Raw genomic sequence first — 211,912 nt, forward strand, 5'->3', positions numbered from 1 at the left:
GCTCACGGCCTCGGGCAAAGCTGCCGCAGACCGCCTGCAAAGCCTCGTGGGGAAGAAGGAGCTGTCTTACAGCCTCCTCGCGGAGCTCTCTGGGACTTGACAGCACGTCAAGCTATTATTATTTATGACTCTGTGTTACTCAAGAGAAACAAACGTGCCAGGAGTGACAGGCGATTCTGGCTTGCCCTCGATGTCCCACCTGAACCATTGGGCCTGGGCAGAATTTATGATCAAATAAACAAGCAGACAAAACAACAACAAACAGAAAAAAGGGATGTGAGCTTCCCAGAGAGACTCTGAGGAAGCAGAAGAGCATCTTCACTCAGGAAACAGCACATGGGCTCTCAGGAGCCAGCAAAAATACCCATCTTTCCCCCAGAGCTGGCCGGCAGCTAAACATCAGGTGGGAGGACTCCAGCATCTTTTCTTTTCCCCCTAGAACTCAGGGGGTTGCATCACATCAGACAAGAACTACCCAGGAACCCTTTCGCAGGAGCGTGAGAAACACAAGGCTTGATGATTTAGGAATGATTTTAATTCCAAATTAACAATAAGAAGTTTCCAGCCATAACAGAAAGCAAACAGCAGATCTCACTCATTTCAGACCAGGATGAATACACAAGATTCACACTTTCAGGATTTCTCCCAGAGAGATCCTCTCACTCAAACTGGTTGGGATTTCCAGCAGGGCAACCCTAACCATCAAAGTACCAGAACCATGACTGTCCCTGCTCCTCAACATGGCAACAGCAGACTCTTCTCCAAGGAAATGTGTCCAAACCAAACCACTTGGCTGCAGGAGAACTAGAGATGAACTTCTCCAAGCTCACTAGAGAGCAGCAGCAGGACAGATAATTTGGCCAAGTCCTTAGCAGAGGCCACAGCCGACTGAAGAGCTGAGCTGGGACTCCATGACATCCATGCACCCAGCTCAGCAGGGCTGCGAGGTCTATGAGAGGCTTCGAGTAGGAGCAGATAGGGTTTGGGGCAGCAGAGATGGTGGCTTGGAGACAGGCCTCTTGCTTATACACAGCTGAGGTACAGAGAGATGGGACAGAAAGGACAGGAAGCAACAGGTGACACAGCAGTGTTGGTGTGCAGGAGACCACAGAAGCAAAACCAAGGTGGCAGTGACATCCTGGTGCTAGCAGGCCAGTAGAATTCTCCCCTGCACACCCTGCTGTACAACTGGACAGTTGTACTCTCTTAGCAGAGATGAAATCTGGGATATTGGCAGAGACTAAGCAAAGCTTGTCCAGCTGAGCAGGCATCCAGTAAGCTCCAGAGACAGCAGGGTGAGGCATAGCCAGATGCTCCTCCACCAACATCTCTGGAACCAGCCTGTCCCAGAGCGGGACCTATCCATTTCCTGCTAACAAAAAGCCCTGGTGTGGTGTTTCCAAGCCCCAGCTGAGTATGAAAAGGCACCTTTTTCTCTTTGAGGTCATTTATTTATAGATTTAAAGAAACCAAAATAGAAAAAGAGGCAAAGAGTGCACGCTAAGAAAAAAAAATGTTCATTGCAACAATGCAAAAGCAGAAGCAGGGGGAGGAAAGGGGTCCCTTTACCATGCCAGCAGCTTTTGAGAGAGCAAGAGATCATTCCTTTGGTGTGCACAGAGACTGAGGGCAGTGGGATTCTCCTTTCAAAACCCGCCAAATTCATGATCACAGTATCCTGTGAAGAGAGGCTCTGCCTGGACACCCCGCCTGGAAGTGGAGCAGAGGGACAGCGTTACACAGGGGACACTGAACAGTGCCTGGTGCTGTTCAGTGGGGGGGGGTGGCAGGAGCTGATGGATGCCACTTCCTCAGCACAAAATTCTTGCCTCTGCAGAGCTACCAGCCCATGCCAACAGCACGGGCCCTCTTCCAGCACAGCACACAGCAAGCTTTGCCCACACACAGGCACAAGAAATGCTGTGGACCTCCAAGGGTCTTTTCACATAAACAAAAGCTTACCTCATTTTCAATCCCCCTCACTTTTCTACCCATGCAGAGCTGATCCCCTGAGGCTGTCCCTTGCACTGACATCACAAGTTGGCAAGGCCCAGCAAGGAGGGACGCTTACCTGAGAAGCTCGCAGCGGAAGTCAGCCAACCGCACATAAGCATCTTGCAGGTTCCTCACTGTTGCATTACTCCAAAGTCTCTCAGCCACAGCCCCGGCTCTCGGCCTTGAAGAAACAGGGGACAAAAGCAGGTAGGTCATAGAAAGCTTCTCCTGCAGCGCTGAGCTCCCAAACATCTCCCTGACCAAAGTCCTTTGACACATAAAAGCACATGGCTTCTGTACATCAAAAGATACATGCCTAGTCAGGTGCAGACCAGATGACAGGACAGAGACCAGCATTAAACGCAAGCTGGTAGCAGTGACAGGTGGCACAGGAGTGTGTTTCATTCTTACAGACAGCCACAGAATCTCATTTAAGCCTCAGAGAAGCTGTTACTACACAAATATGCTACCAGAGGACAGAGTACCTTGAGACCAAACCAGCAGCAGTGGGTGCACATCATGCTGTGCTGAAGGAGTCGAGCTAATCCTCCCTAAACATCTCTTACCAGAGCCTGGGGGTCAAGTTGGTGACGTCCACGTATTCACCCCACATGCACGCCTCCCCGCCAATCACCAGATCCTTCTGCTTAGTGCTGCCTGCCAGGGGACACAGCATTCAGGTGATCAGGGGTTGTAAGACAACAGCATCTTCCTGCCCTGCTCAGGGAGGGGACAGTGACAACCGAGAGCTGGCTGAGCTGCAGAAGCTGTCATTTGTCCTTCTGGAAGCCCCCGCCTCAAACCCTAGGCAGGGAGAGAACTGAGGTGTTTCCTGCCTGCAGTGAGGGAACAGCACAAAGCCCAGGAGCCAAGGGCACACTGAGTCGAGCACCTTCACACCATCAGCGAGAATGAATGATCAAAAAGGCCAGCCCTGGCACCACCTCTGAGTGAGCAGTCAGCAGTCAAGAGGGGATGTGACATAAGGAACGCACCAGTGAACTTTAAGGGCTCCACTTGGTAGGCTGCCATCCAGTCTTGCCCGTAGGAGATGCGGTTGAGGTACCAGGGGGCAGAGAGCAGAGCCCTGTAGCCAGCCTTAGTGACATTTGCCATCTCCTCCGCATACGGCAGATTGTTCTTCCACACATGGATGATTGTGTCTGGCCTCACCTGCCCCCACAAACATACATAAAGCCTGCGTACAGCATCAGTGTAGCAACAGAACACCACCTCCCCTCACAAGAAGGGTTCCCCCGAGCCATCCCAGCTCCAAACACCATTCTGGTGAGCAGGATTCTGCACCAGAAACAAGCCACGACCAGTTATAACAGTGAAAGCTAGAACTACACCTGCACCCCTGTCCTGACTCATCTATTCCCTCCAAGGAAACTGGATTTTGAGCCAGGTCAAGACTCACTTGAATGAGTTTGGCATAAGTGCTGACACCATTCACCCAAGTTTTAGGGAACTGTGGTAGGGCACGTGAGCAGCTCTCACCTTCACTCCATTGTCAAACACCTCCTGCCACACCATATAGCCCTTGCCAAGAGAAGAGACGATGTCCAGGAGTCTGGAATGGAAACAATACTGACTTTAGGGTCCTCCCAGCCCTCTTTTCTGGTTCAGACAAAGCAGCAGCACTGATACAGCTAACATCCCCCTCACAGAACTCTTTTCTCCCTCAACCCCAGGCTTTTTTGCAGTCAGTCTTCTGAAAAAAACACAACTAGGCTACTCTCTTTAGGGACAGAAAGGTAGGACCAAAGGGACAGTAGAAGACATTTGTGCCTGTCACATACTGCAGATGCAGCCACCCTTACCTCTGGATGTAGTATGATTCCAATTTTGTGTAATCTTCACCAAAGCCCATCTTCTTCATGAAGACAAGAATGTCTGGATTGGACTTCCTGTGTACCAGAGAGAAGAGAATAGAAACCCCAAGCACCAACTCACAGAGCCTCTTTCAGAGCCCAGGGGAGCAGAACAGCCAAGATTTGTAGGTGATCATGGCCAAGAAGCAACTAGCTTCTCGGGATGTGGGGATCCTGTGCTAGATGTGGGGAGCCTGTGCTAGATTTCCTTCATGCTCTTGCTCTCTCCTGCACATGAATAACCTACTACTTTCTCCCTGCCTCTTCCTGCCATTTAGGTGGCTGCTCCTTAAGGCACCCATCCACAAGCATGTGCCAAGTGCCCAGGCAGCAGAGCACTGATCCCAGTCTCCAGCCTGATCCATCTCTGCAGGAATCACTCACCAGCACGTGAAGTCCACCTCATCACCACCGAGGTGAATAAAGTAGTCTGGGAACACTGAGCTGATCTCCTGAAACAAACTGGTCACAAACTGGTAGGTGCTGTTGAAGATGGGGTTGATGGGCCCATAGGTCCCAGAAGGATCCTTCCCCAAATAGCAAGGAGTCAGGAGGCCTGGAGCACCTGGGTCATAACAAAACCAGCAGAGTGAGAAGGGAGCTAAATGTGGCCATCTCTTATGCCCTATATCCCAGCTGATGGCTTGCTCTTCCCCAGAGGCAGCTTATGGGATGCCATCCTCATGCCACACTTTTGTGATACAGATCACAGAGATCCTTCCTCCATCAGGTACAATTACAGCCCTCCTCACACCCACACCCTCTGGTGAGGGTCTGTTCCTCACCTGGACCCCAGGAAAGTGTGTGCCCAGGTGTGTCAAACTCTGCAATGACTCTGATGCCACGGAGACGAGCATACTCGATTACTGTCTGCACATCACTGGCTGTGTACACATGGGTCATGGCACTGAAAGCTCCCTGGAGGAACATGAGGAATTACAGCATCTCGCTCACAAGCTCAAGGAGCAGCCAGCATTCCCTGGGCTGTCTGGGGAGCTGCACAACCATCAGCATGGGTTACCTGCTTGCTAAGCTCTGGGAAAGTAAAGCTCTCATATGGGAATGACGGGTCGTCCACAATGTGCCAGTGAAACACATTTAACTTGTTGTAAGCCATGACATCCTGGGAAGGAACAGAAACATGGGTAAGCACACTCTACTCCTTTTGAAAGGTCAGTCAGCTTGAGGAATCAAGTGACTTCAGGCCTTGTGTTCTGGACAACATAATATCCCCAAATGCTCCCAAGAACCTAAGAGTGATGCAGACATCAGTCAAACACATTGGCATCACAGAGAGCTGCAAAGGGCCATTAGTGGTTCCAATCACAATAAAGTCCCTATTCTCCTTATATTAGAGCCAAGGGTTGAGATTTGGAAGTTTAATTCTGTCTGGGACAGATGCAGGACCACTGCCCACTTTCATCTAATGCGACTAGGCAAAAGGCAGTGCTCTCCCCTGCCCCAGGAAGTAAGCTGGGCCACAGGAATCTGAGATACCTCAGGGTTTCCTTCTCCCATATAGGAAGGGAACTGTGAGTGACATCAGGAGCTAACAGTGATGGGCACAGATACTGCACTAGGGAGGACCAACAGTACAGAAGCATTTTTCTTTGATTCGCATCTGTGTACAAAGAATTGAGGTCATGCAACTATCTCACCCCAGCCTGTTGCTTCATCTAGACACAAGCAAGCATGCATTCTCCAAACACCTAGGTTTGGCAAGCTCTTCCTTGACGAGATGTGATTACAATGACCTATGCTCTTTAGAAATGAGCAACACACACAAAAAAGTAAGAAAACAGGAAGGCAATTCAGGGATGCTCATTTATCACAGGGGGACTCCTGATTAAAGTGCTCCATCTCACTGTGGGGCAGCACACATGCCTCCCAGTACAGGTTTCCTACCAGAGTTTCCAAGATGGCTTTCAGAGGCAGGTAGTGGCGAGAGGTGTCCAGCAACAGGCCTCGGTGAGGGAAGCGGGGAAAGTCCACAATTTCTGTCTCATTGATATAGTACTGCATGAAGAGAGAAGACAGGGAAGAAGTGAGCAGGTCTGCAGGTAACACAGATATCAGCAGGAGGCAATCAGAATCATCTCCATCCCCAGGGCTAGCAGGACGCATTGGCCCCAAGCACAGCTTGTCTTCAGGAGCCAAGGCAGACTTGCATTGCCACGGGAACCACGTTGGCCAACCCACATGTGAGCCACCCACTCACCATGCCGTTCTCGTCTCTCCCAACAAGCTGGCTGAATGTCTCCAGGCCTGGGGGAGAACCACACACAGTCACTTTTGCAGCATAGATTCTGAACAGAGCTCAATTAAATAAGTCTATGGGGAAGGAGAGGCACAAAGAGAGGTCCTGATATGCAAGCAGGGTGGGAACGACCAGCAGAAAGCTCTAAGCACACCTCACCTCTAAGAGCTCCCCAAACAGCATCGGCATAGAGCAGCATGGAATCTCTTGAGATATTCAATTTATCTGAAACACAGCATCAGATCAGATGGCACAAACATTATGTTGTTCACATTCTGCTAAGGGGCTCAAAACAGCTGCAGGGTTGCAGCTGGATCAGGCAGTGATTTTGGTGGGGAACTGTATCCTTGGGTCCAAGGGAACTGATCTGGGGGTAGGGCTGTGGGTTTTTTTTTAAACCTTTCCCACTGCTTTATCAGCACCCTCAGCTAAGTTGCTCCCTCCCTGTCCCAGTTTCTCAACCATACAATGAGGATTCTGCCTCTCCAGAATTAGGATTAAGTGCTGTAGGGTGCTATTTCCAACCAAGGAGTATAGAAATACCCATACTCCTGTTCCAGTCACTTCTTCCCACACCCATCCTGATTCTTACAGTTCTCCTTGGACTCCAGGTTGGGAAAGCCATTGCAGCCTGGTGTGGCAACCGAGATGAGGAGTTCAGTGCAGGATGTCCTCCAGGACTGCTTGTTCTCTGCAAGGCACACAGACCACAGGCATTAATTTCCCTGCTGCAAGCCTCCCAGCCCCACCAGCAATGGGGACATCAGGCTGGTACTGCAACAGCTCCCAAGGCTTCCCGGACACCAGCTGCAACTACTAAAGTCTTCTCCAGGGAGGATGAAACAGGAGCTCTGGCTGACCTTCCCTATCTCAAAAAGCATTTCCGAGCCCTGAATATTCATTGGCACACATGGGAAATGTTGCCCTGACTCCAAAGGGAGGTGTTAAACCCACCTGAGATAAGTGGGTCTGCCCATAGCTGTCTCTGGCCAGGAGCAACGTGGGTCACAGCAGCAGCAGTTCACATATATAGCTCCGTGGCATTGCCAGGGACAAGATGAAAAACAGAATGCTTGGTTTTGAGTGAGCCTCATCATAAGATGGCTACCGAGCAGGCTTCAGAGAGACTGTGGCACCACCAGTATTAGGAGGAAACACAGAGAGCACAGAACCCCAAATGGGGTTCAAGGAAAGAATGATGAAACCTCGGTGTGCAGAGGAGAAATGGCTCCAAGTTATTCCTCCATTCTGAGGTTTCCTCAGTTACAGACGAGCTGGTAGCCAAGGCAACCCTGCAGCTGTGCGAGCTGGCACAGGGAGCACAGCAAGACCTGCTCTCCATGCCTGGCAAAGCAGAGGCTCACCGGGAACGGCCACTCACAGGCCTGGAGACATAAAGAACACCTATCTTTCCCCCTTCCTGGGATGAGCACTTCCCAGCACGCCCCTCTCACCTCTACCCAGATGAAGATTTTGGTTTTACTGCTGCTTTAGGGCAGAGAGTTGACCACATAACCCCACTTCTGCTTTCATGCCTGAAGCCCAGCAGAACTAGGGCATCATCTACAAATCTCCAAAATATTTTCAAACCCAGCAACTGTCTCTTCAAGTGCGATATGGTAACAGATGTTCCTAGCATCATCCCACCTGGGGCAGAAATTGCCTTCCCTGCCCAAGGAGAGGTAGAAAAATGCATTGAGAAGTATACTCTGAGGTCACAACCCACAAATGCGGTGCCTCCTGCTCTCCATGGCTCTCAGGAGGGGGTGCTACAAAGCCGATCAGCTTGCACAGGTCCACAGAGGTAAGAGAGGACGGCACCGAAGCATTTGGAGGGTTTCAAGAGGACCTTAAACTTGTTCTCCTGAAAGTCCAGCTGATAGACCAGTGCTGCCCCGGCACGCTCTGCAAATGGCTCAGGAGATGCTGATGTCTCTTTAGTTCTCTGCAGCTCAATCGGCGTGCTTGTCTGTTCAATTGAACAGAATAGTGGCTCTCTAAAACAGGAAGAAAACTGTTTCTGTCATATACTATTTCTATTAATAGAAACTATTTCTTTCCAGTCAGGGTTTCCACTGCCTGTTATTACTAATCACTTGTGGAAAAAGGAAGGCAAAGAGGAAAAAGGCCCTAAAATTAAGCATGCAGTGTGAACTTCTCATATAGGAGAGCACATAGAAAACTGAGCATACATAGAGCGCCTGATGTGGCGATCACAAGAGATTGCTCCAAGTCATGGGATGGTCAAATTTCCCTGACAGAAACAGGAAAATGTAATTACAACAGCAAATTTAAGAAACTATGTGGTCTTTGTAACTTGCTACTTAAAAGGATCAATTTTAAGAAATCAAATAAACCAAGTGTTTCTTCTGAGTGTTTCAAACTCACTTTTGCCACAAGGCCCTGGAAACAAAGCAGAGCAACTTCCAGTGCTGTCACACCCTTCTCTGCTCCCATCCATGTGAAGCACTGGGGAGCAGATCTACAGCTCTTTCTGAAGAATGGAGCACTGGGCACACAAAGAACTGCTAGAAACAGGATGAGCTCAGACTTTGGAGAGACGATGGGGCAGTTGCAACACAGGCAGCAGCTTTGTCACGAGAAAAGGAACCAAACCGCAATGCTGCTGAACTGAAGTGAGATCTGGAGGAGATAAAGCTGAGATAAAAAGACCAACTTGACTGAAACCCCCCCTGAAAGAAATGTATGCAGGCTGGTGCTCGCTGTGCCTTGCAGGGCTGGTTTAGTTCCACTTTTACTATTTGAAAAACATGAGCACAGCAAGCACGCCTCTGCACGTAGCAAAGCAGCACCAGACTTTGCTGGGAGACTCAGTTCAAGCAGCTGTGCCACAAGACCACAGCCAACACTTCCCTCAGCCTCAGCCCCAGCTGAACTAAGGAAAGGAAGGGGAAAAAAGCAACACAGGGGATTCCAGCCGGCAACGTGCCCTGACAGTCCTGGACAGGCCGTGGTGACAGCATGAGCAGATCAAGGCACCAACCAACGACTGGAACGAGCTGCAACGGCAGGGGTTTCTGCCGCAGCGCTGGGTCAGCTCGTGCCCTTCGGGAGCAGAACCCACGCGGAGTTCAGAGCGGGCCCGGCCAGCCGGGGAAGCCGAACTCCCGCCGCACCCCACGCTCTCGGATAGAGACCTTTGCTTTATTGTGGTGCGGAGTTTAAAGGTCCCACTGTAAGAAGGCAGAAGTCCTTCTGCACGAAGGCACGGCTTCTACGGAAGCAGCGAGAGAGGGGTTCGGCTTCGGGGACCGAGCCCTCCCCAGGCGCACACCCCCACCGCCCCTCACCTGCGGGCCGCGCCGCGGCGAAGATCACTGCCCGGTACCGCTGGAAGGCCTCGTCCAGCACGGCGCAGCCCGGCCCCACGGCGGAGCCGGCGGCGTGCGCGAAGCGGAAGCGGGCGAGGGGCAGCGGGCAGCGGGCGGGGGCCGGCGGGGAACGCTGCAGCTGCGGCTGCGGCCATAGCGCGGCCGCCGGACCCACCGCGGCCAGGAGCAGCAGCGCCCGCGCCGCTATGGCAACGGGTGCCATGTCCGTGCCGAGGGGAGGGCCCAGCCGCTGCGCCCGCCCCGCGGTGCGGCCTCGGGAGCGCGCCCGGCGCGGGGGGACGGGGCTGCGGACTGTAACGGGGAGCTGGTCGGCCTCCGGTCCCGCCTGCCCCGGCGTCATTCGAGGGACCGGCCCTCGGGTGGGAGGGATGGGGGTCGGCGGTGAGGGTAGTAAGGAGGTTTGGGGGGAGCTCAGCCCATATCCAGCAGTGCAGCCCTCCGCAACCGCGTGGGGCACCGCGGGCCGCCTGTACTGCCGGGGGAAGCTGAACCAAAACCCGAGGATGGGCACAAAGCAGGCAGCAGCGCCAGAGCCGGGAGGGCGAAGCGTGATGGTCTGCAGCCTGGTGGTCACTGCGTAAAAGTGAGGGTCCAGCCGAAGTCCGGTGTCAGCCTTGGGCAGCCTGGGAGCACATCGCCCTGCAGCACAGCTCCAAAAGGAGGCAGCTCCCCAGGATGGAACTCCAGCGGAGCTCCTGGAGCGTGGGCTCGTGAGCAAGGCCCAAACGGGGCTTACTGGGGGCACATCAGAGCAGTGGGTGCCCTGACGAGGAGTGCTGGGGCTTGCAGTGAATCCTTATTTCAGTTTGTGTTGGTTGGCTGTTCACCAGACTTATGTAAAACGTTGTGATCACGGCCTGCAGTGAAAATATTCCGGTCTTTCTGTGTATTCTGTTGTTGTTGTTGCTATTTTAGGGGCCCCGATGTCTCTGGGGGATGACTCAGAGAAGTTCGTTCCTAGCTGGCCAGCTTTAATCCAGACTAACAGTCTGAATCAGGAATGCATCTTTACATCAGAAAGCTGATGCCTGTTGCAGAGATACCTGCAGACACCCCGTGTTGGTCTGCAAGGGCTGTCCTGTTCCCAGCAGAGAGCCCAGTGGCTGAGGGATGTGCAGAGAGCTGTGCTCTCCACCAGGGCTCTGCTGGATTACCTGCTTTCTGCATGAGGTAAAGATAGAAATTGGTTACTCTGCTATAAATTGTGATAAAGCTGTCATGCTTTGGGTTTCTGGTTTGTCCACTTTTGTGGCCTTTGGGCTGTCAGCAGAGCTCTGTGTTCCACTGCATTTTTTTATGGATAAAGCCATCCATTACGCCTCCCGATTCCCTGTAAGACTGGCTGCATCTGCATTTAATCAAGTGGATGTTTTGCATACAGATTCCTCTGCTGGTGAGAAGCATGTGAGCCTGTGAAAGGAGAGCGGGGGAGGCTGTCTGTCCCATGGCCGCAGTCCATCCCAACACCTGCTGGAGTCCTGCTGGGTGTGAGCACGTGCCCTGATGTTCTGCAGGGCTGAGTCCAACCCGTGCTACTTGCTATTAAATCTAGCTGCCTCACTTTCTGGGATCAGTTTGCTATGTGTGATCATGGAAACCTTCACAGAGTGCTCCTAGGGCTTTCCTGTTTGTTTTGCTTTTGGAGCCAAGCGTTATCTAAATGCTCTTGTTCCCAAATGAAGCCAGCTCCCAGGTCAATGGGCCTGCTGCTGCTGTGGCTGGAAGAGGGCTCTGGTGATCACAGACCATCTTTTGGAAAAGGCTTGCAACAGCCTGCAGATCTCTGACTTGAACTGTTGAGGACTCAGAAGCCTTCGAGGCCAACTTACTTTCTCCACTTGGTTGTTCATCTTCCCTTGGTGAAATAATTATGGAATTGAATTGGAACCACAAGGGTTACAGCCACACAGTGATGAAGTGTCCCTGCTTGTGGTGGTGGCTGGGAGCAGTAGCAGCAGCTATGTGCCGGGGCTTTGCAGGCGTGCTCCCTCCTGTTGCCTATCTCCGTGTTTCAGGGGGCTGAAACAGGCTGGTGTATGGCGGTCTGCATTCAGAGCCACAAACGTGTATCCTGACACTATTCAAAATGCAGGATGCCTTGTTCTATGTCCATCAATTTGCACCTTGACCACTGCAAGTCACGCTACGTGCTGCCACTGAATGGCTTGGCAGGTACACGTGGCAAATGAATTTCTCAGCACAGTTCAGCTGAAGGGGCCTTGCCAGGTGACAGAGCACATGCAACAGGACCAAGTATGAGAGATTCAGTGCAGGAGTGAATCTCAGCTCCAGGTGCTTTGTGAGGAGGAATATTTCAACAAATATGAACTTAAAAGCAGAGTCTAAGGCAAAGTGCTTGAGGGCAAGATGTGTTAATCAGTCTGAAGGATTTGGGTTCCTGACTAAGTGCCGCAGAGCTCAGCCAGGTGGTATTTGCACTACCAGTATTATTTGCAAAGCCTTTTTGCTCTGGATTATCTCCAGCTTGCACAGCTTTTCAGTGGCTGAACAAGCCTCTGTGATCTGAGGGGCATCTCAGCCCATGCTGATGGTGCAGGTCTTTAATGGGTGTGCAGGCAGCCAAAATCAGCCCCCAAGGAGGAGAGCAGAAGCAGGGCATGGAGGAATCTCCTGGGTTTCCCTTCTTCCACTGCAGCATCTCCACAGGTCTCAGGTGATAGAGCTTTTTTTTTTTTTTTTTTTTTTTTCCCCATGGATGGCTTTTTTTTTTTCCCACATGGGTCAGGGAGCAATGGAGCAGGAGGGAGGCAGGGGTACCAGCACTTTAGTAGCATTTTGGTACAGCAAACAGGGGCTAAGGAGTTGCTTGCGTCAGGGCTGTGGGGCTGCATGTGGGATCATTTAAACATCAGGCTCTGCATGGTGCTATCAGATAGAAGGGAGACTGCTGTGAGTTATTGTGGAGGCTGAGTATTCGTGGCTGCTGTCCCTGGCTACTCTCAGTCACATCTGTGGGTCTAAGCAATCAGCTGAACTGGAGTCAGTCAAGCACCCGTGGATGTGCGGGGAAGAATTCCTCTGTCTGGAAATGACTGAGTGTGCAGACAGGCCCTGTTCCTGTAAATCCCTTAAGCATGTGCTTAACTTCATGGAGCAAGGTGATTGCAATGCAGTATTTTATTCTTGTCAGCTTCAGTGTTAACAGTTACTAGAATCACTTGTGTAATTAAGCTCTTGCAAGAATAAAATGAAAAGGCACCAGGTGCCTATGGAGATCTAAATCATTTTTCAGACCAAGTAGAACAGCAGTTTTCAACTTTCCTCGGTAGTTGGAGTCTTAAAATTCCCTGAGGCAGCACAGATCCCCTCATAATGAACTGAAGCAGCAGCCATGCTTCTCGTGGGTGCCTTTCACAGACAGTACAAGGAGAAGGTGGGAACCCAGGACTCCACAGTGAAGATTGAGTCAGAAACTCTGTAACTTTTGCAAAGAGCAGGGCTAAAATTTCATACCAGTGAACTTTTAACAGGTATGTGTTAGTGTTTTAAAAGTGTGGGTTTTTTTGTTTGTTTTTTTTTTAACAGACCAGTTTTGTCACTAACACAAACTGACACATGCAGCTCTGGGCATAACCAGCAAAATTATCAGTAATCAGCAAAGTGCTAAGGTATAGTGCTAAGGAAAAAAGCAGGGACCAAAGGAGAACCACATTTCTCCTTTGGTTGGTATTATTCACTGCACAGAGAAGATCCCATCACTGTTTATAAATGTTTATCACTGGAATTTGTTGTAAAAAAGGAATCAATAGAGTTTGAAAGGCAACAATTGTCTGACATCAACCCTGTGCTGGATAGGAGGAGGAAGGCAACAAGAGCATGTCTGCTGTGAGTGTAAGGGGAGCTGCTGTGACTGACAGTCCTTGCCAAAAGGTGAAGTTTCATTAATGCCTGGAGATTAACTGGCGCACTGTGAGTAGGAAGTCAACCTGCCTTCCTTGATATATATATGCGCAAGAAAATGTAAAGGCACTTCTAAATGACTGTTGTGCGATGCAGTGAGATTCACCCTGTTCTCGATGTTCAGGTGGAAGGCGTCATCGCCATTCAGGGTACGACAGTGACCATACCCTGAAGAACTGCACGAAGCAGAAGGGGCATTGGGCAGCGAGGAGGCTCCGACCTCTGCAGCGTCGGCAGGGGCCAGGAGAGGGCAGCGAGGAGGCGCTCACGGCTCGGGGCACGCCGACACCCGCGGCGGGGATGCTCGGGTGCTGCAGGGCTGCGCACCCGGGGTGTGCACCCCTCCCTAGCACCCCTCCCTAACAGGAGGAAAAAACAGATTATGACACCTCAGTAACCCCGTCCCGGAGAGAAAGGTCATCTCTGGCAAAGGGTTGGACCCACATCCAAGTGTGGCCCCGAGGAAGTTCCAAAGCTCTGACAAAGCAAAATCCTACCACTTGAGCACCTTTCTCAGCTCCTTGGGGTTCATATACTTGCTTACATGTTGGCGAGGACTCATGTCACCAGCTGGATAGGACACTGAGCCTCTGGGGTGACAGTCACTCCTGGGGACACACCACTGCTCTGTGTCCCTTCTCTGCCAGGACACAGGCAGCTAGCCACTGCCTGGCAAAGAGGGTCCTGGAGACACATACTGGGAGAGGATGTGAGATAACCAACCAAGCCACTGTCATTTGACACGTGAGATGGCACCAGCCTGGCAAATGTCCAGCTGGTAAGTCCAGAGCTAAACAAAGCCGGTCCTATTTATACTTATGTAGGACAGGATGATTAATGCCCAGGCCTTTGCCATTCCAAATAAGCAGGATAATTAGGGAGCTGACTTTGTTTACTAGTAGCTTGGCATAAGGGAATGTATATGCCCAGCCCAAATATCTCCCCAGCCCAGCATGCATCCACATGTGTCACTGTGATGCACTCCTGACCTGGCCATCTCAGGGCAGGGCAGTGCTCGGGGACAGCAGGCTGTCAGCATGATGCTCTTGGATGCAACACAGGGCTTTGGCAGGGTCCCCAAATGCAGGTGTTGCCTCTCCTGCCTTCCTGGTGCAGAGCAGCCGCCATTTTGCACTGCCAAGCACCCTCTCCTTCCCCTGGGTGCCCATGGCTTTAAGAAGAGAACAGAGCCCTGGCATAAGAGGGGTGTTTGCAGGGCTTTGCACAACTGTCTGGGGAGGACACTGGGCAGCGAACTCATTGGGAGCAGCTGTGATGCTACAAAACACACAGGGCTGATTTTTGGCACTGCTTGTATATCCGAAGCTGCAGACTGGTACCCAGAAAGGTTTCCAGAGAGATCCTCCCAGGAAATCAAATACCTAATCTGCTTGGATCCCCAGGGACATCTACTTACGTTACCCTGAACTGAAGTCCCTGACATTGTGGCTATCATTATGCTTTATGTGCTCCAACAGAAAATAAACATCTCATTTTCTGCACGTGCCACTGTCTGTTTCACAAGGTATTTATTGTGTGTGCTGCATAAAGATGGCGGAAGCACGAGCAGGAAGTAGGATCCTGTTGTCCCAGGTGGTGCACAAAGTGCTGCAATGACTCTTGCCCGTAAGAGCTAATGAAACTCATCACACCTACACTGTATATTGTGTGGCTGAGCATCCTCTGCCCTCAGGGCACAGGTCATTTTCCTCCAGGCAAAGAGGGTGAATAATGTTACCACATCAGAATGAACTGCGTCACCCAGGTAGAAATGATTCCCCAGGGTAAGAGGAAGAAGATTACTGCTGTGGAGGGCAGAAGGTGGCCCTGGAGTCCTCCTAGGGCTGCAGTCTCCTCACATCTGCAGTGAATAGCAGTGGAGGATATGGGATCAGCTGGCTCTCCTCTGGGCCAGGCTGCAGCTTGTTACCAAGCCAACCAGAGTCCCTTGCGCTCCCCAAACGGCTGCAAACAATAAGCCCAGCTCGCCTCCCCCATCCCTCAGCTGTACCAGGCTGAGCATGTCTGATATTGGAAACAGAGAGGTCTGGAGAAAGCCCTCAGGTTGTGGGCAAGCTGAGCAGTCAGGGTGCTGCAAGATCTGAAGGATGCTCAACTCCTGCAGCATCTTAGCATCCTGGGACAGCATCTCGGTGTCTGTCCCCACCCTGTGAGCGTCCAAGAGAGAGACCCTGCAAGGGACAGGGCCACCTGGGAGCTGCAGCCCAATGTCCCTGACCTGCCCAGAGCACTCTTGAACACCATTTGCTGTTTGCAAAAGGTCTGTTTGTGACCACGTGACAACGGCACTAGTGCATACTCTGTCCCCTGCAAAATGCCAGATTCAGTAACAAACAGTGACAAGGCACTATGTGATGCTGCCTCTTTTTATAGTACCTACCCTGTGAGATTTTTTGGGGGGTTATTCAGCCCACTGGAGAAAGGTAATCTAGCCCAGCACAACTGTGAAAAACTGGGTATTTTTATCTCTGCTGACCAGACGGAGCACAGAGATACCACCTGGCACGGCTGGGGTTACACAAGGCTTCATGGCTGGGAACCAGGGAAAAACATGTCAGAAACACTGCCTCTCCCTGTGCCCACAGGGAGATATTGCTGTTCAGCATCTGAACGGTGTCTGCTGCTGTGTGATCTTCCGCAAAGACAGAATTACCTGCATGGCCCATGCCAATTCAGTTTTCCTTGGGAGGTATGTGTGCATCTGCTCTCCTTGGAAAACATCGGCTGTGTGCAGAAACCCACTGCTCGCAATCCTGATGTCCAATCCCTTCCTGGGACACTGGAGATGGCCTTCTGAAACACAGAGATAGATGGGACTGATAGAGCCTGCTTGTGAGGTGCTGCCCCCAGCCTGCACGGCCAGGGCAAAGCCTTGCACATCTGTTCTGGTACCAGCACTTCACTGAACCTATTTTCCCTCACATCTTCCTTATAATTCCCTCTCATTTTCTCACATTCCCTTATCATTTCCCTCACATTCCTCTCATGTTTCCATCATTTTCCTCGTATCTTCCCATCGCATTCTGTTCACACTTCTTTCTTTCACATTTGCCTCATACCTTCATTTCCCTCACATTTATCTTGTTTCTTTCCTTTTCATTTTTTTATTTCCACATATTGTCTCCCACATTTCCCTGCCATTTCCCTCACTGCTTTTCTTCACATTCCTTGGTTTATTTCCTTCACATTTCCATTTCTACTTTTTTTTCCCCCTCATATTTCCTTTCCACTTCCTTCACATTTTCCTCCAGTTTGTCTAATTCCTTCAAATTTCCTTCACATTTTCCTCATTCACCTCATATTTCCATCGTTCCTTTCACATTTTTCCTTCTCATTTTCCTATTTCCTCATATTTTCGTTCATGTTTCCCTCACATTTCTTTCCATTTCTCTCACGCTCCCTCATTATTTCTGCCATTTCTGTTGTACTTTCCTTCACATTCCCCTCACATATTGCCTTCCCGTTTCTCTCTCATTTCTTTCCTTCCCACTTTCCTACTTTCCCATCTTTTCTTACATTTCCCTGCCATTTCCCACATTCTTTCATGCTTTTCTCACATTTTCCAGCAATTTCCTCACATTCCCCTCACATTTCCGTATTTCCTCATTTTTTTCTCTCATATTTCTTTCCTCGTTTCTTTCCCTCACATTTCTCTGCTCTGCCGTCTCTATTTCCCTCGCATTCCCCCCATTATTTTTGCCACTTCCCTCCAATTTTACTTTCGTGCTCCCCTCTCATTTCTTTATCTATGTCCCCCACATTCTCCTCACACACACCCCGCTCATCCCGCACAACGGCGGCACGCACACCGGCATCCCGCCCGCCCCGCGGGCAGGCAGCGGGCCGAGGCGGCCTAACGCCACACTCAACATGGCGGCGCGCCACACCCAGGATGGCGGCGGCGGGCGGGAAGAGGTGCGCGCTCAAGATGGCTCCCGGCGGGGCGAGGGGAGATGGCGGTCGCCGCGTACGCGCGGCGCGTCACGCCGCAGCACGTCACGCTCCGTGCCGTGACGTACCGTGCGTGCGCGGCGCGCGGTGACGGAGCGGGTCGGCCGCGTCTCTTTGTTGGCGCTGAGGCGGCCGAGGCGCGGCGGGGCCGGGAGCGAGGGTGGGGGGCGGGCGGGAGCCTCCAGTTCACCGCCTCGCCATGGACTCGGACGAGGGCTACAACTACGAGTTCGACGAGGACGAGGAGTGCAGCGAGGACAGCGGCGCGGAGGAGGACGACGAGGACGACGAAGAGGACGAGCCCGACGATAACCTGGACCTGGGCGAGGTGGAGCTGGTGGAGCCCGGCCTGCGCGTCGGCGGCGAGCGGGACGGGCTGCTGGGCGGCGAGACGGGCGGGCTGGGCCCGGGCGGCGGCGGAGGGCTGGGCGGCGGGCCGGGCCCCGGCGGTGGCGGCGGCCCCGAGCAGGAGGAGGACTACCGCTACGAGGTGCTGACGGCCGAGCAGATCCTGCAGCACATGGTGGAGTGCATCCGTGAGGTCAACGAAGTCATCCAGGTGCGGCTCCGCTCCGTCGGGGCGCTGCGGGGGGGCTCCGGAGCCGAGCGGCGGTTGCGGGCGGTGGAACGCGGCCCCGGCCCTCCGCCCCCGCGCCCGGTGGGGCCGGGGTGCCGGCAGTCCCTCCGAGCTCCGACTTCTAGCGCGATTTCTGGGCGCTTGGCTTTAGGCGTTGAGTTACAAACGGCGTCGCTGCCTTACGATGAACCCAGCCCGGCTGGGGAGAAACGCGAGGCTCCGGGCCCGGCACGCCTCCCCGGCGCACGCAGCTCTCTGCGGCCGTCCGCTTTTCCTGCGCTTTCCTTTTGTTCGGGTTGACGCGGTGTTACTCGGAGCCCGGCGAGCGGATTGCCGGCGCTGCTCCTTGCCCAGGAATGTGGCACGGAGCGGTGCGGGGGATCGAATTCACCGTGTGAACTCGTGGCCGCGGCCCCGAAACCGGGCGCTTCCAGTGCTAAATGCGAGCTGCTCCGGCGAGTGGGGCTGCTTTAACGGCTTTAAAGTGTTATGTGCTGTAAAGCGAGTTTATGGGAGCTTGGTGCAAACAACAGCCCCGGTGCTCGTGTAGGAAACTGGTAAATGGCACTTCCGAAGTCAAAGTTCATATCTTTAATAATAGCTGTGTATGCGTACGGCTGTGTAAGGACTCTTGCCGATTGCCAACGTGCAGCTAAGGAAGACCTCCTGGTCATGGATGGATATTTCCGTGCTCCCAGGATCCTGACGTGTTATTCATCCTAATGTAGGGAAATGAAGACTTGCAAACAGGAAGCAGACATGTAAACATTTGGTAACCTAAAGTTTTTCGCACTGAAGTAGTGATTAAGGTGGTGACTAATGAGTAAGGCTGTGATAATCACAAGCTGTGTTGGACAGACAACCGTTTGACCTACGTTTAGTGCTTAAGTGAAGTGATGGAAATGTTCTGCCGGTGAGGAGTGCTAAGCAGGATCCTGTTCATGTATTTCCTAGGTCTGGTGGATTCACCTGCGGGTTCTTTAGGAGCTGACTTATGAAACAAGCTCCTGTTTTCTGGCCTGTGGTTTCTCTTCTTTATGCTGCCCCTGAGCTGTACAACTTGAGTGCTTGGCCTCAGGATAGCAGAACTAGTGACCAGAAGTCAATAAAGGTGAAAGGACCCTTTTCTTTTTGTACCCGAGGAGGCGTGACCCTGCTGCAGCCGGCTCTGTGGGATTCTGCAGAACGTAGCTGATCTGCAGAACTACCTTGGCTGCTGCTGTAGATCTTGCTGTTAGATTTGCTGTAGTTATTTCTGGTTTAGAAGAGTGAACAAAGCCAATTTGTTTAGAATGTCACGAGTAAACCTGGGACCTAATGTCAGCTTAGGCACTACGATTCATTGGAAGAGGGTAGAAAAACATTCAGTTGTTCCAAACTCCTTTGAAATGGCACCTTACTTCTACTTCTAGTCTGTCTGGAGGTAAGTGGACCTAATTCAGTTGGTGCTTCGGTATTTGCTCATCCTCATTTCTGTTGCTTGCTGTGAAATCTTCCAGGGCTCTGTTCTGTATATTTCTTTCTTTTGGCTCCCACCCAAGATTGCTGCTGCTGCTTTTCTGGTTCACTAAACCTTTTCTGGAGTCACGTTGGCTCAGGATCCTACTGCGGATCCTTGGTTGCAGCCCTGTGATTCAGTTGTTCCAGTCTAGTACTGAGTGCTCGGTCCATGTGTATCTCACTTTGGTTCTTATTATCAAATGGTAAAGACTGTTGTGATGCTTGGGAGCTTAACTTGCTGCCGAGGTGCCAGATACCTGGAGACTTTGGCTATGGGGGGGTGTGCCCTCTCATCAGTGGCACTACTGGTTTCTGGTCAGAAGTAATTAATAAAGCAGGCTTTTGTTTTTCAGTTGATCACTTTGCAGTTGCAATGAAAAGGAAAGGTATCAGCGAGCCACGAAGCATCTGCAAGGAAACCACAGCAGATGTAACTTGCATGTGCAGGGTGCCTTTGTCCTGCACAAAACACAGTCCTGCAAGAGGTTCTGTTCAAACACAGTCTTCATTGACTGGGAGAAGTACTAGTAGGAGGACTTGAGTTTATTTGCCCATCCATTTTGCCACTTCCCTAATCCAAGCTGTGCAAGAAAAGCATGAGGTTCTCAGGACAGGGATTTGATGTGATGAAGACTTTACTGAGGCTGTAGCTGACTTGTGATCAACTTCCTGGTTGCGAAGCATGTAATTTGTGCTGGTAGCGTGTAATGAAAACGGCTGCTCAGCACCAAACTGGTGCCTTTTTGTCCTGTGGCCTCCGAAGACCGCTGAACTCGCAGTGAGCTCGGGCAGTTTCAGTGTGAGTGACTCAGATGTTCAGCATGTTTTGCATTCACTCTCTTTTGTTGGGGTGTGAGTTTTCAGGTGTTTAATGATGGTTTTTGCAAAGTATTTAGCATTTATGCTGATGATTTGATTCTGCATCTCACACTCTTCTCCAAGTGCAAAAATAAGAATATTAATACACCTCCTAACCTTGTGCTGTGAGTTAAGAGAGACGTCAAAACTCCACCTCAGATCTGAGCATTGCTTTCTTTAAATTACACGGTGTGGAGAAACATTCCATGGGTTACTTAGGGTTTTGTTGTCTGAGTAAGTGGCCAGATTTCTGGCATCTTTATCCAAATAAATGGGCATCTTTTGTCCAGCTGCTGGCAGAATAACTTAACTGTGAAAACCTTAATGTAACTTAATGTAAAGATGGTATGAAAAGGCTTCCTCTTCTGAGAGGTATCGTCCCTCAGTTGGATGGTATCCCTGTATTTTTCCTCTCCAAACTTGGGGATGAGGGATTGTCCAAAAAGTGTCTACCATCATTGCATCTTTATATATATATATATATATATATCACTGCTATTTCAATCTTTGCTGTAGACTTTCTGAAAATAAACTTGGTAGTGTTCAGAATAGCATGTTTATTTCTACTCTGAATAGAGCATGTGATGCTCAGTGCCTCTCTAGTCCTGCTTGGCTCTGTGTTTTTGCCCTGTTACAAGTTTGTGCAGTTTTGGTATTTGTGAGCTGGGTTCATTTTCCCTTTTGGCCGCCCTTTTCTGGAGACTTTGACATTGTGTCCCTTGACGGCGTGTTCCTTCTGGACTTTAAGTGTTGAAAGTGATCAGGGTGCAGCTCTGAGGTGGCTGAGATTTAAAACAAAATCCTGCGCTATCGGAATATCTGTGCTGCATATTTGTTCCTATTTAAAGGATATTGCTTTGTAAATAAGTGTCCTTGCTGGATAAAAGTGTTGATGTGAAATGAGTCCAAACCGTGGACCTCTCTGAAGTTACTACATTGTGCTTGTTTGGCTTGGTAAGGTGCAGATACCCCCAACTGCTGCTCTGTGGCTAAATCCAGCTCTGTTACAGCAAGCTGAATCCAGTGTGGCTTGGGAAAAGCAATCTAATTAAACAGTGGCCTCACTTGCTTGGACAGAAAGTGCTGAATTCCAGTTATAGCTTAGGAAATCTCCCCAGCAGTGGTGTAATTGGCAACATGTCAAAATATGTTGTCCAAAATAGGAATGACTTTCCAGTGAGCAACAAGAATCGCTTCTGTCATGCAGGGCTGTGCTGAAAACTGCATTTAATGTTAGAAATGTCATCTCGAAACCCCTGAGTGCTTGAAGCTGCTTGACAAGCATGAGGTAGGAGGCCGTGGGAGGAAGCAGTGGAAGCTGATGCTGCTCGTGTTCAGGTCTTGCTCTGCCTGCACCAGGTGAGCTTGCCAGCCTCTGCCTTCTCATTCTGTGTGGTTAGTTATTGATGATTAAATCCAGTTGGGACCCTAAATGTTATGATGCTGGAAGGAAATGCTTTGTTAAACTCCACGGTGCTGTCACACGGCGTTTATAAGGTGTTTCATTATTGGAGGAATGTGTTTAAATGTTTCCAAGGAACGGAATAAACTTCATTGTGACAAGGAGCTCCTGAAATCTGCTACGAGTCATCACTGTGAGGCTTTTGGAAATGACATTATCTGTTCCCTGGCTGCCAGTTCATGTAATTCTGGATATGATAACTTTTTTTAGGTCTATTATAAATTTCAGAATGTCAAGGTAGAAAAGTCTGTTCTATCTGTGAAGTCGCCAGAGTAAGCTAAACCTCGTGCTTCAATGACCCGTTGGCTTTGTGCTTTAGCTTTCTGTTTCTCTTAGGCCAGATGTAAATCTCATGGCTGGCCATGAGTGAAAGCTGATGCCGGGCTGCTCTGTTCCCCCAGCACTGTGCAGAAATCACAACAAAGCAGGCAGCTCTGATGGGCCTGTGGCTGCAGGGTGGACTGGCGTGTTTTGGGGGCAGTTGCAAAATGAAACTGAAAACACTGTTCTTTTTTTATCTCCTTTAAAACATTTGTTTATAAACGAGAAGAGAAACAAATAGTAGCTGCAGCCATTGGTATTCCCTGTGAGTTTAATTCTGTTTGGCGGAACCGCAGGTGCCACACAAAGCAGAAGCTGCATTTCTGCTATATATTGGGGGTGGGCGGCAGTGTTGTGGTCCTTGATGTGAAACAAGAACTGTTTCTGGCTGTTAGAAGCATAATTAAATACAAAACAATAGCTCGCATTTTTATACTTATCCCAGTCTCCAACTCCTTAGTGTTGTACTTGCAGGAATTAAAACCTGATTTTTTCCTTGCAGGAAACAAACCCAAATTCAGGATGCTTTTTGCGTTGCTGTGGCATGGCATGGGAGGGCAGTGCTGTGTCTGTTCAGACCTACTTGCCCAGTGCTCTCTGGTGAGCTGTGCTAGATTTGGGAGCATAGTGCACAGCATTCCAGTCTGACAGTGCTGCTTGAGATGAGAGCTGAGACCTGGAGGACTGGGGCTTCGATTTCATGTGATGCCGTAGGCTCATAAACAAGAAGCAGCTCCCCATACTGCACCTCTGCAGGTCCCCCTGCCACCTGTTGAATCATTTCCAGTTCTCTGTTTGGAAAACAAGCTCTTTTCTCTTGCTCCATGGTGAGATGAAGCAAACGAGGTGGGTTGGTGCCAGCTGTAATAGCCTGCTTGGAGGGAGTGACCTCTACACTCTGACCTGTGCTCCTGGTGTAATTGTGAGTCACAAGCCTTCGTGCAAAAACAATGTTGAAGAGTCTTCTTTCAGGGTTGTCCTAACATGGGATCTGAGAATATTGCAGGCAGTGTTTTCTCTTGTTTGTGGCTGTCTGTGCTGTGTTATTTGGAGTCCACGAAGAATGTTTGGAGGCTCATGTCTGTATGGGTGTGTAGTGCTGCTGAATTTCATGGAATCACTCTAGCTTCTGCAGTTGCAGGAGATTGCAGCCTCACTTCTTGTAAAATGCACACGGCAGGTTCACAGCTATTTGGGAATGCCAAATGGTGCATCTGAGTGCAGCCTGGAATACAGATGCTGCGTGTTTGAGGAAGGAGCTGCTGTAGGAGCATGAAGGGACTGATGTTGTCTGAGCCAGAGCAAAATTGTATTTCTTAATTTGGTGATGGAAATTCTGATACTGAAATCATCACCGTGCTGGGGTTTTTTTTTTGGTTGGGAATGTTGAAAGCCTTGAGTTTGTCTGGCTCCTGCTCTCCTGCTTTGTTCTTCAGCTTCCTTTTAACTTTTGATCTGGAGCTGTGATGGCTACTGGCTAAATGAACGTTTTGAGAATTGCTATTGAAGGCATCCTAAGAAGCTGATCTTCATGTGTAACTTGGCTCAGCGTTGTTTGTGCTTCCCAAATTGGGCCCTTTTAGAATCTGAGATGTCCATAAAACTCTGACAGTTTCAAATGAGGTCCCTTGTTTACATGACACAGTACTGCTGAGTAACCAGGTCTGGTATTCAGGGGAGTTTGCTGCAGTGTGGGTGTTGTTATTCAGTGAGAGCTCAGTGGGTCACACAGGTCTCTGCACCCTTACAGAGGCAGAGAACTCTTGGACACATCAGGAATAATTTCAAATTCCGAGTCTAGGTATTTTCAACAGTATTTGGAACGAGAGGGAGACTAATAAGCCATTCAGAGACATTTTCAGGAAAAATACTGCTTTCCCTTGTGGCTTAGCCCCCTGCTCTGGTCGTGTTGGTGTGCCCTGTGTAAGTGGGTTGCATTGCAGCGCCTCGTTGGCCACCTTGCTGCAAAACCTGACAGTCTGGGAAGGTGGTTTGACTGAAATGCAAAGGAGAAAAGGACTTTCTTCCGACTCACTTGGTTATCTGGGGGGCTGAAGTACCCTCTACCTTCTGGAGCACTGTGAACGTGCTTTTTGATACGGGGAGGGATCCAGCTTTGATTGCTTTGTATTTTGAGGAGTTTGGGGATTGGAGAGTGGTAATCTCCAACCCTAGAGATTAAAAGCTTGTTTATTTGTTTATTGCCTTTATTGCACATGAAGAAAATTCCCTATGCTTGCCATCAATAATGTTCTCTAATGATGTTTTGTTTGTTGCTTCACCAGGGAAGGGATGCCAAGGTTTAACTCTTTTCCAGCAGCTGAGCAGGATGGAGCAGGAGTTCTAGCTAAGAGGATTCTGCCTCAGAACAGCTGAAGTTGTTCTGGAGTGGAGAATACTCTCTTAAGTGCAGAATGAGAAGGGTTTGTATAGTTGTGCCTGAAAGTAGTCAGCTGGCAAAATAACTTCCTTGGGTCATAGTTCAAAGATTTCAGACTTAAGGCTGCTTGTTCTTAAGGAGTGAGCAGCAAGAGACTTTCTTCCCCAGATAAACAAAAAAAGGAAACTTGAAGTGGTTCTGAAGGTTTTCACTTCTACCTGGTGCTTATGAGCTGGGTTGGCCTCTGAAGGGCTGTGCTAAGGAAGCTGCCCTGATCGAGTGCAGCTGACCTGTTTGCTTGAGCAAAACCTCTTCAGAGAGGACGTAGTTGGAATCTGAGCATGCCTGTGATGTAAAAATCACAGGAGAGCACACTTGATTCTGCTGTTCCTGTGCTGCTTTGATGCACGTGTGGATGAGGATGAAACAGAGCGAAGTACTTCTTTGGGTCATTTCCTTCCAGGTAAGGGATGGGATCAGTGGTTAAATACACTGCTTCTTCCCAGCCATCAGCCAGTTTGCTGTTTGACCCCAAGCAGTCACTTTGTCCCCTTTTCCTGACCCAAAGTCATAGTGGTTGAATGCTTGGCAGCAAAAGAAATTTTGTGAGCTTGAGGCTCAACTTTGATAGCAAACTTGGAGTTTGTATAGAGTTCTGGATACACATGTAACTTCTGAGTGTGCTCTGGATGACTGTTGTAAACTCAGATCCCCTCTACAGCTGATAACTTGGGATTGTGTGTGTTGTTGTGTAACAAAATAGGAAAGCAATCAGTGTTCCTTTGTCTGGCAAACAAATGTGGAGAGGGATTTGGGGGGAATAGGAGAATTCTCATGAGTGAATGGCCTCCCTTGCGACACAGGATGAGAAGAATAACTGAAGTCTTAATGATTTACATCCTGTTGAGGCTCTGGGATCTGAGAACCAGGGAGGTGGAAGGAGTAGTTTGGAAATAGGAAGAATTAAGGATTTTGTTTTTAGAGTAAGTGAGCATATGTGTCAGATCTATGCCTCGAGGGACCCAAAGAGGAGGCTCCCAGGTGCCATGAGGTGCCAGAATAGGAACTTAGGAGTGACAGAGCTTTGCCAATCAGTGTATTTCAAAGCTAGATTGAGTGCTGACTTTTTAATGAAGAGCTGGGAAGAACACTCCAGCATGTAGTCAGCTGTTTGGTTTCTCTTCTGGGAGCTCTTGCAAACTCTGGTAAGCTCAGGCAGTGAGTTCTTGCTGTAAAATGAAGAATGCAGGTTCTCACTCTGCATTCCTCAAGAAGTGAACCCAATAGGTGCCATTAACGTGGAACTGGTTTTTGTGTGAAGTGGAGGTCTTGAGAGTGTAATTGCACCTGGTGTGCACATCCAGAAGTATTAAGTAACAATTTCTAATTACTGTGAACATCCAATGAACAAACATGTCTAATGTCCTCGTTTGTATAATTAATAATACTTCTGTGATTACTTGAAAGGCTCTCTGAGCAACTTGAGGCTTTCTTTTTCGATTTTATAGATATTTTATTTAAATAACATTTATTATTTAATGCATATTTTATATGCATTAGTGTATTCTGTAAAGACTCTTTTGATGCTCATTTTTTTAATCTTACTTGGAAAAATGATGTATTTCCTTATTTGTATTGCTAAGAGCTGCAATTAATAATTGAAGTTATTTTTATGTTTAACTGAGATAGCTCATAGTAAATGTAAATGTAGTTAGGCAAGGCAATGAGGATTAAGTATAGCTTGATACAGGTCTTGAACTGTTGCATTTAAGAAATGAAAGATAAATTATCTTCAGCTGGGGAGGTAAGCTGCAGATGGTTTCATGGTGCTACCAGGAAGCTGCTAGGAGGCAAATGTAGTGCAAAGTGGTGCTGATTTTGGGATGCCTGATACTGAACTGTGTAAGGAGCAACGTGGGGATGTTTGGGATCTGTCATCTGCAGGCACCAGAGTGTAATTCCCCTAAATGAGAAGGTGATGAGGAAAAAAATGAGAGGGATTTCTTATTCTCTCCCACTGCTTTGTGTTTTGTCACCGTTGTGCTGAGTCCCAGTAGAATGCTGCTCCGACTCAAGTGTGCTCAGGTAGTGAGTGCAGCTGATGGAGGCTGTGGTTGCAGTTTGGTGTTCTTAGAGGATGTGAATGAGAATGAACAAATGAATTGCCAAACCCTTCATGCCTCCAGAGTGTCCTTTCCTTCGCACTGGCTTCTGTTTGAGGTGCAAACAGGCAAAATTGCTTCTCAAGTAGAAATTCTGGCTTGTAAATTGGGCTGTTGCTGGAGCTCTGTTTTGCTGGTTGTGGAACTAACTAAGGCTAAATGAGTGTAATATGGTGAATAAACTGCAAAGTCATCATTATAAATGGTCTGAGCTAGAAGAGGCTTGTTGGGGAAAGGGTATTGGCAGGCTTTCCTGGTGCAGATGCAGCTTCTGCCAGGAAAAAAAAAGTGCTTTTGTAGGTATGGCTTATTTTCTGTGGGGAAGTGATATATTCTATAACGAGATCTGCTCTGGGGCTTTTGCCAAAGTGCAAGTGTTGCCAAATATTACATCCCCAAGATGTATCTGTGATCATTTCATGGGTCTATTTAGTTTTAAAGTGTTATGATCACTAATTCTGTACGTTTCTGTAGGCTACACATGGGCACTGCCAGAGTGGACTTGCTTCTTGTTTCTCAAGGTGACACCACATGTGTGCCAAAGCACTTACAACCAGTAGCCAGTGTGTAAAGGAGCCCAGGGCCTTTATGCAGCGATGGGGAAGTCAAGGCAGCCCAAGCAAGATGGTTGTTTTTTTTTTCCCCTAAAGAATTGTATGTGCATTGCTGCTTTGGTGAGTGGGGGAAATTTCCTCTCTCTACGAGTGTTGTAGAGAGTGAACAGCTTGTTAAATGTGTGCTGCTTCAGGAAAGGGACAGAATCCGAAGCAGTTAGGGCTGGAGAAGAGAGATTTGTCACATTTGGATCCTCACCAAACCTAAGCCTGGGGAGGAAAGATGAGATGAAGGATATGAAGGATTTCTGCTTCCTAAGAACTCTTATAAAATTCTACTGGCTAAACGTTCTTCCACTAAGTGTTTCTCATCCCTTGTGCCTCTCTGGAGGGGTTAACAGTTGCAATGCCTGGTGACTGTGTATCAACGTATATTAGACAACCTGATCTCTGCAGTGAGAGGTTTTCTGTTAATTGGGACACTTTTCCTTTAGCTTTCCTGATCAATGTATAACTCAATTGATTTGTGTGGGTGCTACTTGTATGCTGCTCATCCAAGAAGTTACTTTGGCTTACCATTTTCTACTTCCTGTCTATGTTCTTTGTTGGAAGATGTTAATTATAATGTTCTGGAGTGGAAGTCCAGATTGAGGGCACAGCCTCCGTAAGCATGTTATTTATTGGGAGGTTTTTGCACAGTGTTTCACCTCACAAGTACTGGTGAGTCCAAGAGCTCTGACTTTGGTTACAGAAGTTAGCCTTTGCTTTTGTTCTGATTTCTTAGAAGACCAAAGCACTGGATAAGCAAACGCTGCAACAGCTGCCAGGTGAGAAGCACACATCTGTGTCCACCAGGTCTTCTGGGCGAAGGTCTGTGCACAGATCCCACGTTTTGTCAGGGAAACCATTGATTTTTGAGGAGCTGTGGTGGCGGTGAACTCGAGGCAGCCCGCAGTTGGGTTGTCTTTCATCTGTGATACACATCTCATCTGTCTGTGCCCTGGTGGTATAGATGCTCTCCTTGTGCCCAGTAACAGAAGTAGATGGGAGATCATCTGACCATTGAGTTTTAACTGCTGTTAGGAGACATTTAGGCTGAATACCCATGGGATGTGATCATCTGCTTGTGTGCCATCTGAGGACAAGTCACTCTTTCTTTAAGCATCGCCTAGGAGAACTGGTGAGACCAGCAAAGGAGTGGTCTGAGGGGCCAGAGGCTTTTCCAGAGAACTTTCACACTAATCCAGAAAATCAATTAGTTATTATTGTTCTGGCATACATCTGACCCTACAAGCAGATCTGCTATGGAAATTGTCACTTAGGGAGTGGAGGGGGGAAGAATAAAAGCTGTCAGAAACTGAAATTTACCCTTTCCAGTTTGTGTGCTGGTGCAGTGGGTGTCAGAAATGCTCTCATCCCAGTTGTTCGCCTGACTTCTACCCACTTGAAGTATGCAGTGGTATTACTTCTTGAATGCAAAATGTTTTTTGTCTTCAAAAACATCCTAGTGTTTGGATATCATGACATACTGTGGGATACTCTTCCAGGAATTACTTCAGTGCAGATTTTTTTTTTTTAAGTATAACAGATTTTTCAGTCAGATACAACTCCAGTACAGCATACAGATTTTTAATGTACAGTAACTGATCTTTGAGAATGAAGTGGTGGTTTGGTCTGTTTGAGAAAAGCACAGAGGATATTCTTGTTTTGTGTAACTGCCCTCAGAAAAACAGATTTTCATGCTTGTTCTGTGTGGTTGTATGGCTGGTGCATCACTGATGTCTTCCCCAGGTGAAGTCCAGTTTCTGATACCTTCCCAGATACGCTCGCAGCATCCTCCTAAGGCTTTTGCTGTCTGTTCAGTGTTGGAGTGGTTTGGCCGGGTGCTTAAGCAGCAGAAAGGAAGCCGTATTATCCATGGGTTGTTCTGGCCAGTCTTGTATTCATCTGGATGAGATGTGAGCCTTCTGAATGATGTGTTCTGGGATGAGTGCTGAAGTTGCTCGTGGGATGATGCAGGAGAACAGTGGCTGTAACGTGCATCAGATTGTGCTTTGATATGTCTTGAAGCCCTGTGGGACGTGGAAATCTGAAAAGGCTGTTAACATGGGGAGAACCCAGCTTGGACGTGCTGTGTGGTGCTTAGGAGGCTGGTCTCACAAGCAGAGGCTTGTTGGCAGCAAGTCCCTCTTGTCCCAGTTGTGCCAACCCAGCTGTCTGGCCTTGCTTTGATCTTGGTCCTGGCACTGGTCTGGGTCAAAGTAAACTAGCAAAGCCCCTTTACCAAGCTTGTTAATTCCAGCTGTCATTCAGGGTCGTTGTTTCTTTCTGTGTTAAAAAATGCTTTCCCGTTCCTCTTGAACCAATGCTGTGCATTTCCCTTCAAGCCCCACATAAGTGAGCTGTCTTACAGGTTTGAGATAAGAAATGAAACAATAACCACGTGTGTCTTCTAGGCTGCTGTGGGACTAAACATAACAGTGCTTCTTTCTGCTGTTGGAGATGCTTATGATTTACAGAAAACCAGCAGCTTTCTTCTGTCTGGTACGGTTGGATCCACTTGCAGTACGTGGAGGTAAACAGTTCAGTAAGAGTTCAGTTGTGTGAATGGTCAGGTGGGAATGGGAAGTGATGAAGCCACGGGTCCTTTGACTTCAGGGTTGCCCTTACATAGCATAGTCACCGGGCTGTATGCAGCTTTCTTCCTCTGCTATGGAAGATCTTAAGGAGCCACTGAAATAGTAAACTGACTGAATTATAAAGAAATGATACCAACACCTTCTCCTACTCTTAAGGCAAGTCTTTGCGAATTGGTGAGTGGGAGGCAATGGGCTGAATTACCCTATTTTGAAGCATACCCAGCACCCATGTGCTCCCACTCCGGTTCTCTCGGCGTGTCAGCTGTAGTCACTCAGTGGCAACTTAAGAAACTATAGATGTGACACATGGGGATTTCTCATGATGGGAACCACCAGAAGGAGCAAAGTACTTGGTGTGATGCTGCCTCTGGGGGCAGTGAAACTACAGCATGCTGTGATCTGAATGACTTGGAAGTGGGATGATGTTGTGTGTTTGTTCAGAGAGCTCGGATAGTGTACAGGGGTACTTGCCCAGGTTCATAGTGCCTCAGCCTGGGGTCTTTGTTCTGTAAAAGATTGCCTTTGATCAGTAAAAAAGAAGTAAAAGCCAAAATGTTCTTCAACTGAAATGTGTCAATTAGTGATTAATATCTCTATCAAACCGTAGATCTCCTGGTATAAGGTCGATTATACTTGAAAACATTCAGTACAGCCTTCCCTAGCACTCAGTTGTGCAAATGTTGAGCTGCTGGTGGAGCTTGTGCAAGTTGGAGAACACACTTAAGCATAGCAAGTGTGTCCAACGCTCTTTTATTTAGAGGTATTACAGTGTGAATTCAGCTTTGGCATTCCCAAATTTGCTAATTCATCCTGGAGTTGTTGCTTTAGAATTTTTTTTTTTTTCCAGATTTAAAAGCTTTGTTAGACAATGGTTTTTTGTTGTGGCTTTTAATCATTAACCTGAAAACTTTCCAAAAGGCTCTGAGAAAATGTGAAGCAGCTGACTGCTTCGTTTTTCTCTCTTGAACCAATTAACTCAAGTAATAGAATTTTCTCCGAAGTTGCTTTTTATTATCTTCCTCTGCTAGAAGAGTGTATGTTCATCAGCTAGAAACAATCAGCCAAGTGCAGATAGTTTACTACAAACTGAGATCTTGATATCAAGCTACTGTTTGATGCCATCACGTAATGGTACTAATTCAATAATTCTGCAGAACTTAATTTTCAGAATTAGAGATGATGTGAGAAGGGCAATTAATGAGATGAAGTCAGATGTTGGAAGCCAAGGAGATGAGGCTGAAGTTGATGGATGTATTGGATATGCAGTGGATAGCAGCTGGGGGACAGCAGCAATAGGCAGGGAGTTGCCTGGCTTCGTGCTGAGTTGGTTGGAAGTGCAGGAAGATGGTAAATTTGGGTGATTCTGTGCTAGAAACTATACTTTAGCATGGCTTTGGTACGATTGTAGGATGCAAAGATCATATCCGAAGTGGGATGTAACGTGAATAGTACTGGTTTCTTTTCGTAGTATAGTTTCTGGCAGACTTTGGAGGGGGTCTGCGTGTGCTTGTTGTACCCATAAGCTGTGACACGGCTGATGGCAGAAATGCACTGTGATGCAGATTTCTCCCAGGCCTCAGGGATGGCAGGAGAGAGGAGCAGTGGTGGACTGATGTGTTCTGCTGCTGTCTTCGTCTTCTCACAGAGCACTCTCACGGTCTGTAAACTGAGCCAAGCTATATTAGGTTACACAGAAGTTTTCTCGGAGCTTTTCAGAGCACTCAGTGTTGTTAAACTAGTGAGCCTGAAGATAAAACCCTTCAGGAGATCAACTCCTGGAAGTGCTCCATGCTTAGATCTCATCTTCTGTGTTTGGCTCCTGAGAATTTTATTAAGCTGCTAGAAATGGATTTCTGTTTGTGAGATTTCCTGCAATTGTCTGGTGTAAGAATAAAGGTGAATGGATCTTCCCAAACAAAGATCTCTCAGCATGCTTGTAAAGCAATGTAAACCTTATGGTGACAGTGCTTCTGTAATGCAGTTTTGGCTAAAAGCTTGTCTTAAACCCTTAGGGATAAACATACAGAGTCCAAAGGTTACCTGTCTGAAGCTGGGAGATGTGAAGCGAGGAGCAGTGTTTTAGAACAGAGTAGGTGGTCTACTTCTTGCAAAACTCAATGCTTTCAATGCTAACTTTGCTACTGGCTGACCAAGAGGCAGCCATGCAGTGCCTGGTGTGTTTTGTTGGTTGCACTGTTCTGCAGGTGGAAAGTGAGCTGTTGCTGGTCTTCAGAGAGCAGTGACAGTATAAGCCTGGCAGGGTTTGCAGTAACTGGGTGATTGTTGGGGTGTTTGGCTCCTGATGGGTGATGGCATTTAATGCAGATGAGTGTTGCCTGTGCTGAGCTGTCCCTTGCAGCCTGGAGCCATCCTGTGAGCCGTGGGGACGACACACCTGGTGCATCCAATGCTGAGCTGCAGTGAAGGCAAGCCAGAAGTCTGGAATGGACCAAGAAATCTTCCGAACCTTCTCATGGTGAAATTGCCCCTAGTCCACCTGCTGTCAAATGTGACATGTTGGTTATTTTGGTTATTCTCCCTTCTGTGGCACATTGCACACAGTGTTGGGAAGCCTGGGAGATGCCGTTCGATCCTGCACGTGCTCAGAGGGCAGCTGCAATTTCCACTCTGTTCTCCTCTGCTGGCAAGTGCTGTGTTTTTCACTGATGAAATATTTACAGTGGTGGCATGACACCAAGCAGATGTCTGCCTGGTTGTTTCACACAGGTGGAATTTTGACCTCTTTTTCTTTGGCAACCCATTGCTTTCCATCAGTTTGTGTGATGTTTCACTAGCAAGCAGAAGTCTTCATCTTTGCACTCAAGTACTTTGAAACCAGGTGCTTCCCTTTATGACTTCTGGAGCAGCTTTGTTGAAAACCAAACTGGAAGCAGCATCACGTTTGTATCGATGGAGCAAGTCTTAGCAAGCTGCTGCTAGTAGGAAATAAATCCTGCAGCTAGGATGAAAACTCTTGCCATGATTAAAAAGCAAAATGCAAAGCCATGGAATGGAAAGAAACAAAATGAATTCATCAATACCAAGTGTGAAGGAGATGGGAAAGTCTTCTGTTGGAGAACGAGGCTTAAGATGAGCTGTTAATAAATGGCTTTTATCTGGAGTGAATGCTCCAGTTGGAACAGCAGCTTAGTCCCAGTACGTGCTGAGAAGCTGGAATCTGAAAGATGCTGTTGTCTGGAACAACCATGCAGCTTGTCGTGACAGATGAAGACGTGAATGGATCAAGCTCTGCAAACTGTCATTCAGCAAATTACTCTGCTTGGAAATTCACTTTTAAACTGATGTCCTCATAATCTTTGATTTATAATTCACTTAATGTCTTTGTGCATCCAGGTTCCTCCTTTCCCTTTGTGCCTTTATTTAGGTGACCAAAAAATGGAACTCAGACACTTGTGACCCAACTCCTGAAATTCTGCTAAATCAAATCATTTCAATTTGTGCTGCTGCTTGGGAGAATTCCAGATGTGACTTCTGGACTTTGTAGCTTCCCTCTGTATCCCCTGTGCATCAAGGAGTCTAAGTATCGTAGTATAGATACAAATGGTAAGTGTTAATACCTCCCCAAGGAGGGGGGTGGAATCTGTTTGAAGCAGATTGGGACCTGGCTGCTTTGTGAACCTAAACAAAACCCCAGCTGCAGCCTGCCTGTGTCTGACTGGGCAGAGCTGGGCGTTGTGGCTGCTGGATGTTGTGACAGCACGTCTCTGAGCGCCCGGAGGATTTCAACAAAATGGCTGCGCTCCTCAGCTCTCATTTCTATCAGGATATCAACAGGCTCGCTGCCCCGAGCTCCAGCCTGTTGTCAACGTGGAGAATTTAATAGATGCCTGTTGTAAATGAGATCTATTTCAACTTTTGTCAAACCGCCTCTGAATGAAAACGGAGTGTCTGAATACATTTGCTTTCCCTTAGCTTCCCATCTGCTTCTGGCTGTTTCATTCAGTCGTTACTTCATTTTTTGTTAAACAGAAGATGCTCTTTGTAAGAGCAGGCTTCTCCCAGCACGGCAGTAATCCTGTCTGAGCAGTGCTGGGGCCTGCTCATGGATAATTCCTGTGGGGCTGCAGCCAGAGCGTGATCCTGTGTGCAGGTGGGGAGCTGTCTGGTCAGGATGGGAGGGGAGACACTGTGTGTGTGACAGCAGCATCCACGGAATGGTTTGGTAATGCTTGCAGGTGTCCCAGGTGACTGCTGATGTCTCACGTGGTGCTGCTGCAGAGCTGTAGCAGAACCAGCGTCAAAGCAGGGGTTGGAACTCAATTCTTTTGGTGTTGTTTTAACCGTGGATACAACTGAGTGTCTTAGGGCCCAGGTAAGGGATGTGGCTGCTCTGTGACTCTCAGTGGGGTGGGTGCTGGGATTTACCTGATCCAGAGCTGCTCCCAAATAAGAAGATGGAGAAGGTTGTGTGTGCAGGCAGTTAATGCTGAGCAGCTGTTACTGGCACCTCCCAGGTGTGCCTGGCCATGAATTAGGCCAATCCCTCATGCCAGAGCTTTTTGCATTTGCATTTATCTGGGACTTGTATTTTGCAAAGCAAGCCTGTCATCACTGCCTCCCTCCTCTCCTTGGGTCCTCCCGGCGTGATGGAGGCACGGATTAAATTCCTGCATGCAATATAACAAGGGCAGAGGAGTGTTAGTCCTCTGTATCAGTGAAACACCTAGTGAGGTTTTACATTTCAGATTGTGGATGGGCCAAGCAGCTATTTCTGGTAGGAACTTGTCGTGCTGCTGCTGTTTCCTTTTTTTTTTTTTTTTTTTAATTCAGTTAACGTTGAACAAATTGTGCTGTAGCTACATGAAGCTGAAGCCCAGCAAGACACTGAGAGCTACTGATTTGTGTTGGATTTGTGATGCTTGATACTCACTGCAGACCAATTTATTTCCTTGCTAATGGCATGACTTCTCATTCGGAACAAGGAAAACTTGTCTGTCTTCCTTCTTCGAAAGAAAACTCAGGCACTGTGTCAGTCACCCCCTTAGCCTGCTAAGCAATTAATAGGTAGTCCCCACTTGTAGCTGTGGAGTGGTGTGGGTGAGGGACTTGAATTATCAAGTGCCTTACAGCTGTGTACATCTGTACTGGGTGGTTCATCGAGCTCTGCTTTGAGGCAGGATGTCTCCTAGAGAAATGGAGATTTCCTCAGAGCAGGAGTTGTGCTGGTTCTGGGAGCTGGTGCTCAAACCAAGGTCACTTACAGATCAACTTGCTTGCTGAAAAGTGAATTTTCACCTTTGATTACTTAGCTCTAAGAAGTGTGCACGTTTAAATGTTCTGAGTTTCTAAAGCTGCTTTGCTTCATGTGAGTTTTTAGCCTGGAAGATTTTCTTAATTTGACCTTAAACTGTACTGGTATTGATGAGCATATGAACACAACGAAGAGGGAAAGGAGTGTGACTTCTTATAGCAAAAAACTGCAAGGCTAGTTCTTTGTGCTCACGTTTTATTTCTGAGACTCTGTTTCAGTGAATATTGGTGTTGCTGCTGAAAGATGCTGTCCTGCTGGTCCCAAGCTCCTTATTCCTGCCCTGGGCAGGCAATAAATGAGATCGGGAACTATCAGGGATTAGAGGGAAAAAAATCAATTTTCAAGGTGGTAATTTGCAGTGTTGCAGCATAAAAAAAAAAAGTTGTACTCGTGTGGGATGGCGAGTGCAGGATGTGCAGATGTGTAGCCGAGGGTGGGACTGATGCTCGGGCTGGCAGGGCTGGCTTCTGGCAGCTTGAAGTTGTAGCTGTAGCCTGCAGGTTCTGAAATCGCATTGCTGTTTTGTGTCCTACTTTTCAGCAGCCTCAGAGTCTGCTGAAAATCTGCCCTGAGGCTGACTTCCATTTTGGTGTCAGATGGCAGAGGACGAGCAGCCAGTCCTGGAGTGCTCACTGCTGCCTGCCTTGTGTGTGAACAGCCCTCAGACTGAGCTGGATTTAGGGAATTGAGGCACAATTCTGGGATGTAAGAGATGGTTCTGTTGGGTTCTTGTCACAAACCCTTGGCTGGAATGGAGAGATGAAGTTGGAGGAAAAACTTGTAGACTTTATTTTCAGACCAGTTGTCCTTAATGCATTGTAGCAGCATCCTGGTTTTATGTTGTGTAAGCACGTGGGGCATTGAGATGCTGGGCCTTTTCTGTCTGCCCAGACAAACTCTTTTTCCAGTTTATGCTAACATAATTTGTGCAGACAATATGTTATCAAACACATTGACATCCTTATTATTTAAAACTTCGCTTGGGGTTTTTGCAATACCATTTTAACATGTTAAAACAGTTATTAATTTTTTTTTTTCTTCTAGAATCCAGCGACTATCACTCGAATACTGCTTAGCCATTTCAACTGGGATAAAGAGAAGCTGATGGAGAGGTAAGCAGCCACATTGCACGTTAATCCAGTAATAAATGTTTCGGCAGGCATGATGTGTAAACAGATGAATTGCACAGTGTGTGGCAGAAGAATCTCTTATATAAGCTCTAACAGTTTTCTCCTTTTGTAACTCTTACTGGCTAGGTAACTCCTGGCTTTAATGCTAATAATGCCTGTTAGGCTTCAGAGAAGTTTTGGGAGTTAGTTGCCCCTTGGAAGAAGGCAAACCTTGGTTTGATTACCTGCAGCCACTGGATTTTTGCACTTTGGACTAAAGCAAGCAGGAACAAGTTCCTGTTATCTTGCAACTGTTTTGGGTTTGGATTTAGTTACTTTCTGTATGTCATCCTAGCATGTATGTTCCTGACTTGTTTATTCCTCAGTCTTGCCAAGACCAAATTCATCTTGATGATGAAGAGTGCTGGTGAAGTGCATCTGCCTTATCTTCACCTTTGCAGCACTAGTTTTTTTGCATGGTGTGTATAAATAATGGCTGGAATGCTGTCTCCCTCTGAGCAGAGCAGTTTATGGCTGCTTCTCGTCTTTGATGCCTAGCTCTTGGAGAGTGTTGCTGGTAAAAGTACTTTCTAGTTTGCTGGGTTGAACCCAGTTCAGTGGTAAAATGAACTTTTAGTTTTCATTTATTTTGTTGCACTGTTGCTGCTGTTGAAAAGATCCTAAGGGAGCTAGAGATGTCTGCTTGCTTGTAGAAGCTGGGGAAAGAGTTAAGCTGGCTCAGAAGGAGCAGTGAAGGCTGCACAGTGACTTATGGGTGGTCTTTGTACCAAGTATTGGAGTGAGGACAGAAGGACTCTAGGATTTCGTCATTGCATTTGCTTTACCCAGTGATTAGGGTAGGAGAAGGCAGAATGCTTTGCAGTCTGTAAAGCTGTGCAGAAGGAGTTGTAGTATTGCTGGTTGGTACCAACTAGAAGAGCAGGTCTGCAGTAGTCTGTTAGCTGGTGGTTCTGGAGCTGAAATGTTTTCTGACAGGATGAATGGTGTCTTAACATTTTCAGGTAGTGCTGGTGCTGGGACATCTCTTATGTTTTGTTTGGCTTAGATTTTTTTTCCGAACTATGGGTTGTTTTTTTTTTTTTAAGCTTTTCAGTCTTTGCTTTATTTTTGTTAGATTGATGACCTTTATTAGGCAGTGCCTGGAAGTGTATGAAAGCTTTGTGCTATGGCTGAATATAGTCTCTTGGAGGCTATTTAAATTGACTACAACTGGTAAACATTCAGATTTAGTTCCTTCTATGTAACTTCTGTCTCTTCGTTCTTTCTCTTTAAAGTTCTTGCACTGGTTCCTTTGGTTGGACTAAGGTTTACTCTCTGGCTACCTCCATCTCATTTAGAGATACCTCACATAAGTGTACCAAACCATCATTTGTGTATTCAGGATTTTTTTTTTTTTTTTTTTTGCCCTTCTCACTGAAAGTTTGCTTTAAGCATTGATTTGAAAGCAAAACAAACTTGGGCTGTGGATTTTTTTTTTTTTGAAGGGGGTGTCAGCCACTTCAGTGGGGGGTATTATTGTTAAAAGAAAGCTTTTACAGGTTGCAGTCAAAATATAATTAAGCACGTGTAAATATTTACGAAGTCCACAGGTAAACATTTACTCTCTGTACACATTCATTAAAATACTTACCTTAATGCTATAGGATTACCCCTGTGAGAAACGTAATGTGTGGCACTTGCTTATGCAGAACTGTTGCCGTGCTAGCCATAGTTCCAGTGCAGATACCCCACTGGATTAGAAAAACACAACAAGGTTTTCTCTCAAGTAGCTGTTGCTCTTTCTGTCACTTCATCAGACAGCTGTCACCAAGGCCATGGCAGCCCTCTGCTGACACCACGTTCAGCCAGGAGCAGGATGCTGACAGCTGGTTCTTGTAGAGTGGGGAAGATGATGTTGTAATCGCTGCGGTATTAGGGTAGGAGGCAAGTGATCACTTGGACAGCCAGGAAGCAAAACAGTCAGTATGAAATGGTGATGGAGCTGGAAGCGAAGCCATGAGCTAGCTACAGATGGTGACTCTTATTTTAAGCACTTGAGCTCTTATAAATTTGGCCTCTTTCACTCCTAATAACCGTTAGGAAAGCTTCCCAGGAAGTTCCTGTTGTTGCCTGCTGTTTGGATGGGTTTACTGCTTGCTCAGATATAATGTTTGGGTGCAGGTTCAGGTATTTGATAGCACACCAAGCCTGAGCTTGAGCTAAGTTGCTTAATGGTGTGCAGAGAGCTAGCCAGCATCTCTTTTGCCCTCGTTCATCGTGAATCAGCAGGGCCTGGCAGGCAGCTGTATCAGTCTTTGCCTGTAGCAGAGCAGATAAACTGAGCGGCTTCTTTTTGGGTAAGTGCTGAGTGTTATTTACTAGGGCTCATGAGATGAACGTTTCCATATTTTAAAACATGAAAACCTCTTCATTGCTTTGTTGTATTGTTGCATACAGTTTTTAATAAGCGGGTTACTGCTGTCTGTGACAGCTTTATCATGAAATAATTGCATGGAGTTACTGAAAGATCAGGTGTGTGACAGGTATTTATTCCACTTGCAATGAAGTAATAGCCACAGCTGAAACTCTGCCTTATCTCCTGGTGAAGTACTAATTATTTGGGTCTGAAAGTCAGATTGGTGTTTTGGAGTGGGATAGTCTGAAGGATATAGAAGTGGGCAGTGCAGGAAATCCTCCAGTTGCTGACGTGTCTTGGGGAATAGAGATGTTAAATTGTTTTAAGGAGAATTAGTTCAGCATATAGCCAATGTCTGATTTAGTTGCTGGAGGTACAGAGATGCTGAAGACCAGCACAGGTGCTTCTCTGTGTGGCTGTGTCTCTGCACTGATTTTAACTTGGTGGCTTGGCTCTGGCTGCCTCTCCTTACTTCTGTGGTCCTGTCTGTAGGTCTGTCTGTCCCCTTTCCTTGGGGCATGCAGGTGCTTAAGGCTATTCAGCAGGACTGAGCAGGTTAAAAGCAACAAAGTAAAATACTGTTCATGGCCAGGTATTTGATATGAAGGTATACTGTGAATGTACTGATTCTGTGCTATTTACAAATGCCCTTTCACTAATAAATAGCCTAAAGTGTGTACCAGAAGCCTTTTTTTTCTTTAATGGAGAGGGTTTTCACTTTTATGCAGTTACCAACAACAGTGTCTTGGTTTTGGTAATCTATGAAGAAATTATAGAAGAACTTCAAAAGGGTTTTCACTTGTGTGGCTGTTCAGTGCAAAACAGCAGAGAAAGCAACTCCATCTGTTATGAAATAAATGAACTTCAGTAGCTGGTTGTATCAGTTTATCAGTCAGCTCTATTGAGCAAAATCTGATGTTGAACAGGCCATAATAGTTCTTGAATGCCATTAGTGCTAGAATTACTGGATTTCTGTTGTGTGGAGAGAAGACAAGCATAAGGGATTTAATTGCTAGGCCTGTGTGAGTGAATACTAATGTCAGAAGGATGGAAGAGCTGCTGTTGCCCTCCTCCAGGCTGAAAAGGAGGACGGAGTTATGAAGAAGCAGCCTTTAATAGCCAGGGCTTTAGGGATGGTGCCAGAACAGTCAAGAGAATCAGACTTTGGGGTGGAGGAAAGCTCTGCAATGAGGACAAGGCACAAAGCAAATCTTCCAGTTTCCATTTGGAAATGATTGTCACATGGCCCACGTGAATCTGGTGGGGTAGAAAGGGAGATGAGCACATGTGCAGGACAAGCAGGTGTCAGGGCATCCAGGTGAGTGGGAGAGGAGTGATGGGTGGAGGGCTGGTATAACCTGGAGCTTTCAAGGAAGAAAGATGGGAATTTTAAAGGCTCTTTCTCCTAGGTTTCACAGCAGAGGTGATGGCATGGATGAAATTAAATAGGAGGGCATATGTTATAGATACAGGACTTAAGGTCTGTGCAGAATACTTTGCTCAAGAGAGGAGTAGCAGACTAGATGGAACCTTTTAATAAGTCCCTTACTGGTTAATTGGGGGATGAATGTTTGTTAACAAGCTTCTTGTCACAGATCTGTTCAGAGGCATTCAGTTCCAAGGAGAATCCAGATGTCACATAGGAAAAAAAACAGACAGCTGGGAGGGTCCTAGCAATGAAAGTTGTACAAAGAGTCACAACAGGTCTCATCAAAAGAGATGGAGAAGATTATGGAGTTTCTAGTAGGTGGAAAATGTAGCTGCTAGCAAGGAGCTCTTGAGAAAGGCAGGCATCCCATAGGATGCATTTGGTGGATATCTGCAGGAGAAACACAGGTGAAATTGAATGAGATCGCTGTGAAATCTTGTCCGAGCTGCATTTGTTTTCTCATCTTTGAGTGAGAAGGATGAATGGAGATGGAAAGCAGCTGAGAAGCTCTGCTGGGACAGTCAAGCAGAGGAAGAGTAGCAGACTGCAGTTCTGGCAAGGCTGCCACAGCTACCAAATACAAAATTGTCTTGAGGAAGAACACAGGGCAGGGGGGACCTGCTCAGATACACGGTCTGTGCTGACACTTGAACAAGTGGAGAAAAAGGTGCGGTAATAGAAGTTGAGTCATTAGCCATGGAAGGAACTGGAATAATCTATGGGTAGGGTTGAGAGTGTTGACACAAGGAGAGGTGGAGTGGTTGGGGAACTGCTGGACTTTACTCTGGAGTTCCCATTTCAGTTGTGTGTGTTCAGGGAAGCCCAGGTTTTTCCTAGACACTGTATAGAATTCACATTTTCTTGCTGCATGATGACAGTCAGAGACAAATAGCTGCGGAAATGACTTGCTCAAAGCATCCTGGCACAATGAAGAAAGCAAATGCATTATAGAAGAAAACAGCTTGAGAGGAGGAGGAGGAGGACCTAATACCCCATTTCCCTTCAACATTGGTATGGTTTACTCAGTTTCAAAGAGCAGAGCAAACACTATACAAAGTAGCAATGCAGCAGTTCTAAGGGCAAAGCTAAGCCTTTTTTTTATTATCTCTATGTGGTTTCTTACTCCTTTGTGTGGCTGTGCCGAGTTTCTCAGCTGCCTCATTTGTTTCCTGGGGAAGTGTAGGAGAGACCAAGTGCTTCTGAGGTGGAAACACTTTAATATGGGCTATGGATCAAGTACCAAAATGTAAGCACTTGAATGTTTAGCAGTGCATCAGTGCTTGAAAATGTTTAAATTGGATATGGGGTTTATGCATCTAACTTGAGTTAGCTTTACTGCTAGCCTTGAGCCCAGTGAAATGGTGAGCTCCTCTCTGTTCTTGGGAAACTACTGAAAGGCCAGGAAGGAGATGGGTGTTCAGAGTTGGCTGCTGATGGTATTTGGAAGGGGGAGAGAGTTCCAGGTGAAAAAACAGCTGTTGGTGTTATGGCTCCAAAGCTTTTGCAGATTTTGTAAGAGATCTACCTAATGACAGCCAAGTTCCTGTTGTGGAGATGTCCTTAAAAACAGCCCACCATTACAGATATCCCTGGTGTTTCCATGAGCATTGAGTCAACCATAAATGCCAGCAGTAAGGTTGCATCGTGGGATTTGTCTTGAAACTGATTTCTTTGCAAACACAGCATCTAACTGCCTGCTCTTTTCAATTGTAGGATGTCCTATGCTGCTTGTGCTGCATATAAGGACAATTTGAATGCTGGAAGCATTTTGTGGAGTTAACATTTATCTGTGACTTCAGTAAACAGGTGTATAACAGAACTGCACTGAATTGCTAAAATTTTCTAGATATAAGTAATCCTGAAGGCAATCCAAATACCTTGGTTAAGCTAAATCCCTCACCAAACACAAAGAGCAATGGCAAGCCTCGTGTGCTGTGATTCCAGAATACACCAATACTTCAAAATTCAGTGTCATGAAAATTAAGATGTAAAGTATATGAACTTCATCAAGAAATGTATGAAGCAGCTGTGAACCCTTTTCTGAGTGGTGCACTGACTCATGACATAATAATCTTGAGGGCTCTGCAATTGGGCGGTTTGGCATAAATGCCAAAATACCAGGTTTGTTTGTAGTGAGGATGGAGTCCTAAGATTTGGGTGGTATTAGCTGAGTGTTCTTTGGTGAGAGATAGAACATAAGAGCAAGAAGAGTTAAGAAAATGCTTTAAGTAGATGCTGCTTCATATTGCTATAACTTGCTGGTGATGGAAGAAGGGAATGGAATGGTTTGTTTACTGGTAGTGGAAAGGAGATGTACATGCAGGCAAGGTTAGCCGGTTAATTGTCAGATCTCATTGCTGCAGGCTGCAGAAAGATGCAGTGCCTTGGTGTTGGGAAGAGGTTGGCATGCCTGCTCGTGGTTCTTTCCAGTCTGACCCTCCTCAGGACCGCTTTAAGATGCTTAACATATACTAAACGCACTGAGGAAAATACAAAGTACAGGAGCTAGGAATTAGCTAATAGATGGATTGGCTGATCTCTGCCTCCTCTTTATTGTTGTCTTGATCAGAATGCTAGCCAAAAAACTGAAGTTGAAAAGAGAATTGAAGCTGAGAATCAAACCTGTGGTTTGGGAAGGTGTCCTGATGCCTGGGAGGTGAAGTGAGATGTTCTTGTTGTAGTTTGCTGCCCTAGGGCTTTCATACACGGTGGTCTCTTGGAGAATTGTGCGTTATCTGAAATGCAGTTGAAGAGCTGAATGTTCCTGAGTCTTCAGGAGCATGCAGTTCAAGCCCCAGTCTCTGAAACCACGTTTGTAATATTCACTTCTGTAGTCAGGAAAGCAGTTTGTCTTGTTAACAAAGAGTCTGCTGAAAGTAGTTGGTGTGTTGTATTTGTTTTTTTTTTCTGGAAGTATTGAAGCAACTTTGTGTGTTTAACTGCAGCATTTAAAAAACAAGTTAAAAGAAAGTAGTTAAAATTTCATTTTCTCCTGTGTTCTGCAGGTACTTTGATGGCAACTTGGAGAAGCTCTTTGCGGAGTGTCATGTAATTAATCCAAGTAAAAAGTCTCGAACGCGCCAGATGAACACAAGGTCATCAGCTCAGGATATGCCTTGTCAGATCTGCTATCTGAACTACCCAAACTCGGTGAGTGTCAGCATCCAGAGTGCTGGTTGGCTGCTAACTCTCCTGACTTTGCTATCTGAAGCTTCACGTTTTGGCAGTTCTGTAAGGACTTATCCAACAGCATTTGAAAAAAGCCTTAAAAAAGAAAAAAAATACACACACAAAACAAGCTTTCATTTTTTGATTGTGCTTTCTTGTCTCTAGTTTAAGCCTAGAAAGCACCATTCAAGGTTGTCTCTTAGTACAATGAACAGTGTCTTGTGATCTGTGTAGTACAGTAGGGACCATGGAATGATGTATGCTTTATACATTCTCTTAATTCTTACTGTGTGCCTCAACAGACTTTTTTTTTTTTTTTTTTTAAGTAAACTTCAAGAAGTAATGGTTAAGATGGAGTGGCATTGTATTCAGTGTTTTCTGCAACAACCTTAAAGGGTGCTGGGCTCTGGGCAGTGGGGTGGTAAAGTTATTCAGGAAAAGGCAAGTAGTGGATCAAGTGATTTTTGAAAAGGTCGGATAGCAATTGAGACATGTAAATAAATGACAGATGAAAGGGGAAAAAGTAAAAAGCCTGACAGGCAGAGGGATTTACTTAAATAGAATGCCAAGAAAGGAAATGGCTTCTAAAAGAAGTAAATAATAATGTGAAGTGGGCAAGCTACAGCATTCAGCATAAAACTGGGTGAGTCTAGGAATAAAATGAAACTATGCACTTCAGAGGATGCAATCAATGATATTTCTGTCCAGTTCTTTATTGTGCTACTGCAGTACCTCTGTAACAGGAGAAGATTAGGGTAGAAGTACTTGTGGGAGCCCTAATTCAGTCTTTCAGTTGATGGTAAGATTGATGAGAGCACTTATTCTTTAGCTATTCACAAGTGCTAAATATTCCAATAGTACTACTCAGAAATCCAGGGTTTTACTGTCTTTTGCACAGGCAAGCAACTTGCTGTTGGCTGCTCTGGGGTGAAGGGAAGAATATAAGTGGAAAAGCTTGAATGTGAGAGTCCGTCAGTGGTTTTGTCTGAAGGCAGAGTGCTGCCATGCATCAGGAGTTCTTCCTTCCAGGGATCTTGCCATTCCTGGTGGAGCTGTTTTGGCTCCCTGAAGTACCATAGCGTTTGCCTGACCTTTAAAGAAAAAAAACAGCCCTTTCGTAAGACTTCTACTCCTGCACAGGGAGTGTTTTAACTTGCTTTTCAGCAGTAATGGAAACCATGATGAGCTTCGGGTAGCCTGGAGTCGAGCGCTCTTGCTGTCATGGGCTTAGTTGTGAGCCTTTTCCTCACTCAGGAGTGAGCAGAGCAAAACTCAGTTTGAGGCAGAAGTAATGCTCAATGCTAAGATTACTGTTGGGCCAGTGACCACAAGGCTTTGTGTGTCTCTGTAAGCCATGTGTGCTTATGATTTCCTTTTTAGAGAATATTTGCAAAGAAGAACTGTGGCTTACTTTGTATGAAGAAGTGCTTTTAAAAAAGAAAGATGTGTTTGAGAAGTTGTTCTATCCCTCTACCTCTCTAAATCCTATGTAATCACTTTTCCATGTTAGATAGTGAGGAAATCACTTAGGTTATGGAACATCTTTGAAAACAAGAGATGGAGCAAGGGACAAAACAGTAAGAGACCACTGTCTCTTCAGTCAAATGTCCATCACAGGGAACGGTCCTTTCGAATTTAGGTTTTATTCCTTAATGAATTGCTTACCTTCTTTTTAGTGTAATTGCTGAGCCCAGCACTTGCAACTGACTCATTTTGAACTTCATGCTGCCTGAGAAGCTACTTTCTTGCTGCTGGAGAGAACTGCGCAAAGCACACCAACACTTCTTCTTTTTGTAGTTCCAGTAGCATGTAAAAATAGCACTGGCCCAGTTATGAGAAGAGAAGCTCTTAACTGGAGCAGTAAAGCGTTGCAAGGGAGCAGGGTTTCTCTGAATTGTTAGGTTTGATTAACTTGAGACATTGTTGAGGGAAATCTCCTGGTCTCTGCCATATCCAGAAGCTGGAGTGTACAGGGAAATCAATGCTTACAATTTCTGTAAAAGGCTGTAGTGTCTCTGTGTCTAAGGAGACCAAATTCCATTTGGTTCAAGTCTGTTTTGAAGCTGTTTTAGTCCAGAGGATAAGTGAAATATCTAATCTAAAATCTCAGCTGTTAAATTCTCTGCTTTGGTCAGCTTTTACTCATTGTTTGCCCCCAGAAAAAGCTATGCTTTTCCTGAGAGCTCCTTTCAGCCCATGGAAAGCTGAGAGTTGCACCTGTTAAGAAATTTTACCCTGTAAGGGTCTTAGAATGCAAGATTCTTCAATATTGACCCTGTTGTGTGCCTTTGCAGGTGATGCTAGTCTGCTTTTTTGAAATGTGTAAAAGGGCAAATGCACCTCTGGCATCTCATCCTTCAGATCCCATTAGAGGAGGGCTGGGTGCTTCTGTCTTTTTGCTTGTTCCCTTGACGTCTGCAGTCAGCTTAGCCAAAAATAATTGGGAACTCCCTCAAAATAAAGAAATGAGTTAGAAGATGCTCTGAATTCTTTGCAGCTTGGGAGGAGGTGTGGTGGCTGCCTTTTATGCAAGCACTTAGCAAATCTTTTTGCTGCCTGAAATAACAGAGTCTCAACTGAAGGCAAGCAGTTCTGTAGCACTCCCCTGTGTGTGCTTGCTGCAGGAGTATTGAAGTTTGCTAAGGATGACCTCAGTCCTTCAGATGGACTCCTCTCCTTAACAATCAACATCCTGCTGCTGTGGGAGGCTGTTCTGTGGAGAATACCAGGCTTCCTTTAATTTATGGAGATTTATGCAAGACGATGGCATCTTGGGATGGAGCTCTTGTTTTAAGTGAGAATAAAGCGGTGTGTAAAGCTGAGCTGTGCTGGAAGTACTGTAAGTGAACTGCTTCAGGTAGTTTGTCCCTGCTCCTGGCTCTCAGTGTGAAATAAATTTCAAGAAGATCGTAGAGGAGTCACTTATTTCACTCTTTCGACAGCAGCATTTTCTTCTCCTTGTGTAACTGTTGAGCCCCAGGTGCTATCTTGGTGTACTCTGTGTAGATGATCCATTCACAGGTGAAGTTGTCCTCGTTGCTGTTTCCAGCAGCTTATCATTATTGAATTTTGTTTAGTAATTTACACCTGCCACTTAGCGTCCTCATCTGATGAGCATCTGAGTTTCAGGGGGAAGCTTAGCAAGCAAGTTGGCAAACTTTGTGTGTGCATTAAAATGGAAGTGTACACACTTGTGTTTCTGTTGTTGAATACTGGCTGATCACCTCTCACAACCTGTACAGAGGGAGCTAAATTAGTGCCTGTGCATAGCAGGTATGCATAGTATGGGATCTATGGCCCATGTGTGGTAGCAAGCCATGTGGACCAAGAGGAGGAAAAAAGACTTGGTGTTATCATGTAACTGTCACCTGTTTTGGTGGTGCTGCCTTTATTTTATTAATTTTCAAGAGTAAAATGAGGGGAGAACCATTTTAAGATGAGGATCCATTCAAGTGGGCAGACAGGATGGAAACATCAGCCACACCTTTCCTTGCTGCTAGGGCTGGGGATTCAAGTCTGACTTTGAAAGCGTGTTAGGAGCTGTGTTAGCAATGTTATGAGGTGGTGATGGTACAAATAAGGAGTAGAGGCTCAGATTTGGTATGGAGATGAGAGATGCAGTCAACTGTGCAACACTGAGAAAGGTGGAATGATGCAGTGAATTTGTGTGATAAAATAACCTGATATGTTGTGTTCTCTGTCATTGCAGTACTTTACTGGCCTAGAGTGTGGACACAAGTTCTGTATGCAGTGCTGGAGTGAATATTTAACTACCAAAATAATGGAGGAAGGCATGGGACAGGTAAAATGTCAACTTGTGTACCGCATGTCTTCAGAAAATTCTGGGTATTGGGAAGTAAGGGGAAAGTTCTTCACTAAAGATTAAAAACAAACAAAAAAATGCAACAGAAAACCCACAAAACAGCAATGACAAAGCCCTCATACCTTAAGGCTTTGAGAGTTACAGTCTTTATCATGGGAGAGGCTGAGGGAACTGCATGCAGTTGGTGCATGCATCTTTGCTGTGAGTGGGAGGAATCATGCTGTGCACAATGGAACATCTGGGGTGTGATGATTAAGCCACTCGACTGTTTTTGTTATGGATTGTAGTGAAGTCTGTTGCCTTGAAATTCTTTGTGATACAAAAATAAAATAAGCAGTGTTCCTTTTATGACCTTTCTGTTTCTTTTTTCCAGACCATTTCATGCCCTGCTCATGGCTGTGATATCTTAGTTGATGACAATACAGTTATGTAAGTATGAGACCTGCTACTTCTTAACTTTCCTCTCTTTTTTCGTTTTGTTACTAATGTGCTATTCAAGTGTTATGAAGAGCTTATAAAAAGCTGTGCAGAACTTTAATGTACCAGTGATTGGTGCTGAAGTGTCTATTTTGATACTGAAGATTTTTTGACTTGTTTAGGTCTTAAAAGTCCATGCCACAGTACAAGAAGGAAGGACTTCTTGACCAATTTGGTCATCAAGACAGTAGAATAAACACTAGGAAGTCTTTCCAAACCCTGTTTAACTGCTCTGTGTATTTAGTTTCCTTCAGTTTATGTAGCAGTTTGACTTCTCACCTGGTCAACTTGCTGGTTCACTGGGTCCTATACCTACAGTTGGTATGTGAGTCAGAGGAAGTTAGTCCTGTGCAATGCAGGGGATGCTTTATGCCTTCTGATAGAGAGAAGTTGACCCTCAGACAAAAAATTTGATTAAACTGGTATGTCAGACTGTGTCACTTTGCTCATTAACTTGTCTGGCTGAAGGATGTCTGCTCACACACAGCGAAGCAATGACTTCCTTGAGCTTCTTTCTCTTTTATATTGAGTGATGTTATTGCATGAGTAATATCCTTCATAATACTGAGCCTTGATTAAGTTCACTTTAATTCTTCATGCTAAAAGGCATCTAAACAGAAGCTCGTTTTTTCTTACCTTACTCCTTCCTTCCTGAAATCTGACTCACTCATTGATATTAATTTGCTGTTTTTTCTATCAGTTGCTCCCAGGCTGGTGACTTCCCATCTCCCTCTGCGCTAGCAGCTCTGTTACTCATAGTGTGTAGGCTGCAGAAAAGTGAACGAGCTGAAATGCTCTCGTGCTGTTGAGGGGTGGTTTGTGGAGTTCAGTGAGTGGAAGCTAAACTTAAGTTGTCAACTCATGATTGAGATTTTTGTTTACTGGAGTCTGAACCCAACTTGCGGTGTAGTGCATTCACAGTGGGAAATTTCTCAAGGGTGTTCTTGATTAGAACAGTTTGTGAGTAAGATGTGTTGTGTATCTCTTCAAATAGGCAGCTGAAGGTGCTGGAATTGGTGGAGACAGTGGGTGGTGGCAGTAGCAGGATGGAAGAGGAGGAGAGCAGCTCTGGCTTTGTTGCTGCTGTGTGATATTTAACAGTAGGTCTGATGACCCCTGCGATTTGCTTCGTGGTTACTATAGTAGAAAGAACCACAACCACGTGCTGTGGGATTCTCTCACCTAGAAACAGTAGGGGCTTCTGACAAGGGAACGGCACTTGCTCACTAAAGTGAACAGATTTTCCTGATCTAAATGGAGCTTGGGATGGAGGTGAAAACCTACTTTTTCCTGGTCTTATGGGGCACTCCTGGAATTTCTGGGGGAAGGAGGGTGCATCTTCTGTAAAATCCTCATGTGTCGCTTGAGAACAGAAGATGATAATCTGCAGCAATTCTACTAAATGGCAAGAACAAAGACATAAGTAATACCATCTGGAATCTTCACCCTCCCCTCCAATGTGCTTTTCTCTTTTTAGTTCTTTCTCTTTTGTAAATCCTCCAGCTCTGAGCTTTAGAAGCCAAAGAGCAGTGTGTACTGTGGAGAGACATTAATCTATCACATAGGTTAGATAGGCCAAATTATTCATTTATTCCTTTCTCAGTACTTTGTCTCAACACAGCAGTACATGTGCAAACTACATTCAAGTATACAAGTCCAAGCTGAGCAATCCAGATGACTTGCCTTGATTTGTGAGTTTTCAGCTAGCAGATTGATTGTTGGTCTTCCTCCTGCTCCTGTTCTTGTTGAGCTGAAGCAGGGAGACTTAGAAAGGGCCCCTTTCAGCTCTTTGGAGATCTTTAGACTAGCTGAAGGTAAGAGCTTCTAGCTCTTCTTCACCCTTGCTAAAGGTGCTGGTAATTGCTTTAAATTCACATGTAAAGTAAAGGACAGCTGCAGTCTTCAGATGAATTTGAAATCAGACTGACAATGTCAGTGTGTAGTATTTTTTTTTTTCAGAACTTAGTTACCAATAGAGATGAAGGGGTGATACTTTTCTTGCAAGCAGTTTACTTTTCCAGCTTACTTTTGTATCTTGGCTTGTAGAAGAACGGACCCAAAGGGTGATTTGTGGGCACTGGGAATGGGTTTCATCTCTTAATTTGTCTGCTTTATTTCATTATTTGTGGGGGGGAAAAAAAACCCCAGTAGTACTCATGAAAGCCAAATGTAGAGCAGGTGAGGGTGTTGGCACAGACAGGTGTAGGGAGCTTGGTAAGCAAAGGCAGTGGGCTGTGTGCTTCATGTGCTCTGGCTAGGTATGGCGTTACTCCCCACATTCCAGTTCCTCATGTGTACATTAAATGTCATTGATAAAACTTACTGTATTTTTTAATGCTTTAGAAGCTTATGTATAGAGTAAGAAAGCGAGTCATGAAATTCACGTGGCACGTTAAAATTCAGGGTTTTTTTTTTCCTTTTTTGGTTAGTTTTGCTCTGACATTGCAGGCTTATCACAGACAAGAGCCTGATGAGATGCTTTGTCAGTTAGTTTGTTTTTATTTTAGCACTGGGAATTTGGCTGTCACGTGCTATGTTTATGTAATAACTTGCATGTCATTTGTCGAGGAGCTCCCCAGACTGCTCAGGGCCAGGGTTTATGCAACGTCCCAAAGTCACGTGCTGTTCTTCAGTGCACGTTGGCATGATAACATGCAAGAGCACGCTTGATTGTGGCTGCACCCTGAAATGGGGTATTAATAGCAATATTTATGTGGTATGGTTCTATCAAGCTGAACTCCAGTTTAACTTAAAACAAATACCACAAAGTGCATCCAGCTTTATGTTGTGAGGGTTTATGGATGCAGATGTCTCTTTCATAACTGAAAAATGTATATAGTGGTCTTCAGCAGCGTGTAATGAAAGAACTTACAAGATATATAGCAGGGATGGTCTTCAAATAGCTGCTGGGTCCGTGTGGCCAGGACAGAAGCGGTCACCATGCTCTTAAAGGATTCCTATCTGTCTAGTTTTCTTTGCTCTCTTCCTTCTGAGCTGACTTAAAGTTGGTGTGTATACACCCTCTGTGATGTTGAATTTAAATCAGTTTTGAATTTGAATTGACTTTGGTTTTTATCATGAATACAACAGATTAAAACCACGTTGACTTTAAAACTGAAATGGTAGCATTCCTTTGAATCCCAGGTAATGTTAGATCTACCAGAGTCAATGCAGCACTTCTTCTGAAGACTTGCAAAGGAGTTTGACACAAAGTACGACTGTTTCGTGTGGATGAGCTGGTGAAGCTGTTTGCTCTGGTTCTTAGTCTCTCAAACTTTTTTAAATGAAAATCATCCTCACTCTTTGGACAGTATTTCTCTTGGACTATGTGAGCTTTCTATGTGATTTTCTAATTAATATTAGAAGTTAAATATGGTACCTTTCAATTTCATAACAAGAATAAATAGCAAATACAAAAAGAAACCTGCAAGCATAGAAGGAAGAATCAAAATAATTTGTCTTGACTTTCTGGTTACGTAGGGGAGAAAGGAGCTTTCTACTACAAGAATGTATTTGTTTTTTCCTTTTCTGCAGGCGTCTGATCACAGATTCCAAGGTGAAATTAAAGTACCAGCATTTAATAACCAATAGTTTTGTAGAGGTGAGTTTTGATTTGAAATCTGTGATGGCTTCGGGAGAGTTTTTTCTCTTGCTTGTGTACTGAGTGAGGCTTCTTTATAAATGTAGAGCAGGTTTTCTTTTGTGTGGTCTCTAATCAGATATAACTACAAATCAGGCTTTTCAGGGCTTGTTTCATAGCCCATTTAGTTACAGCTGTAGTTGTAGGAAAACAGTCAAGAAAATCTGTAGGATTGCAGAAGTGTTATGTAAAAATATGGTAAATATCTGTAGATGAAGAGATTACAAGAGCTATTCAATGTTTATTTTCTTAGAAGCACTTAATGTTTATGGTTATTAAATGCTACCTAAGATGCTTCAGACTGAAAATCATGAAACACCATTCTATAAAGAATAATGTGTCTTAAACATTTGTCATGTGAAGTAAAGCAGTAAAATGCCTTTAGCAAAATACTGCTAGTTTCACTGCTCCCAAAGCACCGTTCTGAGTTTATTTTGATTTTGAAGACTTACCTCTATCCCTCTTTCCTGGTTGTATGTGTTCAAATCCACTGTATTATGGCTTTTTTTTCTTTATTTCATAGTGTAATCGACTGTTAAAATGGTGTCCTGCCCCAGACTGCCACCATGTTGTTAAAGTCCAGTATCCAGATGCTAAACCTGTTCGCTGCAAATGTGGACGTCAGTTTTGGTGAGAACAATAAAGCAAAAGAAGTCAAGATTGCCTTTTACTTAGCACGTTGAAAGTGTTAATAAAATGAAATAATGAAAGCTAATAGAAGTTAATAATTAGTGAACTCAAGTGTCTTTCCCAAGTGAGATCCTTATGTTCACCTTCTTTGTTTATAAGATAGTTAATTTACTTTGCACAGTTACCTGAGTTGCTAGAAGGAAAATAAATCCCTGTTGAATCTAATATTAATACCCAGACTGATGAATGCAATGGATATCCAAATGGAGTTATGGGACTTGAGGGTTTTTTTAGTATGGGTAAGGTTTCCTTGGGGTTTTCCATATTCTTTCAGCAGAACCTCTCAGAAGAACTCCCATGATGTTAACCAAGTTAAATAAAAGTATAGCTGTCTATTTCATTTGCTGTTTTCCCCTTACAGCTTTAACTGTGGTGAAAACTGGCACGATCCTGTTAAATGCAAGGTGAGTATCTCAAAGTTCTTTGCTAAGTGTGCGACTTTGAAACATGTACAGTCAACTTATGTGCAGGACGTGCAGAAATGAAGCACGAGCCTTGCAGCTGTGCACATCGAGAAGCATTTTAGTTCACCTGTTCAGATGGTAACGTGAAAAGAATTAGAGAAGTCTTCCTGGATGCCTTTAGGATGCTTCACTTTATTTGTGAACCTCAGCTATTTGGGAAAGTGCCTGGAGGAGAAGGATGTTCCAGATGAGACCCTCAAGCAGAATTAGGAAGCTTCAGAAGTGAATGCTTTACTTTACAGAGAGTGTTCCTGTACTCAGCATTTCTGCACAGGGCTTCCACAGGGCTGAGGTTTGTGGCATGGAGAGAGTTGGGTCCTGGTTCTGGCACCTGTTTTCATACAGTGTACACTGCTGTTTCTTGTGGAGCTGTCCAAAGCTGTAATCAAACCTGGGATCCCGTGGCCCAGTGTGGAGTTCACAAACAGACGTGCTTTGTGCCTTGAGGAGAGCAGTCTGTCCATCTCCAGCGATGAATGCAACAAAACTTCCTTGGGGATTGGGGAAGGAAGCATTGCCAAAGGTGTAGTGTGTTCTCTGGAGAGACCAGTCAAACCATGTGGTCAGTTAGTTATCTCAAAGATGCAAGCAGGCTTTTGAAATTGTGTTCACTTGATATAGCCGTGCTTCCTCTAAGTTTAAGAGGTAAAAGCCTAAGTACGTGGCCAGGACACCAGAGGACAGTGTAAGTCTAAGGAAAATCCTATGACTTGATATGAAGTTAGCACAGAGGATCTGACTGCATTTTTTGCAAATCACTGTTAAAATAATTCTAACAGTCCTGCATGAAGTTTTTTCTTAGTTGAACTTAAGAACTGCCAGCTCACTGCTGAAGTGTTTGTGCATCAGCTGCATTGTGATGGTGCAGCAGGAAGCATCTGCAGCTAAATGGATTGCTCTTTGCTCTGCTTCCCAACATCACCTCACTATTCTCCCTACCCAATTTACAGCAAGACAATCCCCAAAAGACAGGATCTGGGAATAGTAATAATGGCTTAGAGTTCTGATCCTTTTTCCTATCCTGGTGTGTGTCTAAAGAGTAAGACAGAAGATTTTTATCCACTAAAGGAAGCTTTGTGAAGTCTCATCTCATTGTGGTAGCATTCAGCTCGTACGTGGCTGTGCATTCCTTGCCATCAAAGTAATGTAAGCAGCTCTCTTGGGGACCTTTACGGTTCCTCTCTTTTAACTTCTCCTTTGTTTTTCTAACAGTGGTTAAAGAAATGGATTAAGAAGTGTGATGATGACAGTGAAACTTCTAATTGGATTGCAGCAAACACAAAGGTGAGTTTTTTCCTTGTATTTTATATGCAGTATCAGACTGAAAGAAGAATGGCAATCTAATTCCTCAATTCTAGGAGTGCTTTTTTTCTGTCATGTGTCATGAAGAACAAACATTAAAATACACAATCAGTGCTTGTTTGAAGTGCAGCTGGAGGTGTTACTGCCTCGAATCAGGTTAAATAGGTGTGTTCATGTGGAGGAGTTGATTTGAGACCCAAAGGAAACTCAGATTTCAAGTCTTGGGGCTCCTGTCTGGCACTGATGGCTTCCCCAAGCAAATCAGTGCCTCACTCCAAGTGTGTGAAACATGTTAACACCACCTGTGGCTTGATTCGCCTGCAATAATTTACATCTGCTTTTAAATCCCCTGGGCTGGTCTCTTGAGGAGTTGTTCATTTCCGTTGGGCATCATTCCAGATAGAGCCTGGCAGAACAGCTGTTAGGATTTTATTATGTAAATGTCTTCGTTCCAGCTAGCTCAACTTTGCATGAAACTTCAGCTTGTCTGCATTTGCTCGATTTGGGAGGAATAAAAGCAAGGGTTGGCACGGCAGGGAGGAAACAAAAGAAGCAGATGCCATCAGAGCCAGGAGCAGACCTGGGTCTCATGGCTGCCAGAGGGGTGGAAGAAGGTGGGGAGGGTGTTAGGAAATGGCTGCTTTGTTTTCTTAGCTCTGTTGTATAACTGGTCAATGGTATTGTTTGCAGCGGCGCTGCTGCTTTCTGGGGCTGGCTGCATGTTTTTCATTGAGCTGGAATGTTGTATTATGGTGAAAGCAGAAACACCCATTGGTGAAATGCACAGTTAAAATCATGCTGAAACTGTGCAGTCTGTTGCTTTTTTCTGTTTCATGGGTTGATATTTGTGTGGTCCCTGCTTGGAGGCTGAGTGTTGCTCAATAAAACGAACATGGCTTTTTCTGGGAATAACGTGCTCAGAGATGAACTGTAGCTCCAGAACTAAATCGCATTTATTCCAAGTTTGCTTGGTCTTCAGATATTGCCTATGCTAAACCTGAGGAAGAAGAGCCAAATAACTTGGAAAGGGTTGAGTATGCATGCAGCTTTTTTAGCCTTGGGACCCAAATATTTGGAATATTGCCTTGTAGCAGCCTTATTTTTCATGTAACTAAGGGGGTCAGGTGAGCATCTGCTGCCCTCAGGGTGTTACTGATCGTAGCTTTAAAAGCTCCACATCCCATCGTTTTAAAACCAGCATCTAGACTTCGCCATCAAGGAGCCATGCTAGTGGTATTTAAAGCATAGCTCAGAAGTAGGATTGAATGTCAGCAGTAATAACTTGTTGTGGGAAACACCCATCCAGAGGATGGTGAAGAGAGGAAATGAATGTGGCCAAGCCATGTTGGCATCAGCCCAGCTTATCTGTTAGTTCCTGCAGTCTGGTGTCAGTGGCAGAAGAGATGCTGCCCTTGAACACCGCTGTCTAAGTTACTTCCTCGAGATGCAAGATGATGCTTTGGAGCTCAGGTGCGTTGAGTTTCTTCACTTTGAAAAACCTAGAAGGGAATTGGATCAGATGCTGTTTTCAGTATATTTCTGTTGCTCCTGCTGTCTCAATTTCTGGCATTTTTCGAGTTCTCTGAGCATGGCCCTGAGCTGCAGTCCTGTCCCTCATGGTCTCTGTTCAGGGAAGAACACTTCCCAGCTTATCGTGGTAGAGGTGCAACCAAAAATACTACTATTCCTGGAATGCGTGTGCTTGAAGTCTGGGTAATGCTTTGTAACAGGAGGACATGAGATAGGCTTATTCCACCTTGCCCTGGGAGGCAGAATAGGGGAGGAACATCAGGCAATTGTTGTGTGAGAGAGTAGAAAAATGAACGGAATTGATTTCTGCTCACAAACTGGAGTGACACGATGCATTTTTTGGTGAGTTTTGTGCAGTGATCTGAATGAGAATGAGTTTGAGGAGTGAGTTTTGTGGTCTCCAGTATAAGTTGGATATTGCATTATTTGTTCTTAGGAGGACTGTATGCTTTTTTTTTTAACTTGCCTATACAAAAGATAGCAGCTCTTGCTGTAGTCAATGGTCTTGCACAAAGATGAGCTGTGTTCACGTGTGAGATCTGTAAACTAAATTCAAATTGAAGCCAGTGCAAGTGTTATCAAGCCTTTAGTTCTCAATCTTTTTCAGACAAAAGGGTTGAAATCTTCAAGGTTTTGTGTGTTTCTTTTTCTCACTTTGTTACACAAACTTGGTTCTTGAATAGTTGCTTTCTTGGATAAACTAGGCAGCTTTCTGGTGCTGTGTGGTTTCTGTGGCTTTGGGAACCATGCAGATCAACTACGGTTGAACCTTCAAAGGATGAATGAAGAAAAACACAATTTGAATTTGTGTATTTTAGGCTCATAAAGTATATCAGGACTGCCTGAAAGGAGCCTAGGAGGAAGAAGGGGAACAAAACCACTGGAACAAGGGTTTTGAAGTGGATTTTTCTGTATTAGTCTTTCAGCATCTTTGAGTATTAAGGGAAGAAGAAGAAAGATGTTAACAATCTGGTATTCACCCAAGGCACTGTTTTTTGTTGCAGAATTAAATTGATAGTAATGAGCGCTGTTGATCTGATACTACAAGTGCCCTTGCCTTACTGCTTTTGGCTCCATCTCATTATCTTCTGGGCTAGACAAGACCTGTACATCTAATGTGTAAAACAAGCAGTTTTTTCTTCCTTCTTCACAAAAACTATTGGACTTTTTTATCCTTCAAGAGAGACTGCAATGGCACGAACCCATTTCTCTTTTCAGGTCACTTTTAATGCCTCAGTATTTACTCTCACTGTACTTTCTGGGAGTCCTGCATTTGTTCTAACCTGGCAGAATCCTGCAGCCAGCTGATCCTTCCTGGGTACCAGCAACTAACTTTGTTCTTTCATTTCTCGCCAGCGTGATGTTGTGTCAGAACCACAAACAGCATTTGCCCCAAGATGTCAAAGTGCCATCTTTCCTCTCAGCTGAGCAGGCATTGAAAGTATCCTGCTTTGCTCCCTGATTCTAGGTGCTGTCACAGTGTACAGTTTTGTACTAACTATAGTTAAGATCAGTAGTGGATTTTGTGGAAGTGCTTCGTGAAATCTGTGTGGCATTGAGGATTCGTCTTTTAGGGGAGGTTACAGGTGGAGGCGTTGCTGGCAGAGCAGCTGATGTACATCTCTTGCCTCTGGGAGCCCTGGAGAGGGCTAATCTGTTTTGCCTGCACTGACCTAAGAAATGTGTTTCTATTTAGCCTCCTGTTTGCAAAGTGGCTTGCGGTGTTTTATGGACATGCAGCTTTTTATGACAAAATAGAGATTGTTCTCCTTTGGGAGGTTTGTCTGGGCTGTTGTTTCAAAGTGCAGTGTGTGAGTGCAACACCAAATTGTTTGGGGTGGAGCGATGCTAATGAGGTCACTTCTGCATCATGATATGATAGATAACGTGCAGCATAATGTGCTGGTTGAGTAATTTGATTTGCTGGCTTTTATTTTGTTGCTTGGCTGTAATTCTCAATAAGGTCTGCCTTCCGTATCCTCCTTATGTATAAATCTCCCTCACTCATTCCATTATTGGCTTGAGTGGTTGCTGCTTTTTTCTTTCCGCTGCTGTTCAGTGTTTTTCTCATGGCTTTTCCTTAATTTTTAATGATGTTCAACTATGATGAGCTAATCAGGCTGGGATTTTCACAGTTGTGACAGATTAAGCTAAACTTGAGTCCTGGTGTTTGTGCAGGACTGGGAGAATGAGAGGGGCTTCCTGGAGAAGACAAGCAGATAGTGTACTGGTACTGTCTCTTTTGTGGAAACCATTTTGTGGCCGAAGCTCACAACTGGGTTAATTAATTGGGAACAATCTTACCTGACTGGACCTTCATCTTATGGGCAGCCCAGTGGAACTGGTGTGAGAGAGCTTGCAAAGGAGCTACTCTGCTTCATTTACTGTTTGTAGCTGGATAAGCATTCGTGGTAGGAAAGAAAGCAGGGCTGCATCGTTTTCCTTTTGTGCTTGCTTGCTGCTCAAACCTATCAGAGCGCCTAGCCAAAAAAGCCCTGGACCAAACAAAATAACCAGCCAGCTTGCATGCAGTGTATTTCAAAGCACAAGAACAGAAGTAACTGCAGAAAAAAGCCTTCATCAAGCTCCCCGATCTGGGGAATCTCATCTATGTGAAAAGCCTAGGTTAGGAACTGGGCTTGGTCCTCTTGCTCGGGGGCGACCTGCTGATGGGATGGAGTGCTGCTGTTCTCTCCTGGCAGGATGGCTGGGAGAGCAGCACTCTCCAATCAAGAGCCCTAATGGCTCCCTTCAAAGGAATGGCTGCACCCTTGTTCAGGAAAACCTTGTTGGTTGTGTGATGTCACGTGCTTCTGCTGCTCAGTCCTTCATTCTTCCTCTTCAGAAGCAGACAGAAGGAGCAGAGCAAGGCTTGGAAAAGACAGAAATGAAATCATCATTGAAAAGAGGGGGAATCATTAAATGTTTTGTGTTGAAAAGCCCCTCTAGATGTCATCTTGCTCAGAATCCTTTGCAAGAAGGAAAAGTAGCTCAAAACACTTGAACTGTTTTGGCCAAAAAAGCAGCTGTGATCTTTTATGCGAACCTCTTCTCCCTTGCCTGTCTTCCCCTTGTAACACATTTGTCACTTCTGATCCGTGTTGGACTCTTGCTCCTTTTGATTTATTTTCTGAGCACTTCTCAGTGTGCAAATTCTACTGTCCCTTGCAGTACAAATAGGCAAAGCTGTATGCAGATCTTGCTCGTGGTGATACTTGAGGCACGTGGAGTGAGAGTACAGGAATCTATTGGATCGTGTCCTATATAAAAGTAGCAGTTGCAGACTGCTGTGTGTTAGTTACCTCCTTTACTGAGAATAATCAATACTGAGTGTTGGAATAGGAAATCATGCTCACAGTGTCTCCTCTGGTTAGCAAAAGGTAATGATGTGTTCCTGACTGGTGCATCTGCATTATGTGACCATGAGTAAAGTGCTGCAGGGACAGGAACGAGTGGCAGAAGAGCTGGACTGCCTTCCTTTGCTTGTAGGGGCAGCATGGGGATTTTTTTTTTTGCTGTTCAGGCTTTGGGTATTCAGTAGGGGATAATACAGAAGTCTTTAGGATATTGCAGAAATCTTTTCTTTTGAGAGTTCTACTTGAGTTGAATATTGTTTTAGGAAGTGGCCACATTCTGCAGATGTATGCGAGGGATATTTTAAAAATAAAAATAAAACCAACCTATTCCCCAAAGATTTCACTGTGCAGTGCTGCTCTTTGATGTATCCTCCTACTTGGCAGAGGCCTCATACCTGAAAAGGAAGCCCCACGTGGGCTTCTGTAGAAAAGTCTTCAGTGAGGTGTCACGTGAAGAGGAAAAAAGGAGCCTGACAGGAGATGTAGAAATGCCCCAGGAGGAGAATTGTCTTTTTAGCTGACAGAAGCTTCTTTAAAGCACAATAGATTATTGCTGCTAGTTTTTGGATACTTCTGGGATGACATTTTACAACTGCAGGTGTCTCAGATTGATAGCAGCATGGTACCAGCTCACTGTTAAGCTTGTTTCAGGCTTGAGTGCTGCAGTGAACCACACACTTGACAGTGAGGAAAGCCAGATGCCTTCCCCTGGGTAATTATGGATCATCAATCAATACTACCGTAATTTTGGAGAAGGTTGTGAAAATAACCCATCCAGTTTACTGCTAGTGATGTGCAATAGCAGTGTAGATGAAATGTGTTGTTCCTTAGAGGTTTCCAGTTTATTTTGTTTGTTTGCTATCTGGTAGCTCTGAGTTTTGGTATTAAAGGCGTGACTTGGAAGAAGAACTTAAAGATCAAAGGGGAAAAGGAAATTGGGTATTTCACTTGATATGCCATTTCTTGGTGCTGTGGGAACCCTTCTAACTTCAGGACGTGGTTAAGGGGTACCATGCCTAAAAGTCCCAGGACTAAACCTGTTTTGCTTCCCCTGCTAACTGTGCTCTGTGTACTGTCAACAGGAATGCCCAAAATGCCACGTCACCATTGAGAAGGACGGGGGCTGCAACCACATGGTCTGTCGGAACCAGAACTGCAAAGCTGAGTTCTGCTGGGTGTGTCTGGGCCCCTGGGAGCCTCATGGATCTGCCTGGTGAGTTTGGAAGTGGGCTTTGTGGGGAGGTGAGGAAGCCATGAGAGAAAGAGCATTTGTTTGAACTAGAGTCTGGCATCTTTGTCCCTGTTACAGGTACAACTGCAATCGTTACAACGAGGATGATGCAAAGGCAGCAAGGGATGCACAGGAGGTGAGTCCATAACCTTTGGTGGTAAGGGAAATCAACTCTGTCCCATTCTTTTGGGCTTTCTGTAAACAGACATCAGCCCCAAGGAATTTCCTGAATTTGGGCATGAATCCAGAAGGCACCAGCAGCTTTGGATTCCTGTCTTGTGTAAGGTTCAAAATCACTTTAGCCCATTTTAAAGAACACGGTACCTCAGTTGTTATCTGTCGTGCTGCCTTGTCTATTTTATAGCAGCTCTTTGCATGAAGTCATCATACTGCAGGTCAGACAGCACTCCCAGCACCCTTTGGAAAATGTCTTCACTGCAGAGTTCTTAATGCTAATCCTGAAGTATTTAAGCACAGTAGACTTTTTAAGTTATATAGCATAGACTTCAGTTATTCCACTAATTATACTAGGAGGCCTGACGTAAGGAGAAATTGAGAGTGAAGCTGCAGCTACATTGAACTGCTTTGTGAATATGGCTAGCACAGCCAAAACCCCTGCTAACTTTTAATGGGGAGGAATTGCGTGCTGTGTGCTGCAGCTTGCAGAAATCATTTCCTGCACCTCTGTCAAAGTACTGTTGCAGCCAAGAACCCAAGTATTTCCTGCAGCCCCACCTCCTGCAGATAGGATGACTTGGCCTGATGCGTGCTACCCTTGTACAGACTCTGTGCAAGTTGAACCATGCCCATGTTGTCCTTGTTCTCAGCTGATCTGTCAGTGAGAAGAAAATGAGATTAATGACTGTGTATTGAGTCATCTTGGATCTCTTGTACTGCATAGCACGTGGCATCTTCCCCTGCCTTGTAATTGACGTGCCTAGGCAACCTAAGGTTGCCCTCTTAACACAACCACCATAAATTTTTAATTAGAATTCCTTAATAGCCAAAAAAGGAAAATCTGCTTCTGGCTGTTTGTCATGACACTGGAAGCATTTATGTCCTCGTAACTTGAGATGGGAGGCTGAAGTTAAAAACTTCAGGCTCCAGCAGTGTGATTCTAATTATTTTTGAGGCTGGGAGTGAAGATGCTGCAGCTGTGGTGGGAAGTTCACCACATGACAGCAAGCTGCAATGGGTCTGGCCCCTCCTCTGGGCACAGAGTGAGGGTTAACAGTGCTGCACACTGTTGGCCAACGAGAGGAGTGGAAACTCCTTTGGAGAGGAAGCTTGTTCTTAGTGTCGGGAAGAGCCTTGTGAAGGGCTTACTTCTCTCGTAGCCATTACTTTGTTTTAACTATTTCTTTTCTTTTTTCCTAATGGGAATTAACGCAGAGATCCAGAGCAGCCCTGCAGAGGTACCTGTTCTACTGCAACCGCTATATGAACCACATGCAGAGCCTGCGCTTTGAGCACAAGCTCTATGCTCAGGTGAAGCAGAAGATGGAGGAAATGCAGCAGCACAACATGTCGTGGATTGAGGTGCAGTTCCTGAAGAAAGCAGTTGACGTCCTCTGCCAGTGTCGTGCCACACTCATGTACACTTACGTCTTTGCCTTCTACCTCAAAAAGAATAATCAGTCCATTATCTTTGAGGTAGGAGAAAACGTGGTTATCAGGAGCTCAGATAACAAAGATGAGTGAAATAGGGGTTTTCAGTTTGGAGAAATTGTTGTCTCCATTTGCCATGGAAGTTTTCTGAATTTTCTGTTTGCAGTATAGCAGCCCTGCTAGGCATTATGTAGGTGCTCTGCTGGCAGAGGAGGCAGAGTTACAAGTTGCCACACTCTGAAACAAGAAAAAGGATCAAAGTTCTGGTTTTGAACTGGCAAAGAATGCACAAAAGCTTAAAGCTGGTGTTTTGCATTTCCCTGGCCTTTTCTAAGGGCGCTACCATTAAAACTGCACTTGAAGATTTAAATGATCTGCTTTGCAGGTGAAACTATTAGCTATTTGATTTGAAACGATCCTTTGCTGGTGCACAACCTAAGCAGAAGGCTTCTGTACTGTGTGCAGAACTACTGAGCAGCAGTCCAAGCTGTGCTCTGATGCTGCAGTGCCTGTACTAGGAGTCAGCAGAGGCTTTGCCAATGCTGAGGATAAACAAATAGACAAGGGACACAATGGGAGATAATTTGGCCTGTACCACACTGTACTGCTAGTAAGGAAAAGACTTTTCAGGCCTGCCAAGATATTCCGGATTGAGAAAGACATAAGACTTGCTGGTAAATACACAGATTCTGTTCTGATGAAATTTCTTCTCTTTTATTCATGGTTCTCAAACCAGGCTACTTTAGTATTATATTATGCAGTTTCACTCTCATGTTTTTTTTTCATTTGGACTGATGAAAGAAGTTTCTTCCTCCTAAAAAATACTTTTTTTTTTTTTCCCCTCCGTCTTTGCAGAATAACCAAGCAGACTTAGAGAATGCTACAGAGGTGCTTTCTGGGTACCTTGAGCGAGATATCTCCCAAGATTCGCTGCAAGACATAAAGCAGAAAGTACAGGATAAGTACAGGTTTGTTCCTGAACAGCTATCTCAGAGCTGCCCTACCTACTGTATTGTCATCCATTGTGGTATGCTGTGGTGTGGTAACTCGCCAAGTTGGCGTTTTCTCCAGTCATGTCCCTGGGACTGCTTGATGTCAGCCTCCTGCTGTGCTTTGGGATCCTCAGCCTGCCCCTGAGCCTCCGGCAACAGCAGAGCAATGCCTTGTGCCAGCCCCTGACATCTGGTGACCAAAAGCAATGGCTCTCCATGCACTGCGCAGAAGGAGCACTGAGGAGTGGCCAGGGCTGAGACAGACCTGTGCAGGCAGGTCTAGGGAGAACAAGGAGTGACTTTGTTGTTCCCAACCCATAGTTTTGGCCTAGGTCAAGTTGCTGTAATAAAGCAGTCAGCTCTTTCCATTGTCTGTTGAGTCTGCTTGCACAGCACGTCCCTTGAGCAAAAAGCGAGTGCAGAAAAGCTGTACTGAGTGAGGAAAAGGGAGAGAAGCAGCCTGATCAACTCAGGAAGAGAGCAGGAGAGCTGGGGCCCAGGTGATACAAGTGCCAGTGCTCTTTGTAGTCCTGGGGGAATTGCTTTTGCGCAGTGGAAAAACACAAAGCTGTAAAATGCGAATGAGTCACAGGATTATGTCTTCTTTTTTTGAGGCGTTTTGACAAAGTCACCAAATTTCTTACATCTAACTTGGGGAAGAAATACGCCCAAGTAGCATAAACTGTAGTGATGAAGGGGACGTGAGGGCTGGAAGCAGCCATTAGCCTGCGGTGGGCCAGTGGCCCGTTCTGCTGTGCAGGCTGGCAGCGCAGCTGGCACTAGGCAAGGCTCACAGACTTTTGGAGGCATTTGATAAATGGCCATTAAGTTGGGTTGGCTGTTTGCTTTAGGTCCTGTGAAACTGAATGTTCTTCTAGGAATGATTACGTCTATCCAGAAGAAATTAGAGCATAATATGGCTTGAATTGCCTGAAAACAGCATCCCAGGCCTGCCTTCATGTTTCTGGAAAGCCCGTGCGTATCTGTCAAGCCTGTGCAGGTCCCAGTTAACTAGTTTGGTCACGTCTTAATCATGTCCTACACAGTGCTCTTTGTGTACTGCTTATGGAATAACGATGGGAGATTGGGACCAAGGATGTTACTGAGGTGGGCAGGTGGGGTTTGAAGAACTGGGAAGCTCATCTCCTACTTTGCAAAAGCGCTTCTGGAAAGCAGGATTAAACCCCCATCACTACGAAAGAACTGAAGTTGGGAAAGCAGGAACTGTGCACGTTGGCTATCACATGCTTCATTAAATCAATGGGACTTTGTGTGTGATGGCTTGTGTTGCAGCAGCTGATAGCAAGGGGAAGAGACAGAGCAGTTCTATGCAGATAAATCTGTCCCATCTGATCAGGTACTAAGCACTAACAGTGTGAGAGCTGCTCATTTATAGTTTGCTCCTGGAACCTGAATACTTTAAATGTTTTTTCTGTTTTTATCTTTTTAGTTGGCTAACGCACTCAAAATGAACGTGGCATCTTTTGATATGTTCCTATGAAATCCCTTTTCCTCACTATCACCCTTTCTGGTAGGACTGTACCTAAATCTGGAATCAGTTTATTTGCAGCTGTATCAGTTGAAACGAGTGTAGGTGTAAAGAGCTTACAAGGCATTGGAGTTAGGGGGTGAAGCTTCTCTTCCAGCCAGGCCAGTCCCCTGCCTGTAGTCTGCTCTCAGTGCTTGGCCACTTCCATTGGGAACCAAGCAGGGGTCAGCATCCCCAAGATTTTGCCCAGCCTGCTCTGGGTTTGCTGTGCACCAGCTTGCCTCTGAGAGCGCTCTCTCTCATTTCAGGTGTCACTGCTAAACTGTGCTTTGGCTTTTCTAACTAGCAGCTGCCACTTCTTCATTTTTCAGTTATTAAAACTCTATTATTCAGTTATTTCTCAGCTCTAGGGACTTCGGGGATGCTTTTGCATGGAAAACTCTAAATTTGCATGATGTTTTTTCAACCAGGGACCTGGAGCGAGTGACTGGAGTAACTGAAGTCTTAATTAGCGCTGTTAACTGGCTACAAATATAAAGCCCTTCTCAGGGGATACCCCCTTTTGGAAGCAAGGCTTAATTTAGGTTTGCATTACTCAATGCTGGGAAAGAACTGTGCCTCCTAACCTACTTTCTCTGTGCTGTCCCCTTCTGCTGCAGATACTGCGAGAGTCGACGAAGGGTTTTGTTGCAGCACGTGCATGAAGGCTACGAGAAGGACCTGTGGGAGTACATTGAGGACTGAGACTGGCCCCGCATAAAACGAACTCTGAAACTTTTACCATCTAGAGTGCTGATGCGATAAAAATAAAAACACACACAAGGCACTATGCCTGTTACACCGCTGGTCTGTAGAACCGGGATTCTGTTTTGTTAACAGAAAATTTAAGTAAATTATATTGTAATAAAAAAAAAAGGTAGATAAACCATTGTACAACAGTATTCTAGGCGGCCAATAAGAGTGACAGACTCACTAAAAAAAAAAAAAACACAAAAAAAAAACAGCCCTCCAACTTTAACTTGTAACGTAGCTTCATTTTCCAAGCCAACTCCTTTTTCTTTTCTATCTTTCTTTTCCTGTGTGTAGTACAGATGAATTTAAACCAGTTTCTTGACACTGCTTTTCATGTCCAAACCAGCCATTTTGATGTACTTTGGTAAGGGGGGATGTCTCCCGCCCCCCTCCTCCTCTCTGCCCCCCCCCCCCCAATACATGGATGAATGTTGATTGGCTCCTTGTAAAGATGACTTTTTGGGGAGGGGAGGAGGGGGGTACACAGCAAGGAAAAAAACTTTGTATATGACTTTTAAAACAGAAAAAAAAAGAGGACAACACAGTATTTTTCAAAGTTGTATATAGCGCATATGCATGGACAAAGAGCAAGCGTGGCACGTGTTTGCATAATGTTTAATTACAAAAAAATATTTATTCTTTAAAAATCTTCAAGATTATGTCTATTTGCTGTGCATTTTCTTTCAGTTTGATTTTTTTTTTCTCTTGTTCTGTTTTCCCTGGGATGGGGTGGGGGAAGCGTGTGCTGGTGTAGTGACTTTTTTTTGAAGACTTTCACCAGAGAAGCTGGAGTTCTCCTCTTCACGCAGTTCCTTTACGTCCGTCGGTCTGTGCGTACCCTTTGCTGGTGACGGACTCATCCCCCTGAGCTCCTGACACTCGGTATCCCGGTGTGCATTGCATTCATGAAGAGTGTATGTTGTGATTCAGGATGCTTTGCTTTTTTTTTTTTTTTCTTCCCCACACTGGTACTGCTTGACCTGTCCCAGCCCAACTCCGCTGTTCCCATCCACGCACACGGCCGCGCTCTCAGCCTGGAGGAGCTGTGTGTATGTGTGTGTGCTTAGAGTTGTTTTCTTATTTCTCTGAACTCCGAGGCAGGAAAAGGAGGGGTATTTCGCACCACTTCTCCAAAGATTATGGCAAGATTTCGGCTGTGGATCTCCTCTCCCATCCCCTCTCATCTGTCCAACGGAGCGCTCCTTGCTGTTCAGTTTCACTTACATTATAATGAGTCGTAACATTGAAAAGGAGAGATGATGGAATTGTCTTTGTGTTTGTTTTGGGCTCAGTTTCCGGGCACGGTGTCCCGGCCACTATTTAACACTCCATCTAGCGCAGTAGAAATTGAAATCAAGGGGGTATTTTTCAATTAAAAGGGGAAAGAACTAATGAGCTAGCTGCTGAGTCCATTTTTATGATTTCTGTAACAAGAGCTATGTTAAAGTAAACAATTGGTGGTGGTTTTATTAAATCTACTCCTGTATAGGAACTCCTCCTGTGGTATTTTTCGCCAGGCCTCGAGCTCTGTGCAGCCTCCGGGGGGAGGAGGGGCCGAGGGCGGCTCCGCAGGGCAGGGCCGGCTCCGGGAAACGCCCGCAGCGCCGCCATGTTGCGCCGCGGCCCGCGCCGCCCTTCTGCCCTCGGAACGGCGCCGGGCGAGGGGGAGGCGGGCGGGGCTCCCCGCGTCGGTTGGAACGCTGCCCGGCAGCGCGGCGGAGCGCGAGACGGCGGGCCTTAATTCGGAGCTCTGAACCAACGAACAGCGGCGTCCCCAGGCTGCTAGGCGGCTGCTCGGCCCGCCCCGCCCGGCGCCGCCCACCGCTCCCCTCACGGCCGCGCCTTCCCGCCCCGTTACCGCGGCAACCGCGCTCCTCCCGCCGCCATGGCGGAGCCGCAGGCCGGGCCGGTGAGCTGAGGGAGGGGAGGAGGGTGTGCTGCGTTGGGTGCGCCTTCGTTTTGCCTCTGTTCGTTTTATTTCTGTTCGCTTTGCCTCTATGTTCGCTTTATTATCCCCTTCAAAAAAAGATTGTCTTCGCCGAGTAGCCGAACCTCTCGGTGAGAGCGGCGGGAATTGCCGGGAGCCGTGCCGCTCTGCTAACGCCGCGCTTCTCTCTCCTCAGGTTTCTTCGTCGGCAGCGGTGGCGGGACCGCCAAAGCCCCATCCTAAAAGAGGTTGGTTTTAACATTTGGTTGTGCTTCTCGGGCAGGTTGGTCTTAAGATTTCTTCGTAGAAGAAGTCTAACAAGGATCAAGTGCTCTGTGGGAAAAAATGAGGCAAGCGCCATGTAGAATCGTAGGATTGCTCGGCTCGGGAGGGACCGTAAGGATCGTGGAGCTCCAGCCCTGCCGCGGGCTGCCCAGGGCCCGCCCGTGTCCTGGTCACCTCCAGGGATGGGACACCCGCAGCTCTGCTGCCTCTGCCAGCGCCTCACCGCCTCTGTGCTCACAGCGTTCTCCTCACACCTCACCTCAGTGTCCTCTCAGTTTAAAGCCGTTCCCCCTCGTCCCGCCTACTGCTATCTGCCCGCGTACAGAGCCGCTCTCCCTCCTGTTTGTGAGCTCCCCTCCTGTCCTGGAAGGCCGCAGTGAGGTCTCCCCGCAGCCTTCTCTTCCCCAGGCTGAACACCCCCAGCTCCTCAGCCCGTCTCCATAGCAGAGGTGCTGCAGCCCTCGCAGCATCTCCGTGCCCTCCTCTGCCCCGCTCCAGCAGCTCCGCACCCTTCCTGTGCTGGGGGCCCCAGGCCTGGACGCAGCGCTGCAGCTGGGGCCTCACGAGGGCAGAGCAGAGGGGACAGTCCCTTCCCTGTCCACTGCCACCCTGTTGGTGCAGCCCAGGATGCTGTTGGCTTTCCGGGCCCCAGATGGACACTGCTGCCTCGTGTGTGGCTTTTCAGCCGCTAGAGGTACTTTTTTATAGGGTCTGTGCAATCACTAGCTTAGTGCTGTTGCTGGCTAACTTACTGTACATCAGAATGCTTCTTACAACCTGAGAGACTTTGTTTTATTCCATACATATTTCTTGGGTTGTTAATGGATTTGATCTTTGTTTATCTTCTTAAATAAAGAGTGGCTTTGTACTTTCAGGTTCTGTTGATACTTGCATTTATCCACACAATGTCTTACTGTAAAAATGATCTTGAGAAACTAACATCGCGTGCTGTTGATGTTCCACATTTGCATTTCCGAAGTTATGAAGTAAAAGGGATGCATGAGTGAGATCAAACCAGTCAGGTTGGGACATAGCTATCATTTGCTATGTTATTTTCTTATTTAATTAACTGTCTGAGGTGTTGTTTTGAAATTCGGGTTGAATCTGAACTGGAACAGTAACAATCTCAGTTACTGTTTCAAAAAGTCTGACTAAATCCTGGTATTTTGCAAGGGGTGTCCTAGAGCCCGCTCAGTTGTGCTCACTCTCCTCGTGCAGATCTGCTCAATATAGAGACCTGTGTACCTGCCTGGGGTGAGATTTGGCTTTTGTAGATTTCCCTTCCTCCTGCGTCCTTCCTTTTGGAAGGCTAACTGTGTGCAGCCCTCATTTCATTTCACATAACTTTGTCAGCTTGCCTCTGGTGCATTGCCTGGAGTTGGGAAGGGACTGCTTTTGCTTCAGGCCTGAACGCAAGTGAAAATAGACTTTGGTTTTATTTCCACTACCAACTCCTTTGGGGTAAGGGTGGCTGTTATGTTTTTCTTGGAGGCACTGATTGACTCCGTAGCGAGATGGTTGTCTCCATCCTTCTCCATACAGATGATGATTCTGGTCCCCTCGTACCCAGTAACCCCACATCATTGCTTCTTCTCATACAAGTCACACCTGTGATGTTTGCAGGCTGGGAAGCTGTGCCTTCTGCCTGTTTTTTCAGCACACTGTGTGTCTTCAATTCTTTAAGGCAGCTGCAAGACTAATGGTGTTTGCCAGGTGATGGGCTATCACTGCCACACTATTTCCTGGCTCTATTAAGTCAACTCTGCATAATTCACGAGTGAATGGAATAGCTGAGCAAGAAAGATGGTGCCATCAACCCTACAGACAAGCGGTAGGGGTGTGCTGCGTGGAAGCTGCCTTCCCTCTGTCTGTGTGCTTGTTAAACCATCCAAGCCTTCCTGCCTTTAAGTGTGCACGGTTTAGTACTGATCATTTGGGAGGGCGAGATGAGACAGTTGTGACTTTCTTAATAGGACCATTTTGCAGAACTTGCTGTTTGATGAAAAATTACTTGCTCGTGGCTGTTGTTGAGAAGCTTTCTGTCATAACTTGGCATTTTGCGTTGCAGGCCTGAAACTGAGCTGGATGCTTTTTTAATGACACCAGCACTTCTTGGGGTTTTAAGGCTGCGTGGAAGAATTGCTCTGTCCCCTTCACCACCCGATGTTCCTCCTCCATCCTTGATTTGGCACCAGTGTTCATACAGCTGTGTGCCAGAGGGAAACAGCTAGTAAATGGAATTCAGCTCTTAAGTGTCCCTGGGTCTCCCTGGAGGGCCAGTGTGATTCTTTAGTCAAAATTAACTATCACAAAGACCAAAAAAGAAATCTAGCTTGGAACTTGTGTAATTATGTCAGCATCCCAAGGTGAACTCAGGCATCTCCAATTCCTTGGAGCACCTGTGGCAGTTCTTAAATGAAAGGGTTTGGGTACCTTTGCCATTAAGTATTTGACTGCACTGCCTTCTGTGCAGTGGGCAAAAGCTGGTCTGAGCTGCTGGTTAATCCCTGGGAAATGAGGGCAGCAGCAAGATCTGCCATAGGGAGTGATGTAACAGTGTCCTCTGCCTGTAAATGTGCTGCTGGGGGTATGTCGGAGAGGAGGAGAAGCAATGAATAAAAGCAGTGCTGTATGTTCTGTGGGGAGTTTGGCTTCTCTAACCTGTGGCTGTTTTTTTTTTTTTTTTTTTTTTTTTTTTAAGAAGATTATTTCTAGGATTTCTTGTTGAAGTCTCTCTTCCTACATCACGCCTTGAAGGAGCCAGGCAGATCTGTGTCTGTTGTTTTTGTGCAGAAGAGTGCTGCTAAATTTACTCTAAACTGACATTTTGGAGCACTGAATGGTAATTTTCTGTTGCAGCAATTTGCCTTTTTAACTTGCATTGTATTTTCAGGTGAGATGCAAGAAAGATTCTGAAACAGCATGAGCACAAGCGAGTTGATGAGATATGAAGTTGCTATGATGCTGTGACAGCTTATGGCCCTCTGCAAAAAGTTTGGTGCAGATTGAATTTGTAACACCTGAACAGAGCAGGTGTTACAATAACCAGTGACATCCTTGTACACAAACAGGGTAGAGCGTGGCCGCTGGAGGCCCAACCTGAATTGTCACCACGGGTAATCCAGGTTGGTGCAGCCTGCCTGTGTTTGCACTAGGTAGGAATGAGGGTTGAAATAGCTGGTTCTGAAAATGGTTCAGATTTGCAAGAAGCAATTTGAGTGACAAACTGCAGACGTGTGTTTTGTCTCTCAGTGGAAGGATTGAAGGCAAACCCCTCCGAGTGCCTTGTGGTGGCACTTGGGGACAGTCATTACTCAGCAAGTGACACATTGATAGCTGAAACCATTCATTATTTTGTCCTTTACCCCCCGTGGGGAGAGCCGCTCTGAAAGGCAATTCCCTTTGTTGCTGCATCAAGATCCATAACTCTCCCTCTGTTGATATTTTGTCCCCAGGCAGTGGGTTGGTGGAATACAGGAAGCTGTTCCCTGAAGCAGCGTAGAGTTAGCATCAGCCTGCTGAGGTGGGGTTTGAATCTCCTGGCTGCATTTTACATTCATCGGATATTTTCCAAAACGCTTTGCTGGTTTGGATTGAACTGGTGTGTCTCCCATCCTTCCTCTTTCCTTTTGCCACACAGGCAGCCTAGTCAGCTTGCACTGATAGCCTGTGGTGGAGAAAGCTCTTTTGTATGGCTGATTTTTGGGGGGATATAGCTTGAATTTATCTCGTTGTGTCATGAAAAATTCTATTTAGAAAGGCAGTTCTGGGCTCTTGTGTTAGTAATGGGTCAGGGTGAGTGGGACAATTTTTAATGCGTTTGGCTTTCTACACAAATATTAGATCTTAGGTTTTGTGAGATACGGTGGTGGCTTTTTAGTAGTGAGATAAAAGAATAAATAAGAGGGTATAATATAATAAACACACAGCAGCAAAATAGAGTGTGCTTGGAGTCACTGGAATAACGTGGACCCTTCAGGCCGTGAAGAAGGAGAATCCCAAATGGTTGCCACCCACCTGTGTGCTCACCCAGGGCACGGTCAGGTCGGTGATTTTCACAGAGAGGATGTTCCCTTTGTGAGTTGTAAAGGGATCAGCAGGGACTGGGTGTTCTTCCCTGTCCTGGGCAGTGGGATGGTTTTTGGATGTGTGGCAGGTATGATTTCTGTGGTGTTCACAGGAAGGAATTGTGCTTTGGATTAGCTGTGACCCTTGGCCAAGTGCTTCGACTTTGTTTTTTCTCATTTATCAGGCGGTGGATCGCTTTAATCCTAAGTGGATGCTGCAGGTTTCCAGTTTGCGATGCATTTGGAAAAATGCTGTTTGAATGCATCCGCGGCAGCGGTGCTGCTTGAGCTGTTGCAGCGCTGCTGAGGACGCCTGGGCAGAGCAGAGGGGAGGAGCGCCGTGAGCCCCGCTCGGCGCTGCCTGCGGGGCGTTTTAGCAGCTCATCGCTTCACATCAGAGCACTGCTGCACAACCCGCGGCTGTACGGCTGCTGCAGGGCTCGGGGGGCTTCGTCTCCTTTGCTGTCCTAGGTGGGTTCCGCTTCTGTCTTATGTAATTACAGTGTCACCAGCCAGGATGTCTAGCGGGCCTTCCAAAGGGAGGAGGTGAATCATAGAATGGCTTGGGTTGGGAGGGAGCTCAGAGCTCACCTGGTTCTGACCACGTGAAGTCCTGATGTTATTGCAGGGGAAGGTGCTAAGCCGAGGTTACAGTGGGTGGTGAGATGGGTTTCTCGGTGGTAACGGACGGGTGCTCGGTGTCCTCTGTAAGTGACAGCCAAGTTTGATGTAGACCTGGCTATGTGCGTAGATGAGCAGAGGTGGGGAAGCATGTGTCTTAAAGCTGTGGTTTCAGCCCTTTCCTTTGTGCTCTTTTACCACGCAGAAACCCAAGGTGTGGATAGATGACAAAGGTGCTGGGTTTCTGCATCTCGCCAGTGTAGTTTCTTTTGTTTCACTGGATTTTGGAATATTCTCAAGGGATATTGATTGTTCTTGTCCAGCTGAATCCCACAGCAGCATTCTGCTCAAGCACTGATAGTGCTGTCCTTTTTGTGTAGGTACTCATCCTCGAGGATGAAGATAAAGTCGGTGGGTTCCAATAACAAATACTTGCGAGTGCCGCTTCCGTGGGCAGTAGGACTCCCTTTGCCTGGTACTGACTCTTGATAGGAAGTGCTCAGGATGATCTCAAAATGTGACTGTTGGTTGAGATCTAACTATAGCGTGTGCAGAAATAGACAGTCAGCTTTAATGAGCTGTGCTGTGGATGCATCTTGCTTTGTCCCCAGGCAGCTGACACAAATAGCTGCTGGGCATCCGTCCTGCTCCTGCCTGTGTGCTGAGGAGCAGGTCTTGATGGTCCCTGACCAGCAGGCACCGAGCACTGCTGCCTGGGCACTTCCAAGTTCCTGATGGGTTTTCTTGAATCAATATCAATGCATTCCTTGAGCCAGCTTCAGAGCTGCCTTTGAACTGCACAGAATGAGACTACCTGAGGAATCCAGGTAAAAAATTAACGATGCTTCTGACTGTGTCAGAAAGGAAGGACCTTAGTGGAAGTTTGTGTGCATGGGGAACGAATGCGTTTCCAGGTGTCTGGATGTGCTACGTTGCTCCTGTTTGCCCATGTGCACACCAGCTTTTGGCGTCTGTTTCAACCTTCAAACTTGGTGTAAGAAAATGATTTCTAAATAATATAGATTAGATGGTAATTTCATCGTTGTACTGTATGAAGATGTGGTATTTTTCTCTTTACTAGTGGGTAGCACTGCTGCAGGTATTTTGTTCGTTATCTGACACAGGTGGTTTTTGTTTTGAAGAAAAGTAACTGATCATTTTCTGGGTAATTAAATTGTATACCACATTTCACTTCATCCCTTTGGCCTCAGACCAGCAGCTCAGTAACCCTGCGTTGTAAAGAACTGGAAGTGCTGCAGTTGGAATGTGCTGGTGCAGCTCTGCCCTCTTGTGTGTGCACGTTAATGTCTGAGAGAGCACACGGGGGCCCTGGGATGCAGCACAGTGGGTGTGTTGTTCTCTCAAGGCCGTGACATGCAAGCCTGCTGCAAACTTAGGCAACGAAAGGAAGCACCAGCTCTTGTAGCAAGCAGGTACCGTTGGAGTGTCTTTTGCTGATTTGGTAATTAAGAAATATACAACACTGGGTGAGGGGCAGCAGGTGGGGGAGGTACAGCTGCAGCATACTTCTTATAGAATCACAGCATCATGCAATGGCTTGGGTTGAAAAGCACCTCATCCCGTTCCAACTCCCCTGCTGCAGGCAGGGCTGCTGGCTGCTAGAGCAAGCTGAGATCAGGCTGCCCAGCACCCATCCAGCCTGGCCTTAAACACTTCCAGGGGTGGGCATCCGCAGCACCTCACCACTGAGCTTCCTTTAAAAGCCCTTGGTGCTAGGCAGTGCCTTCTGTATTTTAGAGCATTCGGCCTTGTGTTTGCCTGAGGTACTGCTTATGGATGAAATGGCAGCTCCTAGTGGGAGTCTCTAAGAATTATAGCAGCACCAAACAGTTTCAATGCCTCGGACGTGGAGCTCCAAGTCGGAGCAGATCCCCTATTTGCTGAAGTTGCATCTGATGCCACTCCTCTGCCCTCTCCCATCTCAGGATGAGGGGAGTTACTCCCCAGGGACACGTCTTCCTCTCCAGTACATCAGGGCAGCCCAGGCCATAACTCGGATGCCTTAATTTTCGGATGCCTAAGTTGTGGGAGGTGCATCGTGCTCGAGAATGGCAAATTGATGTGTGTGCAACCTGAGTCTTTTGTCGTGGTACTGCATGCTGGCTTTTGCCCAGCTCTCTGACATCATCTGTTGCACAGGAGTGATGGCACCCACTGATAAAGGAGCAGCTCAGTGAGAGTTTAAAGTAATAAAAACCTCCATCATGTAGGACAGAGCCAGAAGTTGTGTTTATCTTGGCACAGATGAATTCCCTGATGCTGTAAGGTGCTTCGGTGTCGTATTCTGTGTGTTAGATATTAAAGACTCACAGGACAGTGTTTGTAATGCTCATCCTCAACAAGAGGTGAGAGAAGAAAGTCGAAAGTGAATCAAATTTTGGGCATACAGACAGTGGAGGGCTTGCTTTTGTGGGGTGATGAGCTGTGTGCTCCATGACACCTCGGTGTCTGGGGCATCACCGCGTGTGTTGTGAGTGTGGGGAGACAGCAGTGCTGTGGTGGGGCTGCCTTTGGGCAGCTCAGCTCGGTGCTTTGTCCAGCAGCAGCGAGCTTTCGTGTCTCATAAGCATCCTCCAGGCCTTAACAAAGAGACCCAGCCTTTATTCCAGGTTCTGTCCCGTTCCCCACATAGGCTGTGTACCGGGTGCTGCAGAAACCCTGCTGTATAAACACTGCACGTTCACCCTGTGTAGTGATTTCTGATTTCATTCAGCACCTAGCTGATTTATTCATCCTACTGAGGCAGGGCATCTGGTGAAAACACCCTGTGTCCCTGTCGTTGTAGGTGCACACGTGTAATTGAAAACGAGACAAACAATAGGGAAAACCGACTGTCGAGGCATTGTTCATTGCGGGACACGCATCAGAACGTCATCCTGAGGCAGGGTGTGTGGAAAGCTGCCTTCAGAAGCGGGCTCTTGTGGCAGGAAGCAGCGTGCTGTCACACACCCAGCTGTAAAGCACGCTTCGTTTGCAGAGATGAAATGAGGACAGGATTTTCTGCTGGCTGCTGAGTGGGATGTTTCAGAGGTTGTCAGGACTGCACTGCGCTGCTCTTCCTGCCTTAATTTTGTTTTACTTTCAATCAGGAAAGCTGCTTCTTATGAAAGCCTTACACCAGTTTAAGTTTCAATTTCCATGCAAAACACCTCGCGCTGTAGGTAGAAAAAGCCAGAGCACACATATGTAAGCCAGAGGGAGGATTAGGCTGGAAATCCTGAAAGCGCTGATCGCTGCCCTGCTCCTGATACAGGAGTTAATGAGAAGCTGGTCATTCAGGTTACTTTGGGAGCAACTGCAGCCAGCATTAATTCTTTTGTAGGGGAAATCTCTCCCGTCCTTGCTAACGTCTCCAACCTCCCCTGCTGCAGATAGGGCATTTTGTTCTGTGCTCTGTGCCTCTCTTGGTGAGGAGCAGCACTGACAAGCTCCACCCAAAGGCAGCCTGCTCCTTGCCTCCCGGGATGCTGGCACAAGGCTCCCAGCAGGATAAAAGCCTTTCAGAGGATAAAACAGGAGAGAGCTATGCCAAAGGTTCGAGTCCTTCAGCGTCTCCAAGTGTAGAACCGAGTCCTCAGGGACACGAGACCTGTTGTCAGATCAACCTCTCTGTCTAGATGAGCTTGAGTTTAAAAGCAAACATGGCAAAAGCTGTTTGAGACCCTTGGTTTTTCTGCTTGCAGCGTGTGTTGCTGCTCAGCAGTCAGCACTGCTGGTCAGAACTGATCTGTGCAGAGGAAGCAGGCTTTTTGTGAGTTTTGGTTTGGAGGTACGTGCGCGTTACTCGATTTCACCCCAAGGTTGCTCGCTGTTTCAGGTTGGAATTGTCTGTTTTGTGATCAGGCTGATGTATTTATGGCTCCTCTCCACCACTCCAAAGGCATCAGCAGAGCAGCACCTCGCCAGCTTCATGCTGCTAACAGACATCTCCCCATGTCCACACTGCTTCTGCCACTGGCAGCATCGTTGTGATGCTGGGAAGCCCACAGACGCGTATTTACTTCTATAACTTCCCCACTGTTAGATGCCTGTAATGAATAACCAATGCAGCTGTTGTTTTGCAAAGAAGAACATTTTATTTGGAGCGTCTCAGAGCTTGAAATGTCACCAAACAGAAAGTGCATGGAAGTAGGAGCTGGAACTCCTTGCGATTGCTGCGGTGTGAACGAGCAGCACGAAATGCCTTTTATTTATTTTTCTTCCTAGTGTATAAATCACCTGTAAGACCGAATTTTCAGTTCTTCGTATGACTGTGGCTGATGTTCCTGCAGGGGGAGGTGGAGAGTCAGAAATGTCGCCTTTTTGTTCAGCCCCGCTGCTGCTTTGCAGCGCCTCGTGAAGCTATTCATACCCGGCCGTCAGATCGCAGCCGTGAGTTACGGCTTTCCTGACAGCACCGGGATTGTGTCTGATGAGTTTTATTAACCCCAGCTGACTGTAAATAACGAGGAACCGCACGGGTCTGTCATTTGATTTAAAGGTGTTCCGGCAGCAATTTGCAAAAGGAAAACAGAGGATCCAACAGGAATGGCCACGGCGATGCCAGGAGAGGGTTGCAGGAGGCTCTCCGTGTTTCTGTCTGCGTGTGCATTTTGCAGGTATTTGTGTGCACAGACACCTGCAGTCTCCCATACGAGCACCACGCGGTGCAGACAGCCGCCCTTGGGCCGTGATCTTCTGAGCCATTTTCATCGTTCCTGAGCTCTGGGTACATCTGATCTCCATTTATGCTGGTTTCAAACTGCTGGGCTGGGCTGGGCGTGGGAAGGGCAGTGTTCCTGTACTAGTTCAAATTCAAAACTGTAATGTATTTTCCATCGCCAGGAGCTCAACTGAAGCCTTTGGGTGCCTGAGAGAGGAGGAGGATTTCTCGTTGCATGTGTCCGTGCACCAGCCCAGTGAGGAATCTGTAGGGTGCTTCACTGCAGTCAAAGCAGTCTGTTCTTAAGTGAAAAATCCTTCAGTGAGGGCTTCCTTTCTCTCTTATTTCTATCTTACTTTGGAAAATGCAGTTCCATGGCAGCAGTGCGTTGTTTTATAGTAGCTGTTCCTTTTTATTTTAGTATTATTTTTCCTTGCGGATGCTCATCACCTCTCTCCCACCAGTTTTCACCCTCTCCCACCCTTTGCCTCACACTGGCAGCCTGTGCTGCTCAAGGCAAAAGGGAGAAGTGCGCAGCTGGTTTCCTCTCTGCCTTTCTCTTCCTATCAGCATTTAATTAAACACAGTTGTGAAAACACTGAGCTTCATTTTGGATTGCAACCACAGCCATCCCCAGCAGCAAGCCTTCCCAAACTCAGAGTGACTGTAACCCTGGTAATGGTGTCAGCCAAGGCCTCGAGGAGGCTGGGAGTTGAGGAGTTGAGCTGGGAGTTGAGGGATGCTGTAGAATGGGAAATGAACCTCAAATCAACGAGCTCAATCCTGCTTTTGGATGTTAGTGCCAGCCTTGCCCTCTCTGATGAGGGGAGATAACACTGCTCTCGCTACAGCCAAGCTTCCCTCTTAGCTTCTTTCTGTGAGCAAGGTGCACTTGACTACATTTTTTTCCTGCTAATAGCAAAATGCTACATTAGTAAGAGACGTGGGGCGTTGCATCTGTGCTTATTTGGTTTGAAAGTAGCTGTGTGCTTTCTCAAGGCTGGAGGGTTTGGCTTCACAGCCTGTAGGTTTTGGGAGTGGCAGTCAGGACCCAGAGTAGGGCGGTCTTACCCAGGTCTCTAGTGCTGACTGCGCTCTATCCAGACAGTGATACATGTGGCTAGTGTGTAACCAAATACTTCTTAAAATCACTTTTCTGAAGTTCTCCTGCCCTCTCCTTGCTCCGTGTGTTGTGTGGGCAGTAGGTTATTATGCATTTTGGCAGGGCAGCAGTCCCTTCCCCCTGGAATGCAGTAAGAATCTCCTACGGATTTCTTTGCTTGAGCTTTTACCCCCTCTCTACACTACAACGATTTCAAAGCCTTTCATTAAATCCGAAGACCTCTCTTTGATTGTTCATATCTAAGCTATAATTACCCAATATCAAGGTACCATTTCATAGGGGGGTTCTCGCAAGAGAGAATAACTCCGATTTGATTTCTTTCCAGTCCCTTGAGAAAATCCATAACAGGATGAATCGAGTGAAGGGTGATGATAGCGCAGCACTGATACAAACCTGATGATCTTCCCCCGGTTCTGTCGGGGTTTCCGCTCCAGCAACTTCCTTAAGGCTGTCCTGTCAGAAAGAAAAATCACGTTGTTGGAAGTGGGTTGTGCAATCAATCACTGGCCACTGAGAGAGGGGGGATCAGATGGATTCTCAGTCAAAACACTGCAGAGGAGCTGGCACATCCCTTCACTGAGGTATTTAGTTGTGTTTGGTGCCTGGCTCCCTGTCATCATTGCTTAATGAGACTAGGCTGTTGTAATACCAGAAAACGGAGGCCAGAAGGTAATTACATAAGTTATAAATCCTTCTCAGTATTGTTACTAACTTCTTGGATTATTGTGTTGTTTTTGTCTGGCCTGAGAGCAGATTAATATTCAGAAAATGGTCTGAACCACTGCTTTCCTATCCTGTAGTTCCTGCTGGACCAGAGCTATGTAAGAGGTGGCAAAGAATAGTATGCTTCCATGTGCTCTGCAGCAGTTACTCATGAGGAAGGTCTGAAGGTCCATATATTGGAAGAGATGGAAAATTGCTTTGCAGACAGCCTGAGGGATGTGATGAGCACACTCAGCTCCTCCTGCTTGAGTCCAAGCTCCGTCCTCTCTCTGCTCAGAAAGCTTCTAAGTGGCTGTTTGTGTTCCAGTGTCCAATTAGAGTAAGATTGCAAATGGTTGCATGCCCTGCAGAGCAGCCACTGTTCCCCGTCATCCCTGCTGGGAGACTGAGGGGTGCTGCCTCTATGTCTTTCTCTTCTGCTGCTGCTGCCTGGCCTTGTGCTGCTCTGGGGATGCTGCAGCTGTGTGATGTGTGTCACCTGGTGTTGTTTGGAGGTGTTTTATGGGTAACTGTTCAACTTGAAAAAACGCATAGACAGTAGGACCAGCAAAGGTTGGATTGGGTCCTTTCAGAAAGGCACAGGATGTCGTCTTCTCTTCCTCCCAAGTAGTGGGGGACTGTCCTCAGAGAACGCAGTGACCCTTTGTGGTGGGACAGTCCTTGTCTCCTGGCTGGGGGGGCAAAGGTGATGGAGATAAATGAAACAGAAGCATTTCATTGCTTTTGTGGAGCAACAGGAATTCAGATTAAGCTGGCTGTGGCTCTGCAGAGATCTGTGAACAAATGGCATTAATTCTTTGCACCTCTGAAAAGAATACAAAGCCCAGCTACCAGACCTTTGCTGCTCACAGCCCCTTCTGGGGGGATGAGACGAGTTCTAATGTTGAGTCATTTCTCAATTTCCTCACAGTTTTTGTCCTTCCACTCTTGTGTGTCCGCTGTGGCATTCACACCAGGTTTCTGTTTCTCTTAGGTTTCTTCAGTGAAAGGGTCAAAGCATTGCTGTTTTCTTCTCTAAATAGGCTCAGGGACTCAACCTTCAGATTACTTGTATCTACAGACTAATGTAGGCACCTTTTTAGAAGATATTGGAATTTTTTGTCTCTCTTTTTTTTTTTTTTTTTTCCAATGTGTCCTAGGGAAAAAGAAAGAAGGAGGCTGATGTATTCTCAGTCAGGTGTGTTGCTATTTCCAAATGAGTTTTACGAGAGGAAAAACTCTGTATGTTTTCCCAGCTCCACGTGGTTGTCCTTGGAGACAGCGAATTGCCGGGGGAAGCAGAACTGTTTGATCTCTGCAGATGCCGTTCGCTTCTGCATCTCATGGTGCTTTTTGCTTTCTCTTGGTGTACCTCCAGCACAGCTCCTCAGCTGGGCTCTGCAGGTGGTATCTGTGAAATGTCCGTGCCCGTTTTATCCTTTTCTTTCCATTTCTGCATTGTTTCTCAGCAGCAGGACAGTAGCAAAAAGGGATGACAAGGACAGAAAGCAGCTCTGTGGCTCTGCCTGTCTGTGCTGTGGGTGCTGGGGAGTAGGCCTGGGCCCTCTGGGTTTTCTGTCTATTGCAAGAGTTAATGGGGCTCTCTGTTTCTTTTTAACTTCTCGGCAAGACCTGAGCTATGCCAGGTATCAGGCTGGAGACTAACAGGGTATGTATGTCTGGAGGGCCTTTGAATGTTCTCCATTTAAAACAGATTTTGTTGTAGTGATAGAGGATGTTGTAATTTTAAGCTGTGATTATAGGTGCAAATGGATAAAGCGTACTTTAATTTTGACTTGAATCAAAATCTTGACAATTAAATAGAGCTCCTTTGAAATCCGTGCTTACAGAGGGGGGTCGGAGCAGGTTCTGTGTGCTTCCATGGTTGGAACCACGTGGTGCCAGGAGGATCCGGAGCTGTGCTGCAGGCAGGCAGTGGGCACTGGGAGCCTTTGGAAATGCCACCTCCTGCTCTGAGCTGCTGGGAGCTCAGCCTGCAGCTCCTGGCACAGCGCTATGGGTCTGTGTGCTGCTGGGGTCGGGTGGCCCTGCATGGCATCGCCAGCCCTGTGGCCACAGCTCCTGCAGCCATCTTTGCCTCATGTTGCCTTCTGCACTGGTGTCATAATATTGACTTGCAAACACCGAGCTTTTTTTGCCAGTTGCTATGGTTACCTTGCAGCTACCAGCATCTGAGCTGTAAAAGCGAGTAAGAAGCAATACATTCCGAGCCTTGATGAAATGCACAGCAGTGTGTTAAGCTTCTAAACCCAATGTAACTACTACTAAGCAACATCCGCCCGTGGTTGGCCATAATGACTGCTGCAAGCTCCTTTTGGCTGAAATACTGGAGTGAGGGTTATGCTATTCCACTGCATCAGGTGCATCTTTCTGCCAGTAGCCTCAGCTGCCTCAGAACTGTGATGCTTCGTAGTCACTTCACAGTTTCAGAGAACTGAGTTTGACCTCTCAGTTACTCACGCCTTGTGAATGGCAGCATCTCCAACATCTCTTCTTGTGTGTGTTGCCAGTTTCCTTCTCTCCTAGAAATTGATTTTGAAGAAGCTTGGTTCTTCAGCCTCAGCTCCAAAGTACCAATCTAACTCATACCCCTCAAGGTGCTGCTTGTGTACAGGTTTGGAACCAATCTCATCAAATCAGCGTGAGTGATAAATTGAAATGTAGTCGATGTGCTGCTGCTTGGTGCAATTGGCTCCCATAGCTGCCCCAGGAGGAGTGAATGCCTTGAGCCTTTAGAGGTGGTAGGTCTTTGTTTTCAGCTGAGGGGCCTGATGTAGTGTCCCTGTCTCATGCAGTGCATTTTACCCATCACTTTGAGAAATGGAATGCAGCTGGGCACTGGTTGTATGTCCAGACTGCAGGCTTTGGGTCAGGATATTGATTGTGCTGACGGGTGCAATTGCTGTTTTCAAATTAGTTGCGTTGTGCTTGCAGACCAGGCAGTTCAGAATTGCTCTCATTCTCTGCTGATTAATCTGATTTTGTGTGTTCTGCTAATATTGTCCCTGCAGTGCCGGAGATACCCATGCTAGAGAGGAGGAACTGGTTCATTTATCTGCTGTACGTTCACAGAGAGTACGACGAGTGCAAGGTAGGAGTTGCTTCTGAGACTTTGCACTGGAAAGGATTTTTACTGCTGTTAGGAAACTGCAGTTTTCATGCCAGGACAGAGCCAGCTGTGCTGTGATGGCTGTCCCAGGTCACTTGGTGAGCCAACAAAGGGCCCTAGGGTCCTCTCCTTTCCCATTAATCTGTATGTTGTCAAAATAACATCCGTAGTTTGAACTAAGGCTGTCCTAACCACCCCCTCTCCTTACTTCTCTTGGACTAAGAGAGAAACAGCTAAGACAAGGCTTTAATTTTCTTAATTCTTCAGCTGTGTTCAGAATTCGTACGTGTATTTCTCTTGAACTGTCCATGAGCTGTTGATGATAGGTTTGGAAGTGGTAAGAATGAAAGATCTGCAAACTTTCCTTGTTCCAGGAGGTGAGTGGTGTCTTCCAAACTGATTATAAGGCAGTTCTGTAGTGCAGGTCTCTCAAAGGTGCTACAGAGCTGCTATGAAAAGCACTTCAATTGGGTAAAACATTTCTACCAACTCTAAAGTACATCTTGGCTATCCTAGAATGAAATTCTTCCATTCTGCATGGTACAGCACCACACCCTTTGATTTCTCCTGGGTTTAGTGTGTAGCTTGAAAGGAGTTTGATTTGGGATTGTAACAATAAATGGGCTACGGAAATGGTGAGTTGATTAAATGTTGTGTTTTCCTGACAAGAACACAAGGCATTGAAGGTGATGTGCCAGTGGGTGGGAGGAGGGCTGTAGGAGTTGTCTGCTTGTTTTCATAATATGCAAAGTAGATCTGAAAGTACTTTTTTCCTTCTGAAACACTAGGATTGGCCAGGACTTGTCTCTCTCTCTGTTGGAAAGCTCTTAGGGGTGCTTAAGAAAGTGGTAGGCCAGAAGAAATGCATTTAGCTTAATTAATGAAGCTGGAGGGCTGTATCATCAGCAGAGCCATTTCCTCTCAGATCTTTGTTTAAATAGGTGTAAACAAAAGCTGGATTGGTAATCTAAATAGAAAGTTACTGTCCTTTTCTGTTTCTTTTTGGTAGCCTGTTTTGTATGTGTACTGTTGCCACGATGGGATGTAGGCGTGTGGTGCGCAAAAAAAGTGTACAGCTCAGGGGAGCAGGGAAAATAGCTATGTGGATGCTCCAAAGGGAACACTGCCTTCTCCAAGTCTCCATCAGTCACCAAAGGAAGCAAAATATGGGGAAAAATGGAAGTTTTGGCACCAGACCATAGCTAGCTAAATCACCTTCCATCCTTCTGCCCAGACACGATGAATGCGTGCTCAGAGGCCTGGATTTGTCCCAGAGAAGTTAAGAAGATGCTGGATCCTTCTGCACTCTTCAGAGGTGGCTGTGTCCCAAAGGCAGTCTGCTCTTGGATGGGCTGAGCTGCCCTCTGGGGCCTCCAGCTCTCGCTGCTGTTCTGTGGGTCGCAGATCTGAGCAGGAGGCCCCAGGTGCTTTTATACATGCTCGGGGCTAATATCTTCAATAACTGAAAAAGTATTGTCATCTCCAGTGCCTGACGTTGCTGTAAACTTACAACTTCAAAACAGTTTGGGCATTCACTCAAGTCTATTTGTTTTCTTTTAAGACTCGGGTAGGAAATGAGTGATCTTGGCCCCTTTTTTCCATTCACTGCTTTCAGAGGCATCATCTCTAACTCCCCTATTTGCCAGTGATGTAAAACACCTAGGAAATAGTGTTTGTTTGCTAACATCATCTCCCCAAAATCTAAAGGGTTGAGTTGCTTTTAACCCCTACAGTGCCACTCCATCTGCTCTGGTGTTGCCAAACTTCTTGACAAACTTCTTTTGCTGCTTATTACAGCGGCAGATTGATAACAGACTGTTTGATTCTGCTGCCCAGCAAGATGCAAAGCAGATATCCTCCAGGGTGAGGACTGCAGCACCGCTTGCTATTGCAGTGCAGTCAGGAACAGGGATTTGTAGGGTGACGTTGGAGTGTGGGGACCGGCCCTGCTAAGCAGTCATCATCACTCAGCTTCGCGTGCAAAGCTGATAAACAGCATGTTCTGCTCACAGCCTCAGTTCTGCCTCTTCCCCCTAGCTGTATTTTTTATAACAGAAATCTTCTGTTATGTGTGAGGGAAGGATTATTAAAATTACCAGATGCTTTTAATTAATTAAAATCACTCATGCTGGTTGGTCTCCTGCCAATGCATCTGAATTCTGACAGCCAGTTAAATAAACTTGGGAGGAAACACTGGGATTACAGATCATCCTTCTCAGCTTCAGGCCTTTTGCTGTGGGATTTTTAGGGTTTGAAGAATTAATCAGCTCCCTCTAAAAGGTAGCTCTCTATTGCCCTCTCTTGCTCTGAGAGACTGGATTTGTGCTCTGAGAGACTGGATTCAGGAGATGCTTGCTTGTGTCCAACCGAGTGTCTGATAGCAAAGTGCTTGGTGAAGACCCAAGTGCAGGCATGTGGAGGGCTCTGGCTAGGAGATGGGTAGGTGCCTACCCCAGGGGAAAAGCAGTCCTGGCAGCTTCTTTCTTTTCCTTCCTCTGTTTAATTTTTTTTTTTTTTATGAGGGAGGCTGCTCAATAATAACTCTCCTTGCTTTCACCCTGCTTTCCTTCTATGTGCTGCGTTTGAGGTTCAATTTCCCTTCTTGTTTTCAGAGGCAGGGGATGGAGGTACAGAGAACGCTCTTGGCAGAAGTGCCAGATGAGCAGCGGGTTATTCTTAGCCCAGGAATCCTTTCCCCCTTTGTCTCTTCTACACTGGAGCTCAGAGAGGAGGCTCAGAGAGCAGCAGCAGTGTGTTTGCTTCATGGTCCCAGTTTGCATCCTTCCAGAAATCCCTTTTTTGGGGCTTCTTTACAATTTCAGGTCATGTGTGACTGTGGAATAGAGCCAGACTACACCTAAACTGTCAGCTTCAGATGCAGACAACAAGGATTTACATTTTCATCAGTTTTCTTTCTTTCTTTTCCCATGCTCTCTTCGTTAGTTCATTCAGCTTCCATTAATTCAGCTACAGTTGCTCCAGTTCAATTTACTTCTTCCCAAAGGGCCTAGAGTAGATGCTGTTATCAGCAGAGGATGCTTCATAGATTTCTTGCAGCGTTTTCCCCAGGTGATATGTAATTATCTTTAGCAGTAGGAATGAGCAGACAAATACTGCCAGGCCTGCAGTGTTCTTGGCACTGTGCTCTTCTCAAGCATTGACCAGTTTGTGCTCTTACGTGCACTCCTGTTGTCCCAAACACAGTCCTGTGTCTTTGTTATTTGTGTGGTTGCAGTTTCTGCAACTGAAACAAAATCCCTTTCACTAGCTTTGTTAAAATGTTGAAAGTTTACCAATTTTGTACTGTTTTCTTACAATATATTGCAAAAACTAGCTGCCTTTTCCGAGCATAAAATTAGATTTATCAGTGTTTCAGAGACTGAGGTTACATTTGCCATATACGTTTGTACTTCTTTGTTTCAGGCTGTCATCAAAGAGCAGCTCCAGGAGTCCCATGGGAGGTGTGAATATGCTGTCTATGTTCAAGGTACGGCACATGAGGCCTCTGAAAGGCTTCCTTTGGCTAAAGCCAGTTACTTTTGGTACAAGATAGAGAGAGCACTTGTGGACAAATGAAAGAAACAATTATAAAATTCCTGTGTAAATACGTCTGGCCCTTTTTGTAATGGACAGACTAGATTTTCTGTTTTCTCTGCATTGGTGAGTTTGTCATCAGTTCCTCCTTGGGCTGTGGGCTCTTGGCCATCGATGCACTGCTCTTCCATTGGGTTGTGTTCTGTTGTGTGCTGTGAAATGTGCTACAGACGTTTGTTTCCTTTAAAGCGATGTGCCTTGGGTGACTCATCTTACTCTGTGAGTATCTTCCACTTCCTGTCCACCCTCTGTCCTCTAAGAGGTGTCCCCAGAACTTGGCCTTGCAGTTCAGAGGGCTGTGTGTCATCTCAGCAGTTGCCTGGGATGGGAGAAAACGGAGAATTTTTGGCCAAGGACATATTGCAGCCTGTAGAATTAGGAGGAGAGTGATCCAGACTGCATCTTAATGAACAGTTGGCCAGGGTTGTGAGATGCCTAAGCCATAAAGAACAGAAATGTTTCCAAGCAAGCATGAGTCCTATGTGTGCATTTTCCTTCTGCCTCCAGTTGCTGCGAGAAGGGGAAGGACCAAATGGGCATTGTTATAATGTATCTGTACTCTCTGTTCTTTCCCTGCTGTCAGAGACACTTTTCCTGCAGATATGGACTAATTTGCCTGGTATATATTTTCTTACAGCTTTGATATTTCGCTTGGAGGGGAAAATTCAAGAATCTCTTGAACTGTTTCAGACATGTTCCATTCTGAACCCTCGAAGTGCTGACAACCTCAAGCAGGTGGCACGATCGCTGTGAGTGGTGTTTGATTGTTTCACTTTGATGTGCCACCCCGGACCTTCCACGCTTTGTTTTTCTCCCAGGCATCAAGCAGAATCCCTGGCTGCTTAATTCCAAGCATGCTTCCTCCTCATCAACACTTGAGTTGCTTTCCAGAAGCGTGGGCCACCCTTTAAAGCACAATCTCTGTTATCTGCCTGGCTGCTATTGTTGTATTTTATTTTATTTTTTTTTCATTTGTGCTTTAAGCAAGATAAATAGCACACCAATTTCCAGATCCAGAGCTAAAGGTGCTGCCTGGAGCTGTGTAAACTTGCCCTGCAGACCCCTGTCTGTCTCTGAGTGTCCTGTTTGCTTTTGATCACCTGTGTTTTCCCTTTGAGACAAAGGCAGATGACGGAGTTTGTGGATTCATTCCTTGCATCTCCAGTCACGTAACGGAGCGCGGAATGGGTGACCTTGGCTCTGAAAGGGAGCAGTGCTGACTTATTGCTCAGATTACAAACTTCTCAGGGTTTCTCACTCCAGTCTCTGGAGAACTAGCAAATAGCATCATTTCTCAGTGGCAGAGGTGACAGTGGCCACACAGCAGGGTTTCAAAGCAAGAAAAAAGTAAAAATGGAATTGCTTTCACAGGTTTCTTCTGGGGAAACACAAGGCTGCCATTGAAGTGTACAACGAAGCAGCTAAACTTGATGAAAAGGACTGGGTGAGTGTTTTGTTGCTTTGCAGATTACTGCACAATGCAGATGGTTCTCCATTTTTCTGAAAACAGCTGTGGATGCATTCCAGGCAGAAATAAGCTGATGTTGCCTGCAGTGTGAGCAGAGGAGGAGCTGCAGGGCCAAGAGGCATCACCTTTTAGCATGGGCTCTTGAGCACTGAGGCTCTGCACCCTCTGGTTTGAGGGTTTCAGCCTGCAGATTTCAACCTACACATCCCACACCTTGTCCTGGAGCACAAACAGATGATCAAGCAACATGTTTGAACCTTGCTATCAGTATTAACATAGCCATTTATAGTATAAAGAGCTAAATTACCTTAAGGAAGGTATGGAAAATGCTTCCCTCTGTTAACATTAAACACTCAGTTATCATTAAAACTTACTTTAGTAATTGGGAATCCTTTCATAATGCAAAAAATGAAAAAGATTACCCTTAAATTAGCTAAGAGTTGCTTCTTATCTACCAAGCATTACCTGCTTTGAAAAAAATGTAGGTTGATAACTACAGGAGCAATAATTAAATTGGCTCTTTCAGGAGGAAAAAAACATGAAGGAAGAACATTGCAGAGGGAAGTGTGTGACAGGTGGTAAGAGAGAGGACATGGCTTTCAGTTAGTTGTGGACAGCCTTTTGCAGGTGACTCTTTTGCCTGCAGAAGTGTTGTTTCTAAGACAGACTTGCGACGTGTGATGTTCTTAAGACATCAGACTCTCACTGACTCTAGCTCTGCTTTTGGTGCTCAGTAGGTCTGCAACTGAGACTTGCTACAAAGATACACTTGGTATTATTCTTCTTGTCAACTCGTCCTGTGCCAGTCAACTTGAAAACCTTGCCATGGATTTTCTGTGAAGTCTGTGTTCTCTTAGCTGGCCTGGCTGCCTGTAGTATGTGCTTGGCATGGCTATTGCTTTATTCACAGCTGCAGCAGGCAGCCTTCAGTGGGAGTTTTGATCAGTTATTGCCTGCAGCTGGCTCAGTACTGGCAGTAGGGCCAGCCTGTGCTCTTCCCTTGTGCTGTTCTGTTCTACAAGCTGCGGTAACGAGGAGCAGATCTTTGATTCATTACTTTTCTCTGCAGATGGAGAGACTGCACTGAGGAAAGTATTCTGAGGGGGTTAATGGGTAAATAAGAGAGTTTCCTATCAAAGGTCAAGTCTGTCTAAACTGATGAGGCTTACCAGAATAGAAACAGGAATTGTGGACCTGCTTTTCAGCTCCCCAGGATGTGCCAGGCTGAGGAAGATGACAAGTAGCTTGGCAGTTACACTGCTGGCAATGAATTAGAGGCGTGATGGTTCCCTGAAGTGTCACCAGCGTGTTTAAGATGCCAAAGTGATCTTTCAACTGTGTTGCTGCAAACATGTTTAAACTGCCTGAGATCCTGCCCTTCTGCTCCTTGACTTCTGTTTCTTGGGTTGGAAGGGACCTTAAAGCTCATTTGTTCAGCTGAATGCAGTGTTTGCAGATTCTGTGAGTGTACAGGTAGGTGAGGAGCCACCTATAAGGGCAGCAGGTGTCAGCTTCACAGATCTCACTGGGAACTGAGTCAGAAAGCAGCCTTTCCTCCTTGTTCTCCAAAGTGTTCTCCAAAGAGACCTCCATCACTCTGTGCTCCAGTCTCAGTGGGCTGTAGACTTGCGTGTGCCATCACATGTAAGCTCTGTAGGTTCCTGAAGCAGCTTGATTTCATAGGTTTATTTGAACAACAAAGCAAGTTTGTGGGTAGGTACAGAGGTCTCCCTGTCCGAGTGGCTGATGACTGTTGTCAGAGGTAGGTTATGTAGTGTGCATCTCAAACCTCATCCTGATTTGGTTTTGTGTTGTTTTGTACAGGAGATCAGCCACAACGTGGGTGTGTGCTACATGTACCTGAAACATTTCAACAAGGTAATGCAAGTTCTTGTCTTACCTACCTGACAAATGGCAGACAGGGCTTCCAGAAGTGTCACTCTGGTAGTTTCAGGTGGATCCTTTGCAACTATTGGTGTCAAGGAAGTGTTTTGCTTCAGTGTTCATCTCTGGAATCAAAAGATCGTGAGCTGTGTCTGTTCTTGTCTGTGTGTTGAATTACTGAGTCAGCTGAAAAACTGTGAGCTTGGATGAGAGCGAACCTGAGCTTAGCCTTGTAGCTGGTCAGGAGGCATTTTCTGAAGTAGGGCTTTTCAGAGAGTGTTTGTGTTTTTAAAGAGAATGTTCAAGGAACCTCAAAGAGCTGCTTCAAACCACATGGAAAACCAGCAGTGCTCCACACAGAGCTGCCTCTGTTTCAGAGCCTTTTAAAACCAGAGTGGTAAACGCTGCTTGTTTTGTGACCAGTTTCATCTTCTGGAAGCAAGACAAGTGTGATGGTTGAGACCCCAGCTTCTTCACCAGCATATTGCTCAAACTGCTGCATCTTATGCAGAGTTTCTTTGATCTGAAGGAGCACTTGCTGCCCCGTATCTCTGGCAGGATTCAGTGACTTATGGAGTTGGTGTGTTGGAGGTGAAGCAGACACCTCTTTCCCTGCCCTCCACGTGTAGGATTTATTTCAGCGTTTGAAGCTGGTTTTGCACCAAGCCTGGAGTAAAAGACACAGAGAGGCCTAGCTGGAGTGTGGGCAGTGCTGCTCATGCTTTGTAGCCAGTAAAGAATTTGAAGTGGAGTTTTGGTCCCTCGGCTGAGGTAATTAATTCCTCTGGCTGATTTGGCAATCTGTGCTTGCTGTTGGAGTAAGCGTTGTAGTGAGGAATAAAATGTAACATACCTAGGTATTAACCTAGCAAATCTGAAGCTTCCCTCTTACCAACTTCAAACACGGGGACTCTGGTCCTCTCTTCCTGGGGAGGTCACTGCCTCTCCTTTTGGCTCCAAGTATGCCACTTGTTTTTTTCTGTCCCAGGAAGCACGTGGTTCCTGATGCAGAATTTGTTTCAACACTTAGCTGGGTTGAGTTTGCTAGCAGGGCTCTCTGAGCTCAGGGGTGTTAGCTGTTCCCTTTCCCTAGCTGCTGTGGATTGTTCTTGGGCTGTTGCTTTGCTCTGTAATCACTGATTATGTTTTTATTCTCTGTGGTTGTGTGTTTAGGCACGAGACCAGCTAAACAATGCCCTGAAGATGAACAGACATGATCTGACTTACATGATGCTGGGAAAAATTCACCTCTTGGAGGGGGAGACTGAGAAAGCCATCGAAGTCTATAAGAAAGCAATAGAGTAAGAATGTATACATATATATATATATATATATATATATATATATTATTATATATATACACACACACACATACACTTTTTTTTTTTTTCTTTTTGTTGCTATCTGTCTGTGTGTCAGGAGGAATTTGATGGTGTCCTAGATTTGAATTGAGGGCACAATTAAAAAGTTAATGGGGGTTCTAGTGTCTCTGTGCAAAGCAAGCACTTTCTGAGCTCTTCAGCTGTCTTTGCTCTCAGCTGTAGTCCTCCTCCTGCTGACAACGTGTCAGGGAAGAAGGTAGCTGTTTGAAGGTCTGCCAAGAAAAAGTGGAAAACAAATGGGCAGAAATGCCTGGGAGCAAACATGTTTCAAGCTGACTTCATAAATCCCAAAGGCTTATCTACTGAAAAAATTTCACCCTAGCTGTCTCTCTAACCCTGTCTGTCTCTCAAAAATCAGTTGTTGGGTTTCACATGCTGTTTTTGCTTGGAGTGATTTGTGTTTGAAGGAGAGTGAGTAGGCAGAAAGGAGATGGGCTGGTACATGGTGAGTTTCTCCCACCCTGTCACCATTTCTCAGTACTGATCTGTCTTGTTTTAGGGCATTCCTGAGTGCCTGATTTAGCAGTGCTTTTAAAATGTGGGCAGAACACTAAAGGAAAGCAGGAGCACGCCAGAAGCCAGAGGAAGATCTACAGTTTGTACTGGCTGTTTGCGTATGCTGTTTCCTTACACACCTGCTTTTGGTTGCTGTCTGATAGTATGTTGGGTTGAGTAGACGTTTGAACTAATCTAGAATGTTTATTACGTAAATAATCCTTGCTAAGCATCTTACCAGCTTTATATTAGTTACCTTGGTGCCCCCTTCCCTCCCTTTTCTTATCTGCCCATGACATTTTGCCTGCTGTTAGCAGCTGCTCTCTGGGTATGCACCACCAGGCACAGCTTTTGCTCAGGCTGAAATACCTGTGTGATTGTATGTATTAGATTTATTAAGATTTGGTAGCAAGGTAAGTAAGGCCACAAACAAAACACAAACAAAGTACAGTGTCCTTTTATACTTTTTTGTTATTGTTGTTCTTTGCATCCTATTTATTTAATCCAAACCATCTGGGAGGGGGGCTGCATTTAGAAGCATTCACAACACTGCTGCCTGAACCTCAAACTAGCATTGAGGGTTTGGGAGTTGCTTACAGTAATTGAAAATGCTAAGGATCTGTTTCTCTCAAGCCTTGCTGTGCTGAACAGCAGCGTGTATCATCAGGAATGTGTTAAGTACCAGAGTAGTGCCTGTCTGAGCACCATGAATTGCAGTGTAGCACAAGGCTGTGCTGAGCAGTGCATAGCTTGGTATCTTATGGCAGGGTGAATTGCAAGTCTGGTGATGAACATGTAGAATCCATCAGAAGCACTGAGGATTGCCTGTCACACATGGCCCAGAAGCTGGCAGTGGATTTACAGGATGGTTTATGAGGGACAATGGGAAATCCCATTTTCTATTTCCAGGTCACTGATGCAGGCTATCTGTGAAGATTAATGAAACCACATTATCTTATTGTGCCACCAGATCTGTTTCACAGAGCTACCTTCACTTCCCATTAACATCCATAAGGCATTTTGGAAGCTTAGATGTACTGTTGGTCAAAGGAAGTCTCTGTGGTGGTAACTGTTGTAGTATTTGGGTTTAATAGTAACAGTTAATTTCCTGGTGTACTACTAGTGTAATGTAGCATAGAGTAATGTAGAACAGTGATTCTGTTTTTACCTTGTTCTAGAGAGGCCAATAAACAGTGCAGCTCTCTGGCTTTTGTATTACAGATTTTCTCCAGAAAATACAGACCTCCTTACAAAACTGGGGTTAATTTACTTGCAGGTACTGAAAACTGTTAACTAGTTATTATATGAACTTATTTATTTGAAAAATGATGAGTTATTTTCTGTCTGTCCTCAACTGACTTGCACACACTTCTGTATTTCACATGACAGTTTGCTTTTCTGTGTTCTCCTTTTTCCTTTTGCTGCTAACAGGAATTGATTTCCTGGATCTGAGCCAGAGCAGGAATTCTGTTTGGCAGCTGCCCTCATTCTGTTATAAATCCTCCAAGTACAGTCATTACCTTGCTGCTGGAGCTGTGGTCCAGCAAGTTAATCTGCTACAAAAGCAGCCATGCAATGGTTAGCACCAGTGCACCACAGAGGAAAAGAAGGGAGACTTCTTTCCATGTGAAGAGTGCCAGGGGCCCCTGGGGGCACTGTGTTGAGGATTTGCAGAGCTACAATTTGTTTTATGGAGGAGGTAAAGGAGCAGAGGAACATCAACTTGAGTTCACTGTATAGAAATGTCAGAGCACAAACAGTGCAGAAACCTTTGTTTTGCTCAGAACAGTGAATCTTGCTCAGCAAATTCCATTTTTAGCATTTATTTTGTACATTACTTAACTACACACACACGTTCTTGTTTGATAATTGGAAGCACTGTAAAATTCACTTTTCTGAGTCCTTGTTTTAATTGATCCAGGAATTCTGGTGTCCAGAAAGTGTGTTCTCTTTCTAAACCCCTTATTGCTGCACTTCTCATCATTGCTTCTTTTCCCAGCTTGGCGATTACCAGAAGGCTTTTGAACACCTTGGAAAGGCACTCACTTACGACCAGGGCAACTACAAGGTATCAGGAGTGGAAATGAACCGTTGTAGTGTTTTCCCATCTGCTGTTAATCTGTCTGTGCTTCCAGCAGTTGAATACAGGTGTGACTTTTCCTTGGCTCTGGTCTGGAAAGCTGAGCTTGGCATCTAGGTATCATTCCTGACTGTGAAAGTGCTTCCCTTTTTTGACATGCTACTTTATTTCTCTGTGCCTCGTTCTCCTCCTGTAGGACGTTAGCAATGTATAGTATGGAAGTGTGTGGTTGACAGCTGATGCATGAATACAAGCCAAATGCTATTGTGAAAACACCTTTACACTTACAAATTTTACTTGTCACCGTGATGTATTATAAATCGCTTAGCCAGCTTAGTGTGGTTTAAATATAGTGTGTTGCAATCACTTGCCTTCCCCTCCATGCATATTTCCATTAATTTGCAGTATCATCCAGTCAGTGTGAACTAGGCTAGCTTTGCTTGCTTGCTTTTTCTTTTTTTTTTTTTTTAACTCTCCTGTTAAGTTACACCAGAACTATTTCTGTCTGTACTTGTTGGTGAAATGAAATGGAGTGCATAGATCTTCTCACAGACTCAGGCTCTAGAGGTACCCTGCAACCCAGAACACACCCTAAGCACTTCTCACACTGTGGTGTTTCTGAGACAGTTATGATTGGGATAAAACAAGAAGTGGGTCTGAGTCCCTCCTTGCCCTGACTTCACTTTGTGCTCAGAGATTCTAGAGCTCCACACCGTTGGTCTCAGCAGCCCCCAGAAGGAAACATGTGGAAGAGCTCCTCTTGAGATGGCTTTAGTTCAGGAGCTCTGTCCCCTTGCCTTCTTGTTGTGCTTGGGGAAGCGCACGCCCACAGCTGGTCTCTCTCCTTCTGAAGGCTACGTTGGCAGCTGGCAGCATGATGCAGGCCCACGGAGATTATGAGGTTGCCCTCTCCAAATACAGGGCAGTGGCCAGCAGCATGCCTGAAAGCCCTCCCTTGTGGAACAACATTGGGATGTGCTTCTTTGGCAAGAAGAAATACGTCGCTGTGAGTGTGCTTTCCTTTCTCCTTTCACCTGTATGACCCAAGAGCTCTGTTGGGGCAGACAGGAGGTCTCTCTGGGTGCACTGCTGTGCAGCACACTTCTTCCTTTGCTGCAGGCTATCAGTTGCTTGAAGCGGGCAAACTACCTGGCTCCTTTTGACTGGAAGATTCTGTACAATTTGGGCTTAGTCCACCTCACAATGCAGCAGTATGCATCTGCTTTCCACTTCCTCAGTGCTGCCATCAACTTCCAGTCCAAGATGGGAGAGCTGTATATGCTCCTTGCAGGTAATGAAGTACTGTTACCCAGCTCTGGTTTGTAGCCAGCCTGGGAGATCAACGTTTTTCAGAGGGAAAGTTTGGGCTGAAGTAAACAAGTATTGGACACAAGTTGTATTTGTGAACAAATGACACTGAGTATTATCCTAAAAGTGAAGTCCTTGTGAAGCATCACCTTCTGTGTGTATGTTTTCCTTTGGTACAGTTGCTCTGACAAACCTTGAAGACATTGAGAATGCAAAACGTTCCTATGAGCAAGCTGTGGCCTTGGACAAGTAAGTCTTAATCATATCGGTCAGTTGCTCATGTTGCTTTTCCTTCCTGCACCTGGTTTCCTTCACGTGCTTTATCCCTCTCTCCTCTGACCTTAAGTTTGCACTGGGGAAACATTTTTGTTCCAGAAGCAGTGCAAATCAGCTTTAAAACCTTCTTTTTTCATTCAGTTCTGAGAAATGAAAGAAAATATATTTAAGACCAAACCAAAGCTGGTTTTTATTTTGCTGTTTATTTAGTGAGTCAAGAGATGATGACTTTGGATTCCAGTCTTCCTTCCTGGGAATACAGAGCAGATTGAGTAAACCATTCATCCCAAAATATTTTGTAACTGAGCTTGAGCACTGCACAGAGCATTGAGAGACTTTTGGGATAAAACCTTTCTGAACTGGGCAGGGGGAAGATTTTAGCTGGAAAAATGTGATCAAGAAGCCAATACAAAGCATATAAAAGGGACAGTGGTGCAGCCCTTCCTCCTCCATTTTACAAGCGATGTCAGTATTGGGAATCTAGCTATTAAGGTCAGAGCACCTACTTTCAGAAATATTAAAATGAGCCTTTCATTATTAAAGATGGTCTTTGCCATCGTTTCAGGCAGAAGAAAAACACAGTTTTGTCTCAAATCTATGAATAGTTTTGGCTGCCTGGGTCTGCTTTTTCTTTTTTTTTTTCTTTTTTCTTTTTTTCTTTTTACCTTTCCTGTTTTACCTTTCAGATATTAACTAGTAGATGATGCTCCTCCCCAGCTTACTGCCAATATTGGCATGCTTTTGGAGCAGCCAGTGCAGTGCTCCTGAGCCCAGCAGTTTGTATGCTCGCAGCAGAGCTGCAGGGCAGGCTCTTTCCATCTGCAGTGGCCACCACGACGTAGCATGTATTGGCGTGCTTAAGGGAATACTGCTCCCTGTCCCCTCCAGCCTAGTCCAGACCAGGCTTAATTCTGGAACTGAAGAGTTCTGGAAGTTTTCAAGCCCATTAAAACAAGCATCAAGTTTCAGAAATTAGTGTTGGACACCACAGCGCAGTTCTCTTTGCAAAGAAGTGCTGTAAATATTCTGAGACTTTGGTTGAGAATTGCATGGCTTGCATGCAGGACAGTGCTTCCATCTGGTACTGGGGTTCTGCATGAGTTATGCATCAACAAAATTGCAAAGTAGATCTAAATGTTCCTTCTGCATCCATTCTAAATGTCAGTACGTCTGAGCAGCCTCCTCAGAGGAACTGAACCTGTACAAGCCATCGTCAGACATTTGCAAATGCATTGCAGTGTGAGAGCATTTTGCAGTTATGCATTGAGTCTTCCTACCAAAATTACTGACCAACATCCAGTCGACTTCTCTGCCTGGCTTTCCTGGTCAGACTTCACGCCTAGCAGGGGGGAGGATCTGAAGATTGCTCAGACAAAGTTGCAGGTTTCTGCGCTTTGATCGGAGAGAAGGAATAGAAATGTAGCTCCTCAACTTTGCCTAAAGATTTAGCAGAAGCAAGATGCTACAGCTTCAGTTTTACCAGGAAAATAAAACCCCATCAAAGCAAAAATGAATCCCGACTGCTAGTGGCTGCTGGGAGGAATATCCGGAGACTGTAAGGCCTCGTTCAGCTGACGTGCTGTGTTTCCCGCAGTTACTTATGGCTGAATCCCTGTCCCCACAGGCTTCCTTCCCTGGCAGCTTAAGGACTGCCTGGCCGGGATGCGTTTTGTTTTTATTGCAGGATCAGTGTTCCAATTTCTCCGCTAAAGGAAATCCAATGGTTATGAATGCTATCAGGTTTCTTCTAATGGTCTCTTCCTTGCAGCCCCGTCACATAACTTAGTGAGGATGGATGGCCCTGGCCTGCCGATGACACTTGCTATTTATTGAGCGGTAGCAGGAGCCTTCTCTCCTGCGCCTTTCCCCGAGGAGGCGCGGTGCCAGAGACCCGCATGGCTCCAGCTATCCCTGCCGAGCTCCAGGAGAGGGCACCAGTCCCTCGCTCATATTTCTCGAGCAAAACGCACAAAGCATCTCCTGCTCCCCTGTGTGCAGATACACGTCCGCGCCTCGGTTCGGCCGCAGGCGGCCTCTGCTTTTCCAGGGCTGAGCCTGAGCGAGAGAGCAGGAGCTCCTGGGGCAGGGTCTGTGCCTGCCTTGCATTTTTCTTTGTCAGGCAGTACCTGTGCATTCTGCTTCTCTGGATGTGCCCCTACGGCAGCACGCACACATCTGGTTTTACTGGGGAGGAAGTGAGAGGAGGCAGGGAAAATGAATTGTAAGCAGTGCGTTCTGTAGTGTGTCAGCCTGTAGAATGCCATCAGTGAGGCACTCCTGCTCACCTGACCCACCCCACCAACCAGCAGAGCTGTGGGGGCCCGAGGTGATCAGCACAGAGATCACCTCTCCTCCCACAGTGAACGCATACGTCCTGCGTGTGCTGCAGGTGCAATCCCCTCGTCAACCTGAACTATGCCGTGCTGCTGTTTAACCACGGGGACAAGAAGGGGGCCCTCTGCCAGTACCAGGAGATGGAGAAGAAGGTCATTGCACTGAAGGAGAGCAGCACTCTCGATTTTGACCCCGAGGTATGTGCTTAAGAGTTGTCAGCAGGAACTAAATAGCCACATTAAGACTGGCAACAAACAAGGGGGAAGTTTGACTGTTGAGCCCAATTATTAGGAAAAATTCTGCTTATGAGATTTTCTAAGACTGCTCTAAGTAGAGCAGTCACCTGCTGCGAGCTGCGTGCTTCATTTCTGCTCTTTGAAACCCAATTCTTCAATCAATATGCAGCAAGACAAGATTCCCTCATAATTAAGGGAATGAATTAGTGGAGATGTTTCCCTCGAGCACCAAGGCAGTTGCCAGCCCCACACAGCTCTTTTTCTCTGTTGACTTCATTGTTGTCTGAAGTGCCTCTGTCTATGAGGGTCTTCTCTTTTTGTTTTGTTTGAGAAGATGGTGGAGGTTGCCCAAAAGATGGGAACTGCCCTGCAGGTGGGGGAGAGCCAAGCCTGGACAAAGCCTGCTAAGGAATCTAAATCCAAGCAGCGAGCTGCTCCATCAGGGAAGTCTGCCAGCATGCAGCAGCCATTGGGCTCCAACCAGGCCTTGGGTCAAGCCATGTCCTCAGCTGCTGGCTATGGGAAAAGCATGCAGCTTCCTCCAGGTACCTCTCTTTTGCATCGCTATGAAGTGAAACCATGGGAAAGGAGAAGAGAAACCTCCCTCCCTTTGGTTGTGGCATGTGTTTAGGGAGGTATTTACTTACTTACACAGAGCTCCCTTCAGCCTTGTAAGGCTTAGGCTGATAGCTGTACATGCTACAGCTTGCTGTGTGGGAGCATCTCCTGAGCAATCGCTTGCATCCTGACCTCCTCTCACCCCTCAACTTCCCAGGAGCAATGCACTGGAGACACTGCTCACTGCAGCGATGTTCTGTCACTCTGTGTTTTGTTTCCTGTGGGTTGGCACAGGAGGAAGGTTGTGTAATCCAGGCCATTTCTGTGGCACCCCTAAGGACCTGCTCCATTTCTCATGGAAGCTGAAAAACAAAAACATGTGGAAGTTCAGGGGTTACCTGAAAGGCCTTACCATTCACATCGGCAAAGCTGGCTCGTAAGATTAGCTGTCAGCTTAAATATAAGCGTAGAAACAACTTCAGCGTGTCAGTGTCCTGTTTTGATTTTGTTCTGTAAGGAGCTGTTAACCGCTGGGAAGCTCTCCCTGAGATTGCTAAAACTGTGAGCTGAGAACTGCACTGTGGCCTTGGTTACAGTCTGAGCACAAATCAGATGCAGTGGAACTATTTTCCCTTCCAAAGCTTGAGTTAACTCCTGAGTTTCTGCTGACTTCAGCAGAGCTCCAAGTACTGTCATGTCTCTGGCTGGGTAAGTTGCAGAAGAGTTGAGTGCTGCTGATAAATTTCATGCTAGGCAGAAGAAATCAGAATAAAAAAGAGCTGCAGTTGTTTTGTGTTCTATGCTGCTCGGAGGCGCCAAAGAACGCACAGAATGTATGCAATCATCCTTTAACTTCTCTCCCCAGGTGCTGGAGCATCCACTCCCCTTGCAAAGCCTCCCTCACTGCCCCTGGAACCAGAGCCGGGCTCAGAGCCAGGCCCAGAGGAGACCTCAGCGCCAGCAGAGGCTGAGGAGCAGCGGCAGGAGAAGCACAAGAGCCGTCAGGCAGCAGAGTAGGATGGGCTCGAGGCAGCGGGGGCAGGCGTGGGAAATTCCAGTGCTGCCTGACCTGTGGGGCAGGGAACCTGTCCTCCTCTGACCTGGAGTGGCTTCATCCCGCTGTCAGTTAGTATAGATGTGGCATTCTGTCAGTGATTTTAGCACGAGGTCTCTGCCTTGTCCCGAGAGTCACTGAGGCAATCAGAAGAGGACACTACGCAGCTACTGTGAGTGCAGTCACACCTTACTTCCTCAGGAGTCGGGAGGACGGTGGCTCAGCAGGGAGTGTGCAGCAGCACAGAAGTCAGCCAGTCCTAAATTCCAAATTCTTTGCTGAGAAACAGGGTGAATGAGGCTCAGCGAAGCCCTGTGCTCCTGTGGTTGAAGTTCTTCCTTTAGAATTAGTATTGCTCAACATGGGGGAAAGGTTGGTTTGCAGGGAAAATAAAGATCTTTTCTGAGAAGGCTTGCCATGGTCAGCTTCAGTGCTGAATTTGTTTTAGTAAAGCAGCAGCCGTGCTCTGAAGAACGGAGTTATGCCCTTGTGAGAGTTTCAGGAGATTCAGTTCTGCGAGCTGCAAGAAGGCAAAGTAGCCCCATGGTGAGCAGAGCAAGAAATCTTAGTGCCCCTGTGCTACTGAGATGTTGGAGAAATGTTTTTATTCTCAAAGAGAAAAATCTTAGCCTTCCTTTCTCCGCTCCTGTCAGTTTTTTCATCTGGGATTTATCCAGAGCTTGACACAGGCCCTCAAAACAACTGTGCTGGGGAACTAAGCTGGGCCTGTCATGCTTTACATAAGGAACCAGTAACTGGGTTAAGTAAGTGTAGTTTTCATTCTTCCTCCCCTCTGCATACAGAGTTGTGCTGCTGTGGGACTTGGGATTTCACTTTTCCGAGCAGAAAGTGCAGCACTTTCAGCCCAAAGAAGCTGTAGCTTCAGGAAGGCTCAGCTCATATGCTAGTAAGCCTGGTGAGCTTTTAAAAATACAGCTCCTGTTTGTGAATGGTTTCATAATCGACACATCCAGTGGAGTGAGGTTTGTAATGGAAACCTCTCTGCAGCAGCCTGTAAAAGCAGCATGACCACGGCCCTGGATATCTTTAACGTCCTCCAGCAGTGATTTCTGGCTAGCTGCTTTTACCCAGAGTGATATTAATGTGTTTTAGAGTGCAGCAGGGACCCAAAACATTGCCCTGCTTCTCAAGGGCCACTAAAAGTAGGATCCCTTTGCTTTGTCTGTTTTGATTGCCAAAACTTACCTCAAATGTGGCTTCTTTTTGTTTCATCTGTCCTCTGCTGGTTGGCTTTCTATCAATCCATCCCTGCAGCAGCACTCATTTAACGCTTTCCCTGTGCTAGAGCAAAAGGAATCAGAGGTTTTGTGCAGCAGCCGCCAATTGAAGCAAACCAGATGAGCAGCAGTGTAATTCAGGTACAGTGCAGCTACTTTATTTGCATTAAACTTTTTACACTACAGATTACTGCGGTGTAAGGGAGTGCCTGTGCAGGGGAGGCTAGGAGTACAGAGCAGATGTGGGCTGGGAACGATCTCTAGCCCCTAAAACTTTTGTTCAAAATGTATTTTTCTGTAGCCATTGCTTGTCATTATTTGGGCTTACCATAACGAGTGGCAGGTTTGGAAAGTTCCAGTACAAGGAGCAGCGGGTGGAGCAGAGTGGTCACAGCATTGCTGATACAGGGAGCTTTTCCTCCAGCTGCTTGTTGTAAGGAGGGTAAGTTTAACTTCAGGACTGTGGCATTAAGGAACTGCTCTGGGGGAGCAGCCTCATCCCACAGGTGGCCATAGGAACCAGGACCACTGCTTTCAGAGTACAGCCTGCCCAAGGCATCTGAGGCTCTTCGCTCACCCAGTCCCACCTGTGCCAACTGTTCTCTTCTTGGCTGCTAGGGGCTCTTATAGGGCAAGTGCTGTGTGTTACTCATGGGGTGTGCTGTTCAGGGAGGCACTGTAAAGGTGTTTGAAATATTCTTTCAAAGGTACAGAGCTTTATGCAGATGATTAATTCTTCTGTGAAAGAGAACAGTAGCACCTTGTTACTTTCTGGATTGGAAGGGAGCAGAAGGGAGCTTCATGTTTGAGGAAGTGTTTTTAAATGTGTAATTATGTTGGATAATAAATGTTACTGCAGTTCTTTGTCCCGTCCCCTCTCCTCTTCCTCCCGGGGGATGCAATGGCAGTATTTGCATGCAGAAAATTCACAGTGTATTTATAGAGGCTTTCTGTGCTCTCTAGTGCTGGGAATGAGGTTGGAGTGTTCCTTCAACTGAAATATGCAAGGGGTTTTTCAGCAGGCCTGTACCAAATCACAGAAGGAGTTCGGAAAGCACCACTTATGTTCCAAAAGCTGCTTCTGGCATCAGCCATAATTCTTACTTTGGTGTTGGTTTTATTTTTCCCTCCTAACTGAAAACATAAGATGGAAAAGAATAATGAGCTTAATTTCTAGGGAAGCAGAAGCCACCTGCTTTAGGACATTTTGTTTCTCTTTTCAGAAAAAAAAAAAGTTCATTAGTTAATAAGGTTAATTCAAACTGCTTACATAAGGTGGACTGAACTGACATCCTCTCAGGGAAAAAACCAGAAGACACTGCAGCTCTCAAAGCCTGGGCAGCAAGACCTTGCTTCAGCCAGGAGCAGTTCCTGTCCCCCCACCATCCCAGTGTGCAGGTCCCTGAGGCAGTGGGATGAGGGCTGATGCACCCCCAGCCACTGTGGTCACGGGCAGCCAAGGAGGAGCAAGGTAGACCCTGTCTTGCATAAGACATGAGCATTGGAGATTTCCCTCTTGGGAGGGGCAAGGACTTTTCTGCAGAGGCAAACAAACCTCAGCGCTGAATGGAGAACGGTGAGCTTCACTAAGTAATAAGCTCCACACATAGATACACTACAAAAGGACACATAATACAAGTAATTCATCTGCCAGGACTGGTTTCTATGTAAACAGTTCCACCACAAGGAAAGCCTGCATCACTCTCTGAAACCAAACTGCACAAAAATCAGTTTTCTGCAGTGGTTCTTGAAATGAGCTTTGACTCCAGTTTTAACCAGGCAGCGCTGAGCAGCTCTCCTGAGAAGATCATGGGTGAGGTTTTCAGAATATCTGTTTCCCCCACTTGTATTTTAATGCAATTGTTCACCCTTAGCTGCCAGGATTTGTTTCCTTCAGCTGCTATGAGCTCAGGGAGGGCTGGTAGCAGGTTCACCTTCCAAAGGGACAGTGACTGTTGGGGATCAATGCCTCTCTCAGGTTTCTGGTGCAGAAGGCAATGCCCAGGTGTGCTGTTTCCAACCTGCACCCATCGAGAAGAGATTAAGAAGAGAACTTAAACTGACATCTCTGAACAGAGAAAAGAGATTGTTTTTGCGCCTACAATAAAGTTTGGCTAAAGAGTTTCATCAGACTCTGCTGCTAGAGGGGAGGGCAGACAGGAGTGAGGTCTGGGAGTATGTGAGGCAGAACATGCTGCAAAGAGGTTTGCTTGCCCCAGCCACTCCAATCTCTAAAACAAAGCACAAAGACAAGCTTCAATATTCCCATTTCCCTCTCTTAAATCTCCTCCCTGCCTGACTGTGGGATGTGAGACAGACTTAGTTAAGGGCTCTGCTCTAGCTGTTTCAACCAACAAGTCTACAGGTGTATTTATTTTTCCCCAAAATGAAGCTACTACAGTGGTATGATCATTGAGTTTAAAATTAATTCTGTACTTTTATCAAAATTTTCCCTGCTTCATGCCACTAGTTCTCCAGTCCATTAAAAACCACTGAGTACTCGTAAGACAAACAGGCCACGAAAGTCCTGCCAGATGTGCTCCAGCTGTGTTTCACAGCAAAAACAAAGCACCCAAGAAGCAACAGTAATGCAGTGGGGATGGATGAGAACAGCAGCCCAGGGACAAGTTCCAGCCCTCCCACTTAAAGGTACTTCAGGGGAGTCAGTTTCATCCTGTGCTAAAAACCTGCTACCCGTTTCTGCTGGTCAGCAAGGTGTGTGAAAGCAGACTGAATCTAAACTTGTAATATTTGTGTTGAGTACAAGCAAAAGTTACCCTTGGGACTGTTACCTGATTTTAAATAGCCAAAATAGGCTACCACAGCACAACAAGCCTCCTATCAGCAAATGTTTTTGGAAGAGAGCTGGGAAGCAGAGCAGCAGGACCGTCGCTCGAGACAGCTGTGTGCATTTGGTTTGCTTTTGTTTCAGCTCGAGAATCCACTCTGCCTGCTCCGATGCCAGGGAAGCTGCTGGTGGTCCCAGCCAGCCGTGATCAAAGGTTACAAAATGCCCCTGCTAATGGCCTCAGACCTCTCAGACAGTTGTCAGGAGACATTTTTATTTATTTTTTTCCTGTAGGAAGACTAAACCAGAACTCCAAGTCCCGCGCTACAGTTTATAAATAATAATTTTAAAAAAGACACTGAAAAGAAAGGCTTCCAGTCTTAGGAAGATCCTGCACTGAAATAGATACTGAGAGTCAACAGAAGGCCAGGATGGGACACACAATGGGAAAACACAGCACTGAGCATTTCTCCTCTGATACAACACAGACGACTTTGCTCAGAGGGAGAGGAGCAGTTAAATACATAATGACAGATAATATTCTGCGTGACGTCCATAAAAGTTCAAACAGCTGACAATCTTTGTCCTTATAGAGCGTTCATAGTGGTGTTTTCCACCAGGAGAACATCACTAAATGCCATATAGCAACCTTGCTGAAACAGATCGCTCCAGCCTAGGTGATCCTGACTCTCCTCCTGCTGCTCAGATTCAAACAGTGACCTACAATCCTGATACAGCACAGACTTGCACGCACACACTGGCTGCATTTAATCATCACACTGAAAATATCCGTAGATAGCTATGGAAATAAGAACTGGAAGTGGACAGAGACAAAGCTGTGCTGGAAAAGAGACAAGAAGAATACTGATGCTGTGCAGTAAGTGCTGGGCTATTACCAAAAGGTAAAAAATATAAATAATGTATTAAACAATACACAGATTAAACAAGATTTCTAAACTAGCAAGGCCATGATACTATTCAATTAGACGGATAAGACACAGCTCTATTTTTTTTTTATTTTTTTAATTTCAAAGGCTGTCCAGAGCAAAGACAGCCCAGTGACCTCATCAAAGGAAAAAAAGCTCTTCCCGTCAGCCTTCCCTGCTAAACACTTAGAGCTTCTAAGGACCCTTTCCTAATAAATCCATCTGAACAGAAGGCAGCAAAACTGTAGAAAACTGCACAGGAGTTCCCAAACAAAAAATTAGTCTCCAGCACTCAACAGGTTGCTGTAAGCTGTACAACACCCCGTGTAAGCAGCTGTTAGCAAAGGGAGCAAGCAGCGAGCTGCTGTGGCTCTTGGCATTTAGCATGTAGCAGACACAGGTAACGTTTTGTTGCTTACCCGACAAAAAAATAAAGCTGTGTCCCCAAATATAAACCCTGAATATCTTCACTTCAATTGCCCCAAGACTAACTGCAGGCAACGAGTTGAATCCCGTCAGTCACAGAAAGAACAGATACCCAAAATAATTTAAACTGCCTTGAGCCCACCTGTGCATTTAAGGAGCAGGTACAGCGTGCATCACATTTTCGGGCTCTGGCTCCTTCCGCTGCAGGGGCACTGAGGTTGAGAGGTAATTTTGTCAGGAACAGATTTCATCAGCACACTGAACGAGCGGAAGGTTTGCTCCTGCCACCTAGCCATGTGCTGTGAGGAGATAATGCAGGAGTTTTCTATTTTTACTTTATCATAAGCAGGACAGGGCTGAGCAGTGCTGTGTTCTCCCTGGGATCCATGGGGAGGAAGCTCTCAGGGCTGCCGCACTTTCCAGCACTAGCAGACAAGGCTCACGTGCACTTACAAAGAGCAGACCTCCAAATGTGGGTTTTGATTATTTGTGTCCCTCCCCAAATACTTAAGACAAAGAAAAGCCAATTTTCACATTAAATATGAAAACCTCTGCACTTAACAGTAGAACACTGAAGTGTTCTAGTCTTCTAGTCACTGCAAAGTGACTGGAATGTATCTGACAGTTTACACCTGGAATTATTCTTTGGCTCTTCTGTTATATCCAGAAAACATACCGCACCCTGATTCTGTTCCTATATCAGCACTGGCTGAAATCCTAATGATAACAGCATGGTTCCTCAGACACCGTACAGTTCTGCAGACAAAGGGGGCTTCAGTCTTCTACTGAAGATTTATTTCTGAATATAGCAGTCCTTCAGCTGAAATAGCATCCCCAAGTCCCACGGTCCGCACGGGATCTTTGCACACCAAAACAGGTGTGAAATGGAAGGAGATGCCTTCTCTGTGCCAATGCACCACTGGCTCGTCTGGATTTAAGGATATTTTGGAAGGTGCCTCTATCTGGGAGGTCACAAACTCCAGAGGAGCTTTAAGAAAGACTCTGCTAGTATCGATGGTTTCGGTCGCACAGGCCTGCGCCCCTGCCGCTCTGGCTCCGGCAGCCACGGCAGCCACCTGGTTGCCCCAGTGCCCATCCACTGTGGCCAGGATGTGGTAGGCCAGCGTGTGGAAGTGGATCCGTGTGAGATCCGAGGCCCGGTCCGCAGTCTTCCCGTGCTCCTTCAGGATCCAGAAGAGGATGTCGCTGACGGCACCCACGTCAGGGACGCCGTTCCAGGAAGCCAGGGAGGCGTGGGGACCAGAGGCCGACTGCGTGAGGAAGAGCAGCTCCTGCTCGTTCAGACCAATGGAGTTCACCAGGGGAAAGACCTGCTAACAGGAACATGGGAACAGGAATTTTTCTCTCAGAGAGAGATCAGACTGCGTTCTCATCCATTCTACAGACGTGTGTTACAGTCTGCTGACTACTGTACATTTTGTGCAATTAATTTTCTAGACACACTTTAAGGAGTAATCAAGCATCAAATCCACATGAAACGTTCCTAAGACTGGGATTGGAGCCATGTCAGCTTTGATAGTGGACCATCAGGACTTGCAAGAAGGAAGGACTGCGGGAAATTTAGTTTTTTGAAATTAAAAAGCTCAAATGTAAATCCTCATTTTTCCCTAGAAATCTGCAATCCTGCTAAATCCAAACCAACTGAAGGTACCTGTACCTTTGGAGTTGTGAGCATTCTCCTTGGTCATCTTTCCCTGATTGCCAAACACCTTCACCAGAGAGAATAGAGCCCATGCTATGTCTACATGGCAAGTTTGTTGAACAGTTGCTGAATAAGCTCAGATCCGCAAAAAATGCTACTCCATGGTGAAGATGAACTGAGAATCAACCAGTGAAACTTCCAAGGAGACCATACTCTGTGAGCTGAAAAAAACAGATCTGTCCTCTACAAAGCCCCAAGTCACTGCATTGAGCTGTTAACATCAGCAGAGGAAAATCAAAGTGTTCAGAATGCATCAGCTGGCATTAAACCCGCGCTCTTAATTTTTCATCAAAGGGACTAAGAAAACTAATTTCAAGTTTTCTTTTCTCTGTTCATCTACCAGTCTATACACTGTGACACTAAAGAAAAGGAAACTGATAAAAAGAGCATGTCCTCTCATTTTTGTTACCTGATGCACAATGTTGCTCATAAAGTCCTGATCAGTCATACTGGCCAGCTCCAGGTGTATAGGAATGTCAGTAGGAATGTCAGAGATGGAGGCTACCGCCTGCAGGGGCAAAGGCAAAAACATCTAAAACACATTCCTGCTAAAGGGAATAAGAACAACTTTAAACAACTTGTGTTTTTCAGAGCTCCAGAGCTGAGCTGGGGGTAGATTAGATTATAATCAGTTTTCCTGCAGTCTGTTTCAGAAACATGAGAAGTCTGAAACAGCCATAAAACAGCTGATGTTAGAAGAGAAAAAAGACAAGCTCATTGAGATGGGCACTCAGGTGTAAGACAGGCAACCTGGCATAGCTCCTTTGGGCTCAAAAGCGGATGTTGCCATTTGGGTTATCTAAGAGATAACACTTAAAGAAGTCTTGATTAAAACTTTGATCATCTTAGCGCGTGGAACAGAAAAAGTGTAATCAGCCACTATACAGGCTCCAAGAACGATGCCAGTCTGCCCAGCCAGCCAGTCAGCACTAACAGAGAACTTTTTTTGCTGTAGACAACCCACAGAATCCAACAAGATTAGACTGTGCCATTCTTACAGTTTGCATTCTTCTTGTAGCATGCAGAGACCTGAAGATGTGGCTTACTTACAACTTCAAGCCTGGGAAGCCAAAAGTCTGCTGGGGCGCATTTGATGGAATGGAAGTTAAGGAAATGCTGGTGTTTAAGCGTCCTACCTCCATTAGACGTCTGTGTCGCATCTCCTTGCTCTGGCCTTCCATCATGTGCAGTCCTGAAAGTACCACGAGATCAGGCTGAAATTCCTCCAAACTGGACACGAACACTTCCAGCATATTTAGGGCACCATTTGATAGGTCATGGGAGAAGATAAAGCGGTTGGCGTTGGGTGCCTTCACTTGTCCCCACTCTTCACCTAGGGGGGAGCAAAGATGAACATTCAGAGGAGAAGCAAATGAGACTACGTATCTAGAGGTTATTTTGGGGGATATCCTGCTGGAATCTGGAGGCATGATTTCCCAACTAACAGCTACTGCCAGCACAATTATACCTCCATGTCTGCTTAGGATATCAACAAAGTGCAAAGTATGCTTCATTTCTGTAGGCTGTAGCACAGGAGAATACAGAACCAAAGGGATGGCAGCACAGCAGCATGAGACAGTATTTACAGTAACTGTATTACAAAGAAATAAAGTTTCAAAGGAATGTAAGATGTCTGTTTACCTACCACAGCTCCCTGCAGCGCAAGGAATTACCAGATTAGCCCACTGACAGCTGTCAGCACTGATAACTTACACGGTCCTTTTGGAATTAATTGATTCAAAAAACCCCACAACAACAAATCAACAAACTTTAAAACCAGGAATATCTTTGCGACGTCCAGGGCTCCCATCTAACATTCAGCCTTTGGCAAGGTACCTGCTTGATATTCCAGGATAAGATGGAACTCATCTCTTTCCTGCATGGATTCAGGTGGCACAACCACATTGTCATCTAGTAGTTCATGGAGTTTGGGACCAACTGGGCCACAAAGGAGGATCTAGGAAACAAGAAAACCAATCAAGGATTCATAAAAGTAGCCATCTTACTCTATGAAAGCCACTCCATGTATGCATCAGTCCCAAATTTGTTGATCTCTTCCCAACAGTAGTTGACGAGTGAGACAGCTCTCATACAGGAAAATGTATTCCCTTCAGTGTTTGGTTGTTCACTTTACAGAAATCTTGACTTAAACCATAACAGCATTAGAACCAAGCTTTATTCAACCAAGACTTTTCCAACCTCACTGTGAGGATCTCACACCAATCTTTTTCAGACAATGTGGTCTCCACATGACCACCTGAAAAAAGAAACTCGCTTCTACTAAAACAAGAGAGCAAAAATTGAGAGGATTAGGATGACACAGGGATTTGTATTTGTTTTATTAGAGGGAAGATGAAGATAAAAGCCAATAACTCAAAGGGAGCAATAAACTAGCAACCATTTCCTAGGCAACAGATGTAAAATATTAAGAATTAAACAAATCATCTGTGCTTTTCAGTATATAAGGCCAATGATGTGTTCTGCTGTACCCCAAGAAACAGCTCCAGTTGCAAGATCTCCCATATCTACAGGGATGTACTTTAAGCCTCATTACAGATGAGCAAATAACATGAAATTCTTGGAACACCTACCTTCAGGTCTGGATTTGCTGCAAGCTTCTGACCAATGAGAGCAGCATTGCCTCCAACGTAAAGCTGTAAAATATAAGGGCAGTATGGGTATTGCCTTGCTTTGATAGCTTTACACATGCTTAGTCACCTGTAGAAGACTCAAGATTTTAGCATTTCAGAAGATGTCCCAGCATTAGAGAATTTAGCAAAGCTCGCTGGGGCTGATGGCAAAACAATTAAAATTCTCTGTCAGACGTCAACAAATTTAATGTTCCCTGTTTTTTTTAAACCTAAGTATTTGTCCTCAGGTAAAACACAACCCTCTAACAAATCAATTAATATGTAACAAATATTCCCTTTTATATCTCTGCAAGTTTTCAGTTGTTTTTTTTTTTTTTGTTTGTTTGTTTTTGTTTTTAAATCAGCAAAGCAAACTAGCAGTCATTTAAAAATTGCAACAATATTTCATTCAATTTGCAGTTAGGGTGGAACTGCTACCTGTGCCCTCACAATGTGAGCAGAATTGTAGAAGCTTCTTCTGCATTAAACAGTTTGGGACAATGAGCTGTCAAATAGGTACCAAGTAGATTCAGAAGACCCAGTGTAACCAGAGCAAAAGAACTCTGCTTCTGGAAAGGGAGGCTTCAGGAAAATTAATTCTTTCTTTTCATCACCCCACCTTCTAGAGAGAATTTGAAACCTGCATTGAAGTGCTGAAGCTAACTGGAGTGCTCCTAACACTCGGATCCATTTCCTTGCTTTCTGCCTCATTACAAGACATTAGAGCCTCTGATATCATCAACCCCATCTGGCTCCCATGAAACATAAAAATATCTCCAGTAGTATTCATACAGAGCCATCTTGGATGGACATTTTGGTTTGAAGAATGCAAGCAAAGCACGAGCTATTCAAAGCCCTACTACTCAGTGCAGAGTTCTGTTCTTAGCTATAGCATAGTTTTTTCCCTAAATGACTGTGCTCTCCCTAGGGAGAACAGAAGTCATCAAAGTCATGCAGAACATAAGAAACAAGCTTCTCAAACCTTATCTACATGGGCAAGACATACCTGTGCACCAGGGTGCTCCGAGGCAGTCTGTGCTATGTGATGGAAGGACTCAGCGTCGCTGAAGAAGCGTTCGGCAGCTGCTCCTTTCTCCATGAAGTGAGTGAATGCTTCTCTCAGGTCCTGTCTGGAGTTCAGGACATCATGATTTTTTCCCAACCCGGGTTTAAGACCAAGTGCCTCCAACAACTTCACGCCGGACAGAACCACGTCGACGCAGGCATTGACACTGAAACAGAGAAGGAAAACGCATACTGGGAAACCACTGTGTGCTGGGGCACTTGTGAGACAATACAGTGACATCACTTCCCAGCCAGCGAGGTCTGCTGTGAGTTCTGACAGCCCTCAGGAAAAAACAACCAACCAAATGAGAAAAGCAAAAACACAGAGATACGAGTTTCCTGCAGTTCTGAACTTTGGTGCTCTCCTCTTGACGTGTTTTAACTGTGCTCCAGCACAGGGCCGACGAGATGGATCTCTAAAATTCCAATGAATTAAAACAAGAAAGCATAAGCTGCTTATTTTCAGTGCTGGCTGTGTACGTTCTAATTGGTTTTACACTTCATTTGCTGTCCTAGGCTTGCTCAAAAAAGAGCAGGCACAATAATAATAGCATTTTTAACTTTTAATTCCTAGAACAAAGACATTTTTATTGTCCTAGTTCTAGTTTAAGACCTGCAGGCAATTCAGAACTGTTAAAAAGAAAGCTGGAAGTATTTAAATCTACCCATCAACCTCTCCAATTTCAACTACCACTAACAAAAAGCAAAACCACATACATGACAGCCCATACCTGGACCAGCTCTGTTTATGAGAAGTGAGACACTTCTCAGTTGAAACACTTAAAGACCACAGCTTCCAAAGCACCATCCTAAAGTGCCACAGATAGCCCACCTCCTCCTCTCAAACAGAAGAACAGAAGAATCCAGCACTAGTTGGGAAGTTGTAAGGGCCAACTTAGCAGATTTGGATGAAATCACACCTGTGGTACAAGCCTTCCAGTCCCCCCCCTTACAAACTACAGCAATTAAAGCACAGTGAATCAAATTCAAAGAGAGCAGGAAAGTTTCTGGGCTGCAACCAGGTCCCCAGGAAACATCTAGCATGCATTACTAGCGTATTTCAGGACAAAATTATAAGCACTTATTCCTGTTCCTGGGTTTCAGAGAGATACTGATATAAGCAACATATTTACTAAGCTCACATGAGCAATTACTATAGCATTTTCTGGGGCCATGCAGCCCAGAGACAAGAAGGCTCTGGGGAGACATGAAGTGGCCTTTCAGCATTTTAAAGGGGCTGTAAGAAAGAAGGGCACAGACTGTTAAGCGGGGTCTGCTGTGACAGGACAAGGGGAAATGGTTTCAAACTACAGAAGGGAAGATATATACTGGATGTAAGGAAGAAGTTTTGCACACTAAGGGCAGTGAGGCAGTGGCACAGGTTGCCCAGAGAGGCAGTGATGCCCCATCCCTGCAGACACCAAGGTCAGGCTGGGGGGCTCTGAGCACCTGATGTGCTGTGGGTGAGGGAGTTGGACTGATGGCCATTAAGGGTCTCTTCCATCTCAAACGATTCTATGGTTCTGGAACTGTTCTTAAGTGTGCTTTCCCCTACAATTCTGTGGTTCTGTTCCTCCATCCCATGCTTCCACAACAGGGATCCAAACAATCTCCAAAGCTTTCCCAGTATCTCCAACCTACTCAGCATCTGCCCATAACACTCTGAGTACCACCGCCTGCTTGCATGCCAGCTCAGAACACACAGCCATTCCTCCTTGTCAGTGACCTCTGATGCATGACTTGGTCCCAAGCACAGCAAGGCTGCATCGTACAGAATAAAGGACATGAAAAACCTCCAGGGTTTTTAGTGCAGGTTGTAACACACTTCATATTAGAACAGAAATCCTCTATACTGTGCATCACCTGGTATGCTAAAGAGAGAAAAATCCCCTTGCCTCGCAGAGAAAAGCAAAGAAGCAATAAGCATCAGTGGTGTTTTAGCCACAGTCTCACTGCAGCAAAAGGTCAGCAATCTCATGTTTTAATGATCATTAAAGACACAAGGGGACATAAACCAAGTAACAGTTCTTTCAAGTGAGACGCTTCTAATCATCTTCCAGCTGTCTTCCCTCTCCCTACTCTGCTAACACACTTCTTACTTTCAATAAACTCCCCTAACAGCGGGAATGTGCTACTAATGAACTGCTTCTGCTGGTGAACTTTGAGGCCCTGGGTGTCTGGTGTGGGCATCTGTTTTATATATAGAGATATATACATACACAATCAGTCCCTTTAAGGCAAAGAAGAAAGCAAGGAACAAACTGAAGTTAACTGTCTATTCCAGTGAAGGTGTGGAAAAGAGAAGGCATGAGACATTGAAAAAACTATCTGCAACATAGTCAGGTCAGAAAGTCTGCATCAACCATAACACAAGAGAATGACAGACTGTAACACTGTATCAGCTCTGCATCCATTATGCTGAATAACTTTTTCCAACACTTGAAGGTTGAACCTCATGGTCAAAGACAAGTTATTCTGTCACGTCCTTCTATTTAAAAGAAAGTGAGTAAAGTGCTATATATAATACCAAGTTTAATGGTCAGATTTAAACCCTGCTTTTCAAATTGATGTGACATTCCTAAACTTTCCCCAACCCTCTTTCTCTGCAGGTTAAAAGGAGTGCTGGACTTCACCATGCACACACAGGTGTTTTAATGCCCAGTGCTCTTTCCCATCCCCTTTCCTCTCTCATTTCTTCCCTTTGATTCCATTCACAGAATCAAAGAACTGTAAGGGCTGGAAGGAACCTCTGAAGATCATTGAGTCCAACCCCTGCTAAAGCAGGTTGCACAGGTAGGAAGGTGTCCAGGCATGTCTTAAGTATCTCCAAAGAAGGAGACTCCACCACTTGTCTGAGCAGGCTGTTCCAGTGCTCTGTCACTCTGACAGTAAGTTCCTTCTTGTGTTAGTACGGAATTTCCTGTGTTTAAGTTTGTGACCCCTTGTCCCGATATTGCACACCACCAAAAAGAGCCCAGCCCTACTTGCCTTCTGCCCTTTAGATATTGATAAGCACTGACCAGATTCCCCTTCAGCCTTCTCCAGACAGAACAGCCCCAGGTCTCTCAGCCTTTCCTCACGCAGGAGATGCTCCAGGCCCCAAGTATCTCCATGGCCCACAACTACACTTTCTAGAAAATCTCTGCGTTTTTGGAACAGAGGAGCCCAGAACTGGACCCAGCACTGCAGATGCGGCCTCAACAGGGCAGAGCAGAGGGCAGATCGCCTCCCTTGACCTGCTGCCACGTTCCTATCGCACCACAGGTACCACCGTTCTTCTCTTCCCCACCTCTACCTTTGCGAGAAGGCCTCACTCCGTCTAACTAACCCTCTCACACCCATCAGCGCCGCCAGCCGTCCCCAAGTCACCCTGTCAGTACACGAAACCATTTCACACACAGCGAAGCGAGGCGCAGCGCGCAGCCCGCCCCGCCGAGCGGCCCTCAGCGGGCAGCAGTCTCATCCCGTCCCGTCCCGTCCCATCCCGTCCCGTCCCATCTCGCTCCGCTCAGCGCTGTGCCACGCCTGCCGCTGGAAGCCTGCGCATGCACGGTGTCCTACCCGACAGTGACCTACCCGACGGCGACGCGTCCCCAGCCCCGCGCCGGGCGGACGATGGCCGCCTGCCAGGCCGCTACCATGCGGCTCTCCAGGGAGCCGGCGCGGCTCAGCCCGCCCAGCAGAGAGGCGGAGAGGTGCTGGAGAATGGAGGGGGACGGCTGGGGGCCCAGCAGCCAAAGGTAGCCCAGCGCCAGGGCCAGCAGGCCCACGCACGCAGATCGCTGCCACATCGCGCGGCCCTTCCCCCGCCACGTCTGAGGGGGGAGGAAGGCGGGAGGGATGGACGCGGGGGCCCTCCTTACGCCGCCTCCGTGGCGTCCCGCCCCCTCCGGGCCCCGTCTGTCGTAAAGCCGCTTCAGGAATCGGGGCGGGCTCTACGCGAAATGCGCAGCCTCTCACTCCCTGCGCCGTTTGCGTACGGCGGCGATGTGCGGCTGCGCTGCGGGTGTAGCTGAGCTACGGGAATAAGGGGGGAGCGCGAGCGCGGCGGTGCTTCGTGAGAGCAAATGGCGGAAGGAGGTGCTCCCTCACGGCCGTCAGGGCTTCGGGGTGTCCTGGGGCCGTCCGGCCCGGGGGAGCCTGGCCCCCCACCTGTGGGGTGTGAGTGCCATGGTGTGGGGACCGAGGAGCCTGCGGGGAGCGCCGTCTTGGTGCCTCCGTCAGGGCTCGGTCCTCACAGGATGGAGCTGCATTCGTTTTCACCTTCCTCAGGCCGCCCTCCGTCCCTCACTGCCCTGCACCTCTGTGGGCTCACGGGCCGTATTTCTGCTGTGTTCTTCAGCCTTTTCCTCAGTAGCGCAGCTCCCGATCTCAGCCCCCAGCCCCGGCTCTGCCCGAGCTTCGCACGGAGCGCTGCCCACCTTGGAAGCTGGGCTGTGAGGGGAGCGGGGCGGCACGGGCTGCTGGAGCGGCAGGAGCGTCAGCTGTGAGCCTGCGACGGAACGTGCGGGAGTTTGACAGCTGCGTTGGCTGAGGGCTGATAATTTGCTTACTCAGCTCTGTGTTGTGAATGGTTGTCACTTTCTCGAACTCTGACAAAACAAACAGTAAAGGAGATGGAGTGGCAGAAGGCTTCTGAGGCTTTGTCGGTAGGACTTTCCGTTTAACTAGTTTACTCTTTTTCACTTTGGCCCTTTTCCTGCTGCTGTATGCACTATGAAATCTTGCTGCCATACCCCTGGGCTCCCCAGGTGCAGCTTTGCTTAATGCTGTGCTGCTGGAGGACGCAGCCAACACCACAGGAGCCCCTCGCTGCTCAGTGCAATCAGGTCTTCACCTGTGGGAGCCTGTGTATTTATAGCCTTGTCGCGGAACATCATAATTAGAGTGCCCATAAGGCACCTGCAGCGCTGACACAGCTCAGGGACTCCGTGATTAGTGCTGTGCCACCAGAGGGTTGGACAACAAGCAGATAACCCATCCAGTAGTGTGGTATGTCAGGGAATTAGCCATGATTCCAATTTGGGGTGATTAGTTTTTCATCTGATGCTAAGGCTGTGTTCTGTATTGCTTCTCTGAAGACTAAAATAGTCTTTTTTATTCCCAGAACAGGTACAGTTTCCACATTAAACTTGCCTGGGAGGAACCACTGCTATTTGGTCTCTGCAAACTCTGCAAACATTCCAGCTCCGTGACCAGTTTTGTCAGTGGTCTTGAAAGAGGCTGCAAAGATAACTGAAAGATTTGTTTTATGATCTTGATTCCTGCAAGACAACAAGAAGAAAAGTTCCCTTACTGAACCTGTTCAGTTACGGAGCTAACAAGCAGTTTTGGTGCATACTTGTTTTAACCTAATGCAGATCTAGATCTGCCTGGAAAAGGTAATTTAGAGGTGAAACTGTCAGATCCCAACCAAAATGCAACACCTTATTTCTCGTCTCTTAAGCTGCCCAGCATCCCACAAACTTTAGTTAGAGGTGATGGGGAGGGGTACAGGGCTGCTGGATTCATGCAGTGACTCAGAATTGAGTAGAAAAATATTAATTTAATTCCTGTTTAATTATTTCTCATTTGGGTTTGTGTGTTGTTTTGAAGGCGTGACAGAATGATTTTAAGAACTTTTGCTGGAATACTTCTTAATACAGGAAGAGTTGGTAGGTTTCAAAACAAAGAGTTAAAATGTCACCTCTACAGTTATTCTGCATTTCTTCTTCCTGATTATATGAAGTTCTCTGTGTAAGAAGTCCTTTTCTTGACACAGTTTCATGGTATGAGCTGCTTGTGACTTGGAGGGGGTGTACAACAAAGGCAGTTTTAATCAATTTTCAGTTACTGGAAACTGAATTTGTTCCCTTTAGCAAAAGAAGAAAAAAAATGTGACGGGGGAACTTTGTCTGCAGGAGGCAGACAAACAAGCAGGCAAATGCTTCTTTTGAAAATTAGCTATGGAGAGTTGCACACAGAGCATGTGCTCTCAGCAGCCACTCAGTGCTCACAAACCTTTATGCATGAGCTTCTTAATGACCTTACTGAGTTTGCTTTTCTGATCACAAGCACAGTTTTGAGGCATGGGGGTTTGCCAGAATCCTGTTAGGCAGGAAGTGAGAGGAAAGGGGGCGAGGATAGGAAAGCAGAGGAATAACAGGGAGGGGTGAAAGCCAGAGCTTTGGGTTCCCAAAGGAACTGTGGAGAACTGTTTTCTGTAGCTTGAACTTGCAAGCAATTGTTTTTACTCCTTATTAAGTTGAATTTACATATTCAAATGGATTCATTCCTTTTGACCTACTTTGGCCAGCTTAAACTGTAGGCATGCGCACAATGCGGGAAGGAGTTTTTCTCAAACGATGAATTCCTTTATTGTTGGTGGGATCGGTCATGCATATCTTTAGTGCCTGGGATTGAATCTTTAGCTGCACCTAATAAACATTAGGTAGTGCTCAAGGCAGGATTTGCATTGCAGATGGCTGCAGTGCTGTTGCCTCCTGTGGCAGCCAGCACTCCCATCATATTACTGCGTCTCTGTGCTCCCTAGGCTTCCTGAAGTCAATTATTCAGGTGTTGTCTGCATGTTCTCTGAGATCAAACCTTTCCCTGAAATCCCACACCCTCCTCTCTTTGATTGCAGGCCTCGTTTAATCCGAATTTGAAACTCATTAGAGCGTGTGTCTGTTCAAACTCATGGAATTACTGTGGATGTTTCTGATGCTTGACCTGTGACATTTAGTGGGAGCCAGTAACAGAGTACATGAGCATGATTGCTTGCTGCTAGAGGAGTAGGAAAAAGTGGAAAATAGGCTTTTTGGGTGGGTCCTAGTAATGGCCTGGAAAATTCAGAAGAAAGTTTGCAGTGAGCCATGCAGATGAGCAGAGGAACTCCAATTCAAATAGACTGTGCTATGCTCAGAAATTGTGCAGCATTCCCCATATCAGCTCTGCCAACGTATCTCAGTCCTGGACTTGAGCACCCACTGCTTCTCTGCTCCATAACACACACTCAGCTTGGCCACCACATCTCAATCTTGATCAGTAACACCTCCTGCTGTTCCAATTCTGGGACCTTTTGGAGCAGAAAATACCATCTCTCTCCTAAATTGTGCCAAATTACTTGGTTTTGGCCACAGAACTAATTTTCACTTGTCACCTAACGGGGTACCTAAAGACTTTCATCTAGCAGTGTCAGTGCCAGAGGAAAAAGAACATGAGAATACCCAGCCCCCTGCTAAGTCCCCTAATTATATAGTGATGTGTTAATAACAAGCACGCTTTCATGTCTTGGCAGTTGCAAAACACTCATCAGTAGTGCAGCGCTTCAGAACTAGAGTCGCACAGGAAAGATGCAAGTCCCCATTTAAATTACTTAATTAGGACAAGCATTGTCTGTACCCAGGATTAGAGTTTGGAAGAAATGCTAGTGTGAAGCTGTCAGATGCCAGTTGTTTGGGTGTTCTGCAGAATCTGAGCCACCACATAAGAGCCTCGCTGTTGCAGAAGCAATCTTTCTGTGCAGAGAATTTTTCTTCCCACTCCACCTCATGATTATAAATCTGTCTTATTTGGAGGCCTTGCCATTTTTTTTTTTTTTAACTCAGCAGTGGGGGGTGGAACGGCTTCCATCTTGGCTGATGCATCAGGGCTGAAGCTGGGAACATCCAGATCCAAAATTATGTGCTGCTTTCAGTTTGAGCCAAATTGCTGGGTTTTGTAGTGCTGATGGCTCACACCCTGTGGTGATGAGCCTGCTTTCCAGCAGAAGGCCCCAGAGCTGGAGCAAGAGTGAACTACCAAGTGTGCTGGTGAATACCCTGAGCAATTTGAGTTCTTGGCAGTGGCAGCCTATGCACAGGAAGTATTGCCCTGTTACTGGAGAAAGTGATTCAGATCATCAGAAATTGAGGGAGTCTTGACTCTTCGTCAGAAGAAGATGGGTTAGGAAATTATCAAGGAATATGTGAGGAAAAAATTGAGGAAGTCTTGATTGCAGGTGTGGGACAACCAGGGGATCAGGCCCAGCCTGCTCAGGTTCATGAAAGGCAGCTGCTGCTTGCCCAACCTCATTGCCTTCTGTGACCAGAATGCCCTACAGAAGGATCTGGACAGGCTGCGTCGATGGGCCAGTGGGTTGAGCTACAACAAACCAAGGGCTGGGTCCTGCACTTTGGTCACAACACCCCTGTGTATTGTTACAGGCTTGGGGGAGAGTGACTGGCAAGCTGTGCGGAGGAAAAGACTCTGGAGCTGTTTCGGTTGATGCTCGGCTGAACGTGAGCCGGCAGTGTGCCCAGGTGACCAAGAAGGCCAATGATATCTGCCAGTGGCTTGTTTTAGAAATAGTGCAGCCAGCAGGAATAGGGAGGTGATCATCCCCCTGTAGTTAGCACTGGGGAGGCCACACCACGAGTGCTGTGTTGTTTTGTGCCCCTTGCAAAAAGAAAGACATCAAGGCCCTGGAGTGTGTCTGGAGAAGGGCAACAGAGCTGTGAGAGGTCTGGAGCACAACTGTTATGGGGAGTGGCTGAGGGAGCTGGGATGGGTCAGTCGGGAGGGGGCTCAGGGGAGGCCTTATCTCTTCCTACAGCTCCTAAAAGGGAGGCTGTGGTGAGGTGGAGGTCAGCCTCTCCTCCCAAGTAGCTGCGATATGATGAGAAGGAATGGCCTCAAGTTGTGCCAGGGGAGGTTCAAGTTGGGTATTAGGTGAAACTTCTCTGAAGGAGTGGTACTGCAGTGGCGCAGGCTGTCCAGGGAGGTGGTGGAGTCACTGTCCCCGCAGGCGTTCAAGAGATGTGGAGATGTGGCACTTAGGGATGTGTTTACTGGGCATGGAGGGGATGGGCTGCTGACTGGACTAGATGATCCTAGTTCCTACCCTAATGGTTCTCTGATTCTGTTCTTGTTCTGGTGAGACTGCAAGTTGGTGCAGCTGCACCAACTGGAAAAGGATCCTCTGGAAGTAAGGGGGAGGTTAGGAAGCCTGGGAAGTATTAGCATGTGGGATGATAGGCTTAGGGGAAAATAGAGAAGGCTAGTCAAGTAGAACAGCAAAAAGAAGGGGAGTCAGGTGGGAGAGGTTTCCTTTTCAAAGATGGGCGGATGTGAATGATGAGTGTGTCATGTTAGCTCCTGAGTGTGAAATTGAGCTGTGCCTGAAGTCCTTACTTGTAAATGCAGCCTGCATGCTGGCTTTGCTTTTGGGCCTGGCATCAGCCACCTGCCATGCCTGGCAGGGCTTCGGCCCCTTCCCTGCAGCAGATCCGGCTGTGAGCAGGGCTGCCAGTTGTTGAGAGCTGCCGAACAACAGGCCAGCTAAACACCTCTTTATCTGGCAGGCTTGGCCCTGTAAACAGTCCTGCAAGAGCTGTTGGGTGCTGACACTGTATAATGACCCGGAAGAAAGGATGGATCTACTTCTGATATGAGCAGGATAAAGCAATGCTTTAAGTGCTTTATTCTATTCCAACTTCTTCAGCGAGGTAAAAGATGAATGACAGATGCCCAATCTTGTCTTGGGAAAGGAAATCTGAAAACAAAGCTTCTTCATATATTATTCTTCAGTCCACTAGATCCATCCAATTTACGTAGCAACTGGGGAGCATTGTGTGGATCGTATCTTATAAAACACACTTTGCATTCTTTATTACGTACACTACAAACTCTGTTCCTGTCATGTCGATGATGCTGGTGTCACCGAGAGTGAGTTGGTTTAAAGGTTTGGTGTCTCTCTAGCACTGCAGCAGTGAGGACAGACAGACTGCTGCTAAACAATGTTATCAGTGTGTAGCTCTAACAGATGGGAGTAGTACCACCCCATCAGCAGAATTATACACCTCAAATGGATTCACTTGTTTCTATTACCATTCAAGAAAACTCCTAAAAAATGGATCTCTGTGAAGCCTTTCATTTGCAACCCTTTAGGCTTTAATTTAAGCTCTTGCTGTGGTGGAGGACTGTGGAAGAAGGCTGCAGGCACGCCTGGATAGACTAGAACAGAGAGACCCAAGTGTTTGCTGTCCTTAGTTCTGCTTACTTGCAGAGCTGTACACGAGGGCATGCTGAGGTTACTTTGCCAATGGGTAGGGCACACTTGGGTCACAGTTCTGTGAACATAATTGAGGGAAGAGGCATGATCTGTAGCTGAGAGCTGTGCAGTTTTACCAGCAAAAAGTGTCTCATTCTAATCACAGCTGTGGTAGAATTGCATTGGGTAAAGTGTAGCACAGGCTGTGCTGCAGCTCAAGGAATGGGGACCGAGGGCTGCAGCAGTGAGCTGTGCTTTCTGTCGGGCAGGCGATGTGCTGACTGATGCAATGTGCCTTCTGTGTTGTTCTGAGCTAGGCACAGTTTAACACGCAAACTGAAGCCCTGATTCATGTTTGGCAATAAATTTGTGTATTGGTCTACTGAGAGGCAGCTGATGGAAAATTTCACCAGCGAGACTGCCAAAACTATTTGTATATTTCATAGTTCATATTGTAAACTACTCGTATGCGTCCCCATGTCATATATATTAACTGACTCAACTCTCAAACGCTGGGGTCCAGCAAAACTGTCTTCTACAGATCTGTCTGCAGAGGTTTTAGCAACAGTACTTGCTTTAACAAAGTTGTGGTGGTATTTTCCTTCTGTGTAAGGTGTGGAGGGCTTGGTGTAAGATGGTCCAATGATAGTGAAAACAGATGTCTTAATCGGCAGAGGAGGGCAGCTGCTTCTGCTCTGCTAATCGGCAGAGGAGGGCAGGCAACACTTGGAGAAGTGGAAGCTTCTCCAGAAGAAATGTGGCTGAGTAAAGTGATGTGCGTGTGAAACACTCAGAAAATGTTCTATAAAACAAAAAGGAGACAGAGGAGCAAGAGGGAGTTGAGACTGATTATATGGGGAATGGGTTGAACAGATTTCAAAGCAAGTAGTTTCTTATGCACTAGGAATAATACTAACTCAATCACAGAAATCCAGAACAAAACCTATGCTATTGTAAATACTGTTTGATGTCTGTTCTGACTTATGCTACCATGCAGATATTATTGAAACACTGTGAGCATGAAATTCATTTTCCCTTTGTAGTTCTGAGGCACCTGCAGCTCCTGTGAGGGTGTGCTGCCCCTAGGCTAGGTGACGTGTGTGACAAGGAGACGTAGCTAACCAAGGAGCTTGAACTGAGAGTCAGGTAAATTCCCAGCGAAATGCTTTGTGGCCATATGGCTGACTGACCCGTAGATTCCAGAGAGATTCTTTCAAAAGCCTGCACGTTATTTTATGCTGTTGTATTCATGTTATGAACTCAGAGATGATTCTTCATGAAAGCTATTTTGCAGTGTCTTCAGGCTAACGTAGGTGGTTGGGCTCTTCTCACCAACTTAGAGCAAAGCACGCCTGGCTGTTCGGCTCATAGCATTGAAGGCCCACTTGGTGGTGCTCTGGGAGACAAGGCCCAGAGGGCAGGTGGGCTAACAGAGGAGAGAAAGCACTGACAGCACCTTGCTGAAGAGAGAAAGACTCTCCCTCCTTCATGTTTACAGCTATGAAGAAGAAAGCAAAGTGATCCTTTTCTACCTTATTTCAGACATAACAGCTGATGTATTCATTGTGTTGTCAAAGCAGATTAGTGTGTCACTTTATTGTTTCATACTTCAACTCCAGCTGAAATATCAAGCATGCAGAAGACCTTAACAGTGAGTGGGTCCATCTTGTGTCTCTGAAGGAAAGTGATTAGACCTGGCTGTCATTTGCTCCAAAGACAGCTGCTAATTCTGCTTGGACAAAACACTCTTTTTAGCTGAACATGGGCCACAAGAGTAGTTCTGGTTGCCCATTAGTCTCAAAAAAAAGTTTTATATTAAAAAAAAAAAAATCTTCAGAGAAGAGCAATAAGGATGATCCAGACCAGCTTCTGTACAGAAGCTGAACTAATGGCATGCTTCAGTATCAAGCAGAGATGCTGCAGAGAAATGTTATGGAGGGTTATGAAGCCATCTGTCTGGAGGGTGACCAGTGAATGATTGCTCTCCGTCTCTTTCCCAGGCATCACACTATTCACCACTGTCAGAGAGGAGATAGTGGGTGCTGTGGATGTGCAGTGTGACGTGCCGTGGCAGTGCTGTGTTTTGCTGTGGAGTGCTGAGATGTTACTGAGCATGGGCTTCTCTTCAAGTGAAGGCCTGAGATGTCAAACAAGGAGAGGTGTCAGAAATCCCAATCCCAACAGAGCCCTCTTAGGGGAAAGGAGCTGATAACTGTGGGGTCTACTACTTGATTTAGCATTCAGTAAGCAGCTGAAGGTGAAAAGGACAGCTCTGGACAGCTGCTTGGGACACAACTACAAAAGGGCACGGTGATGCACTAAGCACTTGATCAGGTTAGCAAGTTACCCAGGTAGGTGAGGCAGGTGAGGAGCAGGACCCTGCGGGCAGCTGGATTTTCAGTGGCACTGCACGTTATTTTTTTCTGTTCAGCTGAAGTCACAGGTGCTGCAATGCTTCTTGCTGGTAGGCTCTTGAGCTTTCAGCCGGGCACCCATCCAGCCATCCGTCACTCTTGGATTTTGTCCACGGGAAACCAAATGTGATCTGAGAGTTGCCACCGCAGCAGAGACATCAAACAGACACCTGGCATTTAATACAAACTGAGGTAAATTCGATCTGAAAATAGAACCGGGGCGTGCCTTGAGTGCCAGGCCTGCCGTGGGGCTTCTGGCTGCTCCCTGGGGGCTGGGTCACAACCTTGTAGGTCAGCTCCAAGCAGCAGGCAGAAACAAATGTTTGGATGTCAGTGTAGAAAAGCCAATGTGGGGCAGCTCAGAACCTCAAGTAAATTGAAAGCCAAGACAGGCTTTTTTTTTTTTTTTTCCCCCCTCCACAGTGATGTGATCAAATGAGGAAGAACGGAGCTCTTTTGTTCTTTGTGGCACAACTGACAGATAACGTAGGGGGAGGAGAGAGTGGCTTTGTTTTTAACTGTGAAATCCATGAAGGGCTGTGTTCTTTGTGAATTAATTAATTTGGAGAAAATGGAATTTAGTGATTTGACAAAAGATTCATTTCCACCCACTTCCCAGCTGGCTCTCTAGCATGGTTTAAACATAGACTGTCACATTCTTAGTATCGTGCATGTTTGGATAGAAATAACTCATGAGTTTTGGAGCAGAAAGTAGCAGCGGCGCGCCCTGTGCTGCTCATGGTAGCAGGTGGGACTCAGTGTTGTATCCAGGGATGTTCTGCAGGCAGGTGCAGATACATATTAAGGACAAAAGCTGTGGCAGATCATAATCATAAACTCATTAGTCTGCTAACAAGAGTTGGGAGAATAAACCTGAAATGAAAGTGTAGTTTGCTATAGTAGCATGCGGCAGACACCTGCTGGCTTCCCGAGGTCATGACTTCACCTTGGGAAGTGGTGAGCTGTCTGCCCACTGATAACAAGCCAGCTCAGGGACTGTTAGGATATGTAAACTCCATATTTCCTCCAAATAACTTAAATATTGGCAAATCTTTAATTAGATCTATCAAAGAAAGCTGTTTTGGAGCCTTCTACATCAAGATGATGCACCTAACCCACAGCTGATCTTATCCCTTCATGAACTGAGGGTGACTGTGTCATCTGCTGCCAGTAAATGCAGTGGCAGGACAGCGATGCCTTTCCTTTTAATGTCACCACTATCAACAGAGCTAAGATGCCTCTAAATAGCACAGGAATGTTTAGCAATTGTCAGTCTCATGTGAAAAGTTCAAGCTGTATTTCAGGGACAGAAGGTCTTCCAACTAAAAGGAGAGCAAATCCCCACAGAGCGGTTGTAAAATGCTGCTGTTAGTGCCCTCAAAATGTCTTTAGCTTATTTTGCTGAAACTGCATGCTGCAGTTTTCATCTGTAAGACAAGAAAAGGGCAAAAGTGTGCCCAGTTGGGACCCTGGGCAACTTTTCAGATCATAAATATAGCAAGGCAACAATAAAATGAGGTATTTCTTCTGAGCATAAGAAAATGCAGAAGACAACAGCATCAGCCAGGCAGTGTGCCCATTTTGGGTGCAATTAGAAGATATCTGAGAAATTGGGCAAGGCAGCTCTTTAATTGCAAATATTTGATACTCTGTCAAGATTATGGGACACCAGAGAAGTCCCATTTACTGTCTGCAAGTGCTTAATATAGTGTGAGCCCCAGGAAGTGCTGACCTGGGAGTTGCATGGCAGAAGACAGGTGTTTTAGAGAAGGGGAAAGATTCAGAAGGACAAGCAAGGCAAAAACTTTTGTGTCTCAGGCAGGACTAACTACACCCAGTGATTCTAGATCTGCCCCTCTGTTCACTACCTAAAGCAGAAAATATATATATTTTTTAAGATTCCTTTTGCCAGTTCTATGCCTTTTGATTTTCATCTGCAGTTACTCAAGAGAAATCAACTGTAAACTTCAGTACTGGAAAGCTGGAGCTCTGCATGACTGTGCAGACTCTGCATGTCTTACAGTGAATCCAGGGGAAGCCTTCAGGACCGTCAGAGCTCGACATGCCAGCCTGGCACAATGTTTGATGTCAGGGTGCAGTTATATATGTGTATGTTCAGCAGTAGTCAAGGGCACGTGGACCTCACCTTTGGGCAGTGTGGAGTTGACCTGTTCCTGTTCCCCTGGAGCACACCAAGAAGAATTTAATGACTTTTTGGTATCTGTGTGCCCTGAGGCTTATCCTCTCTGTATTACCACAGCCAGCAGTGGAGGAGGGACTAACAAAAAGCGGAAAAGGACAAAGGAAAAACAAAACCTTCTATCTCCAGCACACAAAAGACCACCTGGAACTACCACCAGGAGATCCTGTCAGTGTTAGACTGTTTTTTTTTTTTTCAGGACAAATCACACGCTTGGAAGCCAGCAGAATCTGTGGAGCAGATAAATTCTTGTTCGTATAGCCTAGCAGTAGAGTCATATATTTCACTGTAACCACAAATACATACACTCGCTGCAAGTGTGAGATGAATGAGACTTGGAGGACAGTGAAATATGCAGCCTCCTGGGGCTTGATCAGCAGCACACAGAAGGAACGTAGGCCTACCAGCTTGCCGTAGGTTTTGGAAAAGACTCTCAGCCCTATTACAACCAGCCAGCCTGTCATCTTCAGACTGGCTTGCACACACCCACATCTAGCCTCCCACAGTGTGCACAGGATTTCTCATAGTGGTAAGGAAGGAAGGAGCAGTCTTCCTCAGCACAGCAAAAGCTGTGCTTGTGCCAAGTATGCTGAGCTAAAGTAATGTGTGAAACAAGGCTGGTGATGCATGAAATGGTTTGGCTGTGCTGGGGTGGAACTGGGGACCTTCTGCAGTCCCTTGCAGGGAGGAAGAAGAGAAATATTTCTACTTTGTTTCTATGTTTGTTTTGCTTTTTTTCTTATTGTGCCAGCCAGAAAGACATTGCTTCTTGGAAGTGTTGTTCCTTGTGAAGGAAAGCTAAGTTCTATCAGGAATGATGCCTTAGAGCATGGAAGCACCAAGCTTGCTTCTTCTAGGCCTGACATCTCAGCCAGTGCTTTGTGTCCAACGTCGTTGTGCCTAAGGAGGAGGTCTGATGCTGTTCTGCATCTCCTAGAAGCAGGGCACCTCACCTTCACCCACTGGGAAGGTAAAATGGCAACTGTAGATGAGCTTTATTTATTCCATCCATGCAATGTATCTACATTCATAAAGCTCTTTTATTCATACCCTTGGCTTCCAGCACTTGTCCTTTAAAATGATAATTCCAGACCAACCAAGCAACCTCCTACTGAAATAAAACATGTCATCATTTTACCTTTGGCTCTGTACGAGATCTTTTGCATATCTTCTCCTAAGCCCCCCTCCCAGGACAGGCTGGGCATGGGGATGGCAGGAGCCAGCTGCTGGGATGCTCCTGGTGCGCGAGGCTTGGGAAATGCTCTGTGGCAGTGATGTAAGAACAGACTGGTGAGTTATTTCAGCTGTGCAGTATGATGTGAAGTGCAGTCAGACCTGGGGTGATGAGCACTCCACGCTCCTCTGATGCCAGGCTCAAGCCCCCAGCAAGCCTCTATGAACAGAACTCACCTTTATCTGGGGTGCCCAGCAGTTGGTAGAAAGCGTGCGGGCAAGGATTTGTGCCTTCGCTTGGCAAAAAGTCGCAGGCCTTGGCTCAAGGTGCTGAGAAGTAATTGTTAGAAATCCTGAGTGCCGCAGGGATCGGCCTCTGCGAAACGCCAACTCTGCGCATCGGCTGCTCTGTGCCGGGCAGGAAGCTGGGAGCAGGACAGCACCCCGACAGCAAGCGGGGCGTCGGGCTGCGAGCGCTTTGGTGGCACAGCGGTGCCCGCCTGGCTGTGCGGCACGGAGCTGCGGCGGGCTGACCTGCAGGAGAGGGCGCTGCGGGCCCGTGCTGCGCAGCCGGGCAGAAATGCGTGCCTGCAGAGCTTGCAGATAATGTGCCGCGCAGCGCAGACGATGACGGGCACAAAACAGCAGCGGGGTTCACCTTGGAGCTCCGAGATTTCTTCCTTCTCGGGGCAGCTTTACACCGAACAACCTAAAGAGGGGAGGGAAGAGCTCGTTGCTACCCACCTGTACAAAACAGGGAGCCAGTGAATTTCTGAACTGTGATGGGCAGAGGGCTCTGTTTGCCTTGGAGGGTGTTTCTGGTGGATTAATGTGCTTTAGAGGTCAGTTGCTGCTCACCGGAAAAGCTGGTGGGTTTTGGTTCATATGATCAGTTGTTTTTTCCTTCTCCTTCTGCATCAGTTTTTCCTGAGAAACATCCAGGCCTGAAGGTTTTTGGTAGGAAAGAATGCTAGAAATGGTCCAAATCTACATGAGAAAAGGGGTATCATGTCACAGGCATTTGTTCTCTCCCATTTCCATGGAAACATGCTAGCATGGACTTTGGTTTCAGGCAGAGCAGCCTGGCAAGGTCTAGTTGACTCTGGGATGAGCTGCTGGCAGCAACACGCAGAAAAGTGGCTTGGACTCTTCGGGTTTTGAGAGACAAGGTATACCGGCCCTTCAGAAAAACAGTGCTTAGTATATAGCATCGTAAGCGACAGATGTAAAAAAGATTTGATTCCCAGCCCCCCCTTCCCCCCCTTCCCATCCTTCCCTTCCTTGTCCCACTGCCCCGTCCAGTCCTGCTGAGGAAACAGCATACACCGCAGGCTACAATTTTTAATTTCCTGGGGGTGGAGAGCACATCGTATAGCGACTGACAGGCTTTTTTGTTCTGCGTCAGTCCTTTTATTAACCCCCTGCTAGATCATTCACTCTCTCTGCTTAGCCGCCCCTGCTGCGTTAGTGATGAGAGCGTTTGTAACAGCAGGTCTGCCTTGGGAGATTATGGGGATCCCGTGGACAGGGAGCAGTGGGTTGGTCGCTGTGCGTGCACAGATTGCTAGCTGCAGCTTTGCCTCCATCTGCCCTCTCTGCTGGCCTGCATACCTTTCATTATCCCTGTAGCGACAGCAGTCGCCTGGCCGATCCCCCGGGGCAGCGCCGCGTTGCCCCATTGGCGGATTTGCTGTCCCATCTGTGCAGGAAGAAGCTCGGTGGAGGCAAAAGCGTCCCTTTGTCATCCTGGGCGGTTATTTCCTTTTTCTTTTGGTTTAGGCTGTTGGCGGTGGTTGGTTAGTCAGCCTAATTTTGGGATGCTCACACAAGTTTTAATTAGCTGCAGTTATTCACTTATTTCCTCCCTGCTTCCCTCCCACATCACTCAGAATTCAGAAACACCCCCTAACGCAGTGTGCCCTGCGATCATTGTCCTCCAGGCCAATCCTGAACCTTTCAATCTGCGATCAATACCTTCGTCTGTCAGCCACGATTAATTAAACGGAATCCCACTTTCAGGGCTTTGATTCATATCGCCCCAGAACAGCTTACTATGTGCTATAATCCAGACGTGATTCTAATACTGGCCTCGAGTGAGAGGGAGGGGCTGACTGATACATCAAAAACAACTTCATTACAAAGCTAAGCGATGCACGACCTCTTGTTGTAAGGCAGGTGCTAAGTAGGTGGCACCGTGGTCTTCTCTAGAGCCTGGCTGCTTCATTTGGGGGAATAATGCAACTGAAACCAAAGGTGTGAGCTAGGGTATTACTCTGAGAAGCAGAGTTGGGCCCAGCACCATCGCTCTGATGTCTGCGCCATCTGCGTGGGTGTGTCGTGCTCTGCAGAGGCTGCTTCTTTTGGCCAGAGGTTGTGGTTTTGGAATTTGATCTGGTTCTGAATGGTAATTCGGTATCTGAAGACTGTTCTGGGCTTCCTGGCTCTGGTTTGTGGTGGCCCAAGCCAGAGTGTCAAAGATGCTATAATAAAATTCTTAAGAATGGTAGAACTGTTTTACTTAAGATCCTTCTGATGCATTTAGTAATTCTCTTCTCAGAGCACAGAGTGGTAAAAGTGAAGAGGGGTGTGAAGCCAAGCCATGCAGTGGTGAAGCAGGGACCGGATCCAGGATTCATGACTCCTTCTTCTTTGCTGTCTTCCTTGGACAGAAAAGGAGGTCAGATCAAAAAAGGGTAATTTGAATCTGTGCCAGGCCTTAAAGCAAGAGAGCCACGACCTTTTTTGCTGATGCTGACCATGTGTCTTAACCAGACAGCATTTTCTCCTTTTTTTTTTTTCCTTTTTTCCCCCATCTCTGATTCAGAGGCAGGCTGTCACTGCCTCTCTTTCCCTGAAACACATCCCTTGCACCTTTACCCTCAGGACTTCAAATGGCCTCAGATCCAGCCCTGAAGAGTCTGAGGGCAGATGTTGTTATTCAGAAAGGGCAGGCATCTCAGCAAATCTTCAGGTGATAAGAGATGATGTTTTCTGGCTTCCAGCCCCCTGGTAGAAAACAAAGTTGATGATGATGCAGAGTCATGACCTCAGGACTGGGAGCAGCAAATGCTTGAGCTCTCCAGCAGTCCTCAGTGCCCAGTTTCATCTGTCTGACTATCTGGGGGTTTCCAGGATGTTCTGCAGCTTCCAAATGATAGATGTGTTTTGTTTCGTGCCCTCGTAGCACAAATGACTTTTGAATCATTACTCAAGAAGAATGCACAGGCTGTGCAGGATCTGTGCTGTGTGATAGAGGAGATTGCAGTGTTTGTCCAGCACAAGCAGGAGCTTGTTCGCAGTGCTGGAGCTGTTCAGCTTGTCCTGCCTGGCCGAATTTACACCTCAGTGGTACGTAACGGGCAGAGGAAACAGCAGGAACACAAAGCACAAAGTGGTCTGGTCACTGAGTTTGCCTCGCTGACAGAGCACACAGAATTTCACAATTGTTTAGCAGAGAGGAAAAACCAATATGTGAAACTTGCAAATTAATTTGTTGGGAGTTTGTTGTGGCGTTGTTGCCTTTTACAGAAGATTGGAATGGTAGCCGGGCTGTTACGTTGCCTGCACTTTAAGCTTTGGTTTGTAAATAGCAAAATCTTTGTGAACAGAATGATTTTAGGTTCATGCAAGCCAAAAAAATGCCAATTTCTCTGCTACCCCCCTAGGAAAATAGAGCAATGGGATTTAATAGAGCAATAAAACACAGAGCCTTTGTGGGTGAAAAGTGTTAGCCTTAGGTTCATTGGAAGATACAGAAACAAAGGCCACTTTGCTTTCGTCAGCCACTTGAAGAGTACAGACCCCCCGTCACACTCGCAGGGTGAGAGGCTTTGCTGGTAAAGCTTTATTGCCAGTATAAAATGAAAATTGCCCACAAAACATAGAAGAGAAAATTCGTATCTGTGCATTTGAGTGCTGTGCCTGGTATGACATCACTGTTAGCCAATCAGCAAGCTCCCTTTGTGTCTGGCTTTCTAATAAAAGCCACTTCATCAGAGTAATTTGCAATAGTAATTTATTCACCTTCTAGGAATGACACCACCTGACTCTTAACAGGCAGAGAGCATGCAGGGATCTCAAGGGCTAGGTGCTGCAGCTATGTCCTGGACAAGCATATCTCTAACACCAATGTGTTAAGAGTTGTGTTCAGGTTGCAGTTAATGTGATTACTTGTATTAATTAATTGCCCTATGGTTGGGCACTCCTAAACATCCTCAGCACTGCAGAGCAAAATGTCACTGTGGCTGTGGGAGAGGGGAGTAGCACTGTGGCCATGTAGCTGGTCTCAGCACACTAGGGCAGGGATTGATGGCTTCCCCATGCTTTGCAGGTGTGTATGGAACAAGGTGCTGTTTCGAATGGAAACTTGGCTGAATTTGGCCATTTTGAATTTCAGGTTTGCCTGAATGAGGCACAGGGAACACTGAAGTGGAGGCATGGAAAGAGAGAGGGCATCAAAGCGTTGTGTACAGCTCACTTGCCTTGTACTAAGCAGGGAAGGATCTGGAGTGCCAGAGTGGTGTGGATATGGCCTCAACCTGCTGTGTGAAGAGAAACCTTCTCTCCATGCTGTGATATCCCATAGGTCTTCTGTGATATGAAATGTGGCAGTCCAGTACTATATGCAGTGAGTAATAGCCCTGTGAGCATGTGTAGGCATGGAGATGCTGAGGCATGACGGCAGGCAGCTCTAAAAAGAAGTTCCTGAGTCATTAAAAAACATTGCGTAGAGTGAGGTCCTGGAGAGCTCTGGGGCTGAGTCTGTATTCTGCAGGTGTAAATTACCCTTACCAGACTCTGTATAGGCAGTGCAGCACACAAAGGCACAGAATAGGCACCAAAACATGAAGACAACTGGAATAAGAGATCACTTCTGCTCTGAATAATTTGCTTTATTGCACAGTGAGAGAAAGCAGCAGAGCTGAGAACAGCAAGCAGATGCCCTGAGTCAGTCCAAGAAACGCACCAGCATAACCATGGGCATGCTGGTAATGGAGATGTCAATTGGGAATGCAGCTGGGCTAAACACCAACAGCTGATAGGTGGCAGAGTGATGGGATGTTGTCACAGCAGCCCTGCTTTCTGGTAGAGCTGGCAGCATTGCTGCCTCAGGGTCACCAGGGTATCTACGCAGCATTTGGTTTTGAAATTAAAAAACAAAATCCAAATAATTCAACTAGCGCAATTAATTTGCTCTGTAAATCTTTTTGCAAGCATGTTTAAGTGGGCTTTTTGTCAGGAGCTTCTCCAGGAGTTTACCCTCACCCCGTGTGCAGCATTGATCCTGGAGAGCAGGACAGCTGCACATGATGAATAACCTACCTCTCGCTATTCCTTAATGAAGTGTTTAACCAACAGTCCATACTGCTCTGATGGGGTCTATTATGATTCAGGTTGGAGGAGCCACTTAAGGAGGCACAGCCTTGTTAGCTTCATGGAAAGCTAACGAAGACCAGACCCTGTGCCTTTGTGAGTGCTGGAGGAGCGGGGAGTGCGAGGAGCCACAGGCAGTAAATGTCTGCAGGGCTGAGTAAGTATTCCCCTTGGATTCCTAAGGCAATCTACCAGATATGCTTTTCAGTCTCTCACTGGGGCTGGAATGTTTCTTCAGGTGTTTCTAAAACAAACAGGGCCATTTAAAACAAACAGGAGACCGTGGCTGCAGCCCACGCGTGGCACAGAGGACGGCGATGAGGAGGGTCTGTTCCTATGCCACGAGGTACCCTCAAACCTGCTCAGATCTGTGCTACAGCCAACTTGCTGAGTACTGGAACTTCTGAGCACTGCACAGCTCCCTTTTCAGCCAGGCCTTGGCTCATTCTCCTGTGCTGTATGGTGGCACTGGGATTTCAGGAAGGGCTTTGCTGTTTGGATCTTGCTCGTTTGGCTGGTTGAGTTGCATTCATCCTGTTTTAAAACAGTGACCTGGGCTGGATGAGTAAAGTGGAGGTAACTGAGGAGAGAGAAGGGCTGTGGTATTGTGTCTGTAGGACTGTTTTAAGTGTTGTTTATTGATTTACTTTGAAAATATGTCCTCAGTCTCATCTGAGTGCAGTGAAAGGTGACAGAACTCCAGAGCAGAAGGGTTTATAACATATGTTCTAAGAATTGCTTGTCATACCTGAAGGGAAAATGGAAGGGTAACATAAACACGCACAAAGCTTTAGGATAATGGCTATTACTGTGCAGAGACAGCAGTCTCAGGGTCTGGAATGATCTGATGAAGTCTTGTAATGGGAATTTGGACAAAAATATGTTATACAGCCCCGATTCTCTTTGTAAATGAAGCTTCATAGGAGAATCTCAGAATTTCTGTAGCAGGTATGTGGGCAATTTTTGAAAGAGCGGGCCTTGTTGTCCTTACTGTCCTGCTGCTCCTCTTGGAACCTGGCTTCCAAATAACCTCTGCTCAACCCTGAAACCAGCTCAGCACAGAGTACCTGTCAGTCAGGGAGGATTGTTGTATGAGGAGTTTACATTTACTGTCTTGTAGCGCTAGGAGAGAGGCAATCACTTCTTGGCATAGCTCATTTATGAATCAAGGCTGCATAACATCTTGCTTCCATCAGGATTTGAGCCTTAAAAGCAGTTTGCCTTTGCTGTGCAGGCAGGGACAGAACAATGTCTAGACCACCTACTTAAGTGGTTAAGTGCCTCACCCGCTCTTCCCCGTTACTTTAGTCAGGCATTTCCAGGCATTAAAATATCTGACTCTTTATTGTCCTCAGATCAGGCAACAGCAAAATTGCCTCCACCTGGTTTAAGTGCCAGAATAGGTCCTGTTAATACAACCCCACTGGTGCATTCCCAGTGCCTCTTTCCCCTCCCTCTGGCATGCAAGACTTACAGAGTGTCTCTACGCAGCTAGAAATGGATCCTCTTTTTCCAAAATCTCTTTGTAATATTGGGCTCTCAAGGCAACTACCTAAAATCTGGAAAAAAAAAAAAAAAAAAAAAAAAAAAAACCCACCCACATCCCTCTGTAAATTGCATTAATCCCTTCATGACAAATTGGATACTGTTGTCACTGACAACCTGGCTGTTCTCTGCGTATTCTCCATGCTTTCCAGCCAGCAGTCTCAGGTAAATGGGCAGTTTCAGAAAGCAGTGTCTGGTCAGCTGGTGCATAGTCTAGGGTCAGGTGTGATTTTCAGGATCCCACTGTTCCAACCCCTGCACATCACAGACATTACCCCTGCTTCTTCCAGCATCTGGGTAGCAGCTGGGGCATGTTGGATTGGATTGGCACAGTTGCCCAACACAACTCCCTGCCAGCTATAGCTGTGATGTTGTCTTTTCCAGTCTATGGCCACCACCGGTGTGTTTTCCTCCTCTGTTTGGTATGGTAGTGATCCTGTAACTGTCTCTGGGAGGGTTTCACTGCCCTTTCCTATAGTGTAGCTGTCAAGAGTCCAAACAAGGATATGACCTCTTATTTCGGAAGGTCTTTCTTCTCCATGGGAAACCTGACTCCTCTGCTCAAGTCTTCTGCACCAGTGGACAAGGGAAGAGCCACTGATGCCACCTATCTGGACTTCAGTAAGGCCTTTGACACAGTCTGCCACCACATCTTTTTCTCCAAATGGGGAAGATACAGATTTAACATGCAGATTGTTCAGTGGATGAGGAACTGGTTGCAAGATTGTACCGGAGAGTGGTGGTCATTGAGTGGCTCAATAATTGGGTGGGGATAGGGGATGAGTGGTGACCCTCAGGGGTCAGTCCTGGAACAGACTCTTTAGCAGGGTCTGTTGTGATAAGACAAGGAGAAATGGTTTCAAACTACAAGAGGGAAGATTTAGATTGGATGTAAGGAGGAAGTTTTTTACACTAAGGGTGGTGAGGCCCTGGCACAGGTTGCCCAGAGAGGCGGTGTGTGCCTCATCCCTACAGACGTTCGAGGTCAGGCTGGACCAGGCTCTGAGCACCTGATGGAGATGTAGATGTCCCTGTTGGTTGCAGAGAAGTTGGACTAGATGACCTTTAAGGGTCCCTTCCAACTCAAATGATTCTATAATTCTATGATTGCAGTTCTTTACCTACCCCATCACTCTCCATTCTCCCAGCCTTTCTCTTTTCCTCCTCTGCATTCCCTCTCTGGGTGACCTTATTTACACATTTTGCATATGTAATGTCCTGCTGATGACTCAGAATGATCACTTTGCTCCCTGCCTGTCCTGTGCTGTCCAAATTAATTCAGTCTGTCTTTCTGACAGCACTTTGTGGATACCCACCTACGGGCATTAGCTCAACACAGTCAATGCGGTGCTTTTAATCTTCTCCTGCTTGCTCTTCTCTCCTACCTTCCTTGATGTTTCTGAGCTTTCCTATCATCTTCCCAACACCTGGCTCCTCTCTGACTTAGCCTCCCTCTAAGCATCAGGGCCCTGCCAAAAACTAGCCAGTCCTTCCTGCAGAATATTTCCAAGATCCAGCTCTTCCTCCCCGTCTACCTGAAATCCTCTGCAGTGCCCAGGTTTTCTGAGCACTCAGATGACTGCCAAGCCTCTCCGTTCCCCTTTAAGAACTCAAGCATGCTACATTGCTACCAGCAGCAACATACTTGATGTCTACTGCTGTTATCCAGGATTTGCCTTCATGACTGTCAGTGCTCCTTAGCTCCTGTATGGCTTTTTGTTGCATTTAAATGTGTCCTTGGGATGTACGTACACTGCTGAGCATGGGACTCTCCCTCGGCAGCATTCTTTCAGCATGCTTAGCAAGATGAGACCATGGCTTGTGTTTGCTCCTGTGATAGAGCCTATAATGAGGGTGCAAAGGCATATTACTTGGAAACCTAAATTATTAAGACTTGTCATTTGAGTTTCTTGGAACAGTGAACGTGACGCTGGTTTTAATGCTTGCAGATATTGTTTGTATGCTTCCATTTCCCAGGCACGTTGTACTTGTGTTGCCTCTGTCAAATGCAGCAACTTTGGTTCTCCTCCCACAGATTTTCTGGGCATGTAAATGACCTAAGATAGATACACTGTCATTTTCTCATGCTGTGATTTTACTTACACCCCCTCTGTGGTACATGACAATAAAATTACCCTTCTCGTTCCTTTCCCACAGACAATCTTCCAGGCTTGCCAGTCAGCATCACGTGCACAGTTCTCCTTCAACTGCATTTGAGACCAGGGGGGTGATTTGGGACAGTCTGTTGTGCTGTATTTCACTCTTAGGAGAAGAATTGTGTGCTGTTTCCTCTGGTTCTTGTGTGTCTCTTTGATCACAATTTGACTCCTCAGGCTTTTGGAATTAGTTACCTTGTAGGATTTGCCTGTCATCTTAGTGATGTTGTTTTCTGACAAGCTCCTCACTTTACAGGCTCTGAACTTGTGATTAACAGCTAGTTCAAATGGACTGTGTCTATGCTGTTGTCACAGATTTCCTCTTTTTCACCTATATTTAACTGTTACTTGGGTATAAAATGCTTCTCAGCTTCTCTGTCACTGTCCTCTGTCACCTGACCTTTCATGTTTTCACTTTAATATAAGAAAGATTTCAATATTGGATCCACTTCTCTCTCATTTTTGTCCCCACTGACCCTTCTGCACGACATACAAGCAGACCTGCACCAGCAATAATTCAGCAGAGAGCCTGCAAGTGCCTGCTGCACTCACCAGCGCTTGTTAACAAGGCTCCTGCCTTGAAAACACAAACAACGGAGCTGTGATATGCCAGCAAGGTCTATGTCAAATAAAGCCCTTATGCTTTCTCATATTCCTCCCCCAATGACTTTATATATAAGTGTTCACTCTCGGGGCTGAGTTTGAGCCAGTCAAGCCAGGATTAGAACTGCTCCCAGGCAATAAGCATTTTAATCAAATGTCTTCCCTTTTACTGCTTATTATGCAGCATGTACTGACACCAGAGGAAATGGGAGCCAGGTATCAGAGTGGACTGCCAGCTGCAAGCCAGCTGGCATGTTCTCCTTCCCAGCACAGACACTAATGGTGGGATGCTCCTGGGTGATGTCAGTGGAGTGTTGAACTGCCTGAGGAGACCTCATCTGTAAGAAAACCATGCATCGTGCAAAGAGATGTGGTTAACGAGTGGTTGTGGGTGGCAGTTACTGAGCATTTCAGTATGTTTCATGGATATGTCAGTTCAGCCTCAAGGAGGGCTTTTAGAAAAGAGACAAGCAAGGTGCAGTAATGGTGATTGGTGATTTTCAACTCTTGGGCTGTGAAGGACTTCTGTAGAGAGATTTTTTTATTCTGTTGGCTCAACTGCACTGTGCAGGGCACTGCAATCTACATCAGGGAGCTTTTCAGAGGCCTGAAGACTGAGCATCTGAGCAGACTTCAGAGAGAGGGAGGGGAGAGCAGCTATGGACTGCAGAGGATGGTAAGCTGTGGGAAAAGAAACCTCCTGATCACATGTCACAGCTCTCCTTGCACTGCCTGCAGCAGAGAAGTGACCCTTTAGGTTTCTTTTCTGGAAGAATGACCCAGCATGAATGCTGGAGCTTGGTGTTCCACATGCTTCCCACGTGTCTTGCCCTCCAGAAGAGACAGAGAAGCACTAATGGAGCAGCACATCGATGCCAAGCTTGCTCTCAAAGCAGTAGCCAAAGGAGATCATTGTCAGCAGCTCTCAGACTGAGCCCTCATGGTCATGTCGGGGTGTAAAAGGAGTGATGACCTCTGTTTTGACTTTGGAAGCAGAATGTTCAACTGGAAACTTTAAGGAGCAAACTCACAGAGCTTTGCAAGGAGTTGCTGCACTCTCTTCATCCCAGGTCTGGCAGATGGATCAAAGCTAGCTCTGCGTCAGATACCCACTGTGTACTGAAGAAAGGAAAGTCAACCTCATCTTGTTCTTAATGTTCTGCCTCCACATTCACAAAGGAAACCACTTCCATTTTCTGTAACAATTTCAGTATTTCAGTATCAGTAGTGAATGACCTCCTGGTCAGATATTTCAAGAGCTGTGATGACCAGCTGTGAGAGGGGACCTTGCCTTTTCCTTATATCTTCCAGGCTTGCATAAGCTGCCTAACTCATTACTGGCACGTACAGCAGCACTGATGTTACCTGGGGATTAGCAAGGCAAAACTTTCCTAGCTCCTTCTCCTGCCTGAATTCTGGGCAGATGGGGCTCACAAGTGCCTATTTATACAGGCAGAAAATGTCATTATTCTGTCCAATTATAATCCCAAACTTTAAAAATTAATTGAGGTAGGTATTAAATTAAACAGGTTTTGCTTGAGTAAATATTTTCCATTGTGGAGCCTAATCTATTCACTTAATAATCTAAAGCAATGTTATTAATTTTTTTTTTTTTGGTTTGCAGAAAAAAAAGTCTGTTCCATTAGGAACTGTCGCTGGCTTAAGAGGATTTTACTCCCTTTTTATGGTTTGACTCAAAGAAAATTTATTCCTGCAATAGGTTTAATGATTCTTAGCCAATGTTGTCTTCCCAGCTGCAATTGGGCTGTAATAAAAAAAAAAGAAAAAAAAGGCTTTTGTTAGACATGCACATTCTTGGCTGCCAATAATGATTAATATTTCCCCCTACAAGATCATCTTATTACTCGGGTTTGACTTAGAAGCTGCTGTTCCCTCTGGAGCTTGCTAAGGGTTTTCTCCCAGAGCGGCTTTGATGCAGCACAGGTGAGACCTGCAAAGCTTTGTAGTCCATCTTTGCCCCTCGATTGCTGACCTGTGGCACTATGTTTTCTAGGGTTCTCTGCACAGGAATGCTATTTTGGGATGACAGGGAATTATTTGCAAGAGGAATTTCTGAAGAATTCCATGTGGGGAGAGGCCCTCAGAGGTTCCAGTGGGGAGGACTGTCTAGACTGCTTGGAGAGCAGAAGAGGGGATGTAGGGCTGACTCCGACTCCTCTCCAGTCTTGGGCAAGTCACAGAGGGCTCTGACACCCACTCAAATAAAGAGCAAGTAGTGGTAGCAAGCTAAGACACTGCAGTTAGAAGCCCTTTGCTGCAGGGCTCCATCCCTGCAGTGCTCAGAAGGAAGGACTGCATCCCAGCCACCCTCACGTGGTGTCTGCTTTAATTCTGTGTTTGTCCCCTCTAGATGCACGGGCAGTGATGGGTATATCCAAGCTCAGAGGTGTAGGAGCAGGCTGGAAGAATAGGGCTGGGCTAGGTGGATATTTTTTTGAAGTGTTACAGCAGATAATTTTGAGGCATCGCCAAACATATGGGGCTGGAGCTTCACGCTGAGAAAGTTTGTGTTCTAATTCATGGCTATTTTGGCAGTGCTGTAATGGTTCATAGTAATAAAAACCCTGGGAACAGGAAAGGATGAGATGCTTAGCCGACTTCAGAGAGACCTTTGCCGTTAGCAGGACACACATGCTTTCAGATGAGCTTGTCACATCAGTCCTAAATGAATTTGTGATTCATGGACTTGCTAGGCTCTCTCTGCCTTTGTCAGGCAGATCTTTTGGACAATATGATGACACCAGAGATTTTCATAAAGGAATCTCTTCCCACTTCCTGTTCTCTGAAAGGCAGCTAATTTCAGGACAGAACCTGGCAGCTGATTATAGGAAAATAAGTGATCATCAGTACCAGCAATTAAAATTGAAGTGGAAAATGAATGAGACGCTTGGACTAGCATCTGGAGTTCCTTTAGAAAGCAATTGCAATCTGATACAAGTTGTAACAGCATTGTTAAGCTTGCTAGTGTTGGTTGATGGATATCCCTGCCCTGCAATTTTTGTTTAGATAACAGAAAGAGCTGTGTCTCAGAAAACCAAGGAAATAAGGAAAGTCTGCTGAGTCTTTGTACCAAGGAAATAGGAGGTCCTGCTTGGATTTGGTCATTGAATATGTAACACACTTCTAGGAAACTTTTCCATATGTAACTTGCTCTGAGAAACTTCTGCATATGTAACATACCTACTGGAAAACTTCTGCTTATGTAAAACGAGTCATATATATATACTGAAGTTCTTTAGTGAAAGCACGATAGGACAATTATCCCCATGCGTCCAGCACTGATATTAAAGAATGTCTGCTTTCTAAGCTCCAGCTTGAGTCTTAGGGAGTTTCCTGATCAACTCTCTTACGGTATCAAAACAATCATGAGTGGTCAGAGCTGTTGTTTTACATCCCTCAGAGCCTTGCTGCATAGCAAAGAAAAGATTTCTTTTCAACAATGGCTGTCAGCACAAAGAGCTGCAGAAATGGTGCTAATGCAGCCTTGCACTAAGCCAAGACAAAGACAAACTACTTTCAGCATCATTTCAGAATCCAAGGTTAAACGTCGGTCCAAACGGGTTTTATGAGCAGCCCTTGCTTAACAAACCTGTGTGGGTGCAGAGGGGGAGCATAAGTGCCTTTTGGAAAGGAGAATTGCTTCACTTTCCAATTTCTAGAGGCTCACGATAAATCATAGCCTGAACACTCAAAAACAGAAACCCGATGGCTTTTCTGCTCATCTTGTAGTGAAATGATGGGTGCTGAGGTGAGGAAGCATCGCTGTGAGAGACACTGAGTCACCAGGAAGGAAGCAGGAAGGCACTAGCTTGAATTTCAAACAGTGTCTGCTGACTTCCAAAGTGGGTGAACCAAGGCTCAGGGAGCGCTGGCAGAACCCTACAGTCTAATGCTGCTTTGAAAGGACCTGAATCTGAAGGTCTTCTCACTGCAACTGAATCGTGTGTGGGTCAAGCAAAACTATTTGCAAGACTCCAGTCAGATTCAGCTTGGCAGGAGGATTTGTCACACAGAGGGGTCACACCTGGACCTGGCAGGACCAAGAGGTGCATCCTGGTGACACAGTTGAGAGTAGGTGTAGATGACCATTGTTTAGAATCATAGAATCTTTTGAGTTGGAAGGAACCCTTCCAATTAACGGTTGGTTTGATCATCTAATCCAACTCCCTTGCAATGAGCAGGGGCATCTGCAGATAGATCAGATTTATTCACTGCTTTTGTCACCAAGTGATTCCCATGCCCCTCTTCAGTTGGTCTTCAGCACCAACTGTATAAGTATGCCCTCTTTTCTTTCTTTTCCAGCATAAGTTGGATATCAGGAAAAACTTCTTTACAGAAAGGGTTGGTAAGCACTGAAATAGGCTCCCCAGGGAGGTAGTTGAGTCACCATCCCTGGATGTGTTTAAAAACCTTTTGGATGTGGTGCTCAGGGACGTGACTTAGTGGAGGGTTGTTAGAGGTAGGGTAGTATGGTTAGGTTGTGGTTGGACTCGATGATCTTTAACGTCTTTTCCAACCTGAGCAATTCTATGATTCTATGACTCAATCACTGCACCTGTATTCCTTTCCCATTCCTGGATTAGTGTAACCATATCATATGTGAAGAATATGTTTTCATGTTCCTACTGTTCCAGCACATCACCCATTCTCACATATACCCGTCTGATGCTATTTCTGGGCTCAGCAATTATCACCTTCGTTGAGAGATGCCCGTATTTTCTCACGTTGTTTTCAGCTGTTCAGGTAACTTAACAAACCTTTCCCTCTGTGGGATCTGTGGGTGCAAGGCATATTGTGAGAGGCTCTGGGAAAGGATATGTTTTTCTTTTAATCCATCTCTTTCTTCCACCGAAGCCTTTCTTGTCATGGAGTCAGCCCTTGGACTGACTTGGGCCCACTGGGGGGATGTGATGGCTGTGATCATGGGTGCTTCAGCTGAGCTCCGCAGACTGCGCTGATGCATTGCTGTGCACAGACGTTTGAAAGAGGTTTGTGTGGACAGGAAGCGGGGCAGATTAGAGGCACACTGAAGCTTTTATTTTATGCCAGGACTTCAAAATGTTCTCGCTGGTATTTCTGAGGTCCCATTTTTAGCCACTTTCTACATGTGTATAACAGAACAGGACATCAGTCATACTGCTCTTGTGAGCCACATACCAAGTTTTCAGGGGGTGAGAGTCACAGGACACTTCACGTGTACCACAGAGCCGACGGGCTCCTGAGGATGTGCAGGACAGGCTCCTTCAGATCTGCTTCCTACAGCAGCTGGGAAGCCGCTCACCCAGCACCTCCTGACCAGCTCTGCTACCCCACACATTGCTCTGGAGCCTGAGATGGCTTTTCCTGGTGCCTGTGTCTCTTTCAGCCGTCTCAGCCATACCATTTAGAGCCCTACCAGCCCCTCCAGAGTTAGTCGAGTGTGTGTGCACAGAGGTAGTCAGAGATCCTGGCAGGCTGGGAGAGTGGGTGGTGCTGGGATTTTGTTCCCTCTTCCATCCCCCCATACGTTTGCACCCTTTCTAGACATGCACCAGTTCCACTCCCACAGGAGCACTGGGAAGAACATGCTCCAGCTGCTGTTCCTCCATGGTTTCTGCCCAGCAATGTAAACAGTTTACAGGGGACTTTGTAAACAGCAGATTTGTTTAGGAGATTGTCTGCATTCCCTCCTCAGTGTTCCCTTATTCTGCAGCATAGAGCAAACATTGTTTGCTCTGCCGGTTGTAGGTCTGCGTCTCGGATCATCAGAGGGAAAGATGCTGGTGACCAAGAGGAAGGAGCAGTGTATGCTCCTGCAGTCTGTGTGAGCCTGCTGGGTTAGGGGGATCCCTCCAGGGTCCTGTGTAATGTTGCTGTATCCAACAGAGGAAAGTTGGCATGGGTTGAGGCTGCTGCTGAGCCCTTTTCAGGACATGATTGCATGAGAGAACAGAGTTTATCTGAGTGGAGAGCTTGCTTATGTTGTGCCCAGGGCACTGGAAGATTGATGAGAAATCCTCAAAGACAGGATTTTCATTTTCTATTTGAGAGTCTCAAAAAGTCGCTGGCTCCCTGGGGAAGCTGGTTGTCCACCCAGGAAGTAAGGATTTTAAATCTACTTGGCCTTCATCCCGTGGGAGTAACATCTGAAGATGTCTGTTCTCCCTTCATAGCTGTCCACATGGGGATTCTGCCTATGCCCATTAGTAGAGCAGCCTCTCTCTGCTACCCCTTGACCTTTGTCAAGAAGCAGAGAATGGAGAGAGCAGTTCTACCTGAGTTTCTGCTTCTGCCACAGGAGCTTTGTCAGATCTGAGCTATACTTACTCCCATGTAACCATTAAACCTCATATACTCGCTCTGAACACGAACAGTTGCAGAGGTGGATGGGGGAAGCTCAAGATAGAGGCTGACATGCCAAGAAAATAATGTAGCAAACAGAAATGTTTAGAAGCAATCAGGGGCAGCTGGGTGAACGAGGGACAACCCTCAAGCACCCAAATGTCTGAAGGGTGTCTTCCTTTTGCTAGCAAAACACTACTTCTGCAGTGTGGCTGGGGGAGGTAGGTGCCCAAACAGGTGAGCATGTGAGGGCCTGACTTTCAAGAAGCATGGAGGGATAGTCAACAGACAAGGAGGGAACGTAGTTTGAATGTTACAGTGTGCCTGTTGTCTGTTGTTGTTTGATTTTCTGCTGTCATACTTAGGCCTGAGCAGCCTCCTCTGTTAGCGTGACCATGTGAGGGGCTGTTTGACCCACTGTGGCAACGTCCACATGTTGATCGTTATTGAGAAGGCCAGGCAGTTCTTCCAGATGAATGTGCTGCTTCTTCCTTCAGAAGCATGATGTATAGCACAGACACAGCTTGGCCAAAGAACAATCATGAGGGATGACTTTTGGATGTCCCTGGATTTTTTAGATACCACGTTAAAGCCCTGTTTTCCTTTGGAGGATGTTGGATAGTTGAGCTCTATCCAGCAGAATCTTGGCTTTCTGGTGAGCTTCAACTGTAAATATTTGACAAAAAATGCCTCATCTTAGCCTTAACAAAATTTAATCTTTCTGTACATAATGAAATCTGGCTTAAGTCACAAGTGAAAGTGAGAGTGATAGTTTCAGGTGTTTCCCTGGGGTGTTTGCCCACATCAGCACAGAAACCGGCGTGTAGCTCATCATGGGTGGCAGCCTGCTCATCAGGAAGGGACTGAAGGGGCAACTGCTTGGCTGAGCTTAGTGTACTCATGAATGGGAAAGCAGGAGGGCTTCAGGTCACGATGGATGAAGTGAGACGGAAGGTAGAAGGCACAGGGCTGTCAGGAGAGTAGCCAATTCTCACCTTTTTCTGTTTCCTCACAGTTTCTGTAGTTTGCCTGTAGCTTGGCACCAGTTTTCTATAAACCTCAAAGCTCAAGCAGATTGTCATCCCTGCCATAGGTAAAACCTCCCTCTGTTCAGCTTGCTTGTCTGCTTCATTGAGAGCATTCATTCTTGAGTGGACAATGCGACATTACAGGAAGGGTTCTGTTCAGATCTTTTTTCCCTCGAGCCCTCACCTCGGTCATGCAGAAGGGTAAAAATAGGAGGCAGGAAGCTCTGCCTTCCTCCCACCCCATCTGCCCAACATGTTTCTGGAGAGCTCTGCTGCAACCTGGGTTAGGGACACTGAACTCCCAGAGGCAGAACTGAGTCTGAGGAGTAGGAGAGGAGTGCAGACTACTGAGGAAAGGTTAAGCAGATGTGTGGAAAGAGACAAGCAGTGCCAAAGCAGAAGAAAGAAGAGGGAGAACAAAATGTACGTGGGGGCTGTGAGGCATTTGGCTGTGATGAGAATGCTCCTGCAGTCCCAAAGGACCACCCAGGAATTGTACACAAAGGAGCTGAGAGGAGGCAGAGAGGTGCAGTGCTGCCAGGTAGAGCCAAGCGTGCAACGTGATCCTCATAAAAACAAATTTCTTACATGAGAAATCTGAGGGGGTTGGGGTTTCTTGGGGCCTGGTGGTGCAGGAGGTGAGTGGAGAAAACAGGTCAGGAACGAGGAGCAGAGCAGCTGCTGGGGCACCAGGTCAGGACCAGGGCACTGGCAGAAAGTCTCTGCATTTCTGCACAGAGAATACGTTTAAAGCACTGACGTTTCCAGATGATCACTGAACTGACAGCTGCCTCCTGCAGCCATCAATGGCCTTGAAATCCTACCTTCCCTTACAATAAGCAGGTGCCTCACTTAGATGTCTTGAGTGAAAACATCTGGAAACCCCCAGACTTCACCCCAAATTCACCCTGCTCAAGACACCAAGCAGACAAGTTTGTTCCTCCTATATGCAGCCCCTCTGCCAAAGGCAGTGAGTGCGGGCCGTGCTCCTTTGTTCTGGCCTGGGCTGAACTGTGTGTGGGAATCCATCCGGTCCAGTCACACCCAGTGCTTGTTAGAGGCCTTGGATTTGGCACAGGGACCAAATCCTGCTGTGCCTTGTGCCTCTGGTGGAGGAGGCAGGTGGAAATGATTGGCAAAACCCTTAGGGATCCACATGTCTTCCATCCCAATTTCAGTGCTGCAGTGGTAGGAGATCCCCAACTCTCAAACTACAGAGAGGACAGAGTAAGACCAAATAAAACTAAGGACAGTGCCAAAAAGCATTGCCTTTGTGTCAGAGCAGTGCTCCCAGTTGTAAACTACTGCTGCCAGGTGACAGAGCCACCTTGGGCCCAGCAATGCTTTCTGCCTTCTAACTCTACCAATCCTTTTGTCACAGGGCCACCAGTGAGGTGGTGTGTCTTGTGACCAAAACAGTGCCTGTACAGCTGAGCCCTGCATCGCTTCCAGGTCTTTTGACTTCAGCATGACGAGTGATTCTGAAGGTAGGGTTGAGATGGCAAGTGCTATCGAATTAATAGGGAAGATGATTGCTAATAAACCGGGCGTGATAATACTTGGCAGGATGGGAAGGGCTGATGAATGTTTGCTGAGCCACTTGAAACTCTGAGAGTGCCTGGAGTGCTGTTAGGTGTGCAAAGTGATTTCAGGGAGGGACACGTGCCTTCATCTCTCCCTCACAGCCTGCAAGCTGGTGTTGGGGGGGGCTCTGGCAAGCTGAAACAATTCCCATTTAGGTTTGACCTTTTGCTGGATATTAAAGCCTAGCTGTGGCTCAGTGAGATGAACGCTGCAGCAAATGCAATTCCTCAAGATGAAATATCTCTCCACTGGGTAATTCCAGCCTCATTTTGAGGGTTGTTGTATTATTTTTTTTCTTTCCCACTGAATCATTTATTCCCAGTGTCAGGAAGGTGCAGAATGACTTTCCCCACTGGCTTTCAGAGCTTCATTGATTCAACTCCCACTCCTGCAAATGTGCTGGACCAGCAGCCTTTGGTCTCTCTGATTTTCCCAGAGGGGGGATGGGGAAGGCAAGAGTCTCAGGGCTGGGGGAGCCCTTCAGTGAACGCATTCACAGCCTAGGTGAGATGCTATCATATATTAAGCTCCGCAGTCCAGAACTTGTGTTTTTATTTGCAGAGTTTTGGCCTTAAGTGCCCGCTCCGCAGTCTGCATGGGAAGGGGAAATAGAGCACATTAAAATCACTGGTGAAAGCAGGTTTTGTTCTGGAAGGACCAGGACCCACAAGACCTGAGGTATCTTGAGCACCTTCAGATACTGCCAAAGGTCACAGAAGGCAGCACAGATTGTTGTCTGTCTGCAGTGTTCAGAAAGAAAAGGGGTAGAATGCGTTACAGCACTTTCCCGAGATCAAGAAGGTAATGGCAGATCAGTGGTAGAGAGAGGAGTGGTGAGTAGGGTCATCTACAGCAGGTTGTATGCAGCACCTATGGGAATGCCTGAGATTGTACAGAACACCACAGACCTGTGGCCTTTCCTGCTCTCTGGTTCACTGTTGCAGTGTCACTCCTTTGCTCATGCTGGTGATGAATCCAGTCCTTTCCCTTCAGCAAAAGAAAGCAATCTACTCCCACAAATGTGTAGTGAGCAAATTCAATCACTTGTGTGTCTACCAGACAGAAGTGAGTGAATCCAGGCCTCTGCCTGTCATCATCAATCTATCTGCAGCCCTATATCTGAGTTCACACTTCACGCTCTCCGCTGCAGCTCCCTTCTCTGATTGAGATGGGAAGAGAAGAAGCAGTGCAGCGACACCTGGAGAAAACAGGGCCCAGGGTCCCCTAAAAACCTGGGAACCCAACCCAAAATGTACCAATCATGTACTTGTGTCCCAGCAACATTGTTCTGAACACTCAGCTTTGGCGTTACCTAAATTGTGCAGACACCTGTGTTCTTGCTGGTGTTCTCCAGGTCCCTGAGGTAGGGTGCATAACCCCAGTAGTGCAGCAGGATCTCTCCCTTGGCTTTGCAGTTGTGGAGGTAGGTGAAATATCAGCTACTTCTGACTTGCACAGGGTTTTGCTTTGCACTGTGATGTGCTTTTTCCATCTCCTGAGGCTGTTTCACACCAGCCCCTTTGGAGAGGACAATCTCTTTACCTGTGAACATTTCTGCTGTGGGAGCAAAGCTGAGTCACTGCTTCTTTGCCTTCGGATACAGTGAGGAAGCCAAGTGGGCCAAGTGGGTGTGAAGCACTGCTTGCCCCCTCTCCAGGAGAGGAGCAAAGAGAGCAGGACAGCTGTAATGTTGGCCCAGCGCTTAGCGCAGGGCTAGCCTTGTTCTACAAAGCTAGTAGCCAGGCACTTGCTACTGAATTCCAAGCTTTGATTGACAGAGTTTCAAGCTGTCTGACCGTACCCATTCATTACAGGTTGCAAGATTCCCCTGCCAAGTAGTTGCAAATGTTTCCATTTGTTCTCTGTTTGGTCCAGTTTCTCATGTTTATTATCCTAAACGTGCCCAGGACATGACTCTGACGTCCCTTTCCAGCTCTCATTCCAATTCCATTTGGATGAACTTTCGTTTCATCCTATGAAGAAGTAACAAGCACTGTTCAAAAGGACAGAAGAATTAAGATGGGTCTTTGCACTCTTCCTTCCATGGGATCATGTGTGATGCTCTCATGTCTGTTGGGCTCAGGCAAACCTAAAAACACCAAGCAGTGCAAAAGGGTGCTGGTGTTGACTGCAGGGGGCTGGAGGCTGCAAAAGAGCAAGGATGCTCAGTGCTGGCAGATATTTGAGTCACTGTTTATTACAGTGCTACACAGAAACAAAGAAAAAGATCAATATTTATTAGCCGCAGAAAGCATAATTTTGCATGAAAAGCATCGATCAGCATGTCAGCCAAGACAACGTCATTACATCTTCTTTATGATTTGGTCAACATCCCTACATGAGTAAGGACTTTGTTCCCCTAGACAGATAGAGCTGGAGGCATGGTTCTGTGTTAGAGCAGACCCTGCAGGGCTTGTGATACACTGAGTATTGTATTTTAAAATCTTGTCTGGGCGGAATAAACTTGAGTGCAGCCTCCCTTAAAGTTTTTCCAAGTCAGATCCTACATTTTTAGCCTTTATAAAAGGCTAAAATGAAATGAAATAAGCTGCTTGCCAGCTGGGGTCAGGGTGAAATCTCCCTCCAGAGGGTAATACTGCACAGTTATGGGCATTATGGGATGTTGATGCCATCCTTTAAGTCAAACCAGCATATGTAGGGAGGATGCCTGCCAGTCCCAGGAGTTACTGCGGTTTTATAGCAAGATCCCCTTATTCATCTACAAAAGCAGTTCAGACCCTACCATTTCCAGAGCTGTTTTGGCCCCAGCAGAGATACAGGAGCACCAGGACGGGCATGTAAGCAGCAGGCTCTATGATTTGCAGAAAACCAGGCTCAGGGCTGCTGGGCCAGGGTTCCCAGCAGGACTACTGGTTCCTTTAGGGCAAGCCACAAGTCAACCACATGCTCTGCAATTGCAGAATTTGGCTTCCACTCAAACACGAAAATAATTGGCTCAACAAGATGGGGGTGTAGTGGCTTCTCAGAAAATCCTGCTGTAGAAGTCATAATGGGAATTCTTTGAGACCGAACTTTGTGGTGCATATGAGCCAGGAAGGTGCACCCCTGGCTTGGTAAAAGGATCCTGACCAGTTCCCAGACTGGTTGTGAGACTTAATCTAGGTGTTTGTAGATTGAAGGTATTGTCAAATGAAGATGAGTGGCCCTGTCTGGCTATCTGAGTGATGGATGAGGTGCTGTTCCATGCAAACAGAAGGGATCTCCATGTGGATTCTGAAGTTTTTAAGACCATTCTTCCTGCTTCTACAGCCAGCCTGACCTGCTGGACAGCTGTTTTGCCAGAGGTGTGGTGCATGAGGACCCAGATCACCCATTCATGCTGGGTGGGAGCTCTCTGGGCTATGGGAGGAGGTCTCCATTGTAGCAGTACCAGAAGTCACAGTCCCATCCCTGCTCTCAGACAAGCAGAGCTTTCCTTGTGCTCCCGTGGTGCTCATCTGCCCTGGGGTGAGCATCTTAAGGCAGAAAGGTGACCCCACAAGAAGTAAAGACAGATTGTTTGCACCCTACAGCAGGCTGGCAGTGGGACTGGGCATGGTGGCACTCCAGGAGCTTTTGGAGTTTTTGGTCGCTCTCTTGCCTTGCAGATGTGATGCACAGAGTGGGCAGTTCTGCTGTGCGATGTCTCAGTGAGAGAACTCTTAATTTTGTTTTAGGACATAACAAATGTTTGGGCTGAACAGACTGACGGTCCTTCCAGCCCAGTACCATGTCTCTACCAGCAGCCAAGGCCGGATGCCTTAAAGGAAGGCATAAAAATCCCATAATGCCTGAAATTGTGCAGTACTACCCTATGGGGGAAGATTTTCCCCTGACCCCAGCTGGCAAGCAGCTTATACCCTGAAGCAGGCGAATCAATAGCTGTTATAATTTTCACTTGAGCTACTGTCGCTGCGGATGATGTTCTTATTCCCATAAATGTCTGATCCTATTGTGAAACTCTCTAATGATGTTTGTTATACTGTTTTTTTGATATCCTGGTGAGGAGCTGATGTTCTCAGGTACAGTAGTCAGGGTATGTCATGGATGACCTGCTGCAGGCTGCTCTTGGGATCCAGAAGGGGAGCTTAGCCCCTTCCTCACCAGCCCAGCCAGCTCCTACTATTCTAAACTGCCTCTCCTTTGCTTTACAGTGACCAATTAGGGAAGGAGAACGACTGATGAGTTCGATATCTGTATGAATTTTTGGTTGAGGTACTGCCCTATAAGCAGAAGTATACCAAAAGTAGATTTGTTTCCCTCTGGAATATTTACAGTGTATTTCTTAGGGATTGTGAAGGCGATAGCAGACTAGTTGATCTTTGGCTACAGGTGTTTCATGGAAGCAGATTCTTGTCTGGCAGCGCCCTGTCACTCCTTGTCTCCTTGGATATCCCGGCCAAAGCTGTTAATGCCAGCCTCTGAGCGGGTTGGCATACAGCAGAGGGTCCAGAGGACCAGAGCTCACTGCAGTGTCTGGGAGAAGACCCTGATGTGACTAACTCTAAATGAGAACTTCTGGTGCACCAAGTAAAAGCTTTCATCCAGAGAGGACCCCCTCCCAGCCATCTTTAGGGTGAAATATCCAGCCCAGAGACTGCCTCTTCCACTCTGCCTCTTCCGCCCACTCCAAGCATGGGAGAAATTACAAGGAAGACTACCCACGAAGGAGTGGCAGAGGTGTGTTTGCCTGCTAGCGAAACAGCAGAGGGGAATGAAGGCAGGAGAGCAGGTCTCGTCATGTAGAAAGGGGAGGAGGTGACACAGCCCATGATAATTGGACCATTAAATCTAGCAAAGGCACCGGCACTTACACAATGTGGCTCAGGGAAACAAACGTTCTGTAGTAACAATAACTCTTCAATAGCAAGCAATAATAAGCAGCTGCAGTCATTTTTTTTTTTTTCTGCTGACCTAGTGCTTAATTCTGTTGTTCAGACTCTGGGTCAAATTGTTCTAAACCGCCCCATAAAGGCCAGATAGGTTTGCAGAGATGTGCAGGCGGGTCTGAGAGGAAATTTTGGCTCTGAGATAGTTTGCAAATGCCTCTCAAATGTCTGCTTGTGTTTTCTATGCTTCCTCTCTTCCAGCTTCAGAAATCTCTGCATGGGAGAGAACCACCCAAGTCCCCTTGGTCAGATCCCCTCTGTTCAGTGAGTCACCAATTACAAAGGATGCCAGAGCTGCCTGAGACAGTCACAAAATTGGCTTAAAAACCTTAGAGATTACAAATCTGGCTTTAACTCTTCTTGTTTGCTGTAGGTCTGGGGAGTAGGGTTTTCATCTCAGAGCCACTTTCTCAGACTTTTCAGTTGTGAGAGCTGAAATGCCAGTTTTGTAGTAACAAAAGTGGAATTTAGCATGCGGAGCTGGGGACTGGAGAACAACACCCTGTTTCTGAAAGCTTCACAGTAAGCCCAGACTGTCAGGGCTTCCAGAGCTGCTACTCATAATGGATAGTGTCCAGATGAAATTCCTGCTGGTGTCTGCATCTGAAGGTGTTATGCCCTGGTGAAAGGTGTGTGTAGGAGCAGAGAGGCCCCAAATGTTGCTGGAGCTGGCTCTGGTCAAGTATTTTCTGCTGATTCTTACCAGTCTTGTGGCATCCCCAAATGAGGCCCTGGAGATTGCAAAGCAGTCAGCTTTCATTTAAAGCCTGACCTTGGCATCAGGCTGCTAGCATGGCAAGGAAGAGAGATGAGTTAGCTGGCAGCCTGCCTGTATGTGGCAAGGGCTCTTTAAAAGCCTCAGAGGATGCATTAGTTTGATGTCAAAGGCTTTGTTTGTGGCGTTCCCTGGAACGGTTATCCTCCCTCTGTGTCTGTACACATATCTCCTCCCTGTCTGAGTCTCTGAAGCTCCCCCAGCCCATGGCCGAAGAACGCAGGGATAGCTCCAGTGAGACAGATGGAGATGGATCCTAGCCTCTGTGGGGACAGCTGCATCCCTGACAGTCCCCTCTGGTCACACACCTGTTAGGAACTATACTTAGCATGGGAAAACTTTCCAGAAAAAAGAAAGCAGGGGAGAAGTGGGGAGGTGGAAGGGCTGGGAATTTGGCCTCATTCTTCACAGCAAGTCCTCAAGCTCCAAAATGCCTTTCAGCGATAGCATCCAAAGATGACAATCAGGTGAAAAGCAGGCAGCGTATCAAGGCGTGCTGGCACTGTTCAGAGACAGCCTGAGTGCGTGATGGCTTCATAAGTCCTGGCTGAGTCGCCAGGAAACCTGGTGTGTTTGTCCTGCCGGGCCCAGCAGTCCAGATCACTTGGCATATGGGAATGGAGGGTGATACTGAGGGAAGCACGTGCTAGGAAGGCACAGGTGGAACCCGTGCTTTTGCAGCATGTGAGGCAGCACAGGCTCCATGTCCATCACATCACCCAGGATTGTTGCAGTACTTCCAGCAATGCAAGCAGTCCTTGGTTCTGGAACACGCAGCAAGCTGTCTGCCTGTGCTCCAGCTTGCCTGCAGCATTCACTGCCATCCATCCGCCTGCCCATCGTCCCACTGTGTATGCTCCTACCCCTACAGCTCACAGACTGTGTGGAATGAATAAATCCTCCACTCGTGGAATGAAATCCTCCTCTTGGTGCTGTGCAAGGTGAGGGAATGGGAGGCATTTCAGTTTTTCTTCTGTGTATAAATGAGGAGCCTGAAGCTAGTGCTCCTGCTCTGATGCTAACTGAATGTGCAATAAGCTTGCCTGCCAGTCCCCCTTCTTGCAGCAGCGGAGGCAGCAGATCCAGGTGGGTTTAGAGCCCATGTTTTCTTTTATCTTCCTCCCCCTTCCTGAGCAGTGAGTTGCATTTTCACCACACATGGCTCCCGTTGGCCTGATGCCATCTCTGCCACATCACTTGCAGAGTGCAGCAGTCGCTGATGAAGAGTGAAACCCTACCAGTGCTTCCTAGCTGCAGGAGGCTCGTGATGACTGAAAATCCAGCAGCTCTCAGTGCCTCCAGAGCTGTCCCCCAGCTCCCAGTGCTGCTGACAGGTGGCACTGCCTTCCTGGAAGGACTCACTGCGTGCCTGCCTGAATACCATGCAGGCAGTTAGCATTTCAGTATTTGTGGCCACCTGGGCTGTTGCTTGGCAGAGGAATTTGCTGTACTTAGATGAAAAATACAACAGGAACTTTCATCTGCTCTGTGGGTAAATTGAGCTCATGTTTTCAGTCTCTGCAGCTCTCTGCCCTGTTGTTGTGTCCTCTTAGCAAAAAGTTCACGAGAGAAAATGATTGCATTGTACTTAAGAGTCACAAAACACTATGGGAAAACACTAAACATTCTTCCTGGATGATATTCTTAGTGTTTTCCTACCCTCGGGGAAAGATCAAGAAAAGAAGAGGGAATACCACAGATCCTGAGGACAGCCATAGCATCTCCAGCTGATTGGATATATGGGTAGTGCTCCTGATGGGATAAATCTGACTGCCTCATCAGGCTTCTTGTGGCACCGGAAGGATTTGCATCAAGCTAAATAGCACAACAGCACTGCAGCAAGGCAGGGGAAAGCTAACATCCCCATTTCACCAGAGGAAAAGTGATCACCAGAGGAGAGGTGAAGTCCAGGAAGGCTGTGGTGCCTCTGTGGGGTTACTCAGGGTATCTACAGCATAGTTGAAAGGCAGGCCTGGGCATAACATCATCCTTTTTGTGTGCCATCAGAAATGGGATGAAGGCTCTCCTGGAACTAGAGGCACTAGTCAGCACAAACTGCTTCTGTCGATGTGCTTTATTGGACCACATCAAAGTAGAATCGATAAAGGAATTTTAAAAAAGAAAAAAAATGCCCCCCAAAATGGGCTCACTGAGCCAGACCAAGTCATAAACAGATTAGAATGCTGTGGAGGTCAGGTTTCAGCTGGTGTTCGTGAAAACAGGGGAGTTCTGGCATTGTTGGAGAGTGATTCATTTCACTGGAATATTTCAGGGAGGAGAACCACACAGGAGTTGGGAGCACAGACCTGCAAAGAGAGGGGTCCAGTTTCTGCCCCCAACTTTGCTGTGCAGATTTATGCTGATATCACGTCTATCAGGAAAAGTTATCTGTTTCTGTTTAACTCAGATGAAAGCCCGTGTGTGGTTATTGCACTCTAAGTTTGCTAGAACTTGTTAATAATTTAGGATAATAAAGTCAGTCAAATTAATTCACCTCTAAAATTGAGCTTATTTGCATTGGCTTGTCTTTTTTGTAACAGATCTCTCTGCGGGCATATGTTTGTATAAGCTTTTTGTATGTGCTCGAGAGTGTTTGTGTGCATATGTAATTTCTTACAACCAGAAGGAGCTGAGCTGGATTTAAACATTGCACAAGAAAAATAGTTTCTCCCTGCCTGTAAATATATTCGGGGAAGGTCCACCCCAAAGTGAAGCCAAATAGAGGGGAAATAAATCCATGGGAAAAATGGGGTTTGTAATGGAAATGCTCTCTTGTCTTAAATTATAGCCAGGAATATGTGAAGCTGAAACACATGCCGAAGCATCCAGACAGTGCCTCAAGCTGGCCACACGTTCCCAGAAATAAAGAAAAACACCAGAGCCTACCTGCAGAATGACCTTTCTCCTAACTGACTTGCAGCTCCGAAGCTTTTGTGCTGGAAGAGATAGGGTAAGATACATGAAGTGACAGATTGCTGCTGACAGTGAAAGGCTCTTTCAGCTACATTTCTCTGCAGCCACAGTGATATATCCAGGGGCTTGTTAGAGAAAAACAGCACCAGCCAATAACCAGTTGGTCTAAGCCCTAGAGATAGACCGTATGTCCCACACTCTGTTTCCTAATCAACGAGTGTAGAGTGAATTCAGCTGCAGTATTGCTTCTCTCTCATGTGTTATATAGGAGGGGAACGCACCCGTGTATTTATCTGTGGCAGTGCCTCTATCTATAAATAACAATGTTTGTGCGTGCGTGTGAGTGCATATTTATGTGTGTATGTATTTACTGTGGGCGAGGCTGGCTGTAGAGCGGCCCAGAAAATGGAAATCTTTTTGTGCAAATCATGCTTTTGGAGGAAAGGAGAGCCAGGAGACCAGGGATGATTAATTGGCCCTGAACTGCGAAGAATTTTTTTTTTTTTTTTAAAGGCAAAACAATTTCAGGGAAAGGGTCTCCAAAAAAGTCCAGTTTTGGGAGGTAGCTCAATTCAATTTCTGGTTTCTGGCTGCTTGCCTGGAGGGCCTCTTGTCACTTCTACTTTCTTCCAACAAGGCAGAAGGTGGAATTGACAGCAGCCTTCCTGCCAGGCTGTTAGAGAAGCAGTGAAGCCAGATGCTTTGCCTCCCTGCTCCCTCCCCTTTGTGCAGCCCAAGAGCTGGAGAGTGAAGTTGCTTAAGTTTTCCATCTTCGTTCTCCAGTGTTCCTGGTCTTACCCAGCAGAGGTGCTGTGGAATGCAAAAATCAGTGTCTGCACAAAGGGGCTCTCAGCTGTCGAGGGATGGGAGTGTGCATGTTGCATGGTATCGTCATGCTTTTGTCTACAAAAGTAAAGTCATACTTTTGTACAGTGTTTATGCAGAGAGGCACGTTGATGGAGATGAGCTGACACACAATCCCCTCCCCTAGTGCACAACCAGGGCAAATAATTGTGATATGTAATATGTCACGTAATGTTTTCAGAGCTTCCATTCCACTAGTTCTAAACCCGAACTCAACCTGCACTATTTGTGTAGATGCATAAAGGTTACATTGTAGGTGGTACCTGAAATATGATTTCTTCTACAAGGGCAATACCTTCGGCCCTTCTCCTTTCATCTTTTTACGGGGTTATTGCCTTTAGATGGTAAGAAATTTTAAAAGATTCCTGTTGCTGTTGAATTACCAATTCTATATGCATCATTTAACTAGATAATTTGCTGACTCAAAAATTTCTGTGTAATCAAATTGGTTGGCTGTTTTAACATTCACAAACGCTGGTTAAAATGATGTGGAGAATGGGCTTCTCTATTTAGATTCAGCGCAGTCGCAAGGTAAGGTTGTCTAATATTGTTTCTTGAGGTCTGACCTGCACCAAGTTAGGGGTTGTGCATTTCCCAGCACACAACCCACAGAGCTTTTGTTTTCCCTTGTCTCTAGAACCCATTGACTTTGCTGAGGGCATCCAGACATCTCAAAAGCAGTGAGATCATAGGGCTTTATTAAAATACACACAGCCCTCTTCTCCTCGCTACCCAGAATTTGCATCGCCATCTATCCAGTGAGTGTTTGTGTTGTTCTTCCTCCTGCCACTGCTCTCTTGGTCCCTCTGCCACCTACCCTGGGAAGGAGAGTTGTGATGGAGGCAGGCTTTCCTCCTTGTTTGGCATGCACTGGTGCTTGTGCCAAATCAGGCAGGAATGAACATCAGCCTAGGGCAAACCATGAACATTTGTAGCCTGCAGCAAGGCAAAAAAGAATTGCCCAGAACAGCCTTTGGAAATATTTTAATTACCCTCGGTGAACTGGCAATCAACTAACTTGAGGGAAAGATCACAAGTGGAGACAAAATCTGAGGGGAATTTTATGCTTGGAGTCAAATTTCAGCAACATTTTTGAAGTGTTTCTAATTGGTATCGTTTACAGCCATCACCAAACATCCCCAAATCATAACAGTTCTGATGTATGTGGAAAAAAAAAGATCTCAGTTGTGCAGGTCTAGTGCAGCGTTGTGAGGTGGATGAATGTGGGGCTTATAAAAGAGTCTGGATATCAGCCCAACCACCGAGGTCTTTCTGAACAGCTAGATAGTCAGGAGACCTTTTTAATGGACTGTGAATCAAAAAATAAATTTTATTTTTTGTATCTCCATACTTGCCAGTGAAAGAAGAGCTTGCATCTGCTTGATGTCTTTTGGATCAAGTCATCTGCCAGCCAAAGCAGTCTCTTCTTGCCTGCTTCCAAGAGGCATGAGTTTAAACAACTGGTCTCAGAGTGGGGTATATCTACAGTCTTAGCTGTGAAGAAAGGCGATTATTCCTCCCTAGTAATTCAGTTTCACATAAGGAAATTATCACACACACAGAGGCGTGCACCTTCCTCTGTTCTGTCAACACACACTGCTAGAAAGATTTATTTCAGTAATAAGGTCCTTGCAGTGAAACTTAACAGAAATGAGGGGGCAAGTTTATTAATTATATATTTTCCAGTTAATGAAACATGATATTTAAAAGAAATAATTGCAGACATCTCCCTTGATGGCACAATTCATTTTCACTAATAAATGGTTTGTGTTTCCTTTTGTTGAACTGATCAGTTACAGAGACAAATCCTGCCTTGTGCTAGGCTCCTCTTATCTTTTTTTATTTGCAGGAGATGAAATGCTCTCCTGTTCAGTGCATGCAGAAGAGACTGGAGCTGAGTTGCTATCTTTGTAACAGTAGAACTACAGCGAGATCTGAATTCTTTGTTTGTGTTTCGTCGCCTGCTTTGAGGCAAGCAGTGGTGATGAGATCAGACATCAGCCATAGGGTGAGTACAGATACCACCCACACCAGCTCCACCAGCAGACTGCAGTCTGTATCTGGTTCCTCCGATCCTGTCTGTCCCTTGCAGCCCTGCTGCAGGCCCTAATAGATGCAGAAGCCCTGTTATACAGGACTCAGGTATGTCTTCCCTCAGGCTGCTTCTAAGCAGCCACTTCCATTTATGCTGGAATGTTATGTGGGAGCTCTTAGAACACTTCAGCTCAGCGAGCATTCAAGCCATTTTCGAAACCTGGTGATGGATATACATTATCTGTTCTCGTAGTAACTTGACAGGTTATCTCTTACAAAGGATGTCCAGGTGAGTTCTTAAATGCGCTGACATTTGTGGAGCAGGGACGTTGGTTGGGACTTTTTTGCAGTATCATTGATATTTTTATATGCTCCTAACACCTTTCAAGCAAGTTGGCAGATTCTACCTCATGTAGGTGTCCACCTCTCATTTTCTTTCTGCTACCTGAGGTATACTACAGTCTGTGACACACAGCTGAGTGATTTTTATTCCTTCCACTTGAGGGAAGTATCTTACAACATTTTATGCTAGTCCACTGCAGTTGACTCATGCCACCTATTCTTGAAATGCAGCCAACAAGGTGAGAGAATGTTTAAAAAAATTAACAGTGTGCAGATAAAACTGAGACAGAAAGTAGAAAGAGAAGTGGGATAAAACACTATAAGCAGATGAACTTGGTGTGCCTACTAAACACAGAGCCATCCTGGGTGACCATGTGCTGTTCCTTCTTTCATTTTTTACTGTACAAGTAAAGTAAACTTTACTGTTGGTGAGGTTGGTAGGTTCTCCCCATGGTATTCACCACAAAATAAACTATATCAGGTGAAGTCATTAGCTCTAATAGCTATGCACACCTCAAGACAACAGTCCTTCATCACTATGATGTTGATGGGAACTCTTCTAGGAGGTGCTTATCTGGAGGTGTGCCACAGGGATTAGGGTTAGGTCCTTCGGTGTCTTCATCAGTGAGCTGGAAGAGGGAGTAAGCAGCATGTTAATGACATCTGTGACTGAAACAAATGGACAATGCAAAGGGCACTGGTGCCAGCCCAGCAGAAATGGGTAGGGCTGGGTTGGATCTGCCATAGACAACAGCAAAAGGAAAACTAGAGAGAATGTGGGCCCCTTACTAAGTGAGGGGGGGGGTTTCGTAACGGGGGATGCTGAGAAGGCAGAGATACTGAATGCCTTCTTTACTTCTGTCTTCAGTGAAAAGGCTCTCCCGCAGGAATCCCACACCCTGGAGGTTAGGGAGAGGGTCTGGGGAATGGGAGACTTCCCTTTAGTCAGGAAAGAGGACGTGCGTGAGCACCTAGGCAGTACTAAAGTCCACAAGTCCATGGGACCTGATGGGGTGCATCCACGTGTGCTGAGAGAGCTGGCGGAGGTCATTGCCGAACCGCTCTCCATCATTTTTGAGAGGTCTTGGACAACAGGGGAGGTCCCTGAAGACTGGAGGATAGCAATGTCACTCCGGTCTTCAAAAAGGGCAAGAAGGAAGATCCGGGTAATTATAGGCCTGTTAGCCTCACCTCTGTCCCTGGAAAGGTGATGGAACAGCTTGTGCTGGATACCATCTCCAGACAACTGGGAGAAAAGGAGGTTATCAGGAGTAGTCAGCATGGGTTCACCAAGGGGAGGTTGTGCTCAACCAACTTGGTGGCCTTCTATGATGCTGTCACATGCTGGGTGGATGGGGGAAGAGCGGTAGATGTAATCTACCTTGATTTTAGAAAGGCCTTTGATACTGTCTCCCACGACATCCTTATAACAAAGCTGAGGAAGTGTGAGATAGACGAGTGGACGTGAGGTGGGTTGAGAACTGGCTGACTGGCAGAGTGAAGAGGGTCGTCGTTGGTGGTGCAGAGTCTGGCTGGAGACCTGTAACCAGTGGTGTCCCCCAGGGGTCTGTGCTGGGTCCGGTCTTGTTCAACATCTTCATCAATGACCTTGATGAGGGGATAGTGGCCACCCTCAGCAAGTTTGCTGATGATACGAAGTTGGGAGGATTGGCTGACGCGCCTGAAGGCTGTGCTGCCATTCAGCGAGACCTGGACAGGCTGGAGAGCTGGGCAGTAAGAAACCGGATGAGGTTCAACAAAAGCAAGTGTCGGGTCTTACACCTAGGGAGGAATAATTGCATGCACCAATACAGGCTGGGGGATGAGCTGCTGGAGAGGAGCTCTGCAGAGAGGGACCTGGGCGTCCTGGTGGACGACAGGTTGGCCATGAGCCAGCAGTGTGCCCTCGTGGCCAAAAAGGCCAACGGCATTCTGGGGTGCATTAAGAAGAGCGTGTCCAGCAGGTCGAGGGAGGTGATCCTCCCCCTCTACTCTGCCCTGGTAAGGCCTCATCTGGAGTACTGTGTCCAGTTCTGGGCTCCCCAGTTCAAAAGACAGGGATCTCTTGGAAAGAGTCCAGCAGAGGGCCACAAAGATGGTGAAGGGCCTGGAGCATCTCCCCTATGAAGAAAGGCTGAGTGAACTGGGTCTGTTTAGCCTTGAGAAAAGAAGACTGAGAGGGAACCTGATCCAGGTTTATAAATATCTGAGATGTGGCGGCCATAGCGGTGAGGCCAGTCTCTTTTCAGTGGTACGTGGAGACAGGACGAGGGGAAACAGACATCAGCTGCAGCATAGGAAGTTTCGCACCAATGTGCACAAGAACTTCTTCAAGGTGAGGTGACGGAGCACTGGAACAGGCTGCCCAGGGAGGTTGTGGAGTCTCCTTCTCTGGAGATATTCAAGTCTCGCCTGGACGCCTACCTGTGCGACCTGGTGTAGGGAACCTGCTTTGGCAGGGGGTTGGTCTCGATGATCTTTAGAGGTCCCTTCCAACCCCTACAATTCTGTGATTCTGCGATTCAATTCTGTGATAGGCTTTCAGTCTGTCTTTGCATTCACTTGATTTTGTAAGTAAAATGCAAAGTCTGTGCAACCAAAGAAGTGGGTTGGATATTTGTAAGGGCATCTGTTCAGCTAGCATTGGTTACTTTGCTTTATAACACAGGTTTTCTGCAGGCCCATCTTGTGAATATTTAAATGTGTGAGTGGTGGAAGGAGCAAATCTGGATGGAGGCTTGCGAGCACGGAGGGAAGTAGAGTGTGTGGGTTGCATGTCTCTTGCTCACGTGTGCACGTCTTCCAATACCTTCCAGACAGATTGTCATCCAAACAGCTCTGACAGCTTGCAGGCATCAATCACACAGACTCTGCAATAACTCTGCAAGGTCAGGTAGTGGGATCAGGTGGGGGAAAATCTATGTCACTTTGTTCCTCCGAGGAGCAATTTGTGCCTGAACAAGGAGAGGTGAACAGAGGGTAGCAGTGACTCCTGCAAGAGTGCACGTTGCTGCAGTTTCCCTGATGTGCCTAGAGCCACGGATGGGAGCCAGGTCTGCTGAACCCCCGTTCCCTGCCTTGACCACTAGAAACACTTCCTCCCCACAGAAGCCTCGCTGTGAAACCACCCACAGGAGAATGGCTTTGTTATTTGGCAAGGAGAGCCAAGGCTCCGCTCTATCCAATCCACAGGCACATTTCTGGTGTTACGTGTTTACTAAAATCCTGGCTTTGCTGGTCTGGAGAGAATAAAAGTTGATTGTTCATCAGCCAGGGATCGGCGTCTCCCTGCCTGTATGTGTAAATATCTCTGTACAGCCCTACCAGGCCACGAGGAATGTTTGTGGTGTACAGCCTGCTTGTGTTAGAAGCATTCTGTCTCCTCTGCGATAAACACATCTCTTGTTACCTGTTCTCTCTAAGGCTTTCCTCATCTCTCCTATCCTTAACTTGGCTACATTGGCTTCAACGCCTCATGATAGCTGGATTGATGTCTTTATTTAATAATAAAACTTAGAGAGCTACTTGTTTTCTGCATTACCGTGTCCCAGACACTGCCTGTCTTAGGAGCTGGGTCATGATGGGGTTAGCTTAGAGAAAAGCAGGGCTACTTGGTGTGAGTATCATCTCTGCCAGCCCTACTGTTCCTGCTGCCTCTTAGCCTTCTCCCAGTAGCCCACTTTCTCCTGAGTTGGCAGGAAAGATTGTTGCTGTTCAGGCTGTTCTGACCTTACCAGTTCCATCTCTCACCATGTGGAATGGATGATTTAAAAGGGAGTTCGCAGCCCGGGTCTACAGAAAGATCCATATGACAATAGAGAGAAGACGACAGAAGACTACAGCAGGGCAATAGGCTTGTCATCCCTTTTTTCTCCTATGCACATCCTGCTAAGTGTCACAGTGTGTGTTTGCATGTCTCTCATGGCTCCATGCACCCATGTTTGAATGTGGCTGTGCAGATTTGGGCACATGGGCTTGTGGGTTGGAGCAGAGCCTCTGTGCACAGCACTACTGCTGCATCGGATTCCAGTTTTGTTTTAAAACAGAAGTAAGAGATCCGCATTCTGGATTTTGATCTGAGGCATCTGCTGCTCCAGATCTGAAGGCACTCAGCTCCTGACCGATGTAGCAAAGTGTTCCCCAACCCCACAGCTTCACACACTCAACTGATAGATCTAATGGAACATTTTGCTGCTTTGGGAGACTTAATGTTATTCAGCTTCCTGAAATCCTGAGTTCTGTGATATCTACGTGACAGCACTGCTATGAGCAGAAGTCAGTCTAACTGGTTCATTGCTAATGTTTTCCTGTCTGTTGGTTTTACAGCTGAATAATGAAACTCACTTCCCATCACACTCTGACCTTGGCTTTGCAGAGTGTTCAGGTGCATCTTAAAGACTTGGTGTTTCAAAAGCAGAAGTCTGCCACAGCTGCAGCTCAGTGCAGTGAACGGCTCGTTGCCTTGAACAGTTTGTTTCCCTGAACGTGCAGTTCTTCCTTTAGGATGAAGTCTGTATCGTCAAAATTTCTGCCCATAAAACTGAAAACATTGAGACTGTTTTGCACATCAGCAACAGAATGAAGAAAGCACAGGCAATCAGGACCCCAAATAATTATGTTTATCATCTATTATCATCGTGCAGGGCCTGACTGCAAATAAGCACTTCTAGCTGGCTGCTTGCAAGAACAGAAGGCAGGGAGTACCATTAGAGAACCCACTGATTATTTAAAAGGATACCAGCCAGCTGCTGAACAGCGCAGCAGGGCATTCTCTGGGCTGCAAGCACACCTATTTATTATGTATGTAAAAAACAAGGACATGTCCAGTGCTCAACCCTTGTGTGTGTGTGCAGGTATTAGAAGGCTTGGTTTCTAGAGGTAGAGTGCTGGGGAAATAACAACCCAGCCCCATTCTGGCTGATCCTGGGAATTTGGAAGGTGTAATCTAGAAAAGCCTACGATTGCTTGAGCCCTTCTCCATGAAGGGGATTCTTCCAAGGGAAGTCTCTGATGTTTCCCCTCGTGGCTCTGTTTGCTCCTCCCTAACTTCATGCTGCTCTGGGGACGTATAACCCCGAACAAGGACTTCACGACTGAGTTTCCCACTAGCAGAAGTATCCTCCACCACACTGCTGCACAGTCTCAGGGTGCTTGTCAGAAACGTCCAAGCATCTTCAGGTGATCTCAGTTCAGAAAATACTCCCAAAACATTTGCTGCATTCTTGAAGGTAAGCAGCAGAAAGCACCTTCTCCTACCCACATCCTTGCAGCTCAGTCCTGTCTGTCCAACTGCTGCACTGCGAAAGGGCCCAAGTATGTCCTGGCTGCAGTGAGTGCTGTCGATTGCTGCACTCGGCCAAATCTGCTTGAAGGTAGAAATCTTAAGACTGATAGCACAGGAAGAGTTAAAGCCAGATTTTGTATGCGTAGTGAAATTAGTTGGAATCCCATCAAAAGTCTGTGCCTCTTCATCTCTAGAACTTCTGAGATGCTGTACATTTATTTATTTTGATGTTCAGAGCTATAAAGTGGCTTTCTAAAATACTTATTTTCCATGATGATCTCCAGATGAGGATGTAAAATCTCTCCTATTGGAGGCCAATCCTGAGGTGTTTCTGTGTGTACAGGAGAGCTATTTCTCATCCTCTGAGTATCTGTCAGTGGGAACTGGTGTTTCTCTTGCAGACAGCACCCTCTGCCAAGAACTCTCCTTTACCAAGGCTCTTACGAACTACTTTCAAAATTGGAATGCTTTTTTAGAGCCAGACATTGATGTCAGTGCATTTTTACTGAAATGCAAATGCAACCCAATCAGCATTTCACTCCCACACTTCAGTTTTCCTTCAGATGACTTTTCCATGGGCGCCCTCTCCTTCTGGCTTATCTGGCAATGCTGTCAAGGCAGGCACTGTTCACCTGCATCGAAAGGACACCCATCTAAGGGACAGAGCCAGGTACTTCTGCTCTGTGGGTATCTCCTGCTGAGGAGCTGAGGAGAGCTGAGCTCTGTGTTGTGCTCTGTCTGGAGAAGAGAAGCTTTTACTAAGCAATGGTATTATGCCTGCTGTTTGAAGGCCATAGAGTCCTACAGTCACAAGATAATGCTGTGTGAAAGGAACCCCATGGAGTTTTCAGTCCAGGCCCTTGCTCAAAGCACAGAAAACTTCAAAGCTAGGTCCAGTTGGTCTGGGCCTCATCCAGCCAGATTTGTAAATATATCTCTGTTTATGTATTCCTCTGCCTCTCTAGGCTCCTGTCCAGCTCTTAACCACATTCACTGTGAAAAATGACTGCGCAGCGCCTATCCTGGAGCTGGGTGCTCAGTAGCTGAGTGGAAAATCTTTTCCAAAATCTTTGCCCTTTTCTGTGCCCACGAAATAGGAGGCCAGAATCCATCTCACTTAATTTGACAGTATCCATCCAAACAGATCAGCTTTTGGGAGGGTAGGGCAAGCAATGCATATATTTCTAGGTCTGGGTTCCATCTTAACCCAAACCTTTCTCTTACTTAGAGCTTATGCCCAAAGGAGGAGAGTCTTTCCTGATTTGGGCCTAAGAGGACTTGTTCTTTTAAGGCCCTTGGGATCTGGGGTCATCCTAGACCACTGAATTCCTGGACCAGCTGGTGAAAGGAAGATGAGATGAGATGACCAGGGGCTTTTATGGGAGCTGCAGAACCTGCAGCAGGGTGGTGAAGAAAAAGATGCCCAGGAACTAGTGAACCTGCCTAGCAGAGGCATTTCATTGACAACGTGTTTGCTTCTGTTTTACATTGCTGAGTAGATACAGAATCATGTTCTGAACCAGATTTTGGGGCAAGACATCTCTAGGCTGGGGCCACAGTCTGGCTGCTGTGGGGTGAGCACTTGGATTCTAGGACTGAAGGCTGTTGCTGGTTGCAGTGAGGAGGTTCTGGAGCTCCTGGGGCAGAACCTCCAGACTTCATGTAGCATGGGTGGTTAGAACAAAGCTTCAGGTGCTCTGGAACTGTGCAATCACAACATAAAAGGAGGGGGCCTGTCCCAGAGAGCTCCCCACTGAAGTGTGAAACTGGTGGAGGTGAACAGGGAGCTGTGAAGTGATTCTGACTGTGATCTTGGTGCTGTGCTAATGGCTGTCAAGCTTCCTGCAGAAATCATAGCGAAAGAAGATTTTGAAGAAGACAAGTAAGCAGCTCTGTGGGTGTCCTTCCCATCTAAAAGTATGAATAAAGAAAAGCATGACTTCCTTGAAAATCTGGTGGGTGGACCGGTGCTATGATCTGATAGAACATGGGGGGCTGATTCCTTCATAATGAATGAAAGATGGCAGATGGGGAGAGACAAGGAAAGACCTTCAGCATTAATGTAGTAAATCTACTTCTGAGACTGCTGGGATGGTGTTTTTGTTGTTCGTTTTTTTTTCTCCTTGATACAAAAAAGAAGAGGGAGGATATTTCCCTGAGGGTAATGAGAGATACTAGAGGTAAATACAGTTGGTCCTCTGTCTCATCCAAAGCAAAGACCAGCTTCAAAAGCACTGAGATAGGATGGTCTCCCTGGTATTAAGGAAGGCAGGATGCTTGGGGCTGGTCCCACTTCCTTTTTGCTCTCAGAAGATGAAGAGTTGATGCCCCTTCAGACCAGTAATGACTTCACAGCCCTACTTTTTCCCCCAAAGCTTTTCCTCGTACACGCTAACGAGTCTGAGCCTACTTCATGGTGCCTGCAGTAATTGTGCTTTTAATTATGCTCTGTGTTTTTGACCATCTGTTGTGCTCTTTTCAGAATCTGTTTCAGTTCTGATATCCCCTTTGAGATGAAGGGACCACAAGTGCACAAAGTATCCAAGGTGTGGATGAATCATAGATTCTTCTGTTCTTTTTTCTCATTCCAAATGATTCATACCACTTGATCTGTTTCTTGATGCTTACTGAGCATTAAGCTGACGTTTTCATGGAACTGACAGCTATATGTATGTGGAAAAAAGAGAGCCCACAAAGAGGAGTGATGTCTGCTGGACAGGAAAAGACAAGGTTTTTTGGGAATATCACAGGAGTCTGAAGGCTGTGTGGAGCTTCCCAGCATGGAGCCCACTTGTGAGAGAGACCAACAGGCAGTTGGTGGTGTCAGGAGGATACTGTAACTTGCTGATAGACACCAGAGCAAGCATGGAACACCTCATCTTTGAACAAGAGTAGCAAAATGAAAGGTTAATGAGCCAGAGAGCTTGTTAGGAAGAGAGCAGCTGCAAGCTTGGGCAGGGGACCTGGAGCAGTATCTTTAAAGAGGACTACATTTAGAGCTGGCAATAAAATGGGCTGCACAGGAGGATGCACATCACAGATCTGACTCTGATTTGGGTTTGTGTGTGGGGATGACATGGGATGCATGCCTGAAAGATGTGCAGATTAAATATAAGTTACGTGGTTACCATGTGTGGGTCAGATCCTCCGTAACCAGTCAACCAGTAACCTGGTCATGAGACCAGGCAGTCTCATTCCAGGATCCTCTGTTGACTTTTGTCAGCTGCTTCTCATCATGTCTTCTGAGCGTCCTTTAAGGATGCCCTGGATTGCCTTGATGTGACTTCTGCTCTTGCTGTTTTCTTATTCTTGGAGAGTGGTGAACATAGCTCACCAAATTACTTGAGGGGTTTTCTCTCTTATTCCAGTATTCTGCAGGCAGGTTCCTTTCCAATACAATCCCTTACCTGTAGGGTTAGGTGCTAAGCATCAGTTATGTGAGAGGACTGTAAATGAGGTTCCTTCAAAAACTAGTTCTGTTTTGCTTAAGGCCATAACGGGAAAACTGCTGTGTTTCCATTAAATTCCCTTTGTATCAATCTATAGAGCTCACTGTAGGCGAGAGGTGCTAGGATCCCAATAGGCTGCTAATTAATTACCAACCCTACATTCTTTATTGGCAATGCGGGGCCTTCCGTCACTGCCTCTTGATAGTTAATTAGGTGAAAGCCAAGGAAAGGCTCTGTTTCAGTGGCGATCAGTTAACGTTCCTTCGGGCTTTATTCCTTGCAGACACTTCTTGGCAGCGTGACGGAAAGCCAAGACTGAGCATATGGTTTGTTGCAAGCTCTGACCTTCCCAGTGATCTGGGGCAAAGCCAAGCGCCTGGAATTTCCATCAAGTGCCATTCAGAAGCCTACCTGATGCTGTGGAAAGCCTCTGTGCCATTTCTGGGAAAAGAAATCCATGGGTAAAGTGCCAGTTGCTCTTCTCTCGTATTATTACCTACTAGACAAAGTGAACAGCTATGGTAGCACAGGAGGAGAAGGAGACTTTTTTTCCTTTTCAGGACCTGGTGGTAAACAGCAGCACACCTCCATGGAAGCTCTCAGGTGGGGACTTGCTGGCCATGGGTGCCCCTTGTGTGGCTCTATGAAGTCAAGGGCCCATTGGATAGCAGATTGGGATGCCTGAGGGCACACTTCTACAAGCCACAAATGCAATCTGTTGAGATCTTAGTCGTCATCAGAGGAAAAAGCACGTTTTGAATGAGTTTGGAAACTCTCCAGCCATTCTAAGAGTGAAATCTGCAGCTGGCTGGCCAGGAAGAGACCTTAGATAAGCAAAGCGTAACTGCTCATGGCTTGCCAGGATCTGGGTGGGAAAAGCCTTTCTTTGAAGAGGATTTCCCATCTTCACCCAAGGACTCCCCAGCTGCTGAGCTTTTTTTTGTTGCCCCAGCCTCGTGGCTAGGATTTGTATTTCTCAAGTCCTTGAAGCTCATTGCCCTCTCCAATTCCTCACAGAGTTCACTGCAGCCTGGCTCCGGTCACACAGCTGTTTACTCCTTCATTGGAATCTGCTTTGAATGGAAATGATTTTTACTTTATTTTTCTTTTGCTGTGCAGCCACCTCATTACTTAACATTATATTGCAGCCTCTTCCTACAGCATCGCCGAAGTGCTCATCAAAGCCTCTCTGCCCCAGCACTGGGGGGGCAGGGGTGGATTGTTAGTCTCTCTGTGTTCAGGGTTAGAGATGTTCCCTTCTCTCATGGACTAGCGACTCTTCCAGACACATCTTTAGCCTTGCCATTCAAGATCAAAACCAGAGGCAGCTGGGAGTGCGTTAGAGTAATGTACACTCAAAGGCAGCACTTTGTTTCCTGTAAGTGACTATCAGCTGAGCCTGTGATGTGCTGAAATCGGACTGATTCTCCCCGCAGAGGGGAGCAGCCTGTCTGGGAGCTGGCTGTGGAACAGCAAAGGCTGAGCGCATACCGTGGCATGCTAATGACTGACCTTGTTTCTCTCGCTTCTACCCTAAGAGTCTGCTGCTAGAAAGGTTTCTGATGGGGGATAGCAGCAAGTGTTTCCATAGAGCAGACTTCACAAAGCTGAGATTCCTCCAGACCGGTGAGAGGCTGTTCTGGAATATCACATACTTAAATATTTGGCATAACTGGATCCATTCGGTCTTGGGATGGTGGGAGGATTATCTGGTCTCCCTCCTGTCTTGACAAAATAAGGCTCCTAAATCACCATATTTCTCCTCTTTATGCATGTACTGAGTGCCAAAGGCTAACACAGGAGAAACACGTCCCCACTGGCAATGATTTCTCAAATATGTAATGTCCTAGAGATGAGGTAGTATGCTGGGCAGAAGGGGATGTGTGAGAAAGCAAGAGGTTTGATTAAACAGTCTGCACTCAGATTTAATGCATGTGCACCTAAGCTGCATGCAGAGAGCAGCTGCTGGGGCCTGGCTGTTCTGGTGTTCCATGCTGCATGCAGCACTGCAGCATTGGGAAGGAAAGCAAGGGCAGGACTTGAGGGAGCCAGAAATGGAGTGGGAAATATTGAAAGGGCAGTGGGCAGAGTCATGGGAGCCAGATCTGCTCTTGGGTGGCAGCTGTTGCATCCATTTGCTCAGCAGGTGTGTTCTTGCTTTCTCAGGAAGAGTTGGCTTTTCAGAAGAGAGGGAGAAGAGAACAGAAAAAAACTGGAGAGGAAATAAAAGGAAATAGAAGACAAAGGAAAAGGCAGCAAATGGCTGGAAGAATTGGACATGGAGCATAGAAAGGACTGTATGTCCCCAGTTGCTTTGAGCACTCAGCAGATCCTGTGGTGTGTCTGCTTTATTACTGACAGAGTTCTCCCTTCTGTCGGCTTGTTTCCTAATTGCTGGTCTTGTAAACTGCTTGATTTATGGCTCTGTTCATCAGTTCTGGCCCTCGGGTATAACATGCTTTTCCTTCCAGGCTGGGAAGTGAATAACGAATTAACAGCCTGCCTTAGGTTCAGTAAGAAGCTAAGCATTCAGGGATCTTTATTGTGATGCACGTGCCAAATCTAACTGCTTAATTTTTACTTCTCATTCACGGATGCTATTCAACGACTTCTTCCCCAGGGCAGCAGCTGTGTCGTGGATGCTTGGTGCCTTTGAAGTGTCCCACAAGTGAAATCACCAAGGAATGGATTTGCAGTTGGTTTGCACAGAGAACTCAATCTGTTTCCTCGCAGCTTGCTTTGGAGCTGACATTGTGTGCCATACATGCTTGTCTCGGACAAACTTCCTTTCAGTGCAGCCGAGGGATGAAGATCAAGGCAGAGAACAAACAGGCCTGCTGAGCTGAAGCTGTGACCCCCCGGTGTGCAAGCAGCCTTCAAGCCAGCTCCTGGCTGTCCTCCCCACATTCAGTGCTGAAAAGAGGTTCGTCCTAGGCCCTGAAGTAGTGTCCCTGGAGTCAGTGCAACTTTCATCCTTTATTGAGCGAATCAAGTACTTCTGCCCCTACAGTCCTTGGTGGCAATCTTGTGCCTTCTGCACAGCTCTGATCCTTGTGGCTTCATGACTGCACCACCATGTGCTGGGTTTACGGAGCATCTGGGCCTTGGCATGGTGAAGTTCGTGCATCCCTGCAGCCGTGGACCGTGAGGATGGGAGCTCCCTGTACTCCGAGCATGGGGCTGTTGTCATTGACTAGGAGTACGGCCAGGAGGTAATGTCATGTTCATACAATAGCTCTGCAACACTACAGACACACTGCAGCAGAGTCTTCCACGTCTGGCAGCATGGCAGAGGCTAAAAACCTGTGTGAAGGAAGAAAGCTCTCAAACAGGACAGAAAAGCTACTGTAAAAGTGCAGTAGCTGTTCTGCAATCATAACGTTGTGCAAGAACTAGCCTGGGACTTGCAGGTCTCAAGCAGTTTAAGCTGACAGGTCCCCTCAGGACTTAGCAGTCCTGCCCTTGAACAGCCTCTTAGGATGCTGCTGCTCCCTGTGAGCTGCTTTGTTGCTGCAACATGAAAGGGGGAATTCAGGAGAATAGCTTTGTCTGTGCCCTCTGCTTGCTGCTATAGGAACAGGGGGCTCAGCTCGGTCTCACAAGAGGCCACGAGTGAAAGAAAGAGCTTGTAAAGTCACGTGGAACATTAACATAAAGGCCCCTCAGGTGCTGTAAAAAGTGTGTTAGAGGGAAAATTTTAGTGCAATTTTAGTCCTGATCAGTCCTCACTTGTCTGCAGGAGCTCAGCATGCTTGGGAGCTCTGCTGGATGCTTTTTCTCTTCTGAGAATCCTACAGCAGTGAGTTGCTGGTGTCTGGTTTTTCTTCTTAGGGCACATGCAGTAAAGCAAAGCGTAAATAAACTATACAGTACAGTGCTTCTTTCGCAGTAGCATTAGCAGTGCAGCTTGGTTAGGTAGCCATGGTCATCCTTTGGTATGCTTTGTCTCTTATGGGTCTGCAGGTGCATACTCACACACCATGAAAACCACCTGCTGAGTAACCAGGCCAACTGGCCTATAGAGCTATAGGTCTTCTGGTTGTTGGCCTTGATGAACAGAGTCAATAAGGCACCCCCAAACAGGGGGCTATGGCCATGTAGTTAGCTGTCTGCTGTGCAGCTGGGGGCTCCCGGGAGTGCTGGCTGTAGCCATTTGGTTGCTCGTGCCAAGGATTTTAGGATCCAAGAGAGGATATTAAAAAAAATCCAAACCCACTGAGAATCGTAACTACTAATTGCTAAATAACTGAATGTATGCACAAAGTTCAGGTGTTATTACTTACTATAAAAAGGTTCAGAACTGCCTTTGGTTCTGTGTGTGCATGTGCTCACACACATGTAGAATCTGTTGTGTTTCCTAAACTATGTGATGGGCAAGATGGTGCAAACAGAACAAAGGCAGCAGGTTCAAGGTCCTGGCCATATCTAGCATCTGGCTGATCTGAGGTGGTGAGCCAGCAGCAGAGATCAGAGGAGCAGAAGCAGGCCTGGGATGTGTGATTGGGGCAAGTAGAGTTGATGCCTGCACCCTTCTTCCCCTCTTTGTGCAAAGGTTGGATCAGATTCTAATCTGGGAGCCACATCACCTCCTATCTGGATGCTACTGTGGGTGGCATCACAGCCAACTTCTCTTTGAACACGTTCCTAGTGATCACAGTATACAAAGGGCTTTAAATGGGATCACAGTGAAATATTTCTCTTTAAACTCCACATTCACATGGCAAGATCCTCTCTGTCACCTCTGACCTGTTCCTGCCTTGCTGCTGGTATGTATCTAAGTGCTACAGCATTCAATCACTTTCCAGACAATTGAACAGGAGCCGCTCCAAATACTGTCACTTTCCCTCTCCCCTGCCCTTGGGGAGGAATTACCTTGAGCAGGTTGTAGCCATGTGTGCAGTAATGACTGTGTCAGTGAACTTAGTTCCCATTGCCTGGATGCAGGTAAAAAAGCTGCTAAGGGGAAATCTTACAGCTGAAGATGTGATCAGACGAGCATCTGATCCATCTTTAGAACCTTTTCTTTTTTTTTTTTAAGTTACTATATTTCAGCAAAAGGTTACTGCCCCTCTGCTGTCATTTCCTTTCCTGCAGCACAGGTAAGTAACTCTTCGTGCTTCTGTTCTTTACACCACAAAGTAAAAGAGGGCTGTGTGGCTGTGTGAAAGCCCTGCTGGCACGTTCTTCTTGCTCTGAGTATGCTGAGGCTGGGGACCTGACCTTTCACAGGAGTCAGCTTCAATGTGCACATCCTGAGGTCGCGATGGTCAGCCCTGTGACAGTGCAGCCTCAGTGGGCACTTCTGTCTGTACAGTTCTGTCTAGCAGATGTGAAGGCATGAAGCTGGTTTTCTATGGAGCAGATGAGCCCATGGGTTTGTGCACAAACCATGGGAAGAGCTTTGATTTTCAGCTCAGCCAGGATGGAAAAGGCTTCTGGACCTCGTGCCAGTTGGGCTCTCTTACAGCCGAGTGCCTTCCAGACGTGGCTTGATTTCAGCACTGATCTGACCACAGCCCTGTCTTCCCAGCAGCAGGACTAAGCCAGGCTGATCTCAAGGAGTGGGATGATAAAAGTGAAAGACTGAAAGCTGGAGGGAGAAGCTAGTGGCAGCCCCCACAAGCAGTTGGGTGTTTTCCAGCTCTCTCCCCCTCTCTGTTGCAACTCTCAGCTTGCTTGGAGTCAAGGACACACATAACTCACTGTCTGTCTTTCTCTCCCCCACACAGCGTGCACAAGGATGTGCTCTACTTTGGAAGTGAAGGTTACCTGCAGGTTGACCGAGCCTTCTCTGGCCTTTGTGGTGATGGAAAGATTCATGTGGCTTTAGTCTGTTGAGCTGGCTCTGAGCATTGTGCCTTCAGATCCTCCCTGCAGCTCAGGAGCAAATGCAAAAATTGTAGACCCCCAAAGGTCCAAAACTGGCAAATGCTCTGCTCTGCATAGAGCCAGCTAGGAGCATGCCACCTCTTCTGTGAGGAGACATGAGGCAGGGGTGATCTGCAGCCATCCTTTCTCTCTGCTCGCAGCTCCAGCTCCCTGAGCAAGTTCCCAGGAGCACAGAGCCCTGCTGCTGGCGTGGAGGTGCCAGGTCCGAGGAAGGCAGGCATGGGGAAAGTGAGGTGACTTTTCCTCTTGGTTGTTTTGATCGTTATTTAGGTAACAGGGGGAAGAAAGGAAGTTATTGTTTAGTTGAGGGCTTGCGAGTCCTTTTCAGAAAGATTATGTTTGCCTTTGGCATGGAGGAGTTATTGTGTACTGGCAGTTCATTTTAATTAGTTGCTGTTTCTTTACCTTGGCTCCATTTAACCAGAGAAGAAATTTGTGGAAGGAGAATTTTGAGAAGAGAATGAGAAAAACAACAAAAGAAAGCCTAGATCTGGGCTGGGATTGGGATCTGTGCTTGCACTTACCAGGAAAAGCATTTCCCACGGAGGCAGATGAAGTGCCTCATTGCTTTCCCTTCCTTGCCTCCATGTTCAGGGAATGAATGAGGGAAGCATCTCCCTGGCGGGATTAATGGCAGTATGGAGATGAGCTGAATGTATAATTCCTGGAGGAAGGAGATTGTACCAGCATCAGTGTAGCCCTATGCCTATGAGTGCTTTATTGTTTTCTCCCTTATGAAAACACCCAAAGAATTTTCTCCTCTAACTTCTGCCCATGAGATTGAATTGGGTCAGATGGGCAAGCTGGGATGAATCATATAATTGGTAATTGTGAGGGTATTTAGGCACTGTTTATCTGACTTTAGTTAGAATTAGGCATTAAACAGGAGCTGAGCCTAGGACAGAGGATCTTTCCCTCCTGCTCCTTTGTATCCATCCTCTTACATCTGTCTTTATCTTTTTACAGTCTCCTGGCGAGGGGAGCAGGAGCGGGATTCCTTCCTTCTTGTCCCAGCCGTGTGTCCAGGCTGCAACTGTCCTTGCCTTGTTCAGCTCACCCTTGAGCTGCAAGGTGACAGTCACGACAGTCACAACAGCCGGGGAGCAGAACAGGCAGCTGGGCTTTGGCAAGTGACAGGTCAGGGCAGGGCTTTCTTTGTTCAGGCCATAGGGACAGGAGCCCTCCTGCTACAAAGAGATTTCTCCATTAAAGCTGCACGGGGCTCTCCAGCCCGTGTTTTCAGGCTGGCGGCACTTGCTGGCAGCCTGTTGCCCATGGAGCAGGGCTCTGTGCCTGCTGTCTCCTCTATTCTTTCCGAGGGCACCTCCCTGCTGTTTGGGTCCGAGTGAGCTCGGGGTCACTCCCACTTCAGGCCTTTTTCCATTCCCTTTCCAGCTCCTTAAACAACAAAGGTGTTGAGGGAATTTATACCTCTGCCTGGTAACAAGGCAGATCACTGAGATGCTGTCACGGTTTTGTGAGGGCTCCATAGATTTTTACTGCTTTTCAGTCCTCGGGTTCCCAACCTTCCTTTGGCTTGTAAATTGCCCACAAGATGCAGACACAGCTCCTATTCTGTGAGTTCCTTTGATGATTTTATTTATATCTCTTGCTTTGTCTTGTCTTTTATTACAGGGAGACTGCAATTAATTATTATCCCATCAGCTTCTATTTAGCCTGACAGTACAATGCAACACGCGGTGTCCAACCTTCCCTGCCTCTGTGTGCACAAGTGAGCAGCTATTCTTGAGGGGAACAAAGGCGCTGGCAGTTTTAGAAAGGGACACAGTGCTAAAGGGCAGCCTGAGAGGGTTCAGTAGTGCCAGCAGAGCGTAGCTGTGGTGTGGCTGAAGTGGCCAGACATCCCAATTTTGTTGTGATGCTCCTGATTTTGTCTTCTCACCCAAAGCAGATTTTAGATTGTCGCTCTTTGAGTGGGTATAAGCTCGTGGCTAGAGCAGAGACAAGGCTCGTGTCTTTTTCCCACTTTTCAGAATGATTTCTCCCTCCTATAAAATGGGAATTACAGGTGTGAGATAGATAAAACAGCGTTTTGCTTGGGGTGCACAAAGCCTCAGTGGGAACACAGGAGGTGTCTGTATCGAAGAGAGCTGAAAAGCAGACCAGAGTGATCTGAAATACAGAGTGGGTGCTGGGGGAGCGGCCAGTAATGCTGTGAGCAGGTTTCCAGAGAGAGAGCCTCCCGTGCTGGAGCTTCCAAGAAGCAGTTTTGGATATGTCTGGTTTGTTTTGGGTAGGGCCTGCTCAGAAAAAGGTGCTTGCGTGCACAACCCTGTAGAAATTACGATGACTGAAAGCCTTATGAACAAGTGTGATTTAGGGCAATGTTTGGTGGTAATTTCAGGACCTATCCCATCCATGACACTGGATTCTGTATGGGGGATATCAGCCACTAGCAAACCTGCAAAGCTGTTTTCACTCTTTCCTCCGTGTCTATTAAAAAGGCCTATTTGTTCTGTTTGTGCTGCAGGCCCAGCGATGGCATGCTGCTGTTGCTGAGCCAAAGGAGTTTTGATGAGATTCAACACCAGGTGAGTGGAAGCTGCTGTTAATCCAAGCACATCTGTACACTTTGCTTATTTCTATCACTGTTTGATTTCTTCATTGACACCTGGTTTTGGCAGTCTTTAACAGTGTAGCTCTCTCTCTGACCTTCTCAGACCAGCTAATGGCAGTGCAGCAAAGCTTCTGGGCCAGCATCCTGGTGCAAGTGTCAGTGTAGTCCTTCTGCAGTGCTTTCCTCTCCTCCCTAGCAGAGCCCACTCAGATGCTTTGCAAGAAGCTGCAAGATAGCCCCCATGTGGGCTGTGATGCTTTGAGTTCAGAGGTGTTTCACGTCCTCCACAAATGACTCGTGCTCACTAGCTCACAGCTGATGTAGCTGTGGGGCTCTGTGAGAAACGCAGAGCGTGTCTGGGCAGGAGGACAGGCAGAGTGAGCACCTCTGCCATTGCTGATGCCAGGATGGAAGTGCCAGGAGCTGCAGGGCTGAGCTGGCTGTTAGAACATGGCTCAAGCTGAGGGCTGTTTATGTTTACTCCACTTCACTGCCTTCCTAAGAGAGCAGGCTCACTGCTTGGGGTGCAGTTCTGCTCAGGTGTGCTAAGTGAAAGTGAGCTGGGATGGTATTGCAACCCTGTTCCACGTCGAGAGAACATAGCTCAGTTCTGCATGGCTTTGGCTCTCCCTCTCCCGTGTTTAGAAGGTGAATCTAAAGGAAAGAGCTGTAACTCAATGTCTGATTCCAGTGGGTCTCCCATTCAGAAGCCTTGGTGAGGTGGTCAAGTGAGCTCTTCTTCCCTCTTCCATCCCAGCTGCACCCCAGCTACATTCATACTGGCTGTGAGTGACTACTGTGAAAAAATTGCTACTAAATCCTGTCAGCTCTGAAACAGGAACTATGAGGGTTGGTCTTTGCATCAGACATGTAATTACCTGTCTACAAAACCATGAAAATGTAGAAGGGGAAAAAAGATGGAAAAGCAAGATCTGTGTCAAATGAGAGAAAACCTATCATTTTCCCCATTTTTTTCCCCCCTCCATTCACAGCAGTACACAGCTGGGTTTAATCCAGCTAGGAACCTGCTCAGGGGTCAGACTGTCTGATAGGCTACCTTATGGCTACTCACCCTCAAAGCTGCATCAGAACGTAGGACTTTTTGTGCGAAAACCCAGGAAAAATTCTCAATTTGGCAAGGGCTTAGAAGCAGAAAAATCCATTTCCTGTATCAGAAGAAGGTCTTTTGATGGTAAATGAATACTGAATTGCAATCAGAATGCCAGTGCTATTTGTTAAATGCAAGTTACTTAAATAATTCATTTTTCACTAATTATACAGTACGTGGCTAGCTTCAGTGATCACACGTAATGAAAGGTGAATGCCTCCTGCAGCACTGTCATGACTTTGATGATGCTGATCGAGAAGAGACTGAAGATTCCCTGGTAGTCCGTGGGTTATTGCTAACTAAGGGAGTTAGTTAAACCTGGAGTGCCATGCGTATCCTGTGCTTGGAGCCAGACCTAAGCACCCACAGCATCTCCTCATTTCCTAGGGATCTTTAGATTTGACTAAGGTCCCAAATTATCAAAGCTTCTGCCTAATGTTAAATGTGTGTTTAAAACTGTTTGAAGTCAATGATGCTTAAGTATGTGCTTCAGCTTTAGTCACACCCTTGAGAGTTGTGCTGAATGGAGGCTGCTGGGTAGTTAGGGATAAGCCTAGCTGTCTCCTCTTCCTCCCCCAGGACACCTCTTACCCACTCCATTAACTCACCCAACGCAGCAGGCTGGGAGCGCCTCGGTGACTGTCATGGTTAACTTTATTTCATTTAAAACACAATAGGCGAATTTTTAAGAGTTTGAAAAGTTTCTTCCCCCCTTAGAAACTAAATGAGAGTAAATACAGGAGGAAAAAAATACCATCTCTGGCTATATTATCTTACTGTGCCAAGCAGTGGGGAAGCCTCACAGAGCATTACTGTGCAGTGGAAGAGACTTGGTTTTCTGTGCTTGCTTTAATGAACCTTTGTTCTACCTCTTAACTGTGACCATTTAATAACCACTTGACTCACTTTGCCCTCAGCAGGATGTTGCATGTAGCTGAGGAACAGTTGAAATTAAAAATGTAATTTAATGATTCAGCTGGTAACAGACAGATTACCCAATAGCCTGCCTGCGGAGTGGACCTTTGTAAGCACCGTTCTATCCAAGAATGCTTCCTTAGACAAAAATTAACTTGCTGCTTATGCGCTAAGCTCCCAAGTCATCTTTCTGCAGTCTTTAAGTGCTTTGTGTAGAATCTCTACTGAGTATTTAGCCAACAGCTAAATGAAAATGTGTGCTTGTAGCTCAGGAGGCCAACCATATCCTGGGTTGCACCAAGAGAAGTGTGGCCAGCAGGGTGAGGGACGTGATTCTGCCCGTCTGCTCTGCTCTCATGAGACCCCACCTGGAGTACTGTGTCCAGTTCTGGACACTCCGACTCAGGAAGGACATGGAGCTGTTGGGTCCAGAGGAGGGCCACTAAGATGATCAGAGGGCTGGAGCACCTCCCCTACGAGAACAGGCTGAGGGAGCTGGGGCTCTTCAGCCTGGAGAAGAGAAGGCTGCAGGGGGACCTTATAGTGGCCTTCCAGTACCTGAAAGGACCTACAGGAAAGCTAGGGAGGGATTTTTTATAAGGGCGCGTAGCAACGGGATGAGGGGAAATGGCTTTAAACTGGAAAAGGGTAAATTTAGACTAGGTTTTAGGAATAAGTTCTTTACTGTGAGGGCAGTGAAGCACTGGCACAGGTTGCCCAGAGAGGCTGTGGATGCTCCTCCCTGGAAGCACTCAAGACCAGGCTGGACGGAGCTGTGAGCCTGGGATAGAGAGAGGTGTCCCTGCCTACAGCAGGGGATGGAACAAGGTGATCTTAAAGGGCCTTCCAACCCAAACCATTCTGTGATTCTGTGAAAGAACATTATTTTAATGTAAAGAGTGGTTCATACTCTTACTTAGGAAGCAGATTTAGGTATCTTTGCACAGAGGATCCTCTTCTTCAGAGAGGAGTTTGTCTTCTCTCTGAAGAGTTCAGGATTTAAACACGGAAGGCAGACAGGAGCAGAAAGAGAAGGATGGCTGTGAGAGGAGGTCAACACACAGCTGGAATGACACCCCAGGCTGCTGCATCAGTACAAATCCTTGTGGGCTTTGCCTGGTGTCTGAACAGCATTCAGATGTGAGCAAACACTATAGGGAAGGAAGCTCATTATTATCTATAAGACATTGTGAAGGGTAAAGAGTCCTTAAAAAACAATCTCGTATACCCAGAGGAACTGAAGAGGCCCCCTGAGCTGCTGCTTGGGGCAGGAGAAGAGATGCCTGGGAGAGACAGAAAAGGAAGAGAAAGCCTGTTCTGACTGAGTGTGTCAGAGGAGTTCGTTTCTCTGGACTTCAGCTCAGTGCTTGCAAGGAAGACTTTCCTCCAAGAAAACCTAAGAAGCAATTGCACTGAAAGCCCTGTTAGAGCAAGATCCCTCAATGTGATTTCAAAGCCTGTCGGTTTTATAGGCCGCAACCAGACAGTGGAGCAGGGGAAGTGGAGGTTTAATTTGAGAGAAAATTCTCTGTGGCCCAGAGGAAGGAACAACAGGTCTTTCTGCCTGGCCTATGAAAACAGATTCATTGTAGCTGAGTCTTCTGTCAGACAGGGGTAGGACAAGAAATGATGCATTTGAATTGGGGTGGGAAACGATTTAGGTTACATGTCAGGAATTTCTTCCCACAGTGAGAATAGTTTATGGAAAAGCCTTTTTTTTTTTTTTAATAGTTTTGTTTGATGTAGAAGTTGGTGTTGTGGTTGGGAACTGTGAAGGAAGACCTTACTGATGTTCCTACTCCATGCTGTCCTTACACAAAGTGCTTCATCAGGGCCCACAGAAAATCAGATCAGACAAAAGCTTATTTTGAGTGTCTCATACAAGGCTTAATTCTTTCTGCTGAAGCCTCTGAAATAAATCAAGTGTCCTTGACTGTAGCAACCCTCTTTGGAGAGAGAATTCTTTCACCAATTGTACCACACCCTCTGGTTCTTTCCTAAAATGATGCAAAAATGTGTTCACCCCGTCACAACAGAAATCATAAGGGGAGGCAAAGATTCAAGATAAACATTGTTCTTAGGGAGGTCTTTGAGCTGCCTTCATTTACAGCCAGTTTGCAGCTGATTTTTTTAGAAAGAACAAATTTACTGAGTCAGCATGGATACATTGCAGGTAAATCATGTCAAGCTGATTTGATCCCTTATGCTAATGAAATAACTATCAGTCTAGGTAGCGTAAATCCATTTGGTCTTCCAGACTCTTTGAACAAAATTTTGCATGACGGATTATAGTGCAACTCCCTTCTAAATGTAGGTTAAAAGAAACCACGATCAAAAAGGCTGAAATACAGGCAGGGGACAGAGTCATGGCTTGGAGTGAGCACTGGGAGTCGGCAAGGACGAGGCACGTAGTCTTGCAAATTCTTCTGCTGACGTATTTTAATAGTGTTATTAAAGATGGATGCAACACCACAGCATGCAGGGTCTTTAATTTTGCATGTGATACAAAGCCAATGGGATCACGCAAGGCTTAGGGGTCTTTCTTTGCAAAGAAGTTGCTTTTTGACAGTATAATCTTGCTCAGTGTTGTAAGTAGACTGTAAACCTCAGTATGATTTTGACTGAGCTGGGATCTTTCCGTGGCAGTCACAGTGCCTTTAACAGAGAACTGGAGGTGAGAGCTGGAATGGCAGCGCTGTTGGTGGAGATGGAGCTTTTATCACAAGGTGTGTTGGAGGAATGGGGTTGAGGAGTGACCAGCAGGAGGAGTGAGAATCTTCCTTTCCCTTTGGGATTATTTGGGTTCTTACTGCATTCTCACCGTGAATGTTTGCACAGCAGCATTTGCTGGAAAGTTCTTGTGGTAGCCGTGCTTTATTGTAGTATATAAAATACATATTCTGTTTGGTCATGTTTTATTATAGGATATAAAATATGTATTCTCTTTGTAGCTGATGTAGCAATTACATCTGAGAGAATTTATATTTATGTGTCTGAGTAAGGGCTTACCTAAGCATGCAGCTGTTCCTGATTACCTGCAGATAAAGGAGGAGGAACTGGGTAGGAACAAAAACTACTTGTTCTGGTGCAAGCCTGCTGACATGCTAGATGAGCTAACTGGGAAGAGATAGTGCATGTTTTCTTCCTAGCCTATAGTAACAATGTGGAAGTGCAGCTGTATCTGTGTTTGGCTGTATAAATTTTATTCCTATCGTAGCCATTATCTGAGCTTCACATTCATCTGCCTCTCTGCTTCTAGGTGCTCCTCATTACAACGTCTCAGCAACACTGTGCCAGACTGGGCAAGAAATGTGTTTCTTCTTCTTCCACTGAGCAGCAGACAGCTGAACTGTCCAACAGACACCTCGGTGCTTTCCTGCAGCTTTGCTACCAGTTTTTGAAAGTAGTGCGATCTTTCTGCAATCTTTAAGGGATGTCCACCACCTATATTTGGGTTTAGAGTACACATTTAAGGTGACTCGTTCATCTGATAGTATACCCACTTGCTGTATTTATTGATTTCTCTGCCACCAAGAAGCTGAACCACAGATCTCCAGACATCTGTCATCACTAACAGAAGGGCACAAATATTAAAATGGAAACCATAAAGTTAAATACATCAAAGATACAGCCAGAGAAGAAATACGAGATCCTTTTGTAGCAGGCATAACTCATTCACATTGCCAATTCAAAATCAGCCATAGCAGGAGAATTTAATGATACCATTGTTTAGAGAAATTAGACATGACACTAGCCAGTTACCTTCCATTTTGGTCGGTTAGGATTTGTTGTTGTTTGACACTCATTAGAAATCACAGTAACCTGCTTTCAGGGCAGTCAAATTAAGGTTTCCTCTCCCTGTACAAGATTACTCATCACACCACAGCTACATGATAATTGGAAAATAACTAGTGAATGAGTACACCTTACAAAAGCTGTCATCTGAGCATGTCAGTAACACACCTGATATGATCCTGTGAGGAATTTGGTTGTACACACAGCACCTAAGAAAAAATGGTTGCAGGAAATTAATGCTACAATAACTTATCAAATGCAAAAATAATTATTAATCCTTAATCTTTCTGATAATTTCTTTACAGAAAATCATCTGCCCTTTTGTTTCCTTTAGTGCCTCCGGCATGAGAACACATGGTTTTCTACCTGAACCTCAGCCCCAGCTATTCTTTGTTCTGAGAGCTACAGTGCTTGCTGGGAAGTTTGAATGGCTTTGTAGTGGTTGTGCTCACATTAGCAAGCAGCAAGGTGCAGCAGGGGCAGATCTGGGAAATGCAACATTTGGTGCTGATCTGCTATGTGCATTCTGGGGGAATCAACTAGCTATGATCTGGCCCCGTGGCTTGGAACATTCAGTAGCAACTGGGACAGCTAGGTGAATTTTTGGAGCACATCTTGTCATTTAATTTTCTCTGAAAGGAATCTAGTTCTGCAGCATGGATCTCCATGCAGTAAGGTCAGGAGTCTCCTCGGAAGGGCTGTCCTAGCCTTAAGTAAAACACAAGCCCATACAAATGGAGAGGAGTTTGGAGGAAGCCCATCAGACTTGCATCTCATTGCTGGAAATGGCTAAGGAAGGTTAACCTGAACATGCACAGCCTGTTCTTTTTTTTTTTTTTTTTTTTAATAACATGTTTGCTCTGAAATGCATTTTGTTCCAGGGAAGTTTTGCTTTGCAATCAGGAAGTTGCTTCTTCTGTGATGAGCACTGCTGCTGCCCCAGAGGGAGGGGATGGCACTGTCTGGACAGACTTCAGATCTACTGAAGGAACTTGCTTTTGGTACTCCACCCAAGATCCAGTTTACAACTGGACAAGTTGCCTGATTCCCAGTGTAGTTTTAGATTTAGGAGCCAAGAGATGATGTGCATGTGGGGCATGTCAGACTGGTAGTATAGTTCAGATGTAGTGGTACTGTAGGTCACCCTGCAGCTGTGACAAGTTTCCAACCTCCGTTGGCAGGAAGATGTGCAGTTAAGGTTAGCATTATCAGTTTATTCTCTTCAATGCATTCTTTTTTACTTTAATTGGAAAATACACTCCTTGTGTCACACTGCCCAACTCCGCGTGTTCCCTGCATATTCAAACAGAAGATGAATTTTCATTTTTGACAGTTCAGCTTACAAAACCAAGAGAGAGAGAGAGAAGAAAGACCCTTCTGCATCAGTGTGATGATTGATCACTTTTTGTTTTTGCTCAGATGCCAGGTCTGGATTTGAAATAGAAAAGTAATGTACTGTTTCATGGAGTTACGTGGGGAGGGGGCCCTGGAGGAGGAATGCAGAGTGCTGTTAGACAGGGCTGGAGAGATCAGACAGGCACCAGGAGAACAAAAGCCGCCCCTGTTAGAGATCTGGGAGCTGGTGCTGGATGGAGCGGGGCCTCCTGCTGCTCGCTGCTCACTGTTGCTGTGGCCAGGCTGGCATCACTGTGCAGGGAGAAATGCAGGCAAAGTGCTAATCTATCGAAACAGAAGGACAGACTTAGCTTGAGAAGATGAGCATGCTGAGCTGGTTTCTGCTCTGTTACGCCATGAAACCTCACTGATATCTGTAGAGCTCCCCAGCTGTAACTAAGAGCAGACAGGGGTTCTTTATGCATTTTCTCCAGAGCCAAACTGGTGAGGATTTTGTGAGAACTGGAGAAATTGATACTGAGATTTTCAGCTCTGCAGGAGGGAATCTCTGTTTGCTTAATTTGTGAAGAGACGGTCGTATAACTTACAGGACAAAAAGCTTAAGCAGTGCAAGCATCCCCCAGAGTATAGTGTACAGTTGGAGGCAGCTAGCAAAAGTCTTTCAGGCTGCCCAAGTCTTCTTGCAATGCTTCCTTCACTCCCTCAAATACAGAGAAACACTCACCCCAAATGTGTTGTGCAAGAACACGACGCTGGGACCAGCTGGGCTTAAAACAACCCTGTTTTGTCTAGCTGCCTATATAATTTCTCCCAAAAGGCGAATGAAAGAGTGGCTTCTGGAAAACAGTAAATCCCATAATTTCACCTCGTCCTCTGGCAAGTACTTCCATTACTAAATGGCCTTCACTTCTGTTTCTGTTGGGTGTTCTTCCAGGGTGAAATTTCTCATGTCCAGCTTCTTGCAGTTGTCTTAGAAAGGACACCACAGTATCCGAAAGCCCTTTCCCACAATTGCCCCACAATTGCCTTTCCCTATAAAAGTGCCCACAGCAGAAATCAGATCCCTTCTCAGCTACATCTTTGGTGAGCCAGCAGGACTGGGCTCCTGCAGAAGCACGCAGCACACAGCTCCTGGATCATTCTTTTCTCTTTGCCTGACTTCTTTATTATCTCTTTCTCCTTAAAGAATGGTACAGAGAGTGGACACAGCTTTCCAGAAGACAGTCACTGGTGCCATGAACAAGAAGGAATGCTCACTGCTGGGGTCTGTGACTGCCCTTTCTGTGGAGGGATCAGAGGAGTCCTTTTATGCAGTTTGTGCTTGTCCTCTAAATTCTCTTCAAGGCAACTGCTTTCAGAGGCTGCATCCTGTAAGTGTAACCTGCATTTCTGGTTTCAGATGCCTTACCTTGCATTTGACTTTTTAAATCTTAAATCAAGTTTTCCTGGACTGCGGCCAACTCTCAGCCACTTCAGATTGCTGTGTACTGATAGTCCAGTAGGGCTTGTTGTTTCTCTACTGCCAGTCTTGCTGGCATCTGCAGACTTGGCCACAACAAGGATTTTTATAGTGTCATGCAGATCGCTGATAAAAAATATAGAATGAAAAATGGTAATAGGATTTTCACTCTTCTTTTATCCCAAATATTTTTGCCCAGTGTAATATTGCTGCGTGTTTATTGGATTGTGGCTACTGGAACATCCAGTAAATATGCCTTTGAAGAATGGCCAGTTTCTAGAAATGCTTTCCATCTTGAACATATATTCCCAGTCCTTTATGCCGACAGCTGATGTTAAGGCTTGGGAAAATAGAAATGTTAAATTGAGGTGTGTGCCTCACTGCCTGGTGCCAGATTGTTTGCACAAGTGTAACCAGATCATGCCCCAAGGTATCCCGGCAACTTGCTGGGTTTTAGAACTGCAGTTAACTCTTCTTTGGCCTTCAGAGGTCCAGTAGAAGGTTTCCCCATGTGGACTGCAGCGTTTTCTGGGCTGAAGGCACTGTTATTTCAGAAGACCTTTTGTTCCTGGTTGTATGGCATGTCTGGAAGCTAGCTGCTGAGACCCACTACAATAACACGACTTTGTTCCTGCATTGCTGCAGAGAGGAAGTGACTCCATTCCACATGTCCTCCCAGTGGTTGTGCCCACCTCATCAATGTGAATACATGTTTTGAATGCTTCTTTTCTTGCAGAGAGGCCACTTAGGAGCCTACAACTCAGTGGAGAGCAGGGCTACTCTGATTGCCAGAGTGGGCTGAACCTGCAAGCTTCTGAGTATGAGTTGCACGCAGGTCAGTGTTAGTGCTCCCAGCGGTGCAGGACCTGTTCTGCACTGCTCAGGATGTCGGTCAACACTGGATCTGAAACTAAGGGAGTTTCAGGTGCCAACGTGGCAGAAAGATATCCTGGCCTCAAGTGCTTTGGGTTGTTCAGGACCTCTAGCCCAGTGCTCATTTAGATCCCAGATGATGAGGGTTGCAATTCATTTCCAAATATCCCTTTCAATCTCTTAAGCCAGATTCGAGGCAGCCATACCTGACTTTGGGACGCGTTGCTTGGCAGGAGGCTGCACTTACCAGAGAGGTATCACTGCTACAGGTGAGGACAGAGGCAGCTCTTCTTACAGCAGCTGAGTAGCAAATCTCTACAGAAATGGTATCTCAAAGTCTCCAAACTGCTCAGAGTGCCCCAGCCAAATATCCCCAGGCTGGTACAGCAGAGCACAAAGGAAATAGTTGATATTCAGATCTCGATCTTGAGCTACACAGGACCTGAAAGCACAGGCACATTTGTACCTCTGGGGAAAGAAGTACGAAGAAGGGGGACAGCCTTTGACACAGAAACAGGAGCTCTCACTTGCAGAGCTAGAGGCAGAACAGTCATCATTAAAAGAAGGTGACACGGCCTTCATGCGCTGCTCTGGTTTGCAGACCCCTGGGTCCTGAACTCATGGTGGGGTTGGCTCAGCACAGCAGGCTGTGATGGAGGACTATGGCTGGAGAGCTCTGGCACTGCCAGTGGGAAAAGGTCATGCAAATAAACAACAGATAGTCCCTCTGACAGGTATTGAGGAATGTTTCTGACTAAGCGCGGTATCTTTCAAATGCTTGATCTCACACTGATTGCTCTTGGCATGGAGAAAGGAGAAAATGAGAAGGGAAAACAACTGAAGATAGCTCTCTCTCCATTCAGTTCAATGCAACATGGGAAAGCTGTGGGCAGCCCTTCCCCTGTCTCTGTCTGCTTTTCATTGTTATTTTTTTTTATAGCTAGAAATAAGAACTTTAACGACTTTATTCATCTCCTGTCAGATACCCAATCATCATCTGGCAATACAGCAGTTTCCAGAAAGTGCTGATCTAGTGAGGCCCAGTGGTGCAGGAGGTGCTAAGGGAAAGTCTCCACCATCCTCCCATCCCTGACTGCCCTTTTAATTATCCAGGCTGATGTAGGCTGTGCGGCCCCGCCTCACCCATGCTGCCTGCTGGTGTTTCTGGGCTTTGGGAGCTCTGGAAGCAATGCTGTCAGGTATAACAAGCCAGGAGCAAGTTCTCTTCTGTTTGGAGATTAGCTCGTGTGCAGCTGATCCAGCAGGTCCGACAGGTTCCCTGTCAGATCCTGGACTCCCACAGCACTTCCCTTGAGCCCCCTCTTCCCACATGGGCCCACCCTGGCTTCTCCTGCAGGTATGGGTGTCTTGCTGTGCACCAAACCATTGCCCTTCTACATCTTGGTTTTCTGTGCTCCTATCTCCAGTCAGTTGGTCAGGGCAGCTCCTCCCTCATCTCTGCTTGAGTCTGTCCCCATATTTAGGTCTTTTTCCATTTCTCTCACCTTTACAGGAAGTTTGTTTTCAGCTCCAAGCCTGCAGCAAGGGCCGTGTAGAGAGAGGGTCCCATCTGTACTGCGTCATCAGGTGCCAACTCATGTGAGCAAATGCCACCAGCGGGAGCTGAGGCACCACAGTGCTCCTTTAAAGACATTTCAGTAGCTCAATTAACTTTCCACTTGGGTGTTTTCTTTCTCCCCACTTTGCTTTCATGGTCATTTAAAACAAATAAAATGAGCAGAACGTGGCAGTGTGATAACCACCATTTAATTCCCTTCCCACGGGTCTCCAGATTATTTGGTGATTCAGTGGCAGCAGGGGGAACATTTACGGAAAAGGAGGAGGGAGCTTCCCACAGGGGCAACAGCTCACAAAACGGGGCCCCTCAGCATCCTGGGGAAGAATCGTGCCACTGCTTCCCTTTAAATGCCATGGCTATGGTGAATGCAGCGCGAGAGCTGCAGCCTCGGAGCACACACAGCTCCCCCACTTCTGTGGTGCTCCCATTCTCACTGCCCTCGTTGTTCTCACGTTGTGAAGTGTGGATGAAGACCAGTGTTCAGGATACATTTCACGCTTCTGTGCAAACACAATGTGAGATGAGGAATTCATACTCTTAGACAATGAGACAAGAGTGTATTTTCTCATAATAAGGAAAAGCAGCCAGATTGGAGCCTGCCAATTCCTCTTTAGTGCTCCCGACTTCCCTAGGAAGTTCAAACAAACCTATGCTTTTAAGCAGGCAGAGGGAAGTATATTATATTAAAAACAACAACAACACAAACCCTTTTAGATCTTTTTTATATTATTCTCCAGACCTCTGTCTTCTCCATCTGATCTGCTGGGAGTGCAGTGGTGGTGCAGGAGAACACCATGTGCTTTGTGTGCTTGTGAACAATTAAAAGCAGAACGACACTGCACTGAAGCAGCACGTAAAACGCACCCCAGGAGGGGAACATAACAGCTAGCCAGGCTGGGAAGCAGGCCGGTGCTCTTGTTGTCCTGGAGGAAAACACGACGCGGGGTTTTACTCCTTCATCATCATCAGCAGTAAATAATGGGTGCTCACCTTCAGTTCTCCTTCACTTTTTTATCTCCCCAGTCCCCGCTCTGTCAAGGAAAAGTAATATTTACTGTGGTTTTGTGTTTTTATGGCTGTTCAAATTTTAGCTTTGTTTTCTCCCTAAAAAGCAGTGTTTCACAGCTTTGGCTTCATCTCTCCCTCTGTCTGGAGCGCATTCTGCCAGTCTGACACTGAAAATTAGTCCTGAACCATTTGCCTGAACCTGTCAACCCCACATCACAGCCACACATTGTGTATGCAGGTGGTTTATTCTGGGAAGAATGTATAATGCACGTTAGTCATTTAATACATTTATAATCTAATCTCTCAGCATGACACAGTCAGCAGTTTTTCCTACCCCTTGTGCAGCACATTGGTTTCCATCCCTGCGTTATCCTGTGCCAGGGGAAGGCACTGTCTCACCCAGCACCAAGCTGAACGGCTCCAAATTCCCTGTGGCAAAAGCTACAGCGACGTCAGCTCCTCTGTGCTCCCTCTGCCTGCCTGGCCAGGCAGAACCTGTGTCTGGAATTGTGGCCATCCTGTTCTCAGGCACACCAGTGTCTGTCAACAGCTCTGGCTGTGCTGGGTGTCTCCAACACACACCATGCTCCAAAGGTTCACCTCCCTTCTTTTCATCCCGACAGCAAGGCTGTGAGTAGAGTTCACAGAACCCAAGCCTGAGACTCAGAGGATGGAGCACTTCTTAACCCAGCGAAATGCACTTGAGAGCCATCTTGCATGATTTTCCAGGGACAGCCTGATCTGGAGATGCCATGCACTGTAGAAGTAAGGCCCAACAAGCCACAAGCAGCCAAGACTTGTTGACCAGAGGAACTGCAGATGCTGGATTCCTAAAGCCTGTGCTTCACCACACATCCTCATACGGTTCCCTGAATTAAAGTGATTCAGGAAATGCATTTTCTGACTGTCAGTGAAATACGTTCATCAGTCCCATGAATGTGCACCAGATTGTTAATGCTTCGGGCCAAATTCCGTGTCTTTTTTAATGCCTACAAAATGTAGTGCGTGTTGCTGGCTCTATATTTGTAATAATTATAAAAGTAACGGGAGTAGCTGCATTACTATAGGCTAGAAATGGCTGGGCACGGGCAAGAAAAAATGAGTCACTGTTGCAATTAATGCTTGTGCTCGCACCTGTGATTAATTAGCCTGGCAATAGTGCTATGCAAAAGATTAGGGTGAGAATTAATAGGGAGACAAGTGAGGACTTCTAAGATGGTTAGGATGCTGTTTAGTGCTCCTTCCTTGGGCTGCCTGTGCCTGTTTAATTAAAGGCAACGATGCAGCCTTGCTGCGTACCAATAGATCCTTGGGCAGGTGGTGCAGAATATTTATATAGCAGTGTTCTGTAGCAAACGTCGAAATTTAATTCCTGTGCACTTCTCTAAATATAATTCTGAAACGTCAGAGATGCGAAGAGGAATGCTGGCAGCCGATGGGATTGCTGTCAGGAGCAGGCTGCATTTGTACCCATCTAAATACGCAGGTGACTTTTCAGCTGCTGTGTTCCAGGAGCCTGCAGTGCTCTGAGAGACGTCCTTCAAACAGGAGCACGTGCTGCAGGTTTGTACACCTGTAGGTGCTGATCCCTGCAGTCGTGTGCTTTGCTGAAAGTTGTTTTGATTGCAGGACTTGCTGGTGCTCAGTGGCATTGCCCAGCAAACGCTGGCCTGGACTGCACCTTTCAGGCAGAGCCCTCCTGCCCAAAGGGTGTGGAGAAGAGATGGCTGACAAATACAGCCCATCAGGCGCTGATGGAAAGAGGAGGGATGTTCCACAAGGATCTGCTCAGGGACAAGCTCTTGTAGAAGGGCCTGGAGCGTGAAGGCAGCCGCAGGTGGTCTCTCCTGAAGGACCTTTCGCTGGCTTTCTTCTCACAAGGCATTTCTCTCTTCTCCCTGTCCCTTTCAGCTGTTCCCACTGAGAGGAACCTGCTCTTTAAGGTCAGCCACGCTGGCTACATTTCTTCGTCATGTTTTATCCATCACTGCTCCTGCTGGCCCATCACCTTTCCCTTCTGCCTGTTTGCACCACCCACCATCCCAATCCATTTCTCCCAGTGGCAGCAGCTATTGACGGGTTTATATAGATGGGGTTTAACTGGTCCTCCCCCCGGCTGTCCCCGAATCGCTGACGAGGACTCTCTTGTCTGTTCAGACATCAATCTGAAAGCACACACAAAGTTCTGTCTTGGCTGATTTAATTGTTAGGAGCTGCAACCCCAATGTCTTTGTAAATAAAACAGTTTAATCTCACAGGGCACGCCTGGTGGAGAGAGTCGAATAAATACATCAATATGTAAATAGATCCACAAGAGGAGGATGAGCTGGGACTTTGCAAAACTGATAAAGCATCTTCGGAGGCACGTTGTCACTGCACTTCTTGCATATTCTGATGAAGCAGACAGCAGTGCTGGATCTCAGCCCTGGGTTGTGGGAGAGAAAGGGAGGGAGGAAAGCAGTGTGGGCACGAGCAGACCGTGACTGAAATTCTTGTATGGATTGATTCAGCTTGAATGTATTCTGGGGCTCGTCTAATTGCTAGTTTAGTCTCAGGCTTTGATTCTTCTGTTCCTTGCACATCTCTGCTGCTGAGTCTTCCCTGTATTTCAAGCAGTTATAGTGCATCCATACCAAACCAACCTCTGTTGGACCAAAATTTCTGTCCTTTGCAAAGCATCCGTCTGCAAAGCATTTGCAGCAAAGTGTGGCACGAGGAAAAGGGAGTGAAGGTTGGACTTCTGCTAAATGTATCTTCTACCTATGTAATGACATTCAGGGCTTATTTGGAAAAACAAAACCTGAAGCTTTTGGGACGCCTTGATCATGATGGCATGGCCCCTATCAGAATTGTGGGAGACCACTTCAATGAAGCACAAGCAGCAGAAGGGCCATGGCCAACTGGGTCATGCCGACACCGCCTGCAGCACGCTGCCTGCTGCACGGCTCCATGGAGGACAGCCCCACATTTTGTGTGCTTTGCCTCACGTGCTTCCACTGTGAGAACAGAGACACAAAGGTGAGGAAACGTGGCACACAGCTTGGGCACTTCTATCCTAATTTCCATGGAGAGGAGAGGGAGAGAAGCCCCACATGCACTGTCTAGGTGCCGCCTCCTTTTCTGCAGGCTGAGCTCCAGCCCTTGTTTTGCAGCGCGCCACATGGAATTTTATCACCTTCAACAATGAAATCTGTCACCTTCAAGCTGCTTTATTGTAATCTGGGGACTTTCACCGTGGCCGCCGTAACCCTGCGCTGGGCTCCCTCCGCACAGCGCCTATTGATCCGGCTCCTCATGCAGCCCACGGTGCTAACTTTGGGGACCACATTTGTACTTGTTTTCTCATTGCTGTCGGATCATTAATTGATCTTCCTCTTTCCCTTTATCTTCCTTCTGTCTTGTGTGCACCTCAGTCCCCTTTTCCTGCTGGCCGTCTCACCTCCCTCCCTGCTGCTTTGCAGAACAAGCCATGCAGATGTGCAGCAGCAGCAGCATCCAGGTGGTTTCCCAGTCTGATATTTCAAAGGATGCCGTGTACAAATACAGCCTTTAAATGATGAGACCTCTGTGTCACATCCATTATACAGGTGTGTGAGTCAGATTATCCAGTATATCTTCTCCTGGAGAAAGCAACTGAACAGTGACTCAGGCACTGGTACTTCAGCAGCAATGCAGCTTGGGCACTGCAGCCCTTGGGCTGTATCACAGATAGTTTTTTTCTGGACATTTGGGAGCCCTGGTGGGGCAGAAGAGGATTCCTTGACCTTATTTATCTGCTGTATATGTCAGGATCAGGACATTCCTGCTTGCTGTTTTCCTGTAGCTTATGTTGTTGATGAGTTTTTGTTTGAGGGATAACTTTTCCCTTTGAAATGCCTATTTGCATGCACATTTATATGGGCTAATTACAAACTTACCATCGGAGTTGCTTTTCTGCAGACAATCAGTGTACAGCAAATTAGTTGTGCCTTTTTGGAGATGCCTGCTTTGCTGCAGAAATACAAACTTCTTATAAAATCACTTGCTCGCATCTTTTGGGCTTTATGTTTTCAGTGAATGACCAATATTTGTAACAGAAGATTTCAACAAAAAAAGGCTGTTCACTCAAGGTTTTCTGTGGGAAAAATCAGTAATGTGTATTATTAAGTATAGAGAGGCTTATGTCTTCAAGCCACATCTCTTCACAAGCTCAAAATAGGGTGGGTTTTTCACTGAACGAAACCTTGCACTTCTTGCAGGCAGCATATTGAAAGGTGCCTGTGCCTGGCAGCTCGGGCCTGGAGGGCTGCTCTCATCACTCTGCTGGTGACATGAGTTATTTCATAAGCCACGGAAATAATTATTTCAAAAGTGGATGTGTAGGGGATGACAGCAACGGCAGAGATTGGATTGCTGGATTTGCCTGAGCCCATCCAAAGCGGACTGCCAGCTAATGTACCAGCCACAGGATTCTGTGACAAGCCAAAAGAAATCTTTCCTCCAGCACATGCAAATACGTTTTGCAAGGCAAAAATAAGTAGTGATGCAAACATCACACTCATCTTTTTTGCTTGTTGCCTTAGGAAAAGAGGCAGAGACAAGGAAGGACAGACGCTTTACCCCACCAAGGGCTCCTTCTGGGAGCACTCGCTCCCACTTCTAGAAAGTGTGTTTCTCTTTAGGTGGTGCTCTTCTGATTTTCTGCCTGCCCTGTGAGTCACAATGAGGTGCCTGTGGAATGATTTGGTGATTGCTTCTGAAATCCGTGCTCTCTTGAGGATCTGCTCTATCTTGATAAAGTTTTAATTCTTGCTTTCTGATAACACTGAGTGGCTGTGGGGGCCTGCCTATGTGAGGGAATTGTGGTCGATGTTCACCTGTGACTGCAGGACATCAGTAACCTCATTTCTCCTTGGACAGAAGTCGGGGCCAGCTCTGGGAGCTCCCTGTCCTGTCTCTCACCATGTTGCCAAAACCTGGCGCTGTTTCTGCCCAGCATGGCATGTGAACACTACCAGCTTGTTGTTGGGACCCCTCTGTTACCTTGGTTTTATTCATGGTTCTGTACACTCACATCTGATATTTGGAAGAAACTGTTACAACTCTGTGTGGGTGCAGATTGCTTAAATATGGCCTCACAGAGTCAATGTAAATTTATAGCAGAAAAGGCTTGGACCTCAAAAGCCTTTTTTAACCCCTTCCAGTTCCATTTCCTCTGCCCCCTCTAATCTATTTCCAGCAGCTTTGAGCTGAATGCGTCTCCTGCTCTGTGCTTAAACTAACCTCATCTGTGTCACCGCTACATTTTGAGATGGCCAACAGAGAGATATTGCACTTTTGCACATTCATACATGTCCCACACATACCCAGGTGAAGGATTTGTCAGTATAAGAAATCCTGGTGGAAAAATGCTCACAATGATGAATTCACAGAAAATATTTAAAATATTATGCCCAGGTAGCCAGATAATGGTGTCATCCACCAAACGGTGACACTGTTCTCATAGAGCAAATGTCATTTCCCTGAAAAAAAAAAATCAATTTTCTTTCCTTAGGAAAAGGATGTTCAGAGCACCTTTAGTGAAAGAGAGAAGGTAGAAGAGCCTTTATGCATGCCCTGCTTCCTGTGTTCTTATTCTGATATTAACCACTGGTTGGTTATTTCTTGTATATATCTGTATATAGATTTATATATTTTTTTTCTGTCCTCATTCCTGCTTTGAAATATATGCTTGAATTCTCAATGAAGAACAGCTGAGAGATGAGGAAAATGGCTTAAGAATTCAGCAGGCTGTAAGCTATTTGGATTTAAAATAGTGCCTGGGAGAGAGCTTTTCACACTGCCTCGCCGAACCACCCTCCTCCTGTCAGCAGCTGAGGTTGCCGTCCTTTGTTTGGCACGATGTCGCCTTCCCTCTGACTCTCCAGTGAGCCTTCAAGGAAAAGAAGGCTGAGCGAGGCTGCTTTCCTTTTTCAAATCCCTCAAGGTCCCTCTTAAAAAAAAAAAAAAACAACAAAAACAACAAAACACCCTCGTGGGCCATATGCCTTTTAGTTTGCTTCTCGGCTTTGTTCCTTCATCGCTTCCCCCTCCTCCTTTGCAGGACGCTGTTGAGTGCTCAGCATCACCCACCTCAGGCTGCAATGCTTGGAGCACCAGCGCCTGCTCTTCTGACTGCATCCAGAGCATCTCCAGTACGTGCAGAATCTTTTTCCTTCCCTCTCCCAGGCTGTGCAAATACAAAGCTGCTGCTGCTGCCATTGTAGCACAGTTCTGACCTGGATGCTTTGTCACAAACCCCGGAGCCAGGGGAGCTGGGAGCATCAGGTGCAGCCCACCCTTTGCATCCTGCTCCAGGGTCAATTCCCCATACAAGGAGACTGCCCGCAGGACACGCAGGCACAGCTTCTGGAGTGCTTCTGAAGCCATTTTTGTTCCAAAATTCCCGTTGTTGGTGGTTTTGCTGACCTCAGCAGGCTGTATCTTTTCCAAACGTTCCTGATGTTTCTCACAGAGTAATCTATTAATGTCACAGACGAGGATTCTGCTGACTTCACTTTGGCTCCTGTTCCCCATTGAGCAGGCGCGTCTCTTTATGGGGGAACGCCTCAAGCCAAAAAGAGAGGGAAAAAAACCCCAGCCCCTGAGCTAACTGAAAACAGGCCCAAGGGGAAGCACTTTCCAGCCGCGTTGCCTCTCGCTGGCTGGCTTCTGTTCTGGGCTTGGGGATGTGCCAGACTTCAGTGCCTCCCTGCTTTTGATTCCTGTTTATCCCCAGCAACATGATTGTCTGTAATTATATATAATCTCTCCCGTGTTTACTCTTCTTCCTCCAGGTCTGAACACAGCTCCATGGCAGCTCTCTGCTCGGCCTGCCAAGGCCCTGGCTCCCAACTGCTGCTCGCCATCCTCCACCTTCTTTTTGAAAACTAACAAAGACGTCTGATTTCCTCCCACCCCTTCTCCCCATGCCCCTCTGCTCCCTCCCCCTCCCTGGCACTGGGGTTATTTATACAGAATGTGGAAACAATTTGCAGGAAAGCGAACAATGTAACCGGGAGTGAGGGAAAGGAGACAAGTTTATTGTGCACGCTTCTGGGCCCACTGCATTTTTGGGGTGAGAGGGAGGGAACTGTTCTCCTTTCTTTCTGCTCCCCTCTTTCAGCTTCTTGCTGCACTGCTTTCCATCTTGCCAGATTCAGATCCAAACCAGAGCAACCAGATCTGACTGCGTGTTTTGGAGGAAGTTCAGGTTGGATCCCTCCTTGCATCAGAGCTCGCATCCGTGTGTGCTTAATCCTCTTGGAGTTTTTGCTCTCAGCTCGTTTCTGCTCCCCGGTTAGCGCTAATGAAGAGCATGTGTGTGGAGAGGTCCTGATGTGGGCCCCGAGAGCTGCAGCATTGCAACAGGCACTGCTTTCTGCTGGCGTGTTGCACCTAGCTGCTCAGAGAGACTGCCTTGGCAGGCTCCTCCATTCCCAGGAGCTCACAGCATCTTTTCTCAATAGCCTCAAGACTTGGGATGTGATCTGTGCACGCCATGCTGAGCTGGTGAGGCAGAGCCAGGAAGCTGCCAACTGGGACATCACGTTCCTCTCTACGCCAGGCACGTTTCTGACCCTGAGCTGGTGGAGATCAGTGATCCAACAGCACAGAAGGGAGCTGTGCAGCACAGGGCGGAAGGCACCCGCAGCGTTCTTCCTGAGATCTTACATCTTCTTCACCTCCAAGCATTTCCTTGTCCTTCTCAGGCTTTGCCCATACAGTGAACTTCAGTGTGTGTATGATCTGCACAATGTTTCTGTTTTCCAAGCTAAGCACCAATGCTGTGAACTGGGAGCAAAGTCACTGCCACCTTCTGCTGATCGCCAGTGGCCAAGGCAGTGCCCAGACATCGCAGTGCAGTCCCTTTCCCCAACCTGAGCCAGGCTCAGAGGCTGTGGCACGCAGGAACATGGCTCTCAGAGCTATTCCCTCGATCTGCACCAGCATTTGTGAGCACAGCATGCTCCTCAGCCATCCCCCTCCCATCCATGCAGCTGCCTCTCACACAGCCTGTGGATGTCTGCAGCAGCCTGCCCAGGCTTGCAGCATGGCATGCTTGGCTGGCTAGCTGGGCTACAGAGAGCGTTCAAATGCCTGAAACTCTGAAGAGGCCCCTCTGGTCCCTCCTGCAGCCATGCTTGCAGGCTCAAGCTGCTGGGACAGCAGCTCTGGTTCTGAGGGTTGCCTCCAGGTGCTCGTGGTGTGGGAAGACAGGTTTCCAATGTCTTTCTGACTCGCAAGGTCCCTCTTATCCCTGGAAACATGGCCTTGAATTAAACTGCATAGAGAACTCTGAACTAAACAGCTCGCAGCAGCAGTACAGGTTTGGGCAAAGGAGTCTTGTAGCTCTGCCTCTAGGGACTTGAAAATGTGGGGAACTGCAGTGTAATTTCAGGGAAATGGTCACTGGAGCACATTATTTTCCTTTCTGGCTTGATTCTAAATGTTAAAATTCTAATAAAAATAGAAGGAAAACTCTCCTTGGAATGACTGTGCTGCTGAAGCCACCCTTGGTTTGGAATTTCCTCTGCCATCTTATTCTTGTTTACATTATTTTTAGGTCTATTTAGATAAGAACAGATTTGTATTCTTCTCTTCATGCTGCTTCCTTACCACCTGAAGTTCTCTTCTGCTCTTTGCAGTTCCCAACACAACTCTGAGCAATATCCTGAACAGAGTGCTGTAACTTCAGGTGGAGAAAAGCAACAGAAGCAGATGGGCTTGTAAACAGCAGAGCTGGCTGCCCCACAGAGGGCCGTGCAGAGCAGAGAGGAGCAGAACGGTTAGTAAACACTGAGCAACTTCCATTTTCTGGGCGATGTCAATAGCTGAAACGTGTGATAATCTGGGGAGAGAACAGAGGAGGAGCAGCAGCTATTGTATTTTGGCACAGTTGGCTATTCCCAGCAGAAGCTGTTCATGTTAGAACCTGTAGCAAATTGGAGGATATGGGAAAGGGGGATGTTTTCCAGCATAAAGAAATTTGTGAGTCAAGGAAAGAAGATTTTCCCCAACCTTTCTGTGATTGCATTTTTATCTTGGTGTCATTCCTATCTCCCCTTGAATTGCTTTTAAAACTGTCAGTCGATGAGAGCAGCGAGGAACTTCATTGATAGGAAATTCCCCCAAATTACCCGAAGGCTTGTGGCCAGATGGAGGCAAAAGAAACCCCAATTGCCACCCCCACTACTGGAACAAAAAGCCTCCATCCCCTGGGAGAAGCAGCAGCAGCCAGCTGGCCAGCAGCACGCCTGCCACGCCAAATCAGCATGGGCTGCCATTTGTTTGGGACCTGTGCATGAGCTGGAAGGGTAGGGGAATACGATCTGTGGGATCCCTAATAACCAGGCCTGGGGATTTCTCCTTCTCAGGAGCTGCTCGTTGCCACACATGTTCCATCAGCGTGGCGCTGGTGAGGCGAATCAGGGCTCATCAGCCTGTTCAGGGCTGTGGGCAGCTGCTCCGTCCACCCAGCCGTGCTCGTCCTGCAGGTGCACCCAGGGGACTGGCATGAGGGAGGCGAGGAGCCCAGCGCTGACACAGCCTGTCAGGGCCTGCAGGCCGGGCAACAACAAACCTCACAGTGCTGCTAGCTGGCCCTAAGAAGCAGTGCAAGAACTATTTCCTGAAGGGATGGAGATCTCTGGCTATATAAATTCTCTTTTCCCTGTCCTTTACTTGCCTTGTGTGTAAAAGAGCCTGGCAGTGCCGCAGACAGGCAGACCTGTTCCACTCTAAGAGGTCTGGGGACTCCTTCTCTCTTTCCTTTCCTTTTGTGCTTGGGCAGGACCCTTTTTCCTGCCATTTCTGCCTGCCCTTTGCTTACCAGTGAACCCTGGGGGATTTGGTTGCTTAGCTTTAGAGCCAGGAAATGAATGAAGAAGGGCAGGAGAAGAAAGAAAACAGAATAAGGCGGCTCACTTCCATGGTTTATTGGGTCCAGAGAGATTTCTGTAAACCACATGGTATCAGGTGTAAAAGAAATGAAAGATGATAACCAATGTGGAAGAATGGAGCAGCCCAAACCTCCCACAGCCCAGCGCGTCTCCAGAAATGTTGGCGAGGCTTAACCAGCAATTTATGGTGTACCTGCTGTCCGAGAGCAGCCTCTCCACCTCGTTCCTGTCAAGAAGAGGTCCTGATTCATGTCATCTGTTTTTATTTCCTCCAGCAGGGAGACTACTGCAGACCCCATGGATTGCAACAGTCACAGGGAAAAGAGACCTATGAAAGATGGCTCCAGGTGAGGATTTCAGAGAGATTTGTGTTTGATTTAGGACTGAAGAGTTGATATTTCTATTGTTGCTGGGGATTGGGAGGGGAGAGATTACTGGGTCCCTGAATCTTAATGTAAAATCATTAGAATTTGGAACAGTCTGCCAAAAAGACACTTAGGGACAACTAAATGTACAAAGCAGCTTGAATATCTCTACCGCCAGAGATCATCCAGTGCAAGATAAAGCCTATGAAATGGGCAGTGCTTTAATAAAGCACATATGTTTGGGGACTCTAAACACACACACACACACACAAACAAAAAAACCCAATATCTGAGGAAGAGACTTACATTTTCTTCTCAGTTTCCTAGAAAGAGAGAAAATACCAAGAAATTGCTCTCTCTCTCCCTCTTTTTTTTTTTTTTTTTTTTCTTTTTCCTGAGGATGTCTGAGCTGGATGAGACCCACCTAAGATGATCCCCATAACTCACCCCACTGGGCTGCCTTTGTCCTTTCATCCTGTTACAAGCAGTCATAGCATTTCTAGGGAGATTTGTAATTCCAAGCAACAACCTCAGAGGTTAATTGAAGTCTGAAAGTAAGTTGATTTGGTAGATATGCTGGAGAGGTTTTAACTACATGTTTGGATCTCTGTTGTTTTAACCATAAACTTTACCTGGGAAAGGAAATGGTGGTATTGGGAACAACACCTTCAAGCAGTTTGGATTTGGAGACAGAAAATCAGGGGGACCAACAATAGAAGCGAGCACTGAATTAAAAGAATCCCTTTTGTTTGTTTTGGGCCCCAAATAACTGGACTATGTGTAAGGCCTGCTTTCCTGAGGAGGGGTGCTCAGCAGATCTTTGAGGAAGTTATCCAAAATACAGACTATACACATCTGTATTTTTTTTTCTTGCCTTCTGTCTCATTTCTGCTTGCCATTCCATATTCTCCTTGCAGCTTTCCAGTTACTCTTCCACATGCTCCCCTTTGCCTCCTGCTGAGTCGATTCCTTTATTTTCTACCATTGTGTACTGCAGTCACTCCCACAGCCTGGGCAACCTTTCTCAGAAGCCCTCTTGTCTCCTGAGCTCATTGCCAACTCTCCTACTGAAGCTTTTCATTCTTTGTTCAGCAGCAGCAGAAAAGGCCAGGAACACATGCTGTGACGCTGCTCAGGTGCCATTGCCCTGCAATTCCTCACAAACTCTGTGAATGTACAGTCAGTGAGAAGCGTAACGGCGGAGAGTTGGTTTGTTGGTTTTAGCACACGGGAGAGAAGCGAGTGCTGTGGCCTGGTATCAGGCAGCACGTTCTGGTTTTGGTTTGGACACTGACTCACCTGTGAGCTTAGGGAAATCATTTCCTTTTCTGTGCACCTGTTTCCACTCCCCACCTCTAATTGTCTGTCTGGTTAGCTGCAAGCTCTTCAGGACGCAGCCCGTCTTGCTGCGTGCACATGCAGCGCCCAGCACAAAGCAGCCTTGTCTTGGTTGGGGCCTTAGGTGTTGGAGCAGTACAAAACAAAAGGTATGCCCAGACGGCAGGGCAGGCTGCCCAGACGTGCTGCCCTGCAAGCATGTCTGAAACCTGATGTGCTGGGAGCTGTCTCCATTCCCAGTCCTCGGCCAACAAAGCATTAATCAGTTCCAATTACACTGGTGGGGTGAACTGGCACGCTCCCAGTTCTGCTGGGAGCTGGGGTGAAATCACTCTGCTCATTCTGCAGATTCAGGCAGTACTCCATAGGAACCTGTGTCCCGCACAGCCCTGGACCTGCCTCAAGCTTTGCTGCCTCCCTGCAGGTGCGAGGCTCCTGACACCAGTCCTGCTGCTCATCTAACCCTGTTTAGAGCTGAGCTCACTCCATTTTGCCATTTTCTCCTTTCCTCCTTCATCCGAAGAGATGCGTGCATGCCTCCAGCTTTGCTTCTTGCCTTCCTGCTTCTGCATAGCCCCTTCCTCAGGTTGTTTTTTCCCAGCACTCCATCCCATCTTTTGCATTCCTCCCTGCTTTGATACAGCATCTCATCCTGCTTCACACTCGGAGAAGGGGTATTAGGTGGATTCCCCATAGAGTATAAATTGAATGGAGAGAAGTGGCTGGTTTCCCAGCAATTATTTATCTGATTAAAAAAATACTCCCCAATCTCCCCCTACCCTCTCTGCCAATGCCACACCCCCTGCAAAAAGAACGTTGGCACTCAGGCTGGTGTTTGAACTGTGGTGTTCAAATGGCTGGAAGGGGGATTTAGATGGGAAAATAACTGTCAAAAGATGGCTCTCTGGGGGAAAAGCATGAATGCTGAAATTTGGAACATGGGCTGGTGTATGGAGGAGGCAGAGAGTAAATAATTCTGAGTCAAGTACCTCTGTGCTTTCTAGCTTCACCATCATCTAACTGGTATTTTACACAGGTTCGCACACAGCTGTGCTCACACACGTGTGCCCCTGCACACACATCTCATCGGAGAACCAGCAGCAGCAACTCCAAAGCAAAGCAAGCTGCTCCTGCCGCTCCATTCCTCCTCTCTTCTCATTTGCTTTCGTTCAGAGCTTCTCCCAAATCTGCTTCACAAAATGCAAGTCTCCTTGTTCGTTACCTGTACAGGCTTTGTCCATCCAAATCAGCGTTATCCAAGGGTAGCAATGTTTGTCTCCTGCTGAAGCCAGTGTTGCTCCATTTGTATTTGGGGAATGGAAAAGTCACCCCTCATCAGTACAGAAGCACAGCACAGGTGACCTGAACTATGCCTTTCTGGCCAATCTGTGCTTCTGGGCTTTTTCTTTGAGGGAGAGAGGTATTTTACATTTCATACTGCTTCCACAGTATGCAGTGATTTATAACAGGAGCTACCTTATTAATGTCAAGGGCAGAATTGCTACCGACATTCAAGCTGCAAGAGCTCATGAAAAGCATTTAGTGAGCTGTGGCATGATCCCAGCACTGAGGGCTGTTGGCTGATGTGGTGGTGGCCTCAGCCCAGCCTGCCTGCTGCTTTCTGGGCCAGTGGGTGAAACATGAACGGGCCCATTCTGGGCTGCAGCTCTGCAACCGCCAGGCAGCCCTGAGACAGTCGCCAGGGCTCAGGTTTCCTCGAGTTTTGACAGGAGTGCTGCTCAAAGGAAACCTCTCTGCTCTTTCTGGAGGATTTACACTGCCACAAGTCTTCATTTTTTCCAGATGTTTTACCTAATAAATCAAGGAGTCTCATCAGAGGATTGAGTCCAAAAGCTGTTACCATGACTTCAAAGGCACAGAGTGGAGCAGAAAGAAGCAGCACGGACATTTTCTACCAGTCTGCAGTCACTGATCATGAAAATATACTCTGGTTCCAGGTTTTTTTCTGTGGGAACCAAAACTCCACCTCGATTAAATAAAATGGTGCTGTGCCCCCAGTCAACATCTGCTGGAAAAGAATCCAGGTGAATTTGGGCTGGGTGGTTGGCAGAAGTGGCAGTGAGTGACATGGTGTGCTGCTGGCCCAGAGGACCTCTGCCAGCCCCGTCCTCCTTCAGCTCGCTCAGCTTTGAGGTCACTCTGGCTTTTCAGATCAGTCCATAGCTGTGACCACATCCTGACTGTGCTTCCTGCAGGTGGGCTTTGTGTTTGGGTTGTGCCTAAGGATTCAGGTACATGAATAGTTGTCACCATGGGGTGTCGGGAGGGCTGAGCTATCCCCTGTCTCACATTGGTAGCAGGTTAAGAGTATGCAGAGGGCTGTTCCCACAAAGCAGATGGATGGTTGGGTCTCTGAAGGACCGGACTGCAGCATCTGGAGTGCTATAAAAATACTGCACAGCCCTCAGTAAACACTGCCATTACCTGGGACATGGATTTTCCCCAGTCATGCCTTATTTTATGTGTCTCAGGGCTGTCAGTCTGGAATAAGCCAGGTACATATCTCCTGTATTACAATGATATGTTCAGTCTGAAAAAAAACCATAAAACAACAACAACAAAAAACAACCCAAACCCAACTTGATCTAAATATTAAACAACGTGAATCAAATTACCATGATACAGAGTGTTCCTGCTACGGACTTCAGAAAAATTGCTTCCCTCCCCCGGGATGCTGACGCCCAGCAAACTGTCACGGCTGCCTGGGATTGGTGACATCTCGAGTGACACGTGTTGGATCGTCAGATCAGAGTGGGAGCAGCACAGCTTTGGGAGCCTAAAAATAGGTACTGTCATTCTGAGCCGAAGCCTCTCTCCTCCTTCCTAGCCCACCCCACCCTGCCTGTTTGGCACGTGCAGCACATAGTTGTAGTGCTCTCGTTGTACCAAAGAAAAGCCACATTCCTAAACAAGCAGCGTGGTAAGCAGTGGGCACATTATCCATAGATAACGGGTACAGGAAGGAGTACACTGGCTCTGCTGCACTGCCCATTGAATAGCATCAGAGGTGTTCAGAGATGCTCCACAGAATAGGGAACTGGAATTCCTTTCACTGGACAGCTGCTCAGATACTTGTAATTGAGTGACTGAATGGTGAATGTAGCACATTTGATTTTCCTGTGGATCTATTCTCCCTTACATTGTGCAGCTCTGTGAACCTTAGTCATGCTTTCACCTGTTTTTTTAAGTCTACTCATTGGAGGATGTGTCAGCATCTGCCAAACCCCAATAAGCTACATTTCATTAAAAAACCAAAACCAACAGATTATTCAGAAAGAGTGAAGTTTGATTCACAGAGATAATACTCTTTGAAGCTGTCTGCTACTTCGGTAGTGACTGATTTAAATGGGTTCCATTTTAGTATTCCTGTTAGGCCGTTCTCAAGGCCACAAGGAGGAGGAATTGTGTGAGGCCATATAAATCAGGGTTTGTTATAGTGAAGTCAAACACAACTGCACCGTGGGGTGTTAATAGGGTGCAGGCAAGAAGTCAAAAGCAAGTCAGAACCAATGAACAAAAGCCACAAAGCTAATCTGTCTGGTTCTTGGTGCTTCTCAGAAGTGCAGCGTCTGCACGCTCATGGTACGCTCTGGAAGAAGCTTGGGATGACAGGCTGATCCATATCACCTTTTCAAAGTGCTCCAGTAATTGGATGAGTAGGTTTGGTGGAACATTTGTGGTTCTCAATTTCTCCCACAGAGAAAGATCTAAAAATGAAGCTGTGTGAGCACATCACTTGTCCAGGTCTCGTCCTACTGGTCAACACCAAGGTCACTCCTCTGAATTCATTCTCAGCTGAAACAGCGGTGAGGACAGGCAGGCCACTGGGCAGATGGGTAAGGGACCTGTGGGACTGTACTCCCATTGAATAGTTCTTCATTGTGTGAAGGAAGAAAAGTCCCTACTTTTGTGCGTGCTGATAAGAGTTTCCTCCTTTTCCTGTAGCACTTTGTGGGCAGAGTGGAGGGCAGCCAAGAAAATGTAACTAGATTGAGAGGTATAAAAAACCTTTTAGTGCACACTTGAATTTAAGGCTCTCAAGCAGTGTTTCCTGTGTGCTTGAAACAGAAATACTGCATGCACCAAATCTTTCTTTAGAAATATTTGTTCTCAACACAACTGTCGCCATGGGCCCAGTGTTCCATCTCATAGTCAGGTCCTTGCAGAATGGCATTTCTGTCCTGTGACCTCTCCTTACATGCAAATCTTTTATGTGTAGGTGCATCGTGGGTTAAATCCTGAGGCTTGAGCTCAGTTCTTCTTGAAGCCTGTGGGCAGTGCCAGAAGTGAATAAGGATGAATAAGAAGTGAATGAGGATGTCGGTGTGCAGGCTTTGGAGAAGGTGACAATGCATGTATGCTTCCCCCATTGCTCACTCCCATGGAATAGGAAGCCTAAAGTGCTTCAGGTGTTTGGAGGTTTCCCTTAGCCTTTCCTTCACCTACTCACAAGGCTGTGTGATGGACCACGAAGCTGCAAGGCAGGCCTGGAGCTGCATCAGCACCATCGTGCACAAATAAATGTATGACGGGGGGCATAGCTTTCTCCTCTGGGATGAGTGAGTGACCTCTGCAGCTTCCCGAATACCTCATAGCCCAAAGAGAAACTGCTGAAACCTGCTGAAAAACCCTGTGCTGTCTAGCCCCAAAGCAGCTGCTAGTGCTTTAAAATGGGCCACGGGGCTTCCTTCTTAAAGAAGGAATTCAGGGCTGTGGAAAGTGTGAGGGATTGAGTGTAGCTTCTGGGCCAGGAGCTTGGATGATTGCATGAGTGCATTGGGCAGGCTGCAGACACGTGCATACACATGTGCCTGAAGCACATAGCGCTGTGGTTTCTGTATTAGTATTTGTTATTTCTCAATATTCCCTTTAATATTTAATGTATTTGTCTTGGTCGCTGGCAATGACGGCAGTGAGAGTGCTGACTCTGATGTCCCTCTGGGACATGACATCAGCTTGGGACAGCCCAACATTTTCCTGTAGGCCCATGCAAAAGTTCTGCCCACCACCAGCAGCCCCAAGAACATTCCTGGCTTCTCCAATAACATCCTTAACCACGGTACTGACATGAAGAATTTCATGTAGATACGTGACCTCACACTTCCAAAGGAGTTCTGGGTCACTAGAACTTACCAGGGTTCAAGCTGTGCCTAACAAGAAGGACTTCAGCTGTCTCAATCTTGTATCTACAGCATCTCTCCATTTCTTTTTCTTTTTCTCTTTTTTTTGAAAAAAAAAAAAAAAGTGTATTTGGCAAGAGAGCAGGGAATGAGAGTCCAGGCCAGGACAGACAGAGCCTTTTGGAAGACAGAAAGTGAAACAGGAAAGGAGAAGTCCTGGCAGGGAGCAAGGGCTGGGTGAAGCCCAGAACGGGAACAACAGAGGGTGCTGCAGGTCACAGCTGAGCAGAGCTGGTGTGTGGACAGGGTGAGACAGGAACACGCCTCAGCTAAGGTGCAAGGGTGCAGTTCTGATCCTTGGTGGTGGTGTGATGCTGGCTGAAATGGTTGTGGGGGAATGATGGGTCAGGAAGGACTGACGGGCAGACGGATATTGCCAGACATCAGCCAGCAATGTTCATGTGCCCTTTTAAAATCAGGTCAGGCAGAGTCCTGATTTCTCTTCCTAAACAAGACGGCTGTTTTGCTGTGGCTCTCAAGCAGCTTGAGAGCTTATCTGTGGGGGCTGGGGCTGCCGTAGGGCAGAGGAGGGGATGCACTCATGCCAAAATCCACGTGCATACAGGTACCCTCCAGCTTGATGCACAAATCTGGATTTTGCCTTTGTGAACGTTTGCCAATTATAACATATCATGTGTGTCAATAGTGCCTCTAACTTGCCTTAATACCTTTTTATGAGAATAAAATTTGTTCTTATATGGTGCTTTTCATGCTTGAGGCAGTTCAAAGCGCTTCGCTAAGCACAGTAATGAGTTAGATCTGGGGAGCGTAGTGATTGTGTAGGGAAATACAGGGACTATTATGTGCTCTGCAATAATTCACAGAGCCGCCTATGCTAGAAACTGTTTTATTTATTGAAGGAAGGAATGTTGGCTGGGTCTCGTGGTTGTCCTCTGGAAGATTTTAATGATCTTTAGCTTCTACGCAGAAAGGCACCTCTGAGAAGCTGTTGCTGAGGGAGCTGGCTGGGGGAACGGCATGGCCTGCTCTGCAGTGCCCGATGTCAGCCGGGGTGAGGGGGCTGAGATCAGTTGCAGCCCTTAAGCCTGAAATTCACCTTTCTCAAACATATTACATCTCTCTAAATCCTACCCGCACCTTCAGGCTGTTTCTGTTATCTGATGTCCTCTTTTACCTTAGTTTAGTTCTAAAATAAATACTTTTTTGTGCTGGACCTTCCACCCCTAGGTCTTGAAGGGGGGCTGCTGAGTTCAACAGTGACACTGAAGCACTGTGGAGGTGTTGCTGTGCTCCACAGAAATGAAGGGAGGTTTAAGGTTATATCCAGACATCTGATGTGAAATCTGTGCTGTACGAGTGATAACGCAGCACTTGTTCTCAGTGCCCAGTCGGGGAGGAGGATACCAGGTCTTTGTGCCTGCCTTCTGCAGAGGAGGGGAGGCACAGGCTGTGGAGGCTGCTCCCTCTGCCCCTTTCCTATGAGAGCTTGCTGTAGGTTGTTTGGTTGTTTTGGAGGACAGCTTTATCCCAGGTGTGCGACTGCATGGACTCCATGTGGAGTCCAGTCCTCAAATCTGTGTCTTTTTACCTTTCCTAGGAAAGGCAGATCAACCGTAGCACACAGCCCTAAGCTTCTGTGGGTATGTAGTGGTGGCTGGGGAACTCTTCCTACTGTTAGATAGGCCTTGATGTTGGAAGATGTACATTAGCTACTTCTGCAGTATCTCTCCAAAGGAACTCAGCTTTTCCCTACTGCTGTACAATTACAGAAACCTAATTAAGAGAGCGAGTGGAGTCAAACAGGAAGATGCTTCCCTCTAGGTGTTGACTCAGCATACACATCTTCAGAAGCTTGCTGCTTACACAGTGAGCTGGCTTCCCTCTTTTGGTGAGTGCATTCAGCTCACCAGAGTGTTTGGCATGATGACAGAGGCCCTTGGCATCCCCTCTGCACATAGCAGAAGAGTTTAAGAAAGTTTGTTTGGTATGTGTGATGCCCTGGGAAGCATCCAGTGGTCCAGGAAAGCCTCAAAATTCCTCCTGAAGCCTCTTACACCGCACCTCCTGGGTACGAAGAGAATTTACATGACTTTTCAACATCCCCTGCCTGCCCAGTCATTTGTGGGTTAACTGTGAATAGTCAGGAGTTCAGGGCACTGGAGGGCTTCAGACTGCGCCGCAGACAGGGCAGCCCTGCTGACAGGAATGGAGCTGGTCATTTGGGAACGTAAACAGAGGCTGGCTTATTATTGAGTTAACTTGCTCATGATTGTAAAGATAAGGATAGAAAGGTGTCACTTCAGGCTCCTCTTGAATGGGACAGGGGGTGTTAGTGGCTTGAACTGTCCAGAGAAAAACTACTCCCAGCTAAGGCTGTATGTAAAGACCAGTACTACCTCTAATTGAAACCAGACAAAACATTCAAGCAGTCAGCCTACAAGCGCTTCATGAAAAGTGGAACACAAATGCTTTTTGTATAAGCATTAATCTTTATGCCTCACTGGGGTCATAAGTGCTAGTGAGAGTGCAAGGAGAGAATTCTGCTCGGTCAGCACTGGTCTGTAAAGATCTATGTCCAGTTTTGCACTTAGCTCTGTTTATCTGGGGCTATTAATTAGCTCCTTTCAGCTTCCCTGTGAAGATCTGTACGTTAGTTCTGCAGAATGCTCCTGCACATAAAGATCTGTCATTGATTGCTTGGGCAGCTAAATTGGGTAGACAGTTCACTACTCGAAGGTATCTCAACTTTGCATTCTTTTCTGCTAGGGCAGGAATACTGGGGATGACTTCAATCTCATTGTAATCTCCTTGTACACATTGCTTTTCTAATTTCATGCCTAGGTATGGCATTTCCATTACAAAGGAGTTTTGTTGGTTGAGCTCTACTGGTCTGGGTCTTTCAAAAGCTGATCTGAGCCTTTGGTCATGTGCTTCTGCTCTCTTCCCGCAGAACAAAACATCATCTACGCAAATCCTAGGCTATCAAAGCCCATGAAACAGTTCAAGTGCCAAACACAACCCAAATGGCTGCCTGAGAAAATTATGTCTCCCATAGGGGCTATTGAATATGCACAAACGTGTGCTCTGTTTTCCTAACATGTCTGTCAGAACCCCGCTGATGCCTCCAGCAGAGAGAAATATTTGGCATAGTCCACTTCCCCCCAACTTTACTCTTTACAGGAAACAGAAAATGTTTTTTTTTTTTTTCCCTACGTATTTATTTGTGCTTGACTGTAATCACAAAGGGTTATGTCTTTCCCCTTTCTCTGGTGACCCATGAGTGTCCACTTGCTGTCAGTTCTGCATTTCCTCTTATCTTTCACAGAGCTGTGAGCCTTTTCACCCCTTCCTCTAATGTCTGCTGTATTTCACACAAGAATTTTATGTAGGAGATGAGCTTTACGATAGGAGAGCTCTGTTCAGCTTTACTCAGCACCCTGTGCAGACTTCCCTATTTTTTTTAAATCCTCACTATTGTTCAGGTGCTCTGGTGAAGGTATTTTTCTAATGCTTTTCAGAACAGCTGTACAGGCTGCTAATATTTCAGGCCATCTCTTTTGCTGTCTGTTGGTTCCCCATGCATTTAACAGCAAAATCCTTTAGTTGGAAAGAAGGTCAGGGTGAGCACTGACTTGAAGCACTTCACTCACTTCTGCCCATTTTCAAGAGACTGCTTGTAGCTTTTGGAGCTAATTAGCGCTGTTCCTCGTTGGCACACAACTTCCAGTTACTGAATTTCCCTTTATCTTTCAGGCTGTGGTTTGTTCACGCTCTGCTACAGTGTCACCCTACCCACTTCAGGACCTTGAAGTACTGTGAATGGGGATTTTGTCCGTGCTGTGTTGGCGTTTGCATATCCTTGGTGTCATCACCTGAGTTCCCACCTCTTTTTCCAAGGTGGAACTGCTTTTTGTTGCTCACTCCACTGTTCTATTCCATTGTTTGTTTGTTTGTTTTTTTTTTGCTTCTGAGCACTGCAGACCTCTGTCCTACTCCCTTCTGTTGCAGACTTTCGCCTTCTCCCAGTCAGCAATAGTAGGGAGCTGGTGACTTTCCAGTGTGTTTTTAAAAGGTTGGTTTGCTGACCTCAGACCCTTAAAAAGTGGTCTCCAAGTCAGCTGCTGTGATTCAACAGATCCATTATGGGACTTACTGATGCCCACATTAATTGTGAGTCAGAAATCTGCTACTGAGTGGTTTGTTCTCAAACCCAGTCAGATCTGATCGCTTACCTGAGTTCAATTTGCTTTTCAACTTTGCAAATACATTATTCAGGTTAAAGAATCATAGAGCTTTCTGTGCTTAGTCCTTCTAGCATGGACATAATTGCTGTTATTTTTAGGTGAAATGCAAGATTTTGTAAGCTGAGCACAATACATGAGTTCTGCTCTTCAGTAAAAACACACATTAACAGCAGTAGTAGCAGTAAACATCAGAAACATGTCAGTAATCCTAGACATTGTCATCCCCTATGCTGTCTTTTCTCCAAGTACTTTCTAGAATGACCTGGCAGCAGGAGAGGTAGTGGCTCACACAGATATGGTGACAACAATGCCAGAAGGACCAGATGACTGTTGCCTGATACCTGGCGAGTGCAGCAGAGGTCAGAAGGAAGAAGCTGGACTACCATTAGAAAGAGTGGTTTAGACAAAACTAACAGATCGTGGAGCCAGCATCAGCCTGAAAGAGGGTTTTGAAGGCAGATTGCAGCCATTTGGGGGCTAGAAAAACAGCAGATTTGTGGGAATGCTTTTCTTCCTTTGTTAAATATATCTTATTTGTTACCTGCCTCAGAGGGCTCACATCTGAAGAATACAGTTTCTCTTCTTCGTAGAATGTAAATGTTAATTCCAGACAATATAGACATAAACCTCAAATTCTTTTCAGCCCTCAATGAAGATTTTTGAACATGGAATGCAAATCATTTTGAGAAATGGTTTCTCGCTGAATACATCCACTTCTGTACTTTCAGAAATGAAGGCTACTTCTGATATCCTCAGCCTTTTTCTCTTCTAATTTTCCTTTTTTGGCAATGTAAGTTTATTCCAAACATTTAAATTCTCTCCAGTCTTCGGTAACGATCCGTTTTAGCTCAGTGCCTTTGGGAGTGTTGTGTAGGCATCCTGCTTTTCTGCAAATTCTATCTTGTTTAGAGCATTTTCCTTCCAGACTTCCCTGCCAGCACGTACCTCGCTCTGCGCTGGAGGAGGACATGCCATTTCAACCTTAGGTCCTCAGAGCATCTTCCTTCCCAAAAATTTGTGTTAGTGGAGGGGTGGCAGTTGGAACGACAGCCTGGGCAGCATCTTCTTGCAATGTGGCACCGGTTTGCTGAAGTGGTTCAGCCCCTGTCCTCTTTCTGGGCAAGGCACATAGCTGCCAATGGGCAGTGACCTTCAATAGCCACTGATCTCTGTTGGTGTGAACCAGAAACCTTATTTAGGTTTCTGTAGTTCCCACTGCTCCCTTTAGTGTTTCTGAATGTCTTTGTGTCTCTCTTGGACACAAAGTCACATTCTGACCTCTTTGAAACTCATTTCATATTTCTAAGAATCGATAGACTTCAAATACAGTAGCAGAAATACCAGCTAGTCAATAAGTCCGGTCAAGTTAAGTTAGAAGTAAAAGCAGCGTGTTGTAAGGGCAACGTTTTCCTAAAGAACTGCTATTTGGGCTTATTTGTTGTTTCAATTAGTCTGATTTAGTGGCTCAGTCAGGGGACAGCAGCCTGTAGCACTCAGATTGTAATTTGATTTCTAAAGCTGCCATTCAGGTGCTAAGGAAATAAAAATATGTGATAAAACCACATTGTGACAGCAGACATATAGATCCTGATGTGCTTAACGTGCAGCATGACTGTCAGGAAGATGCAGCAGTTCATGGCACGATCACCCACATTTCATATCCCATCAGAGTTGCATGTTTTGCTCTCCTGGCTTTCATCACCGGTCTCCTGGGAGGAGCATGGAGAAGTGGCAGGATGGTGGTGTTTTTCCAGAGCTGTTGCCCTGAAGGGATGTTTAAGCAAAAAAAGAAAGTAAAATTAATGTGTGTGAAAAGTGCCAGATTGACAGCCTTAGCGAGTCAAACACTTTACCTATTTGAAGGCTGCCCACGTTTTATCTGCTAAAGCTGTCAGTGTGGTACCACTCCTCTGTGTGAAATGCATTCTTGTTTTTAAAACTGTCCCTTCTTTCTCCAGATTGCTCAGTCCTGCATCCAAGAGAGTCAGAGAGTACTGATGGGGGTGAGGAGCTGAACTTCTGTGAACCAGGAAGAAATGCTGGCAAACTTGCACTGATTTTGGAGATGCTCAAAATTTGCAAGAGGTTAGAAATGATATTACAATAAAATTTATGCAGAATGATTCAAGGCGTAGCTCTGCTTTCAAACTAGAAGCTGCTGGGAACAGAAGCTTGTTTCTCTTCTTAGCAAATCAGGGCTGAATCACTGCTGCTACCCTCTGCAAGGAGACTTCCTTACTCTCCTCTATGAGCTCCATAACAATGCTCTCCTCTGGACTTTTGCAGCAGCAGCACGGCTCCCTGCCTTTCTTGGCTTCCATTCCTCTAGGAAAAATAAACAAATCCAATATCTCTTCCATGAAGAACCCGTTACATTTTATAGAAATTCCTTCACAGTGTTTGGAAGGGTGATGAGATTCAGAGTAGCATTCCAGTAGCAGGAAGCAGGCCTAAAACTCTGACTTGAAAGGGATACCTGAGAAGTGTTTGAACAAATCAGTCACACTACAGCAGGACTCTGTCCCGGTCCACATCTATAATCTAATGTCAGTATTCTTCCCCGTTTCTGCAGATCATCATCCCAATCTTCACTACATCTTACTAATGATGTGTGCCATTGTTTCTGAACACTTATATTATCTGACTGAAGTAATTTTGTTCATATTTACAGTGCTGCCACAAGTTTCTGTGACTTCACTGTCACTTCTGTGACTGAAATGACTTCTCTGACTTCAGTTTCTGCAATTTCAAATAGAAATACTTTAGTCAATATTTACAACAGGGGCTCCTGGAATCATTATATATACATATATCTCTTCAGTTTTAAATATCTAGAGTAGGAGAGTGAGATAAAAGCCATCTGAGACCTCCAACAGCAGTAGAGACACACGGGTTGAAGTTATTGATTGTACTTTTCCTTGGTTCGTTTTTCCTTCTGCTTTCTCTGAGGAAAGGGCTTGCTTTTACTGTGTGCACTGTGCCTAATACAATAGGACCAACCTCAGGTAAGACCTTTAGGCACTCCCATTATATGAATGAGAACAAGATTGTTGGTGTCAGTAATTAACATTCTTGTGGGATTGTTGGAAATGCTTTGGGATAAACACCACCTGGAATCCCTGCCTGGCTTATGTGGTTTTTAAGCTGCAGAGGAGGCTGATCCTGTTCACATAAGAGGGCACGGACCCTCTGTCTCTTCTCTTTTTGGGCACAGAAAGAGTCTTTCAGTCCAAAAATGCAATACAGAACCTCAGTGAGAAGTGGGAAGCCTGGAAAAGTGAGGGTGTTGCCAACAGGAAAGAAAAATGAGGGGTCAGTTAGCAGCATGTCTCCATTAAAAGTCTCACTGAAGAAAAAAAATCCTATGACAGCCACCAAAACAGAGAGAAAAGCACCGAACTGTGTGTAACTGATAACGCTGTGAATGACTGTAGCACAGTGTCATCCCATAACAGGCTTCCAAAGATGCTCTGGTTAAGCAGATGGCAGAACTCCCCTTGACTGCACTTAATGCTTGGCTTTGCCTGTGGTGTTACCTGCATTTCTCTGCCTCTGAGCGCCCAGACAGCCGCATCCCTCATCATTATGCAATTCTGATAATCAAGAAATTGTGCTTTAGAGTGTGGATTGGATTTGGTAAGCCTTGCATTTTGGATTCTTCGTTTCCTCTATCTGCACTTGAAATCCCTGAGTAAACAAACATAGGATTAGATCTCAACAACTCCTTAGCAGACCAAGCCATTAAAAGCATTTCACACCAGCTGCTCCACTCCCATTTCGGACTCTATTAAACACCAAGTCAAGCAAAGGAGTTCACTCTTCCTTTCAGACTTCTGAGAAACAATGGATTGTGGTGACTGTGGAATGTTTGCTCCCATTTGTGACCCCCTGCCTCCAGCGAGGAGCTGGAATTATCTAGCTGTTGACATCAGGAAGGACATAAATATGTGCTAGAGTTAGAGGCCTTCTGGCAAATAGCCTACTAACCTAGAATTTGCTCTGCAATGTCAGGAGTTATGACTTCTAACCTTGGAGCAGCTTGCAAAACCACATCTGTGACCAATAAATATGAAAAACAGAAAAAAAATAAAATCTAGTCCCTGTTGAACAATGAAAGAGAGCCCATCATGCTAGTCTGCGGTGATCAGTACGGCAACCTATGCAGGCACAATCAAACTGTTTGCCAGAAGTCTATGGTTGTAACGCCTACCCAAGGGATGCAGCACAACAGATTAATGTTGAGGTGAGTATCTCTTAGATGTAAATCTTAAACTTAATGAGCTAGGTCCTTATTTATGCTGCAGTTCCTTCTTACCCCAAAATTACGTTTTCCAGCTGCTTGAGGATGTCCAGTAATGGGAAATTCTCTTAATCAGGATTACAGTTCTTTGCTAACTCAAATCCTGCTAAGCAATAGAGAGATTATGATCAGAGAAGCGGACATAACTAGAGTGCAGCCGAACCACTGAATTTTAATTTTATTGCTCTTCTTGTTGGTAACAGCCAACCCAGTGCAACTCACAGCAGCTCGAGAGTGCTTCCAGATCTCACCGGGAGTCAGAAAGGTTCAGTGCTAGCCTCAGGGAGTCACAAAAGGTCAGAGAAGCTGTCTTTGTTCTGTAACCTTATTTCTGCACCAAAAAACAGTAGCTTGGCTTTAAATGAGAAGAACCTCAAGCAAAAGAAAGAAATTTAATCACTAAAATTAAGGTCTTCCTCTGGATCTCCCTCTGGAGAGTACTCTCTGTCTCTGTTGATCACACACGTGCAGTGTCAACATTTGAGTGACAGCATTAAATCTTGATTCTAAGGCTTAGATATCTCCAAGAGGAGAAATACAATTTCCACTCTATAGTTTAGAAGTGGCTGACACAGGTGAGGTAAAACTTTCTTCAACTGTTACAAAGGAAGGGAGTTGTTTATGCATAGATATTAGACATCTGCAGCCTAGAGGTATTTTTTTTTTCCTTAAATTCAAGAGTTTCAAAGTTAAGAAATGCCAATGTTATGGTGGCCTATGCAACTGTGATTTGTCGCCTTTTGTGCATTTGCATTGTGATGCACTATTTAATTGTAATTAGATCACATGCTGCTCTTTCGACAGGTTCCCAGCCTTGCTCATTGTGCAGAATAGGCTGTGCTCACTAAGTAATAATTTTATTTTCTCCTTGCTGTTCACTATGTGGCCCATGCTTTATTTACTGCATGCTATTCAAATATTGTTCTGAAGACAGATTTATTCATTTCCTCCTGGGCTTCTGCATGGTGCTCATCACTATGGTATCCAAGTGCTTCACAAACTCTAATTCATTTTCTCAACGCTGTTGTGAGAACTGGTATCACCCATATTTTACAGATGAAGAATCCAGGCATACAGATGGAATAGTAAAAAATATCTTTTAATTTTAGCTATCCAATTAGAAATCGCCTGATTCTGTCAGAAAATACAAGGTGGCAAAGCTGAATAAAACTTAGTCAAAGTTGAATAAATTCTCATTTATCACAGTTCTATCTGTTAGAGTTCTTCACTTCTGCAGATAAGACTTCAGAATGTCAAACCAGGCCTTGCAGGCTGCACAACTATTGCATTGCAAGCCTCTGTCTGGGGCACCGTCCTGAGGCTGCAGAACTTTCCTGGAGCAGCACACACCTTAGCCACAGCACGGTGCTTGCTTTTCCTGCAGTCCCCTGCAAGATACATAAAATACCTACATCTAATTTTTATAGGAAATTAAGTTATTTGGGCTTTTACCTTTGTTCCTTGACCTTGTTTCAGCATCAGAGCCAGGCCTATCTGTCTGCACTGGCAACCTTTATTCTGGTATTTCATAACTAGGGAGTGTTTTGCAGCCTAACTAATGTTGCTTTAATGTAGTTTGCCATGTCTGTTTCTCTCTCATGTAAAGGTAGCCTTAAAAACAAAACAAAACAACAACACAGCAATATAATCCTGTGTTAAATATCTATGTAGGCCATCAGCAATGTGGAAATTTGCTCTAAAAGTGGAAAGAAATAGCTTGGCTCTCCTGCACACAGTCCAGCACTCTAAGAGGATGAGGAATGCTCCCAGTGCATCTCAGACTCTTGCTGCCAGTAGATATGACAGTTTTCCAGATGGTCTTCGTTCCCGTTTTTCTCCTGTTCCTATTCTGTTTCTGAGTCTTCTCCCAGCAGGCTGGTTCCAGGCTTGTGCACGAGCTCTGCTTCATCCCTCCCTGCAGGCAGATCCCCTCTCCAGCCCAACTCCTTCCCATTGCCCTGGAGAGCCTGTCTTTCTCCAGGCCCTTTGTGCCTGCTGACTTCCCCGACCCACTTCTTGTCCCACCGCACGTCATGGCAGGAGCTCCCTGCTCACGTTGCTGGGAGCAGGGAGAGGACTGGAAGAACGGGTTCCCTGCTCAGCCTGGGTGCACTCAGACTTGGCATGGAGCGGGACAGCGGGGAACTGGAATGGCAGGTCTGGCTCTGCTCCTTGGGGCTGCGACTGCTCTTCAAGCGTGAAACCGCTGCAGGATGGCACTGGTGAACCCCACAAGCAACAGCAGCGTGCTCAGTAGGTTTTTCCACAGAGTTCTGTGAGGAAACGTTTCTCACGAGGTGACCCTTCTGCTTTGTAGGCCCAAAAGACCTTTTCCTCTGGCCTGACAGAAGGGATGATGGCAGTTCTGAAGCGTAACCTGAGGTATGAACTTCGGGTGCTCTCAGCACAATAGCTGTCCAGCGCTAACAATGGTGACTGAAGATGGG

General features: G+C 46.5%; 5 protein-coding genes and 1 long non-coding RNA gene across 31 annotated transcripts; 4 read left to right on the forward strand and 2 right to left on the reverse strand.

Annotated features, from left to right (window-relative positions):
• Positions 1–513: 513 nt before the first annotated feature.
• Positions 514–9,834, reverse strand: HEXA (hexosaminidase subunit alpha). Its single transcript, XM_085233606.1, has 14 exons — positions 9,438–9,834; positions 6,719–6,817; positions 6,286–6,351; positions 6,088–6,134; positions 5,775–5,885; positions 4,891–4,992; positions 4,655–4,787; positions 4,254–4,434; positions 3,819–3,905; positions 3,496–3,568; positions 2,991–3,168; positions 2,562–2,652; positions 2,072–2,176; positions 514–1,710 (listed from the first exon to the last, which is right to left on the reverse strand). Exons 1-14 carry the CDS (start codon positions 9,817–9,819, stop codon positions 1,647–1,649), a joined length of 1,719 nt encoding a protein of 572 aa, XP_085089732.1. The 5' UTR covers positions 9,820–9,834; the 3' UTR covers positions 514–1,646.
• A 63-nt stretch (positions 9,835–9,897) lies between these two features.
• LOC146543523 (uncharacterized) lies at positions 9,898–14,979 on the forward strand. Its single transcript, XR_014885786.1, has 2 exons — positions 9,898–10,649; positions 10,861–14,979. It is a non-coding gene; the product is annotated as an uncharacterized LOC146543523 (long non-coding RNA).
• A 2,450-nt stretch (positions 14,980–17,429) lies between these two features.
• Positions 17,430–65,262, forward strand: ARIH1 (ariadne RBR E3 ubiquitin protein ligase 1). The gene is made up of 14 exons (XM_085233607.1): positions 17,430–17,931; positions 36,142–36,209; positions 43,057–43,201; positions 46,929–47,021; positions 47,416–47,471; positions 51,054–51,120; positions 51,683–51,789; positions 52,211–52,253; positions 53,526–53,597; positions 59,584–59,714; positions 59,811–59,868; positions 61,125–61,385; positions 62,196–62,308; positions 64,481–65,262. Exons 1-14 carry the CDS (start codon positions 17,572–17,574, stop codon positions 64,563–64,565), a joined length of 1,659 nt encoding a protein of 552 aa, XP_085089733.1. The 5' UTR covers positions 17,430–17,571; the 3' UTR covers positions 64,566–65,262.
• A 931-nt stretch (positions 65,263–66,193) lies between these two features.
• BBS4 (Bardet-Biedl syndrome 4) lies at positions 66,194–99,902 on the forward strand. Its single transcript, XM_085233608.1, has 16 exons — positions 66,194–66,522; positions 66,737–66,788; positions 81,034–81,113; positions 84,555–84,618; positions 85,363–85,474; positions 86,097–86,169; positions 88,018–88,071; positions 89,251–89,378; positions 91,176–91,230; positions 91,954–92,022; positions 92,888–93,040; positions 93,154–93,325; positions 93,522–93,591; positions 96,008–96,149; positions 96,523–96,733; positions 97,612–99,902. Exons 1-16 carry the CDS (start codon positions 66,499–66,501, stop codon positions 97,761–97,763), a joined length of 1,611 nt encoding a protein of 536 aa, XP_085089734.1. The 5' UTR covers positions 66,194–66,498; the 3' UTR covers positions 97,764–99,902.
• A 2,181-nt stretch (positions 99,903–102,083) lies between these two features.
• Positions 102,084–112,500, reverse strand: ADPGK (ADP dependent glucokinase). Of its 2 annotated transcripts, none has more exons than XM_010717161.4 (7): positions 112,173–112,500; positions 108,538–108,763; positions 107,493–107,555; positions 106,738–106,858; positions 106,038–106,234; positions 105,311–105,409; positions 102,084–104,509 (listed from the first exon to the last, which is right to left on the reverse strand). In XM_010717161.4, exons 1-7 carry the CDS (start codon positions 112,385–112,387, stop codon positions 103,961–103,963), a joined length of 1,470 nt encoding a protein of 489 aa, XP_010715463.1. In that variant the 5' UTR covers positions 112,388–112,500; the 3' UTR covers positions 102,084–103,960. The 2 variants fall into 2 exon arrangements, with proteins under 2 accessions (XP_010715463.1, XP_010715462.1); XM_010717160.4 differs by having other exon boundaries at positions 102,084–104,512; positions 112,173–112,495.
• Positions 112,195–207,285, forward strand: LOC109369572 (uncharacterized). 25 transcript variants are annotated; one of them, XR_014885767.1, is made up of 16 exons: positions 112,195–112,336; positions 113,704–113,977; positions 142,824–142,929; positions 151,479–151,640; positions 154,317–154,475; positions 163,860–165,202; positions 165,743–166,788; positions 171,957–172,017; positions 177,326–180,587; positions 192,803–192,942; positions 194,332–194,403; positions 197,563–197,804; positions 198,406–198,566; positions 199,480–199,616; positions 200,000–200,123; positions 207,124–207,285. XR_014885767.1 is itself a non-coding variant. In XM_085233611.1 (12 exons), the coding sequence occupies exons 7-12, from the start codon at positions 172,001–172,003 to the stop codon at positions 207,178–207,180; spliced, it is 531 nt and encodes a 176-aa protein (XP_085089737.1). In that variant the 5' UTR covers positions 112,195–112,336; positions 113,704–113,977; positions 151,479–151,640; positions 154,317–154,475; positions 163,860–165,202; positions 165,743–166,788; positions 171,957–172,000; the 3' UTR covers positions 207,181–207,285. The 25 variants fall into 25 exon arrangements, 3 of the variants coding, with proteins under 3 accessions (XP_085089737.1, XP_085089735.1, XP_085089736.1); XR_014885773.1 differs by lacking the exon at positions 142,824–142,929 and having other exon boundaries at positions 177,326–180,093; positions 180,404–180,587; XR_004161011.2 differs by lacking the exon at positions 142,824–142,929 and having other exon boundaries at positions 177,326–177,540; positions 180,404–180,587.
• The last annotated feature ends 4,627 nt before the right edge of the window (positions 207,286–211,912 follow it).

The sequence above is a fragment of the Meleagris gallopavo genome, chromosome 12, assembly GCF_905368555.1.
Source record: "Meleagris gallopavo chromosome 12, MGAL_WU_HG_1.1, whole genome shotgun sequence".
NCBI classification, from domain to species: domain Eukaryota; kingdom Metazoa; phylum Chordata; class Aves; order Galliformes; family Phasianidae; genus Meleagris; species Meleagris gallopavo.

What these genes read in the sequence shown, in the direction of transcription:
- HEXA (XM_085233606.1), bottom strand. Translation starts at nt 9,819, where the DNA reads ATGACGCCGGGGCAGGCGGGACCGGAGGCCGACCAGCTCCCCGTTACA. An exon ending in CCTGGAGTCCAAGGAGAACT is followed by an intron (nt 6,352 to 6,718) that starts GTAAGAATCAGG and finishes GCTGTGTTTCAG; the next exon opens with ATAAATTGAATATCTCAAGA. An exon ending in TTCCGCTGCGAGCTTCTCAG is followed by an intron (nt 1,711 to 2,071) that starts GTAAGCGTCCCT and finishes CTCCACTTCCAG; the next exon opens with GCGGGGTGTCCAGGCAGAGC.
- ARIH1 (XM_085233607.1), top strand. Translation starts at nt 17,572, where the DNA reads ATGGACTCGGACGAGGGCTACAACTACGAGTTCGACGAGGACGAGGAG. An exon ending in AAATGTGGACGTCAGTTTTG is followed by an intron (nt 51,790 to 52,210) that starts GTGAGAACAATA and finishes TTCCCCTTACAG; the next exon opens with CTTTAACTGTGGTGAAAACT. An exon ending in AAAGTACAGGATAAGTACAG is followed by an intron (nt 62,309 to 64,480) that starts GTTTGTTCCTGA and finishes CTTCTGCTGCAG; the next exon opens with ATACTGCGAGAGTCGACGAA.
- BBS4 (XM_085233608.1), top strand. Translation starts at nt 66,499, where the DNA reads ATGGCGGAGCCGCAGGCCGGGCCG. An exon ending in CGGAGCCGCAGGCCGGGCCG is followed by an intron (nt 66,523 to 66,736) that starts GTGAGCTGAGGG and finishes CTCTCTCCTCAG; the next exon opens with GTTTCTTCGTCGGCAGCGGT. An exon ending in ATATGCTGTCTATGTTCAAG is followed by an intron (nt 84,619 to 85,362) that starts GTACGGCACATG and finishes ATTTTCTTACAG; the next exon opens with CTTTGATATTTCGCTTGGAG.
- ADPGK (XM_010717160.4), bottom strand. Translation starts at nt 112,387, where the DNA reads ATGTGGCAGCGATCTGCGTGCGTGGGCCTGCTGGCCCTGGCGCTGGGC. An exon ending in CAGCAAATCCAGACCTGAAG is followed by an intron (nt 106,859 to 107,492) that starts GTAGGTGTTCCA and finishes CTTGTTTCCTAG; the next exon opens with ATCCTCCTTTGTGGCCCAGT. An exon ending in GACACAGACGTCTAATGGAG is followed by an intron (nt 105,410 to 106,037) that starts GTAGGACGCTTA and finishes TTGCCCCTGCAG; the next exon opens with GCGGTAGCCTCCATCTCTGA.
- LOC109369572 (XM_085233609.1), top strand. Translation starts at nt 166,652, where the DNA reads ATGTGCTGGGTTTACGGAGCATCTGGGCCTTGGCATGGTGAAGTTCGT. An exon ending in TTGATGAGATTCAACACCAG is followed by an intron (nt 172,018 to 177,325) that starts GTGAGTGGAAGC and finishes CTCTGCTTCTAG; the next exon opens with GTGCTCCTCATTACAACGTC. An exon ending in TTTGCTACCAGTTTTTGAAA is followed by an intron (nt 177,470 to 180,403) that starts GTAGTGCGATCT and finishes TTCTCCTTAAAG; the next exon opens with AATGGTACAGAGAGTGGACA.